The 287,724-nt window shown below is 45.7% G+C and overlaps 7 protein-coding genes across 21 annotated transcripts; 3 read left to right on the top strand and 4 right to left on the bottom strand.

The window, feature by feature from the left end:
* Positions 1–19,320: 19,320 nt before the first annotated feature.
* On the top strand, positions 19,321–25,211 carry STMN1 (stathmin 1). 4 transcript variants are annotated; one of them, XM_084609654.1, is made up of 5 exons: positions 19,321–19,431; positions 21,903–21,972; positions 22,736–22,908; positions 24,095–24,286; positions 24,740–25,211. In XM_084609654.1, exons 2-5 carry the CDS (start codon positions 21,960–21,962, stop codon positions 24,806–24,808), a joined length of 447 nt encoding a protein of 148 aa, XP_084465780.1. In that variant the 5' UTR covers positions 19,321–19,431; positions 21,903–21,959; the 3' UTR covers positions 24,809–25,211. The 4 variants fall into 4 exon arrangements, with proteins under 4 accessions (XP_084465780.1, XP_084465781.1, XP_084465782.1 ...); XM_084609655.1 differs by having other exon boundaries at positions 19,383–19,449; XM_084609656.1 differs by lacking the exon at positions 19,321–19,431 and adding an exon at positions 20,906–21,042.
* Positions 25,212–31,791: 6,580 nt separating this feature from the next.
* Positions 31,792–38,736, top strand: PAQR7 (progestin and adipoQ receptor family member 7). 2 transcript variants are annotated; one of them, XM_084652385.1, is made up of 2 exons: positions 31,792–31,931; positions 36,251–38,736. In XM_084652385.1, exon 2 carries the CDS (start codon positions 36,294–36,296, stop codon positions 37,350–37,352), a length of 1,059 nt encoding a protein of 352 aa, XP_084508511.1. In that variant the 5' UTR covers positions 31,792–31,931; positions 36,251–36,293; the 3' UTR covers positions 37,353–38,736. The 2 variants fall into 2 exon arrangements, with proteins under 2 accessions (XP_084508511.1, XP_084508512.1); XM_084652386.1 differs by lacking the exon at positions 31,792–31,931 and adding an exon at positions 34,912–35,093.
* Positions 38,737–45,795: 7,059 nt separating this feature from the next.
* On the top strand, positions 45,796–52,719 carry AUNIP (aurora kinase A and ninein interacting protein). Of its 2 annotated transcripts, none has more exons than XM_084652162.1 (4): positions 45,796–45,936; positions 49,018–49,149; positions 49,580–49,733; positions 51,658–52,719. In XM_084652162.1, the coding sequence occupies exons 2-4, from the start codon at positions 49,057–49,059 to the stop codon at positions 52,713–52,715; spliced, it is 1,305 nt and encodes a 434-aa protein (XP_084508288.1). In that variant the 5' UTR covers positions 45,796–45,936; positions 49,018–49,056; the 3' UTR covers positions 52,716–52,719. The 2 variants fall into 2 exon arrangements, with proteins under 2 accessions (XP_084508288.1, XP_084508289.1); XM_084652163.1 differs by having other exon boundaries at positions 45,869–45,936; positions 49,021–49,149.
* Positions 52,720–52,748: 29 nt separating this feature from the next.
* MTFR1L (mitochondrial fission regulator 1 like) lies at positions 52,749–75,317 on the bottom strand. Of its 5 annotated transcripts, XR_014714498.1 has the most exons (9): positions 74,978–75,317; positions 70,395–70,507; positions 69,453–69,557; positions 68,565–68,674; positions 67,302–67,513; positions 62,564–62,873; positions 57,861–58,059; positions 57,567–57,713; positions 52,749–56,212 (listed from the first exon to the last, which is right to left on the bottom strand). XR_014714498.1 is itself a non-coding variant. In XM_084652166.1 (7 exons), exons 2-7 carry the CDS (start codon positions 70,482–70,484, stop codon positions 56,107–56,109), a joined length of 933 nt encoding a protein of 310 aa, XP_084508292.1. In that variant the 5' UTR covers positions 70,485–70,507; positions 75,087–75,317; the 3' UTR covers positions 52,749–56,106. The 5 variants fall into 5 exon arrangements, 3 of the variants coding, with proteins under 3 accessions (XP_084508292.1, XP_084508291.1, XP_084508290.1); XR_014714499.1 differs by lacking the exon at positions 57,567–57,713; XM_084652166.1 differs by lacking the exons at positions 57,567–57,713; positions 57,861–58,059 and having other exon boundaries at positions 75,087–75,317.
* A 1,849-nt stretch (positions 75,318–77,166) lies between these two features.
* Positions 77,167–108,598, bottom strand: SELENON (selenoprotein N). Of its 4 annotated transcripts, XR_014714533.1 has the most exons (14): positions 108,400–108,598; positions 98,837–98,954; positions 97,945–98,075; positions 97,050–97,262; positions 95,398–95,522; positions 93,999–94,136; positions 92,220–92,301; positions 91,425–91,613; positions 89,942–90,047; positions 88,815–88,927; positions 87,374–87,475; positions 86,561–86,738; positions 79,367–79,569; positions 77,167–77,279 (listed from the first exon to the last, which is right to left on the bottom strand). XR_014714533.1 is itself a non-coding variant. In XM_084652490.1 (13 exons), the coding sequence occupies exons 1-12, from the start codon at positions 108,532–108,534 to the stop codon at positions 86,568–86,570; spliced, it is 1,623 nt and encodes a 540-aa protein (XP_084508616.1). In that variant the 5' UTR covers positions 108,535–108,598; the 3' UTR covers positions 77,397–79,569; positions 86,561–86,567. The 4 variants fall into 4 exon arrangements, 3 of the variants coding, with proteins under 3 accessions (XP_084508616.1, XP_084508617.1, XP_084508615.1); XM_084652490.1 differs by lacking the exon at positions 77,167–77,279 and having other exon boundaries at positions 77,397–79,569; XM_084652491.1 differs by lacking the exons at positions 77,167–77,279; positions 79,367–79,569 and adding an exon at positions 82,649–85,378.
* Positions 108,599–126,707: 18,109 nt separating this feature from the next.
* On the bottom strand, positions 126,708–215,582 carry MAN1C1 (mannosidase alpha class 1C member 1). 2 transcript variants are annotated; one of them, XM_084652586.1, is made up of 12 exons: positions 215,539–215,582; positions 188,080–188,176; positions 154,420–154,535; positions 150,989–151,069; positions 147,344–147,438; positions 140,352–140,475; positions 137,233–137,326; positions 133,191–133,306; positions 132,843–133,062; positions 128,979–129,151; positions 127,977–128,092; positions 126,708–127,516 (listed from the first exon to the last, which is right to left on the bottom strand). In XM_084652586.1, exons 2-12 carry the CDS (start codon positions 188,174–188,176, stop codon positions 127,393–127,395), a joined length of 1,356 nt encoding a protein of 451 aa, XP_084508712.1. In that variant the 5' UTR covers positions 215,539–215,582; the 3' UTR covers positions 126,708–127,392. The 2 variants fall into 2 exon arrangements, with proteins under 2 accessions (XP_084508712.1, XP_084508711.1); XM_084652585.1 differs by lacking the exon at positions 215,539–215,582 and adding an exon at positions 213,317–215,526.
* Positions 215,583–249,375: 33,793 nt separating this feature from the next.
* Positions 249,376–285,382, bottom strand: LDLRAP1 (low density lipoprotein receptor adaptor protein 1). 2 transcript variants are annotated; one of them, XM_084652588.1, is made up of 9 exons: positions 285,189–285,382; positions 271,716–271,858; positions 267,713–267,825; positions 263,361–263,475; positions 259,027–259,099; positions 257,565–257,648; positions 254,936–255,060; positions 252,592–252,626; positions 249,376–250,823 (listed from the first exon to the last, which is right to left on the bottom strand). In XM_084652588.1, exons 1-9 carry the CDS (start codon positions 285,271–285,273, stop codon positions 250,679–250,681), a joined length of 918 nt encoding a protein of 305 aa, XP_084508714.1. In that variant the 5' UTR covers positions 285,274–285,382; the 3' UTR covers positions 249,376–250,678. The 2 variants fall into 2 exon arrangements, with proteins under 2 accessions (XP_084508714.1, XP_084508713.1); XM_084652587.1 differs by having other exon boundaries at positions 254,936–255,063; positions 285,189–285,380.
* Between the last annotated feature and the right edge of the window lie 2,342 nt (positions 285,383–287,724).

The raw sequence follows: 287,724 nt of genomic DNA, 5'->3' as shown, positions 1-287,724 counted from the left end.
GTTTCCCTTCTGCCTTGGAAATCCAACAGCAAAGGGATTGCGGGGGAGAAGGGGGTAAATGAAAAGGGAAATTGATTATAAACAGAAAGGGAAACCTAGTTTTGCTGCCCACCCTGAGGGAAATATAAAATCAAACCGCCTGGGTGGTGAGAAGCTAGTAACTGAAAGAATTTTTAAAAAAATACATAATCTAGAGTGTGAGCGGGGAGAGAGGAGCAATGGATTTTTTTGAAATACAAAGGGTCAGATCCTTGTCTCATGGCTGCATTAAGCCAATGGAGCTGTGCTGATTTACACCCACTGAGGATCTTGCCCAAGTTTTTTACCCTGACGAGGCAGCGGTTAGCTCTGGGTGTTCATTGGCATGCTCCCCGTGCATGCTGCTTTTGCATAGGTTTTAAATATTTAGGGCCATAATGTGCCATTCGTTTTTAAGGACAACTCCCCATTGACGCCAGCGTGTAGCTCTGCCTCGAGATGGATGGGGCCGTGAACAATGTCACCCCTCGCTTCTCTACTTTATGATTTAGTGGAGGTGATATACAGCCTGGCGATTATATGACATTAATGATCCTTCCTTCTTCCTTCCAGAGGAGCCTGCTGCAGGCAGCTGCTTAAGGTGCTGAATTTGGAAACCCAGTTTCCTTTGGGGATAAAAGTGGTGTGTGTGGACAGACTCTGCTCATGTTACTTTCCCCCAAGAGATGGCTGCTGAACAGTGAGCAACATGATTCCAGTGCATATAAAGCCAGCAAAGCGCTCTGGGACCCTTTGTGATGAAAGGTGCAATGAAAATGTACCGTGTTGTTTTTCCTCCTCCTCCCTCTCTTGGAATGAGCGAGGAGTTTATGTAACCATGTATTGGCCATTTCCCTGCCTGTTAACGGACACCCACACTACAGCCTGGCAGCAGCAGTCGGCTTGGGTGGGGAGAGCGGCTGTTACGTGCTGATAGAACCAAAGCCTTGAGCAGTATGAAGCATCTCCAACTCTCATAGAGTTTAGCCGGGGTCCAAGGTGCTTAGTACTGCTCCAAATTTGCCCGGGAAGGGATTGTCTTTTGGTTCTGTGTGGCAGGGAGACTAAGGGCTTAAGATTCCCATTAACTTGAATGGCCTTTCGACCAGATCCCAAGAGCCTTATCTCCCATTGACCTCAGTGGGACTTGAAAACCGCCAGCACCTCTGAAGATCTAGCCCTAAGGCAGTCTGGTATCCAGCTGCAGAACTGACCCAGATCATCTTAAACAGCCAGCGTCCTTTATTTTTTTCTTGACCCATTCCCACGATCTGCCAGAGACTTGTCACACCCTAGGACTGGGTCAGGTTGCAATGTTCCAGAGAATCCCAGGGCCGTTCTACAGAGAGCAGGGACCTCAGGGCCCACAAAGCGGGTGGGTGGGAACGCCAGGGCTAACTGGGGAGTTCTCTCCAGTTTGAAATGAATTGCTTTGGGGAGCTAATTGGTGAGGAGACTGTAATGAGGAAAAGCCTCTTTTTAACAGCGAGTGATGGTCCCTGGTGCAGAAGTGAAGTTCCATTTCCTCCCTCAATTGACATTGGGCGGGATTTGTTCTGACGGTTACATGGAGTGCAGAGAACAGTTCACGTCCAATCCATCTCCAGCGATGCACCACCCGGAAGAGCTATTAATTATGCAAGACTCTCATGTAAGGGCTTTTGGGGGAGGCGTCTTGGACTGGGAGGGGGGAATGAGCATGTTTCACTCAGAAGGTGACTTTGAAACACATTGACCCTTCGGTTCCCAGCGCACTGCTTGGGTCACAGTGGATACAGCGTCAAGGGTGGGATAGGTTTCAGAGTAACAGCCGTGTTAGTCTCTATTTGCAAAAAGAAAAGGAGGAGTTGTGGCACCTTAGAGATTAACCAATTTATTTGAGCATAAGCTTTCGTGAGCTACAGCTCACTTCATTGGATGCGTACTGTGGAAAGTGTAGAAGATCTTATTATATACACACAAAGCATGAAAAAATACCTCCTCCTTCACTCACACCCCACTCCTGATCCTCTCTAGCTACATGCTAGTTCTAAATTTTGTTGAGCTCTAGTGCCTTGGGATGCAGCTTGTGTGGAAGATGCTGCACAAAAAACAAGTATTATCTGGCATGAAGTGAAGCCATTTTCTCTCTCTTGATGGGTTGATTGGCTTGCTTCTCCTCCAGGCCCAAGAGGTTTCTTCGCTCCAGTGAAAGGGGGTAAGACAGCTCTGCCGAACTTAGCACCTTCGGCACCTACGTTTGCCCTGAGGAGCAGATGCATGTTCAGTGGCATCTGTTAGGAGCATCTTCCCATGTTACAGGCATGGCCAATCATAAGAGGTGAGAACCCCAGGGGCCTTTTTTCAAATGAGCTTATTTTGCACTGAGGCCTTGTTTGTACTTGACTGATGGGGCTTATGCAGCTACGTGGTAAGGAAGGAGTTAATGGGGGCACCAGGAAATCCGCTTCAGCCGGAGCGATTCTAGTGCCTATATAACCATTCCCCTCCCTGAGAAGAGGCTGGCAGGGGAGATGGAGTTGCAGGAGGGGTTACAGCAAGCTGGAGTTAGCTGTTGAGGAATCCTTCCTCTTGCCTAGAAAGGAGGTCATCTGCTTAGTTCCTAGCCTGGCTGGAGGAACTGACTGAGGCAGGCATCCTTGGAACTGGTGGTTGCCTTACGCTGGGTTGGGTCAAGCCTGTTTCCTTGACGTACACCATTCACAAGCAGCCAGCTCTTTTCTTAAAAGGATAGTACCGATGGGGTACGTGGCCAGCTCTTTGGAACCCCCACAGTAAGAACAGCCCCAGCTCAGCTCTCGTTGGCCAGCCTGGACTGACAAGGGCAAGGCGGGATTTGCACCACGGCCCAGTTGGCTCAATCTGTGTAAAACCCAGTTTGTCCTTATCTACACTTCGAGGTCAGCCCCAGTCCAGTTACACTGACTGCTGAGTCAGGACTATTCAAGGCCTCCAGAATGGGCATGGGCATATCCAGAACAGGACCCGGGTACAGGAGAGATTTTTCTAACCACCCCCTAGTTTGTGACTACAGCCCCATTATGTCGCCCTTCCTCCAGGCTAAACCCCCAACAAGCCCACTTGCCTAGTTAGTGCTCAGCCCTTTGCTTGCCAGGGAGGGCTCTGTACACCTCCCCATCCTTGCACTGCAGCAAGCCTTGGCTCTTTGCCTTTTCATCCCCACTCCAGCGGAACTGACTGTAAAGCCGATGGTGAAATACAGCAGAATCAATAACAGGCCATAAGGAGCAGGTGTAGAAACGTGCTCCTGGGATGAATGCTCTCTGTGTGAAAGAGAGAGAGAGTGCGACTCCGTTAATGGCTAGGGGTGGGGGGCGTTGGGGGACACACACAGTTAGACTGGTGGCTGAGAGGGGCAAGGCTGGCCTGGATCTGTGCTGAGTAGATGCATTGAATCTCCCGTACACATTTTTGGAGGGTGCAGGGAAGGGAAACCCTCCCCACGCATCCAGCCCCCTATCCCCATCCCTCCATACTTCTGCCTGATGAGCTGTGCAGTACAACCTGCATCCAGTAGTCAGGGCCTCCCTACCCCCCATTCTAGCTGTCTGAACCTCCCAAGCCCCCAAACCTCACCAGCCACTAGAACCCTCTTACGTTCCTATTGGATCATATTAAAGAAGTTCTGTATTAAAATCACAAATGAGTTTGATTCCCCAGAGTTTAAATTCCAGGGTATTACTAATGAAGAGGTCTCTTGGTTTTTGGTGCTGTTTCTCTCCCTCTATGTGTGAAACTTGCAAGCTGCTAATTGTGTTAGTGCGTTCTAAGACAGAGTCTGTTCTCAAAGCAATTCACAGAGAGAGAGACTCAAAGCAATACTCGAACAACAGAAACAGCACCCAGAGACTCCCCGCCCTTTTGTTGTATTAACAATTGTGATTAAAATAGCGATAGAGGATGTATGTGGATGGATGCTTGGTGTGGATAATAACTGAATGATCAGGGAGGTGCCAGCCTAAGAATCCAGTGTCCATCGGCTGAAGAAGGCGTCAAGTGGAAATAACCAGACGACCCCCCCCCCCCCGGAGGGCAGACTGGAATCCACCCAACAGCCTCAAGGATGGGAGAACCAAAGAACAAGATAACATCTTGGAGCCGTCAGGAATGTGCTATCTGCTGATTGATTCAGCAACAGCATGATGAAGCAATTCCCATAGACTGGCATAGGAAGAAATTCCTATAAAAATAGACTCTAAAAAGTGAGAACTTTGGGGGTCTGATTCTGCAAACCAACTTCCAGGAGCATCAGATGAGCATCTGACAAGGCCCTGCTCCCTCCTCATGTCCAGGCCACCTGGCCAGTGACTTGGCATGAGCAACTCTAAGGCTGGTAACTATGATAACAACCTTGCAGAACCTGTGTGTGTGGGTGTGTGTATGTGTGTGGGTTTGTGTTTGTATGAATGAATGTGTGAATAAATATGAGATTGAATGGAATGTTATAGCTATAACTAACTGCTTACTATGATTCTTTCTGTATTCACAATAAATGTGGTATTTTGCCTTTTTCCCTTTAATAAGATCCTGCTGGTTTTTATTTTATTGGTACAACATTCCCCTGATGACAAGCATCGCTGACCCACTCAGCTGCCCAACCATCCAACTCCCCGGACATGAACTACTGCAGTCATGGAAGTCAGACCCCAACACCTACCCCAAGTCATAAGAACGGCCATACTGGGTCAGACCAAAGGTCCATCTAGTCCAGTATCCTGTCTTCTTACAGTGGCCAATGCCAGGTGCCCCAGAGGGAATGAACAGAACAGGGAATTATCAAGTGATCCATTCCCTATTGTCTTAACAAAAAGTTCTCCCAAACCTAGGGCCAGAGTAATGCTGAGGATTATAATTAACAGTAGGCCCCAATGGAGCCAAAGCCTATTGGAAAGACCCCATTAACTTCAACAGGCTTTGGATCAGACCCCCTAGGCCTCACACCTCTCTGCTGTAGAAACTAATGTAGAAAGGAGCTTATCCGATCTAACTACCATGCCATTTCTAGTGTGCCCATCACCATGCCTGGGAAATCTATCTAGATGGCTCAAACAATTCACCAGGACAGTTAAAGATCAAGGGAATGACCTGCATGTTATTTAAGTGCATCTATTATCCTGACACTTGAAAAGTTCTAGACAGCCTAGGCCCGCAGCGTTCAGGTAGTGGGTGTTTCATAGGGCAGGGTTACCTTCTGAACTAAAAGCTGTGTGTCACAGAGTCCCCGGGCGATGCTCTGGAACTGCTCCCTACGAAGCCAGGCAGGACTCTGGGGAAGTCTCCTCTCTGCGAGCAGACTGTCTTCAGGACACACAGCTCACCCGGCTTCCACCTTCCTGGGTCTGACCTCGGAGCATTCAGCATCCTCTGCCCCTCCGTGCGCTTCCCCCAGCGAGTCCGCCCAGGCGGGCTCCTGGGGAAGCCAGAGGGTCCTGCACCCCAACTCCGCAGTCAGACATGACTCTCAGCCAGCCAGTAAAACAAGGTTTATTAGACGACAGGAACATGGTCTAAAACAGAGCTTGTAGGTGCAGAGAACAGGACCCCTCAGCCGGGTCCATTTGGCAGGGGCAGTGAGCCAGACAACCACGTCTGCACTTCACTCCATGTCCCCAGCCAGCCCCAAACTCAAACTCTCTCCAGCCCCCACCTCCTCTGGGCTTTGTCCCTTTCCTCAGCCAGGAGGGCACCTGATTCCTTTGTTCCCCAACCCTTTAGCTCTCACCTTGCAGGGGGGAAGGGACCAGGCCATCAGTTGCCAGGAAACAGGGTGTCGGCCATTCTCTGTGTCCAGACCCCTGCACACACCTGCCCTCTAGGGCTCTGCAACAATCATACACCCTTATCCCACCACCTAGATACTTGAGAACTGCATAGGGGAAACTGAGGCACCCCCACAATATTCAGATCATAGAATATCAGGGTTGGAAGGGACCTCAGGAGGTCATCTAGTCCAACCCCCTGCTCAAAGCAGGACCAATCCCCAATTTTTGCCCCAGATCCCTAAATGGCCCCCTACAAGGATTGAACTCACAACTCTGGGTTTAGCAGGCCAATGCTCAAACCACTGAACTAATATTCAGAGGAAACATTAAGAACAGTCCCGCTTCGTCACAGTGTGGAAGGTGCATCTCATTTTTCAGAGCTCCCCAGGGGCCTGAAGTACTCCTGCTAATACAGACATTCATTAGCTGATGCATTTTACAAGAGGACTAGTGGATGAAGATGATGATTGAATTGTGCTTCATTGTGTGGCAAGGAGAAGCGTGTCTCTGAGGGCAAAAATCCTGAAGGCCAATGAAATCAAACCAGGAGAAAAGGTAAAATGGTCCAACAGCCCAGAGCCTTTTGGGCAGAGTATTTTGCTTTGATTAATGCTTTATTCCCAAACCTTTGTTTTCCCTCCAAGGTAGCCTTGAATTTTAATTTGGCCGCCATCAGTCAGTTATTAGACAGATGCTTGCATTCACATTTCAGCCTCCGATAAATCGAATGATTGCAGACAATACAACAGAACTGTGTGCGCAGCTGCTGTGTGGAGGGAGGTACCCTCTAGAGATGTCTAGTGGTTAGAGCTAGGAGATTGGGTGACAAGGAGATTTGGATTCTATCCTTGATTCTGCTGCCGTCTCCCCTGTGGCCTTGGGTAAGCTACTGAACTGCTCTGTGTCTCAGTTCCCCCACCTGTACAATATAGATGACTTCCCCACCTGCGCAAGGTGTTTGGAGATCGGCTGCTGGAAGATGCTATGTAATATCAAAGTATTATTATTATTTGATTTTAGTATGAATTTACCACTAGAATTAGGTGTTGGACTGATAACTCCAAAGACTGAAGCCCTCTGCGTATCCACAAACCAGGTACAGCAAGCCGTCTTACTCCACTCCGCCCTGCCAGTGAGCCTTAACCCTTCCTTAGGGGAAACGCCTCAAGGAGGAAAAGCTTAGTTCAGATGGTCCCATTGGAAGAAGAGTAAAGTGCAAGGGTTCATCCCATCTTTGATTCCTCTGCTGAGAAAGCCAGCAACATGAAAAAATCCATGCCCGCTGTAGTGATGGGGTTTATGCTACATTCACCTACCCCATCAGAAATGGGCGGTGACCCACTAACTTTTTTCACGCCAGTCACTGCAGGGTCGTCGGCTCTTGGTCGTTGCTGCGGTGGGCCTGGAGCCATGTTTTATTCTCCCTACAGCACAGAGATTTTTACATTCCTTGGTGCGTTTGTTTATTTAGGGCCTGCTCCAAAGCCCTACAAAACTGCCATTGGCATCCATAGGCATTGGATCAGGCCCTTAAAACCAGTATGTTCAGTGCGGATAAACATCCCTGGTGTGCAGAGGCTCCTTACAGGGTCAGCACTAGCAGATCCGATTGCAGGAGTGGGGCCAAAGCTAGTCCTCACCCCAAAGACCTTGTGGGCGCACCTGTGTAATAGATGCAGCTTTGGAATTAGCTTCCGGTTAAACTAGGCATTTAAAAATGATTTCTGATCTGTTTTAATATTCAAACAAGCAGCTTTTAAAAAAGTGGCCCATTTAGATTCGCCTCAGAGTCTCATTTAAGACATCACTCAGCTGTGAATGGAATAAATTTTTTTTTAAGCCCTGGCTTATCTTTGCCGAGCAATTTCAGCCCCCAACCTATGCTAACTTCAAAGGCATCTCACAGCAGCTGCTGTGACTTGGGCTGCAGCTGAAATCTGAGTGTCAGCACAGACTAGATACTGAAGGTCTTAATATCCTAACCTCTGGTATCTTGTACTCCTTCCCCCAGCCTGAGAAACCCCTTGAGCCTTGTCAGATCACTCGATATAGAATTCACACACACACACCCAGTAAATTGTATCTACCAGCCAGTGCCCGCAACAGAATCCTCTGTTTCTTTGGAAGCTTAATTCTTTATAAAAGAGAAACGAGGCGAACATTTACTCACCTGAAGGTTCCCTGTTGATTTCAATAAAATAAATTGAAATATATGTTCAAACATCCCTTGAATTGTCTTTTGGGGAGAGGGTTGGTTTTTTTTTTTAAAGACAAGACTTTCTCTGAGGTCTGGATTAAGCACAATGTATGAAGGCCCTGATACTGCAAACTGATCTGAGCGGATGCCCATGCAAATCCCAACTAGCTCCAAAGGGGCTCCATGCAAGTGTATTTGCATGGATCAGATTGCGTGAATGGGGCCCGTTTGGACAAACATGCAGCATTATGTCGCCTAATTAAAAACAATGCAGAATCCCTTAAAGAACTTCCCAGAGCGGAATTCCTCATTCTCTGTTTAATGATTATAAACTGGGTTTTATATTGATTTTTACCACAGCATCAAAGCCTTGGAAAATCACACAGAGGTGAAGATAAGAGAAAATCTAGTTTATTGATATCTGTATCAAATCCATGGTCATCTATTGTACGAGCTTCCCTGTTCTCACTAGGCTACACACCCTGGACACTTGGAATATCAGAGCATCACCAGGGGATAGAACTCAGATCCTTCTTTCCCAAAAAGAGCAAGTTTCTACCACTTGCGTTAAAGGAGAATCTCTCTTAGCTCTAAGCAGTAAAAGGCCTATGACACACAGGTGGGCAGCACAGATCCCATCCAGTGACGCCCATATACTAGCCAGTTTTTTGCAATACAGTGTCATAGCCACTACAATCAGCCACAATGCACTTAGCCTCTGTCCCCAGGGCTTCTATCTCAAGAAGAGCTGGCAGAGCATTCTGAGTGATAGACTGTGAGATTCACTCCAGATTTAGGGCCTCTAGGGCCCGGATCTGGTAGCCTTCACAATGTAGCCAACTTGGCACCAGTCCCTTACTTTAGAATCCTAGGGGTGAGTAGGTTCTCTTTACATTTCATAGGATCAGCTGAGGCTAAAATAATCCAAAAACGTTTATTATTATTGCATTATTTATTTATTAGTTTTACACTATGGCTGAGAGGCCTCAGCTGAGATTGGCGTTCCAGGGTGCTAGGGCACTTGTGCACGCTGTAAAAGACAGACCCTTCCCCAGAGAGCTTGTAATCTGAAATAGACAAGATAGAGGGTGGTGGGGAGGGGAAACAGACGCAGAGAGATGAAATGACTTGCCCTGTGTCACACAGCAGGGCAGTGACAGCTGGGAATAGAACCTAGCTCACTCGAGTCCCCACCCAGTGCTTTCCCCCATGTTAGGAGGCACACACTAAACCCAGTTAGTGGCCCCCAATCCTCCCTAAAATCTTGGATGGCACTGGGGAAACTTAGCTTCATCTTAGCCTTATGCACACAGCCTTGGTGATCATAGGCCTGCAAACGTACAAGGTTCAAAGCCCTGCCGGATTGTCTTCCCCACCTGGCCAATTTGTCCGGCCGTCCATTTAATTAAAAAAGGGGGTGGACGCGGCTTCGTGCCCCTGCCTCCCCTCCCCTCCGCATCTCTCTGTCCTGAAGGGAGGCAGCACGGCCGATACTGGCTGGCCAGCATTTTATTCCGAGAGTAAAGCAGCTTCGTACAGGTCAGCGAGGTGATTCCTGAAAGTGGCTGAGCTGCCAAACCCCAGGCTGAGGAGAAGGGAAAGTTAATTAGGTCTTTTTTTTTTTTTTTAATGGAAACATGATCGGCCACTCACCATGCGACCTGCTCCTGGCCATCTGCTACTGGAGACGGACAAATCTGGCCAGGGAAAAGCCGAGGCCCCTGGCCCACCAGGCTGGGATGGGGCGGGAGGGGGCTGAGACCTAGGTCCAGGCCCCAGTGGATGGGTCCTTTGCCCCGGTTGCTATAGAGACAGACAGGCAGCAGCTGCAGGAGGAGGAGGAGGGATGGCAGTGGCAGCCCAAGCTGCTGCCACCACAGGCAGATCAGATGGTATGGGATTGCCCCAAACCGACAGCGTCAGACGCTAGCCTGCCCCCTGCATGATGTGCAGCTTTCAGACCAAAAGAGAAATATGCCTTCTGGGCCCCAGTGCCCTGGGAGTTGACAGCGTGGCATCTCTTGGGCTCCCCCAGCATCCCCTGCACTGACGCCCCAAGATGTCAGTCCTGTTGATTAATGCAGCAGAGGACAGCGGGAAGGTACATTGTAGTGTGATACGGAAACGTCAGGGCTCTCCAGCTGTGCTCACTTGACTAAGAAGGATTTTTTTTTTTAAAATGTCTCTTTCAAATACACAGAAAAAACATTAATTATGGGCCCAATTCTGCAAAGCACAGAACAGATTCAATTCCTACCGCTCAGGCTTGGTGCCCAGTTGAGTGCCACTGGGAAAGGTCTGGGGTTGCATCTTAAAATACGTACGTTGAGGGCAGAACCCGATTTGAATTTCATAGGTTGTCTATATTTTATGCAAAGGAAGCACTCACATTCATGCTATGCTATGCAGAACCATGTAAATGCCTTTCTGGATGATTTATATGAATGTACAGTAGCAGTATGCTGTGTGACAGGGTTGGGCTAGATGGCTATAGGAGAGTAATAGAAGGCAGATATATTAGCCCCAGGCTAAATAGGTCCCTTTTCCCTGGATAAGGTAACAGGGAAGGTTCCAGAACAATCAGGAACCTTCTGGAGACAATTAAGACAGGCTGATTAGAACACCTGCAGCCAATCAAGAAGCTGCTAGAATCAATTAAGGCAGGCTAATCAGGGCACCTGGGTTTTACAAAGGAGCTCACTTCAGTTTGTGGTGTGTGTGTGAGGAGCTGGGAGCAAGAGGCACTAGGAGCTGAGAGTGAGAACGTGGACTGTTGGAGGACTGAGGTGTACAAGCGTTATCAGACACCAGGAGAAAGGTCCTATGGTGAGGCTAAAGAAGGTGTTGGGAGGAGGCCATGGGGAAGTAACCCAGGGAGTTGTAGCTTTCACACACCTGTTCCAGGAGTCACTCTAGACAGCTGCATTCCACAGGGCCCTGGGCTGGAACCCGGAGTAGAGGGCGAGCCCGGGTTCCCCCCAAATCCTCCCAACTCCTGGTCAGACACAGGAGGAGTCGACCTGGACTGTGAATTCAGAAAAACGGCCAAGCTGAGGGCTGCCGTGAAGCTCCAAGGGGAGCAAATCCACCAATAAGCGCAAGACCCACCAAGGTAGAGCAGGAACTTTGTCACAGCTGATATATTCCATGCAACATTTCTATCTGCTAGGTAAGGATCTCAAGATATGACAGTGCTCCTTGCCTAAGGTTGCATTTGTTTGTATATTTTTACAGTATTTGTAGACTCCTGTGTTTATTTTTGCATCGATCTATTAAATGTTCAATTTAAAAAAAATCAAACTTAGTAATAAACAAAGTGAGATCTGGATATATTGTTTCCAGACTGTTATTGTTTTAAATAATTCTAGTTAAGATATATACTGAAGTCAACCCAAGAACTGAACAATTTAGAGAGAGAATTTTGGGTGGGAACAAGAGGGAAATTTACTATATTTTAAAACAAACGTTAAAGTATAAAATCATATCTTTAAAACACCTTACACTCAGGATTACAACTGAAAACATTTTAAAGATCAAATGTACTTTCCGCAGGTTGTACTGTTTAATTATTTTATATTAGGCCAACGAAAACAGATATCCATTTCACCGTTCTTTATAGTCAGCTTCTCGTCGATTTACTTAAATGGCCAAGCTGTCTGAGACAAGCCCAACTTTTCATTCTGCAGTTATACAGCACCTAGCACATTGAGAGTCATGGTCCCTGAATAGACTCCTTGATGCTAGTGCAATACGTGTAACAATAAGTTCATTTTCTGGTTCTTCTTCACTACCACAGTGCAGCAGTGTAGGGGTTCTTAGGTTACGTAAAGGCTTGTTTTCACAAATCTGATATTGCCCCAATTTCACCTTGCCTTGTCTGCTTTGACCAAGTCAGACACGTCAGTACTTTAAACAATTCTGCTCCTCACATCACAGATCTTTCCGGCAAAAAAAAGCAAATTGTCTTACCAATTGGTTGTCCACCAATTTTGCATGTGAAATAGCTTTGAGACCCAGGGGTCTAGGCCATTTACTTTAATTGGAGTTGACTCAATCTAAGGTCTTTTCTGCCATTTCAGATCAATAATGTGAATGATCTTACTTACCAGGAATATACCTTTAAGAGGGTTTCCAGCTAAAAACCCCTCCCATTATTGCAACGTAAATTTCTGTCTTGAAAGGGAAGTGGCATTTTTAAAGGTATCATGCCGAGAAAATATTAATAATACAATGGGTTTTCTGAGCTTCTTCTACTTCTGAACCCATCTTTTGAATCCCAGAGTCTAATTAGGGACTGGGGAATAATTAGTGCTACACCAAACGTCTTTATTTCATTTCATTTCATTTTCAAAGAGCCAGAGCAAATGTCTTACGGGAACCTTCTTTCTCTGTTGAATATTTTATGGCTTCTGTATGCATTGCTATTCTCTGTGTTGTCAAATTCACCTTGTCTCCTTTGCTCCGCATCCCAGGTGAAGTGGGAGACTCTGACACTCTTGAAATCTAATTAGTGCACCTCAAGTCGGCTAAGAAAAAAACTTTATCTCCTCTCTTCTCTTCCTTCTGTTCCGTTATTGAGAGAGCCTTGCAAGCCCAGTGGTCATCTCTGAACCTTCAGCAGTTGGTTATTCAGGGGCTTCCTTGACAAGCGAAGTGCTCGGGATGAAATTCAGCCAGGGTGCAGAGAGCTGGTGTAAGTCCCTGCATATCTCCTAAGATCAGGACTAGAGTGACAGGGGGAGTAGCCAAGAAAGGGAAGGGGGGGCCTTCCTCTGTACTCTGTGCTCTCAGTGAAAGGGGATCTCCATGCCAGCTTTGCATTGGCTAGCACAATGGTTGAGGACGGTTGGGGCCACAAAATCTGTGACTATGTAGAATCTCATATAGATTGGCGTAGCTGACCGTAGAGCCCAGTTACTTAGGAGTTATGTGGAGGGTTTGAATTTCATCCAGAGAGAAAACCATAGAGTTCAGTCTTAAGGTGAATATGAGAACAAGCAGGATCCTACTGTGACTATATAACGTACAGGGACTTTCTGTCAGTAGCCATTTCTGGGGGCCAGAAAGTGTTGAAAAGGCAGTAGAGTATTTTCATAAAATCCTAAATGTACTGTTCTATTCTGTTCAATATAGGTTTTTATACCATCCTCCATAGCATCTGAGCACCTTCCAACACTGCATTAAGCAACAGCTGTCACGTGATTTTTTTTTTTATGAAGGGTAAGAAATTTCAGGATCATGGTGCCCATATATTATAATAATAATTAATTTGCATTTATATATCTTTTGTCACCGACATGGTCCCCCTCTGAGTTAATGAGGTGCTATTACTATCCTTGTTTTATGGGGGAATAAAGAGAAGCACACAAAAGGTTGAGTGGGTTTCCAACAGGCACACGGCAAGTCTGTGGCTGAACTGGGTCCAGAACCCTAACTCCCCAGCTACTGCTCTAACCAGGGCCATATCCAAGAGTATTGACTGCCTTACGGCCAAAGGCAAAATTTAATCCTAAAGAAAGCATTTCATTACTAATACTCATGTTTTCAGCATAAAGATACCAAATAGTCTCAAAAAACTAAGAAAGAAATAAGCTAATATTAATATATACATAAGCAAATAGATCCTGATTAGCATATACAGATCGTTTCCAAACTATTTCTGTTTCACCGATTGAAGAACTCTCTCTGAGTGGGAATCACGCCTTGAAAGTCTTGTTTGAAAGTCTTAGTTTTTGGCAAATTCTGCAGATTCTTTGATTTCTTTATCTGGTGCAGGATGATAGTCTGGAATGTATGTTATCCAAAGATTTCAATGTGCTTTCCAAATATTAATTAACTCTCTCAATACCCTCGTGAGCTACCCTAAGTAAGTATTATTATAACCATTGTGCCAATGGGTAAACTGAGGTATGGGGAGATTTGAGGCCCAGATTCTCAAAGTTAAGAGCCCAACTTCTGTTGATTTTAATGGGAGTTGTTAGGCTGACGTGAGCCTAAGTGAATTGCTCAAGGTCAACATAGCAAGTCAGTGGCAGAGCTGGGAAGAAAATCCTGACTTTAGTCCCCTGCTCTAACCAGGCCGCCTCTCTCTAACTTCAGGTGCTGAATCTCTTTTAGCTCCCATGTCTTTCTTAGCAGGCGACCATATTAAAAATCATTAAAAATTAAAGATCATTTTAAGACCAGCTATAATAATACATCAGAAAGCATGTACTGGATTTCTATTCTGAAATCAACAAACATTCCTAGTTCAAACAACGAGGAGTCCTTGTGGCACTTTAGAGACTAACACATTTATTTGGGCATAAGCTTTCATAGGCTATAACCCACTTCATCAGAGTGGAACTCCCATCTTTTCATGTGCTGTGTATTTATACCTGCTGCTGTATTTTCCACCCCATGCATGGGCTACCCTTCTGATTCCTAGTTCAGACACAGTTACTAATATGTCCAAATGTAGAAAATATCTGCCATTGACATTACTTACAAAGGCACTTTAAGGCATTCTCTGCATAACGAACCATATATCTGTCAGTCCATCTACCACGGACACTGTAAGGATGGCAATTTAATACTCAAGAAGTGCATTTTCTTGTTGGAGATTAAATGTTTTGGCAAGTTAAAGGCGCTGCCGTGGGCTGAGCTGTCGCCTAATTATGTCAGTCTCTTTGTGGGATGTTTTGATAAGTACATCACAGGAGCATTTTAATCTTCATGCTAAATCTGATCACTGTGTCCTAATTCCATGTACAAACAGTCCTCCAGCTGAGACCTTGAAACATATAAGAATACAAATTGCAGTTACCAGTTACAGGAAAAACCTAACTATTTTAATACAGTCTTTTATGCTTTCAGACAAATTTTGAGGAGAGGCCCCGTTGTCCAGTGGGCAAGGTACAGGACTGGGAGTCAGGAGACATGGATTCTTTTTGCTAGCTCTGCCACTGACCTGATGTGTCCCCTTGGGCAAGTCACACAATGTCTCAGTTTCTTCATGGGGTACTTACCTTCCTTTTTAAAAGTACGTTGAGACCCTTAGATTATAAATGCTAAATATTATTAGTGCACCTGAGGCAGTGCCCAAGTAAATTGCCTCGAAATATTTTGTATTTATGTTACATTTATAATTCGAGGATCTCAAAGAGCTTTACAAGCATTAATTGATTCTGTGAAGTAGGTAAGTGTAATGATGTCCATTTTCAGGCTGAAGTCAATGGTCACACAGCACAGTGATTTCAATGGGACTCAGGCACCTAACTTGCTTAGGTGCTTTTGAAAATCCCACTAGCTGCTTCTGGGCATCTTTAGATACCTAAACACCTTTGAAAATCTGGCCCCAGGGGTTTTTATGCTTCACAGGTTGATTGGTGGGGAAATGAAGGGCCCGATCCTGCCAGGAACTAAGTGCCAAGTGCAGAGATGTCTGAACACCCATTATAATGACTCATTGAGGGGCCTGATCCTCGGTGGGGCTGAGCACCCTCAACTCGCCTGGAAGACAAAGAGCCTGCTCCTGCTTCCATTGAATCCATGAGAGTTCAGGTGTTCAATAAACATCTGAGGGGCCTTGTTTGTACTGGGAATTAGCCCCAGTCTCAGCAATCAGTGGCCAGTTACTGCTGTAGCTGCACTGGTACAAACACCCAGATCAGACCAGGAAAGCTTTGATTTGCGTGAGTGGAGCTGAGCCTGGTTTCAAGCAGCTGCAGCTACCCTTGGGGTGACCTTGGTTGCTAGCCACCAGTTGCTGAAATCAAATCTTATCCCCAGTATAAACAAGGCCATCGACACCTTTCTGCATCCTGCAATGTCCTCCTCAGGCTGTGCCATTGTCCTTTCTTGCTGCCAAGATGCACATATTCGTTAGCTGATTTGGTTAGAGTTAGGCTTGAAAGAGCATATTCACTCTTGAGCCGTGATTTTTGGTAGTTTACAGTGTTCAGAAACTATGACCTTTCATTGGAAATTTCTCTTCCGAAAGGCGAACTTTTTTGGAAAGCTTGACATAAATGGAAAGATTGTTCTTATTTGCAAGGAATCCTGCAACCAAAAGCTGCTGGCATGTACTGAGCTCAAGAGGAATCTGCTTGGTCTCCCACTAGCAATGCCTATAAACAATGGTCTAATGCAAATTAAATGCCTGACTTTCCTATACTGCATTTTCCCTGGGAGATCCCCAGCCAAGCAGTGACAAAGCCCAGCCCCAGACAAACAAGTGGGTTTTATGAAACTTAAAATCGCTTCTGAGGGGAGACCAAAAATGAGACATTTTATCCCAAAAGGTAAATGTTTGAGAATGCTGTAAGAAATTGGAAATACATGTTGAATATTATATTTTTTTTTTGTATTACGGTAGGGCCAAAGAATCCACTGAGATCAGGGTTCTACTGTGTTGGTGTTGTCCGCACACATATAGTTAAAGATAGTTCTAGCCCAAACAGAGTACTGTTTAAATAAACAAGGCAGACAAAGGGTTGGCAGGCAAAGAGAGGTGAAGTCATTTGCCCAATGTGACGCAGAAGGAAATAGGCAGAACTGGGCCCTAGCCACTGGACAATGCTGCCTCTAAATTTTAGAGGTTATATAGGAAAGGCATCTGAGCTTTAAAGGAAAAATAATTAGTCTCAGACCTTTTTTTTATTTTTAGTTCTTTACTATGTGCAAACAAGCCAAGAAGATGTATAGAATCTGGGCCCAGAGTCTGGCCACAAGTAACTGGCAGTGGGATCCAACCCCGTTTCCCTTTTGCAGGAGGTACAGATGACATTTCTTCATGTCTCTGCTGAGGGTCTGGCACCAGGAAGTGACAGGAATGCCAATCAAAACCCACAAACCCAGGAAGTCATTGACCCTGTGACTCTTGAGATCACCCCATGACAAGCTCCCTTTTGTTACTAAAAGGCTTTAAAATACAAGCACCTAACACACTGTTGAAATCATATGGATAATAATAATTAATACATAATAATAAAAGAACACTTGATTTAGGAATGACAAGCTCTCAGCAGGTCAACGACATTCCAAACAATATTTAAAGCAGTGTAATCACAGCACTTAAGATATTTCTTTTATTTCAAAATGATCAGTATGTATATATATTTTATAACTAGCCCCTTGGCTGCTGTTTCTTGCTGCACTGTAACATGTGGCTGCTAGCATTTAGAGTGATCCACCCTGTCGATGGGGCAGCACCTGCCCTGTTTCTCCCAGTATACCAGGTCTGTTACTGAATGGTTAAGCAGATGGACCCTCTTTCAAAACTGAAACATTACACTAGCCACTAGAGCCTAAAATCAGCTCTAAAATACTGCTTAAAAATGGCTCTTGCTATGCTGAGCTAGCCGATCCAGCTGAAAACCTAGTTCTAACAGCTCTGCTGCTGGATGCTGTTTCCATGGAAATAGACGTTAGATCAGCACACACACACACACACACAAAAACAGAGCAAGTGTTTAAAATAATTTGTGTTTTGAAAGCTTTATAATTTTCTGTCACAATATTAACCTACCTTAATGTGTGTAAAATCCTTGTTTTTTTAAAGTATGCACAACAGGGGTGGATCCCCTTAATAAAACCTTCTTATTTCAATACTACAGATACAAAGCCTTTGAAATAAAGAGCTTGGCTCATAACACATTAAGGCTGCTCTACCCCGGTCATTTACCTCTCATGCATATTGACTTTTGATGCAATTTAAATGAGTGGATCACAAAAATTATCAAGGGAATCATATTGAAATAATTTTTAAAGAACACACTAAAACCCAGCTAGTTCATTCAAAGTTCGTCTGGGAATGAACCACTTAGCTATGCTTAGTAATTCAATACCTCAGAACCAGAATTGTTCATAATGTACCCCAGAACACAAATAGGGATGGTTCTTAAAGCAGCCTACATGAACGTAATTATAAAATAATCATTATGGATGAAGAAATCGGACTAGCTGGCTGGTGGCATGGCTGCAGGGGTTTCCAGTGTAACTGCACAAATCCAAGTGTACTGTATGTAACAAAAACCATCAATGAAGGCTGTATGCTGTTCTTTAACTGTATTGTACCCTGATAATATTTACCTCCTTCACAGGCATGTGTGGCTTAGGGGAAGCTTCAGCAAAGCACGTTGAGTCCTTTGGCTAAAAGATACTGTCGAAGTGCAAAGGATTTATCATATTATACTACCTCTTGGTACTTTTAGATTGTAAATGGTTTTGGGGGTGCATGTTTCACTCTGTATCAGAGGGGTAGCTGTGTTAGTCTGTATCCACAAAACCAACAAGGAATCTGGTGGCAGCTTACAGACTAATAGATTTATTTGGGCATAAGCTTTCCTGGGTAAAAACCCCACTTCTTCAGACTCCATGCATCGTGGCTTTGTTACCCATGAAAGCTTATGCCCAAATAAATCTGTTAGTCTTTAAGGTGCCACCAGACTCCTCCTTGCTTTTGTTTCCCTCTGATTTCTCTTTCCTATATTTCACTGGCATTGAAGTAACAGGTACATGTATGGCTTCCTACAAATGACAGCACATGTCATATAATAATTAGCCCTTTTGTGGCATCTCCCATGAAGGTTTCTCAAAGCATTTCACATACATTAGTGAATGAAGCTGGACTACTCCCCTCTGAATTAGGTATTCATTATCATAAATCCCAGCCCAACGGGCAAGGCACAAAAAGGGCACGTTGCTGTGCTGAGACCCCCTTTTCAATGGGTCAGAGCAGCCTCAGTTCCCACTGACTTCCCTGCTCCTCAGGCAGGCATCTGGTTGCAGCACCCCGGGGGGAAGCTGAGGTCTCTCAGCACCTTGTAGCCTTGATCTGGCCCTGCCCCGAGCTCTTTCCGCCTGAAAGATGGACAAAGCCCCAGACAGCCTGGGAGCCCCAGCGCTGGGCAGAGCCTTCCTGCTGCTGCCCTGCAAGGGCTGGGGCTCGCACGTGCCTGGGAATTTGGGATCCTCCCGGGGCAAGTGGGTTTCGGGGGCCGCTGGGAGGGACGGAGCCTTGGCACAGCGTTAGCCCAGGCAGAGGCAGGGGTGGGAGCAGGAGACAAAGGGAGTCCCGTTATCCCCATTTCACACGTGGGGACGGTGAGGCCGAGGCGGGGGGCGCGTGCCGCAGCGCGTGGAGGAGCCGAGCGGGGGCAGACCCTGGCCTCCTGCCCCCAGCCCCTGCTGTCCCCAGCACCTTCACCCGCCCCGGGTCCGGCCCCGGCCCTCCCGCACTGGCCCCCCACGCCCTGTTTTGGGGACTACAGCTCCCACGATGCACCAGGCGCAGGGGGCACGCGAGCCCCCTCCCCCCCCCGCTGGGCGACACGTGCCGCCGCTCTCGGCCAATGGGGGCGGGGCGGGGCTGGTCACGTGCCATTGTTTGGCGCTTTTGTGAGCAGCTGGTCGGTTAAGCGCTGAGTGTGGCCAGCCGCGCGGACGGAGCAGGTGGGCGAGCGGAGCGAGGTGCGGGGGAGGGGGAGACAGAACAGAGGGCGCTTAGCAGAGGCGCGGGGAAGCAGCGGGTCGGTGCCCGCGAGGGCGCCCACGAGGGCGGGTGCCCGTGGGCGGCGGTCGCGGGAGGCCCCCCCCCCTCGGTGCGGATCGGCGCTGGAGGGGATGGTCGGGGTTAATGCGGGGGGAGGGGGGCGCTGTGTTCGCCACAGCGCGGAATTGGTCAGCCTCCGTCAGGGACCGCGGCCGCTTTGGGGCGAGGCGGCGGCGGCGGCGGCTCCGCGCTTTCCCCGGGTGAAGGGAGCGGCCGGTCCCCCACAGCGGTGCCGCGGCGCAGAGGGAGCGGGGCTGACAAAGAGGACAGGGCTGCGGGAGACAATGAGCTGGGGGACGGGGCGGGGCGCGTCCCCTCCCTGCGCCTGGGGCTCCATTGTCCCCGCCGCCGTGTGGGCGGGGGGCCCGGGGCGGTTCCCGACGGAGGGGGAGAGGGGTGGGCTCAGGCAGCGGCGGTTGTCCCCGATCCCCTCCCTCCCTCCTCTGACAGGGCCCCGGCTTTGTTCGCGGGGAAGGGGGCGGTGCCCAGCCAGCTCGGCCGCCCTCGAGGCCTTAGCGGGGAGCGGGGCCGCCTCGCTGCGAGGTGAGGGGCGCGGAAGGGACCGAATCCGGCTCGCAGGGCAGGGGCCGAGCCGGGGGAGGCTCCCCGGAGGAAGGGGCTGCCGCCTGAGGAGCTTTGGCGCGCGAAAGGCGGGGGCCCGTGTCAGGTGAAACGGGCGGGAGGGGTGGCTGGGGAGGGGGTACCCAGGTGCCCGGATGTTACAGTTAGCGCCGCCCCCTCCCCTTAGCCCCTGCGCGCGCTCTCCAGCGGTTTGAATTCGGTGCTGCTCGAAACGCGCGTGCCGAGGGAGGGGCTTCAAGAGAGCTCGCTTCTGAGTGGCTATGTGGGGCATCTGCCTGCCCCGTCCGGGGCATCTCATTGGGCCAATTAGGGAGCCGGTCCTGGCCCCGCCCCATGAGCTATAGCCTGTCCCAAGCACTGTCTGGAGATTACTCTACCTGGGGGGTCAGCTCTTCACTCTGCCCCCCACAGCCCCGCTTACCCACAATAGCCAGACTGTTCTACCATTACTCTTCCAGAGCCCCACCCGTCTGTTCTGCCTCCAAAGGGGGCGCCCCTCCCTACTATTCCAGGCTTACAGTCCTTGCCCCTCTGTAGCTATTGTTCTGGTTCTAATCTTTGCTATTTAACAATCCAGCTGTTCATAGTTGTCTCGCTTACCTCAACTAGCAGTCATGCTTTTGTGGTTTTGCAATGATCTCTGCTCTTATTTTAGTGAGGCTGTCATAATCTGGCATTAAGGAAAATGGTTCAACTGTCTTATCTTTAAAAGTGCAGAGTATCATGTAGTGCTTTTCATCTAATGGCTTCTAAATAACCATTCTAAACAGAGTCAACATCAGTGGGACTGTACCCATTTTTGTACATGAGTAAATGGAGGCACTTGTAGCTGGCCTGTATCCATTGGATCCTCTGGATAGAATGCAGGACTGGAACTCAAATCTGAGTTTTCTATTCCTGGCTCTGTTACTGCACTGCTGGGTCCTTGGGTAAGTCAGTTCCCCCTCTGTGCCTCCACTTCCCCATTAAAATGGGGATAATGATGCGAATACGGACTAACACGGCTGCTACTCTGAAACTGATAATGATACTGTTCACCTTTGTAAAGTGCTTTGAGATCGATGGGTGGAAAATGACCCTAAGAGCTAAGTGTTACAAAATGGTTATGCTCCAAGCATGCTGTATAATGTGGCTTGGTGTCTCTTCAGTAGATGGGTATCAGTCATAGCGTAAAAACAAGGGAAATTTGATCCTATTCGCACAAGAACAACCAAACTTAAAGTATCTTGAGAGACAGCTGTCTAATGACTAGTTGTCTCATTGTAGTCTTAAATATGGTGTTGACTAAGCCTAAATTGTCACTGCAATTCTCTGAAACTTGGAATAGGCTGCAGTCCTGAATCTACTTCCTTTGGACTATAGTGCCACCCCTGAAATTTAAAATCTATTACTTTCCTCAGTTTATGAAATGACTTAATCTTTGGTGGAAAAAAGCAGGATTAGTAGCCCTTTGTGGGGACAGAGAAATTATTGGACTAAACACTTACTTTGTGGCACTTGCAATTTAGAAGTGCAAACAAGGTCCGAAAATATTCGGATCAACTGGGCCTAGAGGCACTGAAATAGCAGAAACTTCTCCAACTGCCTAGATTGGCCACAAACTCTTAAATCATAGGGTTAGAAGGGACCGCAAGGTCATCCGGTTGTAGTAATTAATGCCTCTTCAGTATTCTCTTATTGTAACACACAGTGATTTTTGATTGGTGTTGCATTCTGCTGTGTAAAACAATTTTTTTAACTCTTATGGTTGTCTACTCAAAGAATTAATGACTATTTATTAATTACTTAGGGGTTCCACTGATTGGAGTCTTTCCAGAGCACATTTCTGGTGTCTACCTTCTTAGTCATGGCTTCTTCTGGTATGTAATGTGTTAAGAACACTTTATGGAATATTCCTGTATTGTATCTTCTCAATCACTTGTAAATGTTTTGAATAAATGGGAAGTTCCTTCACTACCCTAATTTTGATGTTAAATAAGCAGTAAGCAAAGTACTATTTTACTGTCTCTTAATGCAGGGGTTAGAAAACTTTAAATTAAATGCATGTGAAAACACACAAAGCTTTGTCTGCTAACAGATAGCATTAGATTAACTGAAAGCCATCTGGTATGGTTGATGAAAGTGACTATAAAATGTGCATGTGATGCCCTAAATCCTATAAGAAGACAAAGTCAGTTCTGCAGGAGTTTAGAAGCCATTTGTGCTCTGTCCTGAGAAACATAGTCTGAAGTTCTGGAAGAAAGGCTGGCCTGCTGGCTAAAGGGCGTTGGAAGACCAGGGTTCAATGCCTGGCTTTACCACAGCTTTCTGTGAGACCTTGGGCAAGTTATTTAATCTTGGTCCTTTAGTTCTCCATCTATAAAGTGGGGATACTTGCCTATCTAACTAGGATGTTGAGGATAAATTAATGTGTAAAGATGCACAGATACTGTTGTGGCTATGTGACTTAAGAAACAAATGTATTGTTGGCTTATGCGGCTGCTTTAAATAGGCTAATCTGCTCATTTTAAACTCTGTCTTCATTAAACAGCTGTGTTATCTAAGTCTAAGAATCATGTGTAATGAACCAAAGTCAACACTTAAGTTGGCTCCAAGTACCGATGTGTCTTGTCATTCTCTTAGATATTCAGGTGAAGGAGCTGGAAAAGCGTGCATCTGGGCAGGCATTTGAGCTGATACTTAGTCCTCCTTCAAAAGAAGCAGTCCCGGAATTTCCCCTCTCCCCTCCAAAGAAGAAGGATCTTTCACTGGAAGAAATTCAGAAAAAGTTGGAAGCTGCAGAAGAGAGACGTAAGGTAAATCCAAAGTAACAGTAGCTTAAAAGGCCAGTCAGGTAAAGCTCACTTTTAAAAAAACCAACAAAAACCCCTTTCTGATAAATCTAATATTGCAGGACTTTCAGTCTTAATATAGGTTTCAGAGTAACAGCCGTGTTAGTCTGTATTTGCAAAAAGAAAAGGAGTACTTGTGGCACCTTAGAGACTAACCAATTTATTTGAGCATAAGCTTTAGTGAGCTACAGCTCACTTCATCAGATTCATCCAATGAAGTGAGCTGTAGCTCACGAAAGCTTATGCTCAAATAAATTGGTTAGTCTCTAAGGTGCCACAAGTACTCCTTTTCTTTTAGTCTTAATATAGGCACTTGTTAGTTTGGACAACCAGCTAGCTACTCACATGCTAGCATAGCGCTGCAAAAGAGCAGGAGATTGTTTGCTTGTTAAATGGCTTGCAGTAGAATTTCTAAAGCTCTTACTCATTTGTATTAAATATATCTGCAAGACCTGAACTTCATTCCCAAAGTGACCCTTCAGGAGGTTGCCCCAAACACGGGGGTAGTGGGACATACAATAGGGAGAGAGACTGCTACTCTGTGATCTCCTAAAGTTTACTGAAAGGTTGTCTTCCTTCTAATTCTTCCTCCTACCTCTTACTTCATGGGGAAAGTCTTGGACTCCTCCCAGAAAAATCTGGCTATTGGTAAATCTCCGAAACACTCCTAATACAAAGTCCATGGTTGAAAGTTGGACTAGACATGGCACCTGCTGTTGAGACATGGCTTCAAATTCCTAATTATTATAAATAGGAGGGCCACAAATGTGAAGGCTTTTTAACATAAACGTAATATTTGAGTTGCATAGTCTCTAGTGTCTATGGCTTCATGTTAAGACGTACGGTGACTGGAGGAGGATAGAATCATCCAGAAAACTTGGCAGCAATGTACCCTTTTTCTTTCAGAAGCTATCTAGTTTACTAGATTCTTATACTTAACTGCAAGAACTTATTTTCTTGTGTACTCAACTATGATGGAATCTGGGCAAGTAGAGAAGGAAGGCATTGGGGATTTGTGCCTGATGTGTTAAGACTACAGTCACAAATGAAATCGGCAGTAGAAAATGTTGTCTCCAATGTAGACAAATTAGGTACCTTGCTATATAGTTCATCTGTCTTGTGTCTAAACATACGTGGTCTATCTTGTTAGTCTCATGAAGCAGAAGTCTTGAAGCAATTAGCTGAGAAACGAGAGCATGAAAAAGAAGTGCTTCAGAAAGCAATTGAAGAAAATAATAACTTCAGCAAAATGGCAGAAGAGAAGCTGACCCACAAAATGGAAGCTAACAAAGAAAACAGAGAGGCACAAATGGCTGCTAAACTGGAGCGCTTGAGGGAGAAAGTAGGTGTCGAGTTCTAATTCCCACTTGGGAAGAACTCTTGTATGTTCTTTTCTATGCTCACTAGCTAAACATAACCTACTAATGGCAGAGTGGGGTAATTCTCTAATTAGATATCTGGAGGTCTGGGGGGTATCTTTTGGTCAGTCTCCACACTAAAGAGGATTATATATCTTATTAAATCCCCAAAAGACGTATAGTAATTCTCTTGGGAAGAGGGACTGGAGGGAATTTTCATGCACTTTAAAAAAGGAAGTAAGAAGTCACTGATCTTCAAAACTTTCAGTGGCGTATGCTACAATTCACCCTGTCATTTGGGGATCAGGTGTGAAGGTGGAATCAGAAGATTTGGCAGCTGAAGTGTAGACCTGAGTGCTGCTACAAACTTAGAGTCTTGGTTTCTTTAGTAGACTAATTCAAACAACTAATTGCTCAATCACCTTTGCTTTCTTCAGGACAAGCATATTGAAGAAGTACGAAAGAACAAAGAAGGCAAAGAACCTGGTGAGAACGAAACTGACTGACCTTCATTCTGGAAAATGACTCTCCCCCTCCCCTAAATATCCAAAGACTGTATTGGCCAGTGGGTTTTTTTGTTGAATTTCTAGAAAACTGATGTAGAGCTGTATAGTTAGATCCAAACTGTACACTTGCTTTGGGGACTAAAGGGGAGATCTTACATGTTTCACTTTTTCTAAAGTGTTGTCTTTCCAGTGTAGCTATCTTGTTGCATCCTTTTCTACTCCAGTGAGCTTGCTACTGGGCTGATGGCTAGTACTGTATAAGCTCTGTAAGACATGTTTGTGAAAGGAATATGTAGTATACTATTCCATGCTGAATATCTGTTACACTTCAAAATCTGACTGTCCCAGTCTTATAAGATACTACTGTAACTGAGTGACTTAATAAAGCTGCACAGTGCTATTATCACAAGTGAATTATTTCTGGAACTAATATGACAATACATTTTAAAAAATCCAACTTTTATAGATGACTGTGTCTAAAACAGACTGTCTTTAACATTAGAAAGAAAAGCCTGAAGCAGCACTCTTTCTTACACCCAGCTACTGGATATACTGTATAGCATCCTTTTTCCCTAGAGCAGTCTTCATTGTTTTAATCTTACAATAAGAGCTTTGTTGTGGCACCTCAGCAGTTGTCAGCTGTTACGGTTCTTGTTTAAACAATTCAGAACCACCTCCCTCGGGATGTTGACACTTCAACAAATAAATCCTTGTTACCACATGACTTATCTGACTTGTTATGTTAAAAACAACTTTTTCTGGAAACACTAAGTGAGCAATCCAAGTGTCACCATGCAGCTTTTTGGAGAGACTTCAGGGGAAATAGTGACTTCAAACTTGATGCAGTTCTTGCACTTCCCTAATCAAATGACAGAGGTTTAAATTTAAAAATGGGCATATTATCAAGACTTCCAGTACTTTCCATGTACATCAACTGTGGTACAGTGCAATCTACACCTATTACCAATTAAGAGGAGCTACACTTTGTGAGCAAAAAATAGCTTATTCTAACTCAAACAGTAGTTAGAGCTTAAGGGAGAGAGAGGAACACAACTCCCATCGCTGTCATTACAAAATAGTCCCCCAAAACTCTACTTCCTTAATTACTGTTATCATATGTTGTCCCTATTTAACTCAATTCATGCGAGTCTAACTGGAGACAGGCCATTATTTCACTTAATGTCACTCAACTCAGTAGCTTTCCTTCCAAAGTGAAAGACTCTAGAAGGAGTCTTGTAGACACTTATGAATGTATACTGCTAATTATGAGGAAAAGAAATAACTGCAAATTGCCTATGTAAGTAGCTATACGACCATAAAGTCTCCAACCTAGACATAGGTAGGATTCATTCTTAAAGTGAGCCCTGTTACTCAGACTTGTGTTATAATCTGTCCCAGAGAACTTTTCTAGCTAAATACAGGAGTACCCATTGAATGGCTTGACACCATATACACTTACCACTGAAGCTTGTAAGAGGCAAGGTACCAAACATGAGACAGCTCATGCCTGACTTCCAGAGGCACTGAGCACTAACAGCTCCCACTGACTTCATCTGGAATTTGGGATGGTCAGCACTGCTAAAACAGCTCTGAGGGCTCAAAATTGGACACTGTTTAATTTGTTGCTCTTATTGCAACAGTTACTTCACAATCCAGCTCCACTTCATGGGAATAAAAGTCCCAGGGCATCTGATGTCCTGAGGATGGTGTGATGGCTGAGCCAGGCTTCTAGGGTTTTTAAATTACTGACCTGAATTCCAAGCTGCTCCTCCAGTTTTCTGGGGGCTGTTAATATGGAAGCCTTGTTTCTGCAGGTCCTTACATACCATGTGGAGTGTTTTTATTTGGTGTTCGTACAGTATCTAGAACAGTGAGACCCCTGGTCCGTGACTGGGGCTCCTCCTAGCTGCTACCTGTGTAATGACAGATCTGATCAGATCAAGAATCTATTCTGCATATTTAGTCCAAGTATCGTGGGGTGCTACTCCATCAAAGGGAGACAGGACAGAAGCAGAGGCAAAGTGACTTTTCTGAGATCACACAGCAGTGCCAATCAGAAATGAACCATAGATTTGGCAACTACCAGTCCAGTGCATCTCTCCTGAAATACACGGTGCTGCATTTAAACCATTCCTGTGAAAAAAGTTAGAGGCTCCCAAAGTATTCATCACATTGATTTTGTCTCACCTAGGGAAAAAGCCCAGCCCTGTCAGCACCCTAGTGCCATGCTGTGAAGAAGAGCACCACCCACTAAAACCTTGACATTATTCCTGTAGTAGGTTGCCAGATGGGCCCTGGAGCCCTGTCTAAAGATCTGGTCATGCCTAACCCAGATCCTGTTATATCCAAAAGGAACAACACAAAGGGGATATGGCTGAACTGGTCTCCTTCCATCTTTTTGAAGAAGGAGACTGGTGGAAGAAAAGGGTCTTAAAAGAAGGGTAATAAAGGAATTTGAGGAAGGAGGGACCCAGGAATTGCAAGGATGACACAGCAAGTGAGGGGAAAAGTGAAGTAATGGATTACAGGGAGAGATAGGATGGAACAGATAAGATGAGGCGAGAGAAAGGGAATAGACATCTAGAAAAAGTGAAAGGCTGGACAGCCTGTAAAGAGCACTAGGCTTTGTTAAAACAGACAAATTCAAGTTAGAATTCACAGTGAGGGTGACTGACCATGGGAACCAATTACAAAGGGAAGGTGCCTTCTCCATCTCTTGATGTCTTCAGCTCAAGATGCTGCCTGTCTGCAAGATATGCTTTAGCCAAACCCAAGTTACTGGGCTTATTACAGGTGTAACTGAAAATTAATTGCCTCTAGTATACAGGAGGTTATGCTAGATGATTTAATGCTCTCTTCTGGCCTTAACATCTATGAAACTACAAAGCTATATAATAATTCTTGGGTCCATATTAGAAGAATTGTGGCTTGGAAAGTGGGAAAAGGCTGTGAAACAAGGCTGTGATATGGTTTTTATTGGATTAACTATGAAAATTAATATAGCCAGTATTATAAAATCCCATGTTTTTTTATGCTGCCCTCATATTTTCAGTTTTCAATATACCACAGATTTTTGCAGTGATGATGTCCAACTACATCATAGAGATTGTCAGGGGACGCTAGACGTTTGGCATCTGAGTAGGGGATATTTGGGGTTGACGCCTTCACTGGTATGGATGACAATTTGGGATTGCAGAATAAACACATTAGCTGGATGTTTTTGCTATGTCATCTTTATGTTTTAGAGTTAACTCATTTCAGATGAACAGGCCAGTTCACACCTCTTTCAGGTATTGTTACAAATTATCTGCAGACTCTGGAAGATGTCACTGCATTGATATAGGCCCTAGGGCTTGTCTACACGGAGAAGCTATTGCAAAATAAGGTAGGATGTGAATTTAAAACATGATAGTTATTCCACACTAGTTCCAAACGTATACGCTCTTAGACAGGCTTGTCTAAACTGCAACGTTGTCAACAAAACTTTTGTCTTTCATGGGTACTTAAAAAAGCCCCCCTGCGAAAGATAAAAAGTTTTGCCGACATAAGTGGCAGTGTGAACGTGGCTTTGTCGGCAGGAGTGCTCTCCTGCCGACAAAGCTAACGCCGCTGGCGGGGCTGGAAGTATTTTGTCGGCAAAAGTGCCGACAAAATATCGACAGAGAGCATTCGCACACGCTGACTTTCAATGACAAGCCTGACAAGTGTTGACACAGCCTTGTTGCTAAAAGCTGCGTAGTGTAGACAAGCCCTTATTCCACACTGAGTGATTTCTGCATATTTAGCTTATTGCACTTGCAAAGTGATTTAAGCTAAACTATATAAAGGCACTCACTGCAGAATAAGCATCCACATGGGGAGGTAGTACAAAATAGCTACTGCAGCCTATTTCCCTATGTAGATAAGCCTTTATTCTGTTCAAGTTTTCAGGGTTATGTTTGCAATAATGAGTGCTACAAAGACAATTTTTTTTAAAATGCAAGTTCAGATTCTGGAGCACAATTGTGCATCAAGGGGTGAATTCCATAGCCACCGAATCATGGATTACATAGAGGCTCTAGCTATGATTTAGAGAGCCCCAAATGGTCTGCAATCCAGTTGGAAAGATCTGTGTTCCTTTATAAATGGCTTTGACATACTTGCTATTGTTCCTACCGCTCAAGGACAGATGGCTGAGTATTCTTCATTGAGGATATTGCAGGAACCTTTTTTTGGCCATTTCCCTAGAGCAGTGGTTCTCAACCAGAGGTCTTCCAGGGGGTACATCAACTCATCTAGATATTTGCCTAGTTTATAAAAAGCACTGGCAAAATCAGTACAAACTAAAATTTGGTACAGACTATGACTTGTTTATACTGCTCTCTATACACTGAAATGTAAGTACAACATTTATATTCCAGTTGATTTATGACTATATGGTAACAATTGGAAAGCAATTTTTCAGTAATAGTGTGCTGGGACACTTTTGTATTTTTAGGTCTGATTTTGTAAGCAAGTAGTTTTTAAGTGAGGTTAAACTTGGGGGTACGTAAGACAAATCAGACTACTGAAAGGGGTACAGTAGCCTGGAAAGCTTGAGAATCACTGCCCTAGAGCCTGCATTTGGCAAGCTTCAGGTCAGAATGTAAGAATTACCTGTCTAGACTGGCTTTTGACTGACTTTTAGATTATTTTAAAGGTGACTTGTGAAGGGGGGAAAAAGGGGGTTGTATCTTGTTTTGCCTCTTTATGATGTATAAAGAAGACCTAGAAGGAGTTTTTTCCTAATAGAAATAGAAATCCAGGTTCTGTCTGCACTGGGTGAATCTTGTATGATTGGAGATCTGGTGAAATTATAAGTCTAGAGAGTGAAAGCTGAGCAAATGAGAAGGGAAGGAATTTTTAATCATACTTTTAAAGCATTTTTTTCAAACATAACACCTATTTAACTCCCAACCCTTCAAGGTAAGTTAAGGTGTTTCAGTGTAAAATACACATCCTCTGAGGCATGAAATACATTTTCTGCCAACCCCAGAGAAGACCAGACTTGACATTCCTGATACTTCCAAAGTCAAGAAACAGAAACTCAGCTCTTTATCCATCTTAAAGAAGCAAAAAAAGATGCACAAGCCAAATTTTTAAAGATTCTCTGTGGGTCACTTTTCACATCCTCCATGACCTGCGTTTATTTTGAAGGTCTTGTGTTTTATTGATGGTTTTTAATGGTACCCAAATGCACTGGGTACTTCTAACACCCTGATCTTGCAGATACTGACAAATGTCAATAGTCACTAAAGTGTTTTTCATGGCAGAAACAGGTTGGGTATCGAGATGAAATGGTCTGAAATAAGGAGAGCTGAGAGGCCATTTGGGGATGAATTCAGATCAGAGATACAGCAGTCTGATTGCACTGATCCCTGTCTCCTGTTCGATAAAACTGACACCAAACCACGAAGAATCAGAAGACAAAACAATAGAAGAACCTTTGTCAACTCCTGTGTCACCTGAAGTTTCTTCTCTAACATTAGTGAGTTAAACCTCACAACCCACTTGTGTGATATTACTGAGCCTATTTTATAGATGGAATGCCTGGTAATATGGGTACAAATAGCACTGTGTCATGAAAATAGCAGGGAATTTGCAGGAAAGTGCTATGCTGAGATTCACATCATAGAGCTATATTTTATTGAGGAACCGGTGCAGAAAGGCAGGTGTCCCTGGGAATGGGCCTATTTAAATCTTGATCTGAAGCTACACCAGTGTGATTGGATGTTGATCGCCATGTAAAGATAATGGTCATATATTTGAATCAATAAATATTTTAAAACCCAGTGAAAAGAGTTTGCACAACATACTGGGCTCCAGAAAAGCCACCACTGTAACATGATAGCTCAGCTGGGCTGGGAAATGTGGGAAGATTGCCAAGGTTTTCAGAAGGATCCAGACGGGTTGCCATTGGAGAGGGTGTGAGAAGTGTGTGTTCATGTGGAAGGCAGGTGCCCCTCACTAGACTTTGGAGCTGCCTGCTTGAAAACAAAGAGGTGTCAATAGAGCGACCTAAGCAGTAATAATGCAATGGTCACTTCGTTTTCATGTTTTAGAGGGGTAGCCGTGTTAGTCTGTATCAGGAAAAACAATGAGGGGTCCTTATGGCACCTTAGAGACTAACAAATTTATTTGGGCATAAACTTTCCTGGCTAGAACCCACTTCATCGGATGCATAGAGTGGAAATTACAGTAGCAGGTATAAATACACAGCACATGAAAAGATGGCAGTTGCCTTACCAAGTGGGATGTCAGTCTAAGGAGGCAATTCAATTAACAGTAGGAGAGCAAGGCAGGAAAAATCCTACTGTTAACTGAATTATTTCATTAGACTGACCTCCCACTTGGTAAGGCAACTCCCAACTTTTCATGTGCTGTGTATTTATACCTTCTACTGTATTTTCCACTCCATGCATCTGTTGAAGTGGGTTCTAGCCCGGAAAGTTTATGCCCAAATAAATTTGTTAGTCTCTAAGGTGCCACAAGGACCCCTCATTGTTTTTTCGTTTTCATGCAGAAAATACAGGCTGATGGAGCTGCTAGCCATGGGCAGAGGGGAAAGTTCAAGGATCTTAAATCCTCTCCCCATCCTGCAAAATGTAAATACTCTGAATTCTAGAAATGCCCCTAATCCCCCACGCCTGATCAAGGCAGATTTTGGACAGGGTCACCCTGAGGCTGGGATTAAAGCTGCTGGTTTTAAAATAACTTCTTAGGGAAATTAATGTCCCAGCAAGAAAAGGGAGAGCTGCAGGGGTCGGCTCTTCCCCGCAACCCCCCCTCCACCCTCAGCTCCCGGCATCTCCCTCTCTTTGCTGCCCCATTGCGCCCCGCGCAGCAGGCTGCCCCAGCGGCAGGTCTCCACGGCCTCCAGATGGCGCAGCTCCCTCGCTGCAGCTCCTCGGCCCCCGGGTTGCAGCGGCGCAGGCGTCCCTGCCAGCTGGGTGGGGCAGGGAAGCAGATGACGGCCGCTGCAGAGGGGCGGCCCGGCCGGACTGGGGATCGCCTCCCTCCCCTCTGTCTCCCAGGTGCCACTGGGACCAGGGTGGGGCAGAGCCAGGAGCATCAGACAGGGGCCGAGGGAATTCGAGCTTCGCAGGTACCTGAGCGGGACAAGGGAGGGACTGAGCTGTTTGGGGGTGCCAGGAGCGCACGATTCTGGGGACCCCTGAGAACTAGGAGTAGCCTAGGTACTCCCTTGCGCCGGGCACCTCTGAGATCCTTGTTTGCTTGGGGAGCCAGTATACGGGGTACTTCCCTAACACTACGAACCTCTGAGATCCCCATAGCCTTTAAGCCTAATACCAAGGATCTCTAGGGGACACCCTGGGGCATCCTTCACGGCAGGAATCTGCAGGGGACCCCAATACTTAAAAACTTAGGGCACTAGAAAATGGGGTACCCTGCGTGGAAACCCTAATAGCTACAGATCTCTCGGGTACCTGGAGACTGATGGGGAGCCCTGGTACTGCATACTCCTGGGGGGACCCTAATCCTATAGATCCTAATATTAGGAAATTCTCAGAAACCCTAGTACCCTGAGCCTTTTGGGGGCCCCTAATATATGGCACATCAAGGGACCCTGGTATCTGGAGGCTAGAGTTTGCTCTCAGTTATGTGGCTGAATGCCTATTGACTTGAGTGGAGCTATCCTGGATTTACACTGGCAGAATTTGGTCCTTGAGCTTTAGGGGAGTCTGCTACCTGTACATAGCTGGGTCCTGCTGATGCAGTCCCAGCAACCAAGTCCAAAAAAATCACAGCTCTGTTTTGGATCAGTTTCTGCCTGTCTGAGGAAAGTTTTTCAGAACTTTGAGAAATAAGATAAAAATTCAATTGAGGTGAAATTGATCCCTACAGGGCACACTGAGTTTAATCCAGCAATTGAAGTGAGTTTTGCTGATCCTGCCCCAGTTTAAAAGAAACCACATAGTGACTGACATTTAAAATATACCAAATTTTATTTATGCTTTTAACAGGATGTTTACGTTTGTACACAAGCAAATACACATGTAAACATTTAGGGCCAGATGCTGCAAACTTTACATTAAGTAGCACTCTATGAGACTTCCGATGTAAGTGCTACTCAACATGAGTCAGGGATACCTTGTGGGAGAGTTAGTTTATGGCACTGGAGATGCCTGGGTATTTGGTGCAGTACTGTTAAAATCTAGTTAGGTACGTAGATGTTCTTGATTCAGAGTGTAAATGAGACTAGTATTTTCCTAGGTACTGTACAGGGCCCTTATTGTTTCTTTGCTCCCACTATGTTGTAAGGAAGTTCACTAGTGAAAGATTAGTGCTGCTCAAACCAGTCTCGGGGCTGCCTGATTTAAGCTGTTTTCTGTTTCCTATTTTCTGTTTTGTTTGGCCACATGGAAGGTCACTCTGTGAATGATATATTTCCTTGCTACTGTTAAGACTCTGAATCAGAGGTGGTGCTAACCTACAGGAATATTTTTGGGTCCCTTTTCACCACCCCCACTAAAAATACTATGTGCATTATTTCCACAAACCAAAAAATATACCAACACATACTCATACACTTGTGGTAACAAGTCCACGTTAAGGGTACTTTGGGTGTAATACTAAATCAGGGAACTCTTGAGCTGCTGGGGGCCTAAGTAAATACTTAGTCTGCTTATGCCTAGCAAGCTTACCACTGCTTCAAATGCATATTTCTCTATTGCCTTGTAGATTCTGGAGCAGTGTCTCCTAAAATGTAGCAAACTGGGGCCTTAGCTTTACTGGGCATTTTCTCCGATTCCAACAATTGATGAACCAACCACCCATCCACCAATATAGCTCGGAGCTGGATAAGCACCGCCCATGCAAATCGTGGCTTTCCTTGTCTCCACCTGGGGTTTGCACTGGTGTGCAGCTATGCTGACAGCAGGAATCAGGACATATTCTCAGTGCAGACGAGGCTTGAGGTTTTTACCAAACCATGGAAGATTTTCTATCACTTAATGTATGTGACCAACAATGTGTTTGAGTCAGGAACCACGTGTGCAGCTGCCTTCTTGCCCATGCCTTCCCCAGCAGGGATCAGGATGGTTTCTGTTCTTTTTGTTGAGGATTAGTTGGAGTGTAGAAGAAGTTGGTGATTACTTTCCATTGTCACCCTCCCCATTCTGGTGATTCCCATCAGGAGGAGAAGAGGGTGGCAGGAGCAATTTGGAGGCTGCCTCCCAAAGAGTTTTCTGTCTCGTACCCTGGAATTCTTTTATATAATGTGATTTCAGCACTAATCAGAGCTGCACAGAGCAGGAAATATTATTTTGTCCTCAAGCCTATTTTTTTCAATATCACAGTGTGTTCTAGTGGTCCCAACCACGAGTTGGATCTCATTGTGCTAATTGCTGTACAAACCTAGAATAACAGTCCTTGCATCAAGGATTTTACAATCTAAATAATCTTCTAGACAGACAGTGGGGGAAAGGGATGCAGTGTAGAAGCAGAGCACTAAGCAATCTTTTTGTCTGAATGCGTGTGGTTCATCTTCAGATATCAGCACGGGGGGGGGCATGTATCTGCTCTGTCTATTTTGATATAGAGGTAATGATAGCAGGTCGTTAATAATAATAATTAATAATAAATAATGCCCCTAACCTTGTCTAAGGGTACATTTACCCTGTGACAAAAGACCTGTGTCATGGCCACAGCTGGCCCAGGTCAGCTGACAGGGCTCAGGCTGAGAGGCTATAAAATTGCAGTGTAGATGTTCAGGCTCAAGCCTAGGCTCTGAGACCCCCAAGAGTGAGGAGGGTCTTAGAGCCAGGGGTCCAGCAAGAGCCCAAATGTCTATACTGCAGTTTTTAGTCAGCTGTCCTGGGTTTAGGGTTGCCAGCCCTCCAGGATTGTCCTGAAGTCTCAGGGGATTAATCTTTAATTATAAATAATGTCATGTGATGAAAACTCCAGGAATTCATCCAACCAAAGTTGGCAACCCTATTGGGCTAGGAGATTCGGTGCTGTGTGTTTTTTATCACAGTGTAGCTGTACCCTGAGCTGTTCCAATGGCTTTGTCATAAATATAAAGGGAAGGGTAAACACCTTTAAAATCCCTCCTGGCTAGAGAAAAAACCCTTTCACCTGTAAAGGGTTAATAAGCTAGGATAACCTTGCTGGCATCTGACCACAATGACCAATGAGGAGACAAGATACTTTCAAAGCTGGAGTGGGGGAGAAACAAAGGGTCTGGGTCTGTCTGTGTGATACTTTTGCTGGGGACAGCACAGGAATGGAGTCTTAGAACTTAGTAAGTAATCTAGCAAGATATGCGTTAGATTCTGTTTGTTTAAATGGCTGATAAAATAAGCTGTGCTGAATGGAATGGATATTCCTGTTTTTGTGTCTTTTTGTAACTTAAGGTTTTGCCTAGAGGGATTCTCTATGTTTTGAATCTGATTACCCTGTAAGGTATCTACCATCCTGATTTTACAGAGATGATTCTTTTTTACTTTTTCTTCTATTAAAATTCTTCTTTTAAGAAACTGAATGCTCTTTTCATTGTTCTTAAGATCCAAGGGTTTGGGTCTGTGGTCACCTATGCAAATTGGTGAGGATTTTTATCAAACCTTCCCCAGAAAAAGGGGGTAAGATTTGGGAGGATTTTGGGGGGAAAGACGTTTCCAGATGAACTCTTTCCTAATAATAATAATATCGGTGTTAGATGTTTGGTGGTGGCAGCGAAAGTCCAAGGGCAAAGGGTAAAATAGTTTGTACCTTGGGGAAGTTTTAACCTAAGCTGGTAAAAGTAAGCTTAGGAGGTTTTCATGCAGGTCCCCACATCTGTACACTAGCGTTCAGAGTGGGGAAGGAACCTTGACAGGGTTCATGTCTGAAATGTAAGAGTTAATCTAAAGCGCCCAGTTGCACAGAGCCTGGAATGGGGTTTGAACTTTGTGTTTAAACAAGGCTTTAGCAAATAGAGTTAGGGTAAACACATTTAAAAAAAAACCAAGAACGTTCTAGCCTAGAACAGGGTCATCTTAATACACTTGCAAGGCCAGTGTGAATGTGGTAAAAGGAGCCCAAAAGTTTGGTTTTTGTCTCTTCAGAGACAGTAGTTTCTGAGTAGAATGCAACTACATAACAGTTTGCTCCCACAGAATGTGTTAGGGAATCTAAATGATGTGTTTAGAGTATTTGTGTTTTGTAACCCCTGCTCCAATGGGGTCAAACTTGCTTGTGACCTCTAGGCCCTGCTGTAATACAAATAATAGTGTTTAAACCCAAATCAAAAAACCCTCCATGCTACTTTTCATTCTTCATTTATTGTAAATGTCGGGAGACCATTATCTCTGATAAGCAGATCTACCAAGATTTAAAAACAAACAAATGAACCCTACATGTTGATCCCCAGTAATGCTGCTTTTAAAACTAACTAAACTTTCCTTTCTTCTCTTCATGAAGGTTCGCTTGCTTGGCAGCAATTGAGTGTACTGGTCTCCTTGTCATGGCAACCATTGTCCCGGAAAAACTTACTCGCCTTTTCATTAATGTGCAGCAGCTTTGGCAGGTCCCCAGGCTGCTGGAAACGGCATTCCCCTCGCCTCCCTGCACCGTGGGTACCTCAGATGTGCCTAAGGTCTTCTGGAAACCCTACATTCACACCGGCTACAGACCCCTCAACCGGACCTGGAAGTATTACTTCTTGACGCTTTTCCAGCCGCACAACGAAGCTGTCAACGTCTGGACTCACCTCGTGGCTGCACTAATCCTGCTGTTGAGGTTCCAACGTCTTTCCCAGACAGTGGATTTTGTGAGCGATCCTCATGCCCATCCCCTGTTCATCATTGCCATTGCTTCTATCACCTACCTAACCTTCAGCACCCTGGCTCACCTCCTCCAAGCCAAATCAGAGGTCTGGCATTATAGCTTCTTTTTCATGGACTATGTGGGAGTAGCCATTTACCAGTACAGCAGTGCCTTGGTGCATTACTACTATGCCATTGAGCCAGACTGGCATGCAAGGATCATGGGGTTTTACATGCCGGGGGCTGCTTTGCTAGCTTGGTTATCGTGTGCAGGTTCCTGTTATGCTAAATATAGGTACCATCAGCTTCCCCGCCATCTGAGCAGGGTGTGTCAGGAAATGCCCTTGGGCCTGGCGTATGCTCTAGACATTAGCCCAGTAATTCACCGGCTCTACACTGTTCAGCCCTCCGAGCAGGCAGATCCAGCCCTTTTATACCACAAATGCCAGGTGCTGTTTTTCCTTATCGGTGCTTTTTTCTTCTCGTACCCTTATCCAGAGAAATGGTTTCCAGGGAAATGTCATTTCTTTGGGCAGGGGCATCAGATCTTCCACGTGTTTCTGGTGCTGTGCACCCTAGCCCAGGTGCAGGCGGTGGCTCTGGACTATGAGTCAAGGAGGGAGATCTACACCAATCTGCATGGTAACCAGACTCGCAATTTCTCTGCCCTGTGCTTCTTCACCGTAGCCTGCTGCCTCCTCACTGCCGCTTACATGACCAGCAAAGTGAAGTGCAAACTGAATTGCAAAGGAGAATGAAAGCTGTGGAGAGGAAGCTCCTGATCTTTCCCATCCTGGCTGTTTGAGGGGATGCCACCATAACAATCTGGATTCAAATCTGGCTATGGACAAGTGTAAAGTGTGATGGAATGCTTGGAAATGTGCTATTGTTAAGTGATCTGCAAAGGGAAAATGCTGGAAGTTTGTGCTCTTTTGGATTTTTTATGATGGATAAAGAAGACCTGGAAAGGTGTATGTGTGTATAAGTGTTAAACCGGTTTCTTTTTCTGCTGATTTTCTGCCTTCGAAATTCCGGTGCTGTCTTTAAAAGACCTCAATGAAGAGGGAGTAACGCTCTCTTTGCTAAATATGCATCCCGCTGCCCCGACATCTAAGGGCTGAGAAAGCTGACTTGCACAACTGAGATCTAGGTCTAGCAAAACCAGGAGTGGTCAATTCTAATATTTCTCAGGCAGAAGTTAAGACAGAAAAAACAAGTCCAGCTTGTCTTTACATGTCGCAAAGCAAAGCAAACAAGGGGACAAGACAGACATTTTTTTTCTATTCAGGTCACTTTATATAGCACAGGAACTTTACACGGCACTTTACACACAGAGAAAGACATGTGGCCTGCCCTTATAATCTAAATAAGACAAGATACACTGAAGACAAGGCCCTATCAGGAGGGGGGAGGAGGTTATCAGTGATGAAGAGGAGAAGGGAGGAAGGATAGCTGGAAGAAATGGGTTTCTAGGCGGGATCTGAAGGAGGAGAGAGGCCAGTAGGCCACTGAGAAGAGGGAAATTTTGTCTTTACTGCCCCTGTACCCCTAAAAGTTCCCTCTGTTGCCACCACGGGTTCAGTTCCATTGCAGGTAGCAATAATGAGAATCCCTGGTGTTTTAACCACCGTGTCTTGCAGACCTGATCCGGGTGATAAAACCACTGGCAGCTAGTCTCTACTACAGCTGTCGGCACTGTCGTTACACCAGCATTGGCAAGAGTGGTAAAGAGAGACGCTCTCGTAAACGTAGCCAGAGTCCTGGACGTTCTAGAACAGGTTTGAAAGTCGCTGTGCTTGAACAAAAAGCTTCAGAGAGAAACCGCAGAACTAAAATTCATTTGCAGATTTAACACCATTAATTTGGGCTTGAATAGGGACTGGGAATGGCTGGCTCTTTACAAAAGCAGCTTTGCCTCTCCTGGAATTGACACCTCCTCGTCCACTGTTGGGAGTGGACACCATCCACCCTGATCGAATTGGCCCTGTCAGCACTGGGTCTCCATTTGTGAGGTAACTCCCTTCTCTTCATGTGCCAGTATATTTATGTCTGCGTCTGTAATTTTCACTCCATGCATCTGAAGAAGTGGGGTTTTTACCCACAAAAGCTTATGCTCAAATAAATCTGTTAGTCTTTAAGGGCCACTGACTCCTTGTTGCTTTTGTGGATACGGACTATCACGGCTACCCCCTGATACTTGATAGCCAGAGTGTGCCCCAGGCATAGGGGCGGCATGAATGCAGAGGTGAATCTGCGGGTGGGAAAAGGAGCAGAAGGAAGGGGACCTGCAAGCAGTGAGAGATAGGTGGGGGCAAAAGCGCCAATGAAAGTGAGTGCTCACACCCCCTCCCCGAATCTGCGCCCCAGCCCGGCCTCTTCCCCCAGCGTGCTGCGTTCCTCCTCCTCGCCCCTCCCTCCCAGCGCTTGCCTTGAGAAACAGGTGTTTTGCAGTGCAAGTGCTGGGAGGGGGAGGGGGGAGGAAGCAGGATGTGGCGGCCCACTCAGGGGAGGAGGCAGAGGTGAGCTGGGGTGGGGGGGGCGGGTTGGGGAGCTGCTGGTGGGTGCAGAGCACCCACCAATTTTTCCCCGCGGGTGCTTCAGCCCCAGAGCACCCACGGAGTCGGCGCCTATGGGTGGGGGGCGAGATTGGTGAGTACAAGGAGCCTGGATTCGATGTGGCAAGAGATGGGAAAGATTCAAGATGGGGGGCCTGGACTGAAGCAGCTGGGATGTGGGTGGAGGGCAGGAAGATGACTTTAGCAGCAGTTTTTGGGACAGACTAAGGAGGAGAAGATGATTGTGTTCAAAGGCAGGGGGATTCAGCTTGGGGTGAGTGCTGCAGCAGCTGGGTTAATGAAAAAGGGCCGATGTTAAGGAAGCAGTGATTGAGATTTAGCAAGAATTTGGCTGTGGAGGAGAAAGAAAGCTGAGGCAAAGATGATCCAAGATTCTGGCCTGGGAGGTGGGGTGAACAGAAAAGTTTTAAAACAACTGATCTGAACCTAGACTTAATTTTGGTTCTAAAATTGGTTCCAGGACCTGAGCTCATTCCACCTCCTCCCCCCGGGTTTCCCTTTCCTCTGCTGCCCTCAGTGATTTAGACTAAGGCCTTGCCCACAGTGGCGAAATTGACCATGTCCTGAAATTGCTTTCTCACTCTGTCCAGTCTGAAAGGGTTTCAGGAACCTGGTTACTTCGGCTGCTCCTGGTGATGGTTTTCAATAATCATGATAAAAAATAAAAAAAGTTCTGCCCTGTCTAAGCTGGGCAGCAGAAGCCAGCAAAGCAGGTTCTCCTGAAACCATTTTTGAGAGCTGTAAGCGAAAAATGGTTTGTGAACGCTGTCGTTTCCGAGTGCTGGAGCCTACTGCAATGTAAGGAATCCAGCTGCCTGATCTGGTTTGGGTAATTATGGCTGCAGGAGGAATCAAAGACCTCTCGGGGCCTAATTCAAGTCCTGGCAGGTAGAAAGTATTTTAAATAAGCTTTAAAATGCATTAGCCATATGCATGGTTCTTAAGCCTACACAAATTTCATCAGAGAGCTCTAATGGCTAATGAGACAGCTTTGTAAAGAAGTATAGCTGTGCTCACTGGACACCAACTGACTTTAAGATGCATAATCCACATATTTAAAATTATTTGATCAGTGCATTTCTGTTCTGCCGATCCTGGGAGGTGCTGAGCCCTTGCAGCTCCCAATGGACTTTTCTGGCTCAGGCGCTAAACTCTTATGGCAGTTTAATGTACGTAAAATGCTTTGAAGATGAAAGACACTGTGTAAATGTTAACAAATATTAGAGAATCATATAATTAACAGGCATCAGTGCCTCTCTCCTCTCTCTCTCCCTTCAAGGGGGAGAGGAGTGACTTTACCAGCTCTGTGTCCCCCACAACCCATTTGAAGGGTTCCTCTGTGTTCCTAAAATCCTGAAGCGAGGGAGTTTCACTCCAGCTTTTCACGAGCATGAACAATATGGAGCTTGAATGAGCCAGTTGACTTCAGTTCTCCTTAAAGTTTATCCTCTTGGTAGGTGGTATTTTCTGAATGTAAATATTTTATTCCTCTATTGCGACACAAAAAGCCTTAGGATGTAGTTTGAATTTTAGTTTACTTTATTGGGGGATCCAGGATTTCGCTGCCCCTAAGATTTTAGAATGGCAACAAACTAACACCCCTGTGCCTCCCAAACATGGGGAAGGGTCCGGATCTGAGCTTCTCCTTTTATGATGAGATTACTGGTTCTGTGGATGAAGGGAAAGCAGTGGATGTATTGTATCTTGACTTTAGCAAAGCTTTTGACACGGTCTCCCACAGTATTCTTATCATCAAGTTAAGGAAGTATGGGCTGGATGAATGCACTATAAGGTGGGTAGAAAGCTGGCTAGATTGTCGGGCTCAACGGGTAGTGATCAATGGCTCCATGTCTAGTTGGCAGCCGGTATCAAGTGGAGTGCCCCAAGGGTCGGTCCTGGGGCCGGTTTTGTTCAATATCTTCATAAATGATCTGGAGGATGGTGTGGATTGCACTCTCAGCAAATTTGCGGATGATACTAAACTGGGAGGAGTGGTAGATACGCTGGAGGGGAGGGATAGGATACAGAAGGACCTAGACAAATTGGAGGATTGGGCCAAAAGAAATCTGATGAGGTTCAATAAGGATAAGTGCAGGGTCCTGCACTTAGGATGGAAGAATCCAATGCACAGCTACAGACTAGGGACCGAATGGCTAGGCAGCAGTTCTGCGGAAAAGGACCTGGGGTGACAGTGGACGAGAAGCTGGATATGAGTCAGCAGTGTGCCCTTGTTGCCAAGAAGGCCAATGGCATTTTGGGATGTATAAGTAGGGGCATAGCGAGCAGATCGAGGGACGTGATCGTTCCCCTCTATTCGACATTGGTGAGGCCTCATCTGGAGTACTGTGTCCAGTTTTGGGCCCCACACTACAAGAAGGATGTGGATAAATTGGAGAGAGTCCAGCGAAGGGCAACAAAAATGATTAGGGGTCTAGAACACATGAGTTATGTGGAGAGGCTGAGGGAGCTGGGATTGTTTAGCCTGCAGAAGAGAAGAATGAGGGGGGATTTGATAGGTGCTTTCAACTACCTGAAAGGGGGTTCCAAAGAGGATGGCTCGAGACTGTTCTCAATGGTAGCAGATGACAGAACGAGGAGTAATGGTCTCAAGTTGCAGTGGGGGAGGTTTAGATTGGATATTAGGAAAAACTTTTTCACTAAGAGGGTGGTGAAACACTGGAGTGCGTTACCTAGGGAGGTGGTAGAATCTCCTTCCTTAGAGGTTTTTAAGGTCAGGCTTGACAAAGCCCTGGCTGGGATGATTTAACTGGGAATTGGTCCTGCTTCGAGCAGGGGGTTGGACTAGATGACCTTCAGGGGTCCCTTCCAACCCTGATATTCTATGATTCTATGATTCTCCAGTGTTTGGGTGTGTTTGGATCTAGGATTTGGATTCAACTTGTGACAGGAATAGGGACCATTCTTAAAGTCTGAAGGAGCTTTGGTTTGGACTGATCTCTTGTTTGTATAAACTATTAAAATATTTAATATGTCATATGAATAGACTAGATCAGTCAATGTGGATTATCAGCCCAAGCTGCGTTGATGTCCCCAGACTGGGGCTGCCTGGTTTGGGGTGAAGGGTAGGGCCCATCACCAATGGTCAGGAAGGATTTGTGCTTCACCAGCGATCACTCCTGGACAGGTTTAAAAGCTTTGCTTCCTTGAAAATTATTTCACTGTGATTTAAAACTGATTTGCAAACACTTGGGCTACTTTTCACCTTGGAAAGACTTCAGGGAAGGGAATGCCTAGAGGTAGATGATAGCTTGGTGGGCTTTGAAAAAAGCCCTGGGGTCTGATCCTGCTGCCATTGAAAGAATGGCCAAACCTCTGTTGGCAGGAGCAGGGCTGAGATGGATCTTTGTTTAGTTGCACATCTTCTTGCTGGCAGCAGAGTTTGTGTTGCTGAACTCCTCCTTGTAGGAGGTAATTGGTCAGCCACAGAGAAGCTGTTAGAGGAACAAGAACGAGATCTGACCCATGTGAGCAATGTCTCCCATGCTCCTAGCTTCCACCGTAAGACCTGCTGCAGCACCACGTGCAGGCCGGTGCCTCCTCTGATGGGGACTATATCGCCCAGACCGGGCAGCACATGGGATTGGTTGCATTGTGTTGAAAGGCCAAGCAGTCCCCGGAGGAGCAGGACTGAATGCAGCACAGCAAAGCGTGTGCAATTTTATCTTCAGTCCTGTTGCAACTGGAAATAGGCCCATGAAAATTAGGAGCCAGATTTCAAACAGCCCCCTAGTTTGGGCATATTAGGGATCAATATAAAGGTGGGGGAACATGTGTAAAATTCAAGCTCAGATGTGAGTGCAGGTTTCAAAGATCCCCTAAATGTTGAGGGTTTTCGGATCTGAGCTTCGGTGTGGGACGGTCCCTGGTCATGATGTTCATTTAAACACTTCTATGGATACTAAGCTTCTCCTTGTCCTTTGAGGAGATGATGCCTCTCCTGGCCTGACCCATCTGCAGCCTCCGTGTGTGATCAGGCTCTTCTGCTGCCAAAGGATTCAGCCCCCTTGCTCCGGCTGGTAATTCTCAAAGCAGATGTTACTGGCGCGTCATTGTTTATACTGCAGGCCATTCCTTCCTGCTGCTCTTACGCACACATTCCATCCTTGGCCCAAGGAACTGAATGCTAACTCTGTTTTTTTTTTTAATCCCCAAAGGAGGCAAGAGTAACAATAACAGTGATGAGTTACACTACTGAGGATGGCTTGCCTTGCTAGCCCCACTTGCCTCTGTTGTCTTAGGCGTCCACCTGGAAAGTCCTGTGTGGGACCGAATGGCCTGATCCAGTGCCATTCTGCACTCCCACAACTCCCATTGACTGTGTCAAGTTCAGCCTGTCACTGAGCTCGGCCTGTTAACAGTCCCTAGGTCTGGACCCAGCATGGAGGGGCGTTGCTGGCCTACATGAACAATCTTTTCTGTGATCACGAGCTCAGCAGAATGACATTACAGCTTCCATAGTGTCTGCAGCAGTGACCATATTACAAACATGTAATAGCCGGCACGATCAGGAGCTGTGAAAACTGGCAAGCCATAACATTCGGCAAAGGTATCCATTCAAATGACCAAACTCTATTGTCAAATATCCCCTACTTTGCTGTGCCAGCTTCAGAGCAGCATAACCGATAAGGGAATCAGGACAGGCTGGAATCAAAGCCCCAGTAAGGACACATAGCATTTATGTAGGTATCCCTCAAGTGCTGTTTTGGAGATCCTGTGTTATATGCGGTGAGCACAAAATAAAACGAATGTGCAATTCAGCTTCGTTTCTTTTGCAATTGTCTTGATCTATCGTGTTTGTAGTGTAGTTGTAGCCATGATGTTGGTCCCAGAAAATGAGAGATGCAAGGTGGGTGAGGTGGTATCTTTTGTTGGACCAAACTCTGTCGGTGAAAGAGACAAGCTTTTGAGCTCTGCAGAGCTCTTGTTCACAGCTGGGAAAGACACTGGGAGACACTCCAATTACCTTTCCCAGACCTGAAGAAGAGCTCTGCGGAGCTCAAAAGCTTGTCTCTTTCACCAACAGAAGTTGGTCCAACAAAAGATATTGCGACACCCACCTTGTCCCTCTCTTACTCTACCATGTTCGATTCCAGTTTGCTGCATCATATGACAAACAGCACTTGTTGGGTTTCATCCAGTGGCTGAAACAACAGCTGAGTGGGTTTACATTGGGTCTAATCAGGTTAGTACTGTGTGTTTGTTTAGAGGATCTGGTATTTTGCTGCAATAGGCTGAGTACAATAACCTCAAGACCATTAATTGTAAACATATGACAAAACTTCCCCTTTACACTTCACTTTATTTGCGTTTTTAGGTGCAATGTTTTTGACAAACCTTTTAAAAATCAACTAGCTTTAAGAAAAAATTTCTGCCCTGCTCCTCTTACTGGTGCCATGGTGATGGACCCAGCAGTGGAGGATAATTGGGTTACACAGGAGCACAGATCCACCCTGATGGAACACGCTTCAGAAGTAGGGTGCTAGTTTTTAACTCCTAGTTTACAAACGTTCTCCCCTTACCCAATCTGCAAAGCAATTGAGAAATCCCTCCCTCCCTGCCTCCCATCTTTATGCAATGTTGGGCTTGGCTTTGTCTGTTGCCCGTTTATAACAATAAATAGGAGCCATTTGTCCCATAGCTAGCCCATCGTGCGGAAGAGAAATTCACCCTGAGGCAGAGAGCATGTGCATGACCATCTGCCTTTCCAAAAGCTTTAACAAGTGAAATGTGGGGGCTTCATCACCCTCTGCTGTGGGGTGAACTTAACCTTTGTTAAATGGAGTCAGTAAAAGCAGATGCAAACCTAGTGTGTGGTGTAGACCTTCCACCGCCCCCAGTGGCATGATGATTTCAAGGCAGGGCTGGGCTATGCTTAGGGGGCCTGAGCACCCCCACGCTATGCATAGTAAATAATTCTATGATGAGGGGGGAGGGGGAAGCAGAGTGGAACTCAGGCAGACTGGGTGTCTTTGTACAGCACCTAGGATGGTGGCAGGCCGTTTGGGGGGCCTGTGCACTACCATGCTAGAGCCTCGGTGCTCCCCGCTCCTGGCTACGCCTTGCTCCGTCCTGCCTCCCCACCCACAGTGGTCCTGACCGATCCCTCTGGGAGCTTATCGCAGCGCCGCAGCTGCTTCCTGGCCGCCGCCCCTTCTCCTTCTGACTGCTCCCAGGGGGGCGGGACCTGGTACCGCGAGGTACAGCTGCCCCGAGAGCCGCCCTGCCCCGTAATTATTGACTGCTCATCGTGTGGGTGTGCACATGACCCCTTTGTGCTCGGTGCTGTACAAACACACCCATTCTGCCTAAATTCCACCCTCCTCCTCCCTCATCACAGAATTATTTACTGTGCATAGTGGGGGGGGGGGCACGGACCCCTTAAGCATGGCCCAGCCCCTGCTCCCCCCCCCCCGGGCTGCTAGGCGCTGGATAAACACATGCGGCCTGAGCTGCACCCCGCCCCCTTTGTGAAATCGCTGACTTCCCATAGTTCTGCCACGCGGGGGCGGGTCCCTGGGACGCCTCGCTCCGCAGCGCCCAATTAGGGACCGGGGCGCCGGGCGCGCGCGCGGAGAGCCGAGTCTAACCCCGCCCCTCGCTGCGGCCGCGCGGGGCAGGGGCGGGGCCTAGCCGGCCGCTGTGATTGGCCCCTCTCCCGGCCAGCCCGCCCCCCCGTGCCGGGCGTGGGGACCGGGCGGGAAGGGAAGCTGCTCGGCGGGAGAGGTCGTTGGCCGCCGCTAGCCCGGTGAGGGCCGGTGCGGGGCGTTTGTGGGGGAGCTCGCCGCCGTTCAGAGCCCCCCGGAGGCCGGGAGGAGCCATGGGCGGGGGGCTGGGAGCGAGGGGGCTCAGGAGGGGCTGGGAGCGAGGGGATGGGGGGGCTCAGAGCGGGGGGGGCTCAGGAGGGGCTGGGAGCGAGGGGGCGGGGGGCTCAGAGCGGGGGGGGCTCAGGAGGGGCTGGGAGCAAGGGGATGGGGGGGCTCAGAGCAGGGGGGGCTCAGGAAGGGCTGGGAGCGAGGGGGCGGGGGGCTCAGAGCGGGGGGGGGCTCAGGAGGGGCTGGGAGCAAGGGGATGGGGGGGCTCAGAGCAGGGGGGGGCTCAGGAAGGGCTGGGAGCGAGGGGGCGGGGGGCTCAGGAGGGGCTGGGAGCAAGGGGGTGGGGGGCTCAGGAAGGGTTGGGGTGAGGTGGGTTGCGAGGCTGGGATGAGGAGCGGATGGAGAGCTGGGGGCTCAGAGCAAGGGGGCTCAGGAAGGGCTGGGAGCAAGCAGCAGTGGGCGGGGGGAGCACGCAAGGGGCTTATCCAGCCTGTTCTTGAACATCTGGAGTGATGAGGAGCGCCCCCCCACCTCCCTTAGCATCTGTCCCGGGAGTTCAAAAGGTTTCCTACCAGCTCACCTAGATCTCCCTTGCTGCCCATCAAGCCCATTACTCCTTGTCCTGCCTTCACAGGCTGCTGAGAACAATCGGTCTCTTTTTCACGGCCCCTCACATATGTGATGGTTGCTATCCCGTCCCCCCTCAGTCTCCAGACTAGGTGTGCCCAGGTTATGTTAACCTTTCTTCATAGGTCAGGTTTCTAAACGTTTTATCATGTTTGTTGAGCTCCTCTGGACTTGCTTCAGTTTGTCCCCATCTTTCCTATGGTGCGGTGCCCAGAAATGGATCCAATACTCCAGCTGTGGCCTCCCCAGTGCTGAATAGAGTGGGACAGTTACCGCCCATATCTTCCATGTAACCTCCAGATCCTTTTCAGCAGTACTACCACCCTGGTCTTTTATTTGAATTTTTCCTTTCTACATAAAATACATTGCACTTATCTCTATTGAATTTCGTCTTGTAGAATTCAATCACTTCTCCAATTTAAGGTCCTTTTGAATTCTAATCCTGTCTGCCAAAGTGCTTGCAACATCTCCCAGCTTGATGTCATCTCCAGAATTTATAAGCATGCTCTCCAGTTCATTTTCTAAGTTGTTAATGAAAATCTTGAATATTATTAGACCCAGGACTGACCCCTTAGGGATCCCACGAGATATGTCCTCCCAGTTTGACAGTGAACCATGGAAAACCATGCTGCATGTGGTCTTTCAACCAGTTGTGCACCCACCTTATAATAATTACATATAGATGGCATTTCCCTAGTTTGCTTATCAAAATGTCATGTGAAATTGTGTCAAAAACCTTATTAAAATCAAGATATATCCCCTCTACAGCTCCCTCCCCCCATCCACTAGGCTAGTAAACCTGACAAAGTCATGCTGGCAGTCTTTATAACTGTTATCCTCTAGGTACTTACAGATTGATTGTTCAATAATTTGTTCTAGCACCTTTCCAGGTATTCCAGTTAGGCTGACTGGACTATAATTCCCTGGGTCCTCTTTGTTCCCCTTTTTAAAGATAAGGTACTATGTTTGCCCTTCTTCAGTCTTCTAGGACCTTAACTATCCTCCATGAGTTCTCAAGATAATTGCTAATGGTTCTCAGATTGCTTCATCTAGTTTATTAAGAACCAAAGGATGAATTTCAGCAGGCCTTGTCAACTTGAATACATATAACTTTATATAAATATTCTTTAACCGGTTCTTTCCCTATTTTGGCTTATGTTCCTTCCCCCTTGTTATTAATATTGTGTTGAGTATCTGCTCACCCTTAACCTTTCCAGTGAAGACTGAAGCAAAATAGACATTAAATACCTCAGCCTTCTTGATGTCATCAGTTATTTGCTCTCCTTTCCCACCAAGTTGAGGACCTATGCTTTCCTTCATCTTTCTCCTAATATGTTTAAAGAATCTCTTCTTACTGGGTTTTATGTCCCCTGGCATGTGTAACTCCTTTCATGCCTGAGCCTTTCTGATTTTGTCCCTACATGCTTGTGCTGTTTTTTTGCACGCCACCGTGGCAATTTGTCCATGTTTCCACTTTTTGTAGGATTCCTTTTTGATTTTCAGGTCATTAAAAAGCTGCTGATGGAGCCTTATTGGCCTTCCTATGCCCCTTTCTCTCGCACTGCCCTGGGCCATAGGCCCATGTCTCATCTCCTCCCTGCAGATCAGCTATTGACCATTCACCATGGCCCTGTTTAAAACACAACAGTGCATGCAGCACCAGTATAGACATGCAGCTTCTGAGCTACTTCACAGGATATGTTCAGGTTGCAGCCATGGTGTGTGATTGCAGCTTGAGCAGACATACCTGGGCTAGGTAGTTTGGGTCCTGGAACAGTGAAGCAAAAGCAGTATAAGCTTCAGTGTGGACTAGGGCTCCCTCCCCCCTCCGAAAGTAACTACCCAGGTTTCTGGGCAAGTTCGTACAGCTAGTGCTGCCATGGTTTTGCTGCTCTGGGACTTGAGCTAGCTAGATGAAAGCTAGCTTGGGTACATCTCAGTTATTGCAATATATACATACCCACCATGTGGCAGGTCTCACTGAAGCTAGGCGAACTCCAGTGTAGATAACTCCTATTAATTCTGCAGTGAAGCCATAGCCTCAAGTGTTTCCAGCAATTATAAATCCAGCTGTGCTAAGAACTGTGTGAAAGAGAAGCAGCAAAAGTTTTTAGGAGCAGCCAGTTACAAAGCACATCATCAAAATAATTATTTGGCACTTATACAGTAGATCTCAAAGGGCTTTCCAATCAGTTACCAAATTATCCCTTGCTAAATGGGGTGCAAAGGATGAAATAACTTGCCCAAGGTCTCACAGTGAGTCAGTTTCGTATCGCTGTTGCCCACTCTCCCACTACTGCACTGGAAATTGTTCCTGTCCTCGCACAGAGTATATACAAGAACACTGCTAATGATGCTCTAACCTGCCTTCTTATTTCACGCTGCAGCAGGTCCCTCATTATTTGTATACAGAAAAAGGATCAGCCATGAAATGTGTAAGAAAAAGAAGCACTGCGGAACAGTTCGAGACTTGTGGCATCTGGCTGGACACTGCAAAGTTAAAGAAGAGCAAAATACAGGTAATAAATCTGTACTGTTTGTGATGTCATAGCTTTGTACAGCTCTTTACAAACCTAGTACACAATGTTCTCTGCCCTCAGGAGTTTACAATCCAAGTTAGAGGGCTCACATGCGGGGATGATATAGCATGGGAACAAGAGATTGGCAGAAGAAGCAGCTTAGAGTATTTTTACCTCTCCTTTTTTTAAAATGAGCCATCACTGAATTGTCTCAGATGTGGCAGAGGGGAGTATCCTAATAGAGACTAGCAGTGCAAAGAAGCAAGGAAAAAAGGTGAAGAGGTAGGAAATGTGGCTTATTGGGGAAGAGGGTGGTTCAAGCAGTGTGGTACAACTGTAGACGAAAGGAGATAAAGGGAATAACAAGGAGAGGGGAGTTATGTCACTGTTAACAAGTTAAATTCACTCTAGCACTTCTCTCCCCACCCAGACTCTTGTATCCAAGCCAACTTCAAACACGCCAAATCCACTTCTTGAGAGGAACTGTAATAGTCACATTTCAGTTAATTTTACTCAGACAAGACTTTCTCAGCCATACACCAGGCAAACTACCATCTCTTCGTTCTTCAGCATTCAACCAACAGGTACTGTAGAACAATTTTTGTGCGCTCACACACGCCCCCACACACAACTTTTTAATATGGCAAAGTTACAGTGAAACATTATATCATGCTACATTATATGTTACTTATTCAGGATCAGGTTAATATTCACAGAACCTGGCTAAAAATTATGGCTTGCTGGCTGGGGAGTCTTCCTCCTCTGAGTACGCTCGAAAGATTGACCAAATCTCTGTGCATACACATATATATATATATTTTCCTGACAGGACAGAAAAACCACCTAGTCTCATTTTAAGGCATTTTGCACGGGCAGAGACAGAGAATGCCTTTACTGGTGTGCAGTTAGGAGTCTGGACACTTTCCAGCATTGCTTCTGTCAGGTAGCCTAAAGTAGATTAGAGGCTAAATAGCATGGGATGGGTAAATCTGACCCAAAGTGAACAAAGACCATTCAGATCCATTCCCACGTTTGACAGATTGTATTCCCCACTAATGTTAAAGGCTGGGATTAACCTAAAAGAATTAGGTGCCAAATTCATCCCATGTGTTTTTATAAATTTGGAACTGATGCTACAATTCACTGTTTGTGCAACACTCCCATTGATTTAAACAGGAGCATTGTGCTGTGGAAGGGCTACAGGATCAGGACCTTTATTGGGAAGGGTAGCATGTCAACCCTGAAGTCTTGAAGCTGAGAGGAAATGGTAGGGGAAGGAGTGTACTCCTACTATGGACACATCTCTAATTGGTTTAGTCAACTGGGTCCATCTAGTGTCGTTGAATTTTATCTAACATGGTATTTCAGCTCAGAAACGCTGACTGCGAGCTAAGCCATGGCTCAGTTTATGATGAAAAGTGCTTTTTACATTTGTGTGCTCTGGCTGTTGGAGCGAGCGCAACAATGGCCTGTGGGGAGCTGAGCCTAGTAATCTTGCATGATATTTGTTTAAACACATGCACACACTACTCTGAGTGAGTCTGATTTTTATTTGTCTCTAGTGGGCCAGGCTTGTAGTAGTGCCATTCAGCCTCTGCTTATGCTTTGTGCTGTTTCCTGCTCCCTGTGGATTTACTGCATGAAGGCCACTATCCTTTCATTCAGTATAGATTCCGATGGCAAGATTTAGAGACTTCCCTGCAGTAATTTCTACAAAGTTTTCTATTGCTGTGTAAATATTAACTCTTTATTCTGAAATTGAGAAAAAGCTAGAATCTTGAGGTAGGATTTAGAAATTACACTATTTCAAATGGTTTCAAAAGCAGAAGACTTATTCTGTTGTTTCTTTCCTCCCTTCAAAGAGATGATGAGGTGTCTGGAAAATTTTACAGTTCAGTTTTCCACATTCCTTGTGCATCACTAATTTAGAAAAGTGGAGCATCTTCTAGTAGTTAATCAATCACACCACTTTGTATCAGAGGAAGATTTATTAAATCTTAATTTCTATTGCACTATTCATTGGTAAAGCACTTCACAAATATACAGTGTCCTCAAAATCACTGCAGCCACTTTAGGTGTGGAAAGCAGAGGCATTACATAACTGTTAAATGGCACATCCTGTTGAATGTGTAAGGGGAACTTAAGGTAGGTGGAATGGCTTTACTCAAGTTGGAATTTGACTCTTCGTGGGAGGGAGGCCTGAGGAAGAGACAGAGCACCAAGGGGAGCTTGGAACTGCTCAGATGTCACTTCACTTCTCCCTCATGAGAGGCAGAACTTGCTTGACTGTCCTCTTGCTTCACATATTTCACTAATTTCTACAAGGAGGTAGAGCTATTAGGATGTTGTGAAACAGGGGAGAGTCTGGTCATGTCCAAATTAGTTAAAGGAGGGGTGGGGCACAGTGTAGAGTTATGGGAGAGGCATAATTGTGTGGTCGCTCATCTTGAGTTTGAAAAGCTTGCATATCAGCTGTGTTGTCTTATTCAAATACATTGTTTTTTCCAGGTGAAAAGGATGATGAAGAAAACTTAAAGCCATATCCTCTTATGTCAAATAAAACACACCTAGGAAAAGGCTCTGATTTCTTGGCTGCCTCCTCTATGAAGAACTCGGGAGCTGCTAAGTTAGAGGAAGTCCAGGCACCAACCTTGAGCCCTCAGGAGGACAACATTCAGGAGTGTAGCCAGCTGCTTGTACAAAACACACAAGGCTTGAGCATTCCCCTGGTGAACTATAACTTCCCACAAGCACAGGCTAACGGCAGGAGTGAGCGCACAGCCATTGCAAGGACCTCCGCTGGTGAGACAGAAGACTCTGTCTCCATAAACTTCACCCAGGATTCAGAGGGCAATAGGGTTCTGGCTCACAGGAATTCAGCTGACTCATTCACTGGAAGTGTTTCTGTAGCAAATGGGATAATTTCAAGCAAGAGCGAGAGTTATTGGGTAGGTGAGAAAGAGGCTCATTTGTGCTCCAAGAGGGGGATAACTAGAGTGGGTCTCAAACCTAAACACCTGATGAAGGTAGGAAGGAGGAGATGCAAAAACCTGCCCCCTCGTGGAATTTCTTTCATGGATTTCTCAGAGGTTGAGAATATAAGTCCTGTTCCCAAGGGTAACGAAGGCCAGCAGACCAATTGTCCTCTCTCCCAGGGGCAAAAAGCTAAAACAGAGCTTTTGAGAGACAGTAGTCAAAATTTTGCTGACTTTTGGACAAGAAATTCTCACAATATGGCTGGTTCAGCAGGAGAGCAGGGGGACAGTAAAAGTAGTCCTACCACACAGTTGTTTACCCAGGATTCAGAGGGATACAGAGTCATTTCTCACCAGTGCTTCTATGAGAATGTCAGATCTCCTTTGCAGAAAAAGTATTTACAGGACAAAACCAATTTTGTCCAGAGGGTGCCTAGCCCACCCTCTGTGGATTGCTTTAAAGTTTATTCTTCAGGGGTATTGGACAGGACTCCTTTAGCTACTACAGCCATTAATTTATGTGAGCCTGAGTCATGCTATGATTTGCTATTCACAGAGGATTCAGAAGGAAATAGAATTATCAAACATTGATTCAGTAGTAATTTTTTTCTGAATACAATGGGCTGCTGAAAAATTGACATTTTTTAATGTATGTGAAAATTCCTCTGGAGCCTCCACAGTGCATCACTTTCTTTAAGATACAAGGACTGTGTAAGCGTACACCTTGCATATATGGCCTTTGGCTACGAGTGGTATAGACCCACACACACAGGCTATTTATGCTGCATGCAGAATTGTTGTTGATTAAAAAGAGATTATACATGTGCAAATAAAGTGATAATTTTATAGCAAGATGGGTTGTAATCAAGTTTCCACATCTGCTCCTACCCGTGCCCTGCTCATATGAACATAGGAACCACGTTGTCAAACATTGTATCTGTGTGACACCATCTATTTGCATGTTTGGCAAGGCTCTGGTTAGTGGTGGTGCTATATAAAAGGAAGCATGAAGGGTACTTCAATCCCACATTTGAAGAATAAGGACCTGTTACTTATTCAAGGGAAAAGAGACATCTTGCCATTGATTTAAAACATTGCCACTCATCTTGTAAGATTTGAATATTGCAGTATGTCTCAGAAGTCAGAGTCCACAAGCCTGAGGATCCACACTATGTAGTCTAGTGTCTCACAACACATCTACAGGTGGATTATCTGCCCCCCAAATTTAGGTTCAGCTGCCCAGTCAAGTGTTTAATCATAACACAGTTAGCTTGTGGAATTCACTGGTAGAGGATGTCACTAAAAGAGTCAAAAATGGACTGGACATGTATATAGCTAAGAACAGCCCTGAGAATATTTAAAAACAAGTTTGTAAAGGACACAGAGCCTCTTGTGTCAGCAGACAAAACAACCCCTAATTGACTAGTGTTATGAGCACTGGATCGAAGTGGCAAGCAACTTCCTATGAAGTATGTGGTACTGGTTACTTGACTAGATGGACCCTATGGTCTGCTGTATGGTAATTGTTACTATAGCAACAGAACAATATTTTGACTTAAAGGGAGTATGCACGCTATAATGCTTCTTAAGGGGCACAGTTGTCAGCTATACATGTCCCTTCATTAAATTAGTAGGATTAAGCTACTTTGCTCAATAGAAAAATCAAAGATCATCATCAGAAACTGTAGTTGTACCATCCCCACCCAAGGCAGCTGGTGTGGAGAAGGAAGAGATGTACATAACAGGCATTTTAGACCTTGCAAGCCAAAGTTTGTAGCTGTGTACAGGGAGGGATCCTAGACGTTCAGTACTAATTGTGACTGCCACCAGCGTGCTTAAATAAAGCAAGAGTGCAGTGGCAGGTTTACTTATTTTAAAATAGAAACCTTGACATTACCACTATCGCCAGATCTGGCTTCACAATCTGCAGGGCCCCACAACTGCCACAGTAAGGAGGGACAGCAAGAAAGTCACAGTGTGACTTTTCTTGCTAGCCCTACCACCAGGGGCTTCTAACAGAGCAAGCTTCCTCCCTCTCTAAGCCAGTTACTGGCTGCAGGAGCAAATCTGGACTTGAAGTGAGGTTTTCCCCACACTGGTCACACCACCAGTGTAGGGAAGAATCTGGCTTAGGTACATTTGCATCTGTTTGGGGAGAGAGAGGCCAATTCACCCCATTCAGAAGCAGCATGATAGTATAGGGCAGGAAGATCACACAAAAGTGCAATCATTTGCATTAGCTGACCCCATATTGTCCCTTTTATGTGGGACTAGGCTCCCATGTTTTCCTCTGACAATACAGTATGGCCACAGCTGTGTAGATACAGATGCATTCTTGGGAAAACATGGCTAATCTTCCCTATTGACTCAGCAAAGGATTGCGTGTGTGTGTGTGTGTAGAATTGTGCAATGGACCTTTGGAATATTATTCCACACCAAGGACTAAAATATGTGCCAGCCAGGCCGCCCAGTTATACTCTCCCATCCTACAGAAGTGGTGATAAGTAGGAACTAATGGGGTTAGATACCAACTGTGTGTGGTGTGTTTCAGGCAGAATGACAATGTCATGTATAGTTTCCTGCAGCACAAATATTGTGGGAATTATGGTGTGGGAGCTGCTCACTCACCCCATTCCTGACACCCAATATTTTAAACAGGCATGCATTGAATTTTCAATTCTCTGCTGAGTTGCAAGGACAGTAGAGTGACTTCACAAGAAAGCAACACAGGAGAGACTAGGAGGAGGGAGCCACAGGACCCAGTGATTGCTGACAGACAGATGTCAAGTTGAGGCAACATGCAGCATGGTGATTCATGCCCTCTGCTGCAGCAGAAACAGCCCAAAACACCAATACTCTGCTACAAGCAACGTTTCAGATACCAGTACAAGCAGACAGACAGAACCAGTCCTCCAAAAAAACCCAGCACAGCTGTTGACTATTGAGGAAACCTGCAAATATCATTGGAGAACTAAGTATAGGGATCCATTTATATAAAAGAATCATCATCATCTACCTTGAAGACAGCTGAGAGACATATTAGCGCAGAATGACACTTCAACCAGGGACTTTGATTTAACTCTCTCCTTTTCCCCACATGGTTTCCTACAGGACTCAACTCCTAGCTTTGATGATTCAGTAGATAAACTTTAAGTCACATTATTAAAATTCAGTAAGGATTTCGTCCAGTTAAAGTTAATTGAATAAAAAGATCATTTTAATGAAACACATGGAATTCTTGACAAGTTACCTTAGGGCAGGATATAAGTGTCATGTAATGTGATTCGGGATATTTTGATCTTTCAAATATTACAAATTATTTGAAAGTCACTCACCAGTCTAGCAAATTGAGCTTGGTTAAATGGACTGATCATTCCCTTTAATGTCTCCTATCCCATTTGGGATGGGAAAGTAATTGGAAGAAACTTTAGGGAATGGAATCCTTTTTTGAGAAAATAATGTAAGCTCTTAAACCACCCTCGCTACAGTAAGAACTTCCTAAAAACTGACAGTCTAGAAGGAAGAAGCAATTTAGTTTCATTGATAGCTTTGCACCAGACTTTCCCTGAACGAAGAAAGAATTAGATGCTTTATGTCCATTTATATTATAAATTAGTAGCTAGTCATATTGCAACAAGACCATCATGAGTCAAATTAATGATTCAAGTTAAAGTCACCTTGGGGAAAACACAGATAGGAAGATAACTTCATTTAGCATCACTCTGTAGAAGAATCTGTTACCAGCAATGCTTCAAAATATATGTGGAAAACAATTTCCTTTTTCTTAAAAAGTTTTTATATATTTAGAGACGTGGAAAACACTGCAAATCCATAGTTTCTTTCTTGAATAAGTTTCCAGTGCAGAAATCATTTCTAATTAGTAAAGAGGCAAAAAAGTTTTATCCTGAGGAAGGCAGCTACTGTGAAGAAAAATCTTAGGAGCACAATACACTTGCTTACAGATTTAAATGGAAGTGTAATGTCAGTTTTCTTTCATGGTTACATCTTCATCCTTTAGAGCAAATTTTCTTCTTAACACTTCTGATATAAGAACAGCGGGGTCTTCCTCCTTCAGTAAAGTTCGGTTCCTGATGGAGGATACAAAATTAACATATTAACTGCAATTTGGGTAGAGATTCTCCAAAGGCTGCAGAGGACACTGTCTCTGCTAGGCCCAAGCTTTAGGATTTTGTTTAAAAAAATTGTTTTATAAACCAAATTATGAGAAAATGGTGCATCTCTGAAACCCCCTTTTTATTTAAGCATCTCACCGCAGCACTGGGAACCCTGACAGTCTGTCAGAGTTGGGTAAAGTGCAAAACCTGAATAGAAGACAAAGGGAATAGTTCATTAAGGCTGAGATTTTGCAAGCTGCCTAGGAAATGTAGAGACAGAGTTCCCATTAATTTCAAGGGGAAATTGTGCGGTCTAAATGCCCCTAGTGGTGTAGAAAATCTCAGTCTACATTTCATTCCCCCACCCCCAAATTTTAAATCTGAAGTGTTAACAACAGGTCAGAAGAAATGTGCAAAATATAAGCTGTATGCAGGCTGCCCCCCTTCTTTATTAAAACCAAAAGACATTACTTTGAACTGAAATAGTAGAACTAATTATCTATGATGATGTTAATTGTGAAATGGGTACACTGCTCACTTGCATGTCTTTGTACAATAAAAACAGGATTCTTCTGCTTTATCTCCCCTTTTCTCACATAATCCAACAACAGTCTTGCATGACAGGTAAGCAGTGGGTCCTGCGTTTTATGAGCCCTAGTGATCAGTTTACTTTACAAAAAGGGAGCCTACTTCACAAGAAACCAAAAATGTATGAATTATATTGGGTCATTCATGATACTTGAAAATAAGGATCCCATGCTAACAGCCACTGATTTCAGAGTTTAATATTTTAGAGTAAAAAGTTTCTTATAGGCTGGAAAACATTCCATGAGTTCTGAAATCTTTTAAAAGCCTCTAAAAGAGCTTATTATTTTTAACTAGATGAAAGCAAAAAATAAATTACGGTTTGCTGTATTTGTTTTAAACACCTGCAGCCACTTAATCTTGAATTTGCACTGAAAGCTTTTACTAGACCAAGTGATTAAATTTAAGAAGTTCACAAGTAACCCAAGGGGCAAGGCCTTAGCCCACAATTGTAATATATAGTTTAACTTCAGCTTTTAAATCATGACGGTAAATAGAAACACCCCACTGATTTCACCAGAATCAGGATCCCCTCTGATACGAGTGCAGAGACAGGGAGAAAGAACTACTGAAGTTGGGGAAGCTTAAGAGAATCCATAATCATCCAGCGTTCCAAGAAACTGCTTCCAAAGGGCAATGGGTATAGGAGAGAAGCCAAGAGCAGATGCAGGAAGAGGCAAAGTGAGACTGCAGCAATAAAGACTGAAGTTGTACTGATCACAAGAAAGAAGCTCATCCTCACCATGGGTAGCTAAAAGCGGTGTGGTGGAAATCTATGAGAGGGAGAGAACAAGCCTCCTGCAACAGCGCACAACCAGCAGCTATTGTAGAAAACTGACACCCGGCAACTGGCAGCAGAGGGGGTACCTTCAACCAACATCAAGCAGCACTGCAATTAAATATCAGCATCTTGATTCTTTAGAAATTCTCACCAAAGAACTACAACAACCAGGGAAGTAATCATGGACAAATTAATGCACAATTACACCTGAATTAGATCAGTCCCACCATCAGTACTTAAAAAAAACGTACTCACATTCAAAGCAGATCCTCACGCTAAATGTTTTTAACCACACACCGAATGAACGGATCAGCTGGAACACTACACAGACCATTCCTTTCCAAAGGGCATCAGCTATTAAAAGGGGTCTATTCTGATTTTAATGGTGGAAACATGCAAATGTGTCTCATACTCATTCCTGAAGTTTCCAGGCTGTGGGTTTTAACACCAGTTCCTAAACAGGAGCATCAGAGAAGCATTGATTTAATCATCGTTAGATGTAAATGGCATCTCCACCCACAAAAATTAAAATGGTCATTTAACTCCCTTTTTACACATTCACTTTATACTGCTGGCTCTGGTACCATCGGGAAACTGGTCAGACGAGGGACAGACCCCAGGGAGGCTGCCGCTTGAAAACAACCTCAGTTCATGCTGCCTCATGATTCTTCTACATGATGCTGCTTCTACACCTGCTGGGATGTCCGAATAATCACCACAATAACCTCAAAGAGATCAAGGACTCTATAATCAGTTCTAAGCTGACTGAGATCATTTACTATAGGTGGCTATGGCAGGATATTTCACAACTCATTAATGTACATCAGCTGTGAAATAACAGATGTTCTAAGAATAACCCCACTAGATCTTTTCACATTCACTTGTTTTTGTTCACTAAACATTTTATGTGAAATACGGAACTGATGTCAGCAGTATAAGACACAGCAGAAGCCCAGCAATTCACCACAAAAAATCCAGGCTTCTAGGGTCTTGTTGCTTTCCAGGCACACAATAACTAAGTGTTGTATTCAGCTGGTCAGGGAGGTACAAGCTGCTCACCCCCACAGCATATTAGGGAGTCCCAACCAACTCTCAACAGATATATGGCACGTCACCATGGTATGAGGCCGGCGTGTAGGGCAATCGTCAATTTGTGCTGGTCAAACAACAAAGACAATTGTTCACCAGTTAATTGCTAAGTCACAAGGAATACATTATTCACGGCTATTCACCCAGCTCTCATTCAGATATTGTAACCCTCATCTCCAAGTGCTTGTACTGTACATTGGAGGCAAGGCAATAGGAAGCAATATATGGTGTGAAGCTATGGTTATAGATTTGGTCATACAGCGTAAGAGGAAGCATTAGGGAAAACACACATCACCACAACCTTTCCACAAATGAATGCCGTTATCTTTCGGTAAATCCACTGGAGACATGGCAATTCATGTTCTTGCTACCACAGTATTTGCCTAGGATCTGGGCCATTCACTCTGAACACCAATTTAAATCAGGAAAAAAAATAGAGCTATCAGAAACAGACTAAAATAAATTTGCATACAATGTGATTCAGCTTCTCCTGTTAATCAGGCGAGCAGTTATTCCCTGTGGGAAACGGGCCTTGGCTGAACAGAAAAGCAGGGCTCTCTGCCCATCCAGTCCCAGTGGGATAGAATTTGTTAGATATCCTCATACAAGACATTTGCATTCTACTTTACAGACGTCTGTGCTAATAGTTACTGGTAATAGCTCCCCTTCACGGAATAAGGCCATTGGAACATAGCTACCTGGAGAAGGACTAGCCCCTTCTTTGGATAAAAGCATAAACCATCAGATACATGCCTGGTCTACAATTAAAAATTAGATCCATCTAGTTAAGTTGCTCAGGGCTTTGAAGAATGTTGTGGCATGGTGAACTCAATCTACCCCAGTGTAGAGGCAGCTAGCTGGGTGGAAGAATTCTTCCAACCTAGTTACCACCTCTAGGAGAGGTGGACTAACTACATCGACAGAAAATCCCCTTCCGGCGACACAGGAAGGGTCTATGTTAGGGTGCTAGAGCAGCACGATCGGAGCAGTCCATGCATACCACCCGCAGTCCCTAAAATTATACTGGTCCCATTCTCTTGCTCCTGCATCTGAGCGACTTCCAGTGAAGTCAATGGGAACTGCTGATAAATAAGCAGCAAGAAAATTGGGGCTCTTCTCTCTATGCCACCCTCAGTTCTGCATAGCTGTGTGTTACCATTCCCATGGCTCAGACTACCTTCCCCCCACCTACAAGAGCCTAATCCTGGGGACTGAGACTCACCTACTGCTCAGGTGTCTCTATACTGACTTCCTGGGGAATCATGCAATTCCATCTCATTTGGGGAAACAGAATGATTGGGACAGAGGAGAATGCTACCCTGAAAGTCAAACACACACCTTGTATAGAACTATCTGCATAACCAGCCGCATATATGTCAACACCATCAAATCTTAAAGTGAAAGGACTTGTCCAGCACAGCATCTGAAATGCCCTGAGGGTGCACACTAGAGCCCTCCCTGCACAATGGGGGTGTATATTTGCTGGAAGAGTTAAAGTCTGCCGTTGCCTTCAAATCCTCGGGTCACAGACGGGCACAGTTTCACCTAGACTGTTCTCAGTGGCCGTGCTCCGTTCCTGCTGATCCTAGGGAGAGGTCATGTCTAACATTCTCTCCCCCTACCCTCCAGCCCAATATTCACCCCAGTGGCAATCTTCTCCTTGTGTCTGAGCCATAGCTCATGTTATTTCCTTCTCCTATTCGGCTGGTTCAGGAACAAAATGTAAACATTCCACGAACCGTCCTTTTCATTCAGCATTAGATATCCCTATGCATTTTGGCCAGGGAGGCATAAAGTCAAAATAGGGGCACTTGTACCATAAGGCCCCGACCCCATCCATGACAAGGCTTTAGGAGGACTTCAGCTACGTCTGTTGAAGGCACTGGGCTAGTGGTGCTCCATATCTAATCCATGCAGGAGCGTACACAAGATGACTCAACAGACACGGGGATAATATTGCGACCTGCATTCTCACGCTAACCAAGCTGCTCAACCAAGTGCATCCACTAGTTCAAGAGTCATTTTAAGAATAAGCCTAAGAAAGTCACCATGCTTGTTCCTAAAACTCTTCACGAACTTGCTCCAGGTCCCCCTCAAAGACCTTGTGAAATGCCTCCGCACCAATCCCTCTTCATCAAGCACCTTCCCAATGAACCTGGGAATGCTGGTGTGAGAGCCGCCTTCTCTGCAGCTTCTGACACATGGAATGAGCTTCCTGAATCTCCCAGCTGAAAAAAATTATTGCAGGTCTTTCCCTAATCAGCGTTGTTCTGCATAGTGCACGATTCCCAGGCCCAATATGCCCCAGGTGATTGGCAATTTCCCCTCACCCAAGAGGGGAGCCTCCAGGGGAAGTTTACTTTATGTATTTGAAAATGAATTTACCCAATTAGGGTTAAATATTGTGTCGCACAAGTGTAACAAATGCTTGTAGGCACTTTAGCTACGTTTTAGCCCATTTCTGATGGGAGTTCAAATTTAACATTCTGAAGAAAGTCTGGCTTTCTATCAGCAAAAGAAGATGATTCACATTTCCCAAATACGACATTGCAGACGAAATTACCTAATGCCTGACAACGGAAATTGATGCAACCCTGCTAAATCCTGCAAAATGACAAGTACCTTTTTTTTTTTTTTTTTTTTGCAAATTACATCTCCTTTGACTGTGATAAATCAAAACTGCAAAGGATGCCAAAAAAAAGCTCCTTTGGGCGGGCAGGAAAAAACTTCAATCTGCAATTCAAAAGAGGATACATATCCAGTGTGTATTCATGAGCGGGAGAAATTCATTTAAGTTTGACTCCTACTCCAGCCTCCAGAAAGATGAATGACAAGAATTATAATGGAGGAGGGATATATTTCCACTTCTGAATAATATTTCTTTGGAAAATTTGAGAGCAATGATACTTCAGGTGCAGGCTGAGCTGTACAGAGTATATTTCAGTGTTTTATTTTTTGGTATACTTTTGTTTGGTGCCAGACACTCTCTCTTTAATTGGATTAGGCATAACATTCATAAGGAGCATAATGATGATTCAAAATGTTCTTTATTCTGATATTGAAGAGGGCTCCCCACAATACCACAGAAGTGGCCACATGGATTTTGGGGTGCGCTGGTGAAAGGGCTGAGCTTCGTCAGTCTAATTCCATGTTGTCCATGTGAGACAAGGACAGTACAAAGGCCAGCTGAGATATTAGAGAAGGTATTTCTTCATTGGGAGGGTCCTGTCCCCGACAATGCATAGGTAAGCATGTCAATGACTTGGCGTTCCCAGGTTACAAGACAACAGTACGATAAATCTGCTTTCAGGACAGCACTTATGAGGAAAAAGGCATGAGGTGGGCGGTTTGCCTAATCAGACATTGCATGGAACGCACACAGAGCTTAGAGGTGAGGGGTGTGCAGATATCTGACAATAGTAAGGCAGCGTCTCAGAGGGCTTCACACATGAAGAGTCGCAGCATGGAGGTCTCCTCTCCCCACACATTTTGTTAAACAAAAAAAGCAAGAGGATTTTTGGTGTGGATGGGTCGAAGCAGAGTGGTCAAGCAGCGCGCTAGCAGACTTGCACTACTTCCCCCCTCTCTCCAGTGTTTTCTACCCTTAAATTCAAAGGCTTGGCTCGGCTCAAAGGGAATCATTTTGGAGGCAAATAAAACAGATCTAGAAATAGCAGCAGTTCTAATGTACAACAAATATTTCCTTGTAAAGCTTGATTATAGCACGAAGGACCAGCAGATAAACACAATATTCCGTGCGTCTACAATGCTTTGAAACAAACAAACAAACAAAAAAATAAATAAATAAATAAATAAAAGAGGACAGGAACATTCATTCAGAAAATAAAAGAGGTTCAGGAGAGACTTACAAATCTTTGTTCTGTTTCATCCTATGAATGTCTTTAAGGATGCCCATCATGTCTGCAAAACTGCTGGCCTTCGAAAGAGAGACAGAATCTTCCACGTCAACATCCTTTGGTTCTGGTTTACAACATTCAGAGGTTGCAGAACAAAGCACGGAAACTGATGGAAGCTCCGGAATTTCTAATTCTGCCTCCTCTGTGATATCACTAATGACAAAGGAAGTTGTAGATTGGAATGAGGATCCAAAACAAGGTAAGGGAGAAGATACATTTGAACTTCCTGGAGATAATAAATCTGGCGTTAATGAAGCGGAAGCTGAAAAAGAAAACAATAAACGTGGATACGTAAACTAGTGCCAAATCACCTTATTTTTCTAAGCAGTAAAATATAAATCAAGCTCAGATCTTGGCCAACCTCCCCCAGGTGATGCAAAAATAAACATGGCCCAGGGCTTTCCCTTTTACCCTCCACATGCCCACTGCTTCCTACAGCCCTCCCGCCCCTCCAGTGCTCATCCCCACTGCCTCTTATACCATGCTTCTGTCTACAAATCTGGGTCCACATACAGCCTCCATCACTATATTACCATGCATCTTGCAAAGATGGACTTTATCTTCACAAGCCCCCTGGGAGCCAGAAAAGCATTATTCCCATTTTACAGGTGGGAACCCACGCACAGAGATTAAGTTACATAGTTAAGGACAAACAAAACATCTGTGAAATCTGGGAACAGAACAAAGGTCTCCTGGGTCCCAGTCGAATTCCTTAAGCAGAAGGCCATTCTTCCTCTTCTAATCCAGGGTCTTCCTCCTACAGCACCATCCTAGGCCTTTAACCAGGGCTGTCCCCCTTACACAATGCCTCTACCAAGTCGTTCCTTTCCATTTTGTTCTGAAAACCATTACACATGGATCTCAGGCATTTCTACACATGACAGTACGAACACACGACTGGGAACTAGGCACTCCTGCATTTTAAATATTGACTCTGATATGAATGCCTTTTGGGACCTTGGATTTTTCCCTAATTTATTTAACATTAGAGTACACGCATCTTCTAGAAGGGCCTTTTCTATGTCAGAAAGGAGGTTACAGAACTACACAGACTCGCTTTCAGTTTCCAGCGACCAGAGTCATTTGGTTGATGTAGATAAAGCCAGTTGCACAGTACCTATTACTTTCCACCAACACCTCCAAAAGGAGATTGAGAACGGTAGTTAGCACTTGGATCATCAGATTACTTGGCTGCAACTATTTTCTCAATTATAATTCCAAAGTACTGAAATCAAAATATGCTGTAGACTTTGCAAAAAGCCCTTATAAGCGAGCTGACAAACCTGGTCACATTGCCAGGGAAGGAGCAGGGAGGGAGAAACACATGATCAGTGTTTCCCATGTAGACCTCTTATTTGCTCAGTCATCATCTTCCTCTAATTAAGGGGAGTTGAACAGTTTAGTTGACTGATCCGACATCTTGCTCTCAAGACATTTTCTCCAGTCTGTGTTTCTAATTCGATTGCTCCTCTTGGATCTTACATGGAGGAGGAAGAATGAGGGTAACAGCCTTTCCAAAGAGGGTACATGCTTCACTTTCACGGTCTCCCCCACCCCTGGAGAGTTCTTTCAGCCTTTTAGTGTGTATGTTCTGTGATACCTTATGGTTTAATAGACAACAAGATGCAAATATACTTCCCTTAAACTACCTGACCTCTGCACAGTACATTCTGTGTTAAATTACGGATTGTTTTCCATACAGATCAGCTAATGCCTTTCCCCCTTCATCTGTGCTTTGTCTTTTTCTAAGAGTACAAATGCACCAGAGATCAGGAAAAAAGTAATTATTGTTCTACATATGCAACCTAAATATGACCACAAAGTATCTTGGAAGAGTTTGGAAAAATTCTTAATTTTCTGTGATATAGTATCACACCCATGTCAGAGTGTGTCTGCCTCTAAGAAAGAATGCACCATGCCCTATCCAAAGGCATGGAAAATACTCTAGTTTCCTAGCAAAATAACCAGCAAGAACAATTCCTACATGCATGAAATCACTGAGTGAATCTTTTTGGAAAATGATGACTGGACCAGGGTAGGCAGTTACACAAAAATATACTATCACCTGGCATAGGGAGAGGGTGGGGATGAGACAAGGCTCATGTGGTTTGAGCAAGAGCCATAATTATTCTATCACTAAACCCCCATTTTACTACTGAACTTGGAAGCGTATTCCTGACGCCGTACGGCTTAAGGAGAATGAAAGGTACCAACAGCTGATTAAGAGGCAGTGTACACTGACATTTTAAGGGTCAAATTCTGCCTTCAGTTACTTTTGAGGCAGCATGTCCACTGCTTAGAATACAAGCCTGGGAATCAAGAATCTGACGTTCTAAAGGCAGCTTTTTCACTCTCATCTGGTGTAGTCTTGTCCCAGAGAACCTCTCTGCCTCAGTTTCCACATCTGAAAAAAACAAACTCACACAAGCTCTCCCCTAGGCATTCTGTGCATGTAACTGTGACCCATGAACTTGTGGCCAAATTCTGTCCTGAGTGGATTATCGATACACTAGATGGCCAACTTTGTACCGCATCTCATTTAAAAATTAATTGTGATCTAGACAAAAACATCCTATGTGTTCCAAGTGGGCATCTCATATATTAAAGATGGATAAAATAAGTTAAAATGGGCTGAACCGAATACATAAGATTCATGTCTGAAATGCAGAGGCCAACATTCAAACTAAATCCAGTATCGTCTGAGGATGTAATGAGTAAGTGTCTCCCCTTGTAACAGGACTAACTATAAGCAATTGCTTATATTGTTTATAAGGTTGTAAGTTCGCCACAGCTATGACTTTGGACAGATCCTAGGACAAGGTATTTTTCATAGAAGGGTCACCCTACTCAACTGTCTCCTTCTCCCTGAAGGATTAGATTTGGTTCTGTAGTCGAGTAGGGAAGAGTGCCCTGGGTTTTAAATTAAAAAAACAAAACAAGCAAAACTATATTTAATTGCAGAATAAAGGATATTTCACTTACACAATTTCCCATGACAAACAGAAGTATTTAAGATAGTGTCATGACATCATAGAATCAGAATCTCAGGATTGGAAGGGACCTCAAGAGGTCATCTCGTCCAACCCCCTGCTCAAAGCTCACTGCATTTTATTTAAAAATGGAAAAGGCTTTTGCATTTTTTGCCATAACAAAGTTACAATTTCCCCCCTTTTATGTCATTGTCAGAAAGGCAAATTATAACCACTGCCTTTGTACCTTGGTTGTACACCAACAGTTCAAGTACACTGCACACGAACAACAGATGCAGCTTCCTACAAGAGAAGCTGTTTTGGAGAAGGTTCAAGTTCCAGGAATGTGCCAAGTTGCTACTTTTAAAAGGTTTTAAAGTTGTAAGATTGACAAGGCCTCAAGGGTACTTCTGGTCTTGCACGGCTCTGAGACTGGTCAGCAGTACGAACAAGCATGTGATGCCACTGTGTACTTTGAGGTTTCAACAAAAATAGCATCCTGTTTATTTCCAGAGCCACCCAGCGGAAGCTAGACCATAAGAGCAAACTGAAGGATGGAATTTCCCCTTTCACATTAAATTTACTTGCATTTTTTTAGCTTAAAACACAACTAAAATCAGTGTGTTTATGACAGGCAGCAGTCAACCAACTAGAATTAATTCAAGATGATGTTGTGCACATGGTCAGACTAGATGATCACAATGATCCCTTCTGGCTTTATAATCTGAACTCCAGATGGCCTCTTCTCAAAAAGCTTAACTGGCCCGAGAACAATTAGTACTCATCTCTGGTCACGAAAAACCAGAACATTTACATCACACTCCCAAAGAGAGAGGAAAACAACCCTTTTTAGACATCAACAACAGGCCTGGGGGCAAGAATGACAAGACTAAATCCCCAACCTTTTCATTCAATGGAAGTCGCTCAGTCTGGAAACTAAAACACCCTCTACCTCTCTCTCTCCAGTACAGTTACGGTTTATTTTGGTAGTACTAATTAGAATCATAGAATATCAGGGTTGGAAGGGACCTCAGGAGGTCATCTAGTCCAACCCCCTGCTCAAAGCAGGACCAATCCCCAATTTTTGCCCCCGATCCCTAAATGACCCCCTCAAGGATTGAACTCAACACTGGGTTTAGCAGGCCAATGCTCAAACCACTGAGCTATCCCTCCCCTGTAAATATTAAACGTATTAAATAAATGCCAATACATACAAACAGTACCATTCGTTCTACTGACATCATAGAGGACATTGCACAAACAAGGGGAAGGAAGAAACGTAGAATTCACAATGGCTGACTACAACTCTAGCCGTTTAGGTCATTCATGTTCACTACATGGATGCTGGAAATGGTTGTATTCCATTTAATCCACTGCCAGCTCTTAGGAAGCAATAGGATCAGCATGGTTGTCATCTCCCCACTTGTCAAACTCCTACGATGCTCCACTCAGCTGCAGTTGTAACAATGAGCTGTTTGGACAGCTTTGGCTATGCATACCACTACAAACATATATTGTATTAGATCGCTAAGTCACATGCTAGAGATAGGGGTCCAAAGACGACAAAATATCTATTGTCTTGCATTTGTATGCAAAAAGCCAGAATACTGGCAATGTTTTGATATAGTATCTGACCAGTACTCACTGCGTTTTATCGTGGAATCATCACAGTTCACTGTCTCAAGCCTTTTATTGTTAGAAAAGAAGACTTATGTTCCTACCTGGATCTGCAGCTACAATTTTAGCTATTTGACTCCGCAGGTGACTCAGCTCATCTTGAAGCTCTGTCGTCCGACTGAGGGCCGGTAAACCAGGTTTCTTCAAGACCAGCAGCTTCTCTTCCTGCTTTCTCAAGTTGGGGACTGAAGCATTTCGCTGTATAACAAAGAATGGGCTGGGCTTCCACTTGTGCTTTAATGGGCGAGTGTCACTCCTAAGAAGAACAGCACAAAAGCCCATCAATCACACAAATGGAACAGACCCCACTCAAGCAATAATGTTTTGTATTTCTACAGCCTTCCACCCAAGAACTACAAAGCATTTTACCAACAATACATCAGGATACTCGTGGCAGGTAGATATTATCCTTGTTCTATAAAGGAGGAAAATGAGGCACAGAAACTACACAAAAACTGCTGCCCAACACAGGAAGTCTGTGGCAGATGCAGGAACAAAAAAAGCAACCCTCCAAACTTTCAGTCTAGAGCCTTAACCAGGAGGGGGAGGGATAGCTCAGTGGTTTGAGCATTGGCCTGCTAAACCCAGGGTTGTGAGTTCTATCCTTGAGGGGGCCATTTAGGGATCTGGGACAAAAACTGGGAATTGGCCCTGCTTTGAGCAGGGGGTTGGACTAGATGATCTCCTGGGGTCCCTTCCAACCCTGATATTCTATGATTCTATATTCCTCTCTCCTGGCTGGTTTACATTTCTGTACAATGGAATGGCATTTGATAGTGTATGCAAATGGGGGCGTCACCTGTTCCCATTTCACAGTTTCTCGAACTGCAAAAGGCTTACATTTTATTTTTCACAAGACATTAATATTAATGTGGCCTTCCCTAGAACTTCAAAAAGTGAAATGGATAGAAGTGGACTCCCTGGACCACTAGGTGTGAATCCCAGAAGGGATATGACAGCCCTTCATCCTTCCGAAGTAGATACCCTGAGCACCATGTAGTTTATTAGGTGGAGGTCTTTCAGTTACGATCTTAAAAGCGAAGAGCCCAGCCACTCTAGCTGAATGTTAAGTATCCCCTGGCACTTTCTGTAAGAGTTTGCCCTTGTGTCCTTGGCCAAAATTTCTCATCCCCTCCTCTCTGTGGAACAATTTTCAAAGAAAAAAATAAATCAACAAGTTGTTCTGGTCAGATGCCTAAGTGACGAGAAATTTTGAGCATTTGATCAGTTACTGTTTTATCTTTCATAAAACACCCAGGAAGAATGGAAGAACGGAAAGATACGGGGAGAGAAAAAGTAAAAAATACCTGACTCTAGCATAGGTTTCTCCTTCATCTGCTGCTATCCATGCAATATCTGCCAGAGTGGGGACTGGAGGTCCATCGTTTAGATACAGATCTGAAATGTTTGGTAGAACCTAGGAAGAACATAGTGACATTATAATAAACATAATGGTTTTGTTCTGTTTAATGTGTTTGGTACAATTTAAAGATGATGAAGCCTTCTCTGCATCAGATTCATAGCTGAGCCTTTGCTGTACAAAGCCAGCGTAGATGGATTCAGATAAACACACCCAGCGTTTCATGTACTGGTTTATGAAACTGTCCTCTTAGCTTTTTTGATGTGCATCATAAAACTGGAAAATGAGCCTGCAAAAATGTACTCACTATTGCCTTAAATGCAGCCAAAAAAGAAAAAAAATTGGCATCCACACGAACGCCACTTTTCAGCTACAAAGCAATACCATTATTGAGCTAACTCTCAAACACCCAATAAAGTAGGCATGTATCATGAGCCTCATGTTATGGTTTGGGAAACAGAGGCACAGAGAGGTTAGGTGACTTGCCCAAGGTCACACATTCAGTTAGTGGCTCAGCTGGGAATAGGATCCAAAAGTTTGGACTCAGTCCCCTCTGATCATTAGCTCACGCTCCTTCCCGTTTGTAGGCATGATTGTATAGAACGTGTTGTTCCCAGATTGCCACTGTTCATTTCAGGGATTTACAAAACTAGGAAGAGTTAAAATTGTTAAAACTGATAATTTATACAACCCTATTGACTGCATGTGGTGCATTTTCAATTTCAAAAATACTTTACTTTGCTATGGGAAGGAATGGCAAATCAGAATTATTTCTGTTGCTAAAGAACTGCAGAGTCCTGTATATATTTCCAGAATCTCTCATGCATTCCCTTACCTCAAAAGATGCTCTAGGACAGGGTTTTAAAGGAAGATTTGTCCCAATCCTCCTGACAACACTACGTGATGAGCCACAGGGCTTGTTCTGCCAAATTGGGATAGTCTGAGAATCAAGACAATATTTTATAACATATTTCAGAAATTGCCTTTTTAAAATCTGTTCTTTATTTTTTGAAAGTATCAAAAGCCACCATATAAACTAAATTCAAACCTACGGCACCTCTTTTAGCCATTTTTAAAAGAATAAAAAGTTAACAAGAGTACCAACAAGTACCAATATTTATTTTCAAATTAGGATCTTCTTTCTACAAAACCATAAAAGCCAATGAAAGAAAGTGAGGTGCCTAACTGGTATTTGTGCCTTTGAAAATCACCTCCTTAGTCAGTTTCATGTCTGTTTATAGTCATCTTCTAGACTTTGGCAAACTCTGGAGGTAAATGTTTAAATCCAAACAAGTTTATTATTTTTCAATTCATGCAAAAACCTCTATTAATAGTTGGTTGATACAAAAATGTTTTAAGACACCCAAAGTCTGTATTTTGGACCTAAGCTACCCGATAGTGCTGGTTTTAAATTGTTTACCCGTATATTAAATAATAAATTGAGTCACCAGGCTATAAATGCACCTATTCCTATAATATAGATTTGAAAGCCAAAGCAACACTTGATTTATGGTATACCAAGAAGTTCCTTAATGTATTTGTAATCTCACAATTCAAACAGAATAGCTAAATTTTATATATAATAAAACCCAATAGATAGTGAGTATATGAAGTGACAGTCCATTCTTGCAGCTCTTAAACAAGCAATAAAGGTTGAGGTACTGGGAAGAGAGATGACAAATGAGACGGTCTCTCTCATGATGTGTTCTGCAGAATGAGTTTTGGGATCCCCTGGCTCTGCATAATTAAGTATTTTTCAAAGAAATGTTGTACTTACTGATTCTGTTTCCATCTCAGGCCGTAGAGAAGGTTCCCAAACTGGATGATCAATTAAATCAGAGATGAAAATTGCAGTGCCAAGAAACATAAGGCAGCTTCATATTATTTCACCTTGAAAAACACAGATTTTCTCACTAAAAAAACAACACCCCACAATGAGCCTAGATGTGGACAAGTTCTGCATTTGTGTATTTAACATTAATATCGAAGTCAACTTTACAAAGAGCCCTATGTTTATCAGAAGGGTAGTTAACGTGGCCCTTTTCTGGGCATCAGTGGTTTTAAGATAGGCCCCTAAGGCCAAGGAATTCTGCCACCCTAACAGCTGAGGTGAATATCAAGTGGGATGTTGTCCCTCTGAACTCACAGTACTTCTGGACCTTGAATAGAGGTAACCAGGCAGCCTTCCTCAAAAAGGCAGTTTTAATCCCAGCTGAAAAATACTGTACAAAATGAACTAAGGAGAGTGTGTGATCACTTGGTTCAAGAGCCAGACTGGATGCTAGGACTCCTGGGTTCTACTCTTAGCTCTGCCATGAAGTTACCATGGTGACTGGCAGTTTCTCCCTCTTAGCCATGGCACTTGCCTCCCAAATGAGGATAGTGGGTAAGTTGAGGCATCTCTTATTTGAGCTCCTTAGAGGTAGGTACCAACGAGGCAGGTTTTCAGGCAGATAAAGGGGACAGGAAATGTGTTTAGCAAGGTTTTGTAAAGACAGGCCTCTCACTAAACTCACACTCTAAACTCATCTAAACTCTAAACTCATCTCATCTAAACTCACACTCCCCAGGAAGGTGGAAAGAACAAAGGCAGAAAAATCACACACACGCCCCCAACCCACAGGAGAGTTAGAGGGGAGCTCCTCACCTGCTAGTAGTGAAAAGGAACTGCCAGTTGGAGGCAGTTGAACACTGTACTACTCCCAGCACAGGATCAGAACATTCCACTTACTGGTAGGGGAACCGGAGGGGGAGGGTACGACACCATCCAAAAACATTAAGCTTTGGCGGTTCCATCTGGCCTTGAGGATGCTTGAGACCCATGAAAGAGAATCGTCTACTGATGGGCACAGAGGAGAATAATTAGGTTTTGTTTTTGTTTTTTGTTTTTTTTTGGGGGGGGGGGTGTTCCTGTTTTGTCAACTTTGTACCTTTGACAGGATTTTTGTTCCCCTGGTTAGTTCCGGATGGGAGTTTGGGGGCGGGGGGGAGAGAATCTCTCACACAACAGAGAGAAGGGTATTTAAAACTAGTAAAATGTGATTAAAAACCCATAGAGATTGGCTGGGGGGGGCTCAGTGGTAGGTGTATACTTGGAAATACATCTAACTCAGGGTTTTGAAGTTGACTACCTTTCAGCTGATGGTGTCCCTTTAAGCTCCTTATTTTCAACATGCCTCGGGTGTTTTAACAAGCGCCAGCGAAACAACGGAGAAAGTCTCATGCTGACAAAGGTCAGCAGCAAGAAGCTGCTGCTCTGACTGCCAAGATCCAAAGAGAAGCCAAAAAAGGCATTTAAAATGACATGTCTCCCTAACGTAAGCAGGCCTCTCGAGATTTAGCAGTTAGTTGTCTGAAAGGAATTTTTTTCCCCCGGCTCATTTCCTCTCCTTGATTTCTCATGGGAGAGGGTTAATTTGCCGTAGTTCACTTTCATCCCTTGCAGTAACATTAGTACTATATGAATTACGTGGAGAACTTCATGAAGCAAGCAACTGTCTCTAATGAGATCTGCAGTCACCATAGCATCCAGGTGCCTTCATATACAAATACAAGTTCACCTCAGGTTTGCTGTGATAAAATCACCACCTTTTTTCAGCAGTGACTACCACAAAATTGGTGGCTCAAGAGCAACAAGTGTGGCAAAGGACAAATAAACATCAGCCATGTAGAGAAAACAAGACATGACAGCCCTCCTCCATACTGAGCCAAGGTCAGCTAAGTGACATATGCTAACAGTATCACAGCTCAGTCAACCAAAAATAACTACGCATGACAGAGAGGGGCACTGCCAAAGTGTTCTTCAGCCTGCAGCATGCACAGAACCACCATTAACTGTCCCCTGGCTCATGTCATTTACACAAGAGTACAAACATTGGTGTACCCAGGAGCCCGCAGCGTAATCAATGGGGGAGAAGCCAAAGAGGAATTGACAACAACTGCAGTATGGAGTATGGTTGTATTGCTCTAGGATAAGCTCAGCTGCTTCCACTATTAATGAGAAACCTCCCATGTTTCAAGAGACAAACCACTCAAGCTTCACTCTTGAGTTACAGTGATACAAGAAAGGGAGGACTTGTGGCACCTTAGAGACTAACAAATTTCTTTGAGCATAAGCTTTCGTGAGCTACACTTCATCGGATCCATGCAGTGGAAAATACAAGAAACTCAATATGCCCATTAGAGAAAGCCAGGCTCATCTGTTTTCCTAGCCTTGTCCCAAGTGGGGCTAGGGACCTTTTTGGTTTGAGTGGGAAGCTTTTATTTTAATAGTACTCATTTAAAAAAAAACATTTAATGACGATGACACAGTGCATTTTACTGTTCGGGCCCCTGAGGAAGCGATATGAAAATTAGACATGCACGCTCCAGTTGCCTGTTGTGTTAGGGAGAGAATTGGAGACTATTAGTGTTGCAGCTTTAATTCCAACTAAAAAAGACTGGACAAGATGAACTCGGGAGGGAGTGTGGTGAAGTGGTTCAGTGTCAAATCAGGAGCCAGGACTCCAGGATTCTAGTCCCGGTTCTGGGAGGGAATGTGGCCTAGTGGTTAGAGCAGGAGCCTCAGTTCTATTCCTGGCTTGTCAACCGTTACTGCTGATTATCAGCTTCACCTCGCAGTGCCTCAGCTTCCCCATATGTAAAGTATGTGTGAGAGAGAGACAGACAGTGACCTGCTTCCGAGTAGACCTCCCTGCTGTTTAAAACCCAGCAAGGGCAGCACTAGAGAAGGAAAGGTTTGCAGAACGATCAAGCTGGGGGTGTTGTTAGCGAGGTCCTGTATTCACACCCTCCTCTCCCCCAGTCCAGGCCTGGGACTCTCAGTCTCTCACCCACTTTACCGATAAACCCAGAGTGGCAGAGGCAATACCTGAGAGTAAAACACCTCCCGCTTCGTACATAACTCAGTTAGGCGGCTCCCCACGGCCCCCCGACTCCCCCGCCCTGCGCGCCCCCCCTCGCCCCCTCCCCACGGCCCCCCGACTCCCCCGCCCTGCGCGCCCCCCCTCGCCCCCTCCCCACGGCCCCCCGACTCCCCCGCCCTGCGCGCCCCCCCTCGCCCCCTCCCCACGGCCCCCCGACTCCCCCGCCCTGCGCGCCCCCCCTCGCCCCCTCCCCACGGCCCCCCGACTCCCCCGCCCTGCGCGCCCCCCCTCGCCCCCTCCCCACGGCCCCCCGACTCCCCCGCCCTGCGCGCCCCCCCTCGCCCCCTCCCCACGGCCCCCCGACTCCCCCGCCCTGCGCGCCCCCCCTCACCCCCTACCCACGGCCCCCCGACTCCCCCGCCCTGCGCGCCCCCCTCGCCCCCTCCCCACGGCCCCCCGACTCCCCCGCCCTGCGCGCCCCCCTCGCCCCCGCCCCACGGCCCCCCGACTCCCCCGCCCTGCGCGCCCCCCTCGCCCCCTCCCCACGGCCCCCCGACTCCCCCGCCCTGCGCGCCCCCCTCGCCCCCTCCCCACGGCCCCCCGACTCCCCCGCCCTGCGCGCCCCCCTCGCCCCCTCCCCACGGCCCCCCGACTCCCCCGCCCTGCGCGCCCCCCTCGCCCCCTCCCCACGGCCCCCCGACTCCCCCGCCCTGCGCGCCCCCCTCGCCCCCTCCCCACGGCCCCCCGACTCCCCCGCCCTGCGCGCCCCCCTCGCCCCCGGCCCACGGCCCCCCGACTCCCCCGCCCTGCGCGCCCCCCTCGCCCCCGGCCCACGGCCCCCCGACTCCCCCGCCCTGCGCGCCCCCCTCGCCCCCTCCCCACGGCCCCCCGACTCCCCCGCCCTGCGCGCCCCCCTCCCCTCGGCCCCCGACTCCCCCGCCCTGCGCGCCCCCCTCGCCCCCTCGACTCCCCCGCCCTGCGCGCCCCCCTCGCCCCCTCCCCTCGGCCCCCCGACTCCCCCGCCCTGCGCGCCCCCCTCGCCCCCTCCCCACGGCCCCCCGACTCCCCCGCCCTACGCGCCCCGCTCGCCCCCTCCCCACGGCCCCCCGACTCCCCCGCCCTGCGCGCCCCGCTCGCCCCCTCCCCACGGCCCCCCGACTCCCCCGCCCTGCGCGCCCCCCTCGCCCCCTCCCCACGGCCCCCGACTCCCCCGCCCTGCGTGCCCCCCTCGCCCCCTCCCCTCGGCCCCCGACTCCCCCGCCCTGCGCGCCCCCCTCGCCCCCTCCCCACGGCCCCCCGACTCCCCCGCCCTGCGTGCCCCCCTCGCCCCCTCCCCTCGGCCCCCGACTCCCCCGCCCTGCGCGCCCCCCTCCCCACGGCCCCCGACTCCCCCGCCCTGCGCGCCCCCCTCGCCCCCTCCCCTCGGCCCCCGACTCCCCCGCCCTGCGCGCCCCCTCCCCTCGCAATTGCCCCCGACTCCCCCCCTTCACCTTACCTGCCGCAAACCCCTCCTGCACCTCCACCGCAGTCACCCCTCCCCCTGAAATTCTCTCCACGGAGGAACCCGCCGGTACCGGCACCGCCTCCTCTTCTTCCCGGCTCACCTCCGCTTCCGGTCAGCCATCAGGCCCTGACCCGGAAGTAGAAGGCGATAACCGACTCAGGCAGCTGTCACGACATACTTCCGATAGCTCCTCAGCCCCCCGCTATGCGCCTGCGCAGTATCGCGTCCCTCCGGCTTAGCCGGCGCATGGCGCCTCCGCCGCGCCGGTTACTGCTGGGGAGCGAGAGAGCGAGCGACTCCGCCCCCTCCCGTGAGCCACCGCGCAGTGCCAGGGTCGCACGGGCCCTCCGGTGCGTGGTGACGTCACATCCAGACGTGCCGTGGCGCTGTTGGGCTGACTCCGCCCCTGGGAGCGAGAGGCGTGAAGGGAGGGAGGGGCCCTAGCAACGGGGGCGGGGGAGGCAGAGACAAGAGGGGTCCCCCCAGCGACCGCCCCCCGTCCTCCTTGGGGCGGAGACACAGGGGCCCTGGGGAGAGGGGGGCCAACTTCCTAATCACACAAAACCAAACACCCCTGCCCCGCCCCTTCTCTGCAGCCACGCCCACGCCCCGCCCCTTTCTAAGGCCCCGCCCCCCGCTCGGTCCATCCACCACTCACTGTTTCAGAGTAGCAGCCGTGTTAGTCTGTATTCGCAAAAAGAAAAGGAGGACTTGTGGCACCTTAGAGACTAACCAATTTATTAGAGCATAAGCTTTCGTGAGCTACAGCTCACTTCCTCAGATGCATATCGTGGAAACTGCAGCAGGCTTTATATATACACAGAGAATATGAAACAATACCTATTCCCACCCCACTGTCCTGCTGGTAATAGCTTATCTAAAGTGATTTCCAGCACAAATCCAGGTTTTCTCACCCTCCACCCCCACACACAAATTCACTCTCCTGCTGGTGATAGCCCATCCAAAGTGACAACTCTTTACACAATGTGCATGACAATCAAGCTGGGCTATTTCCTGCATAAATCCAGGTTCTCACATCCCCCCCACCCCCATACACACACAAACTCACTCTCCTGCTGGTAATAGCTCATCCAAACTGACCACTCTTCAAGTTAAAATCCAAGTTAAACCAGAACATCTGGGGGGGGGGGGTAGGAAAAAACAAGAGGAAACAGGCTACCTTGCATAATGACTTAGCCACTCCAAGTCTCTATTTAAGCCTAAATTAATAGTATCCAATTTGCAAATGAATTCCAATTCAGCAGTTTCTCGCTGGAGTCTGGATTTGAAGTTTTTTTGTTTTAAGATAGCGACCTTCATGTCTGTGATCGCGTGACCAGAGACACTGAAGTGTTCTCCGACTGGTTTATGAATGTTGTAATTCTTGACATCTGATTTGTGTCCATTTATTCTTTTACGTAGAGACTGTCCAGTTTGACCAATGTACATGGCAGAGGGGCATTGCTGGCACATGATGGCATATATCACATTGGTGGATGTGCAGGTGAACGAGCCTCTGATAGTGTGGCTGATGTTATTAGGCCCTGTGATGGTGTCCCCTGAATAGATATGTGGGCACAGTTGGCAACGGGCTTTGTTGCAAGGATAAGTTCCTGGGTTAGTGGTTCTGTTGTGTGGTATGTGGTTGTTGGTGAGTATTTGCTTCAGGTTGGGGGGCTGTCTGTAGGCAAGGACTGGCCTGTCTCCCAAGATTTGTGAGAGTGTTGGGTCATCCTTTAGGATAGGTTGTAGATCCTTAATAATGCGTTGGAGGGGTTTTAGTTGGGGGCTGAAGGTGACGGCTAGTGGCGTTCTGTTATTTTCTTTGTTAGGCCTGTCCTGTAGTAGGTAACTTCTGGGAACTCTTCTGGCTCTATCAATCTGTTTCTTTACTTCTGCAGGTGGGTATTGTAGTTGTAAGAAAGCTTGACAGAGATCTTGTAGGTGTTTGTCTCTGTCTGAGGGGTTGGAGCAAATGCGGTTGTATCGCAGAGCTTGGCTGTAGACGATGGATCGTGTGGTGTGGTCAGGGTGAAAGCTGGAGGCATGCAGGTAGGAATAGCGGTCAGTAGGTTTCCGGTATAGGGTGGTGTTTATGTGACCATTGTTTATTAGCACTGTAGTGTCCAGGAAGTGGATCTCTTGTGTGGACTGGACCAGGCTGAGGTTGGTGGTGGGATGGAAATTGTTGAAATCATGGTGGAATTCCTCAAGGGCTTCTTTTCCATGGGTCCAGATGATGAAGATGTCATCAATATAGCGCAAGTAGAGTAGGGGCTTTAGGGGACGAGAGCTGAGGAAGCGTTGTTCTAAATCAGCCATAAAAATGTTGGCATTTTGCCACTTTCACTGGGCTGGAGCGGGGGTGTGGGAGGGGGGTCAGGGCTGGGGATGAGGGGTTCAGGGTGCAGGAGGGGGCTCCAGGCTGGGGAAGATTCCAGCTGAGGGTGCGGGCTCTGGGGTGGGACTAGGGATGAGGGGCTTGAGGTGCAAGAGGGGGTGCTGGGCTGGACCGGGGGTGGGGGCCCGGTGGCACCACATCTCCAGGGAAGTAGCCCCCACGTCCCTGTGGCCTCTAGATGCATGGGCAGCCAGGCAGCTCTGCACCTTCGTGCCTGCAGACACCACCCCCCACAGTTCCCATGGGTCACAGTTCCCAGCCAATGGGAGCTGCGGAGCTGGTACTTGGGGCAGGGACTGCACACGGAGCCTCCCAGTCCCTGGCCGCCCCAGCACTGAGGGGCCGCAGGGACCTGGCGCCTGCGTCCAGGAGCCCAGAACAGGTAGGGAGCCTGCCTTAGACCCAGGCCCCTGCTGCGCCGCCAACCGGACTTTGGACAGCTCGGTTGGCAGTACTGACCAGAGCCATCAGGGTCCCTTTTCAACCAGGTGTTCCAGTCAAAAACTGGACACCTGGCAACCCTACCCCAGGAAGCCCCCTTCACCCCATGCGGGGGTGCAGAGACATGGGGAGAGGCGCAGGGAACCCCCATTATCTTATAGGAGGGCAGAGACACAGGGCCATCCCTACGAATCCCTCCTGTAGAGCCAGTCAAAAAATCAGAATTTCTGTCCCCTTGGCAATTCCCCAATTTTCAGGCACTTTCAGAACAAAACAGGACAGTTCCAAAGAAATCAAACCATTTTAGTTCAACTTTCCCAAAAATAAATGAAGCAGCCAGGTGCACCCAGTTCCTGGGAGAAGTGGGCTGGAGCCTGGGGCCTTATGGAGCCAGCCCCACTGAGAGCTGGAGTTCTCAGGCTAACAGGCTCCAGGGCAAGATTGCCCTAGTCACAGACTCTAGAAACCCAGGGTTCCCAGCAGCCCATCCGGAACCAAGACAGGTTTCAATTAGAACATGTCTGTAGTTCCAAGCAATTGTTTCCATCACACATTTGTGGTTTAATGAATTGACCTTTTCCAACTGAACTGTTTCTTTCATGGGACAATTCCTAACCAGCTCTACCTTCCTCTGATCCCCTTCAGGTTCAGTAGTGCCCCATCACCAACATGCTGCTCTTGTCCTTGCTCCTTCCCTTCTACCTAGTGCTTTGGTAGAAGCCTACATGCAGGGACTGGTTAGGGTGAGGAACGACCACAGGGGACACATTGAAGGAGTACCCAAATCAGGATGCATATTGGTTTGACGGGCATTGTCAAAGCTCCCCTTCCCTGCCCTCCAACACACAGATGCCTACATTCCTGTGGTGGGATACATCCTTCCCAAGGGCTGGTTGGTGCTCCCACAGGTAAGGTGCACAACTCAGCTATGCAAAATGTATCCCTACTCTCCACCCCTCCAGAGACAGATTTCTCCATGCTGGAGGTAACTCAGTCTCTCAACTGTACCAGAGCTATCAAATACCATTGCACACCAATTCCTACTGCCCGAACAATTTTTAATCAAAGACCAGAAGGCCACGGTATATACGTAGTAGCAATTTAGTAGCATTATTCACTTTGCAAGGGGCCTTCCCGTAGCTGATTGGGATGATTTAGCTTAAGGACACAATGCAGAGTGATTTTGGATTGTTAGGGGGTGCTCAGCAGTGAGGGGTTTGATCTCCACTCCATTTCAGAACGTCCTTCACCCCCACTACACCAGTACTGTAACCCTTCAAGCCAGAGCTCTCCGAGAGGAGTCGGGCACAATCAGTTTGCGACAAGGGAATTTACCTTGTCTGACTCAGTTTCTTCCTGATTTTACTGTGGAGTTTTGGGCATAGGCCAGTTGCTAAAGAAGAGACTAGAGCCATTGGCAGAAAAGTGACACAAACATGCCCCATGAGGAAGGGTCCAGGAGTCAGCGCATCTCAACTCCAATCCCATCTCTATGGCAACATAGCCTATTTGGCCTTACCCAGTCAAACTTTAAATACCTTGGCATTTGAGTCTATCCACATCCAGACTACAGGAGAATCAGTCGCCTCAAAAATGGACTTTGTTCTGGATTCCTTTGTCAGTTCCAGAACTTTCATCATCTGTTCCTTCTAAGATTCTTGGTGAGGTTCAGAGTTGACAGCAATATTCTAATGTAGGTGTCGCACTGCCAAACTTCTAGCAGCATCAAAGGGAGTTTTGCCTAGGAAGAATGAGATTGTATGGATCTGAGGCTCTGCAGTATGCAGAGAGGGTTGACCCAGGGGTGAAAGTAAAGCGGTACGGGCTAGTATGGTGTACTGGTAAAAGGTGGCCGCCGGTACCAGCCCCTACCACCTTACTTTGCAGTAAGCACTTTATCATCGCTGCCCTTTTTGCCCCCTCCGAGGCTGCCAACAGGGGAGTTGGGGGGGAAGAGGAGCAGCTGCCCCAGGGCTAGCAATTTAAAAGGGCACCGGGGCTCCGGCCGCTGCTGCAGTAGCAGCAGCCAGAGCCCTGGGCCCTTTACATTGCCACTGGAGCCCTGGGCAGCACGAGCCAGGCAGCATGGAAGGGCTGGCTGGGGGACACTGACCCTCCAGCCCCACCCCTTCCACCTGAGGCCCCGCCCCTTCTGGGGGGGGCAGAGCCAGCCCCATACTGGTAAGTTTTCAATTTTACTTTCACCCCTGAGTTGACCTTTGTGTTGGCTCTGGCTCAAAATATTGGTCTTGAGACATTAAAAGTTTTGACGTCCTCTCCCTCACACTATCTATGCCTCCTATCTTTCAATATGTGCCCAGCCATTTCAACCCTGCTAATCCTTTCTCATGTTACTCGTTTGGAAACAAGTCTTGATTTAGTCCAGTTGCCAACATATCCAAATGACAAGCCAAACAAGCATTTATTTTTCAGATTTTTTTTTTTATTATTACTACGCAAAAATGAGTGAACTAAGCTGGTACAGATGATAAAATTGAGAACATTTCTCACAAGAATTACCTGTAAAGCTCAATCAGAACACTGAGCTAATCCTTAATGTAATGGTTTTTCTGCAGGTGCAGTTATGAACAAACCTATAAATAGGTATTTAAGTATGTAAAGCCATTTTAGAAGAATGAGGTATGCACAAAACACAAAAATCATTATTCCATATTGACCTCTGTGTGTATTAGCTTATTACCACACCACTGTTTAATTCCAAGATGACTAGGGAACACAAATGAAGAGCATCAATGGTTGACACACAGTATATATCTGAGTTATAGGTTGGCTGGTATTCCTTTATGTTGGGTAATTCTTCCCTCCACTACACTAAATAATCCTTGAGCTCTCTCAAATACCGCTACAGAAACTGTCCAGCATAGCCGGACTACAGTGTTTTAAAATTAGTCTCACACATCATAACAGAAACATTTACTTTTGTAAAAAATACACGATTTGAGAATGTTCACCTCTAAACGTGAATTGTCTCTGGGCAAGAACACTAGATGAAAATATATTTTACATATGCTGATTAAAAAACTCACAGAGGAGGAGGAAATGAAATAAGTTTTTCCCTGAATTACAGCTGTGGGAAATCAGCCCTGACCCATTAATGATTTAAGATCAGGCCGTCACAAAGCACAGATGATCAGGGGAAAAAAGGCTTCTACTTCCATCCTCTTCGGAGATATCAAAACCGCCTATAAAAGCCTATGAAGTATACAGTAAAAATATGAAAAATTTGGCGCATATTAAAAAAGTTTAAGACACCGCTTTTGTTCAGAGTTCACCTCTCAAAACTCCATCAAAGATTAAACAATAGTAAAAAACAGCAAATAGTTCTTCTAGGCAGCTTTACGACTGCAAGATTAATACTGGAATCAAACGCCTTTTGAGAGCCATGCAACAGCTTCCGAGCCCCTGGAGTACATTGATTATTCTTGAAACTGAAGAATTCTTCCCACCAAGCTTAATTTCTAATGAGCTGATTCTAATAAAGGTGGGGAAAATGCCCATTTCAGGGACATAAGAGGGAGATGTAGCCGTTTTGGACAATGTTAAGGATACCATAGGTCTCGGTTTGGGTTCTAATTTGGTTGGGAATGTCTTAGGCACTGTCTGCCTTAAAGATTCACTGGTACCCTATCAATCAACGTCAACCCAACCGTTCTAATTTCCACTACCCGTAGACACATTCAGTGTTGTAGTAGTGGAAGGTTTTGCCCTGGGTCCACACTGATGCTGTGCTAACTGTGGCCCTTTGTCCTCGGTGAATGTATCCCAGAGTTCCTAGCATTGCTTCCTGGTTATCCTGCTGTGGTGACGAATGCACCTTAGCACAACAGTGAGAGAAATACTTGCACCGATTGTCTTTCCACAGTAGTACGATGCAATCACATCATCGCTACTTTAGCGCCCGGTGATGCTTTTCTTGCCTCCAGTTGGGGTCATTTGCACTAACAGCACTGCCAGCAAAATTTAAGCGATTCTGAGTACAGGTATAAAGCACTTCTCACTGATTTAAGGTCAGAGCCATTGCTGACTCCTGGATGCAGACAGGGAGACCCTGGAGATTTTATATTTTAATCCCACTTTTTTCATGCCGCAAGAAATTGAAAACAATCTCTAGCTGTTCACGTGGGGCCCATAATTTTTGGTTCTGCTACTGCAAAGCTGGACAGAGGGCAGACCATTTGATCTCTTTCCCCAAGCTGAGGATATTTATACAAGGGGTGGTTGAAAGGTTAAAACCCCCTGAGACTTTTTTTTTTTTAAAGCAATGAAAGTGCTTCTAATTATATTAAGTTTTATAAAGCCTAAAAGTTGGTCTAAGTCGGGGTGGGCAAACTACAGCCCACAGGCCACATCTGGCCTGCTAGCCATTTTAATTTGGCCCTCAAGCTCCTGCTAGGGAGCAGGGTCTGGGGCAGCTCCACACGGCTCCCAGAAGCAGCGGCATGTCCCCCCTCCGGCTCCTATGCATATAGGCAGCCAGGAGGCTCCGCTCTGCATGCTGCCCCCACCCCAAGCGATGCCCCCAGAAGAGCTGCACGGGTGGTGCCTGTGGACAGGGCAGCATGTAAAGCCACCTGGCTGTGCCTCTAGGTAGGAGCCGGAGAAGGGACATGCCGCTGCTTTTGTGAGTCGCTTGAGGTAAGCACTGCCTGGAGCCTCCCCCTGCGCCCCAACCCCTCGATCCCATCCCAGAGCCCTCTCCTGCACCTCAAACCCCTCATCCTCAGCCCCATCCCAAAGTCCTCACCCCCTCCACACCCCACTTTCCCGACCCAGCCCAGAGCCCCCTCCCACACCCTGAACTCCTCTTTTGTGGCCCCACCCCAGAGCCTGCACCCCCAGGTGGAACCCGCACCCCAACCCCAATTTTGTGAGCATTCACAGCCCGCCATACAATTTCTATTCCCCGATGTGGCCCTCCGGCCAAAAAGTTTGCCCACCCCTGGTCTAAGCTAAGGCCAGGATTCCCCCCCCGATCCCCAAATCACAGCCAGAGCCAATGGAGTCCCTTTAACATTGGGGATACTGCATGTTTGCAGTGTGGCTAAGGCTACTTGCATGAGTGATCAAGGTTCTTTTTGTTCAGACAATACCGTTTACAGACACTGAACTGTCACAATCACCATCAAACATGCTGCCAAACCTGAGGCTGTAATGTATTTCTAATGTTTCAGAGATGCCAGCCGGAGCCAAAACACAACACAGTTAGAAAGCTAATACTGGGAAACATCAAGTGATGAGTTGCCAGAAGCTGAAGAACCGGTTCCTTCAGTCGCTCCAGGTCTTTGGTGGCACTGAAGGACCTGCCGCCGAAGGCCCGGAGCGAGTGAAGGACCCGCAGCCGAAGTGCTGCCGAAGGCCCGGAGTGCCGCTGGGTAAGTAAAAATTCTCAAGGGGTGTTGTAGTAGCTTCCCCAGCCGAGAGCTCAGGTGGGACAGAAAGGACGGTCCCGCGGGCCACAGTTTGCCCACCCCTTTAACAGCCAGTTCTAAACCGGCTTCAAAATTTAACAACGGGTTCGTGCGAACCAGCTCCAGCTCACCACTGAACACATCCCATGGGTGAATGTCACTACAACAAGTGGGTTGGGGTGAGCTTTTTGTCATGGGTTACACACCCATGAAGGAAAAAAAAACAAGATACCCAAACAGTACAGAGCGTTGGGGGGTGTTCTCCTTTTCATTTGGTCCCTTGAGTGCGTTTTGGATTCAAATGTGCTTCAGAGAGCAGAAAAGGTGACAACAGTTCTGCTATTTGTCTGTAGCAATTGGCTGCTTTTGATTGTCTACCACGGATGCTGTCTCATCTACCTACAGGAACGTGCATTAAAACGTGCTGCCACAAAAGTAACGGTTTATGGCTACTGAAAAGCAACAATCCTTTTTAAAAATGATCAGACACATAGATGAATACAATTTGTTGGGAAAGTATCAATGCGGCTTTTGTAAAGGAAAATCATGCCTCACTAATCTATTAGAATTCTTTGAGGAGGGTCAACAAACACTTGGACAAGGGTGATCCAGTGGATATAGTGTACTTGGACTTTCAGAAAGCCTTTGACAAGGTCCTTCACCAAAAGCTCTTAAGCAAACTAAGTGGTCCTAGGTTAAGAGGGAAGGTCCTCTCATGAATGAGTAATTGGATAAAAGACAGGAAACAAAGGATAGGAATAAAAGGTCAGTTTTCAGAATGGACAGAGGTAAATAGTGGGGTCCCCCAGGAACATGTGCTGTTCAACATTTTCATACGTGATCTGGGAAAAGGGGTAAACAGTGAGATGGCAATGTTTGCAGATGATAGAAAATTACTCAAGATAGTTAAGTCCAAACCAGACTGTGAAGAGCTACAAAAAGATCTCACAAAACTGGGTGATTGGGCAATAAAATGGCATGTGAAATTCAATGTTGATAAATGCATGTTGGAAAACATAATCCTAACTATGCATACAAAATGATGGAGTCTAAATTACCTGTTCCCACTCAAGAAAGAGATCTTGGAGTCGTCAAGGCTAGTTCTCTGCTTAATGTGAAGTGGTAGTCAAAAAAGCTAACAGAATGTTAGGAACCATTAGGAAAGGAATCGATAAGACGACAATAAATATCATAATGCCACTATATAAATCCATGGAAAGCCCACACCCGGAATGCTGCATGCAGTTCTAGTCACTCCATCTCAGAACATATCTTAGAAATTGCAAAGATACAGAGAAGGGCAATAAACATGATTAAGGGACTAGAACAGCTTTCACATGAGGAGAGATTAAAAAGACGGACTGTTCAGCTTGGAAGAGACAACTAAGGTGGGGATATGATTGAGGTCTACAAGATCATGACTGGTGTGGAGAAAGTGAATAAGGAAGTGTTATTTACTCCTTTACATAGGAACTAGGGGTCGCCCAATGAAATTAATAGGCAGCAGGTTTAAATCAAACAAAAAGAAGTACTTTTTCACATAATGTGCAATCAACCTGTGGAACTCGTAGCCAGAGGATGTTGTGAAAGCCAAGACTATAACAGGGTTCAAAAAAGAATTAGAGAAGTTCATGGAGGACAGGTCCATCAATGGCTTTTAGCTAAGATGGTCAAGGATGCAACCCCATGCTTTGGGTGTCCCTAAGCCTCTGACTACCAGATGCCGGATTGAACAACAGGGGATGGATCACTTGATAATTGCCCTGTTTTTTTCATTCCCTTTGAAGCATCTGGCATTGGACACTGTTGGAAGATAAGATAGTGGGCTAGATGGACCACTGATCTGACCCAGTATAGCCACTCTTATGTTCTTATGTAAAATCCAATAGTTTTTATATCATTCATAATAGAAGAATTTTGTGATTTAAAATTTGTCTCTCTGATCTTAACTAAATTTAACCCCCACTCTCAAGACACATTTGTCTTGTGGCCAAGTACTTATATAAAGTAAATGCTGCTGCTCAGGATGGTTAAAGATGAAGGATGAAAAGCATTTTGTCTGGGCAAGTTCTCCTTCATTCTTTGTACTTTGAAAATTCTCAGGTGCAGTTTTCAAAGCAGCTAGTAGAAACAAAAAACAAAAAAAAAACACTTTTAAATTTTACAGGAGGTAATGTGCAAGAAACAGTATGAACCTTCCATTTCAAAAGAAACTTTTGCATTTTGCTTCTGGAGGAGGAATGGATTTATTTACATAATGCAAATTGGACACATGAAACGTGCAAAAAAAAGTAAATATGGACACTAGCATGTTGTACAGGAAATGGGAGAACTTCTGGAGGACCCTGGCATTTTGGAGTCACATCCAGGACATCTCGTAGAATAAGAACTCTCAAGGCACTGAACAACACTGAAGACATTTGTTGATTAATTCCCCACTGCCAATTGCACCATATCAATTTGATAATCCCTCTTCAAAGGCAAAAGCTTGAATAAATAAAATGGGGTCTTACACCATGCCATGAAGCACAACTGACTTGGGCTCTAGCAGACCTGGGAGTGGATTATTTCTAGAGTTGAATGCTCTCCAATTAGAACATCCTACCTTCAGATCTAGACAGTGTCAGCAAAGGTGTCCAAGCTGACTGGCTGCTGTAGCAACTCAAAGAGGCCATCTCAATTACTCAGGACCTAAATACGTAACAGTTTACAGATCAGAGTCAACACTCTGAATTGCACAAAGAAGCAAAGAGAATTGGTGTAGTTTGCAAAATGCTTGTAGAAAGCATTCTACACTGGAGACCCAATTCTGCAATGCTTATTCACTCGGAGTAGCACTTAACATAAGCACTTAATTTCATTGGGACTATTGCATGGTGCTGTGCAGCAAGAGTGATGAGAGTTGAAAGTAGGCCCTAGATAACAAGCATTTCTGATTTTCAGTCAACGTAGCTATAACAGGAGTTTTACTATGAACAATCTTTTAACTAAAGATGGAAAATATGAGGACTGGTAACAGATCAGACTTTGTGACATATGTACAAACAATGTATTAAGTATATAAATTATAGTATTTCAGCTCCTGTAGAAGTTTCCTAAACTCTAATTTCACTTAACTTATCCTTTTAAGTATTAAAAAAAAGATGTATTCTAGAATCTACAGCCCAACTATTCAGATCAAGACTCCAGTCCTAGAATATTTTACATTTTAGTATCAGTACCACTGTAGATCAGGAACAATTGCCTTAATCAAAATAGAAGAACTCTAAAATCTTTGGTCATCTTTGCTGGGTGTTCACTTGCCTTTTTTTTAGGTCTGCAGGAACCGTTTGGCTCTTTGCAGTCCTTCCTTCAGGAACTGGAGGTAGGTTGCAGTGGAAGGATCTTCAAAATTGGTTGAGAAGCTAAAGATGCTGCTCTCGACTTCTTCAGGCTTCATAGAAGTAATATCCAAGAAATAGTTGGCATTGATATGATGAATCTGGGAAAGGAAAGGAGTTGAATAAGCACAGGTACAAGGACACTGCATCATCCAGTGGATTAGCCTATAGCCAACTACTAGGTAGTTTGCCCTTCACCTTAAGTCCCAGGTTCTCCAAGCTCTTTGTCAACGAATGAAGCCTCCAAACCCCTATGGGAGGGAAGGCAAGGATGGCTCCCATTTTACCGACGGGGAATGGAGGGACCAAGAGATTGATGGCCTCGTTTTCAAGAGCGCTAAGTACCTGCAGCTCCCATGAACCACAGTGGGTGCTATGGCTGCTCGGTACTTCTGAAAATATCAAGCCTTAGGTAATTTGGGCAAGAACATACAGGAATCCCCCTATGGCAGAGCCAGGAAAAAAAACCCTAGATACTAGTTAACTTCAGGGAGTAGACATGAAAGGCGTGGGAGACTTTATTAATTATTATATGCTCCTCTATATGGTTGCTACCATGTTTCTGGTCACCCCAATAAGTACAGTTAGCATGTAGATTTTAGTGCCTAACATATGCCAGGTAGTTTTCAAGCCTTTCCCTGAGAAAGGCCCTCTTAATAAAGGGGGAGGAAAAGAGGACAGAGTGGGGTACAGATGGAAAGGCCAAAACCTGGCCCACCCGACGTGACCAATGTACCACGGTTCCGTTGGGAAGGCAGATCATCATCTCCACGGGGAAGTTATATTTCTCTAGATGCAGGTCAGCCAGTCTGCTGTAGAATTCATTCTGCCTCTTAGTCTGTAAAAAAAAGGACCCCAGAAGAGTGAGAGTTTGTATCACGCCTAATGGACTGGAGAAAAAATAAATGCAATATGCACGTGGGAACACCAGAAGGAACATAGGGTGGGGGCAGCAAAGGCAAGACCGAACAGCTCTTCAGTATGGTAACATTAAAAAAAAGGGATCCTGTTTTATTTGCCTGACTGCTTCTTTCAGTCAGGACACCCCACTAGAATGTACCTTGTCACCGTATAGTCAATATCACCCCTGCCATTGCCCGCTCGCCAGAGGTCTGGATCACTGTGACTGACCGACATCTAGACTCCTAGCATAAGCTGAGACGGACGTTAACGAGCTAAGAAACAGGCACCCTTAATGATCTACTAAGGGTCTGCTACAAGCCAACAGAAGCCGGAGCACTTAGCTTGGTGCACACTTCACAACCCCCTGTGGTGGGGGGTGCATGGAGAGAAGGAAACAGTAATTACATAGGGCAGGGCCAGCTACAGATGAAGCTCCCTGGTTAGTGATTAACACTGGCACGGCAATTGTTTAAAGGGAGACTCCCGCGCTCTTTCCTTAGCTTACCTCCATCTGTGCATTGCTTTTATTCTAGTGAAAGGAGTCTGACTGAGACGCCTGGAGACAGACACCCGCCCTATACATGCAGAACACGCACAGCTTGAGACTTGGCACAAGCTTCCCCCTGCCAGAGCACCCCGGTCAACCTAAAGGGACCCCCAGGAGGAGGTCAGCCTCAGTCAGGCCAATCCAGGGCAGCCAACACAGGAGCTAATTAGCGTCCACATTGCACAACCACTTGTCCTCCTGGGAAGTGGACAGAAACTCAAACTTCCAATGCAATTGCCTCTCCTAACCTGGACTGATAGCGATGAAAGGCTCTGCAGACCATCCAGTCACCCGTCAGCTATTTATCCAGCCATTCTTGGCTATTGCATAAATCTTTATGTGACACTGTTGGCATTCATCGGCAGAGCTACCTGCAACAGTGCAATACCCTCCCGTGGCCAGGGGGAGCGGTCACTTCAGGTCAGGAGAGAGGCACAGGACTGCCCACACAGTACTGTCTAAGGACATGGGAGACCTTCAATCTTTAGGACACCCCTCCAGGACAGGGAGGGGTATTCGTCCCATTTTACTGATGCTGAGTGAGGCACAGAGGCCAAGCGACTTGCGGGAGCCTGCGGCGGAGCAGGGAATTGAACCCAGACATCCCTAGAATGTTGGCCACTGGACTATCGTTTGTTCTGTAAATTCTTCAGTCCCCAGGACTGTCAAGCTGGTACCTTTTACCAGCAATACACGCATGGAAGCCAGATGCTACAATGATGCTTACCTGTAGCTCTTCTAGCTCCTTCACCAGTGACCAACTACTGATGAAGCTCTCGTTCAGCAGAGCAAGGATGGGCGAACTTTCCAGGACCGTCTCCCGGAGAGTTCGCCCCGAACCTGGCACAGAGAGAGAGAGAGACTGGTTTGCCAAGTTGCCTGACACACAATGTTGCAGGGGTAACTTGGGGTGCTAATGCTTTGCCAATTGAAGGCTACCATGGCAGCTTGAATGGGACACCCCTGATCGGGTACAAAAAGTTTTATTTCTGCCTGAGCAAGGAGAGGAGGGTTTAGTTACACCCATCACAGGCTGTGCTATGTAATTTACTGTTTTAAGTGTGCACTGCAAGTGAGCCCCTACACAATGAGTGCTCCAAGAGTAAATTAACCATTTGCAGCCATCTTCCCCTTTAACCCAGACGCAGCCTGCAGAAACTAGCAGTCCCAGGCAGGCAGAGTAGGCTATTTGGATCAGAATGGCTCATTGCATTCTGGGAGGTACAGGGCTCGATTCTCCTTGGCCTTGCAGCTTGGGCTGCCATTTACACCTGTGCAGAGTGGGTGCCAGACAAGGAGAACCTGGATTTAGCAGCATTTTCCACCCACTATGCACAGATGCGAGATGATACAAGGTGCCAGGCAGGGGAAGAATCGTGCTGTATTCACCAGAGGCTGCAGCTGCCTGATTAGACTGATGTGGGGCAGGGGCAGGGGCAGAGAGGTATCACAGGGAGAACAGGGAAACATGCTGTAGCACTGTGGGCTACCCCAGTATAAATCTATTAGAAGTAAAGATGGGCTTAAGCCACCAGATTGTGACCTAGCTCCAATCTTTCCCCGAGATGAAACATCTGAATTTGGGTATGGGCCCATTATAGGTTGCAGCTGCAGGGTTCTGATCAGCCCTTTCCCAGAATTTAGGGCAGCAATTCTAGTTCAAACCCAGGGGCTTTGCTACCAATGCAGTGTAACAGGAGACACCTGCAGCTGGTTTCCCCACTGATCCCAGTGGCCTCGCGGAGCCTGGATGAAGCATTTCTTTGCCCTTCCTGCCCAGCTGGCAGGGGAAGGTGGCTTGGCTGCTCTTGCAGAGTCCCCCGAACACACCTCTACAGGTCGGCAGCAGCTCACCTCAGCAGGACTGGTCGTCCAAGGCGCCCCACAGCAGGATGGAGTGCACCAGTTTGTTTTCAGCTTTCGCTCTGTCAAAAGCCTGAGTAAAGGGAAGGTACGAAACCTGCAAGCAGAGAGCCAGTTGGAGAAGCTGATCCCAAATCAGCCCATGGGGTGAGGCAGGGTTTAGAGGTGATTTGACAGGCACATGTACAAGTAAAGACACAGCCACTAAACCCCAGCAGCGGTACTCTCAGCTCCCCTCCTGGCCTTACATTAAGCCTCTGTGCTCTCCTGCCTCCCACCGGATTATACCATCCCTTTAATCTGCAGCGGAGCTGTTCTAAATCACAAGCTATTGCCAGGACTTGTGGGTTCTATTCCCAGCTCTCCCCCTGACTTGCTGAAGGTCTCTCCATGAGTCTCACGTGTACAGAAGGAGCTAACTCTTCCCTCCTGTGCCAGGTGTGGGGAATGAGGTTCAATTCATTGTTTTTAAAGTGCTATGAGATCCCCGGATGAAAGCAACGATGGAAAGGCAAGAACTGGGAAGGTTAGAGGCATGGTTACCTAGGATACCTGAGTCTTCAAGGAATTTTTAACCATCTTGTACTTTCTTCTCATAAACCCTGTTCAACAATTTTGCCGCATTTACACACCCAGAGCAGGTGTCGGCACACAGCTGTGTACTCTACTCATCCAAACATATCCAGGAGTATTTCTTAGAAAAGGTATCAATAACTAGCCACAGAGACACTCTGCAGAAAGATGTCTCCAATCATTCACACACACTGAACTTTATTAACATCTTGGAAACATTTGCTCCAAAGGACATCTTTTCCCACGGCTGCTCTTACGTTTCCCCTCAGCCAAGGAATCAGGGGCAGGGAGCAGCGATCCACTCTAACTGCCACGGGAGCGTGAAGTTATTTTGGTCACCCTGTGCTACAGATTCACTTTTCCCTGCAAGGCACTGAGCCACAAGTGTTTTGTGTATTTCCCGCTGATAAGGAAAATTCAGTCCCTAAGATAGTTCTGCGGTTTTCGGCTGGTGCAAAAAGAAAACCACCATTATTCGCCTCTCTCAAAATAGCACCAGTAGCTACTATAATGAGGAGTGAGCCAACACTAAGTATAAGCCTGGAACATGTGAGATCAGGACTCTATTCCAGCCTCCACCACCAGTGTCCTGCGAGGCCCTGGGCTTCTCTGTGACCATTCCCCTCCCCCAGGTCCCAATTGTAAAGCAGGATCATACACTTAGCTCACTGAAGTGTTGCAAGGCTGGATTCATCCAAGTCCAATGGCAATGCACCTGGATGGCAGGTGCTCGAGGTGCAGAATATTAATACGTCTATAGTCACCTCTTATTTCTAAATCAAACTAGCAGAGGACCTTGCCCCGTAGCTCTGGTAGTTCTCCAGGATGATTGGAGCATCTCAGTGGAGTGCCCCCTCCAAACAAAATGCTGACGCAGCAATGGAGTGGGCTGTTTTCCTACCTTCTTAAATGGGTACATGGCAACTTCCAGTTTCTGGGCTGCCTCTTCCCCACTTAGTTCACGCTGCCAGTTTATCTCTTCAAACACAAACTGAATCGGCTCCCCCGCAGGGTCTCGGCTGTCCATCACGTTGCCGTTTTCGTCATGAATCACGGAAGGGATGGACGGCCCAGAAGATTCTAATTCCATCTACACGACAAGGTCAGAGAGTTTAGTCCCTAGGAAGTTACATTTGTAGCTCCCACCCCCAAAGTGCAGGCCCATGCCAGAACAAAGATGTACACACACGAGTGTCTCGGAGTCATTTTAATGAAAACAGGATAGATCGTCCGTTCGATTTGTATTCACATCCAAAAATCACAAGTCAGCCCCACTCATCAGATTTTAAAAAAAAATTAATTTTAAGCCAAATAGATTTTATGTTTTTTTATTTGCTCTCTGGATTTTGACACTTGATGTCCCAAGTTCTTCCTCTATAGCCATCTGGGTCATACGAGAACTTTAATTTTTAAACCAAGATTCCCGTGTAATCACATGACTCCAGGAGCTCAGGCTTCAAGAAAAACACTAAATATTGTGTTTCATGATAAAAATAATGAGTTAGGAACACTGGGTGGCATTTCTGCACAGTGCCCCACATATACACTGGAAACACCAGGATCACATCCAAGTTTACAAGAAGCCACATGAAAAACAACAGTGATAGAGGTAACACTGCCAGGCTGCCATGGGGTGGATCATGAGGAATCCCAACTAAGATGCTGCACACACAAAGGAGAGAAAATTACTACACACCTGAGGTAGGTAACCTATATCCACTTCCATGTTGCTGCTTTCGCTCGCCCCATATAGCCATTCCATGTCAACGTTGAGAGACCTAGCAGGAGAATCCAGCACATTCAGTAACAGCCATGTGCAGACGAAAGAGCTTTGCACTTGATAACTCAGCTAAACTTGAGCCATTTCTCCCTAAACATCCAACATCCCTAGGCCGGATTCAGGACTAAAGGCCAGGTGCGCAAGGGACACTGCACAGCTCTGCTGAAGTCAGTGGGGTTCTGCGTAGGTCCACCACTCTTGGATCCCACTGAAGGACCAGGGCCCGAGTGCCTGCCCAATATGACGAAAGGAGAGGCAGAGTCATGCATGAGCTTTAATCTGTTTAGATACTGGGGGGGAGGAGTATCCCTTCTTCCTTCCAAACCCTGAGAATTTGGGAATTCCATTCCTGTAAAACATATTTTTCTGCAAGCAAAGAGCTCCCATAACGAACATGCTGCCAGAACTGCAAGTATCAAGTCACCAGGGTAATGCTCTGTTTACAATTTCGATTCAAGCCACCGTGGGCCGAGAAAAATGTCAGCTTTTATCTCCTGAAATGCTTCCAGCCACTTGCCAGAGAGAAATAATGAGAGAGTGTAAACCTATACAACACAATACATTAGCCTTTGAAATATGAAGTGAAGAATATCTCAAAGCAAGTGAGTCACACTATGCCAGACTCCAGTGCACCAAAACACACGTGGAGATCACCAGGGTTTTTCTCCCCATCCCGATGTTTCAAGGATTACCATTTTACAGTATGTTAAACAAATCAGATCCTTGGCTAAGCTAAGTGTTCTCAGTGGCTCTACTAAAAACGTGTTGCCGCTGCAATATGGGGTTCTCTCAGTTTTAGGTATGACAACAGTGGAGCTTGTTTCACTTTTATTTACAAGGGACTTATTGCAAAATGTAAACCGCCCGGAGGCGTGTAATAAAACACAGGCGTTGCATGATTCTTCTGGGGCTTTCAATGGCCCTGCTGCATGCGCAATAGTCATAACAGCAGCCTCACCTCTAATTGCAAACTAAGCCATCTCTGGAACTCTTTCAAGGGTAGCTAGCCAGACATTCCTCGGGAATATGGGTTTGCAGTAGCTCAAGCAATGAAGAGGAGAATATACATTTAGTAACTTTCATCCAAAGTTTTCCGAGCACTTTACAAACACTCATTAAGACTCATGCACAGATTGGAGAAATTCCTTATTTTTACAGGCCCAGAAGTTCAAGCAACTTGGCAAAAGAACCCAAAGTGACTTCAAGTCTGTGACAGACCCAGGAACAGATTCTAGCTCTCTTGGGTCCCAGTCCCAAGAGATCAAGAGTGAAATCTGACTATAGACTATTACCCGCATGGTAATTTATGTACTGTGTGGAGGAGAGAGACTGTTACCTGGTAATCAGAGCATGGGATAATGACCTAGGACTCCTGGGTTCCAGTTCGTACCCGAACACAGATTTCTGTGTGAGTTTAGGTGAGTCATTTAACTTTCCTGTGCTTTGATTTCCCCATATACATGATGGGGATAGGGATACCTGGCTCACAGAGATGCAAATCTTGTTTAAAACAGCCAATGCATTTTGAGATCATCAGACAGGAGATGGCACCGTACGTGCAAGGAACATCCTCTAGATCTGCGACACACACAGCACAGCTGCAGGATCGCAGAGCCCCTCGAGCTTCACTCATGTTCTGGTTTCCAATTAATCTCAGGTCTTTGCTCAGCGTACACTGAAAAGAGATGGTCATACCTCTTGTTAGGGACAAAGAGCTTGAACTCTCGAACGTGGGAGGAATCTCTGGAGAGGACGATGTGGCCTGCGAACTGGCCAGGGGAAAACCAGAAAGGGAAATCTGGAGGTTCATTCAGCTGGAACTCGGCATGGATCCTGAAACAGGAAGATCAACATCAGCCTTGGTGCCCTAAGCAAGACCAAGAACCAGGGAGAAGGAGAGAGAACGGGTCATACATGCCAGATGCTAGTCATGTTGTTTCATGGGCTGCTGGAGGCACTCAGATCAAGGGTGCCGGAACCTTTGTAGAAGTGGGGGGGCCACCGGTGCCAGAACCAGGGGACAGGGGCCATGCCTCCCCCACTTTTTTACGTGGGCATAGTTTGGGGGGCAGCATTGCCCCCCCCAGCTGCAAGTCTCGAGCAGGTGCAGAGAGGTGCCAGCAGGAGCTGCGTTTTGCTGCTCCACACCTGCCCGAGGCTTACAGTTTGCGGGGGGCAACACTGCCCCCAACCCCCCAAAACTACACCATGTTAAAAAGGGAAAGGGTATGGCCCCCTGGTCCTCCTGGTTCCAGTGCCATTGACTCAGATACTATGGTGATAACGGCATTTAACTTCCCTGTGCTTTGATTTCCCCATATGATAACGGACATACAAGGACCTGAACAGAACAGACTAGACAAGAACTGTCTGCAAGATGAACGAGAGCAGCGTGAGGAATCACTCTTCTAGGGACTGTTGGCTTTAGAGAACTGCTCCATCTGTTGACTAAAACAGTTAGATCCTCCCCTTTCGATTCTGGACATCACCAAATAGAGGGCGTTTGCTTAGACCTGGGACTGGGGACTTACAGGGCAATAGCGCCTCTCACCCAGTCAGTTCAGACAAAAACAGGAGCGTTGGATCCATGGATGGAGCCGTAAGGGAAGTAACACATTCAAAGCCACTTCCTGGAGGACACACCCTTCTCCTCTGCAAGCTGCTTAGCAGCCCTCGGTCAGTTACATATGTTGTTAGGGAGCATAATCACAATTAAGTAACATGCCCACATGCTGCTCCTGGTTTATGTTCCCTGGAGGACGGGGAAATCATGGGGCTGCTGCCAGCTGGACGTGTCCATATTTTCCCCCTCCCATTCCCCAGATCTAATGCTGTCTTATCAAACTCCAGGGTCTCCTGGCAGCCCGGGACAGTGTCATGACCCCTTTGCTTGACAGCCCCTTTCGTAGATTTCTTCCACCCCCAAAACAGATTGAACATAATTAACAGACTAATTGTGAAAGTCCCAACCTCCACATTATACTAGCTGCTTTGATTCTAATAGGTCTTTAAAAAGATGCAGATCTAATTAAAACAGCACCAATCCCCACCTTTAACACGCTGCACCTCCCAGTCCCATTTGGGAAGTTCTTACCTGAACGCTATCCTATAGTAGAACTCACTGATTGCCTGGATGCAGGCCACAGCTCCTTGGGGAGCAAAGCGAGTTTTTACAAACGGACGAGGATGGAACATGCTCAAGAGTTTGTGGATCACGATCTATGGAAAGAATTGGAGAGGTAGCAAAAAAAATGAAAGCAACGGCCTTTAATGTAGACCTCAGTTAAGCTACACTTCTAAAACTACTCCCCTACAAGGACAGGAAGATAAAACAACTAACATGACTTGGATCTAGCTAACAATTTCCATCTTCCATTTTTTTGGACTCCCTTCTATAATTTATAGTTTTCCACCACCTTGCACATTTATCCTCTGTCTGGAAGCGTACTAACCATTGTCTTCCATATACGCAATATTTCCAGAGCACAGAGGCTGAGTACTGCAAGCGGATCGGATTTCATGTTGTGCATTATACTGAACAATAAGACTTCGATGCAGTTTGCAATTTGAAGTGATCGCATACACCATCCACTGGAGTGTACTCAATATGGCAGAATTAAAGCCTAACCAAACACCCATGAGGGCAGAGCATTTACAGACTGATTTTATAGACCACATACAAGAATCACTTCACTGACCGCTGTGGGGTGGAACATGAGGTCACCGTTTGACAAAGCACATTCATTTTACACAATTAGTTTAGACGGGGAGTGGAGAATCTTACCCAAGTCAGACTAAATGAGGATTTTTGTTATTTAAATTGATTAGTAGTTGGTCTGGCTGCTGTGGATACCCCGTACTATTGTTATAAATGCCTTGGATCTTCTGAGACCGCAAACAAAATTCTTGGTTTTTACCTCTCCTCTGAAAGATGGCTCCCTTAACACTGCACTGAGACATCGATTTACAGAGAAGTGACAAACTACAGCCTCATCTACACTAGGGAAGTTCTGTACAGAGCGTTTCCACCATTGGTAAGGCCCAGTCTACATTATATATTATATCCTACCCAGGCCAACAATGGCACATATGTGGAAACTAGCCGCCTCCATTCCTCTCTGTCATTTGCTGCTGCTTCCTTCTCTGTGATGCTGGCTATACTGCACCCCCCCCCCCCTTTTGCGTAGATATATACTGGGTCCCCAACCAAAATAAGCTACACTGACAAAAGCACTCTTGCTGATATAATTTGTGTCTACACCAGGCCTTTTACTGGTAAAGAAATGCCATAAAAATCGTACACCCCTAACAGCATAATCATATCAGCAAAAGTTTCTAGTGTAGACCTGGCCTGAGACTCATTCAACTCCACTAATATCGGCTACAGGGAACCCTAGTATAGAAATAAATGCAACTGATATGGCGCTGGAAACAGCTGCGCAAGCTAGAGAACTGTCTACACTAGGGTTCCCTCCAAGAGCGGCTGAACATCCTCAACAAGGCTTTACTGATTCACCCCCACCACTCCCTGTAGCATGCATATTTTCTCTGGCGCCCTCCCATCCAAGCACCGAGGTGACCATGCTTAGTGTGTGAGATCTGATGAGAGGACAGCCCAAGATGATATTGGTTACCTGCTGCTCATTAGGATGTGAAAATTGCAAAATGGACAATATGGAAGCATCTGTTAGAAGCAATATCCTCCCACTGAGAAGGATCACTGTTCATATTAAGTGGTGCTCTTACTTCTTTGCCCTTGGGGACCGGAGGGTAAAACCGGTTGTTGGAAAGGTAGCCGGTGAAGATGTTTAATTCACTTGGGATTATCCACCAGGGATCGCCGAGTTCGATCTTATTCTTTGGGGGAAGAAAGGCTTTGAACTGCTTGGCAAACATTATGCTCATAGGGGCTGCTGGGGCTGTCCAGTTCCGTAGGCCAGACAGCGCAATATGAGAAATCTACAAAGAGAAACACGTGTCAGAATGAGCTAATGGGATGTAATAACATTTGAAGAGTTTTGTTCTATAGGAGGCAGATGGATATGAACCACTGCACAGAAGTCAGATTCTGGTATTAGAGAAAGTGGTACTCCTTTTAAACTCCACCCACAATCCAAAGCATCATGTAAAATCCCACATTAGCTAGAAGTTTCTGCAAAAAATGGCCAGCAGTAAAATAAATTGATAATGCAAGTAGTCAGATAACATGGCAACAAATGCCATGGAAATAGTCACATATAAGGTGGGCACCATTACACTCCAGAGTTAACATCTCATTGAGAAATGGGGGCAGTTTATGATTCTCAAAGCTATTGTTTCAAATGGTTTTGCAAATTCCTGTAGACAACACTGCACCGGGTCACGTATGGAAGATTTTCTGCACGTTCATAAGAGCTGGAAGCGTACATATATTCTTAAAAAAATGTTTAAGTGCTGAATAAACTGATGATGCCACCAGCAAAAATGCCAAAATGCACCAATGCACACTGGCTCGGTCTGATCTCTGCTCACAGAAGGAACAACTGACAAAATAAGCACTATATGTTCACTCCTATGGGGGTAGTTAGAGCCTCTACTACATTGCATGGGTTTTGCTGGGAATTTGGGTTTTCTATTCATACACATGATGTATGATACTTACTCCTAGGAAACCATCTTTGCTCTTTGTCATTGTTTCCATGAGAAGGGGCTGGAATTTAGCAACAATTGATAGCGTCTCCCCACTGGGATCCAGTGTCTCTTCCTCTTCAAATTCGAGGACAGGAGTAACACCTAAACAGAACAATTATTTAACACCATAGGGAAATGATTATACTTTTATAATAGTCTAATGGGCAGGTACGTGGAACCTCGCAGTTGTCACTTTGCTGCATGTGACAGCCCTTAGCAACTGAACTCAGACCCACCTGCTTCAAGGGCACAAGTCCCTGCTACTTGAGTTAAAGGAGAATCTCCCCTTAATTGATAGCAGTATAAAGTTTATGACACATGGTTCAGTGGTTCCTGGGGCATCCAGCAGGGGGCAGATACACACACTGCTGTTTCATTACATTATGAGAAAGTATTCCTGGTATTTCGGTTGCAGTTCAATCCCTCCTGCATGCTATGTTGAGATCACAGGGTTTCATGCATTTTGGCATAGCTGAGAAACATTTGCTACGTTGATACTGCATGACAGAGACTTCGGAAGCCACAGGAAAATATGAATGAAATAGTTTTGGTCTAGCCAGTGCTGAGCTATATCCGTTGTATTCATCCATTCCAAATCCCGTTTAAGCCCTGGACAAAGTAACTTGTGCACTTTACTACTCCAGCAAAGGGAGATTCAGTCTTATTAAAAGTGCACTTTGTGAAAGTGGTGTCTGACGCTTAAGCCTTTCCAAAAACACTTAAAGCTTTGCAGCCCCTCGCTGTGTAAATCAGCCCCAGACCAGCACAAAAAAAGATAATTAGCCATTGTGCACATGCAGTGCTGAGATCTTCAGCCTTCCTTTCCTTTATTGCACAACTGACCTTGCAAGGTAAATACCTACCTGTTAATTTCTCTGCTACTGGCTTGAACTCCTCAGGGCTAATGTACAGATCATTGTTAGTGTCCAGAGAGGAGAAGAGAAAAAGCCCCTCGTTCCCCAGAGACTTCAAGGCCATCTCCTGGTTTGGGAAGAAGAGAGGCAGGTAAGTCTTAATTGGAGCTGTTTTACTAGTTCATTTAGGCCCCATCAGCCCTTGAGTTATTATACATCCTTTACAACTGCAAACAAAGCCATCAAATAAAAAGAGTAACGCACGCTAGCAGGACTCTGCACTATCAACAATAGCGACTGGGATCCAGGAACAGTTTCCATGAATGTATTAAAACTAAATCTGGATGAACAACAAATAATTGACAACAAATCATTTGTTCTGTTTTGTCTTCTCTCTTAGTGAGTCTTTGTCCAAGGAATCTGTCAACTGCAGCAGCGAGTGATTCTGGGCCTGCAAGAACGTTGCCAGCTGCTGCTATTTGCAGGAGGCTCTGTGCTGCTAGTGAGCATTCACCACAGGGCATTTTTACAGCATCCTGACACGGTGACTTAGGTAGCTAGCCAACGTCACGTGAATGAAGACGGTCAAATATAGACTATTCAAACTTCACCAATGATTACCTGAGGATTTGCTCTAAAGAGTCACTTTTCACAAGGAGGAGGAGAGCTAACTGGGCCCTCCCATGTTTAAAGGAAGTGAACCCGGCCAAATCAACATTTACATTCCAACCAATATCCACAGACATCGCTTGCCACGGAGACCCGCTCTAGCTAGAACCACGTTCACATCCTAGAGCACATAAGCAAATTGTGATTAGGCAAGAGCTTCCACCTCACAGCTCCTGGTGGGGAGTGTTGCCTAGTGATCCTACCACTGATCCAGGACTCATACAGTCTATTCCTACTCTGCCATCAATACTGTTTAACCTTGGGAAGTGGGTAATCACAGCCACTCTGGGCCTCAGTTTCCCCCATCAGACACTAACCCTTTCAGATCTCACAGGGATCAGCCTGCATGGCCTCATTTGTTACAATCTGAAGATACAGGAGCTCCTCGAACAGAAGGGGCTGCAGTTTTACTCAAACTTTTGTACTGGTGACCCCTTTCAAATAGCAAGCCTCTGAGTGCGACCCCCCCTTATAAATTAAAGGCACTTTCTTATATAATTAGCAATTATAAATGCTGGATATAAAGCGGGGTTTGGGGGTGGAGGCTGACAGCTCGTGACCCCCCCATGTAATAACCTCGCAACCCCCTGAGGGGTCCCGACCCCCAGTTTGAGAACCCCTGGGCTACAGAAATGCAGTTCTCGCTTGGAACAGACGCAGACAGTTCCACACTGCAGCAAGCGCAGCTGAGGAAAGAGACAATACACAGATGGAAGGAGAGAGCTGCTCTACTGAGGGAGAAGGAAATGAGACAGAGTGAAGGAAAGGAGTGGTGGGGCAGTCAGACAAGTCATATTCCTCATTGCCATTCAGCAGCAGATCCAGGGCTTTACTGGCAGGGGAGACAGCTCCCCCCACCCCGGTGCAAAGCCTATAGGAGCAAGAGACTATCCCTCATTCTGCTGCTTAGATGTGTGTGTCCTCTGATGCCTGCAGCACCATTAACATCCCCAAAGCTCCTGAACCAGTTTAGTTTCCATCTGTTGCCTGCCAGCCTGAAACACCATTTAATGCAGGCTGGAAGGCTCAGCGCCTGTCAGTTACAATGAGAGAAGCACTTGGAGCCATATACGGCAGTTCCTGGGCCAAGGAAGTCAAAGAAAAAACAAAGGCAAGCAGAGAAGCTCTTGGAACATGAACCGCGGAAGGGCGGGAAGAAGGCCCGTTTGAAGCAAGGTGAGAACCCAATGCCTGGAAAAGAGGGCGGACAACAGCTATGCTATGGAAGGAAAGGGAACGAGCATGCTAATTATTTCAAACACTGGATCAATCCCCTAAGACACCCCAAGCTCCTTTGGACAGGGACCATAGCTTTACTGTGTGTGTAAAATGCCTGCACACGTTTACCAATGATGTTATTCTAGCGTTACTGGAATGGGAATCGCCCAGGAGCTGAGGTCACTCCCCTAATCCAAACACACAGCCTTTATAATGCCCATTCCACTGCTTTACAATTTCCTTCTGCGTCCCCCTCAAGAGCCCGTCTGGCAGGGAGCAGCGAACACAGGCACAGGAGCCAGAACAGCTTAGACAAGTAAACAGCTTCATACAGGGGCTTCCCTCCACAGATCACACCATCCTGAGCACATGCAGAGCTCTAGAGATGGTCACAGAGGGTCCTTTCCTTCTCTTTTCCCCAGGTGTCTGCAATCATCTATCTGATGGCCCCTCTCCAGTCTCTGGTCCTTTCTTTTTCCCCCCCGTTTAGCAGGTCAAGAATGCCACTGATCTGAACCCCAAGAGATTCCATTCAGAGAGCAACAGCCGATGAGCCTTTCAGTGGGTTAGGCTCTGGCTTCCAACATTACAGTGAGCAGACAGCACAGACACTCAGACCTGGGAAACCTCTATCTTTGGCCTCCAGTGCCCCGTCAAACAGGAAAGGCACCAGTTATATCCCATGCATATGGATGAAATGCTGTCCCAGACAGCATCAAGGACAGCAGCTGTGATGTAGAGAACTCAATATAGATGTTTGATGTTATGCTCATTGGTGCTGCAAGACTCCAGAATGAATTACTCTCCAGAGAGATAAGAGCCAATTTGCATGCCCGGTCAGTATCTCAGACATCTTTCAGACGGGACAAGCAGTGGGACATTTCCAGGCAGCAGGATTTTTTCCTAGAAAATTAAGTACTAATTCCTAGACCTGTAAACGCACACCCTCACTCCTGGCCAAGTGTGTCCGGTACATGTGCCATCAGGACTCGAACCTATCAAATCTCAGCTCCAGCAATCACTCCCCTCTGCAAGATGAGTTAAACTTGGTGCTCATCGAGTAAATGAGATTGATAGGCACATTTCCAGGCAATATTCCAACAGTACATCAGTTCCACACACAGCCTTGTTCCATCAGAATTCTTGATTTATATATGCCCAGCATGGACACTCCAGCTCCTCAACATGGACCTGCTGAAAGGGAAACCCCAGTGCTTCTGCCCTATAGGAGATAATGATCCGGAACATGGAAGTGAGCAAATCAGTCCTGAAATTCTGAGAGATGGTGAAGAAGGACAAAGGGAAAGAGAAATTGGGTTTGTGCCTTTTTGCTTTTTTATAGCACACATGTTAAAGCAAGCCAAAAAAGGCACCTAAGATTTATTTTAACCTTGGAAATATCAGGAATAATAAAGTTTTGCCTTCACTGTTTTTGCTGACAGGACAAAGAGCAGGAGCTTTCTCAGCTCCCAAATGTAACAGTGGCAGGGAGCGGAGTCTTCACAAAGATTTATTCCCCCAAGTGTTTGTTAGACCTTTGAATTAGGTAGTTGCTAACAAAGGAAATGGATAAAAAGTTTTTAAAAATCTGAACAGAAAAACTCTCTCAGCTGTTCAGATTTCAACGTTTTCTTCTACGGTTCCCAATCCAACCTGTTTGCCTGTCATCCACTGAATCCCTCGCAAGAGCAGAGTAGACGAGACCTGATATTTCTTGTGTAAAGACAGTCAGAAAAGAGTTTTATCAACTGAAATCCTCTCAGACTCTCTATGCATCTCCTACAGCAGCAGTAAAGGACAGAGATATTTGCCCTTTACAGTCACCTTCAAATAATGTTTTTTATAAAATGGGCTTGTACCATTTTTGCTTTTTTGTGATACATAAAGGCCAAAAAGGACTTTTAAAAGTTTACTCTTTACTGTTTTATTGTTGAAATATCAGGAATTTGCAGTCTGATCTTTGCTAGAGGTCCTCCTAGATGTACACTTGGGGCTTTCCCACCTTAAATGAGAATTCAGGGGGAGTAGAATCTTTAACAAAGACGACCTTGTTCCAAGGTTCATGTTAGTCATTTGAGTTACATAGTTATTAAAACAAAAAAGTTTTAATCAGTTGGATAAAAAACACTATTTCTTTCGCTGTTGCACAACTTGCACTCGTGCAATATCATTTCACAAGTTCTATAGTAACCATACAGCCTCAGGGCAGACAAGACCTGAATTTCTAGTGTAAAAAAAAAAAGTTTAAAAGAAATTCAGATCTTCTTTATACAGAACAAAACACCAAGAGGGCCCCAAAGCTCGTTTTTTCTTTATAGGTCACTTTAAAGTTGAGTTAAAATCTTTTGAGCTAACAGGAACCAAGGTCAAGTATAATGTAAACGTGTGCCTTTGCTTGTCTTGCAGTGGTTTTCAGCATGAATGCCCATAATTAAGACGGGAACTGTATCCTTATACAGTCTGAAAGGTTCTCAGCTGCTGCAGCAGAAGGAGAATCCTGAACTCAGGGTCTGACAAGCACACTAACAACTGATTTCAACTATGAGGTTTTAAACTAGAAATACATACAGGTATGTACGTATATCTACACATATACATCCTGTTGCTAATTTATGAGCTTTGGTCCTGATTCGACTAACATACATGGTTAGCTGTACTCATGTAAGCAGTCCCACCACTTCAATGGATCAGTGCCTTAGTTCATAATTTATTCTGCATTTTACAGAGCAAGACATATTCCCTCCCCCAAAGAGTTTACTACCATAAGGCCCATCATGCTACTAGCTGGCTGGGTACAAGAGGCTGCCTGCCTGAGTCAGCTTCTAGGATCAGGCTCTAAGATGCTAAGAACTTATCTCTCACCTTTGGCTGCAGTGCCACTTACATCACGCTTTACAAACTATCTAAATTCTAAATCAATCCTTGACCACGCACCCCAGCGAGATAGGCACAGTCAATTATCCCCATTTTACAGATGGGGAAACGAAGATACAGAGAACTGATCTCCCCACAGCCCAAGATGTGATTATAATGAACATAGAATCATAGAATATCAGGGTTGGAAGGGACCCCTGAAGGTCATCTAGTCCAACCCCCTGCTCGAAGCAGGACCAATTCCCAGTTAAATCATCCCAGCCAGGGCTTTGTCAAACCTGACCTTAAAAACCTCTAAGGAAGGAGATTCTACCACCTCCCTAGGTAACGCATTCCAGAGTTTCACCACCCTCTTAGTGAAAAAGTTTTTCCTAATATCCAATCTAAACCTCCCCCACTGCAACTTGAGACCATTACTCCTCGTTCTGTCATCTGCTACCATTGAGAACAGTCTAGAGCCATCCTCTTTGGAACCCCCTTTCAGGTAGTTGAAAGCAGCTATCAAATCCCCCCTCATTCTTCTCTTCTGCAGGCTAAACAATCCCAGCTCCCTCAGCCTCTCCTCATAAGTCATGTGTTCTAGACCCCTAATCATTTTTGTTGCCCTTCGCTGGACTCTCTCCAATTTATCCACATCCTTCTTGTAGTGTGGGGCCCAAAACTGGACACAGTACTCCAGATGAGGCCTCACCAATGTCGAATAGAGGGGAACGATCACGTCCCTCGATCTGCTCGCTATGCCCCTACTTATATATCCCAAAATGCCATTGGCCTTCTTGGCAACAAGGGCACACTGCTGACTCATATCCAGCTTCTCGTCCACTGTCACCCCTAGGTCCTTTTCCGCAGAACTGCTGCCTAGCCATTCGGTCCCTAGTCTGTAGCGGTGCATTGGATTCTTCCATCCTAAGTGCAGGACCCTGCACTTATCCTTATTGAACCTCATCAGATTTCTTTTGGCCCAATCCTCCAATTTGTCTAGGTCCTTCTGTATCCTATCCCTCCCCTCCAGCGTATCTACCACTCCTCCCAGTTTAGTATCATCCGCAAATTTGCTGAGAGTGCAATCCACACCATCCTCCAGATCATTTATGAAGATATTGAACAAAACCGGCCCCAGGACCGACCCTTGGGGCACTCCACTTGATACCGGCTGCCAACTAGACATGGAGCCATTGATCACTACCCGTTGAGCCCGACAATCTAGCCAGCTTTCTACCCACCTTATAGTGCATTCATCCAGCCCATACTTCCTTAACTTGCTGACAAGAATACTGTGGGAGACCGTGTCAAAAGCTTTGCTAAAGTCAAGATACAATACATCCACTGCTTTTCCTTCATCCACAGAACCAGTAATCTCATCATAAAAGGCGATTAGATTAGTCAGGCATGACCTTCCCTTGGTGAATCCATGCTGGCTGTTCCCGATCACTTTCCTCTCATGCAAGTGCTTCAGGATTGATTCTTTGAGGACCTGCTCCATGATTTTTCCAGAGACTGAGGTGAGGCTGACTGGCCTGTAGTTCCCTGGATCCTCCTTCTTCCCTTTTTTAAAGATTGGCACTACATTAGCCTTTTTCCAGTCATCCGGGACTTCCCCCGTTCGCCACGAGTTTTCAAAGATAATGGCCAATGGCTCTGCAATCACAGCCGCCAATTCCTTCAGCACTCTCGGATGCAATTCGTCCGGCCCCATGGACTTGTGCACGTCCAGCTTTTCTAAATAGTCCCTAACCACCTCTATCTCCACAGAGGGCTGGCCATCTCTTCCCCATTTTGTGATGCCCAGCGCAGCAGTCTGGGAGCTGACTTTGTTAGTGAAAACAGAGGCAAAAAAGCATTGAGTACATTAGCTTTTTCCACATCCTCTGTCACTAGGTTGCCTCCCTCATTCAGTAAGGGGCCCACACTTTCCTTGGCTTTCTTCTTGTTGCCAACATACCTGAAGAAACCCTTCTTGTTACTCTTGACATCTCTTGCTAGCTGTAGCTCCAGGTGCGATTTGGCCCTCCTGATATCATTCCTACATGCCCAAGCAATATTTTTATACTCTTCCCCGGTCATATGTCCAACCTTCCACTTCTTGTAAGCTTCTTTTTTATGTTTAAGATCCGCTAGGATTTCACCATTAAGCCAAGCTGGTCGCCTGCCATATTTACTATTCTTTCGACTCATCGGGATGGTTTGTCCCTGTAACCTCAACAGGGATTCCTTGAAATACAGCCAGCTCTCCTGGACTCCTTTCCCCTGCCAGCCTACACTCAGTCCACCTCGCCACCAGAACCGTCACTGGACATTACCTCTTCACCTTGTTAAACTTGCAAACAAACATCTTTGTGCTTTCTCCAATCCTGACCATCATGCTTGGCAGCAGTTCCCAGTAAACAACAGCAAAACTAACTCATTATACTTCAAATCTCTCCTTGAAACTCGCCTCTGCCATGAAACCTACAAAAACTTGACCACGATTAGGCTACTGGTGTGATGAAACCAGTGCCTGTCATGCTGACCAATACTGCCTCACCATTTCCTTGTAATTCTGCACTTGTTTTGCGTCTTAGACTGGGCTGCACTTAAAACTTAGGACGACATGAAAAATCCATGCCCCTGAGCACTATAGCTTTGTCAACTTAATGCCTGGTGCAGATGCAGCTAAGTTGACAGAAGCCTATTTCCATCGACCAAACTACCATAACTTGGGGAGGTGAAGTCACTACAGTGATGGAAAAACCCCTTCTCTCCCTGTAGTTTGTGCCTACGCCATGGGTTTACAGCACCAAAGTTGCGGTACCATAGCAATGTTACTGTAACACCCACACTGCACACATGGCCTTAGATTGTAAGCTTTTTGGGACAGGCACTATCCTTTTGTTTCGTGTTTGTACAGCACCTAGCAACATGGGGTCCTGGTGCATCACTGGGGCTCCTAAGCACTACAATACACATAAATAACAATATGTAGAATGTTTGTCCAGTATTATTGACAACCTGCAGCCAAATGCTTCAATTTCTCTCCTCAACACAAATCCCAGTTCGCTGCTGGAGTAGGTGCCTCTGTGTGAACCTGTGTCGGTCTTATTTTGTAAGTTTTTTTCTCCCTTCTACGGATAAGCTAGGTTGGGATTTGGGGCATTGAGAAGATCTGGATTGTGAGTTGTCCTGGCTGGGGAGTGAGGGGGTCATTACAGTTCAGAGAGAAGTGAAATTTCACGCTAAATAACAAGATTCTCCAGGTCCACTCAGGAAAAGGGGCTGGGATCTGACCAGGGTACTTCGCTAAATTAGAATAAAAATACATGTTTAGACACACAACAGGGAACCAAGGACAAGAATGTGATATGGCTGTGAAAAAAGCTAATGTCGTCTTGGGATGCATCAGGCGAGGTATTTCCAGTAGGGATAAGGAGGTTTTAGTACCGTTATATAAGGCACTGGTGAGACCTCACCTGGAATACTGTGTGCAGTTCTGGTCTCCCATGTTTAAGAAGGATGAATTCAAACTGGAACAGGTACAGAGAAGGGCTACTAGGATGATCCGAGGAATGGAAAACTTGTCTTATGAAAGGAGACTCAGGGAGCTTGGCTTGTTTAACCTAACTAAAAGAAGGTTGAGGGGAGATATGATTGCTCTCTATAAATATATCAGAGGGATAAATACCAGAGAGGGAGAGGAATTATTTAAACTCAGTACCAATGTGGACACAAGAACAAATGGATATAAACTGGCCACTAGGAAATTTAGATTAGAAATTAGACGAAGGTTTCTAACCATCAGAGGAGTGAAGTTTTGGAATAGCCTTCCGAGGGAAGTAGTGGGGGCAAAAGATCTATCTTGCTTTAAGATTAAACTCGATAAGTTTATGGAGGAGATGGTATGATGGGATAACATGGTTTTGGTAATTAAATATTCATGGTAAATAGGCCCAATGGCCTGTGATGGGTTTTTAGATGAGGTAAGATCCAAGTTACCCGGGAAAGAATTTTCTGTAGTATCTGGCTGATGAATCTTGCCCACATGCTCAGGGTTTAGCTGATCGCCATATTTGGGGTCGGGAAGGAATTTTCCTCCAGGGCAGATTGGAAGGCCCTGGAGGTTTTTCGCCTTCCTCTGTAGCATGGGGCACGGGTCACTTGCTGGAGGATTCTCTGCTCCTTGAGGTCTTCAAACTACAATTTGAGGACTTCAATAGCACAGAGATAGGTGTGAGGTCTTTTTTAGGAGTGGTGGGTGAAATTCTGTGGCCTGCATTGTGCAGGAGGTCAGACTAGATGATCATAATGGTCCCTTCTGACCTAAATATCTATGAATCTAAGAAGGGAAGAGCAAAGAGAATCCTAGGAGTGCCCAAGTTGGCAGGCCCCCTGCCCACAGCCAGAGCCCCCTAGCAGCATCTCCCCAGAGCTCCCTTCCACCCCCCTCCAAATCAGAGCCCCCCAGCAAAACCCAAAGTCTCCCCAAAGCCCCCAGCACAATCACTCAGCATCCCCCACCTCTTCCCCCCAACCCTTCCCTCGAAGCCCCCAGCGTCCTGTCCACCCCCAACCAGCCCCTACAACCCCCAGCGCCTCCAGCCCCCCAACTCTTCCCCCAAAGCCCCCAGCGTCCTGTCCACCCCCAACCGGCCCCTACAACCCCCAAAGCCTCCAGCCCCCCAACTCTTCCCCCAAAGCCCCCAGCGTCCTGTCCACCCCCCAACCGGCCCCTACAACCCCCAGCGTCCTCTCCAGCCCCCCAAACCTCCCGTAGCCCCCAGCACTAACCCCCGCGCCCCCCAATTTACCCTCCCCCGGAGCCGCCCCCGCTCCGGTACCTGCCGCCGGGCCGCCTCGGCGTCCCGATAGTATTTCACCGCGGCCAGGGCGGCCAGCAGGCCCAGCACCAGCCCCAGCCTGGGCAGCCGCGGCGAGGGGGCTCCGGGGGCTCCCGGCTGCGGCCCCCCGGCCATCCCCGCTGCTCCGCTGGGCTGGGCCGCGCCGCTCGCCGCCTCCGCCCGGCTCCCTGCGCCGCCCTCAGCGCCCGGCCGCCCGCCGCGTCGCCAGGCTGGGGGCGGCGTCAAAGGGGCCGCGCCCGGCCCGGGACCGGTTCCCCCCCCCGCCGTGGGGTTTTTCCCCAAGGGCCGTTTCCAACCAGTCTCCCTGGGGAGACCCGCGCCTGAGCCCCGCTGCCGCGATCACCCGCCCGGGCCTTACTGGGGGGGCTGGGGAGGACCCTGGGGGCTTTAGGGGCAGGGCTGAGGGGGCTGGGGGGCTTCAGGGGCAGGGTTGGGGGGCTAGAGGTGGCTGGGGGGCTTCAGGGGCAGGGCAGGGCGGGCTAGAGGTGGCTGGGGGGCTTCAGGGGCAGGGCGGGGGGGGCTAGAGTTGTCTGGGGGGCTTCAGGGGCAGGGCGGGGCGGGCTAGAGGGGGCTGGGGGGCTTCAGGGGCAGGGCGGGGCGGGCTAGAGGGGGCTGAGGGGGCAGGGTTGGGGGGCTGAGGGGGCTTCAGGGGCAGGGTTGGGGGGCTAGAGGTGGCTGGGGGGCTTCAGGGGCAGGGCGGGGGGGAGCTAGAGGTGGCTGGGGGGCTTCAGGGGCAGGGCGGGGCGGGCTAGAGGGCAGGGTTGGGGGGCTGAGGGGGCTTCAGGGGCAGGGTTGGGGGGCTAGAGGGGGCTGGGGGGCTTCAGGGGCAGGGCGGGGGGGGCTAGAGTTGTCTGGGGGGGCTTCAGGGGCAGGGCTGGGGGGCTAAAGGGGGCTGTGGTGCACAGAGACAAGGCCAAAGGCAAGAGCTACGGTGGGGGAAGCAGGTCGCTGGAAAATCACGTTGGTTTTGGTACTTGAGGCAAACTAGCCCGAGAATAACACAACCCAGGGCAGCTATAGCTTCTCTATAGCCCCACCCTGGACCCAGGGACCAGCCATGTTCCCTCCAGCCTCCCCAGCTCGTCTCCTTGCTCCTTCTTCCCTCTGTGACTGTTTCTCCCCTAGGGTTGCCAGTTTTGGTTGGAGATATTCCTGGAAGTTTTATCACATGACACAATCCTTAAATAAAGATTAATCTTTAAAACCTGGAGACTCCAGGACAATCCTGAGGGAGCTGGCTCTGGGATAGGACTGTTAACCCCAGGGAAGACAAATCCAAGACACCTAGGTTTTGTAAGCAAACATAGGCACACAAACCAGGGGAGGGACTTTGCAAATCCCAACTAGGGTTGTTTTCATATTGCTTTTAAAATGGCAATGAAAGCAGTTTAAACAGCCTTTGAATAATTTAGCGCACAACTGCATTCTCTGCTAATGCATGAGAACCAGAATGTGACACTGAGCAAGCTGGATTCCCTGCCCAAAATAAATGAAGTGCAAAAAGGGGGACAAGAGATTGGAAGTTGTAGAACTCTTTCCATTTTAATGTGCCAGGGTATTAGCAGCACAGCTAAGGAGTTGAGCTAAAATAGGAGTTTTGGTTTTTAGAGTCTCTCTGTTAAATTTCAATAGCAAATACTTACACAGCAGCAACTTACAAATTTAAAAAAAGAAAAGGAGGACTTGTGGCACCTTAGAGACTAACCAATTTATTTGAGCATGAGCTTTCGTGAGTTACAGCTCACTTCATCGGATGCATACCGTGGAAACTGCAGCAGACTTTATATATATACACAGAGAATATGAAACAATACCTCCTCCCACCCCACTGTCCTGCTGGTAATAGCTTATCTAAAGTGATCATCAGGTGGGCCATTTCCAGCACAAATCCAGGTTTTCTCACCCTCCACCCCCCCACACAAATTCACTCTCCTGCTGGTGATAGCCCATCCAAAGTGACAACTCTTTACACAATGTGCATGATAATCAAGTCTGGCTATTTCCTGCACAAATCCAGGTTTTCTCACATGTGTTGAGAAGAGTTGTCACTTTGGATGGGCTATCACCAGCAGGAGAGTGAATTTGTGTGGGGGGGTGGAGGGTGAGAAAACCTGGATTTGTGCTGGAAATGGCCCACCTGATGATCACTTTAGATAAGCTATTACCAGCAGGACAGTGGGGTAGGAGGAGGTATTGGTTCATATTCTCTGTGTATATATAAAGTCTGCTGCAGTTTCCACGATATGCATCCGATGAAGTGAGCTGTAGCTCACGAAAGCTCATGCTCAAATAAATTGGTTAGTCTCTAAGGTGCCACAAGTACTCCTTTTCTTTTTGCGAATACAGACTAACACGGCTGTTACTCTGAAACCTTACAAATTTAAACAACCATAGGTGCCTTATTCAAAAGAAATAAAAAATTTTAAAAAGCAGGAGCTATAAAGTTTTGCCTCCAAGGGTTTCTATGTTGTCAAGCACTTGTCACTATTTAAAAAAAAAAATTAATCTTGCCCTTCCCAGTAGCAATAGCTGGGTCTAACTCCTAAAAGGGATTCGGGTGTCTAACTCTCACTGGGAGTTAAGTGCCTAAATATCTTTGAGGTTCTGGACCTCAGACTTCATCCTGTTGCAGATGATTAACATTAAACAGATGATAGTCCAATTGAGCTAAATGGTACTACCTAGGGCCTGATTCTAATGGTCATGACTAGGTGACAACTATTAACATAAGAATGGCCATATTGGGTCAGACCAATGGTCCCTCTAGTCTAATATCCTGTCTTCCAACAGTGGCCAATGCCAGGTGCCCCAGAGGGAATGAACAGAACAGGGCATTTATCAAGGGATCCATTGCCTGTGGTCCAGTTCTAGCTTCTGGCAATCAGAGGTTTAGAGACAACTGACGAATGGGGTTGTGTGTCCCTGACCATCTTAGTTAATAGCCATTGATGGACCTATCCTCCCAGGACCTTATCTAATTCTGAGGGTGGATTTGATTTAAATCACTAGTCAGGAAGACTCAATTTAATCATAGTTTTCTACTTAAAAGTACATTCTTGTTGGTTGTTATAACCTTAATACATATTCTTCACAACACAGAGATAGATGTAGGTTTCATTTTTAGAAGGTACACTATACATTTTTAAACAGTGATTTATTTTGAAAACTTTTCAGATTCGTTTTACAACTATATCAGAAAATGAATGATTGTTTGGTTATTTTATTTACCAAAGGTAACTGAAGCTGATATTTATGAAGTCACTGGGAGGTGAACTATCTCCAGTTCAACAGGATAATCATTAATATTTGGATGATTTTCTTGCCATGCTGTATTAGGAGGAGAACATCACCAGAAAGGCATTTCAATTGTTTCATTTAACTAAAACAATATTAAGTATTCTGGATTTTTTCTTCAACATAAACATCTAATATTTTAACAAAACAAGCATATGTCCCTCACTTCTCACGTTTATTTCCAGACTTCTTCTCCTTGTCCAGATCTATTCCGCCCCCAACAATCTTCTATTCGTTGAACTTTTTGAAACTTTGCACTTTTAGAGAGAGGTAAGGGATTGACTCTGTGTACACAAATTTGCAGAGGGACAATAGGGTTGAGGTCTGTTATTTCTCACCTCTATATATTTATTTAAAAACATTTTTGCTGTTAACTAGCATGTTACCTCTGGAGACACAAATCCACAGTTTGAGAACTGCAAAACTAAGCATCTTAGATGGTATCTTCTAGACTGAGCACTGAGTCCCATTGGGTAGATAGAAAGATTAACCTAAATAATCTATACAAAAGCCTGTGGAACCCCGTAAGATTGGGTCCCTAATCCATGAACTATTGGAATTCATTTACAAAAATTTTCTTAAACATTACATGAATATATTGTCTCATACTATAGAATTAGAATTTATAATCCCTATTCCATGATGAGATATCTTTGAGCTATAATGTATCTTCATTAAAACTACCTTCAGATAATTTTTTTCCTCAAAAAGCATTTTACCAAAAAAAATCGATTTTTTTTAAAATCATTGATTTTTATCAACCCTGCTAATTCTCTTTTGAACCCACTTTTGTCCTTTACAACATCCCATGGCAACAAGTTCCACAGGCTGACTGTGCGTTGTGTGAAGAAGTAATTCTTTTAATTTGTTTTCAACCTGCTACCTATTAATTTCATTGGGTGATCTCTGGTTCTTGCATTGTGTGAAGTGGTCAGTAACACTTCTCTATTCATTGTCTCCATCCTATTCATGATTTTACAGACCTCTATCATATCCCCCCTTAGTCATCACTTTTCTAAATTCAACAGTCCCACTCTTTCATCTCTCCTCATATAGAAGCTGTTTCATCCCCCTAATCATTTTTGTTGGCCTTCTCTGTACCTTTTCCAATTCTATTTTTTTTTCAGATGAGATGACCAGAAATGCACTCAGTATTCAAGGTGTGGGCGTACAATGGATTTATATAGTGGCATTACGATATTTTCTGTTTTATTACCTATCCCTTTCCTAATGATTTCTAACATTGTTAGCTTTTTTGACTGCTTCTGCTCATTGACTGGATGTTTTCAGAGAGCTAGCCATGACAACTCCAAGGTATCTTTCTTGAGTGGTAAGAGCTCATTTTGTATGTATAGTTGGGATTATTTTTTCCAATGTGCATTACTTTCCACTTGTCAACACTGAATTTCATTTGCCATTTTGTTGCCCAGTCACCCAGTTTAGTGAGATCTTTTTGTCACTCTTCACACTCAGCTGTGGACTTAAATATCGAGAGTAATTTTGTATTACCTGCAAATTTTGCCACCTCATTAGTCACCTCCTTTTCCAGATAATTTCTGAGTATGTTGAACAGCACTGATCACAGTACAGATCCCTGGGGACCCCTCTATTTATCACTTTCAATTGTGAAACTGACCATTTATCCCAACACTTTGTTTCCTATTTTTAACCAGTTACTGGTGAGAGGACTTCCCCTCATCCCATTTCTGCTTAGTTTGCCTAAGAGACTTTGGAAAAGGAAGGATCTCATCAAAGGCTTTCTGAAAGTCCAAGTGCACTATATTGACTGGACCACCCTTGTCCTCATGTTTTATTGACCCTCCCTTAAACAATAGATGAGCGACGCATGTTTTCCCCTTACAAAAGCCTTGTTGACCCTTCCCCAACATATTATCTAGGTTTCTGAGAATTCTGTTCTTTACTATAGTTTCAACCCATTTGCCTGGTTCTGAAGTTAGACTTACTGGCCTGTAATTGCCAGGATCACTTCTGGAGGCTTTTTAAAAAAAAACAAAACCAAAAAAAGAACAAACCAGTGTTTCATTAGGTACCCTCCAGTCGTCTGGTACAGAGGTGATTTAAGCGATGGGTTACATACAGCACAGTTAGTAGTTCTGCAATTTCACCTCCGAGTTCCTTCAGAACGTTTGGGTGAATCCCATTTGGTCCTGGTGACTTATGGCTGTTTAATTTATCCATTTGTTCCAAAACCACCTCTACTGACACCTCAAGCTGGGACAGATTTGTCACCTGTAACAAATGGCTCAGGTTTGGGAATCTCCTTTCTCCCTTGCAGTGAAGACTGATTAAAGGGATTCATTTACCTTCTCCACAACTGCCTTGTCCTCATTGGCAAATCCATAGTGGCCGTTACATTTAGCAACAGAGTCACTATGGTACCACTTTTTAGCTTATTGTTAATGCTTTGGGACACTTCTAGCATGACAGATGCTATTGTAAAGATAAATTCTATTCTAATGCAAAGCTAAAGGGGGATGAAAACTGATTAAGAAAGAAGGGATTATGAGAAAATAAACAGGATTACTAACAACTAGAGGCTCTCCCCCGTCTTTTTCCATTTTACATTTTGATGAATATGAAATTTCATCATCTGTTCATTATAGAAATTAATATTTAAGTTATATTCCCTCAGAGTTAAATATACAGAACACTGAGCAAAATACAGATCTGAATCAAATGTATTTTCCACCATAAATCAGTTTAACTATTATATATCTAAACACAATAGGATTATACTGAAGACAGTGTGGTTCAGTGAAATGTGTGTGTCAATGCACATTTGCACACACAGAAAATCCACTTACTGTTAGGTCAATTAAATTTGAAACACCTGATTGAAATTCTTAATAGCTAAGGTCTCCCAACCTCATCACTGGATAATAAATCAAACATCATAATATTGAGTGTTCTGTCATTTTGGGTCAGTTGGTGAAAAATCATAGTGTACAAATTTCCTTCAAGAACTGATCTCAAGCTTCTCAGTCCATTTTATTTGCTGATTTTGTCTTTGCTACTGCAATGGGCTGGATTTAAAACAAAGATAGATGAGGAAAATTGCACCTCTTCCCTTCATTTCCTCTTCACTCTCCAAGAGGAAATTGTTTGAAGACACACCCATTAATGATTACATTTGTTTGGCCTCAATTTAGAATAATTTAAGAATATCTGACACAGGAATTTTCCAGAGCAGATTCATCACTATCATTTGTAGCTTGAGGATCTGCAGCCACAGACTTTCCCCCTTCATTTTCAACAAAAAGAACTGGCTGCTGCCATAATCTGACCCAGTCTTAAATCTGGGTTCATTCCACTTTCTTTCTAGGAGACAGTGGTGCCTTATGCTGTAGGGCATGCTTGCCCTGTAGTGGCCCCTGCTGAGTTAGCATGGCACTGCATGTAATCCCTGCCTCAGTTTCCATTCTTACAAAGCCAATAACTTCACTTCAGGCACTCTTGACTCAATAATACCCTCCTTAGGACTAATTACAAAACTTCATACAAAAAGGAGACATAACACTATATCCCAAACAAACAAAAGATGCTTCTGGCTTTAAGGGTTCCTCTGAGGTTGGTCCACTAAGCTCTGTTCCCAGTCCCCTCATAATTCTCTTTCAATCTCTATGTCTCTCCTTATTGCAGGAGTCCCTGGCTTCCTCCTGGAGCTTGGGTAGCTTCAGCAATTATTGTTTCTCTCCTTACCAGGATCCCCAGCTCTTCTCCTGGAGCTGGGTTGCAATTTGTCTCCGGGCTGGCAGCCTTCTCAGGCTGGTGTCTGCTCTTGGCTAACTGAGGGCCCACCAGCAACCTTCTTACTCCCTACAATCATCTACCCTGCTGGCTGCTGTGAAGGGGGTGGCAGCATTTATACTGGACCCTTCTCCCAGCTCCTTTCTTATTGGCTGAGAGGAGTCCCTGCCCCACTCTCTGCAAGCCTCCAGTCCTGGGCCCTTAAAGGTACAGTAACAGGATTCCTTCTAAATCTGAGGACCCCTTTCCTCATTTCTCATATCGCCTCAGGCTGTGTGATCACCCAAACTCGTAAAAGGCTCATGCCATGTGTCAGGGAGGATTGACGAGTTAGTAGTACTGTCCTTAAAGGGCAAGGCACCTCCCCTCACATCTTAGCCAGAAAGGATCCATTTTTCCATGACGCTGTTTGGATTGCGATCTGTCCCCTGGCTCAGAAGTGTCGTATGGGAGGGTGTCACATCTGTACCTCATCTCAGCATTCCTAAATTCCATTGATGACTGAACGGAGCTCAGGGCTAAGGAGTGTGGATGACTATGAGCCTGATCAGTGGTGCAGATCAGAGAGCACTATCGTCAGAAAGCCAGATTCCAGAAGCCTTACTGAACCTGGGTGGGACCTTACCCCATCACTAGTCCCAACTTTAGCCAATCACCGAGTTAGGTGCTATGCCATGTGAGTCAGGGTGGCAGAATCTGGCCCTGTAATTGCAGAGATATAGGACAAAACTGTGGTAAACAAATGAAATACAGCAGAATTATTGTCTTAACATTTAGAGTGCGCTGGTGCCCAGAGACCCCAGCTGAGATCAGAGTCCCGTTGTGATGTACGTACACAGAGTCAGAGACTCCAAAGAGCTTACAGGGTAAATAGACAGGCAGAGTGGGAACAGAAACCCAGGCCCAGAGCGGTGAAGAAACTTTCCCTGGTCACACAGCAGGTCAATGGTACAGCCAGGAGTAGAACCCAGCTCTTTCAGTCCCACACCAGTCCCTATCTACTGGACTACTCAGAATATAATTAACTGTCCCATGGTGTTATTCACTTTATTTACAATTGTAGGTCTCCACATCAGTGAAACACTTAAGCATGTGCTTAAATCTATCCGTACTCTGCAGCGCATCTAAACCCATCCTGAACTGTAAGCACGTGCTTAGTAGTATAGTTTGCATTGCGGTAGCACCTAAGACCCCATTGTGCTAGGCACTGTATAAACACAGAGACGGTCCCTGCCCGAGGGAGACAACAGGTGAATAGAAACAGACCATGGGGGAGCACAAGGAAATAAGGAGACTGCTGGCCAGAGTGATAGGCAGTGGTTTTAGCATATTAACGGCTGCTGGTTCATTTTTTTGCAGGCATCATGGCTTCTATGTCATAGAGTTGAAGGCCAGAAGGGCCCACCAGATCATCTAGTCTGATCGCCTGTACATCACAGGCCACCAACCCCACTCAGCAGCCGCACGCTAAACCCACCAAGCAAAATTAGAGTGAAGTATTACAGCCCTCAGCAGACTAGACTATCATGCAGGCAATGCCTCCCGTGGGATTTAAGCGCTCCATTGAATTCAGGGCCATAGTTCACAGACTCTGAAATTAGCGATGGGAATGATTAGTAAATCATCTAGTCCATTCATCTTTCCAGCCAGTGCAGTATAGCTCAAGGATTGTACACTGTCCCCCCAGCTCAGGGACCTCCCTTGGGAGATTATCCCAGTCACAGCTGAAATGGTTTGCAGATATTGAGCCCGACTTTTTCTTTGATTAATTTAATCTCATTACTCCTAACCCTTCCGTACCAGCCTCAGAAATCCTCCTGCCTCTTTGGTCTTTATACCTTCAGGTCCTTACCTGGTTATCACATCCCTCCTTAGCTGTACTTTGGCCAAGTGCTCTATACTTACCTCTTTTAATCTTTCTTCATAAATCACTGTCTTCAGACTCTCGCTACACACAATCCGGCACAGCCTCTGGATTTCCCCAACTGCTCAGGGAGATTTAATACCATTTTCTTCTGCTTCAGGGCTAACCACACAGCATCTCTGAGCTCTCTAAGGGTGGCGGGAAACATTAGAATTGAATGCTTTGAAGTTTTGCCATTTCCTAAGCCTGCTTAATTGTTTTGTGTTAGGTTTCAGGAGCATTTTTTGTCTGAAGCAAGGAGAACATAACCGCTGGCTAATAACTTCACTTCTGTAGCCCAGATCAAGAAAACAGGAGGGAGCTCTGCCTTCTGAGAACTAGGGCAAAGGATGGCAAAATAAGGGGGCCAAACAGCCTGCAGAGTGACAGGGAATTCCCAGCGATTACAGTGCATGTGGAGAAAACTGGAAAGAAGGCAGAGTTCCTTCAAATGCCAAGCAGGAGTGGAAGAGGGAGTATGGTCTTGTGGTCATAAACCAGACTGGGACTCAAGAGATACGGACTCTATTCCCATCGATTTCCTGTGTGACCGAGGACATTTTTTCTCTATGCCTCGGTTTCCCCAACTGTAAAATGGGGATAATAATCTGTTCTCTACCTCTACATCCCATTCAATTTACATATACAGGGGAGGTACTAAGACACTAGAGTACCTAGCTATATGGAAGAAAGAACTGGTGATCAACAAATGTCTGCCCCGATGGGGAGGTGCTGGATTAAAAAAGCATTGAAATAATGTCTGTGATGAGAGATTATTGGTTGGATTAGATGGTTTCAGTAATGTGGTTTAAAACTTCCAGGGCTCACTTGGGCTGGGAAGTGGAACGAGGGGAGCTTTCACTTAACTCAGGCAATGCGGTGAGTACTTGTAGAGTACAGAATAACACAGGATGGAACCGTTCTGAAACGAGTACATGTACTCAAGTGTTTGGGTGACAAGCAAGAACTAGAAGTGATATTAAACGATTTAGTGGGCATTAACAAGGCCTGATGAGATAGATCTCAGATCTGGAATGCCACAGGTGGTATACATCATACAAGAGGTAGAGAGGCATCATACACCAGAAGCATTAGGAAGGCCATTAGCTCCTGTTCAGCAATGAAGAGCACGGCTGTGAATTATTTGGAGAAGCAGCCAAGGAATGGAAGACAAAAGGAGAAACCGCGAGGGCATCTGCTAGAGATCAATTCCCCTTAAAAGGAGAGTGGAAAAAAAATTCCTGGATCTACGTTCCTAGTTCTTGAAATTACAGATTACACCACTCAGGAGGAATTTTAAATATCCAGACATCTGCTGGGTAACAGAGCCAAAATTGCAGCAAGCCGAGTCTCAAGACAGAGGACATCAAAGATATTTAAGAAGAAAATTCAATCAGAGGCCACGACCTCCTGGATCTAACTTTTACTTACAGGAAGATACCCGCTGAAAATGTGAGAATAGGGAAGGAATTGGTGCCAATGATGACAAGCTACTAAACTTCACCATGAGTTACCAAATGCTGGAGAACAAAGGTACTGGATTCCGGAAAGGCACATTTTGGGGAATTAAGACATCTGAGTGGCCCCATTCCCATTGGCTTAAATGGGGCCAGGATTTCACCCTTAGGGAGCAAAATGTAATGGAAAGTTGTATTTAAATCCCATGTATGTACACTAAAGAGTGGAAGTGACTGAAATGTCCCTACTAATGTAGGGAAGTTCTAAATGAGACACAGGGACAACACACTGGTCCTCTGGACAACGTAAGGAACAAGAAATGTTTCACATGGGGAAACCCTCAACACATTGTATTGGGAATGGAAAAGAAATAGGCAACAAAGAGCCCAGAGTCAGTAAAGGTTTGATTGAAAAAAAGAAGGGCAGCTGGACACAGTCCGAGTTAACAACTAAAAGGGGCTAACATGAATGAACAGGGTGTTGACAAATATATTGGAGATGGGGGTGAGTATTTATCAGGTAGCAGCATTAATAAATGAAGAGGGAGATGAAATTAAGCACAGCTCAAAAATGACAGAGTGAATTGGTCCCAAGAAAAATAAAAATAAATGTATAAAGACCTTGGAAAAATGGTACCAATAAAGACAAGGGCATACTTGGAAAATATGAATGTACCAGATTCACAAAGATATTTAGATGCCCAATTCCCACAGATTTCAATGAGAGTTCGACAACTAAGTACCTTGTATGCAGTGTTGTTGTAGTTTTGACGGTCCCAGTATATGAGAGAGACAAGGTAGGCGAGGGAATATCTTTTATTGGACCAACTTCTGTTGGTGAGAGAGACAAGCTTTGGAGCTCCACAGAGCTCTTCCTAAGGTCTGGGAAACTAAGTACCTTTGTGATGCTGTGATTCATAGATTCCAAGGCCAGAAGGGACCATTGTGATCATCTAGTCTGACCTCCTGTATAACACAGGCCATAGAGCTTCCCCGAAATAATTCCTAGAGTTTGTCTTTTAGAAAAACATCCAAGATAACTACACCTGATGGCAAAGACCCTAGAATTTGGTTCCAATCTTCATAAAAAGAAAAGATTGTGAGATGTATTTACATGATAAACTCTTCAAAGCAGGGACTGTCTACGATTCTGTTTGTACAGAGTCTAGCGCAGTGGACCCCTGATCTTGGTTGGTCCCTAGGCAGTAGCACAATAAACATGATTAATTAACAACCAAAGAGGGATCTTGGTTCTGGAATTCTGGGCTTAAATTCTGAGCATGTCATTACCAGAAAGATCTGAACAAATCAAAGGGAATTCAGAGAAATGCAACTAAAATGATTAGTGGGTTGGAAGGAAGGATTTACAAGAAAGATTAAGGCCCTGATTCAGCAAGATGTTTAAGCAAGTTCTTAACTATAAGCACTTGAGTAATCCCATTGGCTTCAAAGCACTGTTTATGTGCTTTCCTGGATTGAGTCCTAAAGGAACTATGTAGTTCAGATAATAAAAAGTGAAAGGGCAAACACACTCTCCAAATATTTGAAGACTATTCTCCAGTACGGTAAGGAGAAGACTTAATTAGGGTAGAATGTTGTAGGACACAGAACTAATAGCATTGCATGAAATTCAGAAAGGAATAATTTACAGTGAATATTAGCAAAAATAACGAGTCCTTGTGGCTCCTTAGAGACTAACAAATAAAAACAAGGACTCCTCGTTATTTTTGCTGATACAGACTAACACTGCTACCACAGTGAATATTATCAAACTCCCTGAAAGTGAGATCGGTTAGGCTGTGTTCCAGGAGAAGTGATGAATGCCTCATTGCTGGGGACATTTAAAATTAGATCAGCCATAAGGCTAGGTATCCTACTGAATTTCAATGGAATTTGGTTGCCTAACTCCCCTAGGTTCCTTTGAAACTCTCAGCTATAACAGACAGCAGGGAGCAATTCTGCACTGGCAGAGGGATGGAGTAGGAAACCTGTGGGGCCTTTTCCATCTCTACTTCCTATGATTCAAATAGCAAGACATTTTTACAGCCTGTGCTATGGAAGCATTTTATTTAAAGAAGAAAAAAAATCCCAATTGCAGCACAGCACATGTTGACTGGAAAAGGGCAAATCTAGTGCCCATCTATAAAAAGGGAAATAAGGACAACCTGGGGAATTACAGATCAGTCAGCTTAGCTTCACTACCGGGAAAGATAATGGAGCAAATAATGAAGCAATCAATTTGCAGACACCGAGAAGATAATAAGGTGATAAGTAACAGACAGCATGGACTTGTCTAGAACAGATCATGTCAAACCAACCTAATAGCTTTCTTTGACTGGGTAACAAGCCTTGTGAATAGGGAGGAAGCAGCAGATGTGGTATATCTTGACTTTAGTAAGGCTTTTGAATCTGTCTGGCATGACCTTCTCATAAACAAGCTAGGGAAATACAACCTACATGGAGCTATTATAAGGTGGGTGCAGAACTGGTTGGAAAATTGTTCTCAGAGAGTAGTTATTAGTGGTTTACAGTCAAGTTGGAAGGGCATATTGAGTGGGGTCCTGGAGGGATCAGTTCTGGGCCCAGTTCTGTTCAATATCTTCATCAATGATTTAGATAATGGCATAGAGAATACACCTATAAAGTTTGCAGACAGTACCAAGCTAGGAGGGGTTGCAAGTGCTTTGGAGGATAGGATTAAAATTCAAAATGATCTGGACAAACTGGAGGAATGGTCTGAAGTAAATAGGATGAAATTCAATAAGGACAAATGCAAAGTGCTCCATTTAGGAAGGAACAATCAGTTGCATACGTACAAAATGAGAAATGACTGGCTAGGAAGGAGTACTGCAGAAAGGGATCTGGGGGGTCATAGTGGACCATAAGCTAAATATGAGTCAACAGTGTAATGCTGTTGCAAAAAAAAATAAAAAAATAAAAAGCATACACCATTCTGGGATGTATTTGCAGGAGTGTTGTAAATCAGACACAAGAAAGAATTCTTCTGCTCTATTTGGTTCATTAGGCCTCAACTGGAGTATTGTGTCCAGCTGGGTGCCACGTTTCAGGAAAGATGTGGACAAATTGGAGAAAGTCCAGAGAAAAGCAACAAAAATGATTAAAGGTCTAGAAAACATGACCTATGAGGGAAGATTGAAAAAAACTGGGTTTGTTTAGTCCGGAGAAGAGAAGACTGGGAGGGGTGGGGGGTGGAATGGGATGACATGATAGTTTTCAAGGACATAAACGGTTGTTACAAGGAGGAGAGAGAAAAATTGTTCTTCTTAATTTCTGAGGATGGAAGAAGAAGCAATTGGCTTAAATTTTAGGTTGGATATTAGGGAGAACTTCCTAACTGTCAGGGTGGTTAAGCACTGGAATAAATTGCCTAGGAAGGCTGTGGAATCTCCACCATTGGAGATTTTTAAGAGAGGTTAGACTAACACCTGTCAGGGATGGTCTAGATAATAGTAAGTCCTGCTTTAAGTGCAGGGGACTCGACTAGATGACCTCTTGAGGTCCCTTCCAGTCCTATGATTCTATGATTTTTCAGTGTTCTCTGGTGAATTAATACAGAGATCCAATACCCACCATCTGTAACATCTTAAGCTTTAAAACAGTGGAGGCAAAAACTCAATCTATCAAACCTGAAAAGAATCAACAGATTATACAGGAAAAATAAAAGACTGCCAGGATTTGGAATTCAATAACCAATTCTGCTGAAAGCCTTCCAAGGAAATGTAATAACGCTTGAAAAATGAAATGTCGGTTACAAGAAACTACATTTGTTTTTTGAATAGCTTTTTCTTATCTCTTTCTGTGGTTTATGTAAAAGTCAGGCAACAATCGACAGCCATTCTGCAAGCACTCATTTCTCAATAGTGAAGTTAATTTATACTGGGCAGTACAGCTTACAGTTATTGGGAGTCTCATTTGTCTGAAACTTCCTGCTATATAAAATAGGGTCACGTCTTCCAGCGGTGAAAATTAGTGTGATCATCACAAATCTTGATTATGTGAGTTTATTCAGTGGTCCCCAATGCATTCAGACAACCAAGGTTGCACCATATTTCTTAATCAAATATGTAAAAAATCAGAAACCCCAAATGGGTGAAATTCTGGCCCCACTGAATTCTATAGCAAAATTCCCACTGCCACCAATGGGTCCAGGATTCAGAGATTACAAGGCCAAACAGGACCACTGTAATTGTCTTGTCTGACCTCCTGTATAACAAACGCCATAGGACTTCCCTGAATTAATTCCTCTTTGAGCTAGAACATCAAACTTTTAGAAAACCATCCAAACTTGGTTTAAAAATTTCCAGCGGTAGAAAATCCACCCCTGCCCTCCCCCCTCATTAGTAAGTTGTTCCAATGGTTAGTTACCCTCATTGTTAAAAATGTGTCTTATTTTACCCCATGCCTGCGAGTGAAGTTGCTGAGCAAGACAAAGGTATAATCTCTTTCCCGACGTGTTTCCCGGTATGTTTAGAACTGAAAACAATTCAAATGAATCATTATTGCTTTTTTTGCTTAAACATATGTAAACAAAAGGGTTCCTCTTCTACATCAACACAAACAGGATACAAATCCTACAAACAAAACACATATTAAAAACAAATTCTCTTCTCAAAGTGGAAATAGATTTGCTAGGCACAGCATCTGAAACCCAAAGGGAAAAATTCCCCTTCCTCAAGCAAAATGACCGCTGAAGTCAGAGTTCTGCCTGAATAAACACTGCCAAATGAGAGCCAAAGGGTACTGAGAAACGTGAACCCAGAGACATCTAAGGCCCCAATCCTTCAGACATCCCTGTATTGCGGTAGCGTCGAGAAACCCCACTCACGGACCACGACCCCATTGTCCTAGGTGCTGTACAAACAGAACAAAAAGACAGTCTCTGCCCCAAAGAACTTAGGATCTTAATGCATGTTCTTAACGTTATTCATGGGAGTTGTCCCATTGACTTCCAAGAGACTGTTCACTTGCCTAAAGTTAAGCAGAAGCACAAGTGTTTGCAAGACTGTGGGCTAATCATTAGAAGGTTTTAGATACAGACATTTGCACTGAATACTTTTCTTTGGGACTGGTATTGAGCAGCAGTCAGGTCACCTCGTTAAGCAAACATCAATAAACTTTACATTTACAGGCATGCCGGGTGGTAAACGGAAAGATCATTATTTTTGATGCAGCTGTTGAATTTCAGGAGGGAAAAATCTTTTATCCAACGTCTTTTTGACCTAAGAAGTATCATTTATTTTTACTACAACATCTCAACACTTGTGCAGAAAGGAAATGGGGTTTGTGCTTTGGGAAAGGAAAATAACAAGAACAAAATCAAACTAGACAATCTGAATGAAATGCCAAGAATCTGTGTTAACGGGACTTGGAAGGACACTTTTTAAGACCTTGCCAGACAGAGTTTTGGTTACTCATGAAATTTCTTAATCTGCTGCAAAAATTCTCTTGGGGTAAGCTTACTTCCCAGTATCAAAATCCCTCAGATAAAATGACTCACTCCCAAGACTCTTATTTACCAATAATCATCCCTCTGGGCCAAGCTTACCATCCAGTATCTTTACCCCTGGGATAAAGGGCAAGTTCTCATATGACAATCTTCTTTCCCTTTGTGACGTTGACAGGCATAGATTTAAAAGCATATTTTTCTTTCCCAAGTTGCTGAAGAAACCAATCAGCATTTCACAATACGAGAGAGGAACGTGTCTAATGCAAAGTACCAGCAGCTTCTGAATGATCCAGAGCTGCAGGGGAAAGGTTGTCGATGAAACAAATAAATCAACTGAACAACTGAAGGGGAAGATGCACAGCTAGGACCAGCTACTAGAGAGGAACAAACAATCAAGGATGTGAGTGAGCACAACGTCCAATTCTGCAAAGTGCTGATCATGCCAAGTTCTTGATCAATGGAATTTGAGGGCACTCAGCCTCTTCCAGGATCAGGCCCATAACAGAGCCCAGAATTGTTCTGAAGCAGAGGATCTGTGATTCTCAGAGCTGGATTCTGGTACCCTGAATCATAGAATATCAGGGTTGGAAGGGACCTCAGGAGGTTGTCTAGTCCAACCCCTTGCTCAAAGCAGGACCAATCCCCAACTAAATCATCCCAGCCAGGGCTTTGTCAAGCCTGACCTTAAAAACCTCTAAGGAAGGCGATTCCACCAACTCCCTAGGTAACCCATGCCATGGTAAACCCATTCCTAGGTAACCCATTGTGTTGAAGGGCTTTGCATCGGCTGTCCTACTGAAAGTCAATGGGACAACCTACAAAGTAAGGTACTTCTCAGTGCCAAAAACAGTATGAGAATCTGGCTCAATTTTCTGGGGGGAGGGATAGCTCAGTGGTTTGAGCATTGGCCTGCTAAACCCAGGGTTGTGAGTTCAATCCTTGAGGGGGCCATAGAATCATAGAATATCAGGGTTGGAAGGGACCTTAGGAGGTCATCTAGTCCAACCCCCTGCTCAAAGCAGGACTGATCCCCCACTAAATCATCCCAGCCAGGGCTTTGTCAAGCCTGACCTTAAAAATTTCTAAGGAAGGAGATTCCACCACCTCTCCCTAGGTAACGCATTCCAGTGTTTCACCACCCTCCTAGTGAAAAAGTTTTTCCTAATATCCAACCTAAATCTCCCACACTGCAACTTGAGACCATTACTCCTTGTTCTGTCATCTGCTACCACTGAGAACAGTCTAGAGCCATCCTCTTTGGAACCCCCTTTCAGCTAGTTGAAAGCAGCTATCAAATCCCCCCCTCATTCTTCTCTTCCGTGGACTAAACATCCCCAGTTCCCTCAGCCTCTCCTTATAACTCATGTGTTCCAGTCCCCCAATCATTTTTGTTGCCCTCTGCTGGACTCTTTCCAATTTTTCCACATCCTTCTTGTAGTGTGGGGCCCAAAACTGGACACAGTACTCCAGATGAGGCCTCACCAGTGTCGAATAGAGGGGAACGATCACATCCCTCGATCTGCTGGCAATGCCCCTACTTATACATCCCAAAATGCCATTGGCCTTCTTGGCAACAAGGGCACACTGTTGACTCATATCCTGCTTCTCGTCCACTGTAACCCCTAGGTCCTTTTCTGCAGAACTGCTGCCGAGCCATTCGGTCCCTAGTCTGTAGCAGTGCATTGGATTCTTCCGTCCTAAGTGCAGGACTCTGCACTTGTCCTTGTTGAACCTCATCAGATTTCTTTTGGCCCTATCCTCCAATTTGTCTAGGGCCCTCTGTATCCTATCCCTACCCTCCAGCGTATCTACCTCTCCTCCCAGTTTACTGTCATCTGCAAAGTTGCTGAGGGTGCAATCCACACCATCCTCCAGATCATTTATGAAGATATTGAACAAAACCAGCCCCAGGACCGACCCTTGGGGCACTCCACTTGATACCAGCTGCCAACTAGACATTTAGGGATCTGGGGCCAAAATTGGGGATTGGTCCTGCTTTGAGCAGGGGGTTGGACTAGATGACCTCCTGAGGTCCCTTCCAAGCCAGATATTCTATGATTCTCCCCTCCTTTTTCTCTCCTGTAACTTCATCCCAGAGATAATTACAATATAATGAGGAAGAAACTTGGATGGGGATTTTTTTGGGGGGGCTAGGAAATAAGACATTTAATTGAGTTCTTGCTACCTCACAGTTGAACAATGAATAAGCAAGTTAGGAGAGTTGAAGCAGGTTGGAATTATTGACTATACACTTGCTCGATTATTCTTGAAATAAACATTTATTGTCAATTATTCTCAAAATCAACCGTTATTGTCAGCTATTCATTCCAAGGATAATACAGCAAGTCTTTGACAGTTATGGATAGCTGGTAATGTCGGATAAACCCAATTATGCTACTTATTTTACAAGACCTTTTATTCTATTTCACAGATTTGACTATTACAGCAGTGCAATTTATTACAAGTGACTCATAACATTTAGTTCCAAATAAAAGTAGAAAACCACAAAGGTTATAAAGGAAAGTTACATGTGATGCAATGTCCCATAAATGTGGGTTTAAGAGCACAGGAAAAAATATATAAAAATACATTTGGGTCAAGAATTTTGCAGACAGTTTTTGTTTCAGTTACAATGTTGACACCACTTAGAAAGCACTGTACATTGAAACCTGTACTTAGAAATATGATAAACTCCAACTGTATATAAAAGGCAACAATCAAAAAGAAAAATGAAAGGAAGAACAAGGGGGAAAAAGTCTATTGTATGGCAAACTTCCAATCCTTTGGCCACTAGAAAGCAAAGTCAGTGGATTTCATATAAATTCTCTGTATAAAGGAATGTCCATGATCTGTTAATAATATGGCCCAGAATCAACATCTTGTCACCAGGCTAACAGATCTCCTCATAGAGGAAAAGAAGGTGCTTATGTCACAGTTTATTCTCCCCAATATAATACTGTCCGGAATTGGACTAGTGCCCCAAAATACCATTTTAGGAACATTGCTAATTCCTTTAATGGAAAGGAAATGCAGTAACCCGCTAGAGAGTGCCGCCGAAGTAGGGCGCTTGAGTAACAGCATCATTATTGCACGCTTGCTTTAGCTTTAAGGTTCGTGTGGTTCACCGGCAGTGGGTGGGCTTCCGTGTTGAATACCCAGTCTTCCAGAGACAGCACATCATCATCACAGAACAGAAGATAGAGGTACCTGGAGCCACATGGCAGGAAGAGAGAAAAGAGAAACCGGTAAATTGGATTACAGAAAGACTCTAATGGAATTCCAAGTGTACATATAAGGCCAGATCCTCAGGGCAGTAAATGGCATAGGTCGATATCCTTAGAGCCAAGTTGATTTAAATTGATTTAGCTGAGAATCTGGCCAAAACTCCTGTTAAATACAGTGCACAAGCGGAAAATGACAGAGCACCTGGGAAATTACAGAAATGTATCCCCAGACACGTTCATCTCTCTTTATGTAATTGTTCTGCAGAAGAGACACAAAAAGCCTGCTGTAGCCCACCATCTTCCACAGTTTGCTCTGCAGGGAATCCAACGCTTTCTAAGATGAAGCTATTGTATATTTTGCATGAAGATGACCCACACCAGAAAGACTTTTATGCCCAGAGAGGAGATTTATTCTGAAAGCTTTCTCAGGATGCCAGACTTACTTTAATGTCTCTGCCAGAAAAAAACTCTGTTGCATGTTGTCATGGCTTGGGGTGGTGGTATAAACATCTCGGATCCCAGAGAAGCCTGCTTCTACTCTACAATATTTTTCCAGTGCCTGAGAAAAGAAAAGAAATCTCAGCGACACACAGCTACATGGAGTAATCCGTTAATCAGCATCAGCTGTGTTACAAATCAGATTCAGGTTTTATAGCAGCTTCACTCTCACTGAAGAGTTTGATCGTTACCCAACAGTCCAGGAAAGATGCTAGTTCTAATGACAACAGCTGGAAAAAGGTAAACAATGTAAGCTTATTGATTGCTTGGTGTTGATGGTACCCCCATATCAACAACAGGTGTCAAATAGTAACTCTTTTACACAGCTCCTTTCCAAGGCACTTTATGAATGACTGAATGCTGCCACTGAAATGCAACCAACTCTGGGGCGCAGAGGAGCAGCCCTGTGCACATCACATTAGAAAACAGTGATGGAGTGAGAAGACATTCTAGCCGGGAAGTCTTTATGGGATCTTTTGTGTCCTCATAGCACAGGGAAGATCTCGTCTTTTAAAGTCTCATTCTGAAGATCCAAACATAATATTTGATGCTCATATCTCTATCTTAATACGAGCAGGGCTGAGTCAACCCTGCAAGAATATGAAATTATGGTTTCACAGAGTCTAGATAATTCCAAATGTGCGGCTCAGTCCACTACATCTGACATTATTCCACTCATAGCCATTACACTGTCTGAGGTCTGGAGCTCTTTTTCCCTCCAGTCCCTGTAAGGTTTATTGTTATTTTTTTAAACAAAGCCCAGACATTTTCAATGATCAGCAAAGAGACAAAAGAAAACTAGGTTTCTCTTTATATCACTGTGCTGTAGCACACGACAGGGGCTAGTACAATTAAAACTCTGCTTATCCTTTTCCTCCCCTAGAAAAAGATATCTGTAAGAATCCAGGGCTCTGTAATGGTGAATGCTGCATATTTCATGATCATACCTTTACAACTTCCCAGCCCCACTGTCTGTATTTCGGATCATGGGTCAGCCTCCACATGTACAGGTAACTTTCTACCACTTCAGGGCGCAGTATATAATAGCGCTCGCTGAGTCTGGTGGCCACGGCTTCCATTCCAGAATCAAAGCGAAAAGCTTCGGGGCCAAGCTTGGTATCTAAGGAAGAAAGAAAAATCCCCACACATAATAATTGACTTTAAAAATTCATAACCGACGCTAATGGGTTTTATATGTGGTGTTATGCGGCATTAATACAGCCGAGGCTTGCTATGGGGTGCAACAAACAATCCGTCATGTATAAATTCAGACATGGTGCCCACCCTGTGCAGTAAAATATTTGGATAAATACCAAAAGTAAATTGAAAGCGCTTCTGAAACCAGCAGCCTGGCAACGAGATCAAAGGGTCACATTCAACCCTAGTGTAAGCGTGTGCAAGAAGTCACTGGATTTTTGCCCGGGGTTAATTGGGTCGTAAGACTCCTGCTGGAAGCTCTCAGAGACATCTCTCTCACACAGTATTAGGGTCATAAGCCCCTCACCCTTCCACTGCAGTCAAGAGCAGTTGAGAGGCGCTGAGCACCATTCTCAGGATCAGGCCCTAGTGAGAAACATCAGCTACAAAGCTCCTACAGCAGAGCCCTGGAAAAGGAAACTCTTCAGAGACAGTCGAGCTGTGCTTTTGATACTCAAGTGCTTCTCATGTTTATAGGTTGTCTCAGGTAGGGGTTTCTTGACTTCATGGTCATTGGGCCCAATGGCCTGAACAATCATTAAAGGACAAATGCAAAATACTCCACTTAGGAAGGAACAATCAACTGCACATGTACAAACTGGGCAATGACTGCCTAGGAAGGAGTACCGCAGCAAGGGATCTGGGGGTCATAGTGGATCACAAGCTAAATATGAGTCAACAGTGTAACACTGTCACAAAAAAAGCAAACATCATTTTGGGATGTATTAGCAGGAGTGTTGTAAGCAAGACACAAGAAGTAATTCTTCCGCTCTGCTTTAATAAGGCCTCAACTGAAGTATTGTGTCCAGTTCTGGGTGCCACGTTTCAGGAAAGATGTGGACAAACTGGAGAAAGTCCAGAGGAGAGCAGCAAAAATGATTAATTGGTCTAGAAAACATGACCTAGGAGGGAAGATTGAAAAAACTGAATCTGTTTGGTCTGGAGAAGAGGAGACTGAGGGGGGACATGATAACGGTTTTCAAGGACATAAAAAGTTGTTATAAGGAGGAGGACAAAAAATTATTCTCATTAACCTCTAAGGATAGGACAAGAAGCAATGGGCTTAAATTGGACAAGAGAAATGTTTCGTTTGGACATTAGGAAACACTTCTTGTCAGGGTGGTTAGGCCCTGGGACACATTCGCTGGGAGGCTGTGGAACCTCTCCCACTGGAGGTTTTTAAGAGCAGGTTAGATGTCAGGGATGGTCTAGTTATTACTTAGTCCTGTCTTGAGTGCTGGGGACTGGACTAGATGACTCACACTCACAACAGCAGCATTCCACAGTAACGGCTGCTTTGTCCCGGAGCAGATAAGCAGCCGGCTGTCAGAAATGGAGCTTTCAAAGGGGATATCCACATGCCTGCAGCTGAGTTCAAAACAATGTGAAGAGTGGCCACTTGACTTCAGGGGATTATGGGACGTTTCCGGAGGCCAATCACAGCACAGTAATGCATCCCCTCGTTCACACTGACGCCCGGGCATTTCAACCGGGGCGCACCAGGCTTTATGCTTCTTGTGGAGGTGGATTACCAGGAGCGCTCCAGCTGCAGAGTCCAGGCTCTCTACGTGCCTTGCCAGTGTGGACATGTCGGGAGTTAGGGTGCCCGGGGCTGATTTAATGCGCTCTGACTCGCAAGTGTACCCAAGCCCTATATGATTTTATGATCATTACTGTACAGTCATGAGGGATGTTTTTCAAAAGGAGGATCAGAAGTTAGCTGGAACTGTGTCTGCCACCCTTTCCCCTCCTTTAGCTTCTGGTACGTTAACCTTCCTTTTGAAACGGAGATCGCTATGCAATAGGATGGAGTTACTTTCAATGCTATTTTCTGATTACAAAATAATAAAAAACTACTACTGCTTTGTCCTTCTCAAGTGCCTTCCATGTGAGGATCTCAAAACACTAACACACACTCACAGAACCTCTATGAATTAGAAAATCTAATCACCTGTCACCTCTGTTTTACAGATGGGAAAACGGAGGCCCAGAGGTTGCCTGAGGTCAAACAGAACCAGTGACAGAGTTGGAAACAGAATCCAGATCTCTTGGCCCTATGGCTGGTGCTGTAGCCAAAAGACTATCTTTCGTATACACATTTTGTTTCTTTACACACCTTATTTGCCCTACCTGGGCCATGTTATAAGAGTGAGAGACCGGGGAATCTTACAGCACAAACATCTCGGATTGTTTCCTGAGAACCAGAGAAAAGGGTTAAGAGCACAGCCACTGTCTGAAACACAGCGAGTTGGCTGATCTGACAGCAGGGTAGCTGCTAATGGCAAGCTTAGCGCTGTCCTTTTGAAGGTGACGGACACAGCTGAAGGTGAAAAATGGCTCCAGGCAGTTGCAGCCCACGGGTTGTTAGCTCAGATGGCCTAGCTGCAGTTCTGTAAGCGCTGTGAAAGGAGTTTGAAAATCCAATTCCAGCTTGGCTTGAAGTTTGTTAGAGCTGCTTTCGGCAAATGAGCTAGACGCAGCTCATAAATACATGCTTGTTGATGCAGGTAAGACGTGAAACAATCAAAAGGAAGAGTTATCAACGACAGACACATTGCAGGCAAGCCTCCTGGACAGCAGACTGCAACTACACATACTCAGGAGTGCTCGACAAATGCTCATAAAGAAAGGAACAAAGTCCAAATAATTACAAGCATGTTGAAGCTGGGTGTGTGTAGAGCTAATCACAGCCCTCGAGTCATCAGCAGAATGTTTTTGGTATTTGATCTTGTCAAATTACCCACTATAATAAAACCAATACCTGCCACTTTTACAAATGCTTTTCATCTGTAGATCTCAAAGTGCTTTATAAAGGAGGTGAGTGTCATTATCCACATTTAAGACAAGCACATCTAGCTTGAACTGTAACTTGCCACGGGATTGCCACATTTGTCCTGTTGTTAGCATGGTTAGTCTTTATATGCCTGCACTGAATGCTTTACATGAAAGCAAATATTCAACACCTTTTGTTTGCGAAGTACACTGTGTCAATGAGAAAGATTTTACTGAATATGGGGAAATATGGAGAGACTCACACAATCTTCTCTTAGGAAGGCTGCAGTAGGGATTTATGGTTTGGGTTCGTTTTAAGAAGGAATAACAGAACTCAATTCCCTGTTTCTAACACCCTACAATGCTCAACTGACCATTTAGCTTGTTTCAGCTGTATATTGTGGGAGAAATTAAAGGCAGATCAGTGCTTTACTCCATTTGTTATGGCAATACCTCAAAGTGCTGAGATATAGGAACTCAGATTACTCCTTTTATAGGGAGAAAGCGTGGCTTTGTGATTAGAACACAGGGCCCGGGGTTCAGGAGATCTTGGGTCAGTTGCCAGCTCTGCCGCTGGTTTCTTGTATGACTATGCAAGTCACTCAACCTCTCTGTGGCTCAGTTTCCTCAGATTCTCAGGATCTTAAATGGGGATACCAATATTGACTTTTCTCACAGGGGTGCGGCAAGGACAGATGAATGTTAAACGCCCTCTTATTTTGATGGAAGATGCTGCAAAAGTGCCAAAGAATTACTGCAATGCGAGATTCAATTTTTTAGCAGCTGTAAATCCTTTCCTACCACAGTAATTTATCAGCAGTACTTTAATCCACAATGTTTACCTGAGCGTGCATAGGATTCATGACACGTGTGAGTAATCTCTGCGGCTAGATCCATATAATGTTGCTTTTTCTCTTCTGCTGCTTGTTCTGCTCCAAGGGCTATCATGCCACCAGAGAAGCAAGCCAAATGGCCCATTTTGTGATCCAAGATGCCACCTCTCCATTCTGCAATGTAGGTCAATCCTCCGGCAGATTTTTTAACCAAATGTTTTTCTATAGCCTAAAATGTATTAAAAATCAATAACTGAACACATCTTGCAGGAAGGAAAAACAAACTGCTTTGACTAACATTCTGTTGGACAAAATATTCCTTATAAGAAATACAGCTGGAGAAGCAATCGAACTTACCTCTAGTGCATCATTATACATCTTTTTAGCTTCAGTGTCTCTCTTGTCTGACATCAGCCAGGATTTGATCAGATATTCATAAAAGCTGTCCCCAAGGCCCCCAATGGAGACGTGGTCTGCAGTGGTGGAAGCCAACAAGAGACTGCTGCATAACTATTTTTGCACATGATCTACGATACACAGTTGCTTTACCAGACAGAACAATTCCGCCCTTATTAAATAGTTTGACTCAATTCTCCCCCCTTTTTGGTTTCCTGTTGGACGCTAGCATTACATTTTTTAGAAAATTAAGAAGGAAAGTGTAACCATAAGGAAAACATTCCGTCTTTTACCAAGTGCCAGTTGTCCTTAATTAAACTACTCAAAGCTTTCACTTGCCACGGTTAGTTACATGATAAATTGAAGATGCTTCCTGTTTATGAGATAAAAACCATATCCCGGGCTAACAAACTGAGAGCAGACACATACATGGATGGAGCTGCATGTCCACTAAACATCACGGGCCAGATCCTCACAATATTTAGGTGCCTAACTCTCATTGAAAATAATGGGAGTTAGACACCTAACTACCTTTGAGGATGTGGCCCTACCTCTCACTCTTTCCCTCATGGAGAGGGGGTGTAACGAATGGAGGAAGGGGAGAATACGAATTGGATATCGGCATCACAGCAGAAAAAGGATGATTGGACAGAACTGCCAGCAGAGGGCACCCTGGCTGCTAACGGGGACTGGTGGTTTCTAGTCTCTGCCTGGAGTGTGATACAGCCCGCATGCAGAAGTCCTAGGTTTCTGGTATATTAAAATAAAGCCAGGTGGGGAGATGTGCACTGAATATTTACCTGTAGGGAAATCAGATTTCCAAGGCTGCCTGTTCAGATTGCATAGTGGTATGACCTTACTGAAGAGGAGAATGCTAAGCAATCACTATGGGAAACAGGTCTGACACTGCAGCTGCAGGTTTCTGCCTGGGGAATCAGCGTGGGAAACAGCTGGACACATTTATATCTTTAAAATGCAATGGGGGAAAACCCAACACTCCTTCTTTGAAGCAGCCAAATTCACCCTTCAAATGAGCAAGAAAAAACACTTCTCCTAGCCACTTAAATATGAAATGGACTAGACCTATTAACTAGGGTTACCCACCTACATGTCTGTATGATTTCATTTTAAACGTTAAGTAGATACAGTAGGTTTTTCGGATTAGCTATGCTGTTTTTCCACTTTTCTGTTGTGCATATCAAGTCCTGAGGTTTATTTTGAATACTAAATCCTATCTAGAGGCGAGATCAACAACCCCGCATTTGACTGACCTGAAGAGCAACATCCCTGATAAATTTCAGAGTAGCAGCCGTGTTAGTCTGCATTTGCAAAAAGAAAAGGAGGACTTGTGGCACCTTAGAGACTAACGAATTTATTTGAGCATAAGCTTTCGTGAGCTACAGCTCACTTCATCGGATGCATTCAGTGATAAAGTATGTGGCCAATGAACCGTAGAATAATTCATGGCAAAACAATGAGATTAGAAACCCGGATTCAGGAAAGAGGATACAATATTTTACAAATACAGGTTGCAGATTGTCTTTAATGGAAGTGTATGATCCTAGGCGTGTCAGAACAATCACCAAAGCAAGAGCGCTAGGGCAGAATTGTTTTCCACATGTTAAAAGCAAGGCCAGAATTTGCCTCCCAGACCCTCTGTGTAAACAAGTCATTAATTTCATCAGGGAGGCTGTGCCTTAATTTTCAAAAGGTAACGACTGCAGCTAGCAGAGTTCCAGCATTCCTTCTCATTGGGGTGGTCTGACAATCTGCTCTGGTCACGGTTACACCTTTTAGGGAAAACATGACAATTCTACTAAAAAGGGCTTATTGCAAACAGCTTTAACAAAGAGAAAGAAAATGAGAGACTGGCACCTATGATAGTCCCTGTGGCAGGCAACAGCTACAGTTTCTCTCTACCTTGGCATCTGCCACCAGCTGACTCCTAAGTCCACCAGAGGGTTCCTAGGCTGAGCAGTCTCTCAGCTCCCTGGATATCAGATTCGGATCACGAGGCCAGCTTACATGCTACTGCCATAAGAAGTTTGAGGTGCCACCAAGCCCGCTCCTGGCTTAGCCAACTGGTGAATTTTAATCTAGTCCTGTGGCCTCCATCTCACTCCAAACCATCTAAATGGGCAGTTATTAACCAGCAAACCTCTGGGGATCCCTACAAGCATCACAAAAGGTGGGAGCAGAATGGTTAAAATGGATTAAATTAGTGGATTTAAATGGAACTGAATTGGTGGCCAAAATGGATGAACACTGAATACCCAGAAGGTATTCTATACACTTCAATCTAGTCGCTTACAATTAGAAGAATATGGACACAGCTCTTTGGGAAGTGATGCATTAGCAACGAGTTATCAGAATGAAAGACTGATAAAGGTGAGTCACATTATTTCCCCCCCTCTGTGCTGCAAAGGGAAATGTACCATGCTGATGCAAACGGCAATGACCTAAAGAAAACACCATCACAAGGATGTAGCACTAGGATGCGAGATTAATTTTTCCAGTGGAAAGGTTGCAATAACTCTACAAACACAAATGTGAAGGGTGAAACCACTTACAAGGGGATGTGGATAATTCAGAAAGTCAATGAATGGGACGAACCGGGGAACTGACTTTCTTCTCATTGAAGTTCTGGTTTACTGGGACAATTGCAATTGTTCAAGATGTTTTGCTGAGACTATTTTCAACACAAGCCTTGTCAATTACTGTTAAGAGGTGTTGCTAGGGCTGTTAAAGGTCATGGATTGATCACAGCTAGTGTTCTCTCACCTGTCCCATACAATGGCAGCTATGCAACTGCCCTATCAATTACAATTAGCGTGACTAATATAGTGGTTAAAAAGGTCACAAGTGATCCAAGGGAATGAACAGAGTTGCAGAGACATGAGGCAAAAATTATTTCAATGAACTTTGCTTAATTGGGACCAATTGGAATCCACTGAGGAGGCCAAATTAAAAGCAGCCTCTACTTTACTTCCTGATTTATTGTAAATAGTAATGCCTTGAGTAAAATTCTGCCGCCAGACCAGTAATACAATGGGGTGGGAAGGGCAGAGGCAGGGGTTCTGCACAAATGGGGAGAAGTGGAACAGAGGCGTCAAGACTGATGTACAAACTGGAGAGCAAGATTTTGCCTTTGAACAACAGAACAGATGTTGCCTGGCCTTTTCTCTGGATATTGGAAGGGTGAAGTGGCTTAGGAAGAAGCAGGATCAGAATAAAGACACTGTTCCTACTGTCCTCATGATCCCGCATGTTTCTCCCTCTTGCACACCTGTATTTTCCCCCTGGACCAGTGTCGCATTCCTAATAGTGATGCAAGAGACAGACAGACACATACACGCATCCCACTCATTGTCTCAATAGGAAAATCCAACAGCAAGTACCATAGTAATGGTAATGCGTTTGTGCATGTATGAGACTGGCTAGAGGGATAGTGCGGCAGGGTTCCTTCATTCCTTATATTCCTCATTTTTTTTTTCTGGGGAGGATCTCAAACTCCACTCTCTTACTGCTTCTCCAGAAGATTTCTTACTTGCTGCATTAAATATAGTAACTAACCAAATCTCTTTGGTCTCATCCTGTAGCTTTCATGTGTAACTCCCAGGGAGGACAATGGGATCACTGAAGTGAGGATGGGGGCCTTAAAGAGACATGCCAACTTTTAATGAATCATGTAGCATAATCCTACCATGTGTACGACTATGGGTCCTAAACCTCACTTTGGAGGTAAGATACTCACTCAGCTCGGAATAAGACTCCTGTGAAAGATGATTATACTGCATCTTCTCAATAAGGTTACCTTTATCTAATCACCATGGATAATGAGCTCCTTGACCAGCATTAGTGAGGGCTTTTATCAGGCAGATGAGAAATGTCCTTGGCTTGCTGTTCTTGTAGTTACAGATCACCTTCTAAGGAATAGCGCAAATGCTGAAACACATCAGTAGCATTTCCTGAGCACAGCTCGGAATAAGAGAGCGATACTTACGCTGGACCCAGTTCCCAGTGACCGGACTGAGAAAGTTAGGATACAGGCCCTGCGGTTTCTCAATTCTGTTCAGGACTTTGCGGATGTTCATCACCTACAAAGAGAAAATGGACAAGACGCTTTCTATTTTTCCATTAAGAAATCCAGCATTTCTGCACTATAAGTGAAACGAGCTTAACTTTGCAATTAGAATCATAGGACTGGAAGGGACCTCGAGACGTCATCTAGTCCTGTTCCCTGCACCCAAGGCAGGACTAAGTAATAACTAGACCATTCCTAACAGTTATTTGTTTAACCTGCTCTTAAAAACCTCCAATGATGGAGATTCCACAACCTTCCTAAGCAATTTATTCCAGTGCTTAACCACCCTGACAGTTAGGAAGTTTTTCCTAATCTCCAACCTAAACCGCCCTTGCTGCAATTTAAACCCATTGCTTCTTGTCTATCCTCAGAGGTTAATGAGAACAATTTTTTTTCTGTTGGTTTTAACATCCAATTGCACAAGTAACGGTCCAAGGACAGTGTCTTTATTGTAAATGCTGCTATTGTTTCAGGATTGGGAAATGAAAACTATCATACCCCTTAGGGAAGGGTCCTCAAGAGAGTGACCCTTCTATAGGAATTCTGAGGCCCAGGGGATATATTCTTTATTAAATTCTATAGGTTTTTAGAGTAATTTCTAGTCTCATCTGCAACCCAATTCCACAAGGTACATAAGCACTTGCTTAACTTTGAATTCAACAGGGCTGCTCACATGCTTAAATGTAGGCATGTGCGAAAATACCTTGCTGAGTCAGAGCCTTTAATTCCTAGAACAGCCCCACTTAATTCCTGCAGCGCCGCTGTTGGTTTCAACCTTATTAAACACTACAGGACTTTTACGTACTGGATGAAAATAAATTGTGTGCAGCATATATATTCCACTGTAACCTACACAGCAGCTTATATATGCTAAACCTTTTATAAGATTAGACAATTTATATGCCAAAAGCTGGTCACACAGATTTAAAGTCAGTGTTTCCAAGGAAGTTATCACGCTGCCCGACATTTACTGAAGTTAAGTAGCATGGCACATTAATGACCTGTTTGAACAAAGACGCAGATGGACATTATTCCCATTAAAAATGACACGAGTCCCAAGCTGCATGCTAATGAGTTGATTTGCTCCTCTGAAGTCATTTCCCTCCGGATGGCTGGCTGAGCCCATATCCTCCTGGGCTTCCTCTCTCACATGGTGTTATCTTTAACCCCATACATTTGCGGCGGAATATAATGAGCATGTTCAGGGTGGGAGAAGCCACTACAGAAAGGTTCTCACCCTAATTCGTTTGCTGGGTTTTCAGCCAGAAAAGGGGAACTTGATTGGCTTCCGGGGAGATGGGGGGAACAGACTGTGCCAATACAGCACAATTTAACAACAACGAATTTGGGATTAATCCTAGATTTAAACACTCCCCCCCCCCCTTTACCCATCCCTTGTGTTTTTGGCACACATCTGCCCTTCGGTCCCTCACTCAGCTCTCCTTCCCATCCACCCACTTTCCTTTCTTGTATCTCTCTCTTCTCTCCCTCTTTCACTTTTTTCTCTCCTTTCTGCAATTTATCGTCATCATTTTCCTTTTGTATTATTAGCCTCCCTTCTTCCTTCTACATTTCCATTTTTTCCTTCTCTTTCCCATTCAGTTTCCACTTTTCCTTCATTTTCTTCTTCTCACTCCTATTTGACATTGTCTCTCTCCATTATTTTTTCATGGTCTCTGTTAGCTTTTCTCTACTACACTCCCCCATCCCCTTTCCATTCTGCGTCTCTCTCCCTGACCCCAAAATCACTGAGCAAGCAGGGTGGCAGGCTAGCACTGCGAAACATCCTGTGAACAGTCTGTTCTCAAGCTATTTCCCTGGAAATACAGGGAGAACAATCGAAGTATGTTCACCACACACTGGTACTCTGAGTGTGATCCGTTTTCATCAGACTCACAGGGGAAGGTCTGATTCTAATTGGAGTGATTTGTCTCCCTCAGAGTGAGTTCCTCAGGAAACACGTGGGGACAGCTAATGATCGCTAGTATCCTACAGTATATTAAGTTGCTCTCACATGCACTATAAGATCACTTGGAAAAAAACCCCTCAAGGTAACGTGTAATATTCATAGATTTTAAACTTAGAAGTTACAAAAGGAATCCAATGCGTCAACTGTCAGACCTTGCCCACATAGGAGACCTTTGCGGAAATCCTGATGGCTGGAGCATTGCATTTAAAGTCAGTTTACAGTAGCAATTCTCCACGGCTGCAGTGCAGTAATATTAACATACCAGGGTTATTAACCATTATCGTTGTGGGATGCACCAGACAGGTTAATATAGCCTGTGCCCCTGTATTTAGGACTCAACTGAGGCACAAAAAAACTAAGGCGTCTGCCAGTCATCACCACTGCAGGAAGCAGGAATGTGGAAGGGCCAAAAAAAATGTAAATAGAAAAAATAAACCAAAAACTTAGGAGTGTTCCAACCCCAAGTGGAGCAACAGAACCTCAGACAAATAAGGGTGTGGTCAATGCACAGGACTGGTGCATAGACATGAGACCTAATCCTCAAAAAATATAATCAGTGCTCCAGACTCCATCACAGAAGGAGTAGTTAGACTCACCGGCATGGTGCATACGTGAGTGGTTCAGTGAATTCTCTCACACAATACACTGACTTGCTGTAAAGAAATACGGATCCTACAGTGGGACAGTCAGCACAGTACATATTGAGTCTGGAATTCTGCCACTGGAAGCTGGGATCAGCTGAAGCGTCTGTGCTGACAGGCTGGAGACAAGGCATTTGTAGTGGAGAGTCCCTGGCTGCCGAACTTGCTCCCTCCAGCTGTCTGCCAGATCCCGTTAGTGACCACCCCCAGCCCACAAGGCACCTCTTTATGGTCCCGTGTCTGTCTCTGGATCGTCACCAGAAAGGTGTCTCTTACGGTGAGCTGGGGTGGTAGAGCAAGGATGGCTAGCTGCACCGTCTGCTCTGGGCAGCTGCATGCAACATGGTACTTTATGCCATAAGCCCAGACGCCAGGGCGATGGGTACATAAGAATCATTTCAGTAAAGAATGAGTAGTTAAGTACTTGCCTTTTCAGTAAACACTGGGTTTCCAGAGAGCTCCGTGAGGTGCAGGAATTCTAAATGCAGGGTGCCAAATTCTGCTAAGATACTGCTTCCTGCAGAGGCCCACCCCCAACTCCAGCTCATGCCACTGCGAGGACAAAATAGGGAGCCTTCATTACCAAGCAAACACAGCCGGTTTCTCTACAAGCCTGGGGCAAAGCTCTCCCTCCGTATCCCCTGGGCAGATCCTGCATTTGCTCTGCGGTGTGGAACCCCTACTAGAGGCCCAGGGTGTGGAGAGTTTTGCTTTTAACCAATATGGCTACACAGCATTCACAGGTTTGTAGGGACCCTGTGCGTCGAACAATTAGTGGCACCAAAGAGTTCTTAGCTTTATAGGGGTAGTTTGGCCCAAAGCAAATAAGCCGACTGAGCAGGTCCACTGGACAAGGCAATCTCAAATAATCACAGTCTCCTACGTAGAGCCGGGCTTGAACCAGCCCCTCGGTGCAAACTCACCCAAGTGCTGCATTGGCGGGAGGGCACAGAGGGAGTACCGAATCTGAATCCAAGTTTCCCAGCTGGCTCATCCCTACGATGGGCTAAGCCAAAGCCCCGGGTTCCTGGAAGTGCAGGAGGCTTGAAAGCCTAGGTTTGAGGTGCAGCACCACCGCTAATCTGACAGTTATACAGTGCCTTGCCCCAAAAGGATCCTCAAATGCTTTGTACGCCTCTACATTTAACACCACAGGATGGCTGGGTGGGCGGGGCAGCAACCAAATTAGCACACAGGGCCGCACAACGCGTGGGAAGGGGAAACGCCCACAGGTATTGGGCCAGATCTAATATCCATGCAGCCCAAAGTTCTACTCTGAGACACCCTGACTTCCTGGGCCTCATCTTACAGACCTTGCAAAGACTGGAAGGGCCAGATACACCTAAGGAAAGTTAGTAGACACTGTATAAAGCTAACTGGTATACATTTGTTTGGATCTCCTCTCATCAGACCCTTCCCCTCTCCCTCCTCCCACAAGCCACTATTCTGTATGCTAATCTCCAGTTCTGCCAACTCCAGGCAGAAAGGAAAAAAATCCTCATCTCGTTATTGCATCAGCACAGTGTGAGTAAATGGGGAGCGTGTTCTAACGGTGAACAGCAGTGCATACACGTGGGGGTCCTGTGGTGATAAGGCCTCGCACTGGGTGGAAATGGATTGCCAAAGGGGGAGCTCTCTGATCACAAACATTCTCATTCACTCTTTACTTGGGCTTGCTTTTTCCCTTGACCCTTTCCCTGCCCCAGCCCACTGCTATAAATTACAGCTCTCGGCAGTGATTCTGTCTCTCCCAAATCTACACAGACAAGAAAAGCGACCTATATCTTGAGGGACGGATCCCAAAATAGCCTCTGCAGGGAAGCTCAGCGGTTCTCTTTCCAGCAATGACACAGGCTTGATCCCTCGAGTACCATGATCCTCGGTAGATACTGACAATATTGCCCATTTCCAATCACGTGTCTTCCCTTTTTACGGCAGCCAGAACCATCGCTGAAACTGGGGGAAACAACTAGACGGTGCCCGAACGCTTCTGTTAGAAGATAAGGATTTCTGCTATTGATCAAGGCTAAAGCTAATGACCTTTCACTGGAAAAATGTTATTCTTGTCTGAGAAATGTAGAAAACATTTTTAGGTGCAGAATTATTCCTTATGCTGCCAGAGAAAAGCAGCAAACCTTTCAGTAGACAGCATATTCCCCCGGTAATTTAAATTGATAGAGTATTCTTCTCTTTCTGTCCAAAGCTGGCTGCAAACTTTGCTGGGTGCAGTTCGAACAGCTGTCCCAGAAGTGATTGTATTTCAGCAGCAGGAATCCCACTGTCCATATTTGGAAGAAGTGCACGCTATACAGTAAAAGCCAGCTCATTTTGAGTGAGGTTAAATGCAGTATTAGTTTAATATTGGCTGTATCTACCATACAAGACTATATCCTGCCGTTGGACGGATGGCACTACTAAACGATCTCATGGGTGTTTCCTGTATCTGTCCACTAGGACCCTAATCATCATATTTTCTTTATCTGCTGCATTGAAAGAATAGGAAAATACGATCTCACAAACAGAAATCACCTAATAAGCCGCTGTGATGGATAGGGCAACTTCCTGCACAAACCTTCCTGAATGAAGTCTAAGTTCCTTAGATGTTCATTGTATTCAAAATGCAGATATTTATGTATTATTATGGGATTGTAGGTAATGTCTCGAGGGGGGAGATAGCTAGTGTAAGCCTGGGATGTGCTATGACTTTCAAAGGACTCTTTTAAACAATGTGCCTGACAAGAATGAACTTTCGGTTAAGTGGGTTTCCTAGGAAATCTCTTGGGGAAGGTGAACGGAAATGTAGCCTCCCATCTCCAGTTACGCAAAGCCCCAGCCTTTTGAAGCTATGCCCTGGGGAAAGGTCTATTGTCTGCTGATCAGCTACTCCTGGAATCTCAAGAGCAAAGACCCCCGCTATATAAAAGACAGGCCAACTTGTCCAAAGGGGTTCTTGTTCTGAGCAAGAAGTGTTATGAACTCCTCACCACAAGAACTTCTCTGTGTGTGGCTGAATGATTGACTCCAACCAGAGTCCTCATTGGAGATGGAAATGATCTCTGGTCAGCTTATTAGCACGCATTTAGATTCTTTTATTGTTTTAATATGTTTTCTCTGGAATGCTTTTCACCTTAAGAATAAATGTGCTTGCTTAGGAAAAGCTGCGTAGTACCTTACAACTGTGGGCAATTACACTGTTCATAGGCTTGGAAGAGAAAGCAAAGTTCAGCTGCTGGACATTTTGGCTGTCGGGCTTGCGGGGGAAATAACAGGCCATTGTGCAGCCTGGAAATACCCTCGTCAGGAGGGAGTGAGATGCGTGTCTCACCTAAGACAGGTGTCAGCTGGGAAAGGTTGAGAGTGGGTGTCGTCTTTGGTGGACCAGGAACAGGAATACAGGTGCAGTGGACCTGAACTGGGACAGCTGCTTCAAACTAGATATGTTCTGAATCAACTGGACAAGGCTAAAGACTGCGCTGGTTATGACAGAAGTACTCCGAGCTGACAGGAGTTGAAAGAAATAGCCTTGAAAATCTCCATCCCAAATGCTTTGAGTAGACCGTTGGCTGAAAGGCTGCTAAGGGTTGGTCCACCTTCACCAGCCCTCTGGATTGAAGACAAGCCGGAAGTGGGCCTCTGCAGAAAACATGTTCTAGCAGTAGAGCTCAAATGGACTTGGCCTTCCTCGCTAGCTTCTCTCCTAACAGCTGAGAAACATTCCTTCCAAAGACTGTCTTGACGATGACACTAGCCTTTAAGGTAAGGGAAGATGTGCAGCTCTAATAGTAACCTTATTCCAAAAAACACATACTGGTATTTAATAACTATCAAAAGTCTTTTAGCATCGGGCTAGGCATCTCCACAGAGCTTTGCAAACAGAGACTAAGACAAAGCCCTTGCCCCGAAGTGCCAAAGTAGGAAAGAATCAAACACACAAATCAAGATACAGGCTAATCACTCAGAGAGATTATTGCTTAGAGGGAAGGATGGGGTTTGAGGAGAGATGTGACGGGGGGATTGGGGTCTGGCAGGCAGGAACAGGAAAAGCCCAGAAGGCAGCAGAAGACAAAGCAGGAAGCCTGGAGTGCAAAAAAAGAGACCAAGGGATCAATAAGGAAAGGGGACTGGAGGGAGTGTGGGGACCCACTTGAGGGGGTAGAAAGGAAGGATGGAGGGCCAGAAAGGAGAATATTCCAGTAATCGAGATGACCAAGGCATGGGCCTGGGTTTCAGCAGTGGGAATAGTGATGAAAGGATGGATTTTGGTGCTATTAAAGAGGTAGGAGTTGCAGGATTTAGGAAGGGTCTGATCATGGGGGGAAAGGAAAGAGAAGAACTGAAGACTGCACTGAGGTGACAAACCAGGGACATGGGAAAGATGGTGGAAGTTGTTAATAATAGAGAAGGGGGAGCGTAGGAGAGGGATCTGGAAGTTCAGTATCAGAAAGAGTCAGTTTGAGATTGTGGAGGAATATCCAGGGGGAGACATCAGAGGCAGAAAGGGAGAGGTTGGCGCTAGAGAGCAAGTTATGGGAATGGTCTATGTAGAGAAACCCGTGGAAGTGGATGAGATCTCTAAGAGAGAAATGGTGCTAGAAGGCAGGGGGTAATGAGCACAGAACCTGAGAGTTCTCAACAGACAAGGGAAGAGTGATCAGCACTCAAAGGAGACGCTGGAGGAGTAGCCAGCAAGGTGGGAGGAGAATAAGGAGAGCAGAGTTATGAAGGCAAAGAAAGGAGAAAAAGCTAAAGAAGGGCTGATCAACTGTGTCAAAAGCAGAGCTATCAAAGAAGAACCACCATCCCTTGGCCTGAGAAAGGAAAAGGCTATTAGCGACTTTGGACCATAGTGTGGAGGCAGACTGCATTAGATCAAAGAGGGTGCAAGAGGAAAGGAAGCTGGAATAAACAATATGCTCTAGGACCCTGGAGCCAAATGGGCCGAGGGCGACGAGATGGTAGTTTAGAGAGGCTAGTGGGTGGAGGGACGGATTTTTCAAGACATGACAAGACAGAGCATTCGATGGCACAAGGGACGGGCAGGCACCCTGCAGGATTCAAGAGCACCAGGGCAGGAGGTGACGCTGAAGTGGCTGGAGGAGATAAAGCCCTGGGAAGAGAAGCAGCCTGGGTTAGCAGATCCTGGTTGCAAAAGTAGAAATAAAAGGGTTGAGAGACTGGGCTTTAGTTAGGGAAAAACCTTCCGTTGGTTTTGGCATCTGACTGGTTGGAAGTCTGTCCCGATATTCAGACTAAACAGCCCCTCTCTCAAGGTCATTCCATTGCTCCTACGTACACCTCCATGTATTGTATCCCACCGAACAACTCCTCTCATTCTGGGGAGCTTTCACCCTTCAAATGCAGGCTGTTTGTTACGTTCGAACCACAGCCAAGCTACGCACATTTAGCTCTTTTCATCTTTGCTCCTACATAATTACTGGCGGCCCCCTAATCCGTTTCAGTGCTCTTCTCAGAGCTCTAGCCAGTAATGCAGACTCTTGCTTTTAGGAAGCCTCTGGCTATTTTGATTTTCTTCCGTATTAGCCAAGGTCATCAGCAAGATATTTCAGGGTGTCTGGGCAGATACACTCTGTCATCTTGATTGTCTTTGCAAACGGTAGAGTGAGGTACGGCATTTCTGCAAAAGGTGAGCCAGTGCGTGACCTTGTATTGAGGAAGAGGCACCACCTGAGACTTTCTCATCCAGCCAGGAAGCAGAATGTCATTCCTGGAAGGATACAATTAAGGTGGTGGAGACGTTCAAAGTTTTCATTGCACGGAGCGTTAAGCAGCGGGCGACGGTGACATTTGAGCAATGGATCACCCCGGGTTCCATGTTCAATGAAATCTCCCACTTTACAGGGAAAGGAACCCAATGGCAGATGTGGGGTAAAATGACCCCAGCTGCTGCTCTGAGTGCTGTGGCAGGGAGGACGGAAGGGTTTTGTTAACTCATGTTGCCTAGTCTCTGTGCTGCAGCCTGTGTGCAGGTTTTAAAATCCCAGGGACTTTAGCTAGTTGGCATCAAAATGAGCCAACGAGTCCTGATGGGCAGGAAGTGTTGTGTAGTAGTTAGAACTGGGGACGGGGAATGAACGCTCATGGTTTCCACTCCTGTCTCTTTGGTTATTTAACCTATCTGCCTCAGCTCCCCGCTTTATGTCACATACCTCAGAGGCGGTGTTGTAGCACTAAGGTCTGGTCTACACTGAAAACTTGCATTGGCACAGCTATGTCTCTCAGGGGTGTGAAAAATCCACCCCCCCAACAAGAGATGGGCTATGCCAACCTACCCCAGTGTAGACAGTGCTAGTTCAATAGAAGAAGAACCTAGCTACTGTCCCTCGGGGAGGTGGATTAGCTACAGCCAGGGGAGAACCCCTCCTGTCACTGTGGCGAGTTTTGCCACCGAAGCAGTTGAAGTGTAGATGTCGCCTAAGGGAATGTTGTGGAGTCTAGGCAGGCAGAAAACTACATGGGCTGCGGCTATTCATATAGATTTGGATACAAAACTGACCTTTGCCACAAGGTCTATTTCGCAGCTTCCATGCATGGAGCCGCACAGATCCAGAAAAGTAGCCTCGTGCATCTAGCCTGGTGCACTGCAAAAACATGCAGAGCAAGCAGAGTTCTAAATGCAGGGCCCACCAAAAAAATTCAAAGGCAAATGTGAGTGGGAACATCCTGTTCCAATGGGGCGGCTCTGCCAGGAAGTGAAGGAAGAAAATGTGGACGGCTGAAAAAATTAATAAACCACAGCTGGATTTAATGTGAGTCACCCTTGATTACGGCCAAGATGCCGCCTGGAGTTTGAGTTGCCAAAACGAATATCCTCCAAGAGTCGGGGGGGAGATGCTACAGAAAGATGCTAAAAGAATAACTGGATTAAACAAAATGAATACGTTCATGGAGAATAGGTCCATCAACAGCATTAGCCAAGATGGTCTGGGACACAACCCCGGGCTCAGGGCAACCCTAAATCTCTAATTACTAGAGGCTGGGTGTGGAAGAAAAGGATGGATCTCACCATAATCTCCCTGTTCTGTACACTTCTCCTGAAGCTCTGGCCCCAGTGCTGAGACAGGATGCTGGGCAAAATGGACCATGGTCTGACCCAGTATAGCAGCTCTTATGTTCTTAGAGGCAAAATACCCCTGAGGAACAGTTGTTACTCCTTTACAAGTGTTCAGTACATAAATCATAGAATCTCAGGAGGTCATCTAGCCCAACCCCCTGCTCAAAGCAGGACCAATCCCCAACTAAATCATCCAAATATCCCACTCCCCCCGATCCCTAAATGGCCCCCTCAAGGATTGAACTCACAACCCTGGGTTTAGCAGGTCAATGCTCAAACCACTGAGCTATCCCTCCTCCCCAGTAAGACCTACTGCTAACGATGGGAAAATAATGAGGTGTGTCTTGCCTGCCCAGATTTATGACACCTCGTGGGATACCAGTGGGGGTGTTAAAGGCTGGTAGAAGTTTCTCTCCAAGTTCTAGAGCTTTGCTCTTGAATACCTGTTAGACAAAAAGAGGAAAAGAGAGTTAAAATATACATTGTATTGCTTGCTAGTATCAGTCATGCTGGTTTTCTTAAACTTCACTTTTCCATACACTCCCAGACAGACACAAGTTATAAAGTGGGTAAGAATGATGGGACATTACAGGGCTTTCATTTCCAAATAGTGGGGTAGCCCTAGGCCTACATATTGGGATGGGCCTGAACCAAACCCCATGAGGAAGTTTTGATCTGAACCAGAATTTATATATGGCCCCTGGAGATCCACAACAGACCAGTCTAAAATCCTGGATCCAAACGGGCCTCAGACTTTGGATCTGGATGTGAGCTTTGCAGCGTTGGCTCACGTTACAGTAGAGGAGATCTCCCTTTCTAACCAAATTACAGGATCAGTTCTGTTAACTTCTGACTCAGAGTCCTGGGTTAATGAGTTCGAAAGTTCCCAGTTGGAATATAACTGGCATTAGGACATTTGGCAGTTTCAGGGCACTGGGGTTTGTGTGAACCCTTTTCCTTTTCCCTTGGTTTTGGTTCTTATGGACACACTCCTTGTGAGTTTTACTCTGAACCCAGAAATTCAAAGTTAAACAGCCAAAACGGCCAAGTTTTGCCCTATTATGGGACAAACCCACCATGTTTTCCATGGCTTCCTCATGAAACCAGAGATCATCCCAGGATCATTAAATGAGCTCGGCTTGGGCTTGGGGTTTCATTGTCCTAGTTCTGCACAGCTCTAACCACTCTCAAAGCTGTGTGCTTCCCACTGCCTAGAGAGCTTAGTGTCTGCATATGTAAAGCCACCCATTGCTACATCCAGCTGTTCTCTTGAATTTCTGAAACCTTCTAAGTACTTTCCCTTGGAACTTGAAGCCAAGTTCTGCATTAGCTGGGGAAATAGTAGATAAACTGGATTAAGCATCTGTATCTTGCTGTGCTAAAACGTGAGATCTGCCCACATGGCACAGATCTCCAGTCCCTAAGCTCCTGGAACTGCTCCTTTAACCTACTGAGCAAAGACCAATTTCTTGGGTCAAAGGTCTCCACTTCTAATGCTGCTGGCTGCTCTAACACCAATGATGGGCAGCTGGCTAGTAGCTTTGCTCAGAGTACTGTTACAAGAACACGCCCTTCTGGGTTGATTTGAGTTGATCTTGCAAAGCATGGCTTTGGGGACAAAGGGTCCCCTTTTAAGAACTTGTTGTGGGATGGTGGGGGAAAACAGAAGTGAAGACATCAAAATTAAAGCAGATTTCTAAGGATGAAGCATGCTATGGTTTACAAAGCAAGTTGCTGATAGCTCACATGACTTCTAATTTCAAGAACACATATTTTATACACACATACACACACACACAGACACTCCTTTAAGTGCAACTAATTTCCAGAGAGGATCCCTGGCCTCATCATGGCTAAGTTATCACCCTTTCCATTCCTAATTTCCGAGTTATGGGCTTTCTAATCAAATGATAGCTTATGGGGGCTGGTTGCACAAAGCCGCCAGACACAATTATTTTGGGACAAACTGATACAAGCAATAATCTGCGCTCAAGAGATTTGTCTTGAGCAAGAGAAGCCTGTAAGTGACAAGAGATCAAGCACAAGCCTTCTACCTCTAACCTCCCTAGTTCAGTCCAAGTTGTCACAACAGTTCTAAGAAAGCAAGACATTATTGCTCTGAGAAATACAGCATGGAGGAAACCCAAACTTGCCCATGGGCTTTGAGGCCTTTGTCACAGTAGAGGAAGGTATAGGGAGCTGGTTCAGAAGGGAAAACCATGAGGAAGTGACTAGATTATTGAGGGGCGAGACACTGAACTGACACAGGACAGACACTGACCTGTCTGCTGAGCTCACTCTCTAGCCTGCTGCCCCAGCTTTACGGTTTCGTGGCCTCTCTTCCTTCTCTGTCAAGTTGAAGTCAATGGAAGCTGTGAGCATGAGGGGCTGCAGCACAAGGCACTAGATCTTTGAGAGTTTTCCCAGCAGGGAAATCCCAGGAGGAACAAATTCCTGTAACTCATCCAAAATGCAGCCTTAATTATGGAGCTTCTCCCAGGTCTCCACAAATCACTGGCATCACAATGTAAGGACTAGTCATTTCCTCCTATCATGGGCAGCTCCCTCCAACAGAAGCCGCCGGCCTGTAGCAATATGGGAGTTGCTTGAAAAGGTTATTTACTTGTTGCTTAAGGCCCAATCCTGCAGCCGTATGCTAGCAGAACTCCCATTGAGATCAGTGGGATCAGGCCTTCTGTTTGCCTGAGATATTCAGGGTAGAGGAGTAATCTCTTGATCTCCCCACATCTGGTTTTTAAATTCCAGCACAGCTATATTATGAGACAGGTTATGTGTTAAGATATGGCCTACGTTTGGGAGGGATAGGTGGGAGAAAGAGAGAGCAGTGTTTTCAGTAGGAATCTTCTGATTTAGCCAGAATTCGTTGCGGGCCTAGTGCTCATTGGAACGCTGCTCCACCACCCTCGGAAAGGGGTGCCTTTCCCCAAAGGTCAACTCAACTCTGCTGGCTGAGTGGGGAAACCAGGGGTTGGGGCAATTCTACCAAACGTACTTGCTTGGATCAGTCCTTGTGTAACCCTGTGGTGAGCGTGTGTTACAAATCCCCCTCTGTGCTGATCCACATAGGATAGGAGTTGTTACCACCCCCACCTACGAAGCCACGACTCTTCAGCTCAAGCTGCTGCAATTCAGACAGATATCTGGCTCAATCCCCAGTGTGTTGACCATGGGGGTGGTTGTCACATCAGTCACTTCCTCTTCCCAAAGGAAGCTGATGGCTCAAATCCCAGATGAATCCTCATGTATGGCCAGCCCTCTGGGTTCACACATGGGGATTGAATCGGGAACCTCCGGAGCTAAAAGCGTGAGTTTTGACAATCTGAGTTAAAGAGCCATGGCCCGGTAGCTGGGGGTTGTAACAGACTCATATCCACTGCGTACTGGCACAGAGGGGAGCTTGTAACACACACTCACCAGTCCATGACATTTGCACACTAAAGAAAGGCTCCTTGCACATGGATGGCGTTAGCCACAGCCTGGCCCCCTGCTTTATCAGTGCAAACTTTTGCTACACAAAAAATAGAACACTAATTTGGGGTTTTCACAAATAGCTGCCACCAATAAGCTAACACTTAGCCTGCGGGGCTATTTGGAGCGACCCCAAAGTTTGCGCTATTGCCTATATTTAGGCTACAAAGTAACAAGGACTGAGGGAAAGGCAAAGATCACTGCAAATGCATTTCAGTGGGGACCAATGCACCAAGCTGAAAAACGATCTTGCTAAAATTGTCCGTTGGAGAAAAGATCTTTATAGATGAGCCAGGCATGGCAAGCATAAGGTAATTGTGTGAGACTTAATTAAAAGACTGCTAGTGGGAGTTCAATATTCATAAAAAACAGGTTTAGCCTCTTGTTACAGAGGGATTATTTTATGTTCAGTTGAGCACCGCTGGGAGCAGCCCTATCCAGAAATACACCTGCACATTCATTATTTGAGACAGTGAGAGATATGCAGGATGTGTGGAAACAAACCTCTTCACCGGTTAGGTAGTACGTCGTCAAGAGCCCTCCGACATAACGAATGTTCACTTCGAACAAGGACGCTTCTCCATTCTGAAAAGATCATCATCAGATAGTAACTGGAAGGTACAAGTGAAGACTTACAGCAACCATGCAGACATAGGGCCAGTGAGAGTGCCTTGGAATAATTCTAGGCACGTTCACAAAACTCTGCAATCCTATTCACAGTTTAATAACACTTTGCCTTTTTCTGGCATCTTTCATCTAGGATCTCAAAGAGCTTTATACATGAAGCCGCACAACCCCCTAGGAGGTAGCTTAAGTGAGCTATCGGGATCACTTTGTTACCACTGAAATGGTTTCTGGGTAAAACGCAGCAGCTGTTTAATAGCAGTGAAACACTACCCAACAGATTACGAAAGAAAGCGTGAGGAAGTGTACTTCCTCCAGTTGAAAATGAAAAGGCAATGCAGGCAGCCAGAAAATAGTTACGTACGTTGAAAGCTGGACAGGACGCTGGAGTTAACATCTCTATTCTTACAAGAAGGGCAGAGAGATTTCGAGAGCCCACAAGAAGTCAGGACTGTTTTGAATGGCCAAAAGATGGCACCCTCCTGTACTGAGCCTTCTCGCACCATATGGGAGCATTCCTTCAGCACTGACTCAGCGGGCAGAGTGCCACCTTTTGCATCACCACAACAACTTCCTGGCGTGGCCAGATGTTCTCTGGAGGTCTCCCATTCAAGGACTTACCAGGCTCAACCCTACTTGGTTTGTAAGACCTGACAGGACCACAGCCCAGGATGGCACAGCTGCTGCCACACTGAGTGGCAGACAAACAAACCAGTGCCCAGGTGCCCTGCTAGGAGATGGTGAACATGCAGTGATGTGGTTCACTGAACCTCCCAGGAAGCCACTCACCTGGAACGAGTTAAGATCTATTTTATTCCAGGTCCCGATCAGCAAATGTCAAAGCAATTGCCTTCAAACTGTGCTTTTTAAACTGTGCTCCTAGACTGTGAACCTGCCAGGCAAATTATTTCTTCCTCTCAGATAAACACATAAAACTACCAACAGGAGGCTCTTACAAGAGCGCAGCATTTTCCACGAATGGGATAGAGGGATAGGAATTCTTTACCCACTGCATTAATCTGGCTCTTCCAACAATCCCACTGGGTTACATATGAAAACAGAGGTCTTCTCCCAGGGAAGGCTGGAAGGATCAGAGACACAATGTGCCATCCAGAGAGGGAGGCAAAAGCCAAAGGAAGCAGCTCAAGATCACGCAGGAAGTGACAGTACTGTAAAGGGGGAGAGAGAGGGAGAACCTGGAAAAGGCTGGACTGGAAGGAGGAGAGAAAGCAAAAGATCCAGGTTGGGAAATAAAATCAGTGGACCTAATATAGCTGCAAATAGCAATTAATGATTTGTTTGCTGGGCGCCGGTTCTTAGGCCATCAATTAACCAGGGTCATGGAACACTGCTGTACACACAGCCTGCTGCTGGTTAACACGGTCGTCCGTGCTGCATTCCTTTTAGAGTTTGGGGATTATTTTTGTCCCTCAGCCTCCCTGTCTCACGCTTCTCTAAGCAAACTTGCACTTCCCACATAGTCAGTGGTCTGTCTGGGTATCTACACCACACTTGCCACTAGTCAGTAAATCCAAACAGCTGCTCTGTCACAGACCTGAACGGTCTCTTCTTTCCCCACTGCCTGAGTCAGGCCCACCCTGCCGCATCTAGCTGCTGAGAGTTCCACCACCCCTGAAGACAGCAGCTCTCCGGGGGGGGCCTTGGTTGCAGAGGGGCCGCCCGTCAGAGTTTGGGTCCAGCCCACTGAACGCTTTAAAAGGCAAGACCGGTACCTCCAGCTTGACTGTGTTTTCTGGGCAGCCAGTGGAACAAACAGCACTGGAGTGACATGTAGAATCTCCTTCCTTAGAGGTTTTTAAGGTCAGGCTTGACAAAGCCCTGGCTGGGATGATTTAACTGGGAATTGGTCCTGCTTTGAGCAGGGGGTTGGACTAGATGACCTTCTGGGGTCCCTTCCAACCCTGAGATTCTATGATTCTATGATTCTATGTTGCTGACAGCTGATAATCCAGCTTCCTCTGTTGAGACGGTTTGCGTTGTACCTCTGAAACTGTTTTTACTCCCCATGCTGGCAAATTATCTCAGCAGCAAATGAGGCTACTTTTGAAATGACACCCTCTCCTTCCTTGTCATTTCTCTCTTAAGCCTCGCACTGAATTCCCCTCTCCAGTCAAGGCCACCATCCCACTCCTGCCTGTGTAAGTCAGCTTCTTGTCTCAAAGCCAATTTTTAATTAATTTCAACCCTTCTCTCCCTGCACTGCACATCTGACTCCAGTGATCAATCAATAATATTCATTTTAGTCTTTGCCGATCAATCTATTGTGTGGGCCAGGAGTAAAAGCTTTTGTCAAATCCAGATAAATTATCTCCCCATTGATTTTGTCCCTTGTTTATCGATTCAGTAACATACTTAAAAGCATTCAAGCTAATATATCAGATGTGATCTTCCTATTATGAATCCATGATGGCCATCCCTTCCCAAATGATACTTTTCTAAAAAGGCAGCTGCATTCATTTTTCACATGGGGAAAACCATTTTTCCCCATGTACTAACTAGGACAGACATAAAGAAATTAAAATTTTAATGGCATTTTGAGCTTAATGGCTTCCATAGACCACGTCAGGCTGTGGACCCGTCTCGCAAGCGAAGAACAACTCCGTATGTAGATGGGAGACCTTCACGGAAGATACAGGAAGGAGTGCTGGCCATTCTGTAGGTGGAGCTCCTCATTTTTCATACTTATCCAGTATCCCAGCAGTGTGGTTGGGGTCAGGCCTATCGAGAGAAATTTGGGACCCCACCCCCTTCCCTTTCACTTTATTGACACAGATGTTACAAACATTTTGGGGTCCCCCACAACTTAAGGCCCTGGCACAATTGTCCCTCTCCCCCCCTCCCCTTCCCGTTAGCTTTGGAGTCCTGTGCTGCTTTTGAATAACACAAAGAGGTACTGGTCAATAATTTATAAGGAGGGGTGTCAAAAAAATCCCCTCCCTAAGAGCAGGGTGATCAGTCTATAATTTGCGGAAAGAAAACCTGATATCATGGGGAGGGGGTTCAATCTGGGGGACATATGCTGGAGGTCTCCTGTTCACACTGATCAATCTTCCTTGGAGTGTCTAAAAATTAGAGATGGAAATTTTCTAACAGAAAGAGCATTACCCCCTGTTCAGGCTAATTCCGCGGAAGACCTCAGGAATGAAGGATGGCTGCAGGAATCACTGGGTGGAGTTCTGTGCTCTGTGCTGTGCAGGGGGTTAGTTGGATCACAATGTTCCCTTCTGGACTTGCAATCTATGAATCTGACTCATTGTCCCTTGCACTGACATTTTCAATTACTGACTCACCACATTCAAGTCCAAGCTCTTCTCCACCCAGCTTTTCGCTTCTTGGAATTCCTCCCCAAGCTCCATGATGTACAGAGTATCTAAGGCATCCACTATGGTAGCCCCTCGAAGGCCCCCTGTATCGGCAAACAAAGAACAACTTGTTTAAATCTTATTCACCTTCCGTTTTTGGATATCAACTGGTCAGGTTCATTTTCATTTCACCCTTTTAACACTAAAGGTGACTGTGCACGTTGGGGGAGGTGTCAACCTTTTAACACGCTCCCTCCCTGTTTCCAACTTTAACGATGGGGTAAAACAATAGCATGTTTGGACAGGATGAGAGCAATCGCTGAGATGAGGTAAAGGACTGCAACGGTATACGGCTGTATACGAGACGCAGCCCACACCAGAACTCCAGGTGGGAACTCCGCTGAACTTTGGGAATGTTCCGCTTGGCATTTGGACCTGAATTAAATGGACCGAGGCTGTGCAAGGAGCTTGGACCAAAGGCTTTCCAACAGGACTAGTGAGTTTGGGATCTTTAAAAGGGGCCTGATTTTCAGAGGGCAGAAAAATGGGCCCGAAGTTGGGCACCCAAAATCACTAGTCACGTCTGCAAATCTTGGCCTTATTTTCCAGTTCTGGAATGTGCCTGCAATCAGGACAGCTTGTGACATTTCAGCCCAGCAGATGCAAAGCCTTGCCCTGACTTGGCTACATACCCAAACTGCAGCCTCTCTCTAATCTGGGTCTGAAACACAGTTGCCCAGCTCCCCAGTGAGGTCATCACCAAACATGCATAGGCTGCCAGGGACCACTGTGCTAGCCAGCGTGACCACAGAGGATGACGTTGCAACAGTCATCATGTGGTGATGTCCCTGGATCTGGATCAGTCCTGCAAGTCCACCAGGTAAGGTCCGGGCCTGCACCCCTTCGTGTGTCAATGGCGAGTTTGAGAACCCAGTGCGTGCGCGGGGGGGTTTCCGTCCATCCTGGCGACACGGCTGAAGAGCAGGCATGCAACGTACAACGCAATAAAATGAATGACTGAAGCGAGGCCAGAAGGCATCATAGTGTCTGTGTACAATGGCAGAAGATCTTGCACGGTGTGTGGCAACTACAAGCCAATCTCATTGTTTTCGGTCCCTGAAAGGTCTTTGTTCATGTTCTGCTTGGTAGGATACAGCTGCTCCTTCACAGACTTTGTCATCCGCAGCAGTCAGGTTTCACGGCAGGACTGTCCACAATGGACGCTGGACTTACCCTTTGGATTCTGGCTGACATAGCACGTGCTTAGCACCCACCGGCAGCCAAGCTCCCCTCCCTTCTCCCCCCAGTGCCTCCTGCCCACCGCAGATCAGCTGTTCTGCGGCATGCAGGAGGCACTGGGAGGGAAGGGGGAGGAGAGGGGATGGGGCACGCTCGGGGGAGGGGGCAGAACTGGGCTGGAAGAGGTGGGTCTGGGGCAGAGCAGGAAGAGGCGGGGCGGGGTCTTGGGGGAAGAGGTGGAGTGGTGGCAGGGCCTGGGGCGGAGTGGGGGCGGGAAAAGGTGGGGCGGGGGCTTAGCGGGGTTGAGCACCCCCAGGGCAAGTTGAAAGCCAGCCCCTGTGTTGGCTGAACTGTACAGAGGATTTAACCAATCTGCTTCATGTGGCACACAGAATCGACCTCAAAGTGGCTTTCGGCTCAGTCAGCACTTTGGCTTGCACTGAAAGGAGCTGGTGTTCCAAATGTTCTGCTAAATCTAGTATATGATCTTCACACTGATATTGGTGTGAAAGTGTGCCTTGGTTCGTGACTTTTGCCACATTTCTACATAACCTCAGGTGTGCCGCAGGGATACATTCTCCTCCAGGCACTATTCTGTCGAGCTACTCACTGGATGTTAGGACTTGCCGTTCCTCTCATTGAAACCAAAGTTGGTCAAGAAGTGCTTCCAACCAAGACTATGCCGATGACACTGCCTTGCTTGTGGAGAAGTCACAAAATTTCAGCCCCGCTCACCACGGTCTCCAAGACGGCACCCCCACTGTGAGATTGAACATCTCATGACAGAAGACCAAGGTCCAGAACTTTGGAGCTGGGCCACCAGAACCCCTGGCGCAGGTGGGGTTGAGTACCATGGAGAACTGCTTGGTGAGGGCCAAGAACAATACTTCAATTTCTGAAAGACGATACTCAAGATAAAGTAATATTAATATATTGTTTGTTCTGTGGAACACTAAGCCTACATTTGCGGCATGCGGTGACTCATGGTTTCCCACTACAAATGTATGATATATGGCATTAGGTGGCAGCAGCTTGATTAAAAATGAAGCCCTTGGACACTTAACAGAGACTCGGTGAGCTCAAGGGAGAGCTCCACTCACTTAACTAACAGAATGAATTGTTATCCATGAGTGTGCCCATTTTTCTCCAGCAGAGGGCAATGAGGCGTATGCAGACTAAGCACAGTCCCTCACAAATACTTGGATCTGCCATGTCAACCACGTAAAAACCCATGTCAGACTTTCCGTATAAAGTAATTGGGACTACAGACGAAGACTTTCAACAAAAGACAGCGACATTGTATCCTGTGCTGAGATGTGGAATGGTGATACGTGGAACTGTATCCCATGCAAGCTGGGATCAGTGTGATTTAAATAGTTCAGTACTCTGAACAGCAGCAGAGATATGGTCTCACAGGATCTCAGTGACACAGTTTCATTTCTGGTGGCTGAGAGTCCCTAAAAGTCCATCTAGTCATCAGAAGGCAACGCAGCAGGGGAGGTGAAAGAGAACATGGGTCACTGGCCTGTGTGCATGGACTTTGAGATTGGAGGCCATCGTTTTCCTTCGTAACCAAATATACACAGCTCTTCACTTGGAAGCTACCCATTACCCAGCCCCCAAAAGGCAAATGAAAGCTTCTCCATCATTTCCTGCATTTTCCTGAATGCCCACTGGAGTAGGACTTCTGTGTGTAGTTACTGGTTTGCCCTTACGTCAAGATTAGAGGCACACAAGCATTGCTTCATTGCTGTCACAGCTCTGTCCTTTGTCCTAAGAGAACTGGACCGCAGGGGTGGGTGGCCAGATTCAGCGTTCGTTTCTGCAGAGGGTGATGCTGCTGGTGACAACTCTCTTGAATACTGCGTGCAGATGTGGTCGCCCCATTTAAAAAAAAAAATATTGGAATTGGAAAAGGTTCAGCAAAAGGCAACAAAAATGATTAGGGGTATGGAACGGCTTCCGTATGGGGAGAGATTAATAAGAATGGGACTTTTTAGCTTGGAAAAGAGACGATTAAGGGGAGATAGAATTGAGGCCTATAAAATCATGACTGGTGTGGAGAAAGTAAATAAGGAAATGTTATTTACTCCTTCTCAGAACACAAGAACTAGGGGTCACCAAATGAAATTAATAGGCAGCAGATTTAAAGCAAATAAAAGGAAGTATTTCTTCATACAAGGCACAACGTCAACCTGTGGAACTCTTTGCCAGAGGATGTTGTGAAGGCCAAGACCACAACAGGGTTCAAAAAAGAACTAGATAAATTCATAGAGGATAGGTCCATCAATGGCTATTAGCCAGGCTGGGCAGGGATGGTGTCCCTAGCCTCTGTTTGCCAGAAGCTGGGAGTGGGCTACAGGGGATGGATCACTTGATGATTCCCTGTTCTGTTCATTCCCTCTGGGGCACCTGGCATGGGCCACTGTCAGAAGACAGGATACTGGGCTAGATGGACCTTTGGTCTGACCCAGTAGGGCCGTTCTTATATACCACCATTGCCCTTTCCCTCCTAACCACAAAGCCTCAAATACTCGACTGATATCCAGGAGCTTTCAGGAGGGATGCTGCTGCTTTGGCTCAACTTCTTCGTCTCACATTTTAAATCAATTATATTAAACTAAAAATGGGTCTCAGCCACAAATGCCAGGTCCAGGTCAGAACTTTCCTAGAAAGCATTCATACTGGGACAGAACATTTTGAGTGCCCTCTAGTGGTGGTTCTAATTATAGTACTACTTAGTACAAGAAACAACTGTTGGATTACATCCAGAAACCTTCACAGGAAGTGGGGTATATTGGTAAGTTGGAGAGCGGGGGAAACGTGGAAATATGGGAATAGTTAGCAACAAACCTTGAGATCTCAGTCTTTCTTTATTTAAAAAATAATCCCCGGGGCAGACGACATATCATATTTCCCAAAAGGCAGGTGATCAGATCTAGATGTTTAGTTTGGACCAATTTCTATTTTAAATATTCTTGATCTGGAGAAAGGGGTAAACAGTGAGATGGCAAAGTTTGCAGATGATACTAAACTGCTCAAGATAGTTAAGACCAAAGCAGACTGTGAAGAACTTCAAAAAGATCTCACAAAACTAAGTGATTGGGCAACAAAATGGCAAATGAAATTTAATGTGGATAAATGTAAAGTAATGCACATTGGAAAAAATAACCCCAACAATACATACAATATGATGGGAGCTAATTTAGCTACAACTAATCAGGAAAGAGATCTTGTAGTCATCGTGGGTAGTTCTCTGAAGATGTCCATGCAGCGTGCAGCGGCAGTCAAAAAAGCAAACAGGATGTTAGGAATAATTAAAAAAGGGATAGAGAATAAGACAGAGAATATCTTATTGCCCTTATATAAATCCATGGTACACCCACATCTTGAATATTGTGTACAGATGTGGTCTTCTCATCTCAAAAAAGATATACTGGCATTAGAAAAGATTCAGAGAAGGGCAACTAAAATGATTAGGCATTTGGAACGGGTCCCATCTGAGGAGAGACTAAACAGGCTAGGACTTTTCAGCTTGGAAAAGAGGAGACTAAGGGGGGATACGATAGAGGTCTATAAAATCATGAGTGGTGTGGAGAAAGTAAATAAGGAAAAGTTATTTACTTGTTCCCATAAGAACTAGGGGCCACCAAATGAAATTAATGGGCAGCAGGTTTAAAACAAATAAAAGGACGTTCTTTTTCACACAGCGCACAGTCAACCTGTGGAACTCCTTGCCTGAGGATGTTGTGAAGGCTAGGACTATAACAGGGTTTAAAAGAGAACTAGATAAATTCATGGAGAACTAGATAAATTCATAAATTAATGGCTATTGGCCAGGATGGGTAAGGAATGGTGTCCCTAGCCTGTCTGTCAGAGGGTGGAGATGGATGGCAGGAGAGAGATCACTTGATTATTACCTGTTAGGTTCACTCTCTGGGGCACCTGGCATTGGCCACTGTCGGTAGACAGGATACTGGGCTGGATGGACCTTTGGTCTGACCCAGTATGGCCGTTCTCATGTTCTCCTTTAAGAAAGGCACCCTGACTTACTTTGGTGATTTTACAAGATTGTAGTTTTGACGCTTTTCAACCTAGTCAGCACAGGACTGACTTTACGAGACGCAAACCAAGACTTGATTGCGCATCTACAGATTGCCGGTTTCCGAATGCCATCTGCAACAAAACCGGGGTGGGGGGTAGGGGGGAAGCACTGGAGCCAATCACTGGAACTTCATTCGCTCTGACTGACTTGGAAAATGATCATCTAACTGGCACTATCTACATACAGAAGAGCTGAAGCCGGAAACAAACAGCCACCATAGCTACAAGATTGGTCTTAAAAAAAAAAAGCAAAAAAAAAAGCGCTAATGGTTACTTAGCATGTTATAAAATGCAGTGACCATGAAAACCAACATTGGCTCAGTCAGAGGTGGTTTTATCAACCCTAATGATTCTGCAATATTAATGATTATGCGATTTTTATGCGCTTTCCTATTAGCAGGGAGAAACGTACCAGCACTGAGCGACATGGACACAGGCAAAACACTTTCAGAAGAAAAACAGTGAAACATTGCCCGAGGCTCAGCCCATTATTGTGATCTTCTGAGAGTAACATACTAATGGACTCGATTTATTATGATGATATAATCCACCACGCCTTTCATAATCTGCGAAGAGACAGTAATAAAAAGTTGGATTTGCCGAAACTAAATAGGGACAAAGAGACAAAGTCACCGTTTTCTGGGATGATTAATTTAAATGAAAAATAAAATAGTGTTTGAATTTACAGAGCTTTTTATGTTTGCCTTCAAATATATGAAACCCTCTGGGGGGTTTAGAAATATGCTTTGCTCTTTGTTCCAGTATGATTCGGAGTTGCTTGGCTTTCCTTTCTGCCCCTGTATTTTATAAAAGAGAGCGTGCTTCACTGATCATCTGTCCCTTGCCTCGTATTAAACTGTTGGTTTAAATATTCCTTGAACACAGGGATATTGGAGGAACTGCAGACTGTGTGTCTTGTACAAGGGTCTTTTAGATGTTGCCTGTCTTCTGTGCCACGTCCGAAGTGATCTCTGGCATCTGCATGTGACTTTTTCCCTAAACCCAACAAACTTATTGTAATAATAAATGAGACACACCTTGTAAATGAAAGTCATCTCAGAACAAAAACAAAATTTGAAACAATTCTGTGGCTGTCCAGGACTTCACAGTTGCATCTAGGCCGTACACCAGGGTCTCGTGGCCAGATCACGAGCAGCCAGACCCAGTAGTTGGAGCCGGAGCCAGAGCCCACTATCACAAGACAGGGGCCGAGAATCGGCTGGGTTAGGATCCTGGGAGGTCAGAAGCAGGAGACAAACGGAGATGGGGAATCACAACTCAGATGCCAGGAGTCAAGTCGGGTCGGAATGCTAGGCAATCAAGCCAGGGAAGCAGGAGCGAGTAGTGATAGCAGGAAGCACAAGCACCCAATCCAGTGCAGGGAGGAGAGCAGTAGTTTTGCACAGCTTTCTGTTCCTGCTACTGGCGTAGGACCAGTGGGACAATCAGCTGCTCTGGGACGCCACCATTTGGACCTCAGGGGCAGAGTCTGACCCTGGGGTTGGGCTTTGTGAGTCTCAGGTAAGCTGTTGCCAGCAGGCTATGGGTGGAGGGTTGGAGCATGGTGGTTCCCATGAACCTTGGGGGCCCAGGTTTGAGATCCGTGGGTCACGACACAGGGCCATTCAGAACTTGAGAGGGACCCAGATCTTCTAGTTCCAAATACACAGGCCACTATCACTTTTCCCTACAAGAGTTTCTCCGAATGGGGGGCAGACCCCCTTGGGGGCACAGAATGTATTCTGGGAGGGCGTGAGATGCTTGCGGGAGTGGGGGCGGGGACACTTACTATGCACATTTTACCCATAGCAATGAGTAACTAGCAAAGCTGATTGCTCCAGACACATCGGGTCCTCAGATGGCGCTGTGCAGAGGTGACGACTTTCTAAGTTGCCGGGGGGGAGGGGGGGGCTCAGCTCGACCCCCTCTCTGCCCCAGGCCCCGCCCTCATTCCACCCCTTCCCCAAAGCCCTCTTCCTGCCTCTTCCCGTCCCCACCCCACTCCATTCTGAGCGGGCCCTGCCCTCACTCCTCCCCCTGCCTCTCAGCGCCTCCCGCACGCTGCTGAACAGCTGATCCGCAGTGGGCGGGAGGTGCCAGGGAGAGGGGAAGGAGCTAATGTGGGGGGCTGCCAAAAGGCGCTGTGCATTTGACTCTAGATGGTGCTCTGCATTTTGATGGATTTCTGTGAAGCTTGCCTAGCATTATACAAAGTCGTTGCCATCTGTCTGTTAATCCGTGTGCTACGATGTGGCGTGCACATTTAATTGTAAGCATCGACCACAGTCGTAGTTTTGCTTTTGCTCTTATTACACTGGATCATTGGCTCATTCGTGCAACAGAAAAAAAAAAAAAAAAACCAACTCAAACGAAAAACAAGCTGAAACCGATTCAAGCGAAGCACCTGTAGCTGTGTTGGGGGAGGGGGCGTAAACTACTACACACGCAAAGAAGGGGGGTACGATCACATAAATTGGAGAATCGCTGCCCTATAGGAGCATATTCATTAGCAGTTAGTTGTATAGGGCTTATGACACACAATCCAGTGGTCGTGATTCCGTCCAATATACAGAAGACAGTGTTACCTATATGCTAGCCAGTTTGTTACAATACACACAGACACACTTACAAAGGTGACATCTTGGATGATATACTGCATATTTTGAGACAAAGCGAGACTTTTTCAAAAAATATTTCACCTTTCCAGAGCTATAGATCTAATGAAAGAGATAGAATCAAAGCAGAAGCAACTTTAAGAGGAAAAGAAACCAAAATCCTAGCCTGTCAGAATCTTTATACACTTGCTGTCACCCCCCTCTCTAAGCTACTGGTTTCACTTACTCCTTTGTTACAGTGACACTGGGACACTTTTAATAGTGGGGGTGCTGAAAGCCAGCCCCCTTACCCCTGTCTGGGGATGGGAGCAGGTCCATGTCTCTGGAAGCGGGGGACTCAAGACAGGAGCAGGCTAAGGCTGGGGCCACAGCTGGGGGAGGGAGTGGGGCCGGCAGCCGGTCCCCGGAAGCAGGGCTGGCAGCCAGAGCCCCGGGCATGGGGCCAGCAGCCAGAGCCCCGTGTAAAACCTGGGGGTGCTGCAGCACCCCCACACCCATAGTTCCCACGCCTATGCTTTGTTACGGGGTTTTTAACTAGAAACCAAAAAATCTGCTTAAGAAACACTAGTGCATAGAAATGGCAGCTCTCAATTTAAAGCATGAAAATACCTCATGGACAAAGCACCTTCCAAATGGATTATTTCTCACACAAATTAGGTCATTAATGGCTGGATTATGTGTCTTTTATTTAAATTATGGCAGCAGAATCAGGTCCCCAGAGGAAAAAAAAAGTCCTACTTCTACCATGCCACCAACAGCCAGCAGAGAAAAGGAGAGACACACAGCACTGCCATAAAGAGCCTGACTCCTAGGTATAACTCCGGCTGAATTGGACAAGCCTGACTCAACTCTGCAGTAAAGTCTTTGCAACTCCCATTGATTTCTCTCCAGCAACCTCTGGGGCAACCTATCAGACCCCAGCCAGGGCTCTGCTTTGCTCATTCGTGGAAGGTCATCTTTAATCACTGAGCATACTTCTCAGATCACTACCCACTCTAGAGAGATAAAGTATCTGATTACTCAAACATCGGCTGGCTCCAGGGTAATCCCAGGAAGATTACAGTCAGACAAAAGACAGCTTTGGAGATTGGGGTATCCTGCCCCAAAGCTGAAGGTTGAGAGCAATATGAAAGAAAAGACCTATTCTTACCCTGGGGAGATGTTTTAATGTTACTGCCCTTGGAGTCAGATGGTGATTAATCCTTTGGGATTCCCCACCACCACCACTCTGAGACCTTCCCAATCACCAGACAGAAGCCACTACTTCTTTGGGGAAGGGGAGGAGACGCTGAGGCACTCCCTCTCCTGTTAGAGGGAGGAGGGGAAAAGACACCATTAGTGGACTCTCTCTCTGCCCTCTGACCCAGAAATCGTCTCGAGAATGGCTAGATCCAGCTCTAAGCAGGAGCATGAAAGGGAAGATGTTTGGGGCCACCTGGCTTTTCTCTCCAGCAAGAGGAATTTGGCTGTCTCCAGAGATAGGTGTGGACTATAGACTGAACTAGTCGGTAGCCAATGGGCTAAATGTCCAATATTTTTTTTGGCTTGAGACAGATTCCTTCTGCTACCTGCAGCTGTCTCTTCCTCCTACAGCCATCATCCGGGTCCAGTCACTGTGAACTACTACTGCTTGTGAAGGTAATGGCCACTTATTAACCAACGGTAATATTTAATTTAATATGGAATGAAAATTTAATTATTAACTATTTGACATCTCTCCACCGCCCCACACTCAGAGAAATGCAGCCACCTGGGGGGTGAAATGTGACAACTACTTAATACTGCCGGCTAATAGAATTTAGCCAACAGAGTTTAGGTGCAGGACTGGCGTGAAAAAGCACAACACTTCCAACTCAAATGATGGACAGAATTTTTAGGTAGGTAGAATGCAAGCGAACATGGCCATAATAATTGAGCTGATGCTTTTCTCACCGAAGAGGCCATGGCCATTTTCATGACTACAAGAGCCTCTGTTTTAAGTTTTCATCTGAGAGAAGACAAAGAGCAATCCAGAAGAAGTACTGTATAGTCGTAATACAAAGCTTCAGCTCATCTCTTCCAGGGAAAGCTTGTACCACCCCGTTCTAAGCCTCAAGTGTGTTTAATTTTTTAAGAGAGAAGAATGGAGACATCCAGGAAGGCAACAAGACAGCTCTGTTTCTATTTTTACCCACTCAGAGAGCAAATCATTCATCTAAGCTCGCTAATTTAATTGCAAAAATCACCAACAAATATTAAGTTAATGCAACGATCGTGACAGGTGCTGAATGGACAGCTCTGGAAACAGGATCCAGTATTGTACACACCAGGCAGGAACAGTACAAAAGTCACTGCAACAGCCACTGCTAACATGCCTCAGAACTAGCCTGGAGGGAACCAAATCCAGGGACGAGAGGAGGGTGGAATATCCATGGCTAGTCAATCATGGAAGAGTCTTCATGGGACTTGCTGGAGGCTCCAGCTTTCAAACAGGGTGGATAAAAATCAATGATTAAAAAAAAGTTTGGATTTTTTTAATTTAAATCAGATTTTTTTGATAAAATGGTTTTTGAGGGAAAAAATGATCTAAAGATACATTATAGCTGACAGATATCTCATCATGGAATAGGGATTATAAATTCTAATTCTATAGTATGAGACAATACATTCATGTCATGTTTAAGAAAAGTTTTGTAAATGAATTCCAATAGTTCATGGATTAGGGACCCAATCTTATGGAGCTCCAGGGGCTTCTGTAGAAATTATTTAGGTTAATCTTTCTATCTACCCAATGGGATTCAGTGCACAATCTAGAAGATACCATCAGAGATGCTTAGTTTTGCGGTTCTCAAACTGTGGATTTGTCTCTCCAGAGGTAACATGCCTGTTAACAGCAAAAATGATTTTAAATAAATAAATAAGTAACATATAGAGGTGAGCAATATCAGACCTCAACTCTATTGTCCCTCTGCAAATTTGTGTACACAGAGTCAATCCCTTACCTCTCTCTAAAAGTGCAAAGTTTCAAAAAGTTCAACGAATAGAAGATTGTTGGGTGCAGAATAGATCTGGACAAGGAGAAGAAGTCTGGAAATAAATGTGAGAAGTGAGGGACATATGCTTGTTTTGTTAAAATATTAGATGTTTGTGTTGAAGAAAAAATCCAGAATTCTTAACGTTGTTGTTTTAGTTAAATAAAACAATTTAAATTTCTGTCTGGTGATGTTCTCCTCCTAATACAGCAAGGCAAGAAAATCATCCAAATATTAATGATTAACCTGTTGAATTGGAGATATTTATGAAGTCATTGGGAGATGAACTATCAGCTTCAATTACCTTTGGTAAATGAAATAACCAAACAATCATTCATTTTCTGATATAGCTGTAAAACTAATCTGAAAAGTTTTCAAAATAAATCACTGTTTACAAATGTATAGTGTGTACCTTCTAAAAATGAAACCTACATCTATCTCTGAGTTGTGAAGAATATGTATTAAGATGATAACAACCAACAAGAATGCACTTTTATGTAGAAAACCATGATTAAATTGAGTCTTCCTGACTAGTGATTTAAATTGTGATTTAAATAAAATCCATCCTGCTTTAAAAACATTTAACATTATACTAGACAAGGCACTGATAAGCGATACCATAAGGAACAGTCCTGCCCCAGCAGGGGTATGAACTGGACGAGTTAATGGGTCTTCTTCACCCTGAGTTTCACTGGTTTTAACTGCTGGCCTCTCTTGAGCCTGTCAAGAAAGATGTCAGTTATGCCAGCAGCGGTGATGGTTCGAATACACTGCCAAGGGCTCATTAGGAGGTTTAGCATGTATCCTTTGGGCCACATGAGGAATGCTGGGGAAGACATGTGTCAAACAGCGCATTCAAAGACACTAACAAGTTTAAATGTCTGTCACATAACTATAGCATTAAACTTCTAAGGGACTGTCTACACTTAAAACACTCCAGCGGCACAGCTGTAGACGCTACCTACACTAACGGGAAGGATTCTCCCCCTGGCATAGGTAATCCACCTCCCCGAGAGGTGGTAGCTAGGCTGAAAGAAGACTTCTTCTTTACCTAGCGCTGTGTATACCGGGATTTAAATTGGCTTAGCTACACTGCTCAGGGTGTGGATTTTTCACACCCTATCAGATGTCATTAAATCAACCTCATTTTCTACTGCAGACCAGGCCTAAATAACCACTGACCAGGGTGCTCTGCGGTACAGGCAACAGTATCTGAATACAATCCATAATTTTTCTCTTACTTCCATGGCTTAACAGTGAAGCCTCAGGTTTACTTTCATGCTAAGACAGAGATTTGCATTGATTATATTCAAGATGAACCCATGGATTTAGCCAACCCGCAACAGATGTGTCGTCCTAATAGCAAGATAAATGATAATAATCAAAGCGGAAAAGGAAAAAAACAGGCTCCATTCACCCAAGTGAAATATAAAGAGAACAGAAAAAGCAGCTGGGATTGCCTGGTACAGACATGCCTCAACTGTTGGCACATGGGCTGCTAACATACTCTTCTTCGGGGTCCCAGCAAATAAATGCTAAGAAGAGAAGTGAACAGTGCAAGCTTTGTTGGCAACGTACAGTATAAAACCAGGCAGCTGGGGCAGGTGGAATGAGCTTGGGCCTAGGAACCAGGCTAATCCTGGCCCTGCCAGACTCAGACATGCATGTTATCAACTTCATCCTGAGTGGAACTCCACTGATGTTAAAGGAGCCACACCAGCAATTAAATTGGCCTGCTGAGGTTAAGTGTCTTGCCCAAGGTTACAGCTTCCCCATGTGTGCCAGCCACCTGCCAGCAGCGTTAGAGCGCGTTAAGGCTCAAAAAGGACTTGGAACTAAGATAACTATAGCAACAATCACACCCTATACTGCATCTTGAGTCTCCTTTCCGCTACCTAGCATCAGCAAGCAAACAAAAACAAACTCCCCACCACTTTAACCAACATGGGCAGGCCAAGACCATCAGCTCCAGGCACACACACCATGCAGCCTCTCCTCTGAATACAAAGTCGAGTACTAGGGGTTTAGTTCTCAGTCCCAGCAGCTTTTATAACCACAAAGTTCAGATCTGATATTCAACCGCTGCAAACTCAAACTGATCTGCACAGGCTTAGGGTTACCATCAGGGCCTCACTAGGAATTACAAGATGCTCCCACAAGAGCCTGTTGTGCTAGGACATCCATTCGGATGGTCTTCCCACGAATTGGTTGGTTGCCCAGGTTATGAAGAGCCCTATGGGCAAAGTTCAACTGTCCTAGTTTTAAAAATGTATCAAAGAAAAGAAGAAAATCTTCCCCCAAAAGCATCTCCCTTTCCCCAGACATTCTGCCAATACCTTTGGCTTAGCACTTCTGCCGTCTCTCTGGAAGCTGACGCATAGCGAGGCAGACAGCACGAAGACAGCCTCAAGCCTTCAGAACACTGCGGTTTTATCTTCTGGATCCAGGCTCAAGTGCCAGAGGGTGGCCATGCAAAGCTCCTCGGCTTCTTACTTCCAATGCTCCAAATGCAGACAGACCAGCACGATGTAATTTACAGTAACAGGTGGATTTCCTTTTGCTGCTTTACTTGCAGGTATGTGGCTGGGAAGTGAGCAGGAGTGGAAGGAGGGGCCAAAACCAGGGAAGGAGAGAGAACATGAAGGGAAAAAGGAGACACATACAGAGAACCTTTTTGTGCTCATGAGATCTTTAAGTATGTTGTGAACACATTCCCCTGGCCCCACAAGGCTTCCAGAAAATGTATTATGTATTTGTTGCACCCAAAGGGCTGCAGTCTCCTGCTCTGGAGCTGTCTTATCAGATCCAACTGTTAAAAGGCACAGCCCATAACTCAGGCAAACAACCTTCGGTTTTCCTAAGCCTTTCAGTGCTGCCAGGTGCAGAATTTCCAACCCCTTTGTTGCATTCAAAACAAACCCTTCGCACAGTAGTCCAATTCCCTGGGCCTTGCTGGCTGTTCTAACACAGTGCGTGCCTTACTGGGAAAAGAAAAAGCACAAGATGTTGGCTAGCCAAGAAGAGAGCCCACAGAGTGGATCATATGTTCACAATACAGACTGAATTTCGCTTTTCCCTTTGTCACAGAAGGTTTAAATTAAGTGGGCATGCAAAGTAACAGCCCACCGAGAAAGGACCCCTCATTTTAGCAGTTCTGCTTTCAGGGACCCTTTACAGAGGGAAATACCTCAGATCCTCCACATAATCTGAGCCATTTATCTTCCCTGGAAACCCGCCTATTTTTCATATGCAATCCTCACAGGTGCTAACCAACTGATCTGTCCTCCACTAGCTCCTTATAGCAAATGATAACAAAGGTCAGACTTGAGAGACTCTCAACTATGAGTGGTTTCAGAGTAGCAGCCGTGTTAGTCTGTATCCGCAAAAAGAACAGGAGTACTTATGACACCTTAGAGACTAACAAATTTATTTGAGCATAAGCTTTTGTGGGCTAAAACCCACTTCATCAGATGCATGCAGTGGAAAATACAGTAGGAAATACAGTATATACAGAATATATATCTTCCTACTGTATTTTCCACTGCATGCATCCGAAGAAGTGGGTTTTAGCCCACAAAAGCTTATGCTCAAATAAATTTGTTAGTCTCTAAGGTGCCCCAAGGACTCCTGTTCTTTCAACTATGAGTCTGTCTCCCAAGATTCATTAGGGGAGATCTACAAGTGACACTTTCAGCAAACATGTAGCTGAAAAGGCCTCGCTTATTATCCAAAGAAGGAGAAGCTGCCATTTCCAAAGACTCCAGCTGGCTCCCGCACTTGATGCTGATGCCAGGAATTAGATCACCATGATGAACAACAGGTTTATGATCCCAAGAAGTGCCACCATGGTGCAACTCCAAAGACTGTGACACTTAGTTTCGGAAAGGTGTTCTCTGTCTTGTGCAACTTAATGTGAGCTTGTGTCTGGATACAGAAAAATGGAGCATTTCACAGTTAAATAGAGGTCTGCTGTAGTTGCAAACACATGGTTAGATCTGCTCTAGGTCACCACTCCTGCTCCATGGATGTTTTCAGAACATGGACTGCAGGATCACTTGCCTCAAGGGTGTTGGAGAGGCACTGAGAGTATCAATTTGATCTAGCGACCAATGAAGGTGCTATAATACCCTGCTAAATTGGGGCCACTGCAGACAGTTAAAGACAAGGACATTCCAAAAGGGACACCGTACTCTGCTTAGCAGGCTGCTGTTCCTGAGGACATGAAGAATATGCTCATGCACTGGTATATGCAAAACGAGAATCTTCTTCCCCTGCACGAGCTCTTTTCAGCCTTGCATGATTTTGCCATGAGCTTCCCACAATTAATCTGCATTTTGCCCTCGGCACTAATAGACTTGGGCTCAGCCTAATTTCTTCTCGTCGGATGTTTCACAGTCTAGGACCCTCCTCCAAAAATGCCCTGCCTTCAGTTTTCAACAGCCTCACCCTTGCACTTCATAGTTGCATCATCTCCTTCAATACAGAGAAAGTGATGACATGGTATCACAACTGTCAGATCTTCATCACACAGGAGTGGGCATGGACTGTTTCTCCTAGCATTGTTACCTGTGTGGAAGGGGCAGTGCTGAGACGATGTACTGCCTTCGCAATGTGGAGAAGGGGGCACGGTTGCCCTGCGCCAGGCAAAGGATGGCATCTCAGCCAACTCTTGGAAGTGCTTCCCTTTATCAATTAGCTCTACCTCTGTCTTGTCTAAATTTAGCTGGAACCACGTATGCTTCATCCATCCATTTCTCTTTTGCAGGCATTGTGACATCTAACTGCCATACCTACCAGGTTTTATAGCACCTTGCCGCATCTGCTGAGAGAGATGCATAACACTGAAATCAACAGCACACTGATGACTTGAATCTGCAGCTTCTTATGATGGGTAAAGTCATTAATTAAGTTTCACAGCACCCCTTGGAGACGGGGAAGTACTGCTTCCTTTCTGAAAGAGAGGAAGCTGAGAGTTTGAGACTTGTACCAATCTCACACACAGAATGAGCAGCAGAGCTGGGAATAAAACCCAGAAGTCCTGACTCAGCTGCCTAGTCAACATTCTCTTCTGACGTTTCTCACTGAATAGAAACTGAATCTTTTGTTTTCAGCAAGGCTCTTTAAAAAAAAACAAAACAACACCCTCCCCCCAGTAATCCATTGTGCCAACGCTCAAAGCGAACAGCACAAGTCATTAAAAAGCTATCATACTTAGTCTTGCATATAGCAGGGCTGTTTAAACGCTACAGAGCAAAGAGTTTTCAGATGGCTTCTTGCTAACTTTAATAACCAAGCTTACAACTGAAAGGAACCAGAGAGAGGGAGAGGAATTGAGATCATAGCAATGTAAACCTAGATCAAAAATGAAAGGCCCTGACTCCCACTATTCTTATGTCAAATCGTATTTGTCAAAACAAAAATTAGTACCGACACCTTGTTTGGAATAAAAATTAGGATGCCGGTTCCATGGAACATGATGAGCTTGTTAATTGCTCGTCACAGAAGAATTCACTCAGGACACGTTACTCAGCTTTACCTCTTGGGGTGCCGCAGCACCGCAGAGGGCAGAAACCAAGGACTGATACGCCGACGTCCTTTCTTCTGGTAACTGTAGCTACTGAAGGCTTCAACAGATTGAGTTGGTTTTGATTAAAATCAATGCCTTGATAGAATAAAATCGAGAAAGGAAGCCATTACATTGGTTTAGCTTATTAATATTGCTCTGAGACCACACTGAACTTCTGGCCTTTTTGCCCAGTGACTCAGGCAAAGGCTTTGGTAGCTGCCTGAGATCATGTCATGAGATGGCCCACAGGTGGTAGCAGTACGTTACAGAACTCCGAGGAGGAGGGTCTCCGCAGATGGTTTCACACCGTTCAAGATTATTTTGGCAACAAAGCAAACTGTGAAGATGGTTAGGCCTTGAGCAATTCTGCAAAAGCTCACTGCACAATCACAGAATCATAGAATCGTAGGACTGGACGTAACCTTGAGAGGTCATCTGGTCCAACCCCCAGCTCTCATGGCAGGACTAAGTATTATTCGAATCTAGACTACCCCGACAGGTGTTTGTCTAACCTGCTCTTATAAATCTCCAATGATGGAGATTCCACAACCTCCCTAGGCAATTTATTCCAGTGCTTAACCACCCTGACAGTTAGGAAGTTTTTCCTAATGTCGAACCTAAACCGCCCTTGTTGCAATTTAAGCCCATTGCTTCTTGTCCTAGCCTCACAGGTTAAGGAGAATAATTTTTCTCCCTCCTCCTTGTAACAACCTTTTATGTTCTTGAAAACTGTTCTCATGTCCCCTCTCAGTCTTCTTTTCTCCAATCTTCCCCCATAGGTCAGGTTTTCTAGACCTTTAATCATTTTTGTTGCTCTTCTCTGGACTTTCTCCAATTTGTCCACATCTTTCCTGAAATGTGGCACCCAGAACTGGACACAATACTCAAGCTGAGAGGCCTAATGAGCCAAGTAGAGCAGAAGAATTACTTCTTGTGTCTTGCTTACAACACTCGTGCAAATACATCCCAGAATGATGTATGCTTTTTTTTTTTGCAACAGTGTTACCATTGACTCATATTTAGCTCTTGGTCTACTATGACCCCCAGATCCCTTTCCGCAGTACTCCTTCCTAGGCAGTCATTGCCCATTTTGTACGTGTGCAACTGATTGTTCCTTCCTAATGAATTTTATCCTATTTACTTCAGACCATTTCTCCAGTTTGTCCAGATAATTTTGAATTTTAATCTGATCCTCCAAAGCATCTGCAACTCCTCCCAGCTTGGTATCATCCGCAAACTTTATAAGTGTACTCTCTATGCTATTATCTAAATCATTGATGAAGATATTGAACAGAACCAGACCCAGAACTGATCCCTGTGGGACCCCACTCAATATGCCCTTCCAGCATGACTGTGAACCACTAATGATTACTCTCTAGGAATGATTTTCCAACCAGTTATGCACCCACTTATAGTAGCTCCATGTAGGTTGTATCTCCCTAGTTTGTTTATGAGAAGGTCATGCGAGACAGTAACAAAAGCCTTCGTCTACCATTTCCCCCCTATCCACAAGGCTTGTTACCCTGTCAAAGAAGGCTATTAATTTGGTTTGACAATGTCTTGGAAAATATGGTTTTGAACCCAAGGCTGAGAGCATCATTCAGCAGAATGGTCTAGGGGGATGGAGTGTGAGGCTGGGAGCCAGGAACTTCCAAGATCTAATCCTGTCTTTGTCCTAGACCTTGGCCTGCTCAGTTAGTCTCTCTCTGTCTCCATTTCCTCTACCCACAAAAGGGCAGAAGGAGTTAATACTGACCAATCTCCTAGGGGTGCTATGAGGATTAAATTATTTATGAAGTGCTTTGATATTCTAGCACTGAAGTCACCAGGGAATTATTATTATTATTCAGTAAATTAATCAGAAGCAGACCCTTACTCATTTCCAAATGAAAATCGAACAATACAGACCCAGTTGGCTGCACTGTTAGGCAAATCCTATTATTTACTTCTTTGGGTTCAGACTGGGAATGAATAACCCAATATCCTTGAAGCTTTGGGAACACAACTCCCCTTGCCCATACCCTCCCCCTAAAAAGAGCTTTGAACCAAGTTGAATAATAATAACAGCAGTAGCTCTGACACAGCACTTTTCCTCCAAACACCACCAGGCTCTTCAGTCCCATTTTACAGATGGAGAGACAGAAGCACGGAGAAGGGAAACGACCTGCCCAGGATCCCATCGGCTCAGCTGCAGAGTCAGGAATAGAACTTAGCTCTCAGTGCAGTGTCCTATCAATGGACCATGCTGCCTCATCCAATTTAGTATTTGTGCAAAGTGCCTCACTGACAACCCCGGAAGCTGAAACCCTACTTATCCACAGAAAAGGGACACCAAGGGAAGCAGCAGGGGAGGTTTCCCCCATCTGCCTCACCAGTGGAGCCTTAGTTTTGAGCTGAAGGCCGATCTCTAGGGCCGAGAGGAGAGTTTAGCCTCAGTGGCCCTCACTGCTGAGTCTGAAAGCAGGGTTGAATCTATCAGGCCTCTATTGCTGATGGCAAGAAGGCCCATCACGTGCGTAGGTGGTTTTAGAGATGTCTGCTAGGAACCACAGGACTCTGTCAACTCATGTCAAAGAGGCCTTGGAAGAGCCTGTAGCTCTCTGATAATTATAATTACTAAAACTCAGTTTCGGCTACAACAACGCAACAAATAAGGCTCAACAGTACATGGGAGTCACAGAACAATACCAGCCATGACCCTCACTAAACACCTCTTCTTGTATTGGCTTCCTACCAAAATCTGGTCAACTGTAGTATCAAGTTCCCCATCTTTACTCCTCAGTCATCTGAACTGGCTGATCTTCACTCTGCCCTTCTCAAACACCTCAAGATTGGCAAATTAGCTACTCATTCCCCCCTCCCCCCCTTCTTCCCCATGCTGGCATATATTGGCTAAAATAAAACACTCTGTAGCCTTCAATTTTAACTTTACTTTACAGTCCAAAGGTCCCATTGTTTCAAGTTTAACTTTTCCACTCTGTTAATTACACTCTAATATGGAAACTTTTTTTGAGAAATCACTGTTGAGTGATATAATCTGATTCTAAAGCAGATTCCAAAATGTAAAGAGGTGGAACAAGAGAAAATAAGTTTGTGATCAAATAATCAGAAGGATCAAATCGGTTGCTAATGATTTCTCTCCTGTCACTAGCTTTCTTGCATAGAGGCATAGTGCTTGTTCAGCTACTGTAAATTAAACAGAAAAGCTAGGTAAATGTAACAAAGAGGTTTACAAGCCTTTATAAATTGAAATTCTGAATTAAGGCCTTATAAAATTGTCCCTTTACATCCTACTACTTCAGCAATCTATATATTGTTTCTACCACTTCATCAAGACAATATTATTTACCACAAATTCTGCTAATCCCAATGACAACAGATCACAGTTAATGCCTTAACTCAATTTATTTTCTAATGTAGTTTTGTCTGTGAATTTAAAAGATATAACACTGTGTAACTTTGTTCCCTTTGTTTAGTTTACATTACCTTAAACAAACTACATCAGAGCAATAAAGTACCACTACAAAGAGATAAAAGAGACAAAAATTAGTCTAAGAACTAGAAACGATCCATTCCATTCTTATTAGCACATTCTCCTGCAAACTAAAAATCTATTTGCTTTTGAGTAACTTCATTTGTTTTTGCTTTCCAAATAAATCATTCTAAATATACACCACTGCTCGAGTTACAAGACACCTCATATTCAGAATGTTTCTGTCTCCTCCACATTGATTCTCCTTGCTCTATTTTTTGTGCATAAGTCCAACCTACAACCCCAAAATATTTTATATCCTACACACATGCTAAAAATGCAATCAGATAGATGGACATTTGTAGAGTGAAAGCAGCAGATACTAATTGTCTTGCAACTACCTGATAATTATTTAACAGATTCATCAGAAATCCACCCACTTCACTCCAGTCAGTGTATGCACTCAAGACATTGCAAAAGTGACCACCGCCCCAAACAGTGCACACCTATATCAAGGTGAGAACTAAGAGGTAAGGATGCACACTTCTGAACTAATTAAGTCATTCTTGCCCAAAGTGAGGAAAAATAAAAGCACAGATCATTTCCTGCAAACCAGCACAGAAAACATGAGGGTAGATAATCCTATTGTACGAGTCTTGGGAATGGGATGTTTTATTGTACATAGCTACAGAGTGTCGGCAGAACTTTGAGAGAGCTGTTTGCCAAATGAGGATACTCCACTTCCCATTGGAAAAAGAAGAATTCTAGAGACCACATTAATAAGACCTGCCCAAACATCTGGCTATAAGACATCTCAATCTGTTTTTCTTTGTTAACATGAGTCGATCCTCTGAATGCACAGGAAGTGTTAATGAATCACAATTCCACCTGTACTGTACAATGTGTGTCAGCATATGTGCTACACAGTTACTAGGTAAACCTGGCACCAAATACAGAAGAGCCCCATGAGATTTAGCTATTTGGTTGCTAAGGTCAAATTCAATACTGTACGTGGATTCCTCCAGCTGGGAAGGAAATCATTATTTTGTATTATAAACCATTCATGGTTTTCAAATCTCAATCTCCCCCAAAGAATTACGTCTGTTGTTCAAAAGAATTTTCTGCTGTCTCTCTCTGAACAAGGGTAGTTGGGTGCCAGGGAGGAATAGAAAGAAAGATATTCAGTTAATTTAGAAAGTTGGATATGGCAAGGTAAACTACAATGGGAAGTGAGGGTGACCAAAGCTATCTGACAAGATTCTTATTGTGCTCTGAAAAGGGGAGGCACTTGATATGAAAGTTAAATGCACAGCATAGTAATAGTACCTTTATTACCAGGCCTGGCTCGACAGTGTTAGTGGTGTCTGATCCCAAAGTTTAATCCACTGTGCCTCAGTTTCTTCATCTGTAAAACTCATTTCAGGTGTGTGGAGATCTTTTGCTGACAGGCATTGTGCATTGTGTAAAGTATTATCAAATCACCCAAAACTTCTTGGAGTTCAAATTGAACTACTTTCTACTCAAGAGCTTCTGAAGGGAGAAACTGGCTGTATTGGACCTTAAGGGCCTACTGCAGCAAGTCTGCACATCTGCTATGGAGAGCTCAGTGAGACAGTGAAAGCATGAATTATACAAATACTCCTTTGGGAGAGAGGTTTTTTGTTTCATTTCAGCAACAGCACTTGGATGTCGTGAAACTGACATGATTATTTCTTGCAAAGTTAGGTTATTTGATAACCAGCGAGGCGTAAGTCTGGATACAACAGTTTAAACAGGTTAAGGGATGGGGACGACATACAGTTGGAGTGAAAAGCTTCTAGTTTCTCTTCTGTCTGTCTGAAATTACGTTTAGACTGGTTAAAGGTAATAGGATTATATACTTTTTATTTTTTCTTCACATGCCACTCTGAGTGACTGCATCAGTAAATGAGAGGTACCTCAGCAGGCCTATTAAAGTGAACACACACATCCCATCTAAAACAATTATCCATGGACTTCAAGAGACATAGCTAGCAGTTAATGAGCAGAGGCTGCTAATTCATCTTATAATTCAAGAGAGAGAGACTTTGCTAAAATAATCAGAAAGAAGGTGCCCTTCCAACTTCCAGATACATTTTCCAAAAGGCGGTGGCAGATGTGCTATGACAGGAAAGGAGAGAAGCAACTTGTAACTCTAGACAATATTTCTTCCTCAGTGAATGATACAGAAGATTCATTCGGAGGAGCTTCTTAGAGCATTTTAGTTTGGGGAGGAAAAGTACCGCTCTCTTATGTGATGCTCTGAGAACTCAACCCTTCTGATGGTTTATAAATGAACATGCTTAGAGCTGAACCAAAGGGGCAGGGATAAAGCTTCCCTCTCCCCTCAAATACAAATAATTCTGTTGTTCAGTGTATAGCTGAATGGGAGGTGCAGTGCCTGGAGATGCTAGACACTTTAAAAATGAGCCTCTTCTTTCTGGTTAAAACTGCCAGTATTAGAAATGGCTCTCTGGGTGTCACCCTGCAAGGTTCCAAAAACCCTCATAACTCAGTGAAGCCAATGGGAATCATGGGACGCCAACAAGCATTTCACAGGATCAGACTCTTAGAGATGGACTAGAGTGGAGGGGAGGGCAGGAACTTCTATTTAAACGGCTTTCTGACTGCTCGGACATACTAACTGCAAAACCAAAAGGCGACATTAACAAGCAGTATGTTAGACTTAGAATTTTGGTTGTGCAGAGGAATCAGGAAATTCAAAATACTGATTCCCACAGCAACCAGAACCCAGCCCGCCTGGAATAAGAAACACTTTATGCTCTTATAATGCTAATTTTAATGCCTACAGGCTAAATTTTGTCCTCAGATACATGGATAGAGCTTCAGTGAAATCAGTGGAAGCCCTTCTACCGTCAGCCAAGGGGAAAACTCAATTCTTAGTTCCTACGTCCTTGAATTATTTGCTATCACGTGCAGAAAGCACCATGTACATGGCTTTTAGGAATTCATATGTGCAATATGGCTGAGTTACGGCTTCCATGAGCACCATCGCTTGGAATTTAGTGATTTTGAGTGCAAAGTTTCAACCAGAATGTTGTAATCACATAGTATTTCTCCCAGAAGAAAATACAGCTGCATGTGATCATATGTTCAAATAAAAGCATTGTGGCAAAAAATGGAAATATACGTAGGTGTTTTTAACTGCATGTTTGTAAATCTGAGCAACCATATGCACTGTACATTGCAACTGATATGGAAAATGAATCATGCCTGTATGACACCATTTTCATCTACAGCATCTTGATTTTCCTCAATCAATTTTTAACTCGAGTCCAGCACAATCCGCTTTTCCATTGGGGAATCACATATGACATGCATTACGGTGCATTAGAACTTTTGACAACAAAGTACCACAAAACGTTTAAACATGTTTATTAAGACCAAAAAAAAAAATTCTGATCACTCAAGAAAAGGCTGAAGGGATTTTCTTCAAAACTTCTGCAAAAAATATTTTTTTCCCTTTTTATCTTTTGGGGACAGAACATGCCCGAGAAGTTTAATCTCAAAAGAGAATATTTTTAAAAATTTGTGAGGGTCTCAGAATTGAAGTGCCTGCCATGTGAAGCTAACTTTGAAATCATTGACAAATCAGATATGAAAGTCAATGTCCTATGGGAAGATGCTAAATAGGTATTAAACAGGACAAGCGATTTTCAGCTCTTTCATGCGAAAAGGAGGCATGTTTCAGAAAGATGAGAGAATACAGGGAATGAAGGAGGATACCTCGAGAAATTACACAGAACACAATGCTGTAAAAGAAGCAGTTCTACAGGGGATCACTTAGGGGGTGAATGAAAAACAGGCAAAGTCTCGCACTAATCTAGATGATTATTCAATAATTCAAGTTTAAGGCACTTAGGTAACACCACAAAAAAACAAACAAACAAACAAAAAAAAACCCATGAGAAAGGAGTTAAGCCCTAAAATTAAAAGCTAACATAACAAGACCGGTTCTGACCCTACCTAGTCTCTTAGAAGTTCATTTTTGAAAAAGACGGATAGCAGTGAATTAAAAATAAAGTGAAGAAATGGGCTTCCTGCTACATAATTTATCTCTACCTCTCCTTTCTGAATAGACAAGGGGAAGTCAAATGCAGAATTAAAAAAAAAAACAAAAGCTGCAATGCCAAAGGCCACAAGATATTTCTGATTATTTATATATACACACACACCTCCCCTCCCAATAAATAAATAATGTTCTAAATTTGTTCCAATTTTCTGACGAGTTTCTGGCGTTCTTCATCTTTTTTGGCGGGGAGGGTGGACTGGTTGGGAAGGAGGCAGAAGAGAACAACACACAATGCCCATATTTCTAAAAATACCATTAGGGACATAATTCATCTTCAGGAACTCAGACGTCACACGAGCGACAGCTCTATTCATCCAGTCAGCTCTGCACAGGACAGACCATTCCTTCCATATAGGCTCCTTGGGACGGTCTTTTTTTGTTCTGTGTTTGTACAGAGCCTAGCACCATATGGTCCTACTCTGTGACAGGGGCTCCCAGCCACTACAGTCATAAATAAATAATGATCTATGAGAGTCCTGGTGACTTCACTGAGAGTCTGAAAAGGCCCATCCATGCAGATTCAACTGCAGATTAGGGTTTATATAATAACATGTACAAGAGAGAATGAAAAATACAGTCCATGCTGAGGAAATGCACACACTCAGGGGTCGTGTTCCAGTTCTTGGGCGCACAAGTGAGAAAAGCAGCAGGCATAAGCAGACTATAATGGTTATACACTTGTTATGGCTCCTCTAATATCCAAAGAGCTCACACTTCCTACCTCCTCCCCAGGACTAAACCACATAGGAGAGTTTCGGGGAAAGGTTTATGGGTCAGGACAGGGGTCATTGGTTTTACTGCATTCGGAATTGTCACCTGCCTATGCACCTTCCCCCACCGGGATCACTCAGCGCAGCCAGCCGTGCGTGCTCTGTGTGGACACTCCAGGGCTGGCCAAAATTACAGGTATGGAATAACACAGCATATACTCTTTTTTCCCCACATAAAATATACCAATTCACTGAATTGGGCAGCCAAAGTGCCTAACCCACCAATGCAATGTGTAAAAAGCAGTTACACCAGACGCCCCGATCTACCCGTCAGTTCTTCTTTTCAACCTCAACTGTCTCCCTATCAACCACTCACAGCCCCCACGTTGAGCAATTATTGTACAGCCTTAACTCTGATGTTCACTAATTATAGGCCTGTGGTTTTTGATGATTAATATAGGGTTGTTATGACTAGCCTAAGCTACACTGTATGTGTTTGTGTAAGTTAGGTATGTATGGCATCTGATTGCACATAGGGCCTGGAAGATAAGCTTGCCTAAACATTTAAGAAAGAGATACAGTAACCTATAGATGGGTGATCTATGCTGTCAGTGACTGTTCTACGTTTGCCATCCGGTTCTGCAAATCCTGCATTAAAATTAAGTCAGCCTTTGGTGTGCTGTATTGACTGGCGTTGATGTTGCAAATCTCAATGCTGCCAGAATCGCTACCATCATCTCCATAATACTGAAAAGAATCAGTCTGTAGTCCAACCATCCCCATTATCAGCTGGCCACCTTTTAATCACAGGCTTGATATCAGTGAAGACTGGACAATTATTTCTGTATAATTAGAGTCCAGAATGAGGCACAAACAACATCCAGAAAAGGATAATTTTTCTTTAAATGTTTTTTTAAAACTGCATTTTAAATTTGTCTTTTAGTGCTGAGACAAAGAAAAACAGATAATTACAGCCCAGCATTAGTTAATATCCTTGTCTACAAGAGTTCAGGGCTGCTAAAACACTGCTCCTTTCTTGCATACTAGTATATGTTCTTCTGCTTCATATTTCCCAGTCATCTAGAAAAGCGCTTGGATACTACTCTCTAGTCACAGTCTTTGAACAGGAATTTCTTCCTTTGTAGGCTTTTATCTGCAAGTTTATATTAAGACAGAAAATGTGATGTCACTACATAAAATCACCTCGAATACTATGTGCCGTTCTGGTTGTCCCCTCTCAAAAGGACATATTAGAATTGGAAAAGGTGCAGAGAAGGGAACAACAATGATTGGGGGGGTGGAACAGTTTCCACACGAGGAGCGATTAAAAAGACGGGGATGGTTCATCTTAAAAAACGAGACGACTGAGGGGGGATCTGAGAGAGGTCTATAAAACCATGACTGGGGTGGAGAAAGTGAATAGGGAAGTGTAATCTACCTCTTCACATAACACAAGAATTAGGGGGTCACCCAGTGAAATTAATAGGAAGAGGATTTAAAACAAACAAAAGGAAGTATTCTTCACGCAGTGTACAATCAGCCTGTGGAACGTGTTGCCAGGGGATGTTGTGAAAGCCAAAAGTATAACTGGGTTAAAAAAAATTAGATAAATTCATGGAAGATGGTCCATCAATGGCTATTAGCCAAGATGGTCAAGGATGTAACCCCTTGCTTAGGGTGCCCCTAAACGTCCAACTGCCAGAAGCTGGGCCTGGATGATAGGGAATGGTCACTCGATAAATTGCCCTGGTCTGTTCATTCCATCTGAAGCATCTGGCATCGGCCACTGTTGGAAGACAGGAGACTGAGCTAGACAGACCATTGGTGTGACCCAGTATGGCCATTCTTATGTTCTTACTAGCTGTTTCTCTGAGGGTTGTTTCTGTGCAGAATGTTTTCAGCAAATTTGAAGATACTTTCCTGGGTTTTGGCTTCATTACATTCAAAACTCAGCCCAGGGTCATCGGATAGTTCACAGAGCTCTTGAGGAAACAAGGGGTGATTAATGGCTTTATGCTGATGTTTTTGTTGCCTGGTTTTCTACTATCAAAATCCTGCAGTCAACACTTCTCAGCTGTCTCCTGTATCTAAAGGGCTGAACTAACACTCTAGATCCAAGCACGCACAACCTTTGGAGTTTGCATCTGAACTTGGCATTGTGGGACAAAAATCTTAGAAATCTGGGTTCTGGGGATTTGTCTGAACCTGAAACTCAAAGCTAAATTCAGGGGAGGGAAGGACACATGGTTCAAATCCAATGTTTGCACAACTCCGTGTAATATAGATTCGCGCTGACTCTGATGCAAAGCCCACTGGAGTCAACTGGAGCTTTGACTTACCAGGCTTCGGATGAGGCCCTAAGATTGTACGTGACGTTAGCACCATACTTGGACAATTTGAAAGTCTTGCCAGGGTGGCTTTGGATACTGGCTTATGTTTATTGCAACACATTTTTGCTTTGAAGTATTTTATAGCCTTTATATGCATAAAAAGTCCCCTAACATGCTGGGAAGCCTTCAGAACATTGAGAGTCTTGAGGCCTTTGACTATCAAAGAAGAACACAGTCACATCACAGTGCCCACAATACGAACTGGTTTTAAACATGGGGGAGTATTTTAGTTACAATATACCATAGAACAGCAAAGGCAGCCTGATTTCAATAGATGTCATGAACTTTTACTCCCTGGACCACCAGGGCACACAAGTGCCACAAAAGCAAGGATTTTAGCCCATTGCGGGGCAGTGGGATGCTGATCAGCTAATGATCACGTTCAGGGCTTTTAAAAGGCATTAGTGTGTTTGAGGGAACCACCACCCTCACCACAATCTGGAGAAGAGAGATGTAGGTATGCGCCTGCTGGAAGGTTAAAGATGTGCCTTGTTTATGCGGAAGGCGCAATCTCTGGCAGGTTGGGGGGTGTGGGGCAGACACATGGATACATGTCAGTTCCAATATGAATCATTAACAAATACCCACTGACTCTGTTGTTTGGATGGATAGCCTGAATCACTGCTTCATACTGACAGGAAATAGGTTTGTTGCTACGGATTTCAGTGGCAGCAAAAATAGTGTAAATACAAAATGTCCTTCCTTAAAAACAACATTCAACCGGGTAATATGCGACTGAAAAAAATGAAAAAAAAAAGAGAAAAGGCTAACAGTGTTCCAGGAAGAGCGGAAACATCTTCATTAGCACTGCCAGGGGGTGGGGGGTGGGGAGGGGGGGAAGAATGTTTCTCTCCCTAAAAAGCACATGAAGCAAACTGCATAATGTGATAGTCAGAGGGAATAATTCTGGATGCAAATTCTGAGAACTATTATTTGTTCAATCAGATAAAATGACACTCCAGGGTTTTGCACTTTTGTGATCACAGGGAAAGAGGCACCTACTTGAGCCAAAAAACTCGACAGAGCGAGCATGCATTTCTGTTCTTGTTGCTCCAGTCAATATTTTCATCCCATTACCTTTCCTGCATTAAATACATATACATGAACGCCTATTGCTTCTCATTGGCTGATTGCTCCCTTCCTGTCTCCTTACTAAAGTCACCGACAACAAAATATGCTCTGTGTAAGCTCCAAAGCTCATCTCTTTTCCCATCAGAAGTTGGTCCAATAAAAGACATTCGCTCACACACCTTGTCTCTCTAGTATCCTGGTACCAACAAGGCTACAACACCACCGCAAAACAACAAAACATGCAGCTATTAGGAAACTGTGTGGTTCCAGGTGGGCAGGGGGGGACCACAAGATGGATCAAGTGACAGATAGTGGAATACAGAGCCTTTTATATCTAAGTAGCTTGTGTGAATTCAGCTGTTCAAGTTGGTGGTGACCAAAAGTTGCTACGTTCCATGACTGTTCAGGAGTCCACGCGGAATGAGTTTGGTGGTCTCAGGCCAGTGGAGAAGTGTCCATATGAAAAAAAACCCCAATAAAATTGGCATTCATTGATCTTTTAGACGGCAGTCTCAGAGCGACCAAGGATCAAAAGATTCTTGATGCTGAGCAACACTGTCACCTCGCCAGGTGATCAATCTATCCAGGTTAGGGCTGAGGCATGGTAGAAAGCAGGGTTAGAAAGCTTGCCTTGGCACAGCTCATGCTGTAATTATGTCAAAATCTAGAGGACCTCAGTCTCCAGAACCTTCATTTGGGCACCATTCTAAAGCACTAAATTAAATAAGATGTATTTTATTAAAATCACCCTCTTCCCTCCCCCATGTCATTACAACCCTGCTCAACCCAGGGACTCGAAAGCACACCATTTCTGAGCAGCTGAGGCTGACAACATCCCATCTGCAAAGCAGGCTGTCAATACCGTCCAGGCAGTTCTCAAACCTCCAGGCCAAATAAATGAACTGAGCCTATGCAGCCGCTCATTTCCCAGGAATTGTTGATGCAGTACCTGGTACACTGTTGTACTCGGTCGCCAAACAGCTGAGCATGGAGCAATCCCAGGGCTGTCTGCAACCCGCAAGGACAAACTCGGAAAGTTTTACATCATTGAGACCTAGCTGCTGTCAGATCCTTGCCGTCTAGTACTGCTGACCTGACCGTGTCCTCAATATGACAGTCCTCCCATGTATTCACATCAGAGAAACTTGCAAAGATTCACAAAGATGGTACAAATTCAGCAGATGCTGAAAGCAGCAGAAGCCCTGACAAGACAATTTTAGGTGCTAAATGCAATATCCAGATCTAGTTAGAGATGGCTATTTTTGCACCAAAACTAGTATATTAAAATGCTGTTAGATTCTGAAAACAGGCTGTTTAACAGCATTGTGAAGTTCCATATTTATTTCCTGTCAGTGATTGCAGGGCAAATTGGCTCAGGTTACAAATCAAAAGATGGATTTTTCTAGCTGCCAGCATTGCATACACCATGAAATATCTAAAAATCAAACTTCCTAACTTATCACTGTAATAAAGATTCTGCAATTAAAATTTAACTGACAATTCAAGTTGATGCATGACTAGAAATGGAATCTAGCTTGTTTTCCATAGCTAAATAAACTCTGCAAGACTAACAGGTTTTAAGAACATTTTGTCCAAAAAGTAAACAGATATGACAGACACAGCAGCAGACAGAATAATTCTGTTATTTAATGCTAGTTATTACCGTGACAGGTGCATCAGAAATGCCTCGCTAGATAGTAACTTTGCCCTTCTCCAGCTCTTTTACTCCAAGGATCTCAACATGCTTTACAAATAGTGATTAGTTCGGGCTCATAACACCAAAGAGAGGAACACCGGGAAACAGAGAAAAAGAGGGGTTAAATAACTAGGTCACACAGGTCTAAGCTACAGTTGGGAACAGAATATATCCCTGTCCCTATCAATTTGTAGCCGTAGCTACATCCTCTTGCATAGCCATACTTACAGACATTTTTTCTAAACAAATATGTTTTGGGTCTGATCCTGAGAGGTGCTAGTAACCTGCTATTCCCACTCAAGTCAGGGTCTTTAAGAATGGAGGAAAGACTACGGAGAATAATGAAAATCCTGAAGTTGTAGAAAAAATTAGAGTGCCTGAAATTTAGCATGACATGGGATTTAGTCCTTCACCACAGAACATTCTCCACGCCCTCAGCTGTGTGATCCAGCAATTCTGACGGCATTCATTTGAAGTGATACCACCAAGTGGATGTCAAATGGCAGTATGTTCTAAAATGAGTTCACCCCCTCCCCACCCCAGGTGAGCATGGAAGGTTAGGAGAGCAAAAAAGAGTCTTTACCAATAGCCCCTGGCTAGTGGTCTCTAAAAAGATCATAAGTTATTGCAATGGGGGAGGGTATTATTTGTACAAACGAGCTGTACATGGAAAATTAGAAAGTCCTGGTACAAGCTGGTTATAAGAGAAGGATTTGGTGCATTATTTACCCACGTAAAAGTGTAAGAATAATTTGTCGTAGCTGATCTCAGTCAGGTCTGTTCTCAATGGTAGCAGATGACAGAACGAGGAGTAATGGTCTCAAGTTGCAGTGGGGGAGGTTTAGGTTGGATATTAGGAAAAACTTTTTCACTAGGAGGGTGGTGAAACACTGGAATACGTTACCTAGGGAGGTGATGGAATCTCCTTCCTTAGAGGTTTTTAAGGTCAGGCTTGATAAAGCCCTGGCTGGGATGATTTAGTTGGGGACTGGTCCTGCTTTGAGCAGGGGTTGGACTAGATGACCTCCTGAGGTCCCTTCCAACCTGGGTATTCTATGATCAGACCATTGGTTAAATAACATTGGGACCTTGTCTTCATGTCTATGCCATGCATGCTTCAGAGAAGATAACCCCACCACCAAACCTGGCCACTGGTGTAATTCTAGAGGTCAGGAAGAAGTCTCTCTCTCCCGGATCCCCATGTATGAAGGGGCATTATATGGAAGACAAAATGGGCAGAGAACCTTTCACAGTCCTAACCTGCCCCCTCCTAAGCAGAGCTGGTTTCCGGGAGAAGGAAAGAAAGTAACAGGTTTGGAGACAGCAGAGGAAGAGTTCTGCTCTGCTCATTATGGACTGTGTGGATGGTCAAGCAGGGGCAAACACATCACTGTTCTATGATAGCAGAAACAGAATCACCAGAAGGTGAATGTTCAGTTTGTATTTCTATTTTGACTTGCACAAACATATTTGATGAAAAACAGGTCCCCCGCTTTTCTCGGGGTGACGCTGCTGATAATTGACGGTTCAGCAGTAAGTGAGCATCATGTACAGAACAGGGAAAAATCTATCACCCTTAAAGAACTGGAATATTTTTCAGTCACACAAACATATTCTAAAATAACCCCAAAAAGGTGTCCTTCCTCCCACACAGAAGCAAGCAGCTGCAGCAAAAAATCTCAGCTGAATTTCGACACCTCAGGTCAGGAGAATACCAGGATTGCCTACGGTACATCTGTGGTTTGGAATAAAAAGGCATTGTATGAGACAAATCAGTATTCCCCTAATTTCTAAATGCATTTTAATATGACAGGGATACAATACTCTAGCAAGGGACTGTTTAGTCCTTCATTTCTTTACTAAGCAGCAGTTTAGAAAGGGGGGAAAAAAGCATATTAACAGCATGAAAGGCACCATGTAGCATCTCTTCAGTGATTGTCTGCAAACCCTTCTGCTCCAGAGAGTGTTTTCCTTGAGAGCCCTCACAGACACGTTACAAGCAAGCATAAGCACCACCAATTGTTTTAGCATGATAAACACATTTAAAACCTTTCAATATCTTTTGTCTGTTTACAGCTGCGTTCCTTCAGGAATTCCGACAAGTTCACCAGAATGGAAAATGCCAGATTAAGTGATGCAGCAAATGCAAATTCTAAACGAAAAACCAACCTGTGGCAGGATGTTCTTGGTATTGCTGGAGAAAAGGGAGGAAGGGGGAACGGCTGGGTGAAACCAGTGCTTCCGAAAAAGGGGATTGGGATAGCAATGACTGGACCAATGAGGCACAATGCAAGCTTCCCCAAGCTGCTCTGTCAGTTCATCTCTGGCTTCCACCCAAGAAACATAAAGAACTTCACTAATATTAATGAAGTAACCCTTCCCATACTCTCGTGACATAAGTATTATCTCTGTTGCACACAAAGAAGCAGGCACAGAAAAGCAAAGTGCCTTGCCTAAGGACATAAGGACTTCGTGGAGCACTGCAAATAGATCTCCTGACTTCCAGTCCTGCAACTGAGCTACAAGACCATCCTTTCCGCTCCTACCATCTGCTTCTGCAGCACTGGGATCCCCAGAGAGCTCTACCATTAGGTTTTAGTACTGAAATTATGCAAGCTGCCACTCCCCCACCCCTCAAAAATCTAATCTGCTAAAGAGAAAAATTATACAACACAGTGTAAAGAGTCTTTAATATTGATTCCCTTATTCAATATTTCACGAAGTCTACATCCCCACTCAACAGTGGAGCAGTAAGAGAGAAAACAGAATTTGGTCAGATCCTGACGTTGACCAGTTGAGACAAAGAGTAATGTTTTCAGGTTGAGATTAACTTCATGTTTTAGTGCAGAAATTGGTCAGTTTTGTAATTGCTCTGCATCTCTCCAAGACACACTTTGTGCTAGATACAGTAAAAAAGTGATCGAGGCTGGGATTTTCTAAGGAGCTGAAGAGAGTTTGATGCCCAACTCAGTGGTGGATTAGCCACTGGAACAATGGGGCCCATGCCCTGGAAAAATGGGTACCCCAATGCCCTGCTTGGCACTCCTGGTGGGAAGTAGGGTCAGGGTGCGGAGGCTTGCCCCACTCCACCCAGCGCTCCTGCTGGGGAAGCCCCCGCGCCCTGACCCTGCTCCTCACCAGGAGCACCAGGCATACGGAGTGGGGCAAGCCCCCATACCCTGACCCCACTCCCCACTGGTAGGAGCACTGGGCGGGTGGGGAAAGCCCCCACACCATGACCCTGTTCCCTGGCAGGAACGCCGGGTGGGCAGAACGTGCCCCGACCTCACTCCCCCTGGCAGGAACACTAGGTGGGCGGGGGAAACTCCCGCGCCCCAACCCTGCTCCCCAGCAACAGCGCCAGAAGGGTGGGGGAGAGGGGGCAGCAGGGACCGCAGGCGGAAGGGGTGGGGAGGGCCTTCACTTGCTCTGGCCCAGGGCCCCACAAAACCGTAATTCGCCTCTGGCCCAGCTTCAACAGAATACCAATGAGAGTTGGGCACCTACCTCCCAGAGGCTCCTTTGAAAATCCCAGATACCCACTTTGTTAAAGGGGAAAGAGGCTGAGGTTACACAGGCTGCTTCTCTGCAGCAAGGGGAAAGGAGAAGAAATGGGAGTTTGCAGTGCTGTTACTACTTTGCATTTACACGGTGGCAACTTACCGAACATGTTACCAATGTGTCCATTCTTAGTTAGTGGTCGAAGTTCATTTTTTCCGAATGCATATCGTCTGTAGTTATCCCAAGCAAACTTCATCATCTACAAAGAAATAGGGGGGAGGGGGAGTAGTTAGACAGATCATTAAAGTGAACTAAATTTCAGATTTAATGCAGGGCTTGATCCCGATCAGTGCAGAGTCCTGCATCTTCTGGTGACCCACTAATTATGAATGTCTACACTGCACTGAATACATAAGAATCCTGCTTGAAATTCACATTCGGTACCATACTTTTATTATACTATGGTATTTCAGGCTTGACAGGATGGACCCATCAGTTCTGGGGCACAATTTGGGATTGTGATAACATAGTAGGTCCGCAAAAAGAACAGGAGGACTTGTGGCACCTTAGAGACTAACAAATGTATTTGAGCATAAGCTTTCGTGAGCTACAGCTCACTTCATAGTAGGTTCCTGATTCTAACTTAATATCCAATACTTTGTCGTCAAACTAAATGGGAGTTTTGTATGAACATCAAATTATTTGAATTATCCCATTTCAGCAAAGAACTTCTAAAATTTCAAAGTGCTAATTACAAATGGGAAAAATATAAATGCTAAGCTTCATGGGTCTAAAATTAATTCCCCAAAAGAGATTACATTTTGAGTTTTATCATTTCCTTATGATATTGATAGTGAACCATTCATCAGGTACAAGAGTATTAAAACCCTACCTGATCATTTGCCAAACGCAGATATATAAATATGTATTACATTGAAAAGGAAGCAGGACTGGGGTGAATCATGCACATAAGAATACGGAAGTGAGCAAGAGAAGAAGCTGATCTTATCTTAAAATAAACATTACTCAGATTTAAACTTTCCCTAATGTTCAAGCTGAACCTTCATTTTTATTAATAGCAGATCTCCATGCTTTTGAGGAAGAGGATGGAATCCATGTCATTTTGAAAGCTTCCAATCAAGACTCAATAGCATCTTCTCAAGATGGTTTTGTGGGAGCCCTCCCCCATCAGGAAGATGGATGTCAGAGAGATCCTTTCCAAGTCAAACAATTCTCTGACACAGAGCTGTCTGTGTTGGGAAGAACCTCCTAGAGGTCATTGGATTTGCCTTCCTGGGAGGATTCTGGGTACTGGGTTTGGTACGATTCCAACATGTACATGCAAACATTGTTTCTTCCTTCCACTTGCCCTTTTTGCTCTAGTTGGCAGGGGAAATAAACTGACAAGTATCCTCTCTTCAGACAGGAAAGACCAGGACTTTTGTCAGGTTCCAAGCAGTGCCTTTAAACAATGCCTCCTTTTATAAATCCAAACTGCTCCAGTCAGATTGGTCTAAAACCTATGCTTTTCTTTGACTCCAGTCCTGGCATGAAGTCATATGGTGGATCTGAAGGTGGCTTTGGAGGATCAACAGTAATCTCTATCTCTGCCCAACTAAGATACGATTGTTCTTGTTAGAGTGAGGGGTTTAAAGACTGTCCGTGAATTGTGGAGAAGGAGCGATTAAAACAGTCACGCCTATGTAACAGTGGCCAATGTCTATCTGTCCAGATTAGGGATTCTTGGACTATTTATTGCCCAAATATACAGGCTTCATTCATCTAATATTCTTCCAGCTGTTTTGATTCCCTTGCTGTCCATCCCTCTCCAGCTGTCCATTTCTCAAACCCAACATAGCGAGCATCTGCCTTAATTAGCACACACACAAAAAGCCACACCACCAATGTTTTTTTTTCTTTTTTAAACATCCAGCTTCCAAAGTAAAGTTTCACAGGGCTGGTCCTACGAATGAGGATAAACATTTGCAGAACTGACTGATAACATTCAGACTCCAGCACTGCCAGAAGGAGGAATTTTGGATGAACAAGTGAAGCCATTTTGGCTTTATGCATTCTGTGTGGGATGAATTAGTCACTAGAGCTCATTGATTCTAGGAAGCTAAGACTTAACGACCAACAGAGCAACAACCTCCTGTAAAAGGCACTTGAGTATGCATCAATCATATGACTCAGGGTTTTCATTTTTTCTAGGTCGATGCTGTTTTCCAGTGACAGTATTATTTTTAATAGGACGTTTTCATTATTTTACTATTTTTGTAGCAACGCTTTTGAGAAAAGCTGGGGCATTTCCTGGATGAAACTAAGCAAAGCTCCTTTATCCTCTTCTAATAAGGGTATGATCCTGTACGCCATTGAAGAGAGGGATGGTTTTGCCAGAACTTCTACCAGGGGCCGGGCTCCCACAAAAAAAGTTTTCCTGTTGCTGGTGTCATAAATATAAAGGGAAGGCTAACCACCTTTTAAATCCCTCCTGGCCAGAGGAAAAACCCTTTCACCTGTAAAGGGTTAAGAAGCTAAAGATAACCTCGCTGGCACCTGACCAAAATGACCAATGAGGAGACAAGATACTTTCAAAGATGGGGGGGAACAAAGGGTTCTGTCTGTCTGTGTGTTGCTTTTGCCGGGACCAGAGCAGGAATGCAGGTCAGAACTCCTGTAAAGGGCTAATAAGCAATCTAGTTAGATATGCGTTAGATTCTGTTTTGTTTAAATGGCTGATAAAATAAGTTGTGCTGAATGGAATGGATATTCCTATTTTCGTGTCTTTTTACAACGTAAGGTTTTGCCTAGAGGGATTCTCTATGTTTTGAATCTAATTACCATCTAAGGTATTTACCATCCTGATTTTACAGAGGTAATTCTTTTACTTTTTCTTCAATTAAAATTCTTCTTTTAAGAACCTGATTGCTTTTTCATTGTTCTTAAGATCCAAGGGTTTGGGGTCTGTGTTCACCTATGCAAATCCGTGAGGATTTTTATCAAGCCTTCCCCATGAAAGGGGGTGTAGGGTTTGGGAGGATTTGCGGGGGAAAGACATTTCCAAGCGGGCTCTTTCCCTGTTATATATTTGTTAGACGCTGGGTGGTGGCAGCAATAAAGTCCAGGGGCAAAAGGTAAAATAGTTTGTACCGTGGGGAAGTTTTAACCTAAGCTGGTAAAAATAAGCTTAGGGGGTTTTTCATGCAGGTCCCCACATCTGTACACTAGAGTTCAGAGTGGGGAAGGAACCTTGGCAGCTGGTGATAAAACCCACACATCAGAGGGGCAGAAGCTTGCAGATAAGGGAACTGAGAGATTGAGGAACCCTTTTGTTTCCCCTTTTAAATCATAACCAAGGAGGAAGGGAACACCCTTTTGGCAAAGACATGCAAGTTCCACTTCGCTGGAAAGTTTATGCTTTGTTGCTGAAAAATAAGCCAACTACATATTGATTGTTATAACGAATATTCTGCAACGTGCATAACTAAGGTTGGGATGAAAATCAGAGAGGGGGCAGAGTGGGTATACCTGCTACTAGGTCTCTCTGATCCATTCCAAGAGGCAAAACATTTGTTTTTCAAAGTATGTTGGAGCCCCAGGATCTGTCCTCCCTGGTGCAGATTGATTAACAGTATCCAGAGAGGGTGAATTCTGCCAGCAGAGGAAAAGAAATTGCCCCAATTACCTCCCCTTCAATTTCCTGGCAGAATTTTAATAGGAGACACCCCCCGTCCCCCTTCCACCACCAGACGTTTCATACAAAGCCAGAGAACTTCAGGAATAATCTCCAAAGTTTGCTCACTTTCACATGCCACCCCAAAATGCTGTTTATGGAGACAGCTCCCCCACTCATTAAGCTAGATTGGGTCTTTTCTCCTTCAAAATGGTTGACCAGGCAAATGAAGTTAAATTTGTCATGCAGCTCTGAAGAGCGTCAGTATAAAATGATTTCCTGCTGGCTGCAATGCCTGAAACTTTCTTTTGCTGTTATGTTCTGGGCTGATAATCAGACAGAGGCTGGACTAGATTCGGCATGCTGCCCAGAGATACTGAGAAAAATTTCACTTGCAGTTTTTAAACTCTGGTATATTTCTGTGATAAGATCCATGATGTGGCTCTATCTCAGACTCCAGGATCAGGATTTCCTCCCTCTGACCACTGGTCCAGAAGCAGTGACTGGAAAAGTTTAACAGCGAACAAAGTTCACAGTTCTACCAACTCAGCCCTTTTGCAGCAGCTGTTCCAGGCCAAGTTTAGCGCACATCTCAGGAACCCCTAGAGTTAAGAGATTAATTGCGCCTCAGAAAGTGGGGATTCCACATTTTCATATGGTATAGACTGAGGACTGGTACGTAGCTCTGAAGTTTTTAAGCAGTTAGAATCAGACCCATGTGGCAAATACCTCTTGGGGTGGTCTAGAATCGATAATACTACCTCTCGAGGTCCCTTCCAATCCTATGATTCTACAGTTTTCAAGTCTGATTTCTGATGAAATGCCAAGGTTAAAAGTGAATGTTTTATACCATTCTAGACAGGGAAGATCATGATATATCGAGCTTTAAAACAATGTCAAAAAATATAAAGAGTTTTATGCAAACTGGTTCATAATTTTAGATTTTAATATTTACTGGTGTGCTGCATGGCACTTGACAATTATCGATCTGACCCTGAAGTACAAACCACCCGTCTTTCAACTGATTTACAGCACAGATTCCAAGTCACGATTAAACTTGCCAGATTGCCTTTCTTCTCTGTCTGACCTGTATAATCCACCCTATTTCCCACAAAGAAATCCAGCTACACATTTAAATGGCATTGTCAATTTAAATGTGTCATAGACAAATACTTCCTTACCCATTTTACTAACACTTTGGATTTTTAAAATTTTCACTGTTGACATAGTTTACTTCCCACAGTTTATGCTCTGAATACTTTTTGCGCGCCTCTCAGCGTAGATAATGGAAATCAATTATGGCCTCAATCCTGTAAACTGTTCCGTCTCAGCAGAGCCGTGTACCCATGGGGAGCGCTGCTGACAGTGGGCCGAAAGGTCGATTTGGACAGAACAGCTTGTGGGATCAGAGTCTTAGTTTCACTTGCAGGTTCCTAACGCTGCAGTAATGGGGTTTCAAACGCTGCAGGGGAAAGACTGTCAGGCCTGTTTTCATTGCATTTTTTCTTCAGTGTGAGGCGACATTTGTATTAGATGTAGGTTTTATAAAAGCTATTTTTAGAACGGCGGGCCACATTTTTCTTGACAACAGTCCTTTAAATACTGCAGCAAGATAGATTACAAATGTTTAATATTTATACTGACAGGTAACACGCTTCTAATTCTGAATGGCTGCACCTACATTGTTACCATATTTCCTCTGATTCACTCCCTTCCTTTAATTTGTTTCCATTTGTTTGGCAAGTCTTGACTCAGTAAGAATTTGCTTATATGACCAACACAGCACCTGGTATATGTTTATTTAGTGAATCAAATTCAGGGGTAGCGCCAGCCAGTGAGGGGGAGGGGGGGTAAGATTGACCAGAGAGAAAATTGTAGGGGGGCTGTGCCCCACCTTGCCATAAGCCCCACCCCTCCATGGCTCCACCCCCTCTGTGGCCATGCCTCCTGGCCAGGTCAGAGACCAGAAGCTGGAGCCAGGCAGTGCGGGGCTCTGGCTGCTTGCAAATGGTAAAAGCTGCCTGGGTGGGAGGACCCAGCTCTGGGGCTGGCAGAGCCCTTGGGGAGCAGCATACAACCACCTAGGGGTGGGGCCCAGGAGCCCGGGCTGGAGTGAGTCAGTCCAGTCTGCTGTGGGGAGCCCCGGACCCTCCGCCTGCCCTGGGTGGCACGCCCCAGTCGGTGGGGACACGGGCCAGGGGCTGTTCTTGGGCACCCCAGCCCTCTGCCCAGGCTTACTTCTCTGCTGCTGCTCTAGAAAGCAGCAGCTGCTACGAGGCAGCTATGAGGGCAGGGAGGGGCCTAAGGCAAATTTTGGGGTGGCTATAGCCCTTGCAGGCCCCCCTCCCCTGCCCAGCACTGCCCCGATCAAATTATCAATAAAGTTCTATTAAAAATCCTACCGTGCCAAGCTTCCATTAGTTCCTTGACCTCGCAGTGCTTTAGCAGCCCAGGATTGTAGGCCACAGAACACACTGGACAAGTGTAACGTGCAATTCCTATCCCTAAGTATTAGGGAGCTTGGGTTTCCGAACTGTTGAGAGTGTAGATTCGCTGACTTCAAATGCAGTTGAGGGCACTCAACAGATGTGAAAAGGCAGGGTTAGGGTTTCAAAGGGTATCATGGTGGGGAAAGAAGAAGGCCACTAATCAGAACTTTATACAATGAAAGCAATCAGGCCACTTGTGTGAGCTAAGCACTTTGCTAACACAAAGAAGAACCCTCAGGGTATATGATGAAGAAACAGGGTCCAAGATAAAAACTTCACCAAAGAAATGTTTTACCAAAGAAATATTCTACCATGGCAATGGGCATGCACAATACTTCAGATGTGATGTAGCATATGCAGTATTTAACTAATTAAAAACCCTGGGTTAAATCTGCTTGTAAAAGCAGAGAGGATCAACGAGAAATCAAACTCACGTTTGCCTCCTCATGTCAGCCCTGTATGATTTTAAAATGCAGAGCATTTCCAAACAGCTATTTGATTAGTTTTATCCATCTAGGCTCGGATAATTAGTAAACGCCTAAGAGATGAAATTTAAATATGCCAACCAATCAGTCCATTTCAAGAGCTTCCCATGAACATTATACAAAGCAATTATCTTTACAAGATAACCACTTTCATGGCTCTTTTGCCTTTAAAAAAATCCTTACCCATCAGCGCCCTATAAAATATTTAAACGATCCCACTACCTACAAAATTCCAAGTTGGGGTTTTCCAACAGCAATACTTTTTGTTGCTGCTTGTTTTTCAAATTATCATAAGCTACCCACTGGTTTGCAACTCAAAACTGGTAGGTTTTTTCCTCTTTGTCTTTTTGGTGAAGTGGCTGTTTGGAAATGCTCTGCATTTTAAAATCATACAGGGCTGACATGAGGAGGCAAACGTGAGTTTGATTTCTCGTTGATCCTCTCTGCTTTTACAAGCAGATTTAACCCAGTGGCAGTATCGTATAGGACCTGACCTTTTCTGCCGCTAGCCTGGTAGATCATATGAGACACAACCTGAATTTTTCTGCCACCCACCTTTTAGGGCACTGAAATTAGCTCCCGTTCCTAGTTCCGATTTCTTACCTGCGGTACATTGCTGTATATTTTTCCCACCCTGCAGAAAAATAATTTTCCTGACAAAACTATATACTAAAAGGTACAACTTGCTGGCAGTGTCTCGCAGTAAGAGTAAAAGATAGGTGTGAGACCTTATTCTAATCTCACTTGTTTACACTGGTGTAAAACAGGAGTCATTTCACCAAAGTCAAGGGAGTTATACCAGTGTAAACTGGTGCAAGATCAGTATCAGGCCCTCAGTTATAATTTTTAAGACAGTTATATATACACCCAAGCCCCAGTGAAGAATCTAATGATGAACTCAAATTAAAAAGCTTTACCACAGAGCCATTGTCATGCTGAGTCACTTTCAGACCTACTTATTTTGAAAGCATTCTTAGAAGTCATTCTACATAATATTTTTATTGCTAAATGTTGTGGCACTTGGCTAACAGGTTTCATTTAACCAGGCACTAATAACCACAGGCCATTATTTCACAATTATAAAAGCCTGTAACTAGCAGAACAGACACTGCTAAAGCAGATGAAGAAGTTACTAGGCAACATGCAGAAATGGACAGCAACACTGATAATCCATTCTAAAGTAATTACATTTTATAATTAAAGATTACTGTAAATCCAATAGATCCCAACAGGAACTTGAGCAATTTAGAGACACCCTGGCTAACCTGTCTGTTTTAAAGCAGTCATGTTAGCTTCTAATCTTGAATAAAACACAAAGAAAATGGTTACTTTCATTTAAGCACCTGACAACCATAATGTGCGTCATTTCTTTAGTCATTAGTTGGATCTTTTCTTATTTAACTAACTTTCACAAAAACTGCATTCATCTTTATTGGCACTGAGGAGGTGAGTACCAGGGATTAGAACTGGGAATGGAAGTTTGAACTCCTGATGGGAAAACTTGTTGCCACCAACGTCATGGAAAAATCCATTCCCTACTCTTCCACTAATGCTAGCTCCTCTGAGCCTCAGTTTACCTATCTGAAATATAGAGCTAATCATTTCACAGGAGTGGTGAGGCATAATAAATAAAAATGAACTACTACTATTAAACTGAATTTGAATAGCATTCTGCATGTTCAAATGTAAGTAACACGAAAGGAATTAATTCTCAACATTCAACAAAGTAAAAATCATTATCTCAAAGATTTTACAGGTGAGGAAAAAGCAGGCAGAGAGGGAAAGTGACTTCCCCATCATTACTCAAGCAGCCAGTGGCAGTCAGGATTACAACTCAAGACTTAATTTAGCTGCAGCTGCACCCCACTGGGACTCAATGCAGAGACAGGTGCTTAGCATAATGGGGTCCTTGATTGGTAATGTATGGATTATTATGCTATCGTATCAAGAGAGTGATACACCCCTAGTCAAATAAATTGTTTATCTACCACAAATTTTAACACCTGGGATTATAGCCTTTGTTCACATATGTTAAGGAAAGAAGGCACCATTGCAATTATCTATCCAGCCTCCTGCATAACATAAACCATGGAATTTCACCCCCACCCCTCCCCACAAATTCCTACATGAAGCGCAGTCACTGGTGATTGAATCTGCCACAAAAGACACCCAATGTTTGGGAAAGCCTCAAGTATTTTACAGACCCCTCTGCAATGACCCAGCTGATTCTTCCTCAATCATGGAGTACATCATCACGGAGCCATGCCCAGAATCTTGAGCCATTCCCATGCCCCTGAGTGCTTTGAAATGGGGTTTAAAGCTGATCTTGAAACTCTGCCAAATCTGCCACTGAAGTGTAAATACACCAGCCGATACTTAAATTTATTAGTAGACATTAAGTAGATGCTGTAAATCGTTTGCTACATGTACCTTTATTATCTATAAAGTAAATACAATAATGTCAAACAGTCATAGAATCAGAATATCAGGGTTGGAAGGGAACTCAGGAGGTCATCTAGTCCAACCCCCTGCTCAAAGCAGGACCAATCCCCAACTAAATCATCCCAGCCAGGGCTTTGTCAAGCCTGACCTTAAAAACTTCTAAGGAAGGAGATTCTACAACCTCCCTAGGTAACACATTCCAGTGTTTCACCGCCCTCCTAGTGAAAAAGTTTTTCCTAATATCCAACCTAAACCTCCCCCACTGCAACTTGAATCAAGTCAGTGAAGAGCTTTCTGCCTAGGACTTTTGTTGCAGTCTTTAGCGTGCATCATCAAGCTATTTATATTAGAGATTTTTTCCACCACTTTCATCGCTATTGAATAGGAAACACAAACAAGGCAAAAATTGCAGCTGGACTCTACAGTTGGAAAAAATCTACAGTTGGAAGCACCAGATGAATTAATTAGTTAACTTTCCATAAGCAAAAGCAGGGCTGGGAGGGGGTGAGATCATAGACTGAAAAGGGGTTAATAGCCAGTTAATTACAGCACAGGTACAACAGATGTACCTAATTAGTTGCTTCTCAGCCAGAGGGGCAGGACTGGGAGCCATCAGGTGATAACATAATGGACATCTGGCCCTTATAAAAGGGGAGAGCATCCCCTCTGAAGGGAGGAACCAGAGGCACTTCTATAAAGTGGCCTGAGCCAGAAGCTGTAGGAGAACATGCACCCCAGACAAATGCAGTCAGAGGGGTCAGTGCTTGACGAGGGATCTGGGGAGAAGGTTACAGAGCAGCTACGAAGAAAAAAACTGAAGAGCCCAGAAGAAGGGCAGACTGGTTGAGAGACTTTGACATTAGAATCATAGAATCATAGAATATCAGGGTTGGAAGGGACCCCAGAAGGTCATCTAGTCCAACCCCCTGCTCAAAGCAGGACCAATTCCCAGTTAAATCATCCCAGCCAGGGCTTTGTCAAACCTGACCTTAAAAACCTCTAAGGAAGGAGATTCTACCACCTCCCTAGGTAACGCATTCCAGAGTTTCACCACCCTCTTAGTGAAAAAGTTTTTCCTAATATCCAATCTAAACCTCCCCCACTGCAACTTGAGACCATTACTCCTCGTTCTGTCATCTGCTACCATTGAGAACAGTCTAGAGCCATCCTCTTTGGAACCCCCTTTCAGGTAGTTGAAAGCAGCTATCAAATCCCCCCTCATTCTTCTCTTCTGCAGGCTAAACAATCCCAGCTCCCTCAGCCTCTCCTCATAACTCATATGTTCCAGTCCCCTAATCATTTTTGTTGCCCTTCGCTGGACTCTCTCCAATTTATCCACATCCTTCTTGAAGTGTGGGGCCCAAAACTGGACACAGTACTCCAGATGAGGCCTCACCAATGTCGAATAGAGGGGAACGATCACATCCCTCGATCTGCTCGCTATGCCCCTACTTATACATCCCAAAATGCCATTGGCCTTCTTGGCAACAAGGGCACACTGCTGACTCATATCCAGCTTCTCGTCCACTGTCACCCCTAGGTCCTTTTCCGCAGAACTGCTGCCTAGCCATTCGGTCCCTAGTCTGTAGCTGTGCATTGGGTTCTTCCGTCCTAAGTGCAGGACCCTGCACTTATCCTTATTGAACCTCATCAGATTCCTTTTGGCCCAATCTTCCAATTGGTCTAGGTCCTTCTGTATCCTATCCCTCCCCTCCAGCGTATCTACCACTCCTCCCAGTTTAGTATCATCCGCAAATTTGCTGAGAGTGCAATCCACACCATCCTCCAGATCATTTATGAAGATATTGAATAAAACCGGCCCCAGGACCGACCCTTGGGGCACTCCACTTGATACCGGCTGCCAACTAGACATGGAGCCATTGATCACTACCCGTTGAGCCCGACAATCTAGCCAGCTTTCTACCCACCTTATAGTGCATTCATCCAGCCCATACTTCCTTAACTTGCTGACAAGAATACTATGGGAGACCGTGTCAAAAGCTTTGCTAAAGTCAAGAAACAATACAATTAGTCAATTAGTGTGAGTTTCTGTTGCCTGCCAGGTTGGATTTAGCTGCTTCTCAACTGGAAGGCTGAGCTGTGCAGAAAGGCAGGAGACTTAGATCCCTGATGCTGAGGGGCGTGCCGGTGGTGAACATGCATCATGATAAGGGCTGATACCAAGTTCTTGAGTTTGGGTTCACGCCTAAGATAAACCAATTCAACAACAATTCCACCATCATGAACTAGCTGAGGTGAATGTTTAAACCTGGACTGTATCAGAAATGTATCCTATGGCCTATACAGCTCTAACTGCTAATTGAGGTTCTCCTTTCATTTAGTTGGTAGGGGTTTGCACTTCTGCAGCAGAAAGATCCAAATTCTATCCCTCCTGCTGCTGTGACATTCTGAGTGGCTGATATACACAATATAGTGTCAGCTGTGAAGCCCCAGGTAGCTGCAGATTTGCTATGAAACCTTAACTTTACAGCACCTTTCAGCTGAGGACCTCAAAGCACTTTACAAATCATAAAACTGAGCTTCACCACCACTCCCTTACTTCCACTGAGACAGGCAAATATTTCCATGTACACAGGAGAAGACTAGGAGCAGAAGGATAATAATACTCAGCACTTATCTTAAAAGGACTTTGCAGATATTTAAACTAAACCCTACCACATTCATGAGAAAAAGGCAAGTATTCTTCCCATTTTACAAACAGGGAAACAGAAGCATACACCGTTCAGTTGCCCAATGTCATGTACCAAGTCAGTAACAAAGCCAGGAACAGAACCCAGGAGTCCTCCTGACTCACCATCCCCTGCTTGGAAAGCTGAAAAGGAAGAGAACACATCTCAAAACACAATTAAACTAACTCTTAATTAAATTCCAAACACAACTGGGTTTAACTGTATCAAAAGAAAAGAAAAATCTTTAGATGGGGCATTAAGTCCCACTGGGTCCAGCTGCTTCTATATTAGGAAACATCTCAGCCACAGTGGTTGATTTTGCAGTTAAAGTATCTTAATGAAACAGCAGGTTGCAAAAGGATGACAATGGATTTTTGAGAATGAAACTGAGTCTAGGGCAAACTGTAGAGTGCTTTAGTCCTTGAGGAGGGGGAGAGCTACATTAAGGGTCCCCTCACTTACCGCAACTGAAGCTTATGGAGAATTCTATTAGAAATAAAAGTATTTGTGTTCCAGGTCTCTTCAGGACAGCAAAAGGAAGCAGGAAACCTTATTCGTTTCAAGCTTCTATAAGTGATCAAGCATACCAGGTTCCAATGCATGACCAACACTGTTTCAGCACAAAAGAAGCCGGGATAAAAGCAATGGTCCTTTGCTTATTACCTCTTCCTACTATTCAAGTACTTGTACTTGCTGTCATAAGGTTTAGAGAATTTTCAGAAGAGGCTTTACATGTTCCCAATTTGCACAGGCCTGGAAGAAGTAATCCTATTAAACTGGAGGGCTGATTTCTTTCGCAGATTGGTGCTCAAATGGTCATTCTGCACGCTGCAAAACTTAGGGTCAGCTGCTAAGATCAGAAGTAACTATAGCTTCTGTGATGCAGAAGCTGAAGATTTCTTGCCGAACAACACGCAGAATATGAATGACTGGGAGAAGACAAGAGAAACTAAAGACAAGGAGAAATTTCTCTGCATACTCCTTCATAAGAAAAGAATTAAAAACCACCAGGGTGATAATTAGCTCCTCGGTTATAGTTACTGAAAGGTTGGATAAGTACCCCTTTCAGCAACACCTACGTTATGAAGACATTATAAAAGAATGTTGATTTTGGTTTTCGTTGCTTGTGGAATGCTGCCTTCGCACCACCACACACAACATACTTAATTTAGCACAGAATTTGAACCAAACGTGCTGGATTCGCACGGATTTGGGGTCACTCATATCCATTTAGGAAGTGTATAGAATATTATTCCCCTCCTCCAAAAAAATACATTTTCTAAATCGACCTTAAGTTTGTAAATACATATCTATAACGTACAGTTAAAATGCTTGAAGAGGCTGTTGTTCGTGTACACACACAGACACGCTGCAAAGTCAACAAAAACCCAGCACAGCCGATATTGGAAAGAGCTCTACTTCACCATCATGGTGGTTTCAAGAATCCCTACATTAGCTAGAGTTTATAAAGCACTCTGAAGTGCACAGAAAATATTTCCCCCTATTATCTGCAGAACGGTTCAAATCATTAACTGTACAGCCCAAATTTTATAGAGTACTTTCCCTTTTTAAAACTAATTTTGCTGACACAGTTGCAAATTAGAAGATGTTTGCAAGATACTGTGGCTCCATAAAATAACCCTTTTCATAGCTATTGCGACGGGGTGTAGAAGGGGGCTGCACATGCCTGGGGTCTGAGACAGACTCAAGAGGCAGAATGCTAAACTTCAGAGATTGCTTTATTATTTAGATTTGTCAAATGCTTTTGACTATGAATGGTTTAGCTTGGTGCTAGCTCTTGAATACTAGGCACTGTTATTCCCGCAAGCTTTAAATAAAATAAAGAGGGAAAATTACTTACCTTGTAATTGTGCTTTTCTGAAAGCATCCTGCAAGAGTACCACTCCTGGGTCTTGTGGCTGAAGCATAAGTCATTCAGGAAATTCCCATAGCTTTAAGATATTTGGCTCTGGGATGTATCTATATGTAGGCTTCCTTAAAGACTCTGACTTAAGACGACATCTTGCTTTGCACTTCTTAAGTCTCGAACTACACACAAAGAATACCAAAAGTTCTTTCTCTAAAGTGACCAACACCCCAGATGAGCAACAGACAATCACTTAGGGGGTAAGCCCAGAATACTTCACCTCCTAATCAAAAAATCTAGCAAAGGTAGGTGGATGAGTATCTTGCAGGATGATTTTTTTCAGAAATGCATTATTACAAGGTAAGAAATTTCCCCTTCTCTAAAGATATCTCTGAGGAGTCTCACTTTTGGGTAGGAAGAAGCCCAAGAGATGTCCCGAAGGACAAAGCAGCAGGCTACAAGAACAATGAATTTTTTCTTCCTTTAAAAACAAAAAATGGGTCGGAGAAATTATGCCACCTAAAACCTATCAGGCCTAACTACTTAACTCTGGTGTATAAGTCATGAAAGGAACATCCTAAAGAAACAATACAGAGGGAGCAGGAGACTGTGGTCTTCTGCCTCAGACGCAGGACCACAGCAGGAACCCTCCCAAGGTACTGGATACAAGTGGTGAAGAATAGACAGACCATGGCCCTTGGAGCCTCCATGCACAAAGTCTGTCATGGAGCCATCCTGAGGCAAGTAGGTAATGTCTGTCTGGCCTCAGACCAGGTGACTCCTGACCGGCTCTCTAGCTTTAACTTAACCAGATCACAGTAGCATAGCATGCAGCCAGAGAGCCATGGTCCTCTCACGGCAGTATGGCTTAGGACACTGCTGTTGAATGAAACAAAACATTGCTAGCTATTCTGCTTGATTCAGGAAATTAAGCTCACTGCCCGGAATGACCACAGGAGATTCCTAGCTTATCACAGGGTTTACAACAGTAAAAGCTGGAGGTACACGGATTAGAACTAGAGCTGTATGTTACAGGGAAGGAGTTCCTTCATGGACTACAGTTGGGCCGATTCTGAATGGAACAGTCCAGGGCCCCTGAAGTACCTGAGATTGCCCTACAAAGCATGCTCAACAGACCTTTAATTGGCCCACAGGTCTCTCAGAGGATTAACATTCTGCAAGATGAGGCGTGTTCCCTACATGAAATCCACAGAAGCAGGAGACCCAGAATCTTCCTTTACACTGAGTGCTTCTGATACTAAGAACATGGTCTTAGCCTGTAATCACCAGGACTTATTATTATATTTATGAGCCAACTGCTTGATGATCTATGTTGATCATCTCTTTTGTTTTAGAACTGGGCATCTTAAATTTCCCTTTCCCCATCAGTGGGAAAGAACTAATTGCTTCTGGCTCTTGGATGGGACCAACAACGGCTTCAAACCACACAGAGGTGCAAGCAGGTGGGATAGTTGAGGGGAAGGGAAAATACAGGCAACAAGTTGCTTCCCCTCTGCTCCTGCTCTGTATAAGGGGAAAGAGGGAGGAAACAGAAAAAGAAAGGAACATTTGAGGTGAAGTCAGCTGGTCTCCAGTCCAAATGCTGGAGTGTGGGTGAGAAGAACCCAGAACAGCCCACGACTTCTGATCCAGTATGGGCCTGAAACAGTCAGGCGTATCCCTTGTGCTTCAGCCAGATCCTAAAATACTTAATATGAGTGATCTGGAGGATGAGCTTTAGTTTAATGATTTCTTGCTGGTTGACCTGCTAGCCCATCTGTCTGTGTACTTTTGGCTTGGAGGCATTGACTGGAGCATTGCTGTCCCCTCCCTTTCAAGAGTTACTTGTGATCTGAACTTCTGAACAGGGGGAAGGAGCAATTCTCAAGCATTAACCAGTCAGCAAGGAGTAATCTGACAGTTTATCACAGGTACTAGTCAGTAACAGACACAAGAAAATGATCCTACAAAAGAGACAAGAAAGTTATCCTGCAGCCTTCCCAGAATCCAGGATTTGAGTTGTCACTCAAGGAAAGTGTTAAGAAATACTTGGAGCACCGTAACAAATTTATTAGTCAAAGGCTGATAAACTCCTCCAGGAACCTCTCAGTTAACAATAAATCAGAGAAATCAGCTTTAAAATACTGGATCTTTAATAAAAAATAAAGCACATGGAGTGGATGTTAGAACAGTGTTAGAATTCAGCTGCCAGAACTAAGGGGACTTGCTTTCATTCAGTCTGACCTCCCATCATGAGAGGTACCAAGGGTTGGCCCTGGCATAATTTCAACACTGCATTAGACAGTCATCACACCGCAATGATTAATGAACTTCTGAAAGAAAAAAGCTATGAAAAGCAAGTTAGATTACATGGATAATAAACTAAGGCAAACAAACATAAGGATTCATCGAAATCAGAGACAGAAGAGACCTATTAGGTCAGTGAGTCCATGTCCCTGCCCGTAGAATTGTCTCCCACAATACATTTTTGAATGCTCTTTCTATCCTTGTTTTAAACAACCCAAGCAATAGATTCCCCCCAAAAAGTGGTGGAAGTCTATTTCAAATCCAACCTTCAAGAATTTCTCCCCTAATAGTCAGCTTAAAATTTTCCTGTCCTTAAATTTTGGAAAACCAGAGAATAAGGATTGGAAAGAAGCGAAGATCTCTAGGACTCTTTCCTTCATCTTATGGAGGACTTATTGGAGATCAGTTACCCTTTCAAAAATATATAGTTTGAACCAATCCACCACAGAGAATGGAAGAATATTATATATATATATATATATATCTCAGAGAAGCAATATGCTGGTTATATGTAATTCCACACTAAGACTCAGCTCAGAGGTCTGATGGGTGCATGGTCCAAAGCAACCACGATGTTTAGGAATTGGAGAATCACGTCCTGGTTTCATTGCTGGAGGAAGGTTTTTAAGCAGCATCAGAAAAGTTAGCTGGGGATTTGCCTGGGTATAGCTAGCGCATCTGAAAACAGCGGTGAAGAATCAGGCTTTGTTCCTCAACTCAGGACTGCCAGCGCTAAAATTTGAGATGGGGGCCTTCTGATGAGGAACTGGAGAACTGAAAACACTCCGGTACTTCTATTGGAGGCTTTTTGTCAGCTAGCTGGGCTCACTTATACACATGGCATTCGGGTAGAAATAGTATGAGCAGGCCCTTCAGCATTATAAATGTCTTTTTGTTACTTTCCAAAGTACACAGCTATGCACTTTCTTCACTGGCCAGGGAAATCATGTTAACACAATTATAGCAAGAACGCTGTTTTAAAACACTGCTCTCTAGAAAGATACTAACATGGTTTCAATTCTCAGTACTGACAAGCATTTAAGACCTCACCTGCTCCCAGTGGAGTCAATGGGAGTTTTGCATTGACTTCAATTGAAGCAAGATAGGGTACTTCAAGAACTGAGATTTCCTACAGAATACTGAAGATATTGTTGTTATAGCAAGTTAGTGTTTGTACAGCACTTTGAAAATGTAAAGCACTGTCAGCTGTGCTTCTGTAGCATTTTCCACGCCTTCTGCATAAATTATTCTTCACAATGCTCTTATAAGTATCCCCATTCTACCATATAATGATCTGAGGAACAGAAAGGTTAAGTGATGCATCCAAGACCAGAGAGTGGAAATGTCAGAGGCAGGATTAGAACTAATGAATTCCTGGCTCCCAGTCAATCTCACACACAAAAAACAATTAACTCAAATTATTTTTAGTGGGACTTCTGTTTGCTTTTCTTTTTAATCCCCTTTAGTCCTCTTCACTGACTCAAGTACACAGCTTGGTTACATCCAAGGGACTCCTTGTTCCAGCTTTCAAGATAAATGTATGCAGAGGGAAAGCAGTAAAGTAGTTTTTGGTTTAGAACAATCTCTAAAAATAATTTGCACTTATAAAGCCCCCCAAGGAACACAAAGCATTAGTTATAACTCACAGGAGCTGAATTAGGTAAGTACAGTAATACCCATTTCAGAGATGGACATACTAAGATAGAGAAGTTAAGAGTAAAATATTATATTTTTAAAGATTTGATTCTTTATGCAGCTAATGCCACAGGTTGTTCAGGTTAACACTGAAAGATTTAAAAAAAAAAAAAACCAACCAGCTACTTTTCACCATTTCTGCAATGTACTTCTGCCCTGGCTTTCAGGGTGGACAATGAAGATGAAGCAGTCCATTTCACTCCGATTTTTAGTAAATTTCACCTTTTGGTTCTGTTATATTAGAACAATATTTGCACTCTTTGGGTTAAAAACTACAGGGGACATTTTTCGGTAGTGTTTATATTAAACATTTAAAAGTAGAAATATCTATCATAACAGGTTATGTAAAAGTTTATTAAAAGCTTATTTTTTACAAAATAAATCTAAATTTTGGGCCATATTTAATCCAATAATGTCCTTTTATTACTTGCCTAAGCCCACAAAGTGAATCTGTAGCCACAAATGGAACCCAGAGCCTACTGTTCTGTTGTCCTTTATAGGACATGATGTGTGTCTCTAATAAATATGTAAAGGTCTAATAATTAATATTATCCAATCCTCCTCTGTTCCCACTGTGCCTCCTTCCCTGAGTTTGTGTTAGGTCCATCATGCACAATATACCCATTATGTACAGATCAATGATACAACATGCCATGACAACTCCTTTGGAGCCCTTCCAAAATACTGTATCATACAATAAACTATAACAGGTAAGGCAACAATTATGGGCGCATGTCAACTCCATGCACCAAAAAGTCTTCTACAATTCTAAGGTACTTGTTGGGTCTAATACAGTCATTGCTTTTCTAAGTTTAAAATATGATAAAATTCAAAATACAAGATTTCCCTTCTCCCTACAGTAAAATAGTGAATCATAGAATATCAGGGTTGGAAGGAATCTCAGGAGGTCATCTAGTCCAACCCCCTGCTCAAAGCAGGACCAATCCCCAATTTTTGCCCCATATCCCTAAATGGCCCCCTCAAGGATTGAACTCACAACCCTGGGCTTAAGCAGGCCGAAGCTCAAACCACTGAGCTATCCCTCCCCATAAATAGTTCACATTTTTTAGACAACTGCATGTAAATGTTAGGTTTAGAAGCAAAAGCGTAGACCCATCTAAGATTATAAAACGTATTTTCTTCCCATCCTTCATTCCTTTAACTTAAGAACAAGCTAATTTTAAGGATTAGATACATATTTAAAATGTAAAGAGTAAGAAGAGTGTTTCCTGTGAACTCTTGCAAAGAAGCAAAATGAAAGAACAAACGGAAATAATCCTCCCGGTAAGGGAACAGATTTAATTGTTGATTACAAGATTAATCAAGAACCTATAAATATTTTGAACAGGGAATGAGTCAAGATGGATAAGATCCCATGTTTTAGCAAATATTTGTGACAATTATTGAGAAGATTAAGTGATTAAATATATGGTAAAGTGTTACAGATGAGGTGATGCCATTATCTAACTATACTGCTCCATCCTTCTTGTCATTGTATTTGAGGCAACCCAATGAGTTTCCACGCGTTTACTGAACTAATTCAGCAGTATGTAGGGCCTTGTGCATAACAGACTTGTATGCATCCTGGAAACCTGTTTAACCACGTCCAGCACTTGTGTTCAGTCATTATCTGTAATCTGTCTGGAGAGGTCCATGCTCTAGTAATTTTGCTTGTGTATGAACAGGGCACTGTCTTTAAGCAGCAGTTTACAAATCAGCTTTACACCAAATTTAGTTGTTTTGGAAAAAGAGCCCTCAGTGTTTGATATTGTAGCCAAGAGCAAACATTTACTGACAATTATAATCCCCTGAAATGCTGAAATAACCTTAACTGTAGCAACACTAGTGTGTACTCCTATACCATTAGGATCTTGAAGTATACTGTACTGTAGCAAGGGTTACAGAGGTAACAATATTTTCTGTATTCATACATCACATCAATAGGACAAATACTTTTAGTCAATTAACCATATACACGAATGGTGCAAATATATGTTTAGTACAATTAACCATGTACCACTTGTGCTGAATGAGGAATTCACAGTCTCAACATCCACAGGTTAGGTCTAAATTTTGTTTGCACGAATCCACCAGAGACTAGTGAAGCACAAAATATATTGTACACACCATTTGGGGAATTTACAGTATAGTGCCTTTTCAAAAGTTCAGTAAATAATGCATGAGAAAAGAGACCACAATATAAAGGAAAAATTCAGCAGGCCTTGGCCCAGCTAGAATTCCAAAATACAGCAGGACCCTCTCATAGCAAAGCTATTTTTCCTCTACAGCTGGAATTATGATTTGATCACAATATACTGAAACAGTTTGGAATCTTTATTCTATTTCACTATAAAGAGTTTTACTATTGCAGCTTTCTCTTTAATCAATTTCCAGTGTACTTCTCTTACAAGGTACTTGACTAATGTTTGACCACCACAAAGGACTAAATTATCTGAGTCCAGGCTAGACAGATGGGTTCAGAAAAGTACATTTCCATCTGGAGTTGCTATTGGTACTATGAAAGCACTAGACCTGACAGTATGTGGCATTAGGTTTAGGGCTGTCCCCAGAATTACGGAGAAATAATTGCACCACACAGAAGAATAGAGAGAGAGAGGGGGCTGAGACATTCAGGACTGGGAGAGGAATTGTCTCCAGAACTGATAATGGGTTATGGAGCATTTCACAATCAAGCCAGCTGTAAGCTAAAACCCACGACTGTTAGGAGCTCTTTGTTACTAAAGTTGGTGGTCTCAGTCCAGTTCCTATTGGCTCAGTATACATCAAATACCATCATTACTATTACCTGCCTCACTGCTCATGTCTGCAGAGCCAAGAACTGAGTGAGTATGTGAACTGAACTCTCCTCTCCCACCAGGGGTCAGGGTTGAGGCACTTTTTCAGAAGGATGATACAGGGCACTTATTCAGCAGCCCCCTGTAATGTACCTGTTGTATTTTATCCACAAATGGATTACTGGGTAGGATTTTCAAAAGCACCTAAGGGAATTAGGCACCCAACACCACTGGCTTTCAATGGAAGTTGAGCACCTAACCTAAAGTTTCTAATTCTTATAAATTATCTGCTAGAAGCAAACTGCCAAAAAGCTGTTTAAAAATTGATCTACCTTGACAGTTGTCTGCTGTTCAGCCATATGTTATATCTGAAAATGACCACTACAACAACTGAAAATATACTATTGTAGTGGAGTGACTTGGTGATAGTCTCATCATTAGTCACAAAGATTAAAAAAATAATATTTTCACTGATGGCAACACTTTGTTTGGAGGAACTGGGGGAAACCATATGGATGGCCTCTGAAAATAAGAACCTGAATAGAAGAAAACTGTCAAATTAAATACATATTTAGAACTATGTTAAAAAGGACAAACAGAAGGCCAGCCTGAGGTAAATGTGAGTGGGAGCAAAAGAAGGAGAAACTATGATGAAAAGAGCTACAGTATAGAGCAAATACATCTTAATTACTACCAATAAAAACAAACTTGATGTATATCAGAGAGGTACAGGACTCAAGCACAAGGAACTCCTGAGTTGTGATCCTAACTCTGACACATTCCCTCACCATGCCTTGAAAACTCAGGTACAAGGACATTGTCAGGTTAAGATCCCATTCTCTTATATTAGGTCAAGACACATTTCCTTACATAAGTTACTATGAATGCCTTTGTTTATTAAACCTGAAGAAACTGTATTTATCCTTTATTTATGCTGCTTGTTTACAGTTTGGATTTTTCACAGCTTTGAGAGAGAAAGCAGGCTCGTCAGTTTCACTTTTGTTTATGGCCAGTTTCCAGTCAGTTATTGGTACCTGTTCTCAAGCAATAGCACATTGCTGCTTTGGTTGGGTTGAAGACACGTCAGGGTAAAGTTGTGTCCTCTCCATTGTTCTCAGGCCCCACTAAGTTCCCCCTCAATTTAGACCTCCAGAGTCAATGCAGCAACAGGAGAGCAAGCTGCATTCTATTTTGCCTCATGCATCATCAGCAAAACTGTCAGCTAAACTCAAATTGCGAAACATTTATGATGCAAGAGGCAGACACCACACAGCTTGATTTTTCCAGATCCCGGGCTGAATTTTTAGTGATGGCAGCTGGGGAGTTAGGGGAGAGGGAGAATATTTCTGACGTGTAATTGAGACAACTTGATCTGAAAATCGTTGAGAGAGCGAGAGAGAGAATAAATATGGAATCCCACAGTGTTGTTTTTACAGTCACTGTCTGACTATAACCACATTTTGACTTTGAACATTTATCAGTATTTGGCACATGTTAAAAATTAACCACTCCCTGAAACCATGCATGATTGATCAGTTATACAACTCATGTTTTTCAGAGCTCAGTTTAGGAGATGAATTATTCCAGGCCCTTTCGATTTCTTAACCCGTAGCACTGGGAATGCTATGATTTGGTTTTATCGCAATTTTCTCCAAAGGTCAGAACTCCTGTTGTACTCAGCTGTCAAAAGTAACACACAGCAGCAGATCCTAGGCAATTCTTCAGATGACACTGACCTTTTGCAGTAAAAAGCCTGTGCAATACAGGTGCTTTCTTTTCGAAGAAAGAGACTGCTCACTGACTTTGGGATTAAAAGAAGAAATGAGAACCTTCGTAACGCACCCATGATGCGAAGGTTTACAGCTTGGCATTCATTGGGAAAATATGCTAGCCAACTAAGTTCACTGCAATACTGCAATTACTTCTAATTAGTAACACCAACAGCAGTCTACCTTGTATTCCAATTTGAGAGTCAAAATATCAGCAAATAAGATCCACTGTGCACATGATTCAAATACCGCAAGACAGTGAACTAGATTCACTGCTGGTGTGACTCCTGAATCTGCAAACAGCTTCAGTGCCCCTGCTGCTGCTGTTCAGCAGCACAGTTAAAATGACACCAATCTGGGCAGTTTTACCCTGTGGACAGCAGTAAATTTACAGCGGGAAGAAGCTGGAAGGACAAGAGTAGAACACACGCACACACAATCACTCTTACAACAGCCAAGAAGCTGTGGACACACCCAACTGTCAACAGGCTCTGAGGTGGGGTGAGGAAGGAAACAAATCTAACTGCCAGCAGCGAGAGTGGCCTGAAAGATGAGCAGATTTCAATGTATCAGATCATGATTAAAAAAAGCTGACATAGAAGATGGAGCCCCTGAGCAGAGTTCCAGGAACAGAACCTGGTAGGCCTTTCACCCCTTCCTTCAACTGCTAGGAAAGGGAAGCTCCTGGATTTGACCGAGACCTCATCTCTGGTCCTTGACGATGTCCCAATTCTCTGTCTCATCTTTCACGTGGCCTCTGGCTCACCAGTGTCCACAATTTTTTTCAAGCCCTGTTCATACCCATCTCCTCTGTGTTCTTACAGTGCATTCTCCAGAAGGAACTAGGGGAAAAAAAAAGACTTGAACAATCTGGAGCAGATTTTAGCAAATTGCGTAGCTTGAAATTCTGGGAGAAAGAAAGGGGACTGGGACATCACCAAGGATCAGGTGTCTCAGTCAAATCCAGGGCCCTGTAGTTAACATATACATCTGAATGTGCAGTAATTTGATCGTTCATCCCTGCAGAATGCCACTGCTATCACCACTCACCCATACCCCACACGTTTCCACAAAATGTACAAATGAAAGGTATTTTGACAATCTAAATCCTGTGTCATGATTTTGCTGGTTTCCTCTTTACCATTTATTACCCTTTCTGCTCGCTCCCTTTTATATATAATTTTTTATCTTCTCCCCTCTTCATTTCCTTCCTTGTGTCTCTTCTACAAGTCTTAACAAGTCGAGTACAATATCCCCTTCCTGTTTTGTATAGTCACTTTTGTCTTCCAGCTCCATTTTTGGACAGAGGAGAAAAAAATGAGTTCAAGCACTTTTCATGATTAAGTACCCTGCTGTTCAGAGTATCCTTGGGCATGAAACTTGTATTTATGAATTCTGACCCTCTGAAAAACCTAACTTTGCCATCACGCACTAATTATGAATGCATTCTAAGCACTCAGGCCTGAATATGTTCAGGTTGCTAAATATTAAATCCTGTATTAAAAATTAAACACAGATAAATGATCTAGTGCCACATTTAATTATTTTAAAAACAAAACTGATGCTAGCTTCGCATGTGTGCATCATATTGTCCTAGTGTACTTTGGCACTGGAAGCCCACAAGATATCAAAATATACAAGAATCCTTACCTTGAAGGGTATGAGAGAGCAAGATGCTAGTATATTCTGATACCCTGCTGGCTAACAACAGTGCAGCAGACAGGCAGAGGGAAAGGATGGTTCAAACATGCCTGGGATCATAAAGAAACCTAGCACCCCTGGGTGTGTTGTGTCTGACTGCCTGGCAGAGAAGTTGGAATTTTACCAGTACTGCAGCCTTTGTTTTGAGGACAGCACTCTCAGAACCAAAAGGAGAGCTTAAAAAAAAAAAGTATATTTTTAAAAGATAGGTTGCATCAAGGGCTTGTCAACCTTGATATTATCCCATTATCCCTTCATTTTCCTCTCTGTTCAACTTGGGGCTGTGTAAGTACATGCTAAATGCCTACAGCTTTACTAAGGAACAAAACCAGGAAATTAATACTCTGCATCATTAAATCTGTGCATTTTATTTATTGGCATTTTTGATCTACTAAGATTTGCTCCAAGTTTATCAGTCATGGCAAAAGACAGGATACATACAATCTAATATTACATTGATTCTATAGCTCTTGGTTAACTAGGTCACAGATTACACTGCAATGTTTGCAAGGCAGCCAGGCTTTATGCACAAACTGTAGGCATTAAGCCAAATTCTACTCTCAGTTACACCCGAGTAACCCCGCTGATATCACCAAGACTGTGTGGGGCTAAATCAAGGCCAGAATTTGGTCCTTTGTTTCCAGGTAAAAAGTCCTGAATCCCTGCTTCCCCAAGCTAGATGTCAGAGTGATTTAGAGATGCAAAGGACTTAGAAATCTGCGTGAGAGAAAGACCTAGTAGGTCACATCCAGTCCATCCCCGTAGGCTAGTGTAAGTTTGATAATTTTCGAATGCTTTATCCACTCCACATTTTAAATATCTTAAGTGACCAGGTTTCCACTATTTCCTGGGGCAGGGAGGGGGGTGGGGGAGACTATTCCACAATGTTAAACACCCCACGGTTAGGAAGTTTTTCCAAATAGCCAACCTTTGTATAATCTCATCTCATTGCTCCTAGTCACACCTACCCGAACACATTTCCTCTGTTGAGTGTGTAGAAATGCAGAGGCATGTGCCTTGTGTCACATTTTAAGTACACATGCCTTTTTCAGGATGGTAAAAAGACACCCCACTGAAAGGGGCACCCTGGGTCTGCACTAACCTTAGAGATTGGGAGAGCCGCACAGAGGTGCCAAGGATACGGATGGAAAAGCCAGGAGACCTGGGTGATAAAGGGAGGATACAGGGAGGCTAGGGACTAGGATAACACAAACAATCAGAGAGAAGAGACAGGGACGCTTGCAGAGGGCTGGCGGAATAACCCAGGAGAGACACGGCAGGGGTCAATGAGGGGACAGGAGGGTGGAAGAGGGCTCCCTAGGGAAACGCAGCGTGCCAGGCCAGGAGAAATGGGGGCTCCCGGGAGGGCTGAAGGATAGCTGAGGAAGCCGGGAGGGATGAGGGGGTGACCAGTGATGGAGAATGGCAGGAGGGGAAGGGAGCCGAACAAGCACGAAGAGCTGAGGAGCAGCCGCGGAGCCTTTACCTCTCTGATCTTCAGCCTGCGGGCGCGGGTCTCGGGCTCCTCGCCGCCGCCTCTGCCCAGCACCGGGTGGCGAAGGCTGCGGCGGAATGTCTCGTAGTCGAAGCCGAACGGGGCTCGGGTCTGGCGGGGGGCGGCAGGCGCCGAGTCCGTCCCCGCCTCGGCGCCCCCTGCCCCGGGCTGCCCCCGCTGCGGGCTGCCCCCGGCGGAGGCAGCGGTGTGGGCCGGGGGGGCGCCCAGGCGGGCCGCGGCGCGGAGCTTGTCCCGGAGGCGGCGCGGGGCGGCGGGGCTGGCATGGCGGGGCTCGGCGGCGGCCGGGGGGCTGCGGGGCAGGTCGGGGTCCCCGGCGGCGGCGCGGCGGGGCAGGAAGAGGCGCTTGAAGCGGGAGGAGTCGGGCAGCAGGAAGAGGGCCCCGAAGCAGAGGGTGAGCAGGCCCGAGAGGAAGAGCAGAAAGAGGAACTTCTGCGGCAGCCGCAGCCCCAGGGCCGCCGGCCAGCCCGGCATCCCCGGCAGCTTCCGCAGCAGCAGCATGGGCACGGCCGGGGAGGGCGCCCCGGGCACCGGCTCACGGGGCGCTGAGTGGGGGGGCGAGCACCGGCTCGGGCGGGAGGCTGCTGTGGAGCCGGGAGGCGCCGGAGGGTCCGGCAGAGACAGCAGAGGAGCCCCGGGGTCCAGCGGAGTCAGTGCGGAGCGCTGGACGCTTGCCCCTGCGCCGCCCGGGGGCTCCCCACTTCTCCCGGGCCGGCAGCGAGAGGGGCTGACACGTGGAACAGACTGGGCAGAGGGGAGCTGCTCAGGGACGGAGCTTCACACGCCCACCGCTTGGGCTCTGTCGCCGCCGCCGGGCTCCCGGGGCTGGGGACGGTGCCTGGAGGGGAGCGGAGCTGGCAGGCTGGGCTGGGATGCTCGGCTGCGGCCGCCCCCTTCCCTTCCCCGCGCACAGGCGTCTGCAGGGCGCTGGGCAGCGAGTCAGAGTCCCCCGGTCTGGCATGAAGCTGCCGGCAAATCCATCATCCCGCCGGGCCGCTGCGGAGCGCGGGGATGGGGTGAGCTGCCGCGCCGCTCTCTGCCGCTATCCCAGTCCGGCGGCCGGTTTCGGGCGGGCTCCGGGACTAGACAGGAGGCGTCCGGAGCGCTGCGATCGCTGCTCGGTCGAAGAAGGGGGATTCACGCGGCAGCATTTCCGCAGCAGGGGATCCGCGGCTCGTCCAACACCAGGAAAGGCTGTTGCATGCAGGACGCTCCTCGCCTTTGTCCCAGAGCGCGTCTGCAGCCGCCCTCCCCCGCTGGCAGCCGCTTCAGGTCTCCCCCCCCTCCCATTAAGTTCCCGTCCCCTCTTCGCGGGCTTGCCCTCAGTTCTCTGCGTTGTGAGCAGCTCCCCGGCGCGGCACCACCGCCCTGGAGCCCCGAGCTTTCACATCCTCTCGGGCGCCTCTGGTAGCCGGAAAGCCCCCTTCGCGGTGGGGCGTGAAGGCTCCGCAGCCCGAGGAGCCAGGGAGAGAAGAGCCAGGACGAACAGTCCCCAGGAGCCAGCAAGCAAGGAGGGGCTGCTCCCCGCCTAAGCAGGAATTGCCTTTCGCTCACTCAGCGCTGGCGACGGGCTCCAGGAGGCTGCGGACAGTCCAGCCCACACAAAGTCTTTCCTCACAATAAGTTTCCTCGCGAAACCAGGGCTCCTGCTCCTTCTCAAACCATCCTAGTTATAATTCCCACTTGCTGGTAAATTTCATCCGCGGTGTGTCCCGTCCCCCCCCCCAGCCCGCTTCCAGTCGTTTTTTTTCCTTTTTTGCCCTGGGGAGAAGAGAGATGCACAACTTTCAGACAGGTGCAAAGCAAGCTCTCGTTAAAAGAGCAGCCCGGAGACGAGACCTGCCTCCATGGCCATGAAACGCAACTCCCCACGTACAATTCGCTGGGGGCAACTCAGTGCAGCGCTCCCCGACCCCACGTCCCCAAGCCCTCTCAACGACCCCGGGCACGGGGGTCCTCAAACGCCGGGGACCTCGCAGTCTCGTCTCACTGTTCCCTGGGCCTACGGGAGCTCAGGGTGTTTACACCCTTTGCTGCTCCCCATGCACTTCAGCGCCCGTTCAATGAAGAGGAGGCAGGGCGGCTGGTAGCTAAATTCTCCGGGGTGGCAGCCCTCTGCACCCCCGCTGCTCTGCCCGCCAAACAACCAGCGGTTCCGTGCAATTGCATTTTATCAGCCTAACGCAACAACCCACCGCCGCCAGCCCGCATCCGCTCCCCCCCCGACACACCGGCCGCAGCCGCCGCTCCCGCCGCTCCGCTCTCACTGCGACAGCTCTCCTCTTGGCCCCGCCCCCCCGCAGGCCGCGCCCCCTCGACGGACCACGCCCCGCAGCCCCTCCTCTCGCGGGCCATAGGGCCCCTTGCCTCAACGGTCGCCGCCTGCCCAACCGTCACTACAGGAGGGGGAGGAGGCGTCATGAGCCAATCGCAGCCAAACGTTATACTCACGGCAACGACTGGCTCCGCCCCGACCTCCTCCCTCATTTGCCATTGGCTCATTGGCTGAGTCTGCCCTGTCTATTGGCTACTCTATGCATCAGGCAGGCGGGTAGCACCGCCCAGTTGTTTACCACCGAGCCCGGCTCGAGCTGGGGGAGGGGCTGTTGCCCCAGCCAGCATTCCATTGGCCGTTAAAGTGCCTCAGCTCCATTGTGATTGGCTGAGAAGCCTCAGCTACTTTAAATGGAGTGAGCTGAGGGAATTTAAAGGGTGAGGGCCCAAGCCAGGTGCCCCAGTGTCCATGCAATGTTCTAGCCTGCCCCCACCACCTCAAGGCATGGCAGTACCCAACATGCAATACACCATTCCCCTTGAGTCCCTCAAACCATGCAAGGCTGGACTCATGCCAAGGGAATGCCCAGTTCCCCACATGCAATGCTCCATCCTACCCATTGCACCCCAAGGTCCAGCACCTCCCAGCATGCAACATTCCACCCCATCGTAAGTGCTTTGAGGGGAGAGTATCTTCCAGCATGTAATACTCCATCCCCCCACAAGCACAGTAGGTCCCAGCATGCCATGTTCTATCAATCCTGCTCCCAAGCACCACATGGGGATAGCATCTCCCATCATGCAACATTCCACCCTATGTCATGGGGATGGCCCTTGGCCACATGCACAGCTCCATGCTGCCCTGAGTGTGCCTTAAGGGAAAGGCATGTTTCAAACTGTAACACTTCCTCTCTGCCCCGGTCTCTGTCTCACCTTGAGCTCCCAGCACACATTGCTTCATTTGACTCTGAATGCCTAGGGGATGGACCTTCCAAGCATTCAATGCTTCATCCAACTCAAAGTGCCCCCAGGGGGTGGCAGCTTCTACCATGCAACATTCTGGTCTGAGGAGCTTCTATGGAAATAAGAAGTCTCTGCATTGCTCTGTTCTACGTGGGTCCCTAACATCATACGTTATTATGAGCTGACCTGCCTCAATGGAGCCTAGGAATGGCACTAGGGTGACCAGATGTCCCAATTTTATAGGGACAGTCCTGATATTTGGGGCTTTTTCTTATATAGGTGCCAATTACCCCCCAGCCCCGTCCTGATTTTTCACACTTACTGTCTGGTTGCCCAAAATGGCGCAACATTCAATGTTTTTAATCATGATCCAAAGCTGCCTGCAGAGATGGAATGGAGAGGGAGCTGTCCAGCTTTGGATTCCTCATCTTCATCTTTCAAAGATAGCAAAAAAAAATAATAATACAAATTTGCGCTTTTATATATTTCTATACTCTGCAATATACTTTGGGACAAGGGAATTCCCACATTGGATCACAGCAATGGGCTATCTAATCCAATATTTTGTTTATGACAATAGACAGTACTAGCTACTTCACAAAAATATGCAAGAAACTCTGCCATGGAAAGTTATGGAATAAGCTGCCTGTAGAGAAAGTTTCTTCCTAATCTCCATCATATGGTATTGGTTTATACCTTGAAGAACAGGACCTTATATCCCTTCCAAACACTTGGTGTTTTTTAAAAAAAAGTATTAACCCCTTTTTATCTTCAAAGGACCATGCAAACATTAATGCATTCTCTCTACACCTTGCTGAGATAGGTAGATATTACTGTTATGCCGGGGATTGGGTTAAACCTCATAGAAGCTGGTTGGTGTACCCATCACTTTTCATTCGGAACAAACATAAGAAATAATCAAGCTCCTTCACAGATTATATCCCTGAAACAATAGAAGTCACTATCTAAAACACAGGCCATGCACAGATGGGCAGCTACTGATCTATTTGGGGCATGGGGTAATGTTTATTTTGGAGCTCTGTGTGAGCGAGCAAGAAGTAGAGAAACACCATGGGAGAGGACAGAGAAGGCATCAACGAAGCACCAAACACAGCCACAGAAGGACTGGCAGTGTGGCTCTGAGAAAAAAAACCTAAGAGAGAAAGAGCTTTTGGGCTAAGTGCTGTCTGGAAGCGGCTTAGAACTGTGGACAAAGAAACTTGACTCCTACTGTGTTCAAAATCCTGTTTATCTTATACATTCCTGGTAAATAAACAAGACTGCATCAAAGAAATACCTGACTCTGTGATCAATTTCTCCCCCCTAACAGAAACAACCTGCAAGACCCTGAATTTTGGCTAACCACTTGAGTCAAAAAGGGTAACATTATTATTCCTATGTAGGTGGGGAAAATGAGACAGAGAGGTGAAGTGGGGCATCCCTGGGATTAGGGCTTAGGAGAACCTAGCTCCCAGTCACATGCTCAAGCCACTTGGCCATTCTGCTTTATCCCTCACTACATCTACCTGGTGGCTGCAATCCTGCTCCTAACCAGCATTTCACCTAGTTCAAAAACAGAAGCCATGTTTTACACCAGTGGCGTCCATTCTATGACCCTCAGTGGTGACCGTATTAAGAAGAAAATGTGCATTTTATTATTAATTTAAAATGTGTTCACTGAGCTGTAGCCCCAGGAATACCTGCTTCAGCCCTGTCACTCCACAGAAGAGATAGGGACACCATTTCCCCAACTGCCTCCCACTGTTTCCCCTGAAGTTTCAGGGGCAGCTCTGGTGTGAGCCAAGTGCATTCTGAGCAGCTGCTCCTCCTTCCCTGCTGCAGCTGGCTTCTGGCTGCATGGCAGGGGGGAGAGAACAGTTCGGGCAGCTCTATTGCCTGCTTTTCCACCAAGGTGTGGGAGCCCCAGAGAGAGCAGAAAAGGAATTCAACAGGCTCTGCCTGTGGAGGATAATCCAGGAGCAGGAAAAAGAAGAAGCTGAGATCCAGCTCCTTCATTTTGTGCTCCAGCCCAGCCTGGGCACTGATCTAGAGTTGCTAGTTGGCAACAGTCCCCGGTGGTCCATGCACCAGCAGGAGAATAGCCAGAGCCCTGTGTACTCCAGCCACACCTCCTCCATGCACTAACCACCCACCTCAGGTTGGGAGGTGTAGCTGGCTCCCCCAAGATCATTCCCAAGAAGGGACTTGTGGATGGTTTCCCCTCCTTTTCTTGCAGCCTGAAAGCTGCAAAGGGAATGAAACAGCAGAAAGTGCCCTAATGTAGCAATTGTGGCCCATTGGCCTTTTTTTGTCTGCCCCTTCAGCTGAAAAAGTTGGACACCTTTGCTTGATGATTTGGGAACATCAGAAAAGGCAACAAAACACAACACAAACCTGATGTGACATATTTAGTTCTCCATTTTATACAACAATAACACCAGAGAAGTTGAAAAGTTCTTCTTTTTTTAAATTAGGTTAAATTAAGATATGCTGCTTTGTGTTTTTGTTTTTCCAGACAGAGCACTGCCTTCAAGGTGTTTAATTACATTTCTAAAACAATTTAGCACATGTACGAACGCAGAGAACCCAGCCTCTGTACAGAGCCATAATTCAATCAAGGCATAGTCAGCCTAAACTTGAGAAATTGGCATTGAAGGAGTTATAAGGCAGAAAATTATTGTAAAGATGGGGTCCAGCTAGATTATAATTTTTATTTTTATCAGGACTGGAAGTAATAATTTAAAGAAAATGACTCTTTTATGGCCATAAGAAAAATAGAATTTAATATCTACAGTTATAGAAGGAAAACTAGAGTGCGATGGATAGTACTCACGACAAAACAGTTTGGCACGATAATTAAGTTTATTTGTACAGCCTCCAGCCTATCTTTTAAAGAAGACTGAATTTTTCTCTCACTCTAGAAAGCACTTCCCTCTTAGCTGCAGGAGCAGTTAGGATACATTTCTTGTGCTGGACTATCATTCCGGTTTGCAGACAATAAGTCCTCTCTCTGTTTTAGAACTCCTAAAAACCTATCATTTCTAGACACAACAGCAAGAAGAGGCTATAGAAGGCAGATGGAATAAAGGAGTTGTAATGCTGTCAGACAATTTTAGTTGTATTGTTGTTGGTATTGTCAAAACAATCCTGTTTCAATTGGAAGGAAGGGATACTAGATTTAAGCATATACTTAAAACTCTCTGTAAACCAGACACCTAGTGTGCAGATATTAATTGCAATGTAGAGGTAACGACAACAAAGAACAGGCAGAAATGCCACTTTAAAAGAAATCCTTTGCCTCCAAAAGGACAGTCCATGGCTGACAGAAAGAGGTGCCATTTTTCAGTGCAGTGTTAAAAGATTTCTGTCTCTTTATGTTGGCGTTTAGCCTACTTCATTGTGGTTCAGCTTTTGGGGCCTGATCTTCTGAGATGCTGAGTGCCTGCTGGGAATTATGGGCTCATACTGTTCTCCAGCTTCTATGCTCTTCCCAGTTCATGTTCCCTTTCTCCTGTAGCCCAGCCACTGCAGAGGGGACCATATCCATTTACCTGTCTTCTCCTTCATGAAGCTCCAATGTGCCTTTTTCTTCCCACACAATGTAGAAAGGCTATATTTGTGTAGAGGCCTAGATGAGGCATATAGACCTTCCAGGCCAGCCCACAGACACCTCAGACAGAGTCCATAATTTGATCTGATTGGGAATTGGATAAAGAAATCAACACATTTAGACAGACTGGTGTATATGCAAACCATAGCCAAAGCTTTCCACAATACTGAGATCCAGACACCCTGGGAAGGAGAAAGATCACTCTGTTTCACTAGAAAGACAAGCCCTGAAAGCTTATAGTCACTAAGAGAGTAGAAGGCACCTGGATGGATATTTGATGCATTGACTTTGGCAATGGAGGATACATAGTCATGCCAACAAAGTTATTGAAATACAGTTGGCATTTAGAGCCCTGAGGCAGCTTCCCAACCAAAGAACTGGCCCTTACAACAAATATACTGGACATTCCTTTGGTTCGTATGTAGTTATATAACTGTTATAACTTGGTATTGTCTCTATGGCTCTTTACATTCCTACAGCATTTTGCCAGTCATGAGGAGCCATGAGGTCGTATTTTATTAAAGAATATTACAGAGTGAGTCACTGTGTTCGCTCTCCTCCCATAGGTACCTTATATTCATTGTTTCTTTGTGCTTATTCTTAACCTGAAATACAAGCCCTCTAAACTAGGAAATACATGTTTTGCTGTATGTGCAGAGAGGGGAAAATCAATGGGCTAGATCCTCAGTTGATGTAAATCAGTGCATCTTCATTGCTGAGGATCTTGCCCAGTGGGTCTAAAAGCTTGACAACTCACAGAACAGAAAGCAGCATATCTGAGACCAGAACCTGTGAATTAAGGAGTATCTGTGACCCTAAGAGTCCCTTAATGCCCACTGCAGAGGACGCCCTGTACTGTAACTCATATTAGGACTGACACACTCACTAATCCCAAGGTTCTATTATCATAATATGTATCCAAAACGTATCGTGTGCGGTATATATAAACTGGTAGCACACTGGTCAGGAATATCATTGTGTGATGGATATATGGATTGTGTATAAAGAATTATATATATGTGCTGGGAATATGTTCTTAAAATGTGTTTTGGAGGCAGTGAAAAATTCAAGTCTGCCCTAGAAAAGGATTGTGGCTTTACCTGGATAACTGACTTGAATACAGGTGGAAGGCAATGAAAGTACATTTACATATAAGGTAAATAAAGCAGTCACGTTAACAACTGAGCACACTGGGGGACAGAATCCGCACCCACAGGAATTCTTCCTGACTCCTGAGGCAAAGACAATGGACTTTGAGGAAATGTAAGGGGAGCAAAAAGACATTCTAGTTATCCATCACCTATGGAACAAAGGGTTTGGCACCTTCTGATTCTGTGAACATTGGACCCTTTAACCTGGAGGGCTAGAGATGCTGAGAACCTGATGTAAGTGAGAAAACTGCTTAGGCAAAGTTCATAACTTGCTAAAATTACTTTTTAGTCACTAGAAAGCATAGAAAGTTCATAACTTGCTAAAACGAAGTTTTAGTCACTAGAAAGCACCTTGTTTTGTTTGTAACAAGGCCTGTTTCATTTTCTCGTGCTTAGTATCACTTACATCTCTGTTCTTTATTAATAAATGTATTCTTAGTTTTACTATAAACCACCTTAGTGCTCTTACATTGAAGTATAGAGTGAGTCCCCAAATAACCTGACACACTGGTGTACACGGTGTCTCTTTGGAGGCAGCTAATTTAATAATTTCTGTGAGTGTCACAGTGAGAGGGACTGGACACTACAGAGAGACATCTCTGGAGAACTTGTGAACTGGGGTTCACTGATTGTTACCTGCAAGGCAAGGTTTAGACTGGCAAAGTCTCAAGGCGTTTGCTGGTAAAGTGGACAGATGAGTGTGGCAGGGAGCTCAATCTTGCTAAGGCAGAGAGGTAACAATGGCTTAAGTTTCTGGGCTGCCCTGAGGAGAGCGTCACAGCACCATCATGAGCTAACATGTTTGCACTCTACCTCTAGTACACAGAAGAGATCCATAGTCTGAATTTAGACTGAAGTCCAGGGATATACAGTACAAGCCTCACTAAAAATTTAAATTGCCATTTTCTGCTAGCAGAACAGACAGACATTTTCATGATATAAAAGGAAACAAAAAACAAAACAACCCCTCCCCCCTGTCTCTCTCAAGTGGGCTCATAGGTGCTGGAACTAGGGGTGCTGTCGTACCCCCTGGTTTGAAGTGGTTTCCATCATATACAGGGTTTACAGTTTGGTTCAATGGCTCTCAGCACCCCCACTATACAAATTGTTCCTGCATCCCTGAGTTGGCTTATCAATTTCATAAGCAAAAGGAAAAAAAGTCATTCAACAGCTGAGATAAAAATCTGTTCCTCTTCTACAAAATTCTGGTTTTGGAGAAATCAGATAAAGAGCTTTCGTAACAAGAGGAGCCTTGCTTCAATATGATGAAAGGCTGGGTCTCAGCAGCTCCAAATTGTCCCTTGCCAGAGGAATATAAAACAACAATGCAGAAGTTGTGCAAAACCTGGAACATAACGGGAAATTGCATGGAGGAAATAACTGACATGGCATTACTTCTTTCTCTCCAAGAAATACAGTAGACTGCAAGATTTTTCATCACTAAGGCCAACGTTTTTAGAAGCGACTGGTGAATTTGGATGCTGCACTTTTGGGGCGGTCCCATTTCATACACCCTGCATTTGATTTTTTGGAAGTGCTGAGCACCCACGATTCCAGCTGAAATCAGAGGAAGTGGCAGGTCTCTGTATGGACATGAAAGAGTTTGAGAGGTCTATAAATTCTTGAATGGTACAGAGAAAGTAAGTGTTATTTACCCCTTTACATAACATAAACACAAGAACCAAGGGTCACCCAGTGAAATTAACAGGCAGCAGAATTAAAACATAAGGAAGTACTTTTTCACACAACACACAGTCAACCCGAGGACTTGTTGCCAGGGGATGTTGTGAAGGCCAAAAGTCTAACTGAGTTCAAAAAAGAATTTGTTCATGGAGGATAGGTCTATCAATATCTATTAGCCAAGGTAGTCAGGCACGGAACTCCATGCTCTGGGTGACCCTAAACCGCTGACTGCTAGAAGCTGGGACTGAACACTGGGATGGATCATTCCATAATTGCTATGTTCTGTTCATTCCCTCTGAAGCATCTGGCACCAGCCACTGTCAGAAGACAGGATACTGGGCGAGATGGACCGTTGGTCTCACCCAGTGTGCCCATTCTTATGTTTCTACATACTTTTCAGCACAGCCAGTCTTGGTTTTTCAGCATGACACGGTAAAATCTGAAAACCTTGGGTCAAATCTGTGTCTTCCTAGTGTTAATGTTAAAATGCCATTTAGGGGGACCAGGATTAGTCTCCCTCTCCTAGGGTGACTAGGCATCCCAATATTATCCAGACCATCCCACTATTAGGGGCTTTGTCCTATATAGGCAACTATTCCCCCCCCCAAAAAAAAAGTCCCGCTTTTTCATACTTGCTATCTGGTCACCTTCCCTTGTCCCTAAGAAGTTGGTGTTACTAGCTATGTACCTGATTTTAATCTCACAGTGCCATAACTCAGGAGCAAGTCCAATGAAGCCAACTTCAGCCCCTTCTAATATCCCTTTGTGCCACCTGAGTGGAGTAAAGGAACATTGAACCAGCTCCAAAGGGGGTGTTGAGGGTTGCACTAACCTGGGATGAAAAGCGCTACACACTGTAAATGAGAGATCATCGTCCTCACTGAACTCTCCCCTTTGCAATGCAAAGGGATCCATCTTTCAGAGAAAAAGATGTTTTTTCCCCTTCAATTGCAAAGCTCATTTCCCTTAAATCTTAATGGCTTTGAACTCGACTGCTATGATATATGCCAAAAGAAATCAAGGTACCTTGGGGCAATCAAGAGGGATGACTTAATATTTCCATTCCAGAGTATGTCTTAGGGAAAAAGCAGCATTTCCAAAAAGAGTTAAGTCATTTAAACCCTACATTGCAGTTAAAATAGCAGAGTAGAGTGCTATATACTGACTGTCCTCAGGTGACCACTAAAGCTCTGTTAAAATCATTTGTCAACTTTACCGTAACTTCTGCTGCAGGGCAATGCAGGTCAGCCGGTGCCCTTTGGGCAATTATATTAAGATTAATATACAGTTCCAGAGTATTTCACAGCTCAGCTGATCGCAGCCTCTTTCTTTTAGTGATCTCAAACTGCCAGAGTATCGATTAGAGTAAATGCTTCAGATGTTTTGCATGGATGTTGTAGAGTGAAGTAGGACAAGCACTTGAACCAGAGATTTCCAGTGTAAGCAGAATTCAAAGTTGTTTCAGTGAGGCCAGAAAAGCCTGAGGGGGAAAAAACAGATAAGGGGAGTAGGGCAGATGTTTCGCCAGCTAAATATATTTCTTTTCCCTACAGAGGAGAGTAAAAGTTGTCAAAGCTCTTTGCTATGTGTTGCTTTGCCAATTGAGGGAATTACTCTTTCCCCTGTACAGACATTAAGCAATACAGTAAAATAGATACACTGTGGAACTCACATTTCCAGAGTGTGAGTTCCTGTATCAGATCATTAGCATCAAGAAGAGACATTACTTCAGATTTAAAATGATCAGGGTGAAGCATAAGCCAAAGCAATACAAGAAAAATAATATCTTTATTTCCATATCTCCACAGGCTGATATGAAAATCCTCTTTTTTTCTAGTAATAAATAAATAAATACATCTGCATATTCAAAATACAGGGGATGTTTTTATTTTGTAGTCAACTCTTTTTAGTCTTTGTAGAGGTGTCAGTCCCAATGTGCTGGCCAAATTCCAACTCAGCTAATTATAGTCTGCCAACTGTACTCAAGTCCTTCTATCGTTTCAGGTGGGTATGGGATTTTTCGCTTCCTGTCATGAATAGCGGCAGCATTGCTGCATACTGGTGAACAGCGGCCATGTTTCACCCCAGAGGTGGCTGCACTCCAATGGTGAGCAAAGTAATTCTTCGGATTATTATATCTAGGGACAAATGCAGACTGGAGTGAGTGGGTGCAAACACTCAGGGATGTCTCTGGGCCACATTCAGTGGCAACACAAATATGTACACGCATTTAAATAGGTTTAAGTGGGAGAATTGCACATGCTGCACTGATCTGGCATTCAGTGGCTGGGTAAATAAGTGTACTTTGCTCACCAAGGCAACGTAAGGGAAAAGGGATATAGAGAAAAAGCAACAGAAAGATGTATAATAAACGACTACCACACACACTTAACTTATACCCCCACAATCTCCAAACTGAACCTTGTTCTAAATCCATGAGTTGGTTGAGTTCAGGATCCTGACGCAGGGAAGAAAGGTAAGCAGCAGGATACGGACCCTGGACTTCAGGAAAGCAGACTTCGACTCCCTCAGGGAACGGATGGCCAGGATCCCCTGGTGGACTAACTTGAAGGGGAAAGGAGTCCAGGAGAGCTGGCTGTATTTCAAGGAATCCCTGTTGAGGTTACAGGGACAAACCATTCCGATGAGTCGAAAGAATAGTAAATATGGCAGGCGACCAGCTTGGCTTAATGGTGAAATCCTAGCGGATCTTAAACATAAAAAAGAAGCTTACAAGAAGTGGAAGGTTGGACATATGACCAGGGAAGAGTATAAAAATATTGCTCGGGCATGTAGGAATGATATCAGGAGGGCCAAATCGCACCTGGAGCTGCAGCTAGCAAGAGATGTCAAGAGTAACAAGAAGGGTTTCTTCAGGTATGTTGGCAACAAGAAGAAAGCCAAGGAAAGTGTGGGCCCCTTACTGAATGAGGGAGGCAACCTAGTGACAGAGGATGTGGAAAAAGCTAATGTACTCAATGCTTTTTTTGCCTCTGTCTTCACTAACAAGGTCAGCTCCCAGACTGCTGCGCTGGGCATCACAAAATGGGGAAGAGATGGCCAGCCCTCTGTGGAGATAGAGGTGGTTAGGGACTATTTAGAAAAGCTGGACGTGCACAAGTCCATGGGGCCGGACGAGTTGCATCCGAGAGTGCTGAAGGAATTGGCGGCTGTGATTGCAGAGCCATTGGCCATTATCTTTGAAAACTCGTGGCGAACGGGGGAAGTCCCGGATGACTGGAAAAAGGCTAATGTAGTGCCAATCTTTAAAAAAGGGAAGAAGGAGGATCCTGGGAACTACAGGCCAGTCAGCCTCACCTCAGTCCCTGGAAAAATCATGGAGCAGGTCCTCAAAGAATCCATCCTGAAGCACTTGCATGAGAGGAAAGTGATCAGGAACAGCCAGCATGGATTCACCAAGGGAAGGTCATGCCTGACTAATCTAATTGCCTTTTATGATGAGATTACTGGTTCTGTGGATGAAGAGAAAGCAGTGGATGTATTGTATCTTGACTTTAGCAAAGCTTTTGACACGGTCTCCCACAGTATTCTTGTCAGCAAGTTAAGGAAGTATGGGCTGGATGAATGCACTATAAGGTGGGTAGAAAGCTGGCTAGATTGTCGGGCTCAACGGGTAGTGATCAATGGCTCCATGTCTAGTTGGCAGCCGGTATCAAGTGGAGTGCCCCAAGGGTCAGTCCTGGGGCCGGTTTTGTTCAATATCTTCATAAATGATCTGGAGGATGGTGTGGATTGCACTCTCAGCAAATTTGCGGATGATACTAAACTGGGAGGAGTGGTAGATACGCTGGAGGGGAGGGATAGGATACAGAAGGACCTAGACAAATTGGAGGATTGGGCCAAAAGAAATCTGATGAGGTTCAATAAGGATAAGTGCAGGGTCCTGCACTTAGGATGGAAGAATCCAATGCACAGCTACAGACTAGGGACCGAATGGCTAGGCAGCAGTTCTGCGGAAAAGGACCTAGGGGTGACAGTGGACGAGAAGCTGGATATGAGTCAGCAGTGTGCCCTTGTTGCCAAGAAGGCCAATGGCATTTTGGGATGTATAAGTAGGGGCATAGCGAGCAGATCGAGGGACGTGATCGTTCCCCTCTATTCGACATTGGTGAGGCCTCATCTGGAGTACTGTGTCCAGTTTTGGGCCCCACACTACAAGAAGGATGTGGATAAATTGGAGAGAGTCCAGCGAAGGGCAACAAAAATGATTAGGGGTCTAGAACACATGACTTATGAGGAGAGGCTGAGGGAGCTGGGATTGTTTAGCCTGCAGAAGAGAAGAATGAGGGGGGATTTGATAGCTGCTTTCAACTACCTGAAAGGGGGTTCCAAAGAGGATGGCTCTAGACTGTTCTCAATGGTAGCAGATGACAGAACGAGGAGTAATGGTCTCAAGTTGCAGTGGGGGAGGTTTAGATTGGATATTAGGAAAAACTTTTTCACTAAGAGGGTGGTGAAACACTGGAATGTGTTACCTAGGGAGGTGGTAGAATCTCCTTCCTTAGAGGTTTTTAAGGTCAGGCTTGACAAAGCACTGGCTGGGATGATTTAACTGGGAATTGGTCCTGCTTCGAGCAGGGGGTTGGACTAGATGACCTTCTGGGGTCCCTTCCAACCCTGAGATTTTATGATTCTATGATTCCATTAACCACAAGAAAACAAAGGCCAAAAGCTGCTCTCAGTTACACGGGTGCAAATCTGGAGTAACTGAAAACAGAATGTGCCGCGGGAGCCTATTCATAAGGTACTCGTAGGCAGAAGCTCAAGCAGTCCAGTGAGGAAGGAGGAAGAACCCTTGGCAGGGCTGGCTGAGGAGGAGTACTGGGCTGGAGGAAGACTGTATTGGAGTTGGGGCTGGGCAAAGCGTTGATGGATCACTCCAGGCTCCAATTACTCTTTCTCCACTGTTGTTACACATCCCTATGCACCGTTGTGTCGTTTGCTCTTTACACTGCAGGGTTAAATAACTGTGCTTAGTAACTAGACATAATACACAGAGTCTAGCTACTTACACACACTCCTGCTCTGAAAAAGTTCTCAACAAAGACAGAGTGCCACCAAAGGGCTTACATGCTGTTTTTAATGGGATACTCCCCAATTCCTATACATGGTGTGTACGAACGGTGAGAGTTGGCGACTGGAGTCAGGCGTTTAGGGTTCTAGCTCCCGGGGCTGCCACTGACTCGATACATGACCTTGAGTCCATCATTTGGGGATTGGTCCTGCTTTGAGCAGGGGGTTGGACTAGATGATCTCCTGAGGTCCCTTCCAACGCTGATATTCTATGATTCTATGATTCAACTGCTCTGTGCCTCTGGGAAATGGGGCTAATATGTAGATCTTCAAAAGCAAGGTGCTATAAAACAGTAAAACTCTTTTCCCTCGCAGGAATCTCCAGCTGCAACATCACACCCAGTACATAAAAAGTCCCATGGAATGCGTAAAGCTTGCATAGCTTGACAGATGTAACCAATTAAACTTCATAGGACATTTCCCTTTCCCATCCCCACCCAAAATTTATAAACAGAATGATGCAGGGGGAAAAAAAACTTCCAAAGATCCCTGCTTAGTCCAAATAATTCCCTTGTTAGAACCCGAATAAAACTGTATAAGGCTGGGGATTTTATATTATATATATATTACAGCCAGAACTAGTGGCCAGGCAATTGAGAAGACACACTTAATAGGTCTATGCTTAAAACTGATGGGTGATGGAATATATTTTTAAAACCAGTCATCTACTGGGCTGCATCATTCATGCATGCTGCACACTGATTAAAGAGGGGTGGAGGCTTTATAACAGAGGCTCAGGCTAGATTGCCAGGCTGTAAAACAGAAAACCTGAACTGAAGCAGATTACAAACATAGAATTATAATCAAAACTGACCCCATACACAATGACAGTTCCATTCAGTCTAGCTAAGAAAAAGAAAAGAGAAAAAGCTGCAACGTATTATCCTCCCTGGCTTTCTTTAAAAATCAATGGAGTTCTAGCCAGGACACAAAACACATTGTACATACCTGGCTGCACAGGCTGCTTGAGGCTCTTCACAGGGGCTAGTTAGCACTGAAAGCAGGGTGTCGTTGATCATTTTACTGCCTGTTAGTAGAGGAAAAGCAACCTCACCTACTTCGATCTTTTTTTTTTTTTCCAGAGCATGTCCACTCAACAGCCTTTAATCTCAACTCACGTTTCTCCCCACTCCCACCACTTTAACTCTGAAGTCTTCTGTCTTCAGCTTGGACTGCAGAGAGGCTACTTCATTGGTCAGGGCCTTATGCTCGGTCTCCAAGGTCTTCTTGCCACTGTTTAGAGTGGAGATGTCCCGTGACTGCTTGTACTTACTCACCACTTCATCAAAGTGGCGATACAGGCCCAGTCTCTTGTTCACCAAGGTGAGAACTTGCACTGTTATGCAGGCCACCTTCATCCTAGCTTCAGCAGCTGGATCCTCGGTGATGGAAAAGTTGAGCCTCACATAGAAGATCACTGTGAAGAACAAGATGTAAAAGGCTCCAACCACCAACAGAAGCTCCTGCAGCATCAGGATCTTGGAAGGTTGTTGCTTTGTGTCTGCGTCAATTTGCCAAATGTTTTTCCAGCTATCACTTTGACGTGAGCTCCAGCATCCAAGATAATCCTCAAGGGTTGTGGGACACAGTGACTGAGTGTAGGTAGGCTGCACACCATCGATATTCAACACATGTGGTAAAGGACCTCACAGTTTAGCTGTCCACTGCTGCCCTTTCAACAACCTACACCAGTGGTAAGTAGCATCTGCACCTGCAGACTCTAAGGCCTAGTCTACACTAAAAATGTAGGTCGACATAAGCCACGTTAAGTCGACCTAATAATGTTTGTTTCTACACTACCGAGTCCCTTCCACCGACTTAAATGGCCTGTAAAGTCGACGTCAGTACTCTACCTCTGTGAGAGGCGTAGCGCTTGATTCGACATCCATGGGTCGACGTGGGGATAGTGTATACACTGTGTTGTGTAATTCAACTGAATTGGCCTCCAGGAAGTTGCCCCACAGTGCTCCACTGTGACCGCTCTAGAGAGCGCTTTCAATTCCACAGCACGTCAGCCAGGTACACAGGAAACAGCCACTCCCCTGTTAAAGCCCCGGGAACTTTTGAATGTTAATTTCCTGTTTGATCAGCTTGGAGTACTGGCCAGTACAGCTGATCACGGAGACTCAAGGCCACAAATGTGCTCCAGCATGAAGTACACAGGAGGTGGTGGACGCTGACATCTATCCCAGGATGGCGCGGAGCATGGGGGAGAAGGGCTACAGCAGGGACACGCAGCAGTGCCATATGAAAATAAAGGAGCTTCGGCAAGCGTACCAGAAGACAAAGGAGCTGAACGGTCTGCCCCAGAGACATGCCGCTTTTATGAGGCGCTGCAGGCAATTCTCTGTGGCGATCCCACCACTACCTCAAAACGCTCCTTGGATACCTCCCCAGAGCCCCGGGCGACCTGGAGCAACAGTGAGGAGGACATTGTTGATGAGGAGGAGGAGGAAAATGTGAGGCAGGCAAGCGGAGGATCCGTTCTCCCCGACAGCCAAGAACGGTTTCCAAGCCTGGAGCCCATCCCTTCACAGGGCTAGCTGGCGGCGGAGGGCGATGCCAGGGAAAGCACCTCTGTTGAGTACACCTTTCCAATCAAACCTTAGGGCATGGGCGGCGAGTATCGTAGGCAGGGGGAGGCTGTGCCTCCCCAAACATCCTAGCGTGGCCCCGCCCATGCTCTGCCCCCCGGCCAGGCCTCCTCCTGCAGTTTCCTGCCAGTGCTCTGCCCTGGCTTAAGCCGGCCGCGCTGGTGCTGCGTTGCCCGCCTGGCGCTCTGACTGCGCCACCGGGAGCACCGGAGCGGGGGGCTCTGCAGCCACACCACCTGGTGCTCTAGGGCTGGCCACCAGGCCCATAAATTGCTGGGAGCACTGCAGCCATGCTGCTCCGCCGCCTGGGGGCTGGGGGCGCTGCTGAGACCTTGCCGCCCCCCCCCCCCGGCACGGGGGGCCATGGTGGGGGTGCTGGGCTCCTGCAGGGGAGGGGAGCAGATGGGAAGGGGCGGGGCCTCAGGCAGAAGGGGAGGGGCCAGGGGCTAGCCTCCCCCAGTGGCTGGGTCACCGGCTGCCCGTGTCTTAGGGGTTACATGCTATTATTTTTTTATGTTTAATCTGAACAAAGAAGTGGGTGCAGTGGGTATCGGTGGCCACTCCGGCTACGCAGAGGGTGCTTGCTGAAAAAGACTGTTTATGTGCACGGGGATGGCCCAGGAATCCTCCATGGAGATCTCTAGGAAGCTTTCATGGATGTACACTCTGCAATCCTTTGCACAAGGTTTCTGGGAAGGGCTGCTTTATTTTGTCCAGCACTTAAGACGCTTTCCCATGCCACTCCAGTATTAACACAGCTGGTATCATGGTAGCACACAGCACTGCAGCAGAAGGACCAGGTGTGTACCCAGATGCTTGCAGCATCTGCTCTTTTGCTGCCTCTGTTACCCTTGGGAGAGTGATATTGCATGTGGTCACCTCGGGGAAACGGGGGGATTTTCAATGCTAGCCCTTAAACCTCAAAACAATTCAACAAGTAATCCGCCCCCTGTTTGGTGAACTCTGGGTCACACAACCACACTGTGATGGGGTGAACCCCCCTGCTGGGGTTCCACCTGATGTGCTGGGTCCCACTGAGCCCGCCCTTTCCACCAGCCTGGGTTTCCTCACCCTGTTCTTGCTGTGCTAGGCTCTCAAGCCTTCTCTAGCACACAGACAGGTAAGGCCACACCCAGCTGTAGACACAGACTGAACTCAGCTTTGTGTGGGAGGACTTAGCTAGGGGAATAGCCAGCACTCACATGCACACCTCCTTTGGGGTACAAACCCCAAATAATATGGTCTTGCACTGTATAGAAAGATCTGTACAGGGCAAGCTCATAAAAATTTTCCCCCTCCCTCAATGTGGAGGGAGATATGCACAGCTTCCCCTCCGCCCCTGGATATGAATTGCACAAACTAATGTTTTAGTCCCATAGGGCATTGCAAGCCCAATCCAAAATCCTACTTGGCTACATTCACTGTGTGATAGCTACCCAGACTGCAGTGCTCCATGTGTCGATACAAGCCCTGCTAGCGAGGATGCACTCTGCTGCCACAATGAGCGTAGTGTAGACATGCAAGATCGACTTGCTTAAAAATTGGTGGCTCGATGTCAACTTACATGAAGTCAACTTAACTTTGTAGTGTAGACATGGCCAAAGTAGCAGCATCCAGTAGCCTCTCAAAACATAGATTGGAAGAGCCCTTCAGAAAGCTGCAAGTCCCAGCAAGTACTTGCCAAAGACAACTTCTGGTGGCCTTGAATGCCCCGTAAAGGTAGGTAAGGAAGGCCAACCATGCGCTTTATAAATCTCCCCCAACCTGAGGCTTCTACCTTTTTAGCCCATAAAGTGACTCCAGTTCTGGAATCAGAAGTTTTGAGAGACCAAAGAAGAACTCCTGTGCTCAGACAGGCATTGCTGGGAGTAGGGACAGCAGTAGAAGAAAGCACACTGGTGCAAATGGCTGGTTGCATGCCGAATGTAGACTTAGGGGTAAAGAGAAAATCTCCTATAATTCTAGTGTGTGGAGAATCCATCCTAGGGCCTGCTCACTGAGCTGGACCTGTGCCCAGCTTTGAACCTCAAACCTTGTGAGACAAGGCGCATTTTGCCACAGGCACACAGCATTTGGCTCCAGGATGTGGTGGATTTGCCTTCAATAGAAGATTTCTGTAGCTCAAGCAGAAGCTATGGGCTTGATGCACAAATTGCTGGGGAGGCTCTCTGTGCTATGCACTTAGGTTCCCAGCTGGCCTTAAAATCTATTCTCATTACACAGCCACAAACTACCCTTACAGTTGCATTAATTATTATTATTATTATCAACAACTGCCAAGAGCGTTCTAGAAATGCAGGTAAAGCATAAGCCCCGTGGCATAATACTAGTTCAATATTCAGATTCCAATTGTAAAGCAGCATTTATTAGAAACCACAGGGAATTTGTGACTTTGTTCACATTGCTTGAAGTTAAGATGCTCCAAGGACTCTCATCAGCTCCCAAAAGGCCATGATGCAATACGGTGCTTGGAATAAGAATCTGAAAGTGAGTTCATTAAAAAAAAAAAAATCACTTGTAAGAGATTGACTGAACTGCACTTAATTAAAACTGCAGGAGCAAGCGGTAGAAGGAAAAGTTTTTGTGGAACCAGAGGTCCAGGACTCCACCCCGCCCACTCTAAGGAGAGTAACAAATTACAATGATTACATAGTCAGAGCAAATCCTTGTTGCCAATCACAGCTGTTTGTGGAGGCAGAGGATTATACAGATTAACCCTTTCCCAGATGTCTCATACATCTGTGCCGCACTGATGGCAAAACACAGACAGAGGTATGATTTAGGCAATTTTATGATGCTCTGGGTCTGCATTAAGGAAGCTCAAGTGACGGCTGCAGTCACCAGCATCATGCAATAGGCATCTAGAGTTTCCGCAGGCTGTTGGCTAGCCAGATGGAAAACATATGTTTCTTACGCTGGCTTTTGCTGTGAATAAGCAATACTCCTAACTTGTTTACAGCTGCCTCAATCATCTGCTGCTTCCGGGTCAGGTACAGGATTAAAACCACCTGATTTTGAGCCCAGCAACATTGCACTTCCTTGTACAAGATGTACAAAGAGAATTGGAAACACATGTAACTGGGTCGATTTCTTTGAGCCCACAGTGGTTCCTTTGTATCTCACGATCTCAACCAGATTACTCTAGCTTCCCTTAGAATAATCATATCATCGACTTGCATGGCATTATTCAGCCAAGGCACTTGAAAACTTGAAGGAGTAGTTTGTACAGGTGATCCTGTGCAAGCGAAGCTACAGAAACCGAGGTCAATCTTTAGATGGGAGACCTTGAAGCAGCAAGTGATTCAACACACGTCATTCTTCCCTAGAGTTAGTACCGAGCTGCTGGCTCACTACATTGGTAGAGGACACTGCACCATCGAAGCTGCCTCTTAACTCAGATGCAAAACCTATTCAAGATTGCATGGAATTTCCCAGCTCTGTCCCAATAGTAATAATGCTGGTATTCATTATTAATGAATGCCTTGCTCTTATTGATATTTAAAAACACTTTACAAAGGATGTCAGTCTCATCCATATTTTACAAATGGGGGCACAGAGCAGGGAAGTGTCTTGTCCAACATGGCACGGTGAGCAAGTGGCAAAGCCAGAATTAGAACCCAGACCTCCTAGGTCCCAGTCCTGTGCTCCGTTCACTCGACCACACTGCCTTTCAAGAGAAGGCTTATCTTTACCCCTAGTCAAATGCAGATAATCATATTCTGCTTATTTACACTGCCTTTGTCCTTCACTTCTTGGCTTAAATGGTAGAGCGGTGCTGCTGTGTGTTACAAGCGTCATGCTCATGGCATGTTCCTATAACCTACTCATTCAATAAACAAACTGCATTTTTAATAAATTAAAATCACACACTCTTAAAGAAGCCCATCACAGGTACAGAAGCTCTCTCGTATGCAGACAGCGGAGCTTGATATCCAAGCTCCATAACTAGAGGATGCCCTCTGCATTAAGGGAGGCTAGGGTTGCCGTCAGCCCTCCAGCTGTCAGGATGGGCACCCGTCTACCATGAGTTACGATCTGCGATGATGCTCAGAGGCACAGGTCGAAGAAGAAGCCAGGCCAAGCCCGTGCAGGACTGCAGCAAACCTGGATGCACCCGAGTAGTCCGTTAAGCCTCGTCCAGGATCTATGCTCAAGCGGACAAGGAAGCAGGTGCAGGAATGGATGCCTGACTTCACCGAGTGCGTTAGATTCTCTTTCCCACCCAGGATTCCATTCTGTAATGACATTTTCCGCTGTGTGGCAACACGGATTGCCCATGTACGGTAAAGGGCAAGTAGCACTCTTGTCTGAGTAGCAAAGGAGGGGGGGAATAGATCAGTTGTGGTCTTGCACCCCAGCCCACAGGAGTGGGGTTTCCGCCCCCAACCATGAGCAGAGCTTTGAGGCGGTGCAACAAGGCACCAAAGGAAAGATCCAAGGACATTCAGCTTAAGTGACAGAGTAACTACCAGCTGTAGAGATAGCAATGTATCTTATTTATTAATTATCTGAGTGGCTGGATCTCATAGGAAGGTGTGGCTCTTAGTCAAAAGAGGAACACCTTAACAAAAATGCGTAATATACTCTACTTTTAACACTGATCATTAGAGGGAGGCTAACGCCTACTTGCATACCATTTCTTGTATCATTTCATGATCTGCTCCCAGTGTTTTTTATTCTGTGTGCTTACTTTTGAAAGCTATTTTACATGCAATACGAGCCTGTAGAGTTAATAAAACCAAGAGAGAATGAGCTGGATTATTTTCTGGCTCATGCATCTTCAACAAAATTACAAGTCCCCATTTTAGAATCTTTATTAAAAGGTGATGCTAGGTGAGCCATAAAGGAAACAGAGGGACTTCCAGATCCCAGCCTGATCTGCAGGTCTGGCAGGGTTGTGTCATTCATACCCTTCTTCCTTGTCAATCACCCTCCCACATGACTTTGCTTCCTTTCAGTTGCAAACTGAACACGCTTGATCAGAAAATCACTGACAGAATACACATTGTTCCCATAACAGCATGCGTACAGACATCAGTAACTATAACCACACTAAAACTGAAAGCTTCATCCATGAAAACGGCACCCTTGAAACCTTAGGTGCCCTGGCCACACTTTTCTATTGGTGCAATAAATTACTCAAACCTTTACAAAAAGAGCCCACTTCCCTTGCACTTTGAAGATCATGTTTCGCGTTGACCTTGCTGAACGACAGTCACTTCTCCCTGAACGAGATTTTGTTCTGCAAGACTTGAGCCATAAGTAATATTTATAAAGCACCGCTCATTCCCCAGCAATTTGCAAATAGTCAGTACAAACATCACCTCTGAAATGCAGCCATCATGGGGTAGAAGTTGAATGCAGTAGACAATTAGTGTAATGCACACTTCACAACACTGGGGAAGATACAGGAACCCCAGGGGGACAAGTAGAAACCTCTGGTATTAAATATGCTATAGGTTTGGTTAAGGTCTCCTTACTATGCGCAAGTAGATTTATTAAACCTGCTTTCTTAACCTAAACTATCTAACAGTGCCTATAAATCCTTTATTACTGTCATTTCAGTTACAATACAGGAACTGAATGTGGTTCAAAGGGACTCTCAACTATTTTTGAAAAATCATCCCTTTGCGTCTGAACATTTCCAACCTACTAGTAATACAGGGAGCACTTATGAGTCCTTACAAGCGAAAGAGATAAGAGGAAAACATCTCCCTTTTCCCTCTAGGGTCTTTATGTCATACATTTGACAGCACTTTGGTTTTTGTAGGTGTTTTTTTTTTTTGTTTTGTTTTTTTTTTACAGTAAGGAGGAGAGAATTTTTTTTTTTTTTTAAGAGAATATGAAACTGATTGTAACAGTACAAAAATTAGCAGGGAGACTTTGAGACAGACTTTTTTTTTTTTAAACTGATTGGATTTCAAAATGACAGCCATCCATTGAAGCTGGTTTCTGAGGAAGATGTCTTAAAAGAACTTTTTTAAAAAGAAACAGAAAAAGATTGCTTCTTAGAGTGCCCCTAAAGGCAGGATCAGACAATACGCATAAGAAGTTTCGCCACCAAAAAAAAAAAATTAAAAAAAAATTCAGGGCTCCAAAGCCATTTGTGAATTGGGGTCAAATTCAACTCTTAGTTTCAGCCAACATTTAAAAAAAAAAAACCACAAAAAAACCCCACAGAATGTTTTATTTTGACCTTTTGTTTCAAAGCCACATTTTGTTTTCAAATTTGGCAAAGTAGGGAAAAGGCACCTGAAAATAGCTGAATGAAAATTTTAAAAAAATATCCATCGACTTTGAGGGTTTTTTTTAAATTTGATACTTTTTTGAATTGGTTTCAATTTGCCTTAAATCTGCATCTCTCATTCCCATTTGGGGGCCCCCAAAATTGGAAAAAAAAAATTACTCAGCTCTGTTTCAGAGTAGCAGCCGTGTTAGTCTGTATCCACAAAAAGAAAAGGAGTCCTTGTGGCACCTTAGAAACTAACCAATTTATTTGAGCATAAGCTTTCGTGAGCTACAGCTCACTTCATCGGATGTACAAGCTAGGTATCCTTACTCCTATATAGTAATCCAAGTGGAGACAGCAAGCCAGACTCTAATCTCCGTTACATCAGTGCAAATCCACTGTCTTCAAGGGAGTTATTCCAGCTTTACACTAGGGTAACCTATAGGGGTTTACTTGCACAAGTAAGGGTTACACTTCACCATTGAAGATTGCAAGATCATGCCTGAAAAATCATTCTGGCTAACAAAGATGGTGGCAGTTATTAAGTGTAGGTTTTTCTAAAGGCAGCATGCTGCTGGAGAAAAACTCTGTATACACAGTTTTGCAAAAAAAGGGGGAAAAACCTATTAAAAACCCACACCTGTAGGACTGTTTCTGAAAAGCATGTGATGCCACTCTTGTAGGGAAGTGATCAGCCTGTAATAATGTAGATGTTCTTGTTGCTATGGGTACATTTTTTAGAAAAGTGACACATTCCATTATAATTTAAATTTCCAGTAACAAAAAAGCTAGCACAATAATAAAAAAAGCCAGAGACATAACTGCTTTATTTGTTACTGTCAGGGATAAAATTGCCCAGGCTGAAGAGATTTAATACTTTCACACATTTTATTACATTAATTAGACCTAAAGCTCATACAAATGGGCATGTAATCAGGAGGCCAAAGACTTAACTCTCAGGACGTCAAATTAAAATTCATGCCACTAAAAGGGGCAAGGGGGGGGTGTATTTAAACCAAGTCCCCAGTGGGCAGCAAGTGTGGGGCTGTCATTGAAGGATTCAGATGGGGACAGGGAGGTACAAAAGTGTAGCTGGAATTACTTTTTGGAAAGCAGCATAATCATTAGTGGGAAGCGAGGATCGTTGCTGGAAGTGGATTTACCATGAATGTGACCATGGCAAGCCAAGTCAGAAACTCGACCTGCAGCTAGCATTGTAAAACCAGTTGGCACTGAGTTGCAGTGTTATCCCTTTAGGAAAGCCCATCACTTCCTAAAGAGGATTAGGGGCAAAGGCCAAACTGGGGAGGTGCGAACTAGCCTCTTAAGTCTCCTTCGGAGTCTCAACTTTCATCAGAAGCATGAGGCTCTAGCTGTTATCTTTGCAAAGAAAATCTTGTAAATGTGACCTGGGTGTACCCAACGCAGAGATAGCCGCCTGAACATGCAGAATGCCTGAAATAAATATCAGAGAGGTGTGAACTGATCCATCCATTTCCATGGGTGTGATCAGATGCCAACACTAACTTTAAACACTGAACACGATCACCCTACAGGACAGCCTGAAAGAAAGGAGAGGAAATATATTGTGAAAAGTTGTTCAGAGCAGACTGTAGAGTGGACCACAGATTAGGCCTTTACCACCACAGAGCTGGGGAGTCAGATGTCAAGAGTTTGGGGGGGAAGGGAGGGGGAACACTGCCCTCTACATTCTAATTTGAAGGACACAAGACAATTTCTTGGCCAACACATGCCAGTTCCTCGGTCACTGTTTAAAAGAAACATTACTTTTTTTTTTTTTTAAACCCTATAACATAGTAGCAACCTGGCTGAAATGGCTGGTCAGTCCTGTCACTAAGGCCAGGTATGCATAGCACTACACCTGCCTCTCTCTCAATTAACACATCTTACCAGGCGGTGAAGAGACATTTGCTGAAGACACTCAGACTTGTCAAAGCAGCACTAGCTAACAGTAACTGTTTTGCCTTCCTTGATCTGGTCCCCCTGCGAGGAAAGAGGGATGGGGGTCAGAGCTGCAAACAGATGCTGCGTTGAGGCTTTTGAGTAGGTGCCTGGTTAGAAAAAGAGAGTTTGGCCAGGAAACCTGCTTCTGTACCTGAACGCAAGGTACCTGCCCAGCATAGCCAAGCTACAGCTGATGATGCTCCTTACACGGCTCTCCAGCTAGCTTGAGCCAAAGCCCACTGCAGTCAATAGGAGCCTTTCCAATGAGCTTATTGAATTTGAATCAGATCCTTCATCACCACTTTTCTTCCACCTTTCACAAGGAGTGGATAACGGCCAGATAAGTGATAAATTACAAGCGTTAGCAAGCATGCTTAACATCAGTACTTCCTCAGGTTAACGTTTCTGAGCCTGGATCTTTGCTGATCTCTTTCCTCCTTCTGTGGAGGAGGGAAACCACCCCAAAGATTCTGATGCAGTCACACAAAGTTAATTAGAATTAGCCTAAAATCACTATTACCAGGGGGGAAAGAGGGAAGGAACAAGTCTTCTTCCTGAGACTAGAGCAGTCGCCAATTTGACATGAAACATGCACATTGGGTCTTACAGACACTAGCTTATGTAACCACAGGAATCTCCAAGAGCTTTCCCAACAGGACTCAAATACCGTGGCAATGAGTAAGGCATAAGAACCTGAACGGAACACAAGGCTCTGCTTCCATCTTCCAGCCAAGGCTGTAAATGGTGCTTTGTTTAATACACCGCAGGAGAGCTCCATGTGCCCTTCCCCACCCCGTATCTGCAATTTTGGCTTCCCTGCAGTTCTCAGTAAGCTGCGCCTTTCTGTCCTGCACGTGGACAGCAGCAGCTTGACCAGCTTATGATTCTTCGTGTGTGTAGAATGACTTTGGTCCAAACCTTAACAACAATCCCTAAAATCTGTGTGTGGTTGGCATGAGCAGCCCGGGGGGGGGGGAGAGGGGGGAAAGAGGAGAAAGAAGAAAAAAAAATGAAAGAGCAAGACAGCAAACAGGGGATTTTCAGAAGTACTTAGCATCAGCCTAACTCTTCTCTCACTGAATGCAAGGGGAAGAGTTTAGGCTTTTTAAAAATCCCACCACAGCTACCAGTTTGTACAAGAGACTTCAAACATTCTACCTCGCTCCTGCTCCAGGGATGTTTCTTTTAAGTGACTAAGCTTTCCCTTAAAAGGCCAAAGGTTATAAAGGGCCAAAAAAAAAAAAAGAGGTCAGGTTTTCAAACGTGGCCTCTAATCTTGGGTATCCAACTGGAGACTCCTAGAGCTTGACTTCCAGGAATTCTGGGTGTTGGAGGCTCAGCACCCCATGGGGGCACTATGTTCAGAGCCTACACAAATAGAAGTTTAAAAAAACCCTAAACTACTCTTGCTGGAAGGTCGCAAGATGATAAGTTATCATTCTGAATTTCAGGAGATAAAGTGCTAGAACTTCAAAACAGGGAGAGGCAAAACAGGTTGCTCCCTAATGCACAACTCACCCCATCTTACTCTCTGCTGACTCTTCACAGACTGCTGCTAGGCCCAGATCGTGCTTCCCTACATAGCCTGCAAGCTGGATCAATGGGGGAAAAAAACCACCAAACAAACCCTGAAGTTCAAAGTGATTGCTTACAATTTTAAATACACCATACTGAGGAAGGGACAGAAATCAGGCATGGAGGTCTGAAGTTGGGCTCCACAAAAGTCAAATAGCTACTTCTGCAAGCGTTGCCCTGAGGGTGCAGTTGACCAGACACAGGGTAGATAAGAAATGGAATCCAGCTGGGTTCTTTCCTAAGCTTTCCCCTGCCCATCTCCTTGAAGCAAGCAGCTATTCTTGCCCAGAATGCTTCACCTGGTCACTTAGAAAAGTCCTTTTCCTAGGCTGTCATCCTAGCTCTCCTTCTGCTCAATGAAAGGAGCAAGTATATCTTGTTAGTCTCCTACAGATTCTTACTGGTGAACCTGCTATCATAATTACTTGCGCCATAAAGATTAGTAACCCTCTGGTCAACAAGTATTACCTAGAGCCAAGAACAGAGTGCTCCTTCCCACCAATTTTAGTATCTGACATCGAACTTGAATCTGAATTAGCAAAGAAGCCTCACTTCATAAAACCGGTTTCAAGCCTTCAAACTTTCAGGAGACTGGGGAAGGCAGGGTACATGCAGTGGGAAGAAGAGGAAAAAGAAAGTCAGCAGGACAAAGCCTGAGACCCTTGCTCTATTAAACAGACCTTGACTGCAGAGAGAATCTGTGCAAGAACAAAGGGCCCACTTCTCCACCCACACTAATGTAACACCCTTGTCTATGGAGCTGCTCTCAATGTATACCGGTGAGAGAGGAGAACTGGGGCCAGAGTACAAGCAAGAACTCCAGCTTTAGCTCACTATTTCTCACCCACCCCCCCAGATGCTGGTACTTTAACAGTCCCTTTTCTTTAGTAACACACAATGGTCTACTTGCGCATGTGTTCCCTTGGGCATGCATGTCCATTCCCACTCTTGTTGCCAGGTACCTTCTAGCTCCCGCTGGGCTCCGTTCACAAAGTTGTCTCTCACAAGGCGTCCCTCTTTCTCCAGCTTTTAATAGTTGGACGGCGTCTCTTCCTTTTCCAAGCCTAATATGTCATCCTCACGCCAATTACCAGTGCCACTGATTTCCTTGTAGAACAGTGGGGGATGGGGGTATTTTGTACGGGGTGTGGGGAAAAGGGAAGGTTTGTTGCGGTTCTCCGTTACCCTTCCCCAGAACCTTAGAGGAGAGGTACTAAATAAAGTAATGCAATATTAAAGACAGACCCTCCTGTCATAAGTCGCATCTACTCACTTCTGATAAACGGGGAAGGGCCTCCAAACACCTGGCTGATTTGCGAGAGGAAGCAAGAGGCCAATTCTCATTTGCACCCCTGCAACTTCCTAGCCTTGACCCCTACCACCTCCATGTGATCCCCTATGTGTGGCATGTCCTCACAAAGCTCATTCCTACCTTCCACTTCAACCGCAAGGCACAATTCTACCTTCCTTCTAAAGACAGACACAACCTCCCTTCAAAAATAAATAAATAAAATCATCCTATCCAAAAAAAGACTAAACTTCCCATACAATTCTTCTGTTTCATCTCCTCTCCCCAGAACAAGCCACACAGGGCAGATGTTAGTCACGTTGCTTCATGACCAACGGGAAGGTGCTCAGACATTACAGCAATGAGGACATGGCAAGAACCGCAAAACAGAATTCCCAAGGTTCCTACCGGGACAGCATTGAAGACCTTCTGTAACGGGGCGCACTCACCTCTCGTGAGTGCCCCCCTTGACCAAGTGCAAGTGCCTGCACGCTGTTTGTCCCTGCTCCGGGATAGAGCAGTGCCCTCAGGGCTCCTCCCTGGTGACAATGCGTTTGCCCTTTTGGGCTTTCTGGCTACAGTTCTCCAGCTGGGCCACTATAGTTCAGGTCCCTCTCTGGGGTGCCTCAATGTTCAGGCCACTTCCCCCCAGTGGCCAATGTCAGGGACCCAGGCCTGCCCCCTACTCTGGGTCCCAGCCCAGGGACCCTGTAGATATCAGCCATCTGCTACATCCCTGTAACTGCATCACACAGCTTCCCTAATCCCCTGGGCCACTTCCCCTGTCGGAGATTCTGCAGCTCCATCAGCCAGCCACACACCATCCAGGCTCCTACATCTCCAGCAAGGAACTGAACTTCCGCCCTGCAGCTCTTCTTATACTAGGCTGCTGGGCTCCGATTGGAGGTGTCCCACACAGGCACTCTAGGCAGCTTGGAGGACTCTTCACTGCCCTTTTTTGGGGCAGTGTGTGGCAAGGGACACGAGGCCTCCAGCAGGGGGCCTCAGTCTGATATACCCAGTCACACCTTCGTTCTGCCATGCGGTTTACAGTGAATCAGACTGATTTGTAGAGTTGGCTGTTCTCCTTCTGCTAACTGCCCTGTATCTGTTTATTCCCAGGCTGGCAGCTCTTTGGAGCAGGGACGCTTGAGTATTTGAAAGACATCTAGCACCTAGGAGATGCTACTCTGAATAGAGAGTTTGATGGAAATGCAGCTCAGTTACATTGGCAAAAATGAAAGACGAACTGGAGCCAGAGAGAACAGAGGCAGGTGGAGGAGAGCCAATTTAAATTTTCCCCCTCAATAGAAAAACAGGAAGCCTCCACACTCAACCCCTTGGGAATTTCATCAGAAGTAAAGCTGTGGTTGTCAAAAGTACTCAAGGTTTTTTGTTTTGTTTTTTTTTAAGTTTTTGGTTGCTAAAAAAGACAAACCACGACATTCCGCCACACCCCAAATTTGGATGAACGAAAAAAAAAAATCTTATGGCAAAAAATTTTGTAGGGGAAAAACCCATCAGTAAATTCCCGATAATTTTTAAGATGGAGACACTCACAGGAAGATGGCTCAGTTGCTTTGAGTGCAGGGCATATACAGTTCTGTATGGACTTAACACACAGGGGATTTTTCCTCTTACAGCTGAAGCCAGGAGGGGAAGAAGCCTTTAACTATCTCTCTAGAACATATGCAGTTTTAGTGTCACCTGCCAAGAGAAGCTTTGGAAAAGCAGATTGCTAATGCTGTTTTTTTCCTAGGGTCTCCTCCTGCAATACCTTCTCACACGGTTAAGTGCTGGAGCTTGGATGGCATTCAAAAGACACTCTTGGGAAAAAAAAGGTCACGTCAGCAGTTGCTTGCTGACCCATGGTTAGTTTCTCGTGGGACTCCCCCTTTCTCTGATCCAGGTAGGAATCTGTCAGCAAGCATAGCCTTTGGAAAGCATTTTTCCCAGTTCAGTTCCCACTGGCTCCAAGAAGCGAAGGCCTATCAGTGGGGTCTGGCAGCTTACTATGGTTGCAGACCTCAGGTCACGCAAAGCTGGAACGTAACAGAATAGATCAGTACTCAACCCAAGTCCCCCACTGCCTACACTACCCCACACCCTGTCACGAAGCACACACATTGTGAAGCACGCGCAGGGAAGGAAATGACCTACCTCGTAAAGCAGAGCACACAACCGCTCCTCTCCGAAAAACACCTTGAAGGGCAGCTATGTTCCAGACACTCCAGGGCTAGCTATAAAGAAAATACACTTCTCAGGAGCTCAGATTAAATGTTGCTCTTTTCATTTGTAGTTTTTAAAAACATATGGTCTGGATCAGATCACCATAGCCTGCAGCTCTCACCTCAACCATAGCGTGAATTTACAAATTCACGCCAGCTTTTAGCACGCCAGGAAGGGGGGGTGCGGCGGATTAAAGCTTAAGACCGAGCAGCTGCAATGCTAAAAGCTCTGATCACGAACAAGACAACTTTACGCCCGTCTGTGACACCTGCCATCAAAGGATCACAAAGCACTTGACTGACATCCATGAATTGTCTCTCACGGCTTCTGTGAGGTTGGTATTACTCCCATTATACAGATGGGGAAACTGAGGTTGTGGCAGATCTGGGAAGAGAACCCAGATGTCACGGTTCTGTGGCTGAGGCAGTAGACCATGCTTCCTCCTAGACAGCAAGGTATAGCCCTACCCAGTGCTTAGTGATCTGAAAAAAGTGAGGTTTTGGGCGGGGGAGGGTGGTCCTATCATATTCTGGGAGCAGCAGCTTTCGCAAGACAGCACTTGAAGAGCATCCTGGGTTGCATAAAGTTGTTTTCGGGTCAGGTCTGTGACCCCTTTGGATACCCTCCCACCCACTTCAAGCACTAACATTATCCTCAGCTGTAGACAGAGTTACAGGCTGTTTGAGTGGAAGACCGGGAAGGAGCTTTACTACCATCACTATGGGCCATCAGAGGCCTTCAACAGCATCTCCCCACCTCCTGTCCTCCATTGCTCTCCCTCCTCTCCAGCAGCCACCTCCCCCTCGCCTCCCAGGTCCCTGAGGACAGCCCACACTTTCCCTCCTCCCTTCCACCCACTCGCCTCCCAACCCTGGCTGCCAGGGACACACACCAAGCTCATGCTACAAGAGACAACAATCCAGCAGCTGAGCAAATAGACTAAATTTGCTTGATGTTGTCACCTTCCAAACAGATTTTTAAAGAGACACATTCTCACCGGCAAGCCAATTTGTAAGCCTCACACTCATCTACCCAGTGAGCAGAACACCATGTGGCCTGGGTGTCTAATCAAGACCAACTCAAAAGATTGGATGAGCCACTCTGCAAACACCCCCCTCCCCAGCCAAGATGTCCGATAGGACCTCGTATTCTACCCAATTTGTGATCCTTGAAAGGCCCCTCCATTTTCAGAAAGGGGCAAGCAGCCCCCCTCTGAAGAGGGCCCTGTCTTTCTTTGGACAATCCCCTGCACACTGTTGGCAATGAGGTGCCTCCTTCGGCTAAAGCTGCTCATATTCCTTTCCGGAGACACTCCTTCTGCGAGGAGCACTCTCACGGGAGCAGTTTGGCAGCTACAGCCCAATGTGGGGGCGCTGCCCAGATTGGCAATTCCTACTAAAGAGCCACACCCCGATCATTTATAGGCAATACCACGGTATTCATGGTGTGCTGGGCTGTAAATGAGATGGGGTCCCCCCTTGTGTTAGGCACTGTATATGCGCCTGGGAAGAAGCCTTCTCCTCACAATCTAAACGTGACAAAGGATGCATCAGACCCATTTTATGGATGGGGAAGTTGAGACAGCAGCTTTTGATACATTTGCTCAAAGATATCACAGTCTGTGGCAGAGCTGGGAGAGGACCCTGAATATTCCTGCTCCCCTGCCAGTTCCTCATCCAGTGCTTGAACTGGAAGACTATTGTGCACCCCCCACCCCCCCCAAAAAAAGCTAAAACTTGTTTCATCAGCACCTCTCCATTCTGCCAGCCCAGAGGCCTTTTGGCAAGAGCCCATTTCTCAGAGGCAATGGCAATGAGTATTGCTGGCAATCCACATTCATAGAGAAACTGGCATGTAGGCTCCTGCCATCTCCCCGCTCCTTTGGCTTGGGGACGAGGCGTTTAAGTCCGTAGCTGTTCCATACCCATGGGGATACAGATATAATTTTTTGCCCTTTTCTTTCAGAGTATTTTAAGTCAGCCAGTTTTTCCAGAGAGCTGGACTCAGTGTTGCAGACACACAAAAGGCTGGCCATTACTTATTTAACATTGTGGGGGGGCTGGACCTAGCGAAACACAATAGATTTAGACGATCGTAAGTACAGGGCACTTTGTCAGAGTCAGACAAGGTTATGCCAGCAGCTAAAGAAGTCGGCTACCTACAGTCCAGCTCGGGCTGTCTGCAGGTTTTTTTACCTACACAGGAGCTCTGTGGCAAGAGATTGAAGATCCATGTATACTTAGCTTCCTTGTTCATACCTGCCAACATCTGCAGGATGCATCAAGTCATTAAGCCCTCTGTACCGTTCGCTCCAGCTCACAGTGACAAAGCCAGCACTTCAGAAGCACAGCTGTCCCAGGCACTTCAAGCCGAACGATCACTTCAGCAGTAGCAGAAGGAGAAGGAGAAGGAATGTCTCATCTTCACTACAGACAAGCTCCCTCATCTCTAAACACTTAGCAGACTGCACCAAGCATTAGACTGTGCATGGGGCTAGCTGGCTTATCACAGGATTTGCAGCAGCAGTTTAGGCTAGAGCATAGCAGTTTGGGCGTGAACCTGCTTGCAGGAGCTCACTGCATATTTGATCGAAGTTTGCTTTGTGCTGAAGATTCGCTGTCCAACATGCAAGCAAGCCCTAGACAGGATAAGACTGAGGCTGCGTCTATACTACAGACCTTACAGCGGCAGGTGTCGCATTGGGAAGAAGCTGCTGCCAAGTCCCTGACAGGCTCCTTTCACTCCTGAAAGGAAAATAAGGTGTCAAATCTTATCTGAGAGCAGCTGGAGTGGAGAGAAAACTAGGCTGGTCCCTGAGTTCTCCTCCCTTTGCTGTCAGGCTGGCACTGGCAAGCACCTGGCTCAACTCCTCTTCCTTCCCTCAGCCGGTTTGCTTCCCCTACTGGTTTAAATACCTGCCCTGCAGAGTCCAGGTGGAAACTCTTGCTCCCATCACCAAAGCCTCCTTGCAGGGAATTAACCCCTTCCTCTCCTACTCTGGTGTGGGGAGATGTACATGCCCCTCCCCACACCTATCACTCCAGCCTAGTCTGGAGACTTGGCTTTCCTCTGTGCTTCCACCTCTCAGGATGCATTAAAAGAAGCTAGCACGAGTAAACTACCTGGAAGAGCAATGAAAGGGCCTTAAGAATGTTATTCAGGGGCTAGTGAAAGAGGGGCTGGGGGGAGACCTATGCTCTAGGAAATGGAAAATCCCCAATTTAGAATCATTTGGAGGAGAGGAATTGTTCCAACAGGAGAGCCCACTAGTGTCTTAAAATTCAGTGGTTATAGTACAAGCCACCTAGCTTAGAGAGATGTTACATAAAATGTGCTCAGCCAGCCATTACAGAATAGCCACCAAACCAGCAGCAGAGACTGCCCACCTGGCAAGAACAGACTCACTTTCTCAGATTAATAGCTCTTCATGAATGTATTGAACCACATCTGCAGTAGGACAACTAGTTAAAAGGTGCAAAACACTCACCTAGGGAGAGAGGGGGGAAAAAAGTACAACTGCTCCCCACAATGCATTTGGCTTCCTAAACGCTTCTAAAAAAAGTGGGAGCAAAAGAGACCGTTTTACACAGCTGAAGGAAAAATGGATTCCGAAAATTTCCACACAGACACTCAAAAGGTCACATCAGAATTGAAAGATCCATTTGTTCCTTGGCACCTTCATCAGTTATGCATTGAAGACCAGACTGGATACTTAGTATTCATAATTTGAGACATATCCTTAGACTGGAATAGCCAATTTAAATAGTGGGGGAGGGAGAGAGAGGGGAAGAACTTATGGAATTTTTGTTGGTTTGACACTGATGAAAGGAATCTTTGTAAACTCCGACCCACACAGCAGTCAATACCAGACGGGTTCGGTGTTACATTCTGAGAACATTCCATTGCTCATGGTACTTGTCAACATCCTAAAATGAATCTCTATATTTGCTCTTCAACAGGTGATTTTTAGCAACGTGATTAAATGTTAGCCCAGGAGACTGCCTCCCCCCCCCCCCCAAAAAAAATATGGAGTAGAATAAACAAGACTTCAGGGGTAAGAAAAGCATGTTTTTGATTCAGATTTACATTTAAAGAGGCAACAGTAAAAATTAGCCATCGCCTCTCATGGGAAGGGTGTAAGAAATCCTTGCAGATTAGACCATCCCCACATGTAAAATTTATTTTTAAAAATTGTATATTTAGTTGTACACAGACGTTTACTTTTATTTTTCCCTGGCGGGGCCCTGCCCCACTCTTCACCTTCCTCTGCAGTCTTGCCCCACCTCTCCCCCCCCCCCACTCTGCCTCCTCCCCTAAGGCCTCCCCACCCACCCCTCTCTGCCCTTCCTCGAGGCCCCCTGTCCACTGCTCTCCCCCAACCACCTCCTACCCCGGAAAGGTGACTGGCAGACCACCCCGGGGCCTGCTGAAAGCACAGCACAGCCTGGGAAAGAACAGATGATTCTTACCTGGGGGCTGAAGTCAAAGCACATCACTTAAGCATGTGCTTGTCAGAGAGCTAGCCATCTGATTACAATAAGACTCCAGCAATCACTCCTCCACAGGTAGGCCGCTGTGAAGAGACTGATCAAGGCATGCATTCTACAAGTGTTTCATATGCTGGCCATTTCCTGTCCAATAGATGTGGGAGGGAGAAGGTAATCATTGCATGTGAGAAGCAGGGACAAGCTAATTTTTCTTGCCACTGCGTTTGCACATTTAAAGCAGTCCATCACTGGTACTCAAAAAAGGTGGAACTTTTAATAACTTTTTTTTTTTTTTACAGCGTAGGGTTTAAGACTATGTACATATATGCAGAATACTATATCTGTAAGGATATACTCCAAGGATCTCTAGAAAGAGAGATTAACGTATAGCTGAATCCTCATGGTTTGTGCACCAAAAACTTTAGAAAAAAAATCAATGCCCCCAAGGAATCAGAGCAGGGTGCTTGCTACAGCTGGCTTTGCTTAATTGGGGGACTGTTTATACAATCAGCGTACAGTAGATATACAGAACTTAAGAGTGCAACTCCTCCATTTGCAAGAGACTACCAAACAAGATGCAAGAATGCTTTTGCAGGAGAAAGGAGTACCAAGATTTTATAGTGGACATGAGGGAGCTGCGACGCTGACTCATCACATCACAGTACCCTTTATAAAACGCATTGTCTGTAAGTTACGAGTCATTCAGCTGTTTCCTAATACAATTACTCTCTCTCCCCGGAGGAAAAAAAAATTTTTTATTTTTACTTTGTACAATGTTAGGAGACTTATAAAAAGATGAATTCATTCCCCACGTAGTGTTTCAGAACCAAGTTACAAATCTATAAAACAGATTAGAATATTCCTCACAAGGCCACAAACACTGCAAACTATGTCTGTGCCGTCATTAAGTTTAATCTTTTAATTAGCATAATCCTTATATCGCCATTATTGATTTTCAAATCTAGAAGTACAGGAGATTAAGGAGCCGCATTTTTCTCTCAGCTTCTCAGGAGGTGTAGGTCTTGGAACGATCATCAAAATAGCATACAGGGGATTTTTTCCCCCCCCTTGGAAGAACATCCAGGTAAATATTGGTTTCACTTAATCCAATTCTGCCTCAGCCTACTAAGTGGCTCCATTAGGCAGATTGGTATGGAGACCAGACAGAGGAGTGCCCAGTAGGAGGCAGCCAGCATTAACCTATTATGCATCTGGTTCAATCCAACCTGCAATTTTCAATGCATGATCAAAAGCCAAGTGTTACCAGAGAACCTTTTTATGACTATCAGTGCGACTGAAGTCTTTAGATTTAGAGTCACAGTGAAGGGGGGAAAAAAAAAAAAAAAAAAGTGTGAGAGGTCGGTTGTGAGATACAGACCTGCAATATTGCGGTGGTTTTTGGATCAGTAGCTTCTGGGTGAGGAGAGGTTAGAGATGAACACCCAGCTTGTTTTGACATTTTGGGCCATACTTTCAGTTCAGGCTTTTAAAGTGCAAAGCTACAAGTCTTTGGGTAAGTGTGCCAACTCTAATCTGAAAGCTAACAAAGTGTCAGACAACCCATTACTGATGGCTGACAACTATGGGGATTTATCGCAGACATTCACAAGGAAAATAAAACCAGTTACCTCTGATTTTAATACTGGTGTAGTTCTTTCCCTCCCAGTTTATCAAGAAGGTGAAATGCAAGAAGACAACTGCAGAACTAGAGCTGTTTTGGAAGCAAAGGATGAGTAACATTTGTGCTTATAATCGCAATTATATGTGCAGGTGTCTAGAAAAATATGTACACGCTAAAGAGTCTTTGGTGCTGGATAGTCATTTTCGGAAGACAGCATGCTCTGCTGAATACTCTTCCATCAGTATATTGCCATCTAAGACTGTACATGTTACTTTTGTATAGGATCCAGCAATGCAACTTCCATAATATATGTAAACTGTAACGGTTACTGAATAAATATATTCAAGAGCATCTCATTGTTTGTTTAGATAAAAAGCAAGGTTAAAAAAATATGTATTAAATGTCTAAAGCTTTGGTCTAACCAGTTGTTATTGCGGTAACAGCATCTGTAAGAATGGTGAAACCTCCCCTTTAAGAAATCCCTCCAGAACTTCACCCAGAAGGGTTTGCATTCAGCCCTTTTACTTTTAGTGGTTACTTTATTGCAAACGGTTCGGTGGAGGAGGAGTTCTTCAGAACCCAAACAGGTCATCTTTCTCTGCCGCATTTGAATCCATTTTGTCCCAGTCTACGGGAGAGAGGGTTTCTGCACTCTGGATATCTTGAGCAGTCAGGCCAGTGTCCAGGACGTGAGGGTTAGTTCTTGACTGAGCAAGTCTGAGAAGAAAGAAGGCGTTTATAGCCTCTATACTGCTATATGCAGCTTCATACTTCAAAATTCTTCCTACAGCTTGTAAAGAAATGCTCCTAAATAGGGAAAAAGCTGATCTTTGAAGCTCTTTGAAGTCTGATGCCTGCTTCTCAGAGTTTCACCTTAAAGACAGTCTACATTTGCAATGAGGGCTCCCTTTACAGTATAGGCCTGGCAAAACGTTGCCTTTTTCCTCCGAAGCTAGCACTGACTGGTACGTTGTTAGCAGGGACCTTATCTCAGTTAAAAGAACGCACTGACCAAAGCAGCCTCACCAAAAGAAGTGTCTAAATTTTCACCATTCCAGGAATACCTGAGCAAGCAGCCAGTACATAATTTACTGCCATCCACAATCACTCCAACAGCTCATAGCAGCACTCCTGGTTCTCAGAAGCTGGTTCTAAAATTTTACTCTTAAGTAAAAAAGACAGTATTTTGAGGCTGTGTTCAGATCTGAAATGGTAGTGGTGGTCAGCCTGTAGGGTCATTATTAACAGGATCTTTCATCCCAGGGCACTGCAGAGGTTTATGAAAGTTAAAGCCCCACAGATTTGTAGTCCAATTACTAAATTCCATGTGTACAAGCCTAATACTTCAGTGCAAACTCTCTCATGCACAAAAGATATTTGGAGTTCATATAATGGATCTTAACAGACTATCAACTCAAGTTTGACCCCAAAAATATGTTTTTAAAACCACAACAAAAGCCAAACCCAAACCATAATGATGCTTTTAAAAGAAAGATCAACAGAAAAGTTCTCATGATTTGCTAAATTCCATTGGGAAAAGATTAATAAAGTTCTCCTGCTGCATTTGCGGCCCAACCATTGTGACAGGGATAGCCTGAAAGTGAAACTGACAATTCAATGTCCAAACTGCAGGGGCGGCAGGGGAGATAGTGACTAGTAAAATTTCTTTCTTAAAGTTCAGTTTTAAGTAGTCCAACACATTCTTTAGTAATATAGGTGAGGAAACTGGTTTGGAGTAGGATTTAAGTTGACAGCATCCCTTTAATGATTTAGGAATGGATTTGCAACTTCTCTTTCCACAATGAACAGTGGAGGTAAGGAAAGCGAGCCTTCCACCTTAAGTCCAGTGTACTCGCTTTTTTTGTGCTATAAGCTCAACTAACCTTAAACTACTGTAAGTATGGTTTAAATAGGTAGATATTAGGGATTTGCACTGTAATCAAGTTGGTTTTGTTACAACAATGCAAGGATTCCAACATAAAACCCCTTGGTTAGGTGATGAACTAGATCTGAGTTAGAGGGTCTTACTCCTTGACTACATGTTTGCAGTTCATCTGGGGAATGGCAGCGTAAACGCTATGTTAGTGTTACACTAACATGGGGGAGAAGCAAGTCAGTCATAAGTGCAAGAAGATCAGACCAAGATCACTCCTGCTAGCACGGGAACTAGACACTGTCAGCTGAGCGAATAGCATATCCGTTCCAGGAAGAAGAGACACTATCACCATGCTATGTTTGGGGAATTAAATTCCCCATCACACACACACACCCCCCATCTCCATCCTTAAAAGGTTAGTCAAATATTTTGACCATCAGCCAGCCTCAAAGTCTATCTTTCAATTAAGAGCTGAAGCACTGGCTGGGCTGCTCCCCCGGTCAGATCATTGGAGCAGATTAGATTAGAAGCATTATTAAAACTAGTCAGAGTGAAGACTCTTGGGTTGGTCCCTAGTGCCATAAACTTGTAAAGAGTTATTAGAATTACCTTGAAAATGCCTCCTCCAGCCCGTCATCCATTTCCTTTATTAAGAAAGAGAGAGAAAAAAGAAGAAGAGGTCGTTGCTAAGCTAGCATGCAAGTGTATTTAAACAGTTGGCTCAACTTTCCTTCGGGCGTAGGTACAGCATCATCAAGTGCTTAGAGCAACACTGGGTATCTGGGTCTGAGCACTGCAGTTTTCTTTGCAAGGACCTAACAGATGGAGGGATGCTGTTCCACCACCAACCACATCCATTTCCAGCATCTCTCCCGTCTCTTCTCCCCCTCCCAGCCAGCAGCATCCCCCTCCCTGTACCAGTGCAATAGCCAACCTAAGGCCTGATCCAAAGCCCAGTGGAATCGCCCTCCCTGCCCCCAAGCCTTCCAAAATTAAGCATCCACACGACCTGCACCCCCCAACCAAGTTAACTTCAGGTAGCAGAAAGCTGTGCAGTGCCAGGTACTGCTACTGCCTCACCCCTTTCCAAGGCCTCCTGATGGTTTTCTGCAGTGGATTTTGTTGGGAAAAAGAGAACAGGAGTACTTGTGGCACCTTAGAGACTAACCAATTTATTTGAGCCTAAGCTTTCGTGAGCTACAGCTCACTTCATCGGATGCATGCAGTGGAAAGATTTTATACACACAGAGAACATGAAACATTGGATGTTACCATCACTCATTACAGTCTGTATGATAACACCCATAGTTTCATGTTCTCTGTGTATATAAAATGTCCCCACTGTATTTTCCACCGAATGCATCTGATGAAGTGAGCTGTAGCTCATGAAAGCTTATGCTCAAATAAATGTTGGTCTCTAAGGTGCCACAAGTACTCTTTCTTTTTGCGGATACAGACTAACACGGCTGCTACTCTGAAATTTGTAGGGAAAGAGAGATGCCTTTTTATTTGTGTACTGCCTCTTTAAAATTTCTCACCACTGCTGCTAAGTCAAAATTCACTGCTGCAGGGAGGGACAGCCCAAGGCGATGCACAGTGTAAGCTCTCAAAACAAGCCTAATCCTTGCACTGTCTCCTCTGCGCAGGGGTGAGTTTCACCCCGAGAGCAGCCACTTTGTTCCAAGTTCAGATGCTGAGACTCTGGCATGTGCTTCTCACAAGAGCCTATTTCTGTTCTCTCAACGCAACACAAAAAGGTTGTTCTGGCTGAAAGCATTGGTTTGCTCTTTGCATGCAGACACTTTCCCCAGCGCTGGAAACAAAAAGCGGATCACTCCTTAGATTTTAGGGTTGGCCAAGTCGACTGATTGCACTCACCATTTCAAGCTTACAGGGTGCAAAGTGCAGCAGATACAGTGGACCCAGCTCAGCAGGATGCTTTCGGCAAAGGACCTACTAAGCACATACTTCAGCTGGACCTTTGTGCCGAGAACATTATATTTAAAGAGCTACGGGGCAGTGTTTCTTGAGGAACTGCTGGTGTGCTTCTTTTTCAAATCTCTCCTCTTTGGAGGCTGCCCATGAAGGGTATTTGAATATTACTGAATGGGGGCTGAGGGGTTGTTTTAATTGAAAGATTAGGTTTGGGATGGCCTTTCAATGGGCAACTTGATTACATCCACTGGGGGTTTTAAGCTTTGGGGCTCTGATGACCTTGATGCTATTGAGAGTTATGCAAAAGAAGGAGGTTGGCTAAGATCCCTCCAGGACCTACGGTGATGTTGAAATAAACAGGTGATATTCTAATTTGGCCTGAAGGTCACAAAACTTGGGTTCAGACAGGCAGTCTCTGGAAGCAAAGCCCTTTGGCTAAAGAGGCCCCATCACTGCTCCACAATTCAGCAGATTTCATCTACTGCAGTGGGAGAGGAGGAGGTAGTTTGAGGTCGTGGGTCTCAGACTATTCAGGACTTGACAAGTCAAACAATAGATTCCATGTCTAGAGCACGGGTGTAACCCACACCAGCATGCACAGCAGCTACAGACTGGTGCTTCCATCTGAAAACTAGACATTTAGGTATGTGATAAAGCACATAAAGAAGTGCCCAAGCATCTGAAATGTGGGTTTGTGAAAGAAGTTTACAAGCTCTTCTGAAAATCCCAGGTCTTGGCAGTCAACAGGAGCCTAAGAAGGAATTAGGCATCCAAATCAAACTCCAGGCTCCCACTGAAAGCAAACTTGATTGGACCCCTTTGAAAATCCCAGCACGAATGGCTGAGTAGTCTGGAAGTTCTACACCCAATTGCTAAGGCTTTGGTTAAGAGGTGGGCCCAGAATGAAGACAACCCCCATCCCCAACGGAGGATGTTGGGACCAACAGAAAATGAAGCTTCACCTTCCCCCAGCATCCCTCTTCTCAGGAGAAAGAGCTTGCACCTCCAGTACGCTTACCCAGACTATGTTGTTGTTCTCAGATGAGAAGTTTGGACCCAACTCATCCACGCGTGGGGCGTTCACACTGACAGTCAGGGGAGATCTGGCAGCATCTTCGAAGTCCAGCAGGTTCCCTGTGGCAACTGCTGTGTGAACAGAGCAAAAAAAAAAAAAAACAACAAAAAAAACCTGTTACCTAGAAGAGTTTTGCAGTTCTCCTTCCCTGCCCTCTCCACTCCAATAAGAGAAATATGTACACCTTCCTACTGGGCTATCCTGCCACCACTTATTCACTTTATGTTAACAGGTAGGAGTCCTTCTCCAACCTCCCACATTGGGGCCAGGACATTGCTAGGCACTGTACAAACATCTGGGCAGGGACTGTAAAACCTGATGGGCCAAAGAGACAAGAGAGTGGGAAGGGAAAAAGAGGCACAGATGAGTTAAGTGACTTCCCTAGGGTCACACACAGCAGGGAACAGAACCCGGTCATTGGATTTCCCAGTCCAGAGCCTTGCCCAATGGGCTACACTGCCACCATGCTCTTGATCTATGCTACACTAGGAGTGCAGAACGATTACTGGGCTAAGCATTGGATCAAAGCCCTTCTGCAGAAAAAAAAGTCAGAAGCCTCATGTTTATGGCAAGACACCCTGGATTAGGTGGTGAAGCAGACTGGGAGACCTGCAGCGGCTTTGCTTAAGCATCCGTTTGAAAATGGAATTATTGAATTAAATATGAAGTGGGAATAGCCCAGCCTGCACTTTGTCCCCTAGGTTCTTTTGATATTAATGTTATTGCAGCCCATTCCTGCCTTCAGTCTAATACCACACAATGTCATTCAAGCTCACATTTGCATCATAGGACTATTGGTAACCAGGCAAAGAGTAGGTGGGTGTTTGGATTTTTTCCATCTTAAAGTGCCACATTAACTGAATGTTTGCTGCTCAAGTTAGTCAGTTTGCTAGCTGGCAAGTGCCATCATTTTATGTTTCAAAGTTAACACCTCATTGAGATGCATGGGGCAGTCCTCACCTCTCCAAGCTAAAGATTCAGGCTGCTTGCAGTCTCAGGGCTGGTCTACACCAGAGTTACGTCAGCTTAATTACATTGCTCAGGGCTGCAAAGAGTTTCATGCCCTCTGCAATGTAATTAAGCCAACCACAACAGTTTTGCCTTTTTCTTTGCCAGCTTGTATTCCTCATCACGTTCTAGCCTTCTTAACTTTCTGCCATCACTTAAACTTTTCCTCCTTCACTGCCTCCTGCACACTACCGGACCATCGCCATGTCTACTTCACAAGAAGTTTCCCTCCTTTCATTTGGCCACCCCCTCTTCTCCCTCCAGCCTCGCTGATGTGATCATGGTCCGTTTGGTTGTAGTCTTGCCTGCAAGCCTCCAACACTTCATTTTTTTGGTCCACAATTCATCTTTTGCCCATCCTCCCACCCCACTAGCCTTGTCACCCTGAAGTCCATTACAAGCAATGTAATCTGCTCTCCCGGAACGACTTCAGTCTCCCGTTTGTTAAATCTCATCTTGGCAGGAAGTGGCCACTATGTAACAAAATGCTCCTCCCTTTTTTACAAAGTATGTATTGGCAACAATCAGGCCATGGGCTGTGGCTAACAAAGACGTTCTCACCAGCTGCATTTCTGGGTCCAAGGCATTGTACTTAACAACAACTGTTTTAGCCCTTGGGTTCTCCCATATGTCCACTGAGAGAGTTTCATTAATCAATCAGGCACTTAGCTGGACCTACTGATAAGCAAGGAACTGCTAGCTAGCTGGAATTTCTCCTCCTCTGTCATAACGCTAACCTATGGCACGTACTCGCATAAAACATTAAAGTTTTGGTCTCTACTCACTGCTATTGTCAGAGCTCACTCTTCCTTTGGATGTCCACTATCATAGCCTGTAATGTTCTGCTAGGATTGTTCTTACTCTATTCTTTTTTACTACTGATCCATGGTACTGAGCCACAAAGCAACTCGTAGCACTGGTCAACCTCCATAGATTTTGATCCCTTCTATTCGGTGTCTTGTACACAAGCAATGTGCACCCTCCTTCTCTTCAGCGTCTCAGCTACTTCTTCGTTTCCTGTTCATTGCTCCTACATTCAGGGAAGCCCGATGTAGTTCTTGGGCTCACGTTAGCTGTACATGCCCAGAATGTAGTAGCATTTACCTTTTCTCACAGCAATGGTGTGTCACTTCTGGGGGAGGGTGGGGGACGACGACACCCTAGCATTGTATTGATAGTCTCCCTGAAGTCAGACGCAGGGAGAGTATGCGATTGTAAAAGCTGCACTAAACTGGCTAGTCAGGCCTGACATTTCTTGGTTTGACCCCCTATTTTAGGTGGGCTGTCTGCCAGCCAGTGAGCAGCCCTACCTGCCTGGATCCCTCCACTTCAGCAGAGGGCATTTAGAGAAGAGGCTGCAGTAGAAGCCATGGCTGAGAATGGCTCTCTTCGTAGTGGTTGGCCAATAACAAATCTACACCACGGATACAAAAAGTTGTTTGTCCTGCACTAGTCTCCGCAGTTCTGCTGGGAGACTTGGTCAAATCCAGATGAAGACACCCAGTTGCTGCTCAGAGGTCTTTAGATCCCTGAAAGCTAACAGGGCGTTTTGTTCATCACTTACATGCTTTAAGGCAGGCAGGATCTTCTGAGTTTGGGCCACTTGCACCTTCTCCCTCAGAGAGGGACTTTTCCCGCTTTTCTTTCTCTGCAACAAGAAAGACTCCCTCATTGTCCGTAGGCACTGGATTTCCTGATGTGCATTTCACGAACGGAAACGTGATATGTCATGACCATAAGAGCTGGTTGGGAACTTTCCCCATCGGGGCATTTTTCTGTCAAAGAATTCATTTTGCCAAAATTGAAGTTTTGCCACCAAAAGATTGATTTTCCAGCTGGGGGAAGGGGAAGGGGAGGGGAGAGAAATGGGATTTACGGAGGCCTCCTGGACTGACTGCCTAGGAGACAACTGCCAGCAAAAAAAAAAAAAACGAAACTGACAAAAGCCTTGCAGGCAGAGAGCTTTGAGATTCCATTCTGGTTCTCCCAAAATGCAGTTTTTCCGGAAATTGCATTTGACTTTTTGGTCACAAATTAGGGCACAATTTTTCTTCCCCAGGGGGGATTTCCATTTTCAGCCAACTTTTGTGACTGCCTGCATCAAGGGCTTTGTGTACTTGGGACAAATGTTTTCCGAGTCACACCCTCAGGAGACACTTATGTTCCACTCACTTTCCAGAAGAGTCAGCACCACCCAAGACAATTGGGGCCAGTTCCTCCTCCTTCTCCACGCCCTACATGCCTCTCTGGTGGCATATAAGGGCAGTCTAGGAGATGCAAGTGGAAGGGACATGTGAGTGAGGGTATTTCCCCAGTGCAGGAGATGCATAGGGCTGACACAAGTGGCCCTTTTTTTGTTTGGGGGGGGGGGGGAGGGGGAAGAGACAAGGAGAGGGGAGAAATACTCTAACTTACATGCCAAGGGATGTACCAGCCCCTACACCTGCCTAGAATCCAGGTGGCACAGACCCACAGTCATCCCAGGTGCCCTTTCCTAGCAGCACAGCACAGATTCTGCCCCCGTAGGTTTGGTTTTCAGGAGGTGTGAGCACCCCAGCTTCATTACAGTGGGCACGGTGCTCAGCACCTATTGGGGGCGGGGAGTGGAGAAGAACAGCCCCAGCCCCTCAATATAAAATTCTCTCTTGCACGCTGGCATGGGGTGAAAGGGACACAGGTGTCAGGCGGACTTGGAAAGAACAGCTAGTTACTTTACAGCTTGTTAGGCACACTGTATTTCATGTGCCCACCTATGGTGAAAGCAACAGGCAGAGACAGGTTTACAAGGAGCAGGACTCAGTACGAGGTGTCAGCCGCTGATTGCGGACACTAGACCCTGCCGTCAGAGTCACAAGAAACCTGCAGTTACGTTAGCAGCGCAGCCAGAACGGGCCTCAACGCCCCCCCCTCCCCTCCCCCCCCCCTTTTTTTTTTCCAGTGCATACTTTGAAAGATCACTTGAAAGGATAATAAGCCCAAATTATTTCCTTGGCTATATTGCAAGACACGGAGAGCGACACACTCACCTTCCTTGGATGCTTGCCAGAACTCAAACGCGACTTTGAACGCTTGAGCTACAGTTAGGGTGACGGCCTGGGCCTGAAAGACAATGTTATACAGTGCATTCGTTGGCTGTTTCTCCCGTCGATTTCAATCATTTGGCGGTTCTGCTGATAGATGTGAACCTGGAGCTTCCTAGTACTCTGGTGCCAGGACACCTGCACCCCTTTAGAAAGGGTAATCAAATACGGATAGCAGCAAGGATTGTCTGCTCTCCACAGGACGCTGCTGCAGAGAGTTGGCTGCAGGCGTGTTACACCTAAGAAAACAATTATTTTCAGAAAGAAGGGAAAGTGTCACGCTGACCGCTCTGGAGGCTAAAGACCTCTCTAGCCTCAATGCACACAGAGCGGCTTGCATATTGGCCTCTCCCCTGTGCCTCAATCCCAACCAGGTGGGATGATTACTGTTAATCCTCCAAGATACGTGCATGCCCCACTCACTATAGTATCTGAGCGCCTCACCACACCTCTGCAAGGCAGGGCAGTGCTATTATCCCCATTGTACAGATGGGGAAAACTGAGGTACAGAGCAGCTAAGTGACTTGCACAAGGTCATGCAGGAAGCCGGTGGCAGAGCAAGGAATCAAACTTGGTTCTTTCAAATCCTGGATGAGTACCCTAAGCATGGGACACCCCTCCTCAATTTTCAGGGGCCATCTGACTGCCAAGAAAGGTGCCAGCGATGGCAGGTGTTGGTGGCTGGACCGAGTGCCCTCCACTCGTTTCAGTTAAGATGCTGAATAGCCAGGAATGACTTTCACTACAGATGTAGGGCTGGATTAGCAATGACAGCTTAGAGAGCTACTGTCCATCACCAATTCCCTCCCCTCCCCATTCGAGTTGGTTCTGAACCGAGGACCATCTCGAGTAACAGGATGCTGTAAGAAAAAGCATTAGATAGCGGGGGAATGAAAGCTGGTGCCCCCCACAATCAGTTTCAGCTCTTAATGACAGAATAAGGGCTGAATGTTAATGAGCCCAGAGAGATACAGGGGAGCTTTCAAAGGCACAAAAGGTAGCGTAGGCACCCAGCTCCCAGTGAAGTCAATGGGAGCCTCTATCTGGAGGGGACTGTTACACCCACTTGCACCAGCAGCAAATTTGGCCCTCCAGGCCACACATTTTGTGTGCCACTGTAATTATGCGGGTTTCTAAACCAGCGTAGTAACGGTCCTCGCGTGGACTCACTTCTGTAGTTGAAAGAGTCTCAATGTAGCTTATTTCTCCTGAGTTTACAGAAGTGAGCTACGCTGCTGTAACTGCATCCACACCCACTCAATCCGTATGTTTCTAGACAGAGCCGTACAAAAAACCCCTGCTCAAACCAGCCCTTCGAGCTAACCAGCAAGGCTTACGAGTGTGGCGAGGAGCGACGTGGGATGCCAGGGTCATTAAAGAACAAGCTCATTGAAGATTTTACACACAGTGGCACATCACAAGGCAGAAGCAAGGACTTTTAAAGACAGCTGACGGGTGATAAGTTTGCGTTTAGAGTCGCATGCAAAATAAATCCAGCTTCCAAGACACGGAACTTCCCCCTCCTCCAGGCTTTGGGGAAAAAGCGGAATAAAAAGTTTAATTGAGAAATAAGTTCTAAGAGCCACGGGCTTTTGAAAAAGGGAAAAATAAAAACACACAAAACCCATCTCTGCCAATTAAACCTCACAAAAGTAGAGGATCTCATTTGAATGTCTGAGCTATTTACATCTGTGATGGAAGTGTGAATGCTTTATGGCAAAAAACTTAAATATGGTAATTAAGTATGAAACTCCCCACAGCTGTTTACAATTTAAGCTGTCACATCTGAATCAAGTTTAATAGACCCAGCTACCGTTGAGAATTGCCCATGAACTAAAAATATGGAGTAATTATATGCCAGAGCCGGGTAGCTATACATACCAAGCCCCGTCTTAGATGCCAAGCTCTGGTACTGCAGTATCAGTTTACCTGTTATCAGCATGGTGTTCACGCATTGTGTGTGCGTACAAAGATTCTGCTTGCTACCACAAAAGGCCTGGGAGAACTTTTTTATTTTGAGGAAGACGTACGGCGCTGATGTACCAAAGAGATAATTCTTTTAGCACTGGAGAGATTTAAATTTTAATTTGCAGAGTCTCTTCTTATCTTGGCAGCGCAAAGATGGGGCTGTGCTTTGCAGCCAGGAGAGAACTGGTGGCTTCCTTTATGTTCCCTGCTTCCCCAGAGGGAGGCCGGGGTGGGGGGCGGGCGGGGGGAGGAGAAAGGGACAGAATATTAACACTGCCATTCATGCCTGGAGCAGCAGGGAGGTGTTTGGAGCAGAGGTCTGGGCCACGTTGCTGGGGGCAAATTTGGTCTCTTCTCTGCCCCAACCTGACTGAAAGGGGCTTGCTGCAGGGGCAATGCCAAGTCGCTGAGATGAAGAAACCTTCCCACCCCCCACGCCATGATGTGAGAACAGTCGTTGCTGCAGCCTCTGTTTAGATTATGCTCCCGATTTGGGGGAAAAGATGGGAATGGCAGAAATAAGGGCATGAAGCAGGCAGGGTGTAGTTTAGATCTACAGCTCCCTGCCTAGATCACATCAATGCAGAAGGAACTGTGTCCCCCACACTCCCTGTGAGTTCCAGTGTGCAGGGGACGAGCACCCCAAGCCCTGCAGGCTTCCAGCCCCTGCAAGCCACAACAACTGCATGGGTTCCTCCTCAGAAAGGGGCTTCTGCAGCTCTGTGTCTGGGGGAGGGGTATGCATCGGTCTGGTCCCCGCATCCTACTAGAGCGGGCAGAGGAGGACACCCCCCCGTTTCCTAGCACACACACACTAAGCCCAGCCCCCCCTTGACTCATCCACATCTCCACCGCAAGGTCTCTCTGGCTCATCAGTCCCTGCCTCCCCATTGTGAGAGTGGAGGAGATCTAATCACTCTCTACACCCACTCACAGCTTATGCCCAGTGACCCATTTCTCTCCCTTGCCAACTCTTAAGTGCTGGGCCTTAGCCCATGCTGTCCCAGCTCAGAAGAGCTCTCCCGGTTATGCGATACATTGAGCCAAGGGGAGGGGTGAGCAGAGAAACCAAACCAAAAAAAAACCTATCCGCTCCGCTCAGAACAAAAGCTGGTGGCTATTTCCCAGCTCTGGCTATTCTCCTTAGTATGTGTTACGATCTTGTGTTCCATGCTGTGCGTCAGTTACAGTGCAATGGTGCTAAATCTGCCATCAAGTACAGTAACAAAGGTATCACGGGCTTCAATAGAGAAAGAGAGCGCGAGCTCTTAAAACAGTGAGCCACAAAGCAGGGGGGAAAGTTGAGGTGAAGCAGGAGCGGGGTCTCACAAACGCCTTGTACTGCCCGGCCACTCTCCTTTTTAAAATGCTTTCCCATCCACGGCAGAGTCCAGTATTCCGGATGCAATGGTAGCATCACCAAACACAGCTACAGTCTTACTGCAGCCACGGGGAGTTAAGGACGATGCAGAAATGATTTCATTAAGCGATGAAGTGCCAGGAGAATTTCAGCTGGCGGGAGGGGGTTAGAGACAGTTCAGCAAATGCTACTCCCCCATTTAAAATAAATGCCCCCTTCCCACCTGGCCCAATTATTAAAAGCTTTAATTCTGCATATCTTTAAGCATGTGACCAAGTCCCATTGACTTCAGTCACGCTAAACTCTAAGCGCACTGAAGTATTGATTTAATTGGGTATGGGTCCTGCTTTTGAGCAAGGGGTTGGACTAGACCTCCTGAGGTCCCTTCCAACCCTGATATTCTATGATTTATGGGATCAGGGCCTTCAAGTAAGTTTCCAGGCTCAACTCTGTCATTTTTAACTCTGCATTTTGCCTCTTTAATAGGGGACTCTCACTCCTGAGAATGGGAGATGGGGCCTCCCCTCATGGGGGCATGCAGCAGAGTGGTTAGACTAGCCGAGATCCCAGCGCTCCCATCAGAAACAGGTGAAGTTGTGGATTCTCAGCCCCTCAAAGTCAAATCCAGCAAGGCATTTAAAAGTTCCTCCCAACATCAGCACAAAAGTGACATAACAGATGATATCTGCCCCTCCCATCAGCATGTATCCAGGTTGATTTAGCCTCACTACATCCTACGATATGCTCGGGCCTCCAGAGATGCAGGGCTGCTGACAGCCCCGAGTTAAGTCTGCAAGCATAGGAGCTCCAATACCTGCAGGCAGGGCAGTTTGCTGGATCAGACCCCTAGATCAGTCAGCAAGGTCCCTGCCCCGAGGAGCCTATGAAGCACTGAACCCTGCCCACCTCTCTGGTAACAGCCGTACGGACCCGCGCCCTCCTTTCTACTGACCAGTTTCCGTTTGGGGCAGAGGAAAGCATGACACTCCAGGTTCTCGCTGTGCTGGCTCTGAGCAATGTAGGCAAACACTTTATCGTGGCTCTTGTCTGCGGTGCAATAAGAGATCCTGAAAGTCAGAGCGAGGGAAAGTTAAACTCTTGGATTATAGCAGCGTTGGGAGGAGGCCAGCTTGCACACTGACCTGGCAGGCTGGGCATCAGATTCAGCCTGGCAGACGCAGAGGGAACATGAATACCACCACGTTCTAAGAGCCCCCAGTTGGAGATTGGGGAACTCTTGGCCTGAAAGACAAGCCCCATTTTAGGCTTCAGAACCACAACTGTGAAGGCAGCAAAATGGGACTGACGGGGAGCGGAGCCACACACCGAATGATGCGTTTGGTGGGGTTACAGCCTCTGAACAGGAGCCTTTACCTTTGCTCAAGGAAAGGAAACTCTCTGCCCAGGTTTTGTGACATGCTAGTTTCTGAGCTGGGCAAGAGACACTTTGCTGTCAGGACAATCTCATGCATATTCTCTTCCAGCAAGGAGAGCGCCCAAGTTGTTCCAGCACCACAAATTACTGCGGAAGCTCCCCTGTGTGCGCTCCAGTCAGAGAGAGAAGCTGACATCGGGGACAAGGAAAGTCTGTCTGAAAGAATGAGCCTCAAACTCCAGGAGATCTGCTCTAGCAGTTGCAGGCATCCTTGAACTCAGTGGGCCATGGGGATTCACTCAGCCTGAGGTTTGAGGGACATTTCCTCCGATGGGCTGCTTTCCCCTGAGCCAGGCAGGAAGCGCTTTGCATTTCTGAACAAGGTTTTGGCCAGCAAGCAGGGTGCCCTTCGACCAGGCATTGGCCTGGTGAGCAGACTATAAATGCACCTTTGTAGGGTGTGGGGGCAGGACCCTCGGAATTCTGAGCGTTTCCTTCCCCCAGTATGAATATCGGCACAGAGATCGGCTACTCCCATCTTATGTCAGTGAGTGTCATTGCGACACACGGCAGCTGAGTCACTGAAAGGCAATACAAGGTGCACATACAACTGGCAGTAATTTAATCTAGCGGGCTATTGAGGATGTGACCTCCCCACAAGGTAGGTTCAAAGGAAACCCTGAAGAGAATTAGAGGAAGAAAGGGGGACCTGTGGTTAATCTTCTCACAGCACCAGATTCTCCATTCAGCCCTTGCTTGCATGACTGTCCTCTAGGAAGGGGAAAGTGCATCTCATTTCCCTGACAGACTTAAAGAGCCACAGTCAAGGTTTAACAACACTTTCATTTCATTTCTTTTTGTGCATCAGGTTACTTTTGCTCATTGGCCTACATTTTGCCTTGCCAAGTGGCGTCATGCGAAGCATGACGCCCTTCAGGTTTATTCCCCTCCGTCATTTGCTTTCAAAGCAGCAAAGTTGGCCTTTCTGAGAACTGCAACAAAACCTCCTGCGTGCGTCTCACACACATACACACACACACTCCTCCCTGCTTCATAGCAACCCCCACTGTTCACCTGCATGTACAATCATCATTTGTTTTCAAAGGGAGGGTCATTCACACCAGCCTCTGAAGTTAATCGGTTTTGTAACCGGAAGGCAATTCACCACACACCAAGGGGCGAGTCTGAAAACCACCTACAGAGTCACAGGGGCTGTGTTTTAAGCTGCAGCAAGTCCGTTAGGATGCCTGCCTGAGGAGAGTGGTGGAGAGATCAGAGTTTCTGCCAGTGAAGTCTGAGTTTGCCTAATAAAAGTTCCAGGTTTGAGGGGGCGTGCTCCAGAGACCACAGCTCTGTCAGTTCAATCCTGACCCGGCACATGGGAGAAATTACTTTGGGCAATAAAAGAAAGCTTGCAAGAGAAAATTAAATTCATGCACACCAACCCGCCCTCCTTTAGGGAAAGTTATTCCTTCACCCAAAGTGGTATTGTTTTACAGAACTGCCTCTGATGTTGTCAGCTGCCTTAAGACACAGACACTTCAGTCAACTCAGAGGATACCTTTGTATAAACGTGGACCGGAAGGGACAGCTTCACCGTTCCAGTGTCCAAGCTCAATTCAAGGCAGCAGCTAACTATTCAGACCTCAGGTCTGCACTCACTTGTTTCCCCACCTCTTGCCCTCACCCACAACACAGTTCCGCTGGATTTCAGTAGACCAGGACTAATCTGGAGTGATTAAAGACAGCAGAATTGAACGCCAGGTCTGCAGCTGTTAACTTTTAATTGTGAGGGGGTCTATGGGGTGAAGATTGCAGAAGGAACTCTACTCCCATGCGTTTTAACATGACCATGTTTATACAGTTGACTGTGTAGAGCAAGGACGGTCAATGGTTTTGTCCAGACCCCCAGTGATCCAAAGGCTTCCTGTGAGCTGACTACTAGGCAATGCAAAATGCCACTACCCTTTATTTCAGTATGGGGGAGCAGACTTACAACAATATGCCAAGGCAAGGGAGGATGGAAGGAGGCATGGAACACAGGAGTCAGCAGACTGGATCATACCTGGATCCATCTACTCTAGTACCCAGTCTGACTGGCCACACCAGATGCTCAGAGGAAGGTGTAAGAATCCCAGAGTGGGCAGGGATGGGATAATCTCTCCCCCTCCCCCTCCCCTCCACCTCACAATAGATTGTAAAGACAGAAGAGACCATTGTGATCATCTAGCCTGATCTCCTGCATGACAGGCTGTACAGCTTCCCCGACTTAATTCCTCATCCCGGTCTTCAGCATTACAGACTGGGTCAGGGCCCGAACCAAAGCCATGGTAGGAGTGGGAGAGGGAAAAAAGAAGAGTTCGAGCTAACCCCCCCCTTGAAACAGGAAGATCCAACTGGCTAAGTACACCAGCATCCCTAGATGGAACTTTAAAGGAGCCAAATTTCTCCATGCAACCGGATTAACACCAGTAGCTGCACGTGCCTCTTGCTGAAGCTGGAGTTTTAACTTCGGAACCACTTTTGACACCTGAAGTCAGGAGTCCGAGGTCTGTTAAGCTGCCTGAAATTTAGCCTGCCTTTTGCCTGCTTCAGAGTGAGTTCCGGCTCCCTGGAGGAGCTGAGCTGTTGATTTTGGCTTCCAACACTCTCTAGCCACACCACAGCAGCCCGCCCACCTCTGTGTCTCAGCCCTTGCTTGTATCTCTAGGGTAAAGAGGAGAGTTCAGCCTCCATTCAGTGGTTGGCCTCGTCAGGGAGGCTGAAAGCCCATCAGGGCAGGGACTGCGTGTGCTTTCCGTACCTACCACAATAAGGCACCAATCCCACCTGGAATCTCTGGGCGCTACACAATCAATACAACGGCAAGGAGAGGAGTTGTTACTTGGACTAGGGCTCCAACAGAGGGAGAGAAAGCATTAGAGGGTCAGACAGAGCCTTAGCAAGCCTGGAGAGGAGACAGAGTAAAGGAGAATGAGCTGTGTAAGTCACCACCCTCCATTACCGGGCGGATGGTCCCCCTTTTCCACATAGGAGACCAAGCAGAAGTCAGACGCTAACCACATTTGACTGCTGCCGTTTGTTAGAGCTCGCGTGGAGCCTCACCGCACGACACTGATGCCATCGTTTCGTGTGGGACAGAACTAGGAGACGTCTCAAACGTTCCAAGCCTCCTCTCCAGGAGAGGCCTCCGTTACCTTTCCCCAGTCTCAAATGCTTTTGGGCCTGCGGTACTCGAGTGCATCTGATTCCACAACACTGTCAGACGCCCAGCGGACGGGGCACATTCTAGAGTCGGGACCACCAATCTAAATGAACCGCGTGCTTTGTATTTTGCAGAGAGTCTTTCCTTATCCTCCCCCCTTCTTGGCTCTGTTGCAACCTTTTGGAAGGGCTGTGCAGAGTCTTCATTTATTCACTCTAATTTAAGGTTTCCTGTACCAGTAATACATTTTAACGTTTTTAGAAGGTCTCTTTCTGTAAGTCTATAATAGATAATTAAACTATTGTTGTATGTAAAGTAAATAAGGTTTTGAAAATGTTTAAAGAAGCTTCATTTAAAATTAAATTAAAAATGCAGAGCCCCGCCCGGACTGGTGGCCAGGACCCAGGCAGCGTGAGTGCCACTGAAAATCAGCATGCCATAGGGTGCCTACCCCATGCACTAGACAGAGGTTTTCCCTTTGGATTCTCATGGTGCCTAGTGTTCACTCATTCCCCTCTTCCCACGTAGCCTCGGCTTTCGAGAACAGATTCCTAAAGATGTGGTCAGCCTGCAGTACAGGTGAAGACTGGAGCCCGATGCATTCTCTCCCTACCCTCACACCAGACTGCGGGCTGTGTAGCCAGGGCTAATACGCCCATCAGTTCAAACAGGAACAGGTTTGGGCTCCACACCTTTACATGCTGAAGTGTCTCCAATAACATACCTGTATATCGAGATGTTTTCTATCAATTCGTTAGTTCCGCTGTCATTTAGGATAATCCCTCTGGGAGATACCTTCAGGGTAACTTTCTGCAGTTTCTTGCCACGTGCTTTAGCCTTTGGAAAGGAAAGGGAAATAGATTTACTGGTATTTAGCCTGGTTACGTTCAAAGCTGTTTCACGGAGGCCGATTACTCACTCTAGACGTGGATTGTTTAAATAGACAAATTAATGGCACTTGTTACGATCAGAGACTGGATTTATTATTAGGTACAATAAGGCCCTTATTAAAATGGTACCTTTGCTGAAGCACCGATTTACACTGGCATTGAGCATGCACCCCCATAACATGCTTGGTTACTGTGCCCACAATCCCTGGGGTCAGAGGGACTTTGCTGTACTGATTACAGTGCCTGAAGGCTACAGGACCGGCATGGATGTAGTCTTGGCAGAGATCAATTGGGCTCCTGCAGAATTTGCCAAGTTCTGCAGAGGTTTCATTTTTAGTCCAACATCCGAGGAGATACTAGAGCTCTCAGATTACACATTAGCCAGCAAGAGAGGGGTGACATGCAATGGAGTTAGACTGATCCCCTAAGTTTTGTTTCAACAGAACTATCCTCTGGGGGCAGTAACCACACCACACCTGTAGTAAGCCATTATCTTCTGTTCAAGCTGCCTTAAGTAGTCCCATAAAGGAATAGTTTATTGAAAGCCCGATCCTCAAGTTACTGAGGAGAGTCAGTGGATATGTTGCCTGGGGAAAAGAAAAAAAAAAAAAAAAAAAGACAGGATCAAGCCCATTCCAGAGTGCACCTTATTAAAAAGGAAGTGAAAGCTTGGATATCCTTCACCTAATGCACTGGGATTTGCACTCAGAGACTAGTGTGTAACTCTACCTTGCTGTCCTAGGGACAATGCAAATCAGGGCTTCCTAACAGCCTCTGCAGTGTTTAGTTCGACTGAGCTGTTCACTGGCTCATGAGGGCTGACAAGGCACATCAGATTTAAGGAAGCAGTACTGTATAGTGACAAGAGGAACTCCAGCTCAGGAGCCATTGCTCAAGCTGGCAGGTGCTGTTCCAGAAGTGGCCTTCAGTATTCCACAGCATTGCCAATCCCAGTCAGTCATTCAAAAATCCTAGTCAGGCTGCCACCCACCCCCCAAAATCAGAATTTTAAAAATACCATGTTTCACTGATTTCTTGTTTGAGTCTCTAGGGCACACCTTGGTCCCATTTTCAAGCTCTTCTCTGCTAACGAAAGGTCTAGAAATGTCCACTAGGAAGAGTAAGCAGGGTCTCAAATAATCACATGACTCCAGGAGCTGGGGCTGTAATGCCACCATGTATGACAAGAGTTGGCATCGCCAAGCTCCAATCTGCCACCTCCCTGCTTCTTTCTAATAAAAGAATGATGCTCACCTCCTCCCAAATTTGTGGGCCAGCCCAGTACCTGTAGCACTTGTATACTCCAGATACTGCAGGACTGGGCCCTTTCCTAGCTGCTGATTTGCAGGCCAACCAAGCTGCTCCTGCAGAGTAGTGGCTTGGCCACAATAGAGTCCAGACGGAGGAAGTCTGCTGTTTCAACACTAGATTTGCAGAGCAGTTTGTTTCCCATGTCTTTACTCCGCATTAGAGGGACGAATGGCTGGAGCCGAGACATCTAAGAGCAATGGACTGTTGCCAAAACCATCTCTAACCACCTTTCCAGGCCTGATGCTCTAACTTTGCATCACTCACAAGTTAATGTTTGCTTTGAATTTTAACTGCCCTTCAAGACAGAACCAATTAAGAGGACAAAAAGCATTAGATTGGCCACATGTTATAATTCAGCCACCTGCAGCCCAGTGAAGAGAACCTCAGCTCTCCTACTGAGTACAGCATCTCCCCACCTGCCAGGCAGTCATCAGACCAGCACCACTTCAAAGTGCCGACAGCAACGCGGCAGGTTCCAGACCCTCACAACCCAGCACTGTCCCTCAGTGAAGAGCCTCAAGGAGAGTTGTACTTACAGGGAGACTTCTTTGTGTGCACACCCAGAGTCCTCTAGCCAAGGGCATGAGCTTCCACCCACCACAGCAATGATCACCAGAGATCCCGGACACAGCATGACTAGCAACCCAAGAGTTAGTAGGCACCCAAGTGAGACAGATGAACGTCAGTTTCACAGAGACAGACAACTTCACAGTACTTTGCAAGAGCCATGCCCTACTGGGAGAAGCCAGAGATCCTGGAGCAGAGAAGTGAGCAGTGCCCTCCCCAAAGCTTAAAGAGGGGAAGGGCCACACTCCCCAATCTCTGCCACGAGGTACACAGCCAGTCGCAATATACGTTTCGTGACACGCCCATAAGCTTTGGGGCCAGATGCTCAGCTGGTGCAAATTTGCTTCACTTTACTGAAGTCTGCAGAGCCCAGTGATGCTAGCAGAGGCTCTGCCCCTAGGTCTTGCTGGAGGGCTCAGCGGCTGCAGGAGTCATAACCCACCCCAGAGTTCAGAGTAGGGGAGGAATGTGTTAATGTATGTCATTTCCCAGAATTTCCCAGAGCCCTCCCCCGCCTATTTCATTTCCCTGGAAGTTCAGCCCCTGTCAGGAAGATACTACTCACTGCCCGAAGCTTTGAGCCACCACATTTAGTTTTATGCGGATTAACCATGCGACTGAGTCTTTGCCTCATTCCATTTGATAAGTGTCTAAAGATGCATTAATTTGCTGTAGCACTAGTGGTGAATAAGGATGGACTCCTAAGTAAGTTGCAGTGTTAAATATTTAACAGTCGGTAGCTGTACGGCGCTGGCAAAATTAAAGTAGCATCAGTCAGCTGCAAGGGAGACTAATTGCCTTTTCAGTGGCCAGGAACGGGCTGCACAGTTTGTGCTGGTCCCTTCCAATCCACCTCTGGGATTGTAAAGCTCAGAGAAGCCCATCCAACCAGGGGTGCGAGAACCAGAGGGGCTGCTGCACCCCATAGCTTGAAGTGGTTTCCAGTTTGGTTCGATGGCTTTCAGCAGCCGCCCCCCCCGCAACCCCTATAAAAACTGTTCCGATGCCACGGCATCCAACACAGCCAGATAGGGGACTGGGAATTCCCATACCAGAGGTCTACTAACGCATCTCTGGGGAGACAGAGGTTGGACATGAAGAGTATATAGGCTGCTTTTAGAGTAGTTGTACCATTAAGAAATCAAGATTTGGCAAGGTATCCACAATACTAGAGTCTCTCCCTGGGATATCTATCTGCAACCCTGAAGTCTTCCTATAACTGTGTGTCTCAGCCATGATTAAGGGTTAAACCATAGCTGCAGACACAGCAATCACCATTCAAGGTTCTCTTCCTATAAGGAGGACCAAGTATAGCCATGGGAGAGAGTTCTAGCGAGCACTAGGCCAGCGGTTCTCAAAGTGTGGGTTGGGACCCCAAAGTAGGTGGTAACCCTGTTTTAATGGGGTTGCCAGTGCTGGCATTACACTTGCTGGGGCTGAAGCCAAAAAGTCTGAGCCCCATGGCCCAGGGCTGAAGCCAAAGTCTGAGGGCTTCAGCCCTCCGCGGCAGGACTCAGGTTACAGCCCCCACCTGCCCAGGGCGGGAAGTCCTGAGGGGGGCAGGTCTCGGGCTTTGGGTTTGGCCCCCGCCCCCATGGGGCAGAGGGGCTCGGTCTTCAGTTTCCCTTCCCAGGGTCACGTAGTAATTTTTGTTGTCAGAAGGGGGTCGCAGTGCAAAGAAGTTTGAGAAACCCCTGCACGAGAGAGAGAGAGAGATCATATACTAGGTTTTATTTCACCTAAACTCCACAGTCCTTCTGGGTGACCCATCATCAACTCCTTGCTGCTTATGCAAAACCCTCGGAGAGGGGTGTGTATAGGAAGCATTTACATCCAGGATAAGCGTTCAAGAATCATTTGCTTCAACACCAGGAAGAGAAGAGTCTGCATTGTTTGGTTTTGCAGGGATCTCCTTTATTAGGCGTCAGATCTACTTAGAACCCCGATGAGGGCACTCACCATTGCCACAATTCTTTTGACGGCAGCTGCCGAGAGATCTTCTCCTTTGGGCTGTTCCACCAGTGTCATGCCCATGTACTTTAGGTTGAAAAGCATTCCCTCCAGTAGGGTCTCTCTGGTGTCGGTCCAGTTTTCCGGTAGCTCTGAGGAATAGCAAAGATCTTTAGTCTCGAGCGTACTAGGACCTGAGAAGTGATTTCATTAAACATGAAAATGCTGCAAGGTGATGCAAATGTGGGCAGCTGGCTCATCTGCATCTCACGTACTTTTGCCCAGGTGTCAGAGGGGGCCATGGAATGCTACTACACAATTGTCACGATCTGGAGGTATTTGAGAGAGTGCTAGCTACCGAAAGTACTTCGGTGATCATCACTCCTCCTGCCCCATCGCTGTGGCATCTTAGCATTATTCAGGTAAGACGATGCTATTCTGCCCTCAGTGAAGAAGAAACCTTGCTTGAAGGGAGATATCCAGGCCAGGCAGAAAGACTCCCAAGGCCAGGCCTTGGGAAAGAGGTGCATGACCTTGGTGGAGAGAGACTCAGCCTGATCTCCCACTGAAGGGAGAAGACAAGACCCTACAGCTCATCTGGTTTTGCCTCATGCAGTTCAGCAAATGAGCTGCAACAGCCCTATAATAGAACCGGGGATACGTTCTGGAGCAGAATGCTCAGCAATATGGCCATGTACAATCATCCTCTGTGTGTGTGGGGGGGGGTGGGGGGGGGGGGAGAAAAAAACCAAAAACAAACCAAAACAAAGACACCCTTGCCCAATTTGGCTCCTCCAAGCATTGCCCTGTGGCCAAGTCCTCAAGCACTGGAGAAAAGGTTCCTCATGAGAGCCATGTTGCTAGGAATAAGTTTATTTAAAGCCACCCCTTCCCCCCCATCCCTGTTTGATGCAGCTGGTGATCTAGCCAGAGGTGTGTGCCAGGTGGTGGAGTCACCAGAGAGGACTAACTAGCACATACAATTCTGCAGCCGTCCCAATGGATCACACCTTCCTTATGCCCTCCTGAACAAAGCTCCTTTAGGACCAGCCAATCCCCTCTAATTAACTGCTAAACGGATTATGAATTAGCAGAGATTGTGAGAGTGCTAACATTACCTTATAAGTCTCTGGAGTGGGGAGGCTTTTAGCAGCACAAGCCAAGAAAAGGACCAGAGGTGTTTTAGTCCAAACACACCCCCGCAGCCAGACTTAAAAACGGTGTTACTCTGCTTACAGCTGCCCCCAGACTCAGGTCAGACTAGGGGAAGCAAAGAGGGGGGGTATGCACAAGTTAGAGCGCATCTGAGCCCGAGCCCATGCACAGAGTTGGAGTCATATGAGCAATCGCCCAAAGGGAGTGTACGCAGATGCGAATAACTAAACTGCACCAGCGGTCTTCGCTATCACCCCCAAGGGGAGAGAGCGCGCGTTTCTGCATCCAACATTGATGGGAAAGATTGTTCTTGGCACTCACTTTCTCCAGTTTCGCCACCCCATCTCCTAGCCCAGTGGCTCTCTATCTTTCCAGACTACTGTACCCCGTTCAGGAGTCTGATTGGTCTTGCGTACCCCCCGCCCCCAAGTTTCACCTCACTTAAACTACTGTCCTATAAAATCAGACAAACATTCAGACGTCTGTCAGCGCATTATTACTGAAAAAACTGCTGACTCATTTTACCATCTAATTATAAAATACATTTCGGTGTATAGAGCAGTATAAACAAGTCATTGTCTGTATGAAATTTTAGCTTGTACTGACTTTGCTACTGCTTTTATGTAGCCGGTTGTAAAACTAGGCAAATACATGGGTTGAGGTACCTCCATAGAATAGAATCATAGAATAGAATCTCAGGGTTGGAAGGGACCCCAGAAGGTCATCTAGTCCAACCCCCTGCTCGAAGCAGGACCAATTCCCAGTTAAATCCATGTGAACCCCTGGCTGAGAACCATTGCTTAGCCTGTAAGAAGAGTTGCTTCCTTACCCACGAACTGCATGGCCCAAGGAATGCAGATTCTCAGGCAGGCCAGTGCAGCTCACCCTGTGGCTAGTGTGCAGAACCACCTGAAAACCCACCAGAGAGCCCCCAAGTCAGAGAGCCTGGCTTCACATGGTGAACAGCAATTGCTCTGCAGCAGCCCCCTCTGCGTGCATTGGCTAGTCATGTGGAGCAGGACTAACTGATGTCAGAGCAAACCCCTCCCCACGATGCATGCTTCACTGAGCTTTGCTAGGCACCGAAGGGAGACAGGAAGCTTGCACAATAGCATTTAAACATTCCAGGCCAGATCCTCAGCTGGGGTTAATCCACACAGCGGTTATAAACTGGTGCGCTACATAAGTGGAGGATCCAACCCTCTGTTTTGAGAGAGCAGGGAGAGATTGCCTCAATACAGCAATCACGTACACTTCTTAGCAGTAGAGAGACCAGACTTGAGGCTCGTGCAGGCTATTGTTTGACGCCAATCTGAACAGATCAGGTTGTGTCGTCTCCCAAAAGGCCTCACGTGGCTTCCTCCCCCAGGCACAGGGCCACCTCTCGTGGCAAGGTAGTTGTACTAGACTTTGCCGCTTTCCTACTGCTGTGTGAGGTAGGGGCCCCCGATGAGCGAGTGGGTAGGACTGATCACAGCACGGAGGCACCAATTCATCACCCCCGTAGCTAGTGATGTTAGAGGCATACTGGAACCGAAGACGTGGAGCAGGACTGGAACGGAGACCTGGCTGCTCAAGCAGAAGCGTTGGCAGTTCAGTTGTACCAAGACTAAATACATCTAGTTCATCAGGGTCTAAGCCGCTCTAGAATTCACCATAGCCTCGGGGATAGAACCGGGAGCCTCTCGCTCAGGGCAGGCCCCTGCTACCAGCAGTAAAGGAGATTCCCCTTCCAGCAAAACTCGACGAGCTGTCAAGCAGTCCTATTTCATGCCAGTAGGGGCAGCGCTGCACACATCCTAACCAGTTCATTCCCACTGCACCGAATCAGAGCCCGCTCCAGTGAGCGCATTTAATTGGTCACAAGGTTTTAAATTACAACTAGACAAGGGCTCCACCTCCCCTTCCCAGGGAAGCTGCTATGAGCATGGGAGGCGGTCTTCACTCCTATCTATGGAAGGCACGAAAGAGGGCCCCAAATAACGGGGGCCACTGAACGGCCGTTTTGGTGGAAGAGATGGGTCCGTGTCCTTGCTCGAGTACCTATCCCCACTGCAGCTAGTGGCTGCATGCTGGCAAGGAGAGGCGTTTACAGCACACCGCAGAGGATTAACGCAGGCAGGGAATGCTGCCCAGGGGCCTTCGGCCTTTTCCACCTCATCTAGCAGCAGAAGCAGCAGCCTTGACCAGCCTCCAAACCTCTAAGGGTCTGCTGCTCATTTCAGAGACACCAATGATCCTTCCCCGAGAAAGTTACATTAAAGATCCAATTGCTTCTTCCACAACCATCCAGCTATGGCAGCACGGTCAGACTAGCCATGCTCAGAGACGGTTGTGGAGGGTGCTGTGTGTGGGGTATTGGTCTACAGGTGGCCCACCACTTCTTGCTGACGAGGTGGGGGGTGGTGGTGTTGTCTAGCAAAGGTCTCTTGGGTGCTGCTCTCCCCCACATCCACCTTTTCCTCAACCTGCATCAAATCCACATGCTCCCTTTCCCAGTAGGGGCAGCTACTCTAAGCCTGTGGATGTGTCATTACACAAAGTAAAAACTATTTCCCCATGTTTATTCCCCCCCCTCCCCCCCCACTGTTCCTCACACATTCTTGTGAGCTGCTGGAAACGGCCCACCTTGATCACTACAAAAGGTTCCTCTGCCCGGCTCTCCTGCTGGTAATAGCTCACCTTAAGTGATCACTCTGGTTACGGTGTGTGTATGGTAACACCCATTGTTTCATGTTCTGTGTATATAAAATTTCCCCTCTGTATTTTCCACTGCATGCATCCGATGAAGTTAGCTGTAGCTCACGAAAGCTTATGCTCAAATAAATGTTAGTCTCTAACCTGCCACAAGTCCTCCTTCACTAAGCCTTCAAGACAGTCCACTCCAGCCCCCATGGGGCCCATTCCAAGGGAGCTTGGCAAATTGCTCCCCTCAGATGCAAGTGAGCATCTGGCAGCGTGTAGGTACAGGCCAACCATGCCAGCAGGCAGATCTCACTAAGGGCAGGTCACTGCTCACTCCTGGAGGCAGCATGTCAAGTACACACACACACGCCCAAACAGCACAGGTACAGATAGAGTAGCTAGCAGGGCTCTGCTTAGGAGACTCAGGTACAGACCACCAAACCCTGCGGGCACGTAGACGCGATATGGCTTGCTACGTGCCCTACTATTTAAGCAGGGTCGTGTCTCCCTGCCTCTGGAGCCTTTCCCCACTGCCTCCCCCTTGCCAAAGCCCCCGTCAAGAGCTGCACGCCACAGAGTGGACACAGCCTCTTTTCACTGCAGCGTGTAGCTCCATACACGCAGCATAGGATGTACTGTATGAATCAGGACATAGAAAACCCCTGCCAGACCTCCGGGGCTTCAGAACGGCAGGGTCACAGGGCCACAACCCCGCCTCTCCACGCCCCCACTCCTCTCTGCTGAGCAGAACTGCTCTCCACAGCAGGGAATTCACCAGCAGCCTCTGCTCTGCGCACATGCTTTTACAGAGAAAACCTCCATGCAATCCTAAACCAGAGGGTGACTTCACCCTGATGCAGCGCAGGGAAAGGGAGCGGTTAGCCCGGTGACTCAGACACCACAGAGCAGGGCACATTTCGGGCTCTTAGGGGTTATGGAGAGGAACCGCCTCTGCCAGGTTTTGGAGCCAGGTGCTGTTTCCTGGTGCAGATTAGTAGCCTCCACCCCTCCAGGCAAGATCTGTAAAGCACTTTGAAATCTACGCACTGCATCAGTGGTAGTCAACTGGCAGACCGTGGGCCTAATCCAGACCTACAGGCGCTTTTAAATGGATCCCAAAATTTTCTCTGGAATTTGGACCTTGACAAAAAAAAAAAAAAAAAAGATAAAAATAAGACTACCCTTGCACTACACTGTCAAGATCTGTTCTGCAGTGCATTGGAAGGGCTACAGCAGAATCAGAGAGTTAGATTTTAGGGTTTTGTTGAATTCAATAGGAAAGTGAATAGACTGTCATTCCTGGGGATAGTGAATCAGACATCCAACTGTGTTTTATGCTTCCCCCTAGATGTGGTCCAATAAGTGTATAGTTCCATCTCTAGAGCAGTTAGAGGGGACACTGGCTTCTGGCACCCTAGGATGAACAAAGTGATCAGGGAACACAACAGTGCTAATATGGACATCATCATTAGGTTTCACCAAAACACCCCCTTTGAAATGGAAGATAGAAGTTCAGCTGTTTCAGGCTGTCTGAAGACTCAGGTATAAAGTCACTCATTTGTTCACATATGAATGTTAGGGCTGTCAATCGCAGTTAACTCACGCAATGAACTCAAGTTAATCACGATTTATTGCAGTTTTAAATCACACTGTTAAACAACAGAATAGCAATTGAAATTCATTACATATTTTGGCTATTCTTCTACATTTTCATATATATTGTATTCTGTTGTAACTGAAATCAAAGTGTATATTAGTTTTGATTACAAATATTTGCACTGTAAAAGTGATAAACAGTATTTTTCAATTCACCTCATGCAAGTATAGTTGCGCAGTCTCTGTCATCAAGGTGCAACTTACAAATGTAGATTTGTGTGTGTTACATATCTGCACTCAAACATGTAAAACTTCAGAGCCTACAAGTCCACTCAGTCCTACTTCTTGGTCAGCCAATCGCTAAGACAAACAAGTTTGTTTACACTTACAGGAGAGAATGCTGCCCATTTCTTATCTACAAGATCACCAGACAGCGAGAATAGGCATTTGCATGGCACTTTTGTAGCTGGTACTGCAAGGTATTTATGTGCCAGAGATGCTAAACATTCGTATGCCCTTTCATGCTTGCACACTGATGAGGCTCATTAAAAAAAAAATAATTAAAATGTGTGACTGAACTCCTTGGGTGAGCATTGTATGTCCCCTGCTATGTTTTAACTGCATTCTGCCATTTATTTCATGTTTAGCAGTCTTGGATGATGACCCAGCACATATTATTTTAAGAACACTTCCACAAAATGCAAAGAAATGTGAGATTTCTAAAGATAGCTACAGCACTCGACCCAAGGTTTAAGAATCTGAATCTGAAGTGCCTTCCAAAATCTGAGAGGGACGAGGTGTGGAGCATGCATTCAGAAGTCTTAAGAAGACCAACACTCCGATCCAGATACTACAGAACCCGAACCACCAAAAAAGAAAGAAAGTCAACCTTCTGCTGGTGGCATCCGATTCAAATAAGGAAAATGAACATGCATCGGTCCACACGGCTTTGGATTGTTATTGAGCAGAACCCGTCATCAGCATGGATGCATGTCCTCTGGAATGGTGGTTGAAGCATGAAGGGACATATGACTCTTTAGCGCATCTGACATGTAAATATCTTGTGACACTGGCTACAACAGTGCCATGCAAACACCTGTTCTCACTTTCAGGTGACATTATGAACAAGAAGCAGGCAGCATTATCTCCTGTAAATGTAAACAAACTGGTTTGTCTGAACGATTGGCTGAACAAGAAGTAGGACTGAGTGGGCTTGCAGACTCTAAAAGTTGACATGGTTTTATTGTTGAACACAGTTCTCTTTTTGTACATAATTCGACATTTGCAAGTTCAACTTTCATGAAAAAGATTGCACTGCAGTACTTGATTTAGGTGAATTGAAAAACTTTTTTTTTTTTTTTTACAGTGCAAATACTTGTCATCAAAAATATAAAGGGAGCACTGTATACTTTGTATTTGTTGTAATCAAAGACAAATCGATTTGGAAGTGTTGAAAACATCCACAAATATTTAAATAAATGATACTCATGATTAATCTTTTTAACTGTTTGACAGCCCTAACGAATGGTTCTTTTTCTACCCCTAGTGTTACAAATGTAGGGTCCCCCCCTTCATTTTAAAGGAGAAAAGCTTGCCTTATGCAGCAGGGAGCGGATTCTGGGCAGCACTGGAGGGCATTACATGGGGAAAAAAGTTGGGGTGACAGTACAAAAATACCAGGATTAAGAGTCAGACAGAACATGACAGTCTGTTAAGGAGACAGGAGTATAGCAGGACCTCTTTTCCGTGCTCACCCAGGCATCTATAATGTGCCCAGCATTGTAATTACAAAGATTTAACAGGTCTTTGATATTTTAGGAACGAGGCCACCTTTGCATGCCATTTCTAAAAAAAAAAAACACAGCTCCTCCATTTCCCCCTCCCCCACAAAAAACAAACAAAACCCACACACATTCCCAACTCAGTCAGGTCTCCAGGACAAACCCCTCAGCTTCCGCAGCCTGAGAGACATGCCAGGCAGGAATCCTTGTTTTCCAGAGAACATGGCATTCCCCCTTCTGCAACTGCAAGCAAGCCAGCCATCTGCAAGGCACAAGTAAGGGGGAGGCAGCAGACAGAGATTTCACCCAAGTCTGTCCAACTATTAATACCCTGTTTCAAGGTTTGCCGGTGTTGGCAGCAGCCACTGAATGAGATACAGCAAGTCAGGACTCGCCGTTTGGGGGAGAACATGCAAGTCCATCAGAGCCTGACAAATCCTTGCAAAGCAAAACCGCTGCCAAAGCAAAGAGATGCACAGAAGCTATCAGCGGTGGCCAGAACAGGTGAGCGTACTAGAGACTACAGCTCTGTTGGTGATATATTACACCACCTCCTGCATTCCTCCAGATTTTGGAACTTCAGTGACAAGCCAGGGAGGTTTTGGATCTGACCTACCAGCTGTGCTTTGGTAAGAAGCATGAATCACGTCATCCCTGCACTGTGCCCATCTGCTCTGCTCTGATGAGCAGATGGAGAATGCCCCATATTCCTGAATAGTCGAGGATAGTGGTATCAAGGGGTGGGGGCTATAGCCAGGCTGTTTATATGTGCCGCCAGGCCAGTCAGCCTAGGAGAGGCACTACAGGCCTAGCCTGAAGGCAGGCAAGAGGAGTGAGCATAAACTGGTTTTAAAAAGGGGAAAAAAAAAAAAAAGGGCGGGGGGGGTCACAACACAGCAGCACTGAAGCCTTTTGAACACATAAGGGCAATTGCAGGATTCTGGGGTCTTTCATGGCCCTATCTACTCCCAGGCACAGAGTGGACATATGCACATCTCCCACAGGGGGAAAAAAAAAAAAAAAAAAAAAAAAAATCAGAAACTTCACCCAGGCTGGGATTTCTGGGAACCTGAATCCTGGTTCCAAGTGAGCCAGCACGCTCAACCCCAGGCCATGGGAAAGAGCTGGACTGGACACCAGAGTGACTCCTAACCCTGTTTATCCACAAGACTGGACAGCCCCTGTCAGGTTCACAGGAGCAGAATGCAATTGACCAGAGCAGGGGCTGAAATGCAGTGGAAATAGACAAAAAGTCAGGGGGACTTGGAATGCCCAGTTGTTTCCCAGCACCAGTGGGCCTCTGGCATTCAGACTCAATACAGCTCATCTAGCCTGTAAGACATGGCAAGAGAGTCTATTTTGCTTGGCTAGCCTGAGTCTCTCAGTGGCCTCTGTACCAGGGGGATGCTATTTTTAGCCAGGCTTTGTTTATTCTAAAAGCTCCCCACCCCAACCCTTGTGGTTGTGCAGATGACCCGCTCCCAAAGTTTAGCAGGGAACCAAGGACAAGCCAGATCCTTTGTTTAACTTGGTACCATCTGTTTACAGACATAACGCAACAAGGGGCTGAGTTTTGTCAGCATTAGAGACTCTTCCAGTACCACCGATTTCCTTGGCTTCCCACCCCCACGATTCCAAAGTAAGCGACGGCTGGCCAGCTTATGAGGTGCAGCAGGCCAACTCTTACGACACATCTCAAGCCCTGCTCAGAGGGACAGATGCCTGTTATGGTCCCACTGTGCTTTTCAGCCTCTGAGCACTTTACCAGCAGCTGAGGGAGCCCAATGAGCTGGAGAAGTGAGCACCAGGTTATGAGCCAGGCACCCCTTGTTTGTTTGCTCTGCTGCTATTGTGATGACTTCCTCTGTGGCTTTCAACAAGCCACAAACCTCTGCGCCACCTCTCCTACTCAACCCTCCTGCCCCACGCGTAGAGTGCAAATGCTAACGGACCGGCTCCAGATGGACGCGTACAGCTCTTCCAAGCACAGGGACTGACCATGAGGTTTTTTTTTTTGTTTTGTTTTTTTTTTAATATTTGCCTTCTGGGTTTTGAGCCTTGGCAGGGGCAAGAGGAGGCGTGGGGTCACCTTTTTGAGCTTCTGAACCAGGAGGGCTAGAAACCAGGTTTTTAAAGAAGGCAAGGCCAAGGTTCACATCATCACAGGGCTCCGGGAATATTTGAGCTTGCGGGGGAGAAGAGTTAAGAGGCACACGATAAAATGGTGAGTTGACCACACTGTCTAGACAAGCAGGGGTGTGAAGACTGGTGGAGCCTTTCCATTTCCAACACTGGGTGCAACGAAGGCCTCATACCGCTCCTGAAGCTGCGCTGGGCTTGTGTGCATGGGGTGGGGGGTGGCAAGCACTGTGCATCTAGGCAGCTGAGTAACATTACTTGGGCACTGAAGCAGCTAAGTAATCTTGTTCTGTGAGTTGCATATTCAGGCTGAGAGGAAGGGGTTTGAGGAGGTGGGGGAGACCAAGGGAGAGGATCCTCAGGTCCCACTTTGACTCCATGCCCCCAGTTGGGAAGTCTGAACATCGACAGCTTTCAGAGGCACACGGATAGCCAGGCTTCGCTAGCAGCCGTGCTTGCTTAGGAAGGAAGCTCCTTGGTTTCAGTTCAGCCACTGAAGTACTCGGAGAGGAAGATGGTTTGCAGCCCAGGAAGGGGAAACTGTCAGAGCTCTCTATCAACTTCACCAAAACCATTCCCTCCCCTGGATTTCCCACTAGGACTCTCAAGATCTTCTGGGGCGAAGAGAAGAGCACATCTTCCCCACACTGTGCCAAAAACAAATCGGGAAGTGCCCACTGCTCCCATGGCTTGGATGACCAGCCCTTCACAACAGCACACCCCTCCTCGGCTGCTCCCCCAATTTTACTGAATGGCAGAGACTGTCAACTATACAGCACCAAGCACCCCTTTGGTTAGATCTATGACGCATGGCTCACAAACTGATTTAGATCAAGAATTACAATCAGCATGCAGCTGCTCAACGTTGAGAGGCAGACCGGAAAGGGGCTGCAAAGCTCACAGTGGTTTATGCTTTGGTGGGGGGGGGGGGGGGTATGTGGGGGGAATAGATGTGTTCAGACGAGAAACCTTTTCCATCTTGGGGCCTCCAAACAGATTCCAAGATTAGAGTGTCACAAGTCCCCATTCCAAAAGAGCGTTATCATTAAGTTCATTTTGAAGGGGGCGGGGGGGGGAGGGGGAGAATCGAAAGCTAGATAACACACACACACACAAAGCCTTAGTAAGTCCAATGCAATCAAATATGCTTTTAACAGAGAGTCCTTTCTGCAAGAGGTCAGTATGCATTTACCTGGAATCACTGCTACATTTACACAGCTGATGTCTCCATGCCAATTGACAGCGACTCCTGCTTTTCACTCATTTACTCAGCACACAATTCTCATGCAATTCACAAGCTTGTTTAAGACAATTTAATAGTAGAGTCAGAACAGCTTCATTCTAAGACCAAAAACTGGTTTGCTTTTAACTCTGTAGCTGGGTACGGGTCAGAAAAATCCCTCCACGCCACTCTCTGCAGACCCTGTACCAAGTCACAGCCCAGTGCCAAAGCGTCTACAGCAGAGATACTGTAGTGTAGTTTCAGATCCAGAGATACTAGCCTCTTAATCCTTAAAGGAGGCAAAAAACCCTGGAGTAAATCTCAGAGGATTAGTCAAAAAAATCATGCAGTTTGATCTTGCCACCATGTAGCCAAGACTCCAGACACTAGGGGTTTTATTGGCACAGGGAGAGCTGGCAAAGGAAAATACTTCATTCTTAAACCTGGATTAGTGTGCTTTGGTCTGCTGCAGGGATCTTGGGCTTTCCTGCACACCCGCTGGTAGCAAACTTGGTCCTGCTTCTTTACTGCACCTCTGGTATGGGAAACAGAGCACTTCATGAAAACCCCACTTATCTCCTCCCAGGAGTTTCTTCACATAGCTTTTAGGGAGATGGCAAAAATGACAGGCTATTCCTGGATCCTATCAATGGACAGGACTGTGCATATTCACCACGGTAAGTCAGAACTGGAAGGGGAGCAATCACAGTCTAGCACTTTAGGCCTTATGGAAGAGAGCAGCCTGGAGGACCAGACTAGCTCTTGGAGAGCGTTGAGCAGGAGGCTGTTCCCAGCCTTGGGACATGGAGTTAGGAGTTGGTGAAAGGGACAAAAGAACCAGTCAGAGAATCTTGGTTGGAGCAGAGAGGCTGGGACATCCCATGGGAGGAAATGAGATCAGAGAGCGGCCTCCTTTAGAAGGTGAAGACAAGAAGCTTGATCTGAATGAACCAAGGTGCAAGGGGCAGGAGGAGCTCAAGGTGATCCTGGGAGCAGCATTCTGAACACACTGCAAGGCTGGAGATGGGGAGGAGGATATACCACACATGGCAGGAAATTAATCTCTCATACTCCCATCCAAGCTGCAGCAGACAGGAGGGGGAGAGAGAGAACACACATGGAGTTTAGCTGTTGGGAGAGGAGTCCGAGATCCCACCAAGATTGAGAGGCCAGGCAGGCAGGCATATCATAAGAGTGCTAAAAACAACTGAGAAGGGGAAGAAAGTTGAAAAAATTCCACTTCAAACCCTTTCGTTATTGTGTGGGAGCAGGGAAAGGAACCAGGGCTCTGTGTACACATGGCAGGTGCCCAGCAGCCTTGGAATGAATGCAAGTTACAGCTAGCTACTGTTCAAAGCTCAAGAATCTAGTAGCAAGCTGGATGGAGTGTGCAAAATCAAGCACCGCAGTGAGATTTTTTTAAACTGGTATCCTGGGTGTAGTGACGAGAAAATATATTTTTAAGCCAGCTAATAAAACCAAAGTTACAAGTTAACCACCGATTTGACTCTGGATGAAGCACAACTAAACCAAAGCAAAAAAAAAAAACCAAAACACCTACTGCAGAACTTTACCCCTTTCCACGAACCCAGTACCCTGTGAGTTCCACCTGTGATGGGACAGAAAGTCAGCCTGGATTCTCCTTCTTCTCCTAAAAGGAGAGTTGGGCTAACATCTGCCATAAAGGAGGGCAGGCTTGGAGAGAACACACGCGACCAACAGACTAATGCATGTGCTAATGTACTACTCCTGACACACCGCATTAAGACGTGTAAATTGCTCAGCAGGCAGAGTGTTGTGTGGTCTCATTACGCTCCAGTCTTCTCCTGTGAATGCAACAACTCTTGTTTGTTTAGAGTTTCCTTTTGCGCAAAAGGAAAGAAAACCTGGACATGCCACAATCAACGACAACAATCCCAAAGCTGTCGAGCCGAAGGAGAAGTAGGGTGGTTTGTCTGCAAAAGGCGAGACTTCGGGTAGAGAAGGGGTAATTTAAGGGGTTCAGAAACATACAGTCCTTCTTAAAAGGAAGTCAAGTCAGCGATCCCTGGTAGGAGCAGCCTGACAGCAGAGCTATGGAGTTCGCAGGTAAGCGGAAGGTGACTCACTAAATTGGCTCAAGACATCCAGGCAGGCCCATAACCTCACCTAGAAGAGGAACAGTGCAGCAATTCCTAAAATATAGGGCTACAACCCAGGGTGCGAGGAAGAGGAATTCCTTGGTTAGCCACCATCTCATCATCAATCATTAGAAGCAACACACGCACCGTGGCCTCATTCACTTGCCGGAGCCCTTCAGTAACTATTAACCCAGCTCCACAGCATTCTGCTTGCGCATTCAATCGCGGGCTAAGAACAGGTTCACGAGTCTTAGATGTGCGGACGGGGCTAGGGATTGTCCACACCACAAGGCAGCCCAAGCCAGGCCCCAACCTGCTCCCCCAGGGGGTAGGGACTGGGAGTAGAGCAATAGCTGTACGTGTGGGTTGGGTTGGGGGGGGGTGCTCTGGGTTGGCCCCTCTCTGCTTGGGTGAGAAGGGAGGGAGCAGAGGCGAGATTTCACTGTAAGGCTGGAGAGAAGAGGAGGAAGCCGAGGCAGGACCCAGCCACGACCTGGGGGGTGTGGGACCATCCTCCAGCTCAGCAGCTTTTGGGCATGAGGCCAAGCCCCGCTGCTCCTCTCGGGCCTCGGGAAGCCCCACCCCAGCGGGCGCCCCCGAGCCCAGGGAGAGGCGCCAGCCGGGCTCGCTCCCAAAGCGGAGAAGCAGGTAACTGGGCGGGGGGCAAACCCGGTTCCCGGGGGGCCAAGGGCGCAGCAGCCGCCCCGTGCGAGCCCTGGAGAGGGGCGGGCGCCCCCCACCCCAGGGATAAGCCGCCCGCCGCCCCCAGCCCGGGGGGACTCACTCCGGTGCTTGCCGCTGCCCCAGGACTGCTTGGCGGCGCTCGGGCTCCGGATGAGGGCCCGGCCCGCCGACCGCAGCGCCTCCATGGCGCGCCCCGCCGCGCTCCCCCAACTCCGGCCAACAAACTTTGCCCGGCGCGGCGGGCGCCGCCTCCCGGCTCGGGGCGGTCGAGGGATGATCGCGTGGGGGGAAGTGGGAGGCGAGTTTTATGTAGATCCGCCCGGGCTGGTGCGGCTGGTGACGCGCGGCGGCTCCCCGCCCCGGGCCCCGCCACCTCCCCGCCCGGCCTGGCCGGGGCCGCGCCGCCCGGGACAGCCTGAGGCGGGCGTGGCCGCTGGCCCGGGAGCGTCGTGTCAGGCCTGGGCCCCACTGGCGGGAGGGGGGGTTCCCATGGGGTGGTGGCAGCAAGGCCAGCCCGCCCCCGCCGCCGGTGCAGACCCCTGTCCCAGCGGGGGGAACATCGCAGCGTGCCCCAGGTTGAAACTAGTATCAGTAAGGCCCGGTGTGAAGGGGGGGGGGGTGATTGTCCCCCAAAAAATTACAGCTGAGTCGGCGACAAGCCAGGGACAATTGCAGAAAAGCACGAATGGACCTTATTAGGTGCCCTCCTAAAGTCCATCAGACCTGCCCCTGACTTTCCGCCGTGGGTCGCCCAGGGCTGACACCGGGGGCCTGTGGCCGGCAGCGGAGACACGGGGCTGGCACCGGGGGCCTGTGGCCGGCAGCGGAGACACGGGGCTGACACCAGGGGCCTGTGGCTGGAAGTGGGGACACGGGGCTGACACCGGGGGCCTGTGGCCGGCAGCGGAGACACGGGGCTGACACCAGGGGCCTGTGGCTGGAAGCGGGGACACGGGGCTGACACCGGGGGCCTGCGGCCGGCAGCGGGGACCCAGGGCTGACACCGGGGGCCTGTGGCTGGAAGTGGGGACACGGGGCTGGCACCGGGGGCCTGTGGCTGGAAGTGGGGACACGGGGCTGACACCGGGGGCCTGTGGCCGGCAGCGGAGACATGGGGCTGGCACCGGGGGCCTGTGGCCGGCAGCGGAGACACGGGGCTGACACCAGGGGCCTGTGGCTGGAAGTAGGGACACGGGGCTGGCACCGGGAGCCTGTGGCTGGAAGCGGGGACACGGGGCTGGCACCGGGAGCCTGTGGCTGGAAGCGGGGACACGGGGCTGGCACCGGGGGCCTGTGGCCGGCAGCGGAGACATGGGGCTGGCACCGGGGGCCTGTGGCCGGCAGCGGAGACACGGGGCTGACACCGGGGGCCTGTGGCTGGAAGTGGGGACACGGGGCTGACAGCGGGGGCCTGTGGCTGGAAGTGGGCTCCTGCTGTCAGCCGCCAGGGGCTCAGTGGGGGGGGAGGTTCTGGGGCTGACAGCAGCTGCCTGGGACTGAGTGTGGGGGCCCAGGGCTCCGGCTCTCAGATCTGCGCATGATGGGGCTGTCCAGTGTCAAAATTGCAGGGGAAGCCTCCTATGGTGGAATCCACAATATCTGCAAGCTAAGTAGGGCCTTGAGGATAAATGTATAGAACAAGCAGTCTAAACCCTATGGTCTGAGCTTGGGAAGTCCCATCCTTGGGCCGTGACGGGCCCAGCATTGCTTCGGAGTCTTAGTTAAGCTCCGATGGCACTGTGACCTGCCCAGAGAGGTACCTAGGTTTCTGGAGCAGGACAACGCCTTTGCCTTCCCCAGCCAAGCACTGTCAGGATCAGTTTTGGATGTAAGAGAGGTCCCGAAAGCCGCTCCCGCCTGTGGAGTTAGTGGCTGTCATGTCCGTGTGTTGCATAAATGTGTCATCGGGGCTGGACACAATGGCCTCATGTCCCCCATGCAAGAGGCTTTAATTGGTCATGTCATTTGATCATGAGGCAGCCACTCCTCAAATATGGGGACCCTCCCAGTGTTATTGTTAAGGAGGCCTCATGCTTAAATCAGCCAGCTCAGTTATCCCCACACACATACCTTGGCAACTCTAGCATGATTTTGCCCCCAGACTCCTAAGGGTCCATATTATCAAATCAATGGTCTTTTCACAATTAAACTTTCCATCCTATTGTATGGCAGTGGTGACCCTCTTTCATCTAAGCTTGATTCACCATTCTGATAAGTCCAGAGTGTATTTGGATTTAGAATTGAAAATCATTTCCACCATAAAAAGAAAAGGAGTACTTGTGGCACCTTAGAGACTAACGCATTTACAAGTACTCCTTTGCTTTTTGCAGATCCCGACTAACACGGCTGCTACTCTGAAACATTTCCACCATGTGATTACTGCATTGTATAATGTACAGTACATGGAAAATGAGAACTACTATCAAAAGACTTTAATGTGTTAAAAAGGCATGGGAAGAACAATTTTTTTGTTTCCTTAAAGCCTCAAATGTAGTACAAGCAAATTCCATGCAATATTTTAGTGTCACATTTAATAAAGGCCTGTACATGTGTAACTCCATGCATGTGTAGCTTACTTGATTTCAGCTGGCTACTAGCATGCTTTAAACATATGTGCATGAGTGTTGGTAGGTTTA

Source organism: Lepidochelys olivacea (assembly GCF_965140295.1).
Source record: "Lepidochelys olivacea isolate rLepOli2 genome assembly, chromosome: 19".
In the NCBI taxonomy this organism is placed as follows: Eukaryota; Metazoa; Chordata; order Testudines; family Cheloniidae; genus Lepidochelys; species Lepidochelys olivacea.
The sequence above is the reverse complement of the archived record's forward strand: the minus strand, read 5'-3'. Positions and strand labels throughout refer to the sequence as shown.

Coding starts and splice junctions, on each gene's coding strand:
- MAN1C1 (XM_084652585.1), bottom strand. CDS start 213,844: ATGCTGCTGCTGCGGAAGCTGCCGGGGATGCCGGGCTGGCCGGCGGCC. Junction 154,536..188,079: donor ACACATTGGTAACATGTTCG/GTAAGTTGCCAC, acceptor TTGCCGATACAG/GGGGCCTTCGAGGGGCTACC. Junction 129,152..132,842: donor TGAATCCTATGCACGCTCAG/GTAAACATTGTG, acceptor TTTCTTCCTTAG/ATACCAAGCTTGGCCCCGAA.
- LDLRAP1 (XM_084652587.1), bottom strand. CDS start 285,273: ATGGAGGCGCTGCGGTCGGCGGGCCGGGCCCTCATCCGGAGCCCGAGC. Junction 271,859..285,188: donor GGGCAGCGGCAAGCACCGGA/GTGAGTCCCCCC, acceptor GCTATTCCTCAG/AGCTACCGGAAAACTGGACC. Junction 263,476..267,712: donor GAAAACATCTCGATATACAG/GTATGTTATTGG, acceptor TCTGACTTTCAG/GATCTCTTATTGCACCGCAG.
- MTFR1L (XM_084652166.1), bottom strand. CDS start 70,484: ATGTTTCTTGGCACTGCAATTTTCATCTCTGATTTAATTGATCATCCA. Junction 67,514..68,564: donor GAAACCTATGCTAGAGTCAG/GTATTTTTTACT, acceptor TGTTCTTCTTAG/GAGTGACACTCGCCCATTAA. Junction 56,213..62,563: donor ATGAAACAGAACAAAGATTT/GTAAGTCTCTCC, acceptor ATCCTCCATCAG/GAACCGAACTTTACTGAAGG.
- STMN1 (XM_084609653.1), top strand. CDS start 22,714: ATGTGTCTTGTCATTCTCTTAGATATTCAGGTGAAGGAGCTGGAAAAG. Junction 22,909..24,094: donor CTGCAGAAGAGAGACGTAAG/GTAAATCCAAAG, acceptor CTATCTTGTTAG/TCTCATGAAGCAGAAGTCTT. Junction 24,287..24,739: donor TGGAGCGCTTGAGGGAGAAA/GTAGGTGTCGAG, acceptor TGCTTTCTTCAG/GACAAGCATATTGAAGAAGT.
- AUNIP (XM_084652162.1), top strand. CDS start 49,057: ATGAAATGTGTAAGAAAAAGAAGCACTGCGGAACAGTTCGAGACTTGT. Junction 49,150..49,579: donor TAAAGAAGAGCAAAATACAG/GTAATAAATCTG, acceptor CTCCCCACCCAG/ACTCTTGTATCCAAGCCAAC. Junction 49,734..51,657: donor CTTCAGCATTCAACCAACAG/GTACTGTAGAAC, acceptor TGTTTTTTCCAG/GTGAAAAGGATGATGAAGAA.
- PAQR7 (XM_084652385.1), top strand. CDS start 36,294: ATGGCAACCATTGTCCCGGAAAAACTTACTCGCCTTTTCATTAATGTG.